General features: G+C 39.7%; 2 protein-coding genes and 1 non-coding gene across 3 annotated transcripts; 2 read left to right on the top strand and 1 right to left on the bottom strand.

Moving 5' to 3' along the window:
• The first annotated feature begins 17,026 nt into the window (after positions 1-17,026).
• LOC126199009 (nucleolar protein 6) lies at positions 17,027-177,217 on the top strand. Its single transcript, XM_049935689.1, has 21 exons — positions 17,027-17,152; positions 36,099-36,269; positions 36,384-36,515; positions 55,162-55,278; positions 71,921-72,103; positions 85,273-85,579; positions 95,731-95,891; positions 96,003-96,123; positions 97,159-97,319; positions 107,001-107,116; positions 126,312-126,597; positions 137,403-137,630; positions 138,737-138,895; positions 139,649-139,775; positions 145,811-145,965; positions 149,228-149,391; positions 157,366-157,619; positions 161,686-161,894; positions 161,995-162,192; positions 170,181-170,282; positions 177,052-177,217. The coding sequence occupies exons 1-21, from the start codon at positions 17,135-17,137 to the stop codon at positions 177,187-177,189; spliced, it is 3,507 nt and encodes a 1,168-aa protein (XP_049791646.1). The 5' UTR covers positions 17,027-17,134; the 3' UTR covers positions 177,190-177,217.
• Positions 141,417-141,491, top strand: Trnat-ugu (transfer RNA threonine (anticodon UGU)). Its single transcript has one exon. It is a non-coding gene; the product is annotated as a tRNA-Thr (tRNA).
• Positions 177,218-189,479: 12,262 nt separating the features above from the next.
• LOC126198587 (mRNA-capping enzyme) lies at positions 189,480-287,760 on the bottom strand. Its single transcript, XM_049935035.1, has 13 exons — positions 287,236-287,760; positions 286,431-286,623; positions 284,432-284,543; positions 271,800-271,903; positions 239,348-239,426; positions 239,087-239,224; positions 225,981-226,082; positions 225,716-225,851; positions 215,533-215,658; positions 210,709-210,894; positions 203,950-204,050; positions 199,175-199,365; positions 189,480-190,014 (listed from the first exon to the last, which is right to left on the bottom strand). Exons 1-13 carry the CDS (start codon positions 287,428-287,430, stop codon positions 189,890-189,892), a joined length of 1,788 nt encoding a protein of 595 aa, XP_049790992.1. The 5' UTR covers positions 287,431-287,760; the 3' UTR covers positions 189,480-189,889.
• Positions 287,761-288,358: the final 598 nt, after the last annotated feature.

A 288,358-nucleotide genomic window follows, 5' to 3' on the forward strand; every position in this document is an offset into this window, starting at 1 on the left:
CCCGGAATGTTATTATTAAGGTCCTTCCAAACACACCGATTTATCAGCGCTAAAAGATGTGCACATCAAATGGCGTAGACAATAATTGCATGTGAACCACAGACGTATGTGCCTGTGGTGTGAACAAGCGGTTTGCGCAGCTGATCAAATTAGATTAGTTTAGACTAGATTCAATTTTCGTTCCATAGACCCAAAATGAGTTGATTCTCGAAGGTGTGGAACATGTCAGAAAGTATAACATAAAAGCATAATACATTTAAATATAATACTGACTACCCTGATGTTTTGTCAGGAGATTATCGAAATATGTGAATACAATGTGGTAAACTGGAACAGCTAATCTTTGGGTGTAAATCACATCTGTGCAGACAGGTCGGAGCGTGTGGTCATAAGATCACAGCAAAGCTGGTCAGTGAAACATGTTTGAGTCAACTGTTTGTTCAGTCTCATGTTTCACGCACGTGTGTGGGTACAGTGAATTTTTAAGTAACATATACGTCAGTGCTCTAAAGAGTTAATTGGAGAATTTGTTGAAATGTACGGGAGTCATACACGTCCGTGCAAAATTAAGGGCAGGGAATACAGCACAGAGATACAAAGACAGCTGCCTTTAATTCTTTAATAGAGGATTTACGAGCTGCTGACAGTACGGCGGACAGGGAAACGGCGATAGAACCAATTAATTTGTTGTGGCGAATTTACCGTAAAGAGACAAGAAAATTAACGAAATCTATTCGATATGACGCTGGGGGATTCCTAGTAGACTTTCACCCAAGTACTGACCTATTCCATAACCTTATGTGACTGTAGCAAAAGCAAGTAGGTTCGACTTCTTTCTAAAGAACAGTGCAGTCAGAACATTGTGTTAAGCTGATTGCGGAACACCTTGAAACAATGCCATAAGCGTCAGATAATTTAACGTTTTTTCCAGCCTAACATAATATGTGGTTCTTAACTGCAGTGATTTGGAGGTGAACTGTGGAATTCACTATCACAGTACTAGAACTAAAACTTTCCAAATAAACTATAACCATACAACAAGAATTCAGGAAAGAGTTTTATATTCTGATGCAAAAATCTTTAACACGTTGCTGGAAGACTTCAGTAATTTAAAAGTACGCTTGCGTGCGCTATATATCGACTTTCGGAATTATTATGCAAGCGGCTGGCACGTATAAACACACTGCGAAGTGATTCTTTATTGCATATAAGGAGTGCAGCAGAATATTAAAAAATAAATGAAGTTATCTTTCGGATGATGATAATGATGATGGTGTTTGGTTTTTGGGGCGCTCAACTGCCCGGTCATCAGCGCCCGGTCATCTTTCGGGGTTACTTCCGCCAGTGTAATTCGCAGAAGAAATAAAGACCAACCTCGAACTTTGTACAAGCTGTGTCTGTAATAATATATCAAAATGTGTCTGCAATCTGCAAGTAAACTTTTGGAATTATTTACTATCGATGTAGTTACATTGCACTAACATTTTATTATTTTATTTTGTTATTAACGTGACACGAGACAGTACTTTAAGCCTAGTTTACACGACGACACTGGCTTGCGCCATTCGTTGCGTGAAACGAGTTGTACGCAAATGGTTTCGTATATGCCTGTAGACACGCTGCCACCAGTGCACACTTCAGTTTCGTCGTTTGTGAGTGCCGCATATGCTTGTCTAAAATGAAAGTTTTGGCAGCTGTACGAGTTGTAACACAGATAATGCTTCTTTGCGTGAAATTGTTGCATATGAAAAAAGATAAACGTGTTTGTGTTCGTGAACGGATCAGGAAAAGAAGTAAACTCGGTTGCTCGCCGACCTTGTTGAAAGAAATTGCAGTGGAAGATCCAAGAAGTTATTTTAGTCACCTCCTAATGTCGTATTGGAATAGTCGTGCAAAGCAAAATGCTTTGCCGCACAATATGTATCGTCGCTGTAAACAAAATCGATATCCAGCTCCGTGACAGATGTGCGCTTATTTCCTCAACCTAAAATACATTGCGAGAACAGAAACCACATAGCGTTTTGTACTCTACCCAACACGTCGTCCCTGCTGTAACTAAGTGACCAATGAAAAATTAAAACTGGAAGGCCTATCGGAAAAACCTTTCAGGTTTATATTCGTTTTCTTGTTAAAGTTATTTTTCAGCACACTGAAAATTTATCACAAGGATACCACCCCTGGTAGGATTTCTTATAATTAAATATCAGTTAACGCCGCTTCGAAGTAAAATGTCATCAGGAAATTCCAAATCAACAACTGCTTTGTTTATAACGCTCAATATTTGAAGTAGCTGTATGGTTAGAGGTGTCATACTCCTGTGTTCTGGTTCATAGGTTCGTCGCTTGTTGTATACCAATTTTATTTTTAATTTTTTTTCAATTTTCGTGTTTTTAATATATTAACATTTGTCGGTCTTTTTCGACTATGTCACAATTTCCATTGGCGCAGTTAGGCAGGAACCTAAGACTGCTGCTTAAATTGCTGTGAGTGAATGAGCAGCAATGACATATGTAGAGAGGAAAGTGCCTAAAAGCGGATCCCCATTTCTTTTTTATTTAACAAATAGAAAAGAGTAAAAAACTGTTTTAAAATTGTGTAATATTTATTTTATAACGTTATGTACCATTTACATTTTATAAATAGTGAATAAACGAAAAGCTATTACGAAAAACATTTTTAAAAACTGTACACTTAACTAGTTAAAAAATAGCTCCCAAAGTCGAATCCCAAAACAAATAATCAAATTAGCACTAAGCAAAATTAGAAGAAGGTATTAAATCGGAGAAAACATTTTAGATGCAGTGTAGGTATAGTATAAAATCTTTCAGTAAGTTTTAGAATTTCTGTGTGTTTTCTTTGCTGAAACAAACAGCCCTGCTGTAAGATTCGCAGGATTGATTTCTGACAGTTTGGATTTGTGTCATTTTAAGAACTGCCGACATTTTCCCAGAAATTTCGTCAAAAGGTGTCCAGTGTTGTTTCTCTCTGCCAGTTCTGTAGCTATTCTTCACAAGTCATTGCATGTGAGCATGAAGAAATAAGCTTCCATAGCAAGATAGTACTAAAGCAGCTCTTCTTCAAGATCTTTACCCAAAAGTGTAGCTCTGGCTCTTTTTGTTTTTGCTCCTTCATCAGATATACTGTATTTCTAGGTGTACACCCTCATAAGAATTGTTTTTGCAATATAAAATGGTTCAAATGGCTCTGAGCACTATGGGACTAAAGATATGTGGTCATCAGTCCCCTAGAACTTAGAACTACTTAAACCTAACTAACCTAAGGACATGACACACAACCATGCCCGAGGCAGGATTCGAACCGGCGACCGTAGCAGTCGCGTGTTTCCAGACTGAGCGCCTAGAACCGCTAGACCACCGCGGCCGGCTTTTGCAACATAAACTGCTCACTGGCCTTCTTCCAACTCACCTGTTTCTGAACTATATCAGTAGCTTAAGTCAGTTTAGATAGACTCCACTTTTTTATCACCCTTCCTATTACCCTCTTGGAATCTCTAAGAGAATAAGAGTATGTACTAATGCAGGAAGACGTTAAAAGTAAGGGGTCCAGTTTAAGCAATTTTAGGAAGTCCAGTTTACGTGAGTAAAGCTAGCCTTTGGTAACAGAATAATTTTTTAATCAAAAATCTAAATAAAAAAGTAAAAAAGTTTGATACAACAAATGCATCAAGGTACAACAGAGATGCCGAGTATGAATAGCATATAAAACATTACAACGAAAAATAACAAAATTTTACACTGTGTGTAAAATAACTGCACTCAATATAATTTATTTGGCGCCCATTTGATAGCATTCACCATATAGGGTTTGTTTTCAAACATTCATGGAAGAAACTATTATAGAAGCTTCACTGTACAGAACACCAATATGAAAAAGACAGTACACATCTATATATATATAAAAGAAAGTCGTGTTAGTTACACTATTTATAACTCAAGAACGGCTGGACCGATTTGGCTGAAAATTGGTGGAGAGGTAGCTTAGAAGCAGGAGATGGACATAGAATACTTTTTATCCATTTGACTGCTATAAACGGTGGTATAACAAAAACGCATTTGGCGTAGAATAACAAAACGCAAATGTCAGCTAAACGTCACTATAAAACATGGTATAGCAAAAACGCATCTGACATGGAGTAACAAAACACAAATGACAGCTAAACGTCTATGGTTAAGTATCAGTATATATCATTAATTAAAAATTTAAAGAAATAATTTGTATTTTCTTTGAATCATCGTTAACAATGTCGCGACCAAAACGATCGAATATTTCTCGACAAAGCCATAATGCAAGAAGGGTACAAAACATTGCGAATGAAAGGACTGAAGAAGAACAACAAATTGCCCGTGAAGAGCGCCGCATTAGAATGGCTAGACTTCGTGCCCCTCAATCACAAGAACAAAGTGAGGCAGACCGTGAAACGGCTCGGTTGGCAATGCGAAATCGTCGAGCGAACAACAGAGATCAACATGTAGATAATTTTCGATGCACAAGAAGAGATTTATTATGTGATGATTTGATCGAGCAGCGTTTAAATACGATTGCAGCACTGATTACTGCCTGCATCCTTGCATTTCCATTGAGCTGACGGACGTTGTTTGCGAGTACTGTGGTGTATTGAAGTTTTCCAGAGAAATGCATGGATTGTGCTGCCTTAGTGGGAAAGTGAAATTACCATTATTGACTCCGCCACCTAAGCCATTCCATTCATTGCTTTGTGCCGAAACACACAAATCATTTTATTACAAAAATTCAATAGTTGTTTCCAAATGACCTCATTTGGGGCAGATATTATATGTAGCATGTTCACGGGTTGGAAGACCAGCTGCGTTTTTCTTCTTGTGCCTGATAATAAAACAAAAAATGTCGTGTATCACAAGGTACTTAATTCAAGAGTGGAAGCTATGCACCAAAAAACATAAAGAATAAAGAATCATTAAAATACTTAATTTTTTTATTTGTATTTCCTAATAAAAAATTGAACTTAACATCCAAATTCTGATTATTTATTGGCTTTAAGGCGGAACAGAGTTCGTCAGGTCAGCTAGTTATTTTCATAAACAAGTACAATCATTGCAAATAAACATAAGTTTCAGAGGAAACATTTTTCACACATAAGTAGGCAAATTTTCAAAGAAGCAGCACTACTTTAGGTAGGCAATAAAATCCAGCTGTTTCCAGTTTGGAAATTAAAGTCAGGTTCACACACACAACTAATGTGGCACCACATCTTGTGGCTTTCTGTAGTGGCAGGATGTCACAAATTCTATGTAGTTGCACAGCTTTCAGTATGGCGTCCACTGAACTTATAAGACTGGGTATAAATGTTATAATGCAGGTAATGGTATTAAGACTGTGACAAGAATTAAATACAAAGAAGATGGAACCTAAACGTTGGATCTGAAAACAGATTTTGTACAGGGAAAAACCATGGGCCACAAACACATTTATAAAAGGAATAACACTTGCAGACGAAAATGCTGTTTGTAATGGAAAAATAACCAACAGCTGGCATGTAAATATCAAGAGCATATACGCCACTATTACAAGACTTTAGAATCTTACTGTATTCGTTGATATAGATATTTTGAATATCTAATTTTTAGTTCAACAGCTGTAGTCGGGAGCTATTTACAGCCTTTAATCCACAATTTACACAATGCTTGGTCTTACAAATCGTGTAGGTTATATGGCTCTGGCTAGCTGATACCAGTAGGAACCAAAATTACTGATGTAGTGTATGGTCGAGAAAGCACTATTTTTGAACTACGTAAACTTGGCACCAAGTGCTCCGATTGGCCATGGGATTGCCATGTTAACATTCGTCAGTTGACGGGCTGTGCTATAGTTGTCAGTTCACACATACAAACGTCTCTCGCCCTGTCACTGCCCCAATGTGACCTGCACACGTGTCGAATAGGTCTTGCTGTTTGTCTCCACTTCACGTCAGAGGCATTCACACATAAGCTTCGCTTCGGAGCACACAAGTCACATGCGATTTAGTCATATGGTAAGCATGGTGGCACAGTATTCGTTTAAAGAAAAACGGGATATAGGTTTTGTTTATGGACTAACCAAGTGTGGATGCATCTCAATGTCCGGCAGGCAAAGTATATGCATTCATGAGATATCCAGAGCATCTGGAAACAATGCAATCCTATTGCCAATCTGAGCATGTGGCACCAAGTTTCCATAGTTTAAAAATTGCATGTTTTCGACCTACACAACATCGATAATTTTGGTTCCTACTGGCATCAGGTATACAGGATTAAAATTTCATGACACAATTTTTCTCCACCTGTATGCAGGGTGTTTCACTAAATGTGTTTGCCTCTGTAAGTTACGAATTATAGGTGACAGAAATATTGTTTGCAGTAGGTCACCATAAGAAACGTTACACTGTCTGTGTAGCTATGAACATAGTTTATTGTGTTATTATCCAAAGAGTTACAGCAAAAAGATACAATTTTTTAAATGGAACAATAGTTGTTTCTATCATGCACTGGAATCAGTAACACCAGCTGTGTATACATCAATTTAAATTACATTCCTATGACTTTTAGTTTGGGAGCTACAACCTTTCAAAATTTTATGGTCAGATACATCACACGCTGCACATAACGCAATGCGCCTTCTAAATGTGGTGCGGCCGAGTTGTAACGTCGCTGGTGTTATGTAGCGAGAAGCTTCCTCGATGAGCTGTTAGACTGCCGACTGTCAGTTGACATGGCCGTATACCCGTCAGCCCGAGCCACACAAACGGGGCTCAATATACTGCAGTTACTGACATCGGATGAAGATGGCATACACAAAGAACAAGTACGTTAACATGCTGCAGATGCTCGGCGGGTGCCAACATGATGCCACTGAAGCAGCCATGGTGTATGCCTTGAGATATCCTTGGTGAAGAGCTCCGGCAGCCATTACATTCTTACGTGCCAAACCACGACTTCGGGAAAGAGGCAGCTTGGTAATGCACTGCAATAATACACTCCTGGAAATGGAAAAAAGAACACATTGACACGGGTGTGTCAGACCCACCATACTTGCTCCGGACACTGCGAGAGGGCTGTAGAAGCAATGATCACATGCACGGCACAGCGGACACACCAGGAACCGCGGTGTTGGCCGTCGAATGGCGCTAGCTGCGCAGCATTTGTGCACCGCCGCCGTCAGTGTCAGCCAGTTTGCCGTGGCATACGGAGCTCCATCGCAGTCTTTAACACTGGTAGCATGCCGCGACAGCGTGGACGTGAACCGTATGTGCAGTTGACGGACTTTGAGCGAGGGCGTATAGTGGGCATGCGGGAGGCCGGGTGGACGTACCGCCGAATTGCTCAACACGTGGGGCGTGAGGTCTCCACAGTACATCGATGTTGTCGCCAGTGGTCGGCGGAAGGTACACGTGCCCGTCGACCTGGGACCGGACCGCAGCGACGCACGGATGCACGCCAAGACCGTAGGATCCTACGCAGTGCCGTAGGGGACCGCACCGCCACTTCCCAGCAAATTAGGGACACTGTTGCTCCTGGGGTATAGGCCAGGACCATTCGCAACCGTCTCCATGAAGCTGGGCTACGGTCCCGCACACCGTTAGGCCGTCTTCCGCTCACGCCCCAACATCGTGCAGCCCGCCTCCAGTGGTGTCGCGACAGGCGTGAATGGAGGGACGAATGGAGACGTGTCGTCTTCAGCGATGAGAGTCGCTTCTGCCTTGGTGCCAATGATGGTCGTATGCGTGTTTGGCGCCGTGCAGGTGAGCGCCACAATCAGGACTGCATACGACCGAGGCACACAGGGCCAACACCCGGCATCATGGTGTGGGGAGCGATCTCCTACACTGGCCGTACACCACTGGTGATCGTCGAGGGGACACTGAATAGTGCACGGTACATCCAAACTGTCATCGAACCCATCGTTCTACCATTCCTAGACTGGCAAGGGAACTTGCTGTTCCAACAGGACAATGCACGTCCGCATGTATCCCGTGCCACCCAACGTGCTCTAGAAGGTGTAAGTCAACTACCCTGGCCAGCAAGATCTCCGGATCTGTCCCCCATTGAGCATGTTTGGGACTGGATGAAGCGTCGTCTCACGCGGTCTGCACGTCCAGCACGAACGCTGGTCCAACTGAGGCGCCAGGTGGAAATGGCATGGCAAGCCGTTCCACAGGACTACATCCAGCATCTCTACGATCGTCTCCATGGGAGAGTAGCAGCCTGCATTGCTGCGAAAGGTGGATATACACTGTACTAGTGCCGACATTGTGCATGCTCTGTTGCCTGTGTCTATGTGCCTGTGGTTCTGTCAGTGTGATCATGTGATGTATCTGACCCCAGGAATGTGTCAATAAAGTTTCCCCTTCCTGGGACAATGAATTCACGGTGTTCTTATTTCAATTTCCAGGAGTGTAGATGAAGAACTGTAAGAAGTGAGAAAACAGAGGTGTTTGCTTTACCTGCAGTACACCACGATCCTCATGTCAGCTTACAAGCCGTTGCTGCAGTCGCTGGTGTCAGTCACACATCTATGTGGTGTGTAGTACATGGCCACAGGTTTCACCTGTACCGCCTGTCACTGACCCAGGAGCTGCATGGGAACGATTTCCGTGCGAGAGTTACATTCTGTGAACGGGCCATGAGCAATTTCACACTGGAGTCTTTACAAGGTGTTATGTCCTCTGATGAGTCTACGTTCACACATTATGGTACAGTGAATCACCATAACGTCCACTACTGGACCGCAGACAATCCTCGGTGGGTACGACCTGTCGACCGTCAACGTAGGTGGTCTATTAATGCATGGTGTGGAATCCTTGGGTATGAAATCATCAGTCCACACTATTTCCCAGTACACTCACAGGTGAATTATATCGCGATTTTATAGTCGACAGTTTGGGTGGTCTCCTTGAACATGTATGTCTACACAAGAGAGTTCATATGTGGATGCAGCACGATGGTCACCCATCCCATTCTGCATGTGCTGTTGTGGAAGAACTAAACAAAAGGTTTGCAGGAAGGTGGTTGGGGCGCATGGTCCTCATTAATGGCCCTCAAGGTCTCCCGATGTAACACCATTACATTTCTTTTTGTGGGGATATCTAAAGGATCGTGATTATGTCACTGACCCCACATCCCAAGATGATCTAAAACGGCGTATCGAGGATGCATGTTGCTCCGTGACACTGGCGATGTTACATCACGTCCACGGGTCCTTTAGAAGACGCATTGCCTTGTGCATTCAGGAATCCGGACACACATTTGAACGTCTCATTTAAATTAACTTCCCACAGCCAGAGCATCCATCACCCACCAAACAGGCATGTATTGTGTACAGCGTGTGGTATCTACCCCTGAAACATTGAAGGGTTGTAGCTCCCAAACTAAAGGTTGTAGGAATGTAATTTAAATTGATGTATACACAGCTGGTGTTACTGGTTCCAGTGCATGATGGAAACAATTATTGTTCCATTTAAAAAACTGTATCCTTTTTGCTGTAACTCTTTGGATAATAACACAATAAACTACAGGGTGGCGCACCAAATGTGTTACCAATTGCTTCTTTCACAATTTACGATGCACAGTGGATATCACACTGGGATCTCTACAGCAGTACCAGCACAGCTTGGAAAAACAAATGAGTTACGAAATGACGTGTAATTCACGATACTGCCGCTAGGAGAATAGTAAGCAGCAATGGCTGACAATGGAAGACTGATGTCACAGCAACGATTAGCAGCTGTGTTACTTTTTCATGAAACGAAAAGCCTTGTTGTGACTGAGAGTCGTTTTCGACAACAGTTTAACACATGATAGGTCCCTTGCAAGAAGACCATCCACAGGTTGTACGACAAATTTGTACAGGAAGGAACAGTATTGGAAGCGAAGCGACCTCAGCCTAAGCCTCTTTGTTCGCTGGAGAATGTTGAAGCGGTACGAGTTGCTGTACAGAGAAGTCCCGGGAAATCATGTAGAAAGGCAGCAGTGAAACTGAGAATATCTAGACGCTCCATTCAACGCATTCTTAAAAGTGACCTCTATATGTACCCACACAAGATGACCTGTGCACAGAAGCTCATTGAAGAACACAAGCAGCAGAGACTACTGTTTGCTCAGCAGGCGGAGGATAGGGAAGAGGCTCTCAACAACGTTTGGTTTTCAGATGAGGCGCATTTTCATTTAGACGGTGTGGTTAACAAACAAAACGTACGCTTTTGGGCCACTGAAAACCCACAAGTGCTTCATGAACGACAACATTATGCTCCGAGGATTACAGTGTGGGCAGCAATTTCCAGTCACGGACTTATTGGACCCTTTTTCTTCGACAAAACTGTGAACAGCGAGTGTTATTTGAGCATGCTTCGCAATAGCTTAATTCCACAGCTTCTTGCTACTGCCTTTCCCTTCAACACACAGTGGCTCATGCAAGATGGAGCAAGGCCACATACTGCAAACCATGTGTTGGAGTTTTTACACGAGCATTTCGACATGGGGATCATTTCACTCAGGTTTCCAGGTCGCTACAATGATGGACAAAATTGGCCCCCCCAATAGTCCAAACCTCAATCCATGTGACTTTTTTCTTTGGGAGTACCTAAAGGAAAAAATTTTCCCGAAACGTCCACGTGATTTAATGGAGCTCAGAAGACTTATTCTTCAAGCTTGCAGTGAAATTACGGAAGTCATGTGCCATAGGGTAATCAGTAACTTCAGTGTTCGTTTGAAGGACGTTAGGACGCAAAATGGTGGACGTATTGTGCATGTGCTGAGTTAGAACAAATCTCCATGGACGGCTCTCCATTGTAGTATATGTTCCTTTCAGATTGTATTGACAATAAAGTTTATATTCAAAAACAAAATGGTAACACATATGTTCATAGCTCCACAGACAGTGTAACATTTATTATGGTGACCTATTGCAATAAATCTTTCCGTCGCCTATTACTTCGTAATTCACAGAGGCAAACACATTTAGTGAAACACGCTGTATATAGACACACACATATTCAGAGTGATTCACGAAGATACACAACAAGTAAAACTAATGAAAAAAGTTCATATAAACATAGATCAGCAAATGTTTAGTTATGGAGTTACATTTAATAAAAAAATTTGCCTGAAATTTAGTTACTTCACTAATATGAAGCCATCACAAAATTGTACGAGCTTAAAGTAAAGCATGATTTCCATTTATTTTGTTGTTATTGGTCTGGTGAATCTAATAAAACATGTCCCACACTTGTATCTGGAGTAGTTTTCGAGAACTCCAGAAAAGCAAAGACTATTATACTAGTAAAGTTGTTTACTTTCCATTAAGAATGTAAAACGTTTATGTCATTGTTGGCAACCGCCAGTGAGTTGTTCCAGTTGTTTCCTAACCATGAAACGAGTTAGTTTCCTGTGTTGTTCAGTGAAAGAACATAATAACAACAGTGTATTTAAGTGAAACCACATAATAACTTGTAGTTTTTAGATGATTTATGAAATAGAGATGCCTTTCAAATTTATGACAGAGGAATAGGTGGGTATAGGGTTTATTTATAGGAAATGTGATGGTAATGCTACAGTTGCATATCATGTGTATAATGTGCATTATCACACTCGAGGGATCTGAATGCACAAACTATTAGTGGAGTATTTCGAATATTACGGAAGACAGGTTTTCTACCTAGCGTTCATAATCAGTATTAGCACTCGATATGTGAAGAGAATGATGAGGATATTATAGATGCTGTTCAACATAGTCCAGGTACCAGTACGCTATGTATCTCTCAACAATTAGGTATTTCACAACCTAAGGTATGGCGTACACTGAAGTACAATAATCTGTATCCTATCCATAAACAAAAAGTGCATTATTTACATGTGGGAGATCCCCTTTGCTTAGAGCTGAGCAACTGGTTAAATACTACTTGGCAGTTACACAAATACATTTTATTTACTGATGAGGCACAGTTTACATAACGAGCACATATGGTCTGAAGCAAACCCACATACAACAGTGCTACGCAATTCCCAGCTGTGATTTAGCATAAAGTGGTACAATCTGTGAACACTTTATTGGACTATTCACTTTCCCAGGACGTCTGACTAGCGAGATGTACTTACAATCCCTTCAAGAAGAAATGCCCCATTTGCTCGAAGATGTTCCACCTGTTACGCGATTGCAAATGTATTTTCAACACGACAGCATGCCTCCACATTTCACCAACACCGTTACTACACATTTAAATGAACATTTTCCCCAGAAATTGATTAGTCGTGGTGCTACAAGTCTGTGGCCACCCAGATCACCCAATTTACCACCAATGGATTTTTGTGTTGGGGATGGATAAAAGACATAGTTTATGAGTAAAAAGTCAATACATGGGAGGCATTACCTGCTCGCATTATGAAGGCAATAGACAAAATTAAGAACAACCCTGAGAAACTAAAACGAAATCTGTTCATACATGTGCAGCTAAATGCATTGAACTCGGTGGAGACATTTTTGAACATTTATTGTGAATGTATTGTGAAACTGTATGTACACTGTACAACTTCCTTAACATTGATCTTTGTTTTTTCCAGTTGAACACGAATTCGTGTTTGCTATGGATTATCTGAAACACTCATAAGTTTCAGTTAATGTTATTACCATCATGTTTCCAAAATTAAGTTCTCTACAACTTCTGTTGAAAACTTTTTGCAATTGTCTGGAATTTTGTTGAAGTAGTTAATAAATTAAGAAATTTACGAAACTACTTCTTTGCTTCTCTGGATGTTCTGGAAAACTGCTGCAGATACATGTCTGGGACATATTTTATTAGATTCACTAGATCAATAACAACAAAATAAATGGAAATCGGGATTTGCTTTAACTTCCTACAGTTTTTCAATGGCTTCATATTAGCGAAGTCGCTAAATTCCAGGAAGAATCTTTTATTAGGCGTAACTCCGTAACTAAACATTTGTGGACCTATGTTTATATGAACTTTTTTCTTTAGTTTAACTTGTAAAATAACATATTAAAATACTTGCATATCTTCGTGAAGTGCCCCGTATATTCCTATTCATTGTTAATCTGTTTACGTCTACACACACACACACACACACACACACACACATGCACTGCAAACAGAAAAATCACTTGTACTTCCAGAAGCTGTGAAAGGGTACCTGCCGATCACTGTTTTCACTTTTTCCCGTAATAAAACTAAAACACGTTGAAAATGAATAGAGTGCAGCAGCAATTACTCCACAACACCTGCGACTCAATGCTCGTGTTTCGAAATACTGCTACCTTGTGGAAGTAGTGGAAGGAAAATGCTGCAACAAAGTAAACCTAGCTGACCTTTTTGTGGCATGACTAATTTTGTGTCTCTTAAGTTGCGCCACTAAAAAACTGGGAGATCACACAGGCAAATGCGCTGCAATTGCAGTATGCCACTAACTGTGGCGACGCTTTTGTTGCATATGTCAACCCATCTTAATATTAGATTGTGGTACAAACATGCATGCAAAAGACTTTGGTGCCACCAAACATACATCTTGCTACTCAGTTAACTGATTCTGTGGGAAATAATTGAAAGATGATATTGTCACATTATACTAAAGAAACAGCATCAAGTACACTGATGTACACACCTTTCAATGTGAATAGAGATTAGTACTGTTTGCTGATGTAAGTAACCAAATATGCACAAGTAAATACTTGTGCATCCCCCCCCCCCCCCCCTTATATTTAGCTTAAATGACGTGGAGACGTGCAGCTAAAGTGACACATCTAATGGCATAGTGAAGTGGTACTGCGGTTGCACACATGAACACCCAATTTTCAATGCCGTCACTCAAGAGCCGCAACTTCTACCATGACTCCACAATAGTAGTGACAGAATTCTCGTGTTTCAAAACAAAGACTCCAGGCAGCAATGGTGGAGGGCAAATGGCGTCACAAAATACAACCAAGTTGAATTACTTTTTGTGGTACTAGGCTGTTCCCCCAGGGGGTGAGTCTAATTGCACACTCGTATAGTCATGTGTGAAGTCATTATGACCTTTACATTCTGTAATTATTGAATCTGATCCCCATACATACCTTCGAGATTTCCAGTCTGACCACGGAGATAGACTAATGCGAGTCTGACTTACTTGGCACGAGACATCAAAGAAGTCATTAGTCACAGATAAAGCTTAATTTAACTTCTCATAGTTGGAGCATTTTTGCTGAAAATAGGTGACCAAAGACCTTTTTTCTCAAATAACAGTCTGAAGTGACTGTACTCAGCTGACAGTATTTGCAAATATTTCTTTGTATCAGTAAAATGCAAACTTTCTTAACATGACTCATTTGACACTGAACACATTTTAAAATTTGCTGGAGTACTTTCATTATAATTACCAAATGATGAATACTGGATTGAAAAATTCTGTTTTCGAGGAAAATAGGATGAAGATATTAAACTACTTGGAAAAATAGTCTATAGCCTGTTATGCCGTTCTAGATCTATGTTTCATGTGTCAGGGCAGACTGCTTTTCTTAAACACATTGTCATTAGCCATGCCCTAAGCTTTGAGGATTGTGATGGGTAATATATCCCATTTCACTGATATGATATGTGTAACTGGTTGACAATAAGAAGAACATACTTTGGCGTTAGGCATTTCTGTCTTTAATTTTAATAACTGAATCATTTCTGAAGGCAATTCCCTACTTGCGTTGAGGTACTATGGACTCTGTTTCACACTGCTACTTGGCGGCAATTTTTGTGTTTAAAAAAAAGTTATCCTCACGAGTTTCGAACATTGTACTTCTTTCATGGTGTAACTTCATTTAACTGGCTGTGCCACTGTAATGTTGATGCATGGTTTCCCAAATTTACCATTTAAAAAGCCAATTGTGAGCTCCTTTGTTCCAAAATTTTGCAGGTGCACATTTTCAAAGATAATAACCACAACAGTAGCTTCCAAAATTGCAGTGAATATATCATTTGAGCTGGCCCTTTAATGAGCTTGCAAAAATAGCTACTGCAGTTTAGTGCAGCGTGTACATTTCATAATGACGTCGTGTGCCACGCTATCAGCGTGCATGCACTAATAGTGGTACTACACATGTGCATATGGCGAATACTGAGTACCGAGCAGCCGAGCGAAAGGGGTATTCGTCATAGCATTCACCGAACATTCACAAAATGGTTAGCACTTTGCACCACACATGCGCACTTTGCTGAGCATCAAGTACTTTGGCAACAACGAATATTCGCCAAGCTCTGTACAGATAGGTATGGATAGCGATTCCAAACTTATAATTAATAGTTCAGTTGCATTTTTGGTAATGGTTTGCAGCAGTATGTTGGTCAAGAAAAGAAAGAGAAGTAGACAGTGTCACTTAACCAAATCAGAGAAACGTGTCATCCTTTGTGAGGTGATATTTGTACCAGCTACCATTTTAGTGCATATCTAGTTACAGAAAACGTCTGATGTAATAATAGTTTTTATTATAACTATCATACTGTAAGTGTGAAGTGATTTTTCCATTTTGTCCCCCTAATACAAAGTAAATATTTGTTTTATTTTCTTGTGGGCGAGATGCTCACTTGTCTATCCATACATGGCAGGTGAAACTCACGATAAACAACTGTTTGTTACTGCTCATTAATTTTACCATCAACTCTAATGTTTTTCATTATGTACAAAACGTCTCTTTATTATGTGTTCTTTTGTCACGAACTTTCAGCCACCAGAATGTGAAATATAACCACCTCTCAATTTTCCTCAAAATAAAAATATTCGTCAGTCGCAAGCAGCTATTTATCGAGAATTTCATCTATAACATATTTTCGTTTGTTAACAGAGGGATTCTGTTAAAATAATGGTTTTGTTATAAGCATAGTGACACACACACACACACACACACACACACATACACACACACACATAACGTCAGATGTGTTAAAGAAATTTTCTAGACGATTCGAATAAATCTGCAGACTGCAAACGAATTTTTTACAAATCTACTTGCTATGTAAAGTAGAATTAATTATAGCGAAGCAAAATACGAATTGGGGAAAGGCAATTTCAGTGACCTGCCGTTAATCTGACATTTCTGGCAAAACACGACACTTTAAAATCTTTCACTACCTGTTCAAAGCTATACCACAACTTATTTCCAAAATAGTCCCAGAGGTTTGCCTGCCATGATCAAAAAGCTACCAAAAATTGTATATTGCATACAGTATTTTTTAAATAAAGTTTATTTAAATAGACTAACAACATCATTAACAGTGAGATATTCTGTAGTATCTGGAGAATCGGTAGAGTAATCGTGATGGTCAAAAGAATGTATGAATTCTAGACCACTCGATCGTTTTTGTATAGCTTCAAACCAAAAAAACAAAACAAAAAAATCAAGTTAAAACGCAAATAAATAAAAATGTAATATGCACTACTTTTGATGTGAACATAATTAAAGGTTCTAGGTAGTGATTTATTCATCGGGTACAGTGACCTAAGCCCGAAGTGCGCTACTATTATCATTTATATACATAACTGCTGATTATTCACTATGTCAATGAAAATAATCACATGTGTAACAGATTTACTTCATCCCAATAACGCGCTATGAAAAATTTTATATCATAATTACACAAAAAGTTACAATGAGTCATGGTTGATTACAAAATTATTTATCTAAGAGCATTTGCAATAGCACGAATATGATGACGTGGATCCAAAGCACTGCTTGGCGACTATTCGCTCCCTTTGTAGCGGGAATAAAGACCGATACGGAGCGGGCACGGTGAACATTGGTCGATTTTCGTTCCAAAAGCAATAAGTGACCCTACCACACCAGCTGCAGTTCAGCGAAGATGCGCTTGGTAATTCCCATATGCGGGATGCCTGGCGCCGCCTTAAGACTCCTCCCATTGACAACAGGGACATCTATCTATGCCTTCGAGCAAGCCAAAGTACATCTTTAAAAGTAGCGTAGGTACTAATTAAGGCACGTTGGAATATCTTTGTGGTGTAGCCTTTGGTGACGCTTTAACATGTGTTTATGTTATGGAAAGCGCACGTGGGTTGTGTGTTTATGTCGTTACAAATTGTGAATTGTGGCCGGTTACTTTCGAATTCCGTCAATGAAGCTTTCAGAAATGGTTTGTACAGAAGTTATGGAAGACTATGTTGAAGGAAAAATCGGTGCCAAGCAACTTCTGATTGCTTATGTGACATTACATATGACATGTTTTCCTTTATTTCCTGCAAGCCCCTTACCCTCGTCACTAGTATTTTATTTGATGAGTTACATTACCGGATGTAGAACAACAGCGCTATTTTCTGTAATATGTTCTAATCTGTCCGTATGTAGTCTATTATTGTAAATAATCAAAAAATCCGTAGCGAAGTCGTGCAGTTCTTGATGTACAGGACTTTCATTTGAGACTAGAAGGGGAAACGTAGGCTGTGTCCAGTGCCATATTGCTTTTCTGTACCGTGTTCCTTACTATTTGAAACACATTGGGACTGGAATCTATGTTATGTGGCAATTCCGAAAATCTGCTTAACTTTGCTTATTTGTTTGCATTACTGGAATGTGTGAAAACGGCATTTGCTGTACGTGTTATAGACGTAAACGAGTTAAACAGAATGTTTGATTATATTTGGTTGGATGATTCTATGACTTAGCGCCGCATAGTTCTGGTGGTAAGGATCAGGATACATAGAATTTTAATTTCCCAGAGAGCCTATTATTTACTAGGCATGTTCATATGCCTTTGTATGCAGTTGTCTCTGCCTAAAATTCCGTCTCTTTACGTTTAAAATACGTTTCCTCCGCAGCTAGTTTCTTTTCCTAAAGTACTTAATGGAATTTTTTTTTTCGTAATCATGACTGTCCAACGCAGTCCTCTGTAATTTCGATCTGGATGTTATATGCACTGCTGCCAAAGACATCCTTTTCGTCAATATTTTTAATTGAATGTTACAAGTATTAAAAAATTAACATTAACTCTCTCAGATGCTGTTTTGGGATTTTTGACATCTCAAAAATTATGCCTTACACTTGACTCGCATTTGGGAGGACGACGGTTCAATCCCGCGCCCGGCCATCCTGATTTAGGTTTTCTGTAGTTTCCCTAAATCGCTCCAGGCACATGCTGGGATGGTTCCTTCGAAAGGGCACGGCCAACTTCCTTTCCCGTCCTTCCCTAATCCGATGAGACTGATGACCTTTGGTCTCTTCCTCCAAACAACCCCAACCCAAGATTTGTCTTTTATCTGCTCCATCTTTTCTGGATTAGTCTTGGGCTTTTAATTTTTATAATTGAAAGTTGATTCAATATGGATTGGACATAGACGTTGGCCTAACTACCATTCAGTCTATTACTCCAATAATTATTTTGTATTCACATTTGTTGGCGTTTTATCTCATAATGGTACTATCAGCTTCCAATCTAATGTAGACCGCAGTTTATGTTACAGGGAGGGTTAATATTGCACACTAGCCTATTTCAATATCTATGTCTACATGGTTACTCTGCAATTCACTCTTAAGTGCCTGACAGAAGGTTCATCGAACCGTTTTCATACTACTTCTCTACCATTCCGCTCTTGAATGGCGCATGGAAAAAAGTAACACCTAAATCTTTATGTTCGATCTCTGATTTCTCATATTTTATTATGATGATCATTTGTCTCTACGTAGGTGGGTGTCAACAAAATATTTACACATTCGGAAGGGAAAGTTGGTGATAGAAATTTCGTAAATAGATGTCGCCACAAAGAAAACTGCCTTTGTTTCAGTGACTACCCCCCCCCCCCCAACTCGCATATCATATCAGTGACACTCTTGTGCCTATTGTGTGATAACACGAAACAAGCTGCCCTTCTTTGCACTTTTTTTTTATGTCCTCCGTCAATCCTACCTGGTAAGGATCCCATACCGCACAGCAATATTCCAGCAGAGGATGGACAAGTGTAATGTAGGCTGTATCTTTAGTGGGTTTGTCGCATCTTTTAAGTCTTCTGCCAACAAAGCGCAGTCCTTGTTTCACCCTCCCCACAATATTATCTATGTGGTCTTTCCAATTTAAGTTGCTCATAATTGTAATTCCTAGGTATTTAGTCAAATTGATAGCCCTTAGATTTGTGCGATTTATCATATACCCAAAATTTATTGGATTTCTTGTAGTATCCATGTGGATGGCCTCACACTTTTCTTTCTTTAGTGCCAATTGCCACTTTTCGCACCATACAGAAATTCACTCTAGTTCATTTTGTAATTGCAATTGATCGTCTGATGATTTTACTAGACGGTAAATTGTAGCATCATCTGTAAGCGATCTAAGAGGGCAGATAATCACCTAGATCATTTATGTAAATCAGGGACAGCAGAGGGCCTATGACACTACGTTGCGGAATGCCAGATATCACTTCTGTTCTACTCGATGATTTACCATCCATCGCTACGAACTGTGACTTCTCTGGGAGGAAATCACGAATCCAGTCACACAACTGAGACGATACTTGTGAGGAACGGTATCAAAAACCTTCTGGAAATCTAGGAATATGGAACCAATCTGAGATCCCTTGTAGACAGCACTCATTACTTCAAGGGAATAAAGAGCTGGCTGGCACAAGAACGATATTTTCTGAAGCTGTGTTGGTTATGTATCAATAAGTCATTTTCATCAAGGTGATTCATAATGTTTGAGTACAGTATATTCTCCAAATTCCTACTGCAAATTGAGGTCAGTGATATGGGTCTGTAATTCAATGGGTTACTCCTATTTCCTTCCTTGAATATTGGTGTGACCTGTGCTACTTTCCAGTCTTTAGGAACAGACCTTTTGTCAAGTGAGCAGTTGTATATGATTGCTAAGAAAGGTGCTGTTGTGTCTGCATACTCTGAGAGGAACCTGATTGGTATACCATCTGGACCGGAAAACTTGCCTTTCTTAAGTGATTTGAGTCGTTTCGCAACACCTAAGATATCTACTTTTATGTCACTCATGCTAACAGCTGTTCTGGTTTCGAATTCTGGAACACTTACTTCGTCTTCTTTCGTGAAGGAATTACAGAAAACTGTGTTTATTAACTCTGCCTTAGTGGCACCATCCTCTGTAACATTTCCATCACTATTGCGCAGTGACAGTATTGACTGTTTTTTGCCACTGATGTACTTTACATACGGCCAGAATCTCTTTGGGTTTTCTACCATATTTTGAGGCAATATTTCATTGTGGAAACTATTAAAAGCATCTCGCATTGACATCCACACTAAATTTCGTGCTTCCATGAAACTTAGCCAGTCTTGGGGATTTTGCATTCTTCTGGATTTGGCATGCTTTGTTTGTTGCTTCTGCAACAGTGTTCTGATGTGTTTTGTGTACCATTGTGGATCAGTCCCATCTCTTATTAACTTGCGGTATGAATCTATCCATTGCTGTTGATACTGTATCTTTGAATTTGAGCCATATCTGGTCTACACTTACATAATTAGCTTGGAAGGAATGGAGACTTTCTCTTAGGAAAGCATCAAGCGAGTTATTATCTGCTGTTTTAAATACATATATTTTGTGTTTATTTTTAGTGGTTTTGGTTGATATGGTTTTGAGCCTCACTACAATGACCTTGTGTTCACTAATCCCTGAATCTGTCATGATGCTCTCTATTAGATCAGGATTATTTGTGGCTAAGAGGTCAAGTGTGTTTTCGCAACCATTTACAATTCGCGTGGGCTCATGAACTAATTTTTCAAAGTAATTCTCAGAGAACGCATTTAGTACAATTTTGGAAGATGTTTGCTGTCTACCACCGGCTTTGAACATGTGTTTTCGCCAACAAATCGAGGGTAGATTGAAGTCTTATTAACTGTATGAGTGGGGTACTTATTTGTAATGAGATTCAAGTTTTCTTTGAAGCGTTCAGCTGTTATATCATCTGAGTCGGGGGGGGGGGGGGGGTACAACGAGCCAATTATTTATTATTTTGGTACGGCTATTGAGTATAACCTCTACCCATAGTAATTTGCAGGAACTATCTATTTCAACTTCACTACAAGATAAACTACTACTAACAGACACAAACACACCACCACCTACTTTATTTAATCTATCCTTTCTGAACACGGTTTGCGCCTTTGTAAAAATTTCGTCAGAATTTATCTCTGGTTTAAGCCAGCTTTCTGTTCCTATAATGATTTCAGCTTGACTCATTTCAGCCTAACTTAGACTTCGGACTACACTAAAGATCTGTTAGTAACTAGATTCCTGGGGGGAGGCACTCAACCACTTATAAAGCTTCAGAGACACTGTTTCTGTAAGAAATAATTACCAACTTGTGATACTTCCATAAAGAATTTTTCACTCTGCAGTGAAGTGTGCGCTGATATGAAACTTCCCATCAGACCAAAACAGTGTGCCAGACAAAAGTTTCAACTTGGGACCTTTACTTTCAATGGGCAAGTGCTCTACTGACTGATCTACCCAAACGTGACTCATGGCCTGTCTTTGGGATTAACAAAGACTGGGATATCAGCTGTCTCCTTTGACCAGTGAAGTCATCGCCATGTCAAACGTCACCATGCATGCCGAAAACCCCTATTCTGAGCATATCGAACATGGTGATCAAAACATAGACAACGTACCCACAAAAATGCAAATGACATGTGAACCAGTACACTGACTAAATCCAATGAAATTAACAGGCCAGCCACTGAAAGAATGGGGCTCTGGGTGAACACACTAATTTTCAGTAATAAAAACACCACCACCATTCAAAATGTAGCACTCTGCAAAAAACATAACACTCTAAACTGCACAAAACTAAAACCCTACAAAACCATTCTAAACTCACCATAAGATCACAGTATTCCAAATATCCATTTCATCTATATAGCTCAACCCTAGACCAGGATACCAGTAAAACCCCCACCCTCCCAACTACAAAAGCCTGTATCTCAATTTCCAGTTCACGTACATAGCTCAACCCTAGGCTGAGATACCAATAACTCCCTCCCCACAACTACAAAATCCAATATCCTAGTCTCCAGTTCACCTATATAGCTCAACCCTAGACCAAGATACCATTACACACCCACACAACTACAAAAGCTGGTATTCCAGTCTCCAGTCAATGGCATTTCTGTTGCATGCTGCAGTTCATAACAGTTTATGTGTGCAGTGAATTATGAGAGGTGAACATGATGAATGATGAGTCGGCTAGAACAAGATGGTGGAACCCATGAAAAATGGATTGCGGTAAACATTGTAAGTTGATCAATGTTTTTATAGTTAAATCATGGGAGAAGGTAGGTGGATCAATGTTTATTAATAAAAGTGTCACATGTTCTATATGTCAATAAACATTGAGTCATCTGCCTTCCCCCATGATTTAATTAAGAACATTAATCCACTTACTCGATAGTTGAGTAAGGACCAAAAAGTACAGTTCAAATTTTACAATGTAATCTGTTTCATATGACAGTATTCTGCTCAATATATTCCATTGTGCAACCATGTAATTTTGTACACTCTGCGTCACGACATCTGTAACACAGTAAATGACACTATAACAGACCTCACAAACACATCACCACTGCATAATTAAACCACTAGAGTACTCCACCTCTTCACACACCGTGCCCTCCACAGCATTTCACTTCCATTTCAAAACAAATATACCATGACATGATGACTTTACACAACACGTCGTGGCACAGTATAACTATGTCATGGGTCAAAATAGACAGGTGGTATCCTATAACTAAGTATACACCCTTTCCTCACACCTTTACTTCCATCAGTACCATACCTCCTACCTTCCAAAATTCACAGCAGTTCTCTTGCGACACTTGCGGGACTAGAGTCCCAGAAAGAAAGGGAATTGTGGAGACTTAGCTTAGCCACAGGCTGGGTGATGTTTTCAGAAAGAATTTATGACTCTACAGCAGAGTGTGGAACTTCATGGCAGATTAAAACTGTTTGTTGGACCTAGATTCGAACGTGGGGCTTTTGCCTTTCATAGGCAAGTGCTTTGCTGCTATGAGGACAGGTAGTGAGTTGTCCTTGGGTAGTTAAGTCAATAGAGAACGTGCTCATGAAAAGCAAAGGTCCAAAGTTTGAGTCTCAGTCCAGCACACTGTTTTAATCTACCAGGAAATTTCAGCTTATGAAACTTGTTTGTATTTACAGTACAGGCTACGAATTTTAATGTAACTTTTGTTACAATTAGTTACAAGATGTCCCATACATTTCAAATTTATTGAGCACTCACAGTACGGAATCTTTTTGTGAAGTAATTACTACATATAAATTTGAGTGATTTTATGTCAAGTGCTCTAGCTTCAGGGATGTGCTTCATTTATCTGTCCCATTTTTATTACAGTTTTGCCAAACAACAAAAGGTAAGAATAAAAAACCTTGTAGTTGGCAAATTGTAATACAGCACATGGAGGAGTCATTAAATTTTGTCAGGATAAAATTGCTTTCAGGTTTTCATATTGTGCTCTTTTCACATAGATGATTTATAAGGCACAGCTTTTTTGACTTATTATCTTAAATTATGAAACCTGCAAGTTTTGTCACTTGAGGGCTTATAGTATTTCAGATGACTGAAGTGGAGGGGGGGGGGGGGAGGAGAACTGGAGAGATGAGTGGCTTTTTAACTCAAAAGGGTACAGGGTTCGGATTAAGAGGACTATTCGATAGAAGATGTCGGCTTTGACCAGTGATGTAGGAAACATGTGACGAATGTCTAAACAATATAGTAAATATAATGATACCAGTGGCGATCTCTTCAAACGGGCTAAGCTACAGATCAGTCTGTCACCATAATCAAGTTTTTTTATTTCTACATTTGTCACCTTCCAACCTAACATAGACCTCCACAAAGCTAAAGATGAATCTGTTGGCTAAACCAGTTTACAACAAAACTGTGAATATATACACCAAAGTGTGATGTCACAGCAGCCACTAACAATATGCCACTGGTCAAAGCTGACAACTTGTATAGAAACTCCTCTTGACCGTTGGTTTTTACTTGCACTAACTGCCATCTGAAAGAACATTCTCTTCTCTACAAAATATCAGATTTCCACAATTGCTTTTTTCCTATCTTTATCCATTAAATTTTCACATGCAAATCAATATTTTTGAGCATCACAGGATGTACTAGTGGTATTGTAAGATAATTAATTGCCTACAGCCATCTTTATGAACTTATTTACAAGATCATGAGGATGGCTGTAGGTGTTTTATTTTCTTATAATGGTGAATGGCTGTGGTCCCAAACACCTCCAGTCAAAAGAATGGACATACAAAAACTTAATGGTAATGTGTTGAGAAGTGATTATGAGTGACAGTCAAATTAATGGTTTGTGTTGCTCCATTAAGGTTTTTGCTGCTACCAGTTACTTAAAAAGTAATGGGTTGACCAAAATGTGTAGTACCAGTCATCACCTTTGACTCGAGGTGTATTTGTTTTGTGCTATGTGCTGTCATGATTGCGCAGTGTATTTGAAATGGATCATGTTTGAAGAGGACATTTTATTGCATGTGATGGTGCTCTCTAGTGTTGTGTTGATGTTTCAAAGTTGCTTTTGAGTGTTGTTAGTTAGTGATTGAACTGATGCAGTCCAGTTTGTCAGGTGTTATATATTACTTGACTACTTCTTATTGCATTTATGTTTTGAACTATGTTACTGAATAATTGTAGTGTTGGCGGTTACTATATATTTGTGGGCGGCTTTGGAATTGTTAGTTGATGTGTGGTTAATGGTAAGGTGTTTAATTTTTGCGTTGCATTATTGGTTATGGATATGTCTGGGAATTCATTAGTAGGTCTTTGCATGTTGCAATGGGCGATGATGTGATGACATCGCAAAGTTCAAGTTGTGTGGTCTGGCCAAGAAGTCAGTTACCATGCTTGTGGAAAATTTATGAAATTAATTAAAGTTGCTGTATTTCAGACTAGGAATTACTATATGTGGTGTTGCCACCATAATAATGTTTGACGATCTATTCAGAGGTGTGTACTGCTTCAGGCTAGGCTGTTCATTCATGATATTCTTTTGTTTGTCTCTGCCCAAAAATCCCTAATTCCTGCAGTTGTCCCATTGGGTTTCATGTTCCTCTTCAATTTATTTTGATTATATTTTGTATAATGGGATGGTTTCACCCGCTTGCATTTTGAATTCTTGAATGTGTGACATCATGCTCGCCATGTTGCGTAAGTGAAAAATGGTGATGTCTACCATCTAGATGACCTCATTGGTCAAAGCTGGCAGCCGGTAGTGGACGTTTTAATATTTCCCACCATGGGCGCTCACTGAGTGTTCTAGGCAAGGGTGGGTGAACTTTTTCTGGTTCCCAATTTTGTAAGCTAGCTAGTTGTTTAATAGAGGTTCACAGGCCTTGTGTTGTTTTGTTAGGTAAGTCTCTAAGCCCTTGAGATACTTAGCACAGGTTCCCAATTCTCGTGTTTAAGTATTTTTATGGTTTGAATAGAAATTCATGGGGGGGGGGGCAAAAAAGTTTAGTACTGCAGTGATTCTAAGTTTTTGTCAGCTGTTTTGTAACAACTGTTTCTGAGAAACTAACACCGATCCAGTGACACATAACATGTGGGTAGATTTGTGGCAATATGCTGATCAGGGATTCAACATATAGGGTTTTGAACTGGCCAATACAACTATCATGAAGGGCCTGTATGCTTCACAGACTTTGTCAGTCCATCATTCTCCTCAAATAAGATTATACAAACATTGACAACAAAATAGCCATTGTCATGCGTAAATTTATACATGCATTGCAGCATATTGTCTTGTTTACAGGCTGAAATCGCACATTTTGTAGATCTGTCTGTTGGTTCTGTTATTTTTGTAACAATTGACAAGTACTTGGACACTAATTTCATCTGACTTTTTTGCAAATTAAGTTAAATGAATTGGTGGTATTGTCTTTCTCCAACAATTCTTAAGCTGAGGAAAATCTTTCTACCTGAGAATTTCAGGCTGATACAGTTGAGCTCTCTAAACAAAAATGAATTCAATTTCCCCCCTCCCAGAAGATAAACAGATCGAGAGCTGTGGGGATTTGGTTTTACTTTGGATGCTGTAAGACAGCTCATGCAGCCAATCATTTAACAGAGCTTCCTATCCCTCACTTTCAGATTTTCGATGCCTAGTTCCAAAAAAAGTTCCAGTCAACATTTACCCCAAAAGCTTCACGGTGACAACATAGATTGGCAGAATTCTTGAAATTTTTGTGCTGGTCTGCAAATCTATTGTTGAAGTACATAATTTTCTGCAAATTTGTCACTTATTAATAATAAATCCTTGACTTTTGTCGAAAAAACATGAACTATGTCATGCTGTCACTGATTATGTGGAAACTTGTGCACGCTATTTGCTTATTTTTAACAGCATCCTAGAATGCGAAGAAGTAATTTTCTGCGCACTCAACCAGTGCAGTTTTGTAAGTCATAGGTTTGAAATAGTAAATTGGCTGTGATATATATGCAGCCACAGACAGAAGAAGAAAGTGTGCCTGTGAATAATTCATAACATTGCATTTATGCCAAAATAATGAATGTGCATTTTACTAGTTTTGAAATTCAGTTGATTGAATATTTTGCAGAACTTTGAAAATCAATAAATTGAGTGAAAGAAATTATTTTACTACTAATTTATTGACCCTACATTTAAAAAAAATTTAGAGTATGAGAACCACAATTGAAACTGCCTCACCTTTGGTAGTTTTGCACATTTGTGGTTGTGGCACTGGAAAGACTTTTTTTGCACATACAGGTTCAACTTAAATGAAACTGACAAACTGCAGGGACAGATTCCTGACTGGGAATGGAGGAAAATATATCCAATGAATGTATGTCTGGAAATCATTGCCACGGTAGACGGTGCTGATGAATGACAGTTCCTTGATGGGCAGTGTTTTTCTTGTGTATTCAGGTGATAGGGATAGTAGCCGTTGTCATGCAGGATACACATAATCGTTCCCTGGGCTTCGCATAGTCTGCCACCTCCCTACACCTTTTGTCTGCCTGAAAGGACCAGTGATCACTCAAACATCAAAAAAGGACTTGGAAATGTTGTGTTATGTGATTGGTATCTGTGAGCATACTTGGTTTCGTATAGCTGTGCTGCCTCTTGATCATTTCCATCTGCATGACAGTACACAAACACCATCTCTGCTTGTTCCCAATGTCAATACAAGACCATTCTGCTGCTTACGGTATGCTGTGTCAATCGGACAGCCTGCAGCCTACAAGGAACAGGCAGTTCTTGGTCAGAGAAACTGTAATTCGTCAGTGCTATCTACCAAGGCAATGATCCGGAAACATGTTCATTTTTTCCCTCCATGTTCCACATGTTTTTCCTCTATTTCTAGTGAGGAATCCGTCTTTTCAGTTTGTTGATTTTTATTAATGATTACCCTGTGTATACTAAAAGTACGTGAGAGATGCTGTGTTTCCATCCTAATTTTATTGCCTCAAAATATGTTTCACAGATTTAAACATTCAAAGAACAAACCAAAGATTGATTCAGCAAGCAAAAGACAAACAAAGAATTACACAGTATAGTTCACCGGTGAATGGCCAAAGGGCAGGCAGAGCAACAGTGAAGACTCTGCCAGCACATGTCCCTGGATGTGAAGCTTGGATGGTATGACTTGGAGAAGGGGAAGGAGATACTGGACTCATACCTGAGCCTGTGTGTGGACAGTGTACAGAACACCAGGCTGGCGGGGGATGGGGGGGGGGGCGGAGGAGAAATGAGCTCGGGTCCTAGGTAATGAGTTCATAAGTGCATCTGATGAGAGCAGTGTTGTCATTTTCAACATATTGTGCCCGCTGGACACTGACATCCAGCTGTTTACCCATGAACTATTTCTTCACGAATTATGTTGGTGGACGTTGAGGAATCACAACAAAAAATTTAATTCGTGTAACTAACTTAATCCTCATCTCTGTCTGGCTCAGATAGCACATAATGTAATGTTCCACTCCTCAGCAAATTGCGGTAACATTTTTAGTATTACTTTGGTATCTATGCTTCATACATTTTGAGGAGAACTTTAATTATTTCTTTTGCAGTTGGCAGCTTTATGAGCGTGCCTTTGGAACAGACATACATGCTAAATGTTGTCTCTTTCTTTATAAGGCCACTTCTGTAATCACCTTTATCAAATTCTGCTCCATAAATTGCTGAAAAGTTTGTTTCTTTCATAGTTTAGGGTGCAAAAACTATACATTTGGATTTTAAGTATCTCTTTCTGGTCACTTAATGTTTGTCATACAGAGTAGTGTTGATGACAAAAGGACAAAGGTTCCTCATGTACCTTCAAATGATTTGTATCCAGAGACGTACACTGACACATGCTTTTCTTCTCTTACCTTGAGGGGAAACAAGGTGCACTCCATATTTTTCTATTTCAAGAGGTACTTATTGCTTCGCTACACAGCACAGTCACATAATACATGGGCGGAGATCCGGAGCAGAATCCAAGGGAAGCACTTATTCCTAAATTAGACAATTTGAGCATAAGCAAAGTCTGTAAGGCCACCTGGAGCAGAGTCCAAAGGACAGCAATCATTTGTTTGTCCAAAGGTTAGTCTGTAAGCAGAGGCCAGGTCACAGCGATGTCAATGATGGTGTACAAAACTTGAGGCAGATGGAGCATGTTGAGAACAAGATATGAAGTCCAGAATGATGTTTTCACTTTGCAGCAGAGAGTATGCTGATATGTAACTTCCTGGCAGATTAAAACTGTGTGCTGAACCTTTTCCTTTTGTGGCAAGTGCTCGAACTACTGAGCTACTCGAGCACGACTCACAACCCGTCCTCATAGCCAGTATCTTATCTCCTATCTTCCAAACTCCACAGAAGCTCTCCTGTCTTGTGAGACTAGCACTCTTGGAAGAAAGGATATTGCAGAGACATGGCTTAGCCACAGCCTCGGGGAGGGGGGGGGGGTGTTTCTGGGATGAAATTTTCACTCTGCAGTGGAGTAGGTAGAAGATGAGGTACTGGTGGAAGTCAAGCTGTGAGGACAGGTCATGATTTCTGCTCGGTTAGCTCATTCAGTAAAGCACTTGCCCACAAAAGCAAAGTTCCTGAGTTCGAGTCTCAGTCCAGTCCACAGCTTTAATTTGCCAGGAAGTTTCAAGACACAAACTGCCTGTAGCTTATTCTGGCCAGCCTTTTATACAGCCTCGGTTGAGTGGAACAGCCCAGGTCACTTTGAGCTGCCAGTGTGGCTTGGAGATCAACTGAAAATTGGCAGAACCCTCTCACTGTGTTCCAGTAGTGCAGGAACTAACACCGGTTTGCATAAACCCTACATGTTATCAATGGCAGTTTCCATAGGTCGCTACTAGTTAATGTCTAGTGTCTGTGTACCTGCCTCGGTGGTGCCGTCTGTTGTTGCAGTCTGTCTCTGGAACTAGCTCCATATTTATGTCTTCTATTTCTAGCCAGAATAAACATTTCTATGTGACAAGTTAAAAAAAAAATGTGGTAGACAAGCTACAAGTTTGGATGGTTCTTACACAGGGTGATACATATAGAAACAGACATAGAATTTCGTGCTGACCCACATTCATCCATCTGACAGCACTGCCATGTGCATGATGTCTGGTAGCACTGTGATGTAGTCGCATGTGGACACACATGGTGATTTAAACTGACCCTCTTTTTTACATTCATCTCATTCCACAAGTAAAAGATGCTGTATTGATTTCCCAAGTTGTTTATGGTCAAGCTAAATGTTATCAATTTTCCCATGTTACATTTAGGGGTTAGTACAACTTATACAGGGCGTCCCGGGAAAAATGATGATTTGAAGCAAAAAAGTCTAGCAAACGTGGGCTCTAAAATGCATATCTTAAGAGCTATGAGCACTTGTTCATCCTTGCCAGTGTGAAACACATCTCTTCTACTGAGCAACTGGTCATAGTTCTTAAGGTGTGCATTTCAGAGCCCTTGGTTATTTGATTTTTTTGCTTTGAATGTTTGCTCCTGTCACATTCTTGAATATTGACCATTCCTCTTGGGGCACTCTGCTGATGGAAATTTACAGCCACTTCTCTTGAATATTCATTATGCTTCTTTTGAGACAGATCTTTTCTCTGTAAACGCTCGTCATGATTTTTATCTCTTCAACAACTTCTCTGTAAGTGATGCAAATGCAAAACATTTACAATGGCAATTTTTAATTGATTATAGAACTGTAAACTGTTCTCATGGAATATTTGGCTGTACTTTAGAAGATACTTTAGCTTGCAATTGTCTACTTCACATTTGACTTTATAATCATTTTTCTTAGTGTGCCTCCATAGATGAGTGCTCAGTGTGTCTGCTATATGGAGAACCTGGGTTCAATTCCTGGTACTGAGAGGGACTTTTCTATGGTGGTAGGGCTGGAATGGGTACATTCATATTTGTGATGTCACTTAAGGAGATAACGTAGTAATTGAATGTGACATAGTAACTTTATGGTCTGAAAAGCTGACAGCAGCTAGGAAAGTGGTGTGCTAACCCCCATTCCCATCTTATAGTGCATTCAAATGCTTCCTTTTGGCACAGGATGATGTGGCAGCTGGGCAGCGTTGTGTGGTCATGTAGACCTGATCATGGAGCTCTTTTGTTACTATAAAATTCAAGATCAAATAAAAATATCTCCTACGTGAGTTTTGTTTATGGTAGTGTAATTTACTGAAAGAACAACTGAAGATGCTCTGCTACATGATCGTCACCACATTCTGATAGTTTATTATGTGGATTATGTCTGCCACATTTCCCTTGCTCAACAATACCATCACAGAATTTTGTAATCAGACTTGCACATGTTCACTATTTATTGTTTGTCAAGCCATCAACATATTGAAGCATTCTCACATCATTGATAATATTTACAAAAGGTGTCAGTTGATAACAAGGTTTTACAGGTTAAAATGTCAAACACTCAAAAGAAAGTGTGTGCTGGAATTATATTAGATATTGCTTGCAAGCAACAGAAAACATCCAAAAAGTCGAAATGGGCCTGAGAGTGGTTGAAAAAAGTGGAGGGGCTGGTTACATGTTAATTTACTGACCAAAATCAGAACCACAGATCTGAAAGATTTCATAAATTATTTTCCAGTGCGTCCTGCATCATATGACAAGTTATTAATGCCATTATGAGACAAAATAGTGAAGCGGAATAAGTAGATTAGAGAGGCAATCACAGTTGATGAGAGATTAGGAGTAACTTTGAGATTTCTGCCAACAGGCAAGTCGTCCAAAAGTTAAGTTCTGTAATATCATCAAACATAGTAAAATTCTGTGCAAACCTGTGAAGAAATGATATGTGACTGGCAAGGGTAAGTTTCTGGCAGTTAACATAACACTTTTTTTTTTTTTACACTCTGGGATAATTTGATGAAATGGACATATATATAATCATTGACCTCCTACTAATCATAGCAGATATATGACATTTTTTAAAAAATGGATGCATTTTTCCTTACTGCTGTGTAATTCACTAAGCTATACTATATTTTCAAATTAACAAAGTCAGCAGTGTCATAGAAAATCCTGTGTGACCATCCTAAAGTGGTTTAAACAATATTTACCCTTGCATAGATCTATTAAAATTGTTTTCTTTAAAAAGACTACTTGAAAAATTGAACTTGAGAAATGATATGCATAAGGCGAATTGGAAACATAAACAGTGCACACTAGTGCCATATGACTGGTTCATGAAGCTTTGTCAACATCTAAATGGAGAATATTGGCAAACTGTCAATACTTGACATCACACGGTCAGTATGTGTTGATAATACGAAGAATATTTTGAGGGCCATCGGTATTGCTTGTCAGTATTTCTATTATTGACAGTATGTCTATATGGGCCTTCAGATGATCAGTTTGGCAATATTATTGAACATGTGAGGACCCCTTAAGAGCACTTTTCACCATAGCTGCTGTCAGTTTTTAACAAATCTTGGTAAGTACCTCTTTTCGCCTTGTATTGTGAGCAAATAAAAACAGCTGAAATGCCTTTAAGTATTTTGTATATTCCTTGTTGTGTTAGAGAGAGAGAGAGAGAGAGAGAGAGAGAGAGAGATTGATTTTGATTGAGACTTTACTTTGTAAGTCGTAACTGGTACCTGAATTTTGTTTGCCACCTCCTTAAATGATCAGCTTCTTCACCATTTGGTGACGTATTATAATTTGGAATAAGTTATTGTTCTTTAAGATGTAAAGTATGATTCTGTTGGTTACTTGGCCATATTGCGGATAGCTTTGACCCAAGTTTTCGTAGCTTATACCTAAGGGACCACTGTTGTAAGTAAATACAATCAAACAACAATCTGCTTTTCGTGAGAAAAGGAGATTGCTTGGCACACAAACTTCCTTCAAACTACACGTCCTGCTACATCAAAATTGGTCAGTGGAGTTCAGCACCATACTATTGTACAAGATCATAATCCAATTACTGTAACTAAGAAATTGTGAGAGGTTGTTATGTATTGAATGAAAACTATAGAGAATGCATTTCCTTTCCTGTATTTTAGTGAACTTTGTACACTTACAATTCTGTCGATTGGTAGCCGGCGATGACAATGAAGTTCACCTCCTTTTCCAAAAACAAGATATTTCTATTCTTCACTTCCAGAAAATTTGTATACATAAATGTTTGGCAACTCTTACACGTACTTTATTCAGTTTTATCACTGCAATAGCAATTTTCATTACATTAACAATACGTAACGGCCTAACAACAGGTCCTCTTTCCACAAGATACAGATTAACAGTCTTCTTCTTCTTCTTCTTCTTCTTCTCTCTCTCTCTCTCTCTCTCTCTCTCTCTCTCTCTCTCTCTCTCTCTCTCCCTCCCTCCCTCCCTCCCTCCCTCCCTCTCCCCCTCCCTCTCTCTCTCTCTCTCTCCCTCCCTCCCTCCCTCCCTCCCTCTCTCTCCCCCTCCCTCTCTCTCTCTCTCTCTCACCCCCCCCCCCTTTTTCCCCATGCTCAAAGCTTCACAACTACTATCATTGCGGGGATTGCACACTAAAAGAGTCTCTTGCTGTCCAGCTACACTTCACTTCAAGTACTTTTTGAATCTCATTTACATTTACAGTATTTACATACATTACTGAGCTTCTCAGAATAAAATAAGGAACAAATTAGTTAAAAAAGGGGGCAGTGAGGCTCACATAACATTGCATGGTCTTATATTTCTGAAAGAACTGTGTATTTTGATTTTGTGGCTTTATTAGCTGATGTAAAATATTTGTGTTTACCCCTTTCTGACAAGTAGCAGTCAGCATGGATCACCCCAAGTGCTTTGTACCTCTGGGTCCATTGTACTATTCTCCTTACAGCCCCTATTATTTCCTCAAATTCTTCATCTGATATTCTCAGTTTGTTGACAACTGCAAACCAGGAAATGGGATTGTGAATGTCTCTAAACAGTTTGTGATTATGGTACATTTAGACACCATTGTGAAAGTGACTGATGAAGCTCAAGTGAGTTAACAAAAACGAGTACTTGTTGTACTACAATTTTTACCTAGGGTACCATAATACTGACTGTGAGCATGCATTCTGCAGCTTTTATTACCATGATGTACAGCAGAGCCCTCATTGCTGGTTGTCTCTTTAGATCTTAAAGGATGGAATTCATCAGATGAATCCTAATGATCTGATGCTGCCCCAAACGAGCTTCCAATAGAGCTAGAATCATCTGTGGAAGAAAGAATGTTACTTGAAACTGAGAATACAAGACTTATTTAAACTTCTTAAGTATAAAAACAAAACATTTTTTACTGAGTAAATTGGTGTACTCTGTACCTATCAAAAGTTGTTATTTATATTTAATGTACCAAACATTTGTTGGGATGCTAATGCACATTTTGTTTTTGACACTCCTTAATAAGATGTTGAAAGCGTTTAATTTTCTTTTTACATCTTACCATTCTGATAATTATGTTCCCTCTTTTAGCTGTACTGTGCAGTCAGTGTACATAACAAAACCATGAGAAATGAAACTTCATCTGCATATAAATCAGAATCATCATTTATGCAAATTACTGACTTTAGCCTAATGCGGATGATAAAATACGTGTTAGAAGATGCTGGTGAATGGTGATACCTTTGCCCAGTGAGATTCTTCCACTGTACATTTGAAATGGGGGTGTCCAATTTTTATGTTGCAAAATGTTGAAGGTTAGCTGGCAGTGAAATATATTAGATTGAGAACTTGTAGCAATACCCTTTTCTCAGGTATGGGAAGAGCTGTGGCAGGGCATAAAAGAAAGAAAAAAAAGCACTCAAAAACTCATTCTTAACATAATCATTTGGGCCATATTGCACTGCTAGAAGTTCTATTTCAACTGCATGGAGTTCTTAACCATAAGTTGAATGACCCTTTTTTGTTACATTTTCCATTTCTTCCCACTCTTCCTCTACATTAGTTTTCTTGTGTCCCCTGCAGAAGAGGAGTTTAGTAGCCGTGACACTATGGTGTGGTGGACTATAATTGGTTTGTGCATCAAGGATCCACTCTTGGAACATATGACATGGGCGAGAGAGAGAGAGAGAGAGAGAGAGAGAGAGAGAGAGAGGGGGGGGGGGATGAATGAATCTGTGCTAGTGCTCCTCCTCTTCCAACTGTTGATGTTGCACTTACAAAGTTGTTGATCACTTAGCAGCTGTTCTTCATGTAGTAAGTGAACCAGAGATGGTGTCTGGTCAGGGAGTCCATGTAAGAGCTGTTTAGTAAAATACCAACTTTAACCAAAATCTACTCATTTTGTGACAAACTGTTGCCTTGTAGACATGCTCTGTGTTGCACTTACTGCTAGATTATGATGCCAGCTGCCATTTACACTGTCTGTGGCATTTGTATACCAACCCTTTTTACAATTCGAAGTATGCATTATTTCTTGCCATCACCATTAATGTCTCAGCCTGAATTGCATTAATTGCTGTAATAATTTCTGTATAAAAAGCAAAACACCCAAATATCTATTAAATTCGCATATGACTTTAAACACACATTTTCTCTAGCTATAATCATTTACATTGAGGCACCATCATCTTCGGGTGCCCCTCCTATCTTCATACCCTTGTACACCTCATCTGAAATTTCTTTCTGAACGTGGTTATTTTCATTATTAATTATTTGTTGTCTCAACCTGTTTTATTTAAAAAATATCTTCTTAACTGATGAAATATGATGTTTTTCCAGCATGAGTTTCTGTTTTATATCCTTCATACTCTTATTGTTTCCAGTTGTTTCTCCTGGCAAATTTTCATTGTACCTCCTCAAATTCTCTTAATGACATTTACAAAAAGGATTGGTTATTCAACATATTTTGTCAAGGTGACATTTGCTTGAAGTTCTCCTGTTTCATTAGTGACACGAGTTCTAAATTAATGAAAAATGTTGACTTTGCTGTAAACACATGGAATAAACTGGATTATATATGATAGGAATTTATTTCTGCATAATATTAACCAGTCTTTTGTATCACGAAGCTAGAAATATTACTCCAGCAAGCATATGTTTCTTTTTTGTTGTTATTGTGAAAACTGTCATTGTTGTTGGTCCTGGTGATCTAGCGGTAAAGCACATGCCTGGAAACCAAAAGGTTGGAGAATCAAATCCTGGCCAGACCACAGAAATTTTTAGTCTGCTTGTGATCTAGTCTTCATCTCTCATTGATGTGAAGATTCACCAGGAAGGCCATGTGGTTAGGATTGAACTTCAAACTGTAGGTCCCCTTTCACTCGTTGGTTAACTATGTTAGATTAGGAAGACACAACTCACCGAAGTGGTGTCCAATTGAAAGACTTGCACTCAGTGACTGAGCCTTATTATTATTATTATTATTATTATTATTGTGATACCTATCATTGGCAAAAAGGTTACATGTGCTGACCAAGTAAAACATAGTTATTGATAATTTTTTTCTTTGGACATTGTTATTGTCATCATTCTTCATTCTTGAACATTTTTGTGTGTGCTACTTATATGCAAATTATATTTTGTTCGTTTTTAATGGTATAGTTACAGATCACATTGTTTGTTTTTGTTATCAGATGGCTCCTGTAGAAGAAGATGGTGATGATGAAGTCAGTATAAGTTATGAATCTGAAAGTGGTGCTTCTGAAATTGTATCTGACCATGAGGGTTCTGAGAATGAGGTGGTCAGTGAATCAGAAACTCAAGAAGCTGGAAATGTGGCCACAGCAGAAAAAAGGAAATTGGAGGTATAAAAACCCTACATGTTTAATTATCTGTTTTGTCTCTTATTTGTTTTGTTACTTCTGTACTTCAGTGGTAATTCATAGTCCAGTTTAAAGCCTCATTGACTAATGTTCTAGGGTTCGCCTGACAGAAGCAGAAAGAAGAGAAAGACATCCCAAAATGATTTATTGAAGCCACCCACTGTGAAGGAGTTGAATCGGCTTAGGGAAACACAGAACTTGTTTCATTCAAATATATTTCGGCTGCAGGTTGGTGAACATTTTCCCCATGTATGATATGCAAAATCACAATTCTTAAAAAAACTCTTTACAAGTCGCAAGTCAATCTGTAGTAAGGCTCTCTTGAAAGTGTTGTGTTAACAGTTTTGACTGAAGAAATATTAGCTGCTAATGACTTACCACATGCATCAGGAAGGCAACAGAAAATGAGTGTCCCTGAGTTGCAGAGATCAAGCTTTTATAGGATGTATGTATTACACTTCACAAAATAGACTTTGTTGACATTCAAGAAATGTTCCAAACAAACCATTAACTTGCACCATGAGCACTGAATGAAAAATGGCATGCCACAGTGATCACGAAGCTTTGCACCATCAAGATCAAAGGTGAACTTCTTGGGAGTTAAAAATCATGCAGGACATTCATCAAGGTATCCACTCTTGAAGAGTGTATATAGAATCATATTGGTGTAATGGGCTGATGAGAACTGATGGAATGTGATGTCATGCAGCTGAATGTGGAACAATCTGTTGTGGAAATTATTGTATAACTGGCTGTCCTTCAAAGCGTTGCTGCAGAAAATGCAATAATATGTTTTATAGGTGCAGATGGGGGGAAACAAACATCCAAAGGCTGAATTTGTCCAGAGTGTTGCAGGTGGTTCATCACTTTTCAATAGGGATACAGGGTTGTCACAAATTCTGGAAATCAGGGACTATCAGGGAATTTCAAACGTGTTGGGAAATTTGAAGAAAAAAAACACTGGAAAAATCTTGCTTATGTCACAGTAGATGAGATGATTCATTTACTAAGTTGTGTCGTCGTTGGCTGGGCACAGCTGAGTACGTGCTCTGCTTCCCTACTCCCTCATCCCTGCTGCTTCTCCCTTTCCTACCATTCCACTCAGCTTGCAGTCAGTGCTGCCACCATTCCTTGCCACTAGCCTAGCAGCTTCCAACAAGAGGCAGGGAGGCTGGAGGAGTGATTTGTTTCAATCTGATCCCCAGAGATTGTTGATGCAGCAGGTGGAGACAGTGATTTGTATGAGTAGCTGTGTGAGAGTGTGTATGCTCTCATTTTCTGACAAAGGCTATGACCGAAAATTTAATTGTGAGAGTGTGATTGTATTTTCTACTTGCCTGTCTGCGGCTCAGTGATCATCTTTACGGTGAGTTGCTATCTATCCTCATTAGTATTGATTCTCAGAGTATTTGTGCAAGCTATTTGTTGCATGGTCTCATTTCATCAACATGGTGTGGACTTCCATGAAGGGCCAAAACTGCAGGCCATTTCTGCGGGTATCTCTCTAATGGATCAGGCCTGCTGATGTGATGCCCTTCATTTCCCAGTAATGTGCAAGCCCTGCCCATCAGATCTAGTCTCACCTATCTGCCTGCAGGCCTGGTCTGTTTGTGTGTGGCATGATGTGGTGGATTTTAGTGGTTTATCCGAGGACCCAGTACTGCAGTGCTGCTCAGCAGGCCATAGGACATGGGTGATGGATTTCAGGAATAGTGACTGTCTCACTGCAAGTACATTGTACAGTGCAGCATTTTATAGATATTCTATTTCTTATAGTACATTTTGGCACTTCAAAAATAATTTATATATTAGAAAGTATGGACGATAAGAAGAAGAAAATTGTGGCAGTCACTGGTGATTTATATGCTATATACTCATATATTTCCCGAAAAAAAAAATCACATAGTACTTGTAAAATAATAGACGTAGCACAGTGGCTAATAACCAACAATAATGAAGATAGTAGAACCATGGACCTTGCCGTTGGTGGCAAGGCTTGCGTGCCTCAGTGATACAGGTAGCCGTACCATAGGTGCAACCACAACGGAGGGGTATGTTTTGAGAGTCCAGAAAAACATGTGGTTCCGGCAGAGGGGCAGGAGCCTTTTCAGTAGTTGCAGGGGCAATGGTCTGGATGATGGACTGATCTGACCTTGCAACATTAACCAAAATGGCCGTGCTCTCCTGGTACTGTGAATGACTGAAAGCAATGGGAAATTACAGCCATAATTTTTCCCGAGAACATGCAGCTGTACTGTATGGTTAGATGGCCCCAGAGGTAAAATAGTCCCGCATTCGGATCTCTGGGTGGGGAGTACTCAAGAGAATTCATAATCAGTAGAAAGAAAACTGGCTTCCTACTGATCAGAGCATGGAATGTCATATCTCTTAATTGGGCAGGTAGATTAGAAATTTTAAAAAAAGGAAATGGGTAGGTTAAAGTTGGATATAGTGGGAATTAGTGAAGAACGGTGGCAAGAGGAACAAGACTTGTGGTGAGGTGAATACAGGGTTATAAATACAAAATCAAATAGGGGAAATGCAGGAGTAGGTTTGATAATGAATAAAAAAAATAGGAGTGCTGGTAACTACTATGAACAGCATAGTGAACGCATTATTGTAGCCAAGATAGACAAAAAGCCTATACCTACGACAGTAGTACAAGTTTATGTGCCAACTAGCTCCTCAGATAATGAAGAGATTGAAGAAACGTGTGATGGGTAAAAGAAATTATTCAGATAGTGAAGGCAGACAAAAATTTAATAGTCGTGGGGGACTGGAATTTGATAGCAGGAAAAGGAAAAGAAGGAAAAGTAGTAGGTGAATATGGAATGGGGGTAAGGAATGAAAGAGGAAGCCACCTGGTAGAATTTTGCACAGAGCATAACTTAGTCACAGCTAACACTTGGTTTAAGAATCATGAAAGAAGGTTGTATACTTGGAAGAGGCCTGGAGACACTGGAAGGTTTCAGATAGATTAAATAATGGTAAGACAGAGATTTAGAAACCAGGATTTGAACTGTATGACATTTCCAGGGGTAGATGTTGTCTCTGACCAAAGTTTATTGGTTGTGAACTGTAGTTTAAAACTGAAGAAACTGCAAAAAAGTGGAAATTTAAGGAGATGGGACCTGGATAAAATGAAAGAACCAGAGGTTGTAGAGAGTTTCAGAGAGATCATTAGATAACGATTGAGAAGAACAGGGGAAAGAATTACAGTAGAAAAGAATGGGTAGATTTGAGAGATGAAATAGTGAAGGCAGTGGAGGATCAAGTAGGTAAAAAGATGGGGGTAGTAGAAATTCTTGGATAACAGAACACATACAGAATTTAATTTATGAAAGGAGAATATATAAAAATGCAGTAAATGAAGCAGGCAAAAAGGAATACAAACATCTCAACAATGAGATTGACAGGAAGTGTAAAATGGCTAAGCAGGGGTGGCTAGAGGACTTTGTAGAAGGTCTATACAAGGGTGTGTACTTGAGGGCAATATTATGGAAATTGAAGGGGACGTACATGAAGATGAAATGGGAGATAGGATACTGCGTGAAGAATTTGACAGAGCACTGAAAGAAAGTCGAAACAAAGCCCCGCGAGTAGAGAACATTCCATTAGAACTACTGATAGCCTTGAGAGAGCCAGCCCTAACAAAACCCTACCATCTGGTGAGCAGCTTCAAGAAGAATATACAAATTCCAATCCCAAAGAAAGCAGGTGTTTACAGCTGTGAAAATTACTGAACTATCAGTTTAGTAAGTCACGGCTGCAAAGTACTGACATGAATTCTTTACAGACGAATGGAAAAACTGGTAGAAACCAACCTTGGGGAAGATCAGTTTGGATCCCGTATAAATGTTGGAACACGTGAGGCAATACTGATTCTATGACTTATCTTAGAAAATAGTTTAAGGAAAGGCAAACCTACGTTTCTAGAATTTGTAGACTTAGAGAAAACTTTTGACAATGTTGACTGGAATACTCTCTTTCAAATCCTGAAGGTGGCAGGGGTCAAATACAGGGAGCAAAAGGCTATTTACAATTTGTACAGAAAGTAGATGGCAGTTATAAGAGTCGAGGGGCCATGAAAGGAAAGCAGTGGTTGGGAAGAGAATGAGGCAGGGTTGTAGCCTATCCCCGATATCATTCAATCTATACATGGAGCAAGCAGTAAATGAAAAAAAAAAAGTAAAATTTGGAATAGGAATTAAAATCCATGGAGAAGGAATAAAAACTTTGAGGTTTGCCAATGACATTGTACCTCTGTCAGAGACAGCAAAGGACATGGAAGAGCAGTTGAATGGAATGGACACTGTCTTTGAAAGGAGGCCATAAGATGAACAACAACAAAAGCAAAATGAGGATAATGGAATGTATTCGAATTAAATCAGGTGATGCTGAGGCAATTGGCTCAGGAAATGAGACACTTTGAGTAGTATATGTGTTTTCCTATTTGGGGAGCAAAATAACTGATGATGGGTGAAGTAGGGAGGATATAAAATGTAGGCTGGCTATGGCAAGGAAAGCATTTCTGAAGAAGAGATGTATGGATTTAGGTGTCAGGAAGTCTTTTTTTTTTAAAGAGTATTTGTGTGGTGTGTAGCCATGTACGGAAGTGGAAACATGGACGATAAATAGTTTACACAAGCTTTCAAAAGGTGGTGTTACAGAAGAATGCTGAAGATTAGATGGGTCTGTCACATAACTAATGAGGAGGTACAGAATAGAATTGGGGAGAAGAGGAATTTGTGGCATGACATGACTAGAGGAAGGGATCGGTTGGTAGGACATGTTCTGAGGCATCAAGGGATCACCAGTTTAGTATTGGAGAGAAGCATGCTGCGGATTATAGGGATAAAAATCGTTGTATAGTGTTGTTGCTGTTGTTGTTGTGGTCTTCAGTCCTGAGACTGGTTTGATGCAGCTCTCCATGCTACTCTATCGTGTGCAAGCTTCTTCATTTCCCAGTACCTACTTCAGCCTACATCCTTCTGAATCTGCTTAGTGTATTCATCTCTTGGTCTCCCTCTATGATTTTTACCCTCCACGCTGCCCTCCAGTACTAAATTGGTAATCCCTTGATGCCTCAGAACATGTCCTACCAACCGATCCCTTCTTCTAGTCAAGTTGTGCCACAAACTCTTCTTCTCCCCAATTCTATTCAATACTTCCTCATTAGTTATGTGATCTACCCATCTAATCTTCAGCATTCTTCTGTAGCACCACATTTCGAAAGCTTCTATTCTCTTCTTGTCTAAACTATTTATCGTCCATGTTTCACTTCCATACATGGCTACACTCCATACAAATACTTTCAGAAACGGACTTCCTGACACTTAAATCAATACTCAATGTTAACAAATTTCTCTTCTTCAGAAACGCTTTCTTTGCCATTGGCAGTTTACATTTTATATCCTCTCTACTTCGACCATCATCAGTTATTTTGCTCCCCAAATAGCAAAACTCCTTTACTACTTCAAGTGTCTCATTTCCTAATCTAATTCCCTCAGCATCACCCGACTTAATTTGACTACATTCTATTATCCTCGTTTTGATTTTGTTGATGTTCATCTTATACCCTCCTTTCAAGACACTGTCCATTCCGTTCAACTGCTCTTCCAAGTCCTTTGCTGTCTCTGACGGAATTACAATGTCATCGGCGAACCTCAAAGTTTTTATTTCTTCTCCATGGATTTTAATACCTACTCCGAACTTTTCTTTTGTTTCCATTACTGCTTGCTCAATGTATAGATTGAATAGCAGCGGGGAGAGGCTGCAACGCTGTCTCACTCCCTTCCCAACCACTGCTTCCCTTTCGTGTTCCTCGACTCTTATAACTGCCATCTGCTATCTGTACAAATTGTAAATAGAAAATAAACGATTTTTTCAGCCTTCAGTTGCAAGGTAATTTTTATTCGTTTACCTAGGTTTCGATTCCAGTAATGGAATCTTCTTCAGAACCTATAAATTAAACCACATACAGACATATATTACTCACTGAAATGCATCATCAGTCTAATGATTGAATAATAAAGAAATCGTGATACTTACAAAAAATTAAATTATTTTGAGAACCAAACACTGGCCATGCCACAGATTAAAAATTAAAACACTAAAGACTCATAATCATAAGATTATGTCTGTCAAAATTAAAACCATTAAGGCGAACGTAGACGAAGCTACGCCGGCGCATGCGCTTGGCCGCGGCCGAGCCTCGCTGCGGATCTGCTTGCGACGCCTAGTTTCCGTGCCGCTCACATGTGGTCCTTATTTCTGGCCGGTGTAGCTTCGTCTACGTTCGCCTTAATGGTTTTAATTTTGACAGACATAATCTTATGATTATGCGTCTTTAGTGTTTTAATTTTTAATCTGTGGCATGGCCAATGTTTGGCTCTCAAAATAATTTAATTTTTTGTAAGTATCACGATTTCTTTATTATTCAATCATTAGACTGATGATGCATTTCAGTGAGTAATATATGTCTTATGTGGTTTAATTTATAGGTTCTGAAGAAGATTCCATTACTGGAATCGAAACCTAGGTAAATGAGTAAAATTACCTTGCAACTGAAGGCTGAAAAAATTGTTTGTTTTCTATACATATACGGTTGCTGACGCGCTGCATTATGTTAAAGATTTGTAAATTGTAAATAGCCTTTCTCTCCCTGTATTTTACCCTTGCCACCTTCAGAATTTGGAAGAGAGTATTCCAGTCAACATTATCAAAAGCTTTCTCTAAGTCTATAAATGCTAGAAACGTAGGTTTGCCTTTCCTTAATCTTTCTTCTAATATAAGTCATAGAATCAGTATTGCCTCACGTGTTCCAACATTTATACGGAATCCAAACTGATCTTCCCCATGGTTGGCTTCTACCAGTTTTTCCATTCTTCTGTAAAGAATTCACGTTAGTATTTTGCAGCTGTGATATATTAAACTGATAGTTCGGTAATTTTCACATCTGTCAACACCTGCTTTCTTTGGGATTGGAATTATTATATTCTTCTTGAAGTCTGAGGGATTTTCACCTGTCTCATACATCTTGCTCACTAGATGGCAGAGTTTTGTTAGGACTGGCTCTCCTGAGGCTATCAGTAGTTGTAATGGAATGTTGTCTACTTGCGGGGCTTTGTTTCGACTTTCTTTCAGTGCTCTGTCAAATTCTTCATGCAGTATCCTATCTCCCATTTCATCTTCACCTGCGTCCTCTTCCATTTCCATAATATTGCCCTCAAGTACACACCCTTGTATAGGCCCTCTACATACTCCTTCCACCTTTCTGCTTTCCCTTCTTTGCTTAGAACTGGGTTTCCACCTGAGCTCTTGATATTGATGCAAGTGGTTCTCTTTTTTCCAAAGGTCTCTTTAATTTTCCTGTAGGCAGTATCTATCCTACCCCTCATGAGATAAGCCTCTACATCCTTACATTTGTCCTCTAGCCATCCCTGCTAAGCCATTTTGCACTTCTTGTCGATCTCATTTTTGAGACGTTTGTATTCCTTTTTGCCTGCTTCATATACTGCATTTTTGTATTTTCTCCTTTCATCAGTTACATTCAGTATCTCTTCTGTTACCCATGGATTTCTACTAGCCCTCGTCTTTTTAACTACTTGATCCTGTGCTGCCTTCAGTATTTCATCCCTCAAAGCTGCCCATTCTTCTTCTACTGTATTTCTTGCCCCCATTCCTGTCCATTGTTCCCTTATGCTCTCCCTGAAACTCTGTACAACCTCTGGTTCTTTCAGTTTATCCAGGTCCCATCTCCTTAAATTCCCACCTTTTTGCAGTTTTTTTCAGTTTTAATCTACAGTTCATAACCAATAGATTGTGGTCAGAGTCCACATCTGCCCCTGGAAATGTCTTGCAATTTAAAATCTGGTTCCTAAATCTCTGTCTTACCATTATATAATCTATCTGAAACCTTCTAGTATCTCCAGGGTTCTTCCATGTACACAACCTTCTTTCATGTTTCTTGAACCAAGTGTTAGCTATGATTAAGTTGTGCTCTGTGCAAAATTCTACCAGGCGGCTTCCTCTTTCATTTCTTAGCCCCAATCCATATTCACCTACTACATTTCCTTCTCTTCCTTTTCCTACTGTCGAATTCCAGTAACCCATGACTATTAAATTTTCGTCTCCCTTCACTACCTGAATGATTTCTTTTATCTCATCATACATTTAATCAATTTCTTCATCATCTGCAGAGCTAGTTGGCATATAAACTTGTACTACTGTAGTAGGCGTGTGCTTCGTGTCTATCTTGGCCACAATAATGCATTCACTATGCTGTTTGTAGTAGCTTACCTGCACTCCTATTTTCCTATTCATTATTAAAGCTAGTTCTGCATTACCCCTATTTGATTTTGTGTTTTTAACCCTGTATTCATCTGACCAAAAGTCTTGTTCCTCCTGCCACTGAACTTCACTAATTCCCACTATATCTAACTTTAACCTATCCATTTACCTTTTTAAGTTTTCTAACCTACCTGCCTGATTAAGAGATCTGACATTCCATGCTCCGATCCGTAGAACACCAGGTTTCTTTCTCCTGATAACGACGTCCTCTTGAGTAGTCCCTGCCCGGAAATCCGAATGGGGTACTATTTTACCCAGGAGGACGCCATCATCATTTAATCATACAGTAAAGCTGCATGTCCTCGGGAAAAATGACGGCTGTAGTTTCCCCTTGCTTTCAGCCGTTCACAGTACCACAACAGCAAGGCTGTTTTGGTTAGTGTTACGAGGATCAGTCAATTATCCAGACTGTTTCCCCTGCAACTCCTGAATAGGCTGCTGCCCCTCTTCAGGGATCACAAATTTGTCTGGCCTCTCAACAGATACCCCTTCATTGTGGTTGCACCTACGGTACGGCTATGTGTATCGTTGAGACACGCAAGCCTTCCCACCAACGGCAAGGTCCATGGTTCATTGGGGGGGGGGGGGGGGACGGGGGGGGGGGTGTAAGGTATAGGGTAAAAATCAATGAGGGAGACCAAGGGATGAATACAATAAGCAGATTTAGAAGGATATAGGTTGCAGTAGTTACTCGGAGATGAAGCAGCTTGCACAGGATAGAGTAGCATGGAGATATACATCAAACCAGTCTGGACTGTGGACCACAACAACATTAGAACAAACATTTTATTGCTGGTCAACTGTAGTGTTGGTTTATACAACTCTTCCCTGCCATATACACTTCTTTCAAGAGGTCTTCTTTTTTCTGAGGTTATTTCTGAAATCAGTGAAGGTATTTTAAATATGTGTTGCAACTCCAAGGAAATGCAATTTTTGTCACCAAATGTGTTTCTTTTATTGAAATACAATAATAACAGTGGTCTTAATGAAACACATGTACTATTTGGCTTGCTTTCTCCATCTAAAAACAGTTAATTACAGAAGATGTTGATGTTGGTAGTCATGATTTTTGCTCACACATTGGAGGAATACAGGAATCCTTACTTTTTTTGTCAACTGATGTCTTTAATTACCCTTGAGATTTCAGAATTTGTCAGGGCAAAATGCTAAAACTTAGCTGGAAATATTACGGAATTTCGCTTGGGGATACTTGTGGCAACCCTGGGATAGTTTGCTCTAAAGGAGCATGATATTTATATGCAGACCAGGAATCAAGATAAAGCAAGTTATTTTGACCAGCTGTTGGCCAAAAGCAGTGCCCATACCATAATTGTAGTTCTGTTATGCTTATTTTCCCACTTTTGCTCACTGTGACGTAAATGTTCCATACTGCCCTTGAAAAATCGTGCACGTGTGAAAGATCATAGGGGGCACAGCATCTCCAACTCCTCACAGTGCAATAAAAAACTTTCCAGCTATTTGCCACCTAGAGTAACAGTTGACATAATTGTATACGATTGTGCTAAGGCATTGATGTTAGTTGATCTTGATACAACTCTCGTAGTACCTCTAATTGCCAGGGTTCCTTTTATATGCATTTCCCCTTCAGATCCTGATTGGTTCGAGTGGAAAACAAATTCCTTATTGAACGATGCAATTAGTTTGCTTATCAATTTTACAGATTTTCGGACCGATATTGTAGTTTGCTGTGCGTCGTCAAGTTGACTCTTTTTTGAAATTTCCTTATCTTATGACTTCCAATTCTGTAGCAGTGTTTGAAGTTATGCAACCATCCACTGCTTCTGTGGAAATCCCTATAATCTATGTTTCATGCTGTTTGATGTGCATAACTTAGTAGGTCACCGTCATGCACATCCTGTCAATTTTATTGAGCATCCTTGAAACAGGAAAACACCAATTTTTGTAGCAAGTGTGCCTTTTTCTCCCTTGAATATTCACAGTTTTTGTTATGCTCTACACTGTCATATTGCTGTGGAATTATTCGAAATCTGTTCATAATTGTTTTTTTAATGGGCTTCAAATGATCTTCCGTGTACTTAATTATGTTTAGTACCCGCTCCTTGGACAATGATTGTCTTTTACTCCATTTCACTGGAGACAGGATTTGTGGCTCTCTGTCGACAAGGATGATGGACTACATGGGTTGACACCTGCTTCAGTATCACTTTCACTTGTTAAGCACATATAGTCATCATTGTACTCCTCATATATGAGAGGCTGTCGAAAAGCTTCTAGCCCGAGATAGTTAGCGTAATGTCTCATACAAACACCACCACCTACTTTTATGGTGACCTTTTTGTGGGTATGCAAGTCAAATTTCATGGCTCCAGCTTCATTAGTGTCACTGCTAGGATGCGTTGAATTGAATTGAATTGAATTTTATTTCATCCTGTAAGATTACATTGTGTACAGTGAATATACGTGTAATATAGGACATGTCAAAGTATTAAAATTCTTTATCACTTATTTTTCTACACCTTTAGCTTACATTTTTACATCACTGATAATGAGTAACAATATATACAAATTTAATGGCCCAGTTCTAAGCAAAGAAGGGAAAGCAGAAAGGTGGAAGGAGTATATAGAGGGTCTATACAAGGGCGATGTACTTGAGGACAATATAATGGAAATGGAAGAGGATGTAGATGAAGATGAAATCGGAGATACGATACTGCGTGAAGAGTTTGACAGAGCACTGAAAGACCTGAGTCGAAACAAGGCCCCCGGAATAGACAACATTCCATTGGAACTACTGAGGGCCTTGGAAGAGCCAGTCCTGACAAAATTCTACCATCTGGTGAGCAAGATGTATGAAACAGGCGTAATACCCTCAGACTTCAAGAAGAATATAATAATTCCAATCCCAAAGAAAGCAGGTGTTGACAGATGTGAAAATTACCGAACAGTCAGTTTAATAAGCCACAGCTGCAAAATACTAACACGAATTCTTTACAGACGAATGGAAAAACTAGTAGAAGCCGACCTCGGGGAAGATCAGTTTGGATTCCATAGAAATACTGGAACACGTGAGGCAATACTGACCTTACGACTTATCTTAGAAGAAAGATTAAGGAAAGGCAAACCTACATTTCTAGCATTTGTAGACTAAGAGAAAGCTTTTGACAATGTTGACTGGAATACTCTCTTTCAGATTCTGAAGGTGGCAGGGTTAAAATACAGGGAGCGAAAGGCTATTTACAATTTGTACAGAAACCAGATGGCAATTATGAGTGTCGAGGAACATGAAAGGGAAGCAGTTGTTGGGAAGGGAGTAAGACAGGGTTGTAGCCTCTCCCCGATGTTATTCAATCTGTATATTGAGCAAGCAGTAAAGAAAACAAAAGAAAAATTTGGAGTAGGTATTTATATCCATGGAGAAGAAATAAAAACTTTGAGGTTCGCCGATGACATTGTAATTCTGTCAGAGACAGCAAAGGACTTGGAAGAGCAATTGAACGGAATGGATAGCGTCTTGAAAGGAGGATATAAGATGAACATCAACAAAAGCAAAATGAGGATAATGGAATGTAGTCGAATTAAGTCGGGTGATGCTGAGGGAATTAGATTAGGAAATGATACACTTAAAGTAGTAAAGGAGTTTTGCTATTTGGGGAGCAAAATAACTGATGATGGTCGAAGTAGATAGGATATAAAATGTAGACTGGCAATGGCAAGGAAAGTGTTTCTGAAGAAGAGAAATTTGTTAACATCGAGTATAGATTTAAGTGTCAGGAAGTCTTTTCTGAAAGTATTTGTATGGAGTGTAGCCATGTATGGAAGTGAAACATGGATGATAAATAGTTTGGACAAGAAGAGAATAGAAGCTTTCGAAATGTGGTGCTACAGAAGAATGCTGAAGATAAGATGGGTAGATCACATAACTAATGAGGAAGTATTGAATAGGATTGGGGAGAAGAGAAGTTTGTGGCACAACTTGACCAGAAGAAGGGATCGGTTGGTAGGACATGTTCTGAGGCATCAAGGGATTACCAATTTAGTATTGGAGGGCAGTGTGGAGGGTAAAAATCGTAGAGGGAGACCAAGAGATGAATACATTAAGCAGCTTCAGAAGGATGTAGGTTGCAGTAGGTACTGGGAGATGAAGAAGCTTGCACAGGATAGAGTAGCATGGAGAGCTGCATCAAACCAGTCTCAGGACTGAAGACCACAACAACAACAATGGCATAAGTATTCTGCAACACTGTAAAACTTTTTTTCAGTGAGATAGTCTTTAAGTTTCTTTGCAAAGTCATTGTGAAGTACACTATCTTGCAGGGTTTTGGGCAGGGTTTTGGGGTATGCTCCGTACTTCATTCTTCTTTCGTGTATTGTGGGTGTGTACACTAGCATTTGTAATCCAGTCCTCACTACCTTTTGTGATGTACATTATTGTTTTGTATATATACAACGATGAAAAAGTTAAGATACCTAAATTCTTGAAACAGTTTCTGCATGTTTCAGAGGTCTTTCTTCTTAAAATGGTCCTAATTGCTTTTTTTTGTAATGTGAACACTCGTTTTGTCTCTTGTTTGTTTGAGTTTCCCCACACAGTCACTCCATACTGTAAGTATGGTTTGAAAAGTCCATGATACACTGTACACAGAAGGTTCTTGTCTGAATACTGTGATAGCTGCATCACTAAGAATATGACAGAGCTCAGTTTCTTACAGACATTATTAATATGTTTTATCCATTTCAGTTCATTATACACAAGAATACCTAAGAATCTAGCAGATTCTACTTCTTCCAGCCTTGTTCCATCAACCTCTAAATCCATGTCTACAGCCTTTTCCTTGTTTTTAAACGCTGCATACATAGTCTTTTTTAGATTTATAACCAGTTCATTTTCCAACAGCCATTGAGCTGTGACATTTGCAGATATGTATGCTCTTCTCTCAAGCTGTTCCATATTTTGGTCACTATTTAGTATTGTCATGTCATCAGCATACAATATTTTCTTTTCTTCCTCCTCAACACCTATATCATTAACAAATACATTAAATAACAATGGCCCCAGTACCGAACCCTGCGGCACTCCATATTTGATGGATTTGGTTTCTGATTGGTACGAGTTTCCTAATGATACATACTGCTTGCGGTTGCACAAGTATGATTTTATCCATTCACCTGGTTGCCCCCGAATGCCATAGTTGCTTAATTTTTGTATCAGCATTTCATGGTCAATGGTGTCAAATGCCCTTGAAAGATCCAGAAACATTGCAGAGACAACCTCTTTCTCATCTAAGGACTGTAAAATGTATTCTGTTAGACTGACAATTGCTGATTCTGTAGATTTACCCTTTCTGAAACCATGTTGTGAGGTCATGAGAATGTTATGTTTGTCCAAATAGTTAACTAATCTGGTATACATAAGCATTTCTAGGATTTTTGAGAAACCTGATATCAGTGAAACTGGTCTGTAGTTGTTGGGATCATCCTTACACCCTTTCTTGTACACTGGCACTACCTTCGTTATCTTCAGTTTTTCTGGGTAATTGCATCTCTGAAAGAACAGTTTGCTATGTTCAGCAGTGGTGTTATTATCTCCTCACATACCAGCTTTATTACATGATTTGATATTTCATCATCACCAGCTGATTTCTTGGACTTCAGTTTCTGTATAGTTTTCCGCAATTCATCTTCCGTGACTGGTCTTAAGAACATAGTACTGCATGATCTTTTTGGTACCTTAATACCCTTCTGTTTTTGACTATTTCTTTCCAATTTTAGGTTTTCTACTACACTGATATAGTTATTATTCAGTATGTTTGCTATTTCCATACCATCTGTGACCACTGTGTTGTCTACTTTAATTGACCTAATACCTTCTTCTTTGTTTGACCCATCTTTTTCCTTTCTTTCAGCATTGATTGCATTCCAAGCTGCCTTTGCCTTGTTTTTTTGAGTTCGCTATAGTGGTGTCAATTGCTTTTGCTTTCGCTTCTCTTATTGTTTTTCTATACTTCTTTTTTAACATTTTATAGTTTTCAGCTTCGCCCATCCGTCTCACGTCCTGAAGCTTCCTTCGCTGTTCTAGTATTTCACTCGTAATCCACTGTGTTTGATCTTGATGCCTTTCTTGTCTCTTTACTTTGGGAAATGCTACATTAAAATGGTACTTAATTGTTGAAATAAATTCATCATATTTTTCATTTACACTCTGGGCCTGTAGGGTTTCATTCCAGGTTTCCTTACTTAACATTGTTCTAAAGATGTTGATATTTTGTTCACTGATGATCCTAATTTCTTTGGTTGTTTGTTTTGGTTCTGATACTGTGTCATTACTTCTGCAAAAGCTGATTAGTTGTCCATGATGATCAGATATTTCTGTCTGAACTACATGTGACACATAGTTACACATATTAGTAATTATGTTGTCAATAATTGTCTCACTTTGTGAAGTCACTCTTGTTGGTGCAGTTATTGTCACTTTCATGTTATGCTGTATTAACAATTCTTCAAAATCCTGTCTTATTTTTGTGTCTTTTCCCATGTCAATGTTGAAGTCTCCACATATAATAAGATTTCTCTTCATATTCATTCTCAATAAGCTAGCAACTTTTTTTAGAAAGATGCTAATATTGCCACATGGTGACCTGTACACACAAAATACTCTAAAATCCTCTGCCACTATACCAGTAACTTCAAAGTCTTTTTCTCTAGCTATGGGAAATGTAGCAGCTTCACTGTTTACATTCTTTGATAGAGTACCTGTTTTAATATATATACAAACGCCACCACCCTTATATTTAGATCTGCAGAAGTAACTAACTAGTTTGTAGTCCTTTATTGCCACATTATGTATTTTACTTTCAGTTAGTCCATGTTCACTTATGCATAATATGTCTGGTCTTACTTCACTCAGGAGTACTCCTGCTTCTAATTTTTTGTTACCAAAGTATTGAATATTTTGATGAAGTACTTTTATGTAATTTTTCTTTTGTTGGTTTACATGTTGTGAGCTGTATTCTGGGGCAAATTCTTTAGTAATCGTCTTTTTTGTATGGTGCTTATATTTTTCTTTTCCAGCTGGAGTGTATGGTTTTTCATCCCCTTCAGGCCATATTAGTTTCCCTTGCATCTAATGATTTTGCAGACATCTGCAAACATTCTGCTGAACGTTACAGACCCCAGTCTATTTAAATGCAAGCCATCCTTCGCTAGTGAGTTTTCACACAGGAATTTGTTTGGGTCTATAAAAATTGCCCCAAGACGATCACATTGTTCTTTAAGAGCACAGTTTATTTTGGCGATATATTTTTCACTCACCGACCTTCTGTTTATGATTCCGCTAAGTATCAGACGAGATCCTGCATACATATTTCTTGCAGAACGAATCATGTTTCTTGTTTCGCTTGCCATTTCTTCCTCACTGCTGCTCCTTAACGAATTCGTCCCAACATGTATAAACACCACATTATAGTTATGTCTGGTTTCAGAATCTGGTTCTGTAGTATCTTGTCTTGCATTTACCATATTTTTAAAATGTTTACCGAGTTGATGCGTTCTAATACCAGGTCGTACGTCGATCTTGCAATTGGGGACAGCGATATTCTTCAGCAGCGAATCGCCAATTATTAAAAAGTCATTTTCCTTTTGTTGCGTATCTGTTGCCTTGTTTTTCCTTTTGCTGTATGTCACCGCCTTCCATTTATATTTATCTTCTGGTTTTTGGCTTACTGAGTTTACCGAGACATCAACGGGAACACTTGAAATGTTGTTTTTAAAGTACGATCGGTCATTCGTATTTTCGCGATCTTCTTGCTTTTCCGTTTGATGGCTTTTACACACACAGGACTTCTTTTCTTGTATTAATGTATCGTTTTCTTTCTTGATGGTTGAAAGTTCGGTTTTTAATGCCTCAATGTCACTTCGTAGTAACTTTATAATTTCGTTTTTTGTATCAACTGCACTTACAAGATCGGCTGTTTCGTCACGTAAACAACCGTGACATGTCCATGGAAAATCATCGCTGACGAACTTTAGATTTACTTTCGCGCACTTTTCGTGTAACCAGAAGTTGCATTTGATACACAGAATACTCTTCATCACACGCTTTTTACATTCTCTACACGAAGAACTGTTCATTTTTTGCCTTTTTAATGAGAGAGAAGTGTCACTACACTTTCCTATTGGCGCCATGTGGTTGTATACCATAGCATAAGCAAAATGGCGAATATCAAGAGAACCAAGAACTGTGTTGTGATTGAATATCTTCATTTGAAGGGAATGATGCCTGAGTAATTTGCGGGATACACTTGAGGACAGTGCTCTGTCTTATGCAACAGTGAAAAACTGGCTGTCTGACTTCAAACATGGAGAAACGAGCATGGAAGATGCGCCAAGGAGCGGAAGGCCTGTCACTGTTGCCACTGATGAAACAGTGACTGCAATTCACGATATGATTTTGCAGGATCATTGAACAATATTGCAGCACATTGAAACCACATTTGGAATCTCCCATGGGTGTGCTCATGATATTGTTGTGGATATTTTTGGAATGTGGTAAGTTTCATCTCTGTGGTTCCTGAGAGACTTGAATGCAGATCAGACATGTGAACCTGTGCAGTGTTGTGAATAAGTCGTCTGCTAATTTAAAAGGGATGAAGATGACTTTCTCGCAAGGTATGTGACAATGGACAAAACGTGGGTTCACCACTTTGATCCTGAGACAGAAAAACAGTCACAACAATGGAAACATCCTTCATCCTGTACCCCAAAAAAATTCTGGATGCAAAAATCAGGCGGTAAAGTGATGGCATTGCTCATCTGGGATGCAGAAGGAGTAATTATTATGGATTACTTGCAAAAGGGTGTAAGTATCAATGCATCACATTATTCCACCCTCCTGCACCATTTGAAAGGAGAGAAAAAGAAAAAAAAGGTGCGGAAAATTGGGGCACGGAATTCTTTTGCATCAACAACACACCGGCACACAAAGACCTCGCAACTCTTGAAAACCTGTGTGACTGCAGTTTTGAATTGTTATGTCATCCACCATGTTCTCCAGATTTGGCTCCATCAGACTTTTCTTTTCCCAAACCTAAAAAAGACCTCACAGGAGGACCATTTTCCAGTGATGATGCAGTGATTGATGCTGTGAACGCTTGGTTGGACTCAAAATCAACTTTTATATGAATGGTTTGCAAAATTTATCTTAGTGTGTCTGCAAGTATATTAGTGTACATGGGTGTTTCATTGAAAAATAAATTGGAATTATGAAATTTCGGTCATTCTTGATTGGGTAATGTATCACGAAGCAAATACCGTCCGCAATGGCGGAATGTTGCATGATTTCACGTACTTATATGTTTGTGACTATTACAGCGCCATCTATCACAAAGCGAAAAAAGTGGTCAAACAAAAACATTCATATTATTTTACGTACTACACGAATATGTAATAAAAATGGGGTTTCCTATTTAAAAAGACGCAGTTGATATCCGTTTGACCTATGGCAGTGCCATCTAGTGAGCCAACCATAATGCCATCTGGTTTCCCCCTTCAAGCTAGACAAGTTTAGTTCTTTGTAGTTTTTTCGTTTGATGCTTATTCCGTGAGATATTTGGCCTGCTCACTATCAACGGATGACCCTGTATATGAGATCACACTTTCCACTGGCTCATCTTGCAGAAAAGCTAATCTTTCATCTACCACTTCTTTGTCACTCTTCAAAATTTCTTAGTTTCCTTTTTGATGGAATGTCAACTTAGGCAACTGTTGTTGTAGGTATAATGCAAAATTTGCTTTGTTTATCTTTGCCTTTGCTCTGCTTTGTATCAATATTAGTATCTCTGTAGCACTGTTGTGAGTTACTTATCAACTGTGTTCTGTAGCGTCATGCTTTGCTCACCATTGGATATCTCCAGTCCCACCCCGTTACCATTAGCAGCCAGTATTGTGGTTGCATGGTAGACAATATGTGGGGCATCGAATGTTGTAAACGTCATTGGCCTTTTGTGACGTCCCATTCAAGAAGTTCCTTGTTAATTTTGTTTGTTTCACCAATAGAAGACATCAAATGAATATTGATGAGGTTAAACCCAAATAGCAAATTGTCAAATGTACAATAAAAATAATTCACAATGACATATTACTTGCTAAAAGAAAACGAAGATGTGTAACAAATAAGCAACAAAATGATAAGAAAATTGTTGATAAATTTCCTGCTGCAGTTTCTCTGTCTATGTTCTTGTACTGCCACTTGTTATTTCAAAAATTATTGTGTTAGTAGTAGAATAAATCCTCAGTTCGTGTTATCATGTTACATGTAGGTGCTCATTGTGGGACATCATCAGCTGAAGAAATCGTAAAATCCACTTGATGAAGCAAATCATTTTTCATACCGTACCTCCAGTTATAAATACAGCATATTTATTCCCATCAAACCTAATTTTTTGTGTTGTTTGTAGTAAGAGTACAGTTAAATATTCCATTTGGGAAATGATATAAACAGTGCAACAGAAGAGAAAGAGTGTTAATGAAATTTATTGTATTTCAGATAGAAGAAATGCTAAAGGAAGTTAAAGTGAAAGCAAAATACGTGAAATTATTAAGTAATTGGTTTGAGAATTTGAAATGTAGTTTGGAACAGATTGAAGAATCAGAAAAGTATGATGTAAGTAAGATCATAATTTTGTTTTATTTCATGCTTTTGTCTTCTTTTGTATTTTGTAATGGTCGTATGTGTACCAAAACATCACATTTTTCTTGATACATTTATAGAATTATTCATGACTGTGCATGCATGCTTAAATAACAATAATTTTTCATAGTATTTTCAAGATAAAATTGTTAATTAAAGTTTTTGATATTTATTTCCTGAGTTTGTTATTGGAGTTTGGAAAAGTACCAGAGATGAAGTGAGGTGTGGTGCTTGCTTAAACTGTAGTGTGCTGTGAGCTACTAGGGTCCCTCGCCAATTCGTGAACAAATCAGAAAACTCAACCAGTACATATTGACTGTGTACAGATTTGGTGAATCTGGACTTACTGAGCAGGAGGCTTGTTAGCACTGGAAGCCCTTAACTCCTCTAAACTCTGGATTTATGCCATAATATTCTTCTGGGTTGTATAGTTGTGTACCATTGTATCAGCTACTACATCATTTTATAACATAATGTGGCCTACAACTCACAAGAATTTTATTTTATGTAAGCTGCTAATGGGTGAAGAAGCCTGTTAACTTAACTCTGAACATGATGTAGTTACCTTTGTTTAACATGCCGGTTAGCCAGATAGATTGATTTTTATCCCAAAGCAGTCATTAGTGGAAAGTGGGAGACCTCACATGAAATATTTCCATGCTGCTGTGAATAGTTTCAGAACACGTGTGAAGGGTTTGGAAGTGTTAGCACTGGAAACATACTGATTCTACACACATCAAAAAAAGTTTTACATCACCCCGGTTCCCAGAACTGAAGATAGACGTTAACAGTGGATATATTATCACAGACACAGTCCCTTTGACTGTGCAGAGCTGTCACTAAACCCTCCCAAAGATGTAAACAACCATGCATGAGCATTGCCTATTAGACGGAGGGGATCCAACAGCCGATCAGTTCCAGTCATTCCACCAGGAAGGAGGTACACGGCTCATGTTGTCTGTAGTTCATCCATGCCTAGACAGTCAATACCGCAGTTTGATGATGTCTGCATTGTCACTTTGTGCCAGGAAGGGCTCTCAACAAGGGAAGTGTCCAGGTGTCTCGGAGTGAACCAAAGCAATGTTGTTTGGATATGGAGGAGATACAGAGAGAGAGGACCTGTCGGTGACATGCCTCACTCAGGCTGCCCAAGGGCTACTATTGCAGTAGATGATGGCTACCTACTGATTATGGTTTGGAGAAATCCTGATAGAAATGCCACCACATTGAATAATGCTTTTCGTGCAGCCAGAGGTCGTCGTTTTATGACTCAAACTGTGTGCAATAGACTGCATGATGCACAACTTCACTCCCAACGTCCATAGCGAGGTCCACCTTCGCAACCACTACACCATGCAGCGTGGTACAGATGGGTCCAACAACATGCCAAATGGACTGCTCGGTATTGGCATCATGTTCTCTTCACTGATGAGTGTCACATATGCCTTCAACCAGACAATCGTCGGAGATGTGTTTGGAGGCAACCTGGTCAGGCTGAATGCCTTAGACACACTGTCCAGTGAGTGCAGCAAGGTGGAGGTTCCCTGATGTTTTGGGGTCGCATTATGTGGGGCCGACATACCCTGCTGGTGATCATGAAAGGTGCAGTAATGGCTGTACGATATGTGACGCCATCCTCCAACCTATAGTGCAACCATATCGACAGCATATTGGTGACACATTCAACTTCATGGATGACAATTCGCACCCTCATTGTGCACGTCTTGTGAATTACTTCCTTCAGGATAACGACATCGCTCGACTAGAGTGGCCAATATGTTCTCCAGACATGAACCCTATCAAACCTGCTTAGGATAGATTGAAAAAGGCTGTTTATGGACGACATGACCCACCAACCACTCTGAGGAATCTACGCGGAATTGCCGTTGAGGAGTGGGACAATCTGGACCAACAGTGCCTTGATGAACTTGTGGATAGTATGCCTTGACGAATACAGGCATGCATCAATACAAGAGGACATGCTACCCTACTGAGTATTAGAGGTACTGGTTTGTACAGCTATCTGGACCACCACCTCTGAAGGTCTCTCTGTATGGTGGTACAACATGCAATGTGTGGCTTTCATGAGCAATGAAAAGGGTGGAAATGGTGTTTATGTTGATCTCTATTCCAATTTTCTGTTCAGGTTCCGGAACTCTCGGAACCGAGGTGACGCAAAACTTTTTTTGATGTGTGTATATCAGCTGACATCCCTGTGCTTGGACATTGGCCCACTCCTATGGCATGAACTTAGTGAAGATGGGCTAAAGCTTGAGTGGTCATCAAAGTCCACACAAAACTTACTGAAGCAGTCACTGTAAAACATTAATTTGTATCCAATGAAATTGTGAGTAGAAACAGTCTCTCTGACCTAATTTCACAATTCCACTAACAGTTTTGACTTGTAATCTATTTTAATGCTCAAAATGTGGGGATGCTGGGAGATAAAGATCTCTCTCTCTGTCTCTCTCTCATTTTTAATTTCTACGGAATAAAACAAGTCCAAGCTATAAACGCGCTTTGTTGCTGATTCCTCAACACTATTTTGAAGAGCTTTAAAGTAGCATCTCTGGTCGTTGTAAGAGAATTTTTCTTTCGTGTTGTCATTTGATTTGTGTTTTAGCATAATTTTTATAAAATAGGTGGATGTGTTGGACAGTTCTAGAGAGAAATTCTGTCAGAACTGGATCGAGTGGATCATATTTTAATCAGGAATTTTACCCATTTGACCACAATTTTGCTTATTTTTTCTACGTTTAAGGAAAATGTTTCCTGGTTTGGTGTGACCCGCCACAAATTCATCTTCCGTGTCAACCTCTTCATCTCAGAGTAGCACTTGTGGCCTACATCCTCAATTATATGTTGGATATATTCCAATCTCTACCTTCCTTTACAATTTTACCCTCTGTGGCTACCTTTAGTACCATGTAAATTATTCCCTGATGTCTTAACAGATTTCCTACCGTACTGTCCCTTCTTCTTGTCAGTCTTTTCCACATATTCTTTCCCTTGCTGATTCTCCAAAGAACCTCCTCATTCCTGACCTTATCAGTATATCTAATTTGCAACATTCTTCTGTAGCGGCATGTCTCAAATTCTTTGTTTCTTTTTTTTCCGCTTTTCCCACAGTCTGTGTTCACTAATTGTTCACTAACAGACAATGCTATACCCCAAACATAAATTCTCAAAAATTTCTTCCTCAAATTAAGGCCTGTGTTTGGTATTAGTAGACTTATTGTGGCCAGAAATTCCCATTTTGCTACTGTTAGTCAGGTTTTTATAATCTCGTTGCTGTGTCTGTCATGGGTTATTTTGTTGCCAGGTAGCAGAATTCCTTAACTCCATCTACTTCTTGATCACCAATCCTGGTGTTAAGTTTCTCGTTGTTCTCATTTTTGCTACTTCTTGTTACTTTCATCTTTCTTCGATTAACTCTCAGCCCATATCCTGTACACATTAGACTTCATTCCATTCAGAAAATCCTGTACTTATTGTTCACTTTCAGTGAGGATAGCAATATCATCAGCGAATCTTATCATTGATATCCTTTCACCTTGAATTTTCATTACACTCTTGAACCTTTCTTTTATTTCTGTTATTGCTTCTTCATTGTATAGATTGAACAGTAGGGGCAGAAGACTACATCTCTGTCTTGCATCCTTCTTAATCTGAGCATTGCATTCTTGGTTTTCCACTCTTATTGTTCCCTCTTGGCTCTTGTACGTATTGCACGTTACCCGTCTTTCCCTACATCATATCACTATTTTTCTCAATAGAATAAAAAGCATAATTGCTACACACCAAATAGCAGAGCTGCTGAGTCACAGATAGATACAACAAAAAGACTCAAACAAAGCTTTCGGGCTAACAGGCCCTCATCAGAATTTCTTGATGCAATAATTTACCAACAGCCGTATGTATTGTAGAAATGTAATCAATTAATCTGAACCAGGTGAGGGGCTCTGGATGTTTAGGAAGGATTCCTCTCCCCCACCCTCCATCTAATCTCCCAACTGCACCAGCTGCCCTACCCTCTCTCCACACTACACGCTCCCTAGCAACATTTCACTGTCCCCCACCCCTACCCTGCCATACCTCCCCCTCCTAACCCAACCCCCTCCTTACGCCCACCCAGTTGCCTCTCCCATCATGCACTACTGATGCTGCTCGTAATGTGGCTTCAGCTGCCAGAGACTGTGGTCATGCGTGTGAGAGTTGCATTTACATGGGTGTGTGTGCATGTCTGGCGTCCATTTTTGATAAAGGCCTTGTTGATCGAAAGCTTATTTTGTGACGGTCTTTTTTGTTGTGCCTATCTGCGACTCAGCGTCTCTGCTATATGGTGAGTAGTAACTATCCTTTTCATAATATTGTTACATTGCATCCTCGATTTTCCTTTGTTTGATTACTATTTGTTTTACTTGCAGCTGTTTAAACTGTGCTATTAGGTCTCAACCTAACCACATTCTTGGTCACGTGTCCTGTGCTGTAATTGGCTGACAGAAGCAAGTCAAGCAGATGCCATGTTGATTTCAGTGTCTGTGTATTTGGTGGTTTTCATATTTGTTTGTGTCCGCTACAAAAATATGCAGTTTCAGTGATACATTGCATTAAATTTCTGTCCAAAAGTGTCATTTCTTTGTCCAGTGTGTTGTGCTCAGGTATCAGGAAATGTGACGTTGGTCTCTAAAACTCTTAATAAATATGACCATACTCAACATTATGATATATGGCTGTTCACTAAGTTTATATGTGTAGTAGACTGAATCATCATCCTGTTGGGCTCATGTGAATGTGTGTGGAAGTTTTGTGATAAATCTGTTAAAAAAATATACTCTATACTTTGGAGCCTTTCTGGCTGGACTTCGAATGAAGACAAAATACACATGGTTTTGTCAAACATAGAAAGTATTAATGAACGGTTTCAATATGAATGTTTTCAGCGTACTGGGTCATTAAACCCTAATCTTCTACATCTATGTCAATGCCCTACAGTTGATGTACATTGATATGTTGAAGCAATACCTCCACTTCATCAGTTGCCACAAGCTAGCCACCGTTGGTTGTTGCATCTGGAGGGATGAGCAGTTCCTCTCCAAATATATCTAGGGTCTCACTGAGGCCTTCCCAGACTGAAATTACCCTCCCAACCTTATGTTGAAACAGCTCTCCCTTGCCTTGTCTCTCCAACCACCTACCTCCTCCTACTTACCTGCCATCTGGCCAGAAAGCAGCACACCTCTCATGACTCAGTATGGAGTGAATCACTTTCTCTTCTCGTATCCTGAAATTAAGACTATCCTAACCACTATCCTCTCCACCCCTCCCATAATGTACTGTGCCACCCACTATTGCAATATCCTTGTCGGTCCCTACTCCACCCCTGCCCCATACCTCTTGCCACATGGGACGTATCCCTGTGATAGACCTGGATGCAAGGCCTTTCCCATACATTCTCCCATGACCACCTACTCCAGCCCAGTCAAAGGCTTCTTCTATCCCATCAAAGGCAGGGCTACAAACTGAACTGCAACTATTGTGGTGCTTTTTACATGGGCATGATAGCTGTCTGTCTGCATGAATGGCCACTGCCAAACTGTGGCCAAGAGAGAGCCAGATAATCCATTTGCTGAGCATACTGCCTGACACAGTGTGCTTCACTTCTGTGATTGCTTCACAGCCTGTGCCATCTGGATCCTTCGCACCAACACCAGCTTTTCTGAATTGCGCAGGTGGAAACTCTCCCTGCGATATATCCTATGTTCACGTAACCCCTCTGGCTTCAACCTTTGCTAGTCCCTATCCTCCATCTGTCTGTCCCCTTTCCTACTCCCAGTCCAGCTCTACACAACCTTCTATTCTGACCACAAACTCACTAGTCTTTTTCTTTATCTCTATTTGTCTCCTTTACTATTCCCCCTTTCCCATTCCCCTTCCCTATGCCTCCCTACTGAGAGTCTGCATGCCCCAACAAGCAGCACTTCACCTTCCCCCACTCCTACTATCTATCCTGTCCCCTCCACTCCCCATGCCTCCTGCTTACCCCACCAACCATTCCAGGTTGCTGCTGCCACCAGGAGCAGACATAGCCTGCTGTCCAGCAGCAGCAGCTGGAGACAGTGATTTTGGGAAAAGGCATTTTGGATGAAAGCTAAAATGTATACCACTGTGTTCTTTGTGCATGTCTGTGACTATCTCCTGTATATATTGTGAGCAGCAATCTATCATTTTCATTATAATCTAAATAACACAACATGTATTTATAAGATACACATTGATGAGAAGTAAGTCACTGAGTCATGTAAACTGCAGAGAAGTCATTGTTCCTTTGAAACAGATTTTGCAAACAGTGAAATGAACAGCATGGAAGCAATTCTTCTTGATGTGGCACAAAAAATTTCTGGGCACAATGTAGTTGGTGCAGATAACTTCTTGTGGTGTAGAGATCACTCTTCTTCCAAATTTTTGTTTTAAAAATTAACACGAGGTGAGATGTCTCATAATTAAGGAAAGAAGTTCTCACTCTTAAGTCTCATGGAGCATCATGAAACAAGCAACTGCTGATGCCTTTGGTGGCTGGGGCACAAACTATTTGACAGCTATGATGTACAGTGGATGACTGTCTCATTTGCTGCATCAGCCACTCTAGGGAGAAGTGGAGGATCATTCAGATATCTTGTTGGTAAATGAACTCGACGTCTGGAGTGCATTCTTCTTCAGTCAGGGTATGAGTCTGTTTTGGATAGTTATACTTTTGTTTGAGGCTGTGGCCGGTTTTGAGACACAAGTGTAAACAGCATTTCTGGAAATAAGTATCCTGGTTTTATCCTGTTAATTGAGACAGTAGTATTGTTACCTTTTAGTACCATGTCCAGTGTTCATTCTCTTCTTTTGATCACCCAAAGTGGGCCTTCCTTAGTTTGTAGAGATGGTTTGACACTGTCTGTATGCAAAATATCATGCATGCATTTTTACAGGTTACAATGCACGAAGGTAGGTGCTGTTTGTGTTTGGAGGCTTGGTGTGGGCAAATGGATGCAGAGTGGTTCCTCATGCAACATGATATCTTATGAATCTTAGTCCATTAGCTGTGAAGAGCTCATATTGATGAGTTTGCTTGGCAGCTGAACTGTTTTGCCACATGTGAGCTCCACTGACAATGAGTCTATGTCTGATCTGTAGATAGTGCGAAGGCCAAGTAAGGCCGTAGATAATACAGTTGTCTAGCTGGTAGTGTTGCTCATTAATGGAACCTGTAGAGATCAGTGCCATCATTCGCTCATACCATTGCTCACCAGGTGGTAACTGGTTGTCTGGTAATGTAGTGTGCCACAGAATTTGCTGAGTTGGTTAAATAACTCTGACTGGAATTGCTGGTCACAGTCCATAGTAATCCATGGCAGACAGCCAAAGTGAGAAACCCAATTTGAAGTGAAGGCAAAGGGTAGTGTCTTCACAATATTCTGTCGACTGCTATAGCTTTCGGCCAGTGGGTAAAATGATCAGTGGCAGTAAATAGAGGACACTGAGTATTAGGAGGAAGTGAACCTAGAACAGCAATGTGCACATGCTCAAAGCGCATGGACGTGTCTGGAAATTCTCCAGGGGCACATTCACATGATGGGCTATTTTACTGTGCTGACAATGAAAGCACGTGCGAACTTACTCTTGACGGTTCTGCAAATCAGAACAGATAAAATTTTTGACACCAAGCGAGCTGATTCTCTAACACCAGAGTGGCATAGGTTGCGGAGGCTGTCGAAAACAGTCTGTGGAAAGTGGGTCGCATAAACGGGTGAGATCTTCCACTGGAAATGTCGCACTATAGATTGATGTCAGAATCAGGAATGTTAACAAGTCATAATTGAAGGCTGGATGATACATTGAGTGGTAGCTTTTGGAGTTCCTCATCAGATTCTTTTATATTTGCAAGCAGATCAAAATCAGAAAAAATTGTCACACTGTTACACATGACAGACAATTGGAAACCAATCTGTTGGTATAGAAAATGTGGTGGATATTAGTGCTAAATTGAGCAATAAATTCCAGGTGGTTGTACTGCTGTAGTGAACACTTTTTATTGTTCTGACTGAAGTCCTAGATAAGTGGCTTGTGATCAGTAAATATCATGAATTCTCTGGTCTCCAGCTATGGCCAGAAACACCTAATTGCTTCATATACTGGCAGAAGCTCAAGACTTAACTACTCCATTTCCTTTGAGAAGTGGAGAGCTTACACAAGAAGAAGGCCAGCAGGGTATGCCAGGAATGCAGCATATGCTAGGCTTTGCTGCATTAAAAGCAGAGCTTATCTCATCTGTCCAGTGAACGGATGAATTCTCAGCAGTCTTGAGTCCAGTAAGTCATGCAGTTAGTGGTTCTTGCAATTCAGCTGAGGGGGCAGATGTCACTGGTAAAAATTCAGCATCGCAAACAATCAGCAGAGCTTCTAGTTAGTTTAGTCTCCAGTCCTTATATCTTCATGTTGGCTTCCAGTTACTCTGGTAGTGGCAATGATCCTGCAAGCAAATAAGGCCTGGAAAGATAATCTGAGGCTTGACGAAAATGCACTTAGCAGTCTTCAACATCATCACACCATCCTATTCTAGGCATTTGAAAACCTCCATCAGGTGTTGTTGATGTTTTGCTGTGGGTGAACAGGTGAGGATATCATCCAAGTATGGAAAACATAATGACAGTTTCTGCAGCACAGTCAGTGAACCTCTGCTATTACTGAGCAATATTGCACAAACCAAATGTCAGATAAAGACTTTCGAATAAACTGAATGGAGTAATTATAGCAGTCTTTGGAATGTCTATATTTGCCACAGGAATTAGCGTTTGTTGAGACCAGTATGCAAACATAGTTGCATCATTGAGAACATAATTGTAGCCACTTAGTAAAGGTGCTGGAAATCTGTCTGGTGTTCTTGCATTCAGCACTCGGTATTCACCACAAGGGTGCCACACACCATGGATTTTGAGTACAGGACGAGAAGTGAAGACCAAGGACTACAAGAAGGGTGAATAACACCTTCCCTGACCATTGAGTTAAATTCTGACTTTTGCATTTGGGAGCTAAATGTCTGGGGTGACACGAAACTGGCAAACCATTGATATTTTTGATAAAATAGACAGTATTGTCACGTACCTCCTTCGACGTGGCAGGTGGTCAGGTTACGGCTGGAAACTCTCCAGCAATTTGGCATATCTGCTTTGTGCCACTTACACTAACCTGGTGCTATGAATCACTGCACTGCATTGAAATCAAGAAGCAGAAAGTCCGGTGCTGCTGTTGGTGAGCTGTGCATTTGCTTCGTCATGTTACAGAAGGTAATAAGTCAGGAAGTTGGCTCCAGTTGTAGGCTCTGTGACACCCACTGCAGTAAAATAACAGATGAAACGATGACAGAGCCCTAAGTCCACCTCAATATTTTCTGTACCATAAGTGGCTATTGATGAATTGTTAGTGGCAGAAAGGCAGAACAAAGTTGGTGGCCGACAATTATACAAGAAAGTCTATGGATAAATGCATAAATCCGAGCCTATGTCCAAAAGAAATTTCTGTTCAATTTTCCAATCACTACTGTAGAGATACTGAGAGACTGTATGGCAGTCGGCTAGTACTATGTTTGACTGCCACTGTCATTTGAGTTGGTGCAAGGTGATGTGCACTTGCACATCTGATTCCCAAATTTCCGGTGAAAGCAAAATCGTACAGGTGACTGCTCTGCATCACTAGATCTGATGAGTTCATTCTGGAATGTCTGTCTGATCTTCTGCAGTAATGACGTCTATCCCTATTGTGATCGCGTTGAGCCAGGATCTCGCTCACCTGACAGAGTGTCCACTTCCTCATAAGGCAGTCATAATCCACCTGCATTACCTCTGATAACAAGACACTGTCCCACGAAGTCACTACAGCACTGACTGATTGCAGCATTATTGCATCCTGAATTCTATGAGCCAGAGCAGATCTGCAACAGTGTCCTAGGGAATTTCTGTCTGAGATGCTACTGTGAATTAGCCTGAGCTGGAAGATGGCTATTCCTGAGTACGTTCCTGTGCAGACTTTACTGCAAGGTCCCTCAGGTATTGTGACTGCATTCTTGCATTAACCCTTGCCATATGCTCTTCTCTTGTGATCTAGACACTCAGTGAGTCAACTCTGTCTTCAGTTTACAGCATGAATCTTGTATAGGAGATGCTGTGGTGACACTGTCAATTTTGGCTTCATAGTGGTGGTTGAACTAACAGACCACTAGAGCAAATTTTGTAGAATCTGTGGTTATTCTTGTGTAATAAAATCTAGCTTCCACCCTTGCAAACTAGAGCACCAGATTGTGAGGTCAAATTGGCAGTAATCATACGGCAAATCATGACACTGTTGGACCTTCGGTAGCTGCAGGGTCCCCTGCTGGGTCTTGCATTTTGGTAGTTTGGGAATTCTGTAGTCAGACATTACGGTTTGTGTCTATGGGCTTATTGTCAGGGTTACCAGTTGTCAGAATGGCTATGGTAAATAACTGTTTGAACAACTTACATTCACGTGCTCAGGTAATCATCTGTTATATAACCCAAATTTATTAGCACTTCTAGAACTCTAAATACACAACATTACTTACAAGATACTTGTTCATGGAAAGCAAGTAATTAAGACTTTTAAACTGCAGTAAAGTCACTCTTTCGTCGAGGCAGATGACATAATGAACACCATGGAAGCAGTTCTTCTTGGCAAGGTGCAAAACATATCTTGATGTGTCATGGTTTTCTTGTGGTGATGAAAACTAGTTTCTTCAGTACTTTGCCTTCAGAATTAATTAACACAAGGCAGGATGTGTCTCCACTAAGGCAAAGAAGTTCTTGCTCCAAGTTCCATGGAGCAGGATTAAAAAACCAGTGCCGAAATAAGAACGCCTCTGGCCCTCAAGCTAATTGACAGCTACAATGTACAGCAGGTGACTGTCTTATTTGCTACAATGAGTAACAAGGATTATGTAAATACAGTGTTGTTGACAAGCTGTGTAACTTCATTTGAGGTCTCATATTAGGTCTGTAATTGGATAACTGGTAACTGATAACATACATGGTTAAAAAGCAATGTTACATTCCTTCCTGAATTTTCTGAAGTTTAATATAAAAAGTATGTTGGGTTTTGTTTAACAATCCTAGAAAACCATTAAACAATGGAAAATCCATGTTGGAATAATGATAATATTATGAAAAGGACAGTTTGCCACACACACACACACACACACACACACACACACACACACACACACACATTCACAAAAGCACAACTCAGTGAGCAGAGACAGTAGTTGTGTGTGTGTGTGTTTGTGTGTTTTTCCTACTTTAGGAGAAGGCCTTTTGAGCGAAAACTCACTTGTATAGCAGTCTTTTTGTTGCATTTCTCTGCAACTCAACATGTTTTCTATATGGTGAATAGCAATCTGCCCTTTTCATAACACTGCCTAGTTAACCATTAAATATCTCAAAACAAGAATACTGCGAGTAACACCACTTGAGCTGTGAGGGGCTAAAATGTAAAGCCTTTAGCCATCCAAAGAGGAGAGACATTGATCTTGCAAGGTATGACAGATATGGTCTAGGTCAGTACAGCCATAGTATGTTGGTCCCAAAGTATAAAAAAAATTACTGTCAGGAGGACAATTAGTGTTTTATGCTTATTTTGTAGGCACAATTCCAGTTTCAGCAAAGCAACTTTTCTTTTAATTCTTAATATATAAATTTTTGTTATTTATTTCATATCTAGATGTTTTCAATGTCATTGACCATTCGTATTTCTGTGCATGTGGCTCATGGTGCTAAACACAAATTATTTGTTAGAACGACTGCTTGCTGTAATTGTCAGTAATGATATACATTCTAAGGGACTCACTCTCTTCATTATTATTTATTTATTTGTTTCAATAAATGATTTATTGTAGTTGCATCACTGTTCATTAATTTATTTTCGGTCTTTCATTCATGAGCTAGACAGGACTGGTAAGTGCTCTTTATTTTACTTTTTGAATCTTTACTCTGTCACATATGTTCCAGAGCATATTTTTCTGAACTGCATATATTAACATTGTTTATTTTGTGCTAATAGAGAGCAATGTGATTTTTTTCCTTAATGACTACTAATGAGGTCTCTTAAAAAATTATGGAACTTCTATTTTTCATGCAATAAAATATCTTAGTGACATACTGTAAGTGGCTCTGTACCCATCACAACCTTCCAAGGAGACACATTGCTTTAGATCATTAATATCTTGTTTAATTCAAGGCTACTGTTGTTTGAGTAAAGGATGATACAGTATTTGTGGCAGTTCATGTAATGAGTGATTTTCAGGGGCAGCAATGTGGTGCAAAATTTTGCAAGTAATCGAAGGAAACAATTATAGAAAAATGAGGGAAGTTTATGGAGAAGGTGCTCTGAGTCAAACACAGTATTATGAACTGTTTTCCTGATTCAAAAGTTCCTGTAAATCAATATTAGGTTACCTGTGAACAGAAAGACCTTTGATCTCATCTGTTAGCTCACAACTCTCCTACAAACCATCACTGTATTGGTGTATTCTTTCACATCAGACTACTTGAAGACACATTATTCTAGGGCAGCTCCACCAGTGGGACTGGTGTGGATGCGTCCCCATCTTTATATGGTCCATCCTGTCTGAGTTTTTTTGTCTCAAGTTGGTATCATGTTGTTGGGTCATTTTGAGCAGGAGAATGGTGCCCCTCAGCACAATGTTTTAAGTCTTACCTTCTTTGCCATAGCCACAAACAGTTACATGTGTTTGGTGAAGAAAGCTGTACAATGATCCTAATTTGTAGGGATTTTGCGGTTTTGTGTTCCTCCTCCATTGTTGCAGCAGTGATTCATTGCTTGCAACTTACGGTGCAGAATTTAGAGGAGTGGGCTGCAAAGACAGATTTTACATTTTCTGCAAAAAAGTGGGGGTGAGATTTCTGGGCCTTATTTTTGACTCAAAATTGTTGTGGTTACCACACCTAAAGGATCTGAAGGCAAGGGCCCAGAAGGCACTGAATATCTTAAAAGTGTCTTAGGCACAGGTCTTGGGGTGTGGACAGGGCATGTATGTTCCAGTCTCCAGTTTTATAGAGTGATTGTGGCTGGACTGTGCTTGCACAGTTTACAGTCAGTGAGGCGTCCTTACCTGAAGATCGTTAACACTCTACTATATGCCATGGGGGATCCAGCTAGGCACAAGTGCTTTCAGGAACAGCCCCATACCCAGTCTCTGTGCTGGGGATGGGGATCCACTTATCATCCGGCTGGAACTCCTCAGGTGTATAAGTTACTCGCTACTCCCAATTCACCAGCATAGCATACCATTGCTCGTATAGCTATGGAAGACATCTTTATCAATCATCCATGGGCAGCAAGGCCGTTTGGGATCCATGTGATGTGTGAACTCGCATCACTTGGTGTGGAGCAAGTTCAGCTCCAAATACAGGGTCTGAACTGCCTGTTACCCTGGCTGCTACAGATGTCCAGAGTGATTTTAGATTTAGAGCAGTACAGGAGAGGTTGCACGTATGTGTATATTTTTAATACAATATTTTATGACTTTTATGACATTTTAAGTGAGCACCACAACTCCTTAGCTGCATTTATGAGAGCTGCTTTGTTTTCTCTGTTGTTTTCCGTGATTGTGTCCTCAAGTTCCGATTGCATCATGAGTTTATGAACTTTGACATGGAGCTATACATGATGTTGCGGGAAGTGGAGCAGATGAGATTTGTAATGTGTGTTCATTGTCTGTTCTGATTCCCTGTGTGCCCTTCACTCTCTGTAAAACTTGTATCCAGCAGATAAAGTAGTTCAGAATGTCCTCCAGTTACAAAGAGTGACTAAGGAGGTGTCATTCTGCTGGGTGCCCCGAGCACGTGGGTATTGCAGGGAATGAAAGGGCAGATATAGCAGCCTGCAAGGAGTGTTGTGATCTTTAGTTAGTTGAGTGTGCCATCCCCCTGCATGCTATCACTGTACTGTGAGGTACAGAGTCATGCGTTGATGGGAGGAAGAGCGGCTTTAAGTGGCAGACTATAAGCTGCGTCTAGTAAAGTCCATATTAAGGCTGTGGTATACAGGCTTCCACCTATGGATACAGGATGAGGTTCTCCTTACTCATCATCACATAGACCAAAATTCTACTATGCATGGCTTCTTGCCTTGGTGAGTGGACCCTCCAATATGCGGTGTTTGTTGTGTACGATGACTGTGCTCCATAATTTATTAGACTACATTTTATTTTCATAGGGCAGCAGCATATGTGTTGACAGATGTAAAAACAAATGTGATGAGAGTTTTAACGTTTTGTCTGAGCATAACAAGCTGATGTCTTGTCTAATACAGTGCCTCCAGATCTGAGTTGACAATAGGCAGTGTACCGGAGTGGTGTAATGTTTGCAATGGATCAGTTCCCAGAAACTGTCCACTCATTGAAATTCTTTTTAACCTTCCACATAGTAGGCTTAAGTCCAGAAATTGTGTCTTGAGATCTCAACTATATTCATCAACCTATTCCTTGCAATTTAGATCAGTGCTGATCTAATTCAAGTCTCTGGACAAGACCAGTGAATTATATTGACATGCCACCCACATGCAAGCAACTGCCAAGCAGAATCTGGAGCTGCCTCCACCACTTCAGAACCATGCATGTATGACGGGCAGTCAAAAGAAAACTGAACACCCACCACAATGTGACGAAGAAATGATCCCAATCAAAAGTAATCATCACATGTGTTAAGATATTTATCCCACTGGGAGATGAGAAAATTAATTCCTGTTTTGTAGATCACAGTTGGCCACTGACAGATCCACAACTGTACCAACTCCTACACTTTCTCATGTGACTGAAACTGACTCCATGCATGTTTCTCTTCAGGTCGCCAAAAATGTGAAAATCGCATGGTGCAAGATCAGGGCTGTATGGAGGAAGGTTGCAGTGTTTCTCAACCAAACTGCTGAAGCGTAACGTTTACCCAATTGTCAGCATGGGGGTGGGCATTATCGTGCAAGAGGGTGATTCCGTTCGACAGCATTGTGACAGCCTGAGGGCAAATGGTAAAGCTAACAATGGAAATGTCCCACATCTCGCCCTCCGAAGAAATCCATAGCTGTCCACACGAGTCTCTTTGTAGAAACTGCAATGTGCCATATAGTCAAAACGCCTGGGAATGCTGTCAGGCAGAAGCAGCCTGTTGTGTGATAATGTTCACCCCCACTGCAAATTTGACAAAGGCTTTGCTTCAGCAATTTGGCTGATGAACTCTGCAACATCCTCAGTACAGTGCAGATCTTTCACCATGCATTTTTCACATCTTTCGTGTCCTGAAAAAAGACATGTATATATGTCAGTTTCAGTCAGACAAGGAAGTGTGAGAGCAGGTGTGGCTGTGGATCCATCAATGACCAAACATGTTCTACGAGATGAGAATTGATTGCTTAATCTCCCAGTGGGTAAATGTCTTAGCGCAGATGATGATTATTTTTGAATGGAACTATTCTGTGGTCCCATTATGGCGGGTACTCAGTTTTCATTTGAATGGCCCTTATAAAGATGGAAAACAGCCCTTCAAAAATGATGCATCATACATAGCCCTAAATGTGATTATGGCACAATGAATAGTATATCACATTACTGAAGAATGTTCAAGATTATTGTTTCCAGGAGACTGGAATATCTTCATAAAAGCTTCTCTGAAGGCTATCTCTTGATTAAGCTCCCTGAACAAAGAACTGTTATGGAACTATGAAATTAATAGCATTAAACATTAATTTGATCTAATTGAATACTAGTTTGTTAACGTCTTTGTTTGTTTGGTTTATTTTTTATTTAACATGTTTCAAATTTTTCTACACTTTTACCATGCACTAAAAATGACTAAGTATTGTTTTGCAGTCAAAGGGCAGAACAATGATGTTAGTGAGGTGTTCCTTGAAAAAGTAGACAGTGACATAACATCCATGTTAAAAAAAAAAAAAAAAAAAAAAAAAAAAATTATCAGTGGAGACAAAGTGAGCACTCTGGACTTGCATTCGGGAGGACAATGGTTCAAACCCGCATCTGGCAGACCTTATTTAGATTTTCCACGATTATCCAAAATCGCTTCAGGCAAATGCTGGGATGGCTCCCTTGAAAGGGCATGGCCGACTTTCTTCCTCATTCTTCCCCAATCCAATCAGACCAATGAACTCGCTGTTTGGTCCCCTCCCTGAAATCAACCAACCAGCCAACTGGAGACAAGTGTCTCTATGCTATGACAGTCCAGTTATCAACATGTGTTTGGTGAGGAATGGGGTTGAGGGAGAAGAGATGGGGCAAGACAACTCATGGTTCCTCCCTCATCACAACAAGCCTGCTCACTGAACTAAAACTGTCCTGAAACGACACTGCCTGTTTGTGAACATGGACCAGTTCTGAATATCTGTGACTTGATTAAAATATTATTATGAGAAAAAAGTTGGTTATTTTTTCAAACAGGCCTCTTGTTAATAGCACATTAAGAACAAGTACAGTTAATAGTTGAATACATTCTACAGTTTCAAATATGTTTTGTTTTTTGCTTTTATTTTGTAGCTTACAAATCAGAAATGGCTAAAGAAGCTGAAAGTAAGGATGCCTCTTATTCCCAACCTTGTTTGCAATAAAGGTATCTTCCAGTTTCTTCGACCAACTTCTATTTCCTTGATTGGCTCTTGGAGGCTACAGTGCTGTGTTGGGCCAGATGTCACTGTGGACCTCAATGTTGAAATGCCACAGGTTTGTCAATAAAATTATTATTTAAAACTTAACAAAAGTAAATATTGTTAAATGTTGTTGTTCTTTGTGGGACCAGGCTATAAAGAGCAATTGCATAAACAGCATGTGAAACTGTGCTGACACTATTGTTAATCTTATCACTGTGTTAATTATGTGACTAACATTTTTAGCTTGATAATTGGAAATTATCAAGTAGTACTCCTATGAGAGTAAGGGATCTCAATGTGAAACTTTCATTAATGTGCATACAGTAAATCAGAATGTGTTAACATCAGTCTTACTTTTAGCCAGTTGCAGTGTTATTTCCTTGCAGCTCTTCTTTCTGTTTTTAATGCCTTGTAACTATTTGACAATATGAATAATATATATTATGATGCTCTGAAGGGTCAGTATTAACCATGAATAATTGAGGAAGTACGTTTTTACTGGTAACTGCAGGTGGTTATTCAGATGACGACGATATCTTACTTTTTAGTTTTAGTTTTTAGTTTTGTTGGCTGTCAGACATTTGAAACTAATTCAACATTTCATGATGGCATGGAAAGTAGTTTTTCAATTATATAATGCAGGGATGCATTTCCTTTTAGAACATCAGTTTTGCTGATTCATATCATGCAGACACAAATAACAAAATATTTGCAATTAAAATCATTCCTCTCCAAAACTACCACAGTAGCACTGGTACTGCAACCGTAATAGATCTTTAGATACAGAAGAAATAACCAAGACTATTTTTTCTGTGCCTACTAAATATTTGCATGTCAGAAATAATAGAATTCAAACTGATGCATTTTTCTTGATAAAAGATTGCAGGAAACTTGTTTGTTCCACAACACTTTTCTAAAAAAAAGTATGGACATGGCAGGAGCGTAATGTACCACCTATAGATGCCAGTATCATACCAGTTTCATAAAAAATACATGAAGTTACTGCTTTGTTAAATTGACAGTGAATGTTAAAATTGGATTAAATGTAATGCATAAATATTTGATGTTGACATTCTGTCCCGCTGATTTTCCATCAAATGTGAATCTGCCGTAATATACCCTTTTTGATAGTCATTAGTAACTAAAGATCATTTTGCAGTTGTTGTTGGTTCATTGTACTTATTTTTCCAATGAAATGTACTAATGTGGCACTGATGGCACACAAACAATTATCCAGTGTTAACAGGTTTGTCACTTATATAATGAGGTTAGTGGTATGAGGAAAAGGAAAGTTTGCTACTCACCGTAAACATGACATGTTGAATTGCAGACAGGCATGACAATGATTATCCTCTCTGGCAGCTCGTATTGGAATGCAACTGTCACATTGAGTGGCAGTCTGGAGTGGGGCAGGGGGGGGAAGGGGGGGGGGAGTAGAGCACTGTCTGGTGGAGCATGCAGAAACTTGATGGAGGCTTGAGAAGACTATCAGGCACAGTGTTGGGAGGCTGTGGGGCAGGGAGGTGGGGGGAGGAGGCAGGGAGTGGTAAAGGGGAGGAGCAGATAAGGGGAAAAATAGGCAGGTGCATTGGCGGAGTGTGGCACCCAATGAGGGGATGTGAATAGGAAGGAGTGATAGGACAGAGGGGTAGAGGGTTTGGAGACCGTTGGGTGGAGGGTGTGACACAGTATGTTATCTTAGGTTGAGGCCGGGATAAGTAACCCCCACCCCCCAGACCTTATTATCCAACAGCCTTCCAGTGCTGTGCCTGGCAGTCTTGTTGTGCCTCTGCATAGTTGCTGCATGCTCTGCCAGGCAGCACTGTCTTCTCCCTCCACCTGTACCCTGATATTCCCCCCCCCCCCCCCCCTCCTTTCCTGCCGCACTCCAGATTACAGCTCAATGTGACAGCTGCATGTCTGCATGTGACTCCAAAGGCTTTCCCAGCATAATAATTGATAATATTCTTCTCAGGTGTGCAGCCGGGTCGTAACGTCATCTTGACACAATATTTCAGTGGTCCAACTGGCCGCCATTTTCAGGTGAGAGTGCTGGTACACGATCTTGCCGGAACTGCGGTGAGATCGTGTACCAGCACTCTCACCTGAAGATGGCGGCCAGTTGGACCGCTGAAATATCGTGTCAAGATGACGTTATGATCCGGCTGCACACCCGGGAAGAATATAGTGACAACTGCATTTCGGCCTGACCTGCCAGATGTGGCAGTGATGTGTGCTTCAGGTGTCCTTGCTCTTGTGAATGTGTTCTTGCTTGTGTAAATGTGTCCTTGCTCGTGTGAATGTGTCCTTTCTCGTGTGAATGTGTGCTTGAGCTGTCCTTGCTCGTGTGAATGTGTGTTTCTTCTTTCTGGAGAGGCCTTTGGCTGAAAGCTAAATGTGTAACAGTCTTTTCGATGTGCCTGTTTACAACTCGATGTGTCATCTTTACTGTGGCTAGCGGTCTTTCTTTTTCCTATTATTGTTGATATTCCAACCTGGAGTTTCCATTGTGTGATATAATGAGAATAAGTCTAATATTTCCTATCAAACAAAATTGTTAGCTTTTCTGACATCAAATGCAACTGAATAGAACATATTATGTGAGAAGCAATTACTGTCACATAAAGGAAAGGATAAAACGTTCAATTGATGTTTCCCAGTTTCACAGCACTTTATGTGAGGACAGGGAAAATGATGTATGTTATGGTATTTTGTTATAAACAAATGTTTTTGCATTATGATGGTACAAAATCACAATTTTCTTGTAATTATTTAGCTTATTGGTTAAATAAAATATTTGTATCCTTACAATTAAGTACTTAGTTTAAGAATAAAGGAGACCATTTACCAAATAGCAGAAGTGTTGAGTCATCAACAGGTCACATTATCTATTGTGTGTCTGTTGATGATTCAGAAGGAAAGACCAGTTACAGGGCTGATATAGGTGGTGGTAGTATGGTGCATAGGGCAAGTCTTCCAGCAGGGTCAGTCTCAGGGCTTACAGCCATAGGGTAGCAAGGTGGCTGCAGAAGGAGCATAGGGTCTGATAAGAATATTGCGGACATTGGGAGGGCGACAAAAAGCTATTCGAGGTGTAGTGGGCAATAACTTAGACATCTTATCATCCCATCTGGTAAGTCTCCCCTGACTTGGGGTTCTGGGTGATTTTTCCGAAATCTAACCATTTTCCTAGACCTTTCCAGTCCTTTTTCTCACCCCGCTTCATTCCCCTTCAACCCTTCTGCCTGAAGCAGGAGCCACTGGCTCCAAAAGCTTGCCTAATTATAACTTTCTTTTGTGCGTGTGTTCTGCTGCTGCATGGTGAGTTGATTTTGTATCTATTCAATTAAATTGTTTTGCAATAAAAGTTCAGTTTCACAACTAATATAGCTTCTGCATCATCTACATCAGATGTAGATTATATGCTTAATTCAGTTTTTGAGGCTATTTTCAAGAGACACCACATTTACAGCCAAAATTAATCTTCCAGGTCTTCATAACATATTTGAACATACTCAACTGCTCTCTTCCCTTTATTGTTTCTGTTGGTTGTCTTCAATAATTGTTATTCCAGTATCTAAAAATCAGAAGATGTTTTTTTCCTTACTATCCACCAGAACAGCCATCAGATTCTTGTTGCTTTATTCTTTGGGACAAGAGCTGCGAACTACATATGCATCTTCTTCATCAACATCAGTGAAACTAATTTATTGCACTATGCCCGCTATCTATGGGTGGAATAATGCTGGAACTTTCCCATTCATTACTTGGAACTGGTGCAGCATCAGACAGTGTTTTACTCCATATTACCATTCATACATTTTGGAATGATAGTGGACCACTCTTCTTCACTATATCATTCACCTCCATTTGCATCAGTTACCATCTTAATCTTAAACAGTCACCAGAATGATTTGATAGTAAAGTCATCAGCACCTTGTTCTGCATTGGAATTTGAGAAAACTTTAGATCTTAAATGTGTCAAAAGCCTCCTGGTGTATGGGGTGCATAATGTATTGATTTTAGGAATAAACATGATGTTGATATTTTCATTCAGCTCTCTGTTGGAAAATGGGTAACTCGGAATTTAGTATAGTAAAAGTGCCTGCTGCAAGAAAGCTGACGATGTTGCAATCTGGTCACATGAACTTCCTAAGTGGGCAAGCATAAGGCCAGCCAGTGGCTGCCTTACTCACATTTGCTGTCATACCTTTGCCTTTACAACTGTACAACTGCACAACAACTGCCACTGCTGGTTACCTGGACTGATTTAGAGTTTTGTTGTTCAGTATTTCAGCTGATGAGTGTATCATTTCCAACACTGAAAGACTCAAGCGGAAATTCTTATTTATGTAATTCAGTAAACGTGCATAAAGAAGTAGTAATGCTTGGACTTATGTCAAGGTGTATATGCCCCAGAACAACTGGGAAATCTGGGGAAAACATGGGAGTTCTTGCATCTGGGAAAAATGCAAGTAAAACTCAGGAACTTTTAGAACTCCAGGAAGTTTTCAGTAAAATTGTTGTAATTTCGACTGCTAAGAACTGTTAGAATTTTACTTTAGCCCACTATCACAGAATAATACTGCAGAAATTAAACAGAAACAAGAGAATAACACCAAAATAAAATGTTAGTTGCAAAGAAAATGCATCATTTACAATAACAAACAAAATACATTGCACCCACAAGCATATGCCAAACACAAAATGTGTGAAAGGTTTTAGGACACAAAATATGCAGTACTTTGTAACAGTGAATGGCTTTCAATGAGTTTGATGTCACAAGCGTTTATATTTCAAACCGGTCACGGAAAAATATTTTGAATGGTGAATTTAAAAGTGTCACTTCCAAATTAAATTTCCTTTTACGCAAGATGAGTAATGTTACATGTGAGAATATGTAATGAATATCTTAAATCACAGAATGTTTTGACTCTCATTCAAAACTTAACACTTTGAGGACCAGCCACTTAGAAAAATTTTGGCCCCAAAAGACAAGCCATTTAAACCATTATTTGAAATTTTACTGGCATATTTGTGTTAGATATGTCTTATAGGGTAACACACACTAAGACAGATCAGACTTCAAGATCAGTTTTTAATATTTATTGTATTTCTTTCATAGATTACAAATTATGCAATAATGATGGCAAAAAATTATAATTATCCTTAAATAAAGAAAGAAAGGCAAGGCGAGTTCAGCAATTTCACATGTAATTGGGTTTTCTAGAGAAAAGGCAAAGTGCTTGACAGAACATGTATTTAGCCAGGTAACCCACAAAATGTTCAGTGCACAGTAGTAAAATTTATAATCATGCTTATCACAAATATTCTGCTGCTGGGATTTAAACTGTGCTATTGGGGGGGGGGGGGGGGGGGGGGAAGGCAAAAATTTTTTGATGACCAACATTATATGTGAAAGCTTAACTTTTCATGTAGCTGTACTGTATGTATATTGCTTTAAACCATTAACTTTTCTCGTTTGTGTATTTGCACTACTTAACAGTGATGTTGCTTGGCAGACTACATAACCTGTCCTAAGCTTTGAGTATCTGCCATGGCTGATGAGATCATGTGACATGAACTATGCTGGTTTTTTTCCCCCTAAAGTGCCAAGAAGTTCTATGCCAGTTTATAAAACCCATACCATTCAAAGGATTGACAAATTTGACAGCTCTAAGGAAAAGTATATTTCCACTTAACACAGGAAAAATGTACTTTCACCCCAGATCTAGTGTATTCTCACCTGGGGAAAAGTGTATCTTCACCTAGGAAGAAGTGTATTTTTAACCAGAAAATCGGGAATTTTTTTCTCGTCCACTTATACACCATGTATATTCAGTCAGGAACTATTGCATATCAATCAGGAAGAGTTGCATATATTTTTGTCCAAGAGCAATTATTTTGTTTTCTTTTTTGAAGACAAGTTTAATCTGTTGTTAAACAAAGTTTATTTGTGTTTAGTAAATGTTACAGACCCTAAAGAGGGGGTTACAGTAGAGGAAATTACTGAGGAGAAGAAAAGGAAAATTTTTAAAAGAATTTTTATTTACAATGAAATATTCTCAGAATGTCAGAATATCAGAGTTCTTGAAGTAACAATTCAACAAATTTCCTACTCATCATCTTCAGCTGAAATCTCAAGATGATGAATCTCATTGAAACTCAGTGAAACATTGCTTCAGGGTGTTATTGCCATGAGAATAATTCATCAGTGAAATTCACCAAGAAAGCCTGAAAGGAATTTTTTTCTTTCCCAAATTTGTCTTTCATTTCTTATTCAGTTTCTTGGCCAAAATCAATGGAAATGAGAATGCCATACAAATAGAAGAGAACATAGATCTTTAGTTTTCTTGAGACCAAGTATAATTTTTTCGCTAATATAAATAAATGTTTAGCTGCAACAATAATGGAAATTCCTGGGTGGAGCAATACATAAAATGAGGGAAGGCAACCACTTACCTGTAGCGGACCAGTGTGTGGAGCACAAAAACACGTTAACAGGAACAGCACTTACAATAGGTGTTGAAGCACTTGCTCTTTTTCTGGCAAAAGTACACACATACACAACCCCCCCCCCCCCCCCCCCACACACACACACAATCCACACTCCAAAGGAAGTGTGTATTTGGGTGTCTGTGTGGTTGTGTATGTGTGAAAGTGTGTACTTTTGCTCGAAAAAGAGCAAATGCTTGAAAGCTAATGTGACTGCTGTTCCTGTTTGGTGTTTCTGTGCTCCATGCATTGGTCATCTATGGATAAGTGTGATGCTAGAAGTTTATTTTCAAAATAAAGCTGTTTCACCCAGAATAAATTCTGCTTTGTTGAGGAACTTTTCTGTGTTACATTTTGCCTCAGTGCAACTTTAAACTCTTCTTCATGAATTTGTCTGTCACAAGTTTCACTCTCGTATCTTGTAAACCAAATTTATGCTGCTTTGGGCAGAAAATTATCCACAATTTTTCACCAGGCAAAAAAAAAAAAAAAAAAAAGTAGACTAGTGACCTGTTCTGGCTTCATGTGGTAGCACTAAGTATTTACGGCCAAGACTTGTCTGGCATAGCATTAATAAAATATATACACAAATCTTCATTTTGAATCTGTCCATCTGTTAGTGAAAACAACATCAAAATACCTGTAGTAGTTACTGTGATTAGCCTTCACGTACAAACAGAAACAAGTGATGAGATACTTTAATTTATAATATGTGTAGATAGTGTTCAAGCTTTGCTGTACTCCTCAGTCACAGCAGTTGATTACTCAACTGCTTTCCCCATGAGACACCACCTCATCTATAGCCGACCAGCTCTTAGTTTCCGTCATTGCCATGAAATGTCACACCTAATGCCCATTAAATATGGAACAGATAACAATACATATATTACACACTAATGATTGCTGTAATTACAAATTACTTTCACAAACCTTCTTCAGGAATTGGTGTATCTGTTAGTGAAAACCATATCAAAATTCCTGTAACACTTACTGAGATTAATGTTGACATGCACACAGAAAAATGTGGTGGATGACATTGATTTAGTAATTTGTATAGAGTTGTCATTTTCTCTGTTCTGCGCTGTAGTAGTATTATAAAAACCCTTCACACTACGTAGCATATTATTCACCCCCTAGAAAATATGCCAATGGAAACATTTTGAACATAGTTGAGTTCCTTCAGTTGTGACTCGTATGTTTCTGACGGTAGTTGCGGCAACTTACAGCCATGTTTGTTATTGGTTCCAGGAATTTGGGATTGTGTAGCAGGAGAATTTTGTGGTTGGAGAGAAGGTACTGCATGGAGGTTTGGGCTTGTTGATATGGTTTTGCAGGTCTATGTTGGTGAGGGCTAAGGATTGGCAGAATCTGAATAGGTGGAGGTCATTGTGAAAGGAGGGGTGGCAGCCAGAGGTGGGTAATTTGATGGTAAGGGAATTAGGGGGGGGGGGGGATACCACGAGCCAAGCAACAATGCAGGAACAGTATGCGGGACTGGGATCTGGCTAGGGATAAGGAAACTTTTCTGTATTGACGCAGATGGAAGGAGAAAGTATCCGTGGTGGTGGAAAAATGCGAAATTTTGCAAAAATACACCCAAATAAGTGTCAAAATTTGCAAAAAGGATGAAATAGATTCAAAAGGCGGACACCATCAGCAATACCTCTACTTCAATAGCTGCCACCCGTTCCATAGCAAGAAGTCCCTTCTGTACAGCTTAGCCACCCACGGTCGTCGCACCTGCAGTGATGAGCAGTCCCCCTCGAAATATACCGAGGGTCTCACTGAGGCCTTCACTGATCGTAATTATTGTCCCGACCTTGTACAAAAATAAATCTCCAGTGCCTTATCTTTCCACCACCTCCCAAAGTCCCACCGTCCGGCCACAGAGGAGCATTCCCCTTGTAACTCAGTACCACCCAGGACTGGAGCAAATGAATTACATTTTCCGCCAGGGTTTCGATTACCTCTCGGCCTGCCTTGAAATGAGAAATGTTCTGCCTACTATTCTTTCCACCCATCCCACTGTGATATTCCGCCATCCACCAAACCTACACAGTATATTTGTACATCCTTACACAACCCCTGCTCCCAATCCATTACCTCATGGTTCATACTCCTGTAATAGACCTTGGTGCAACACCTGTCCCATACATCCTCCCACCACCACCTACCCCAGTCCGGTCACTAACATTATGTATCCCATCACAGGCAGGGCTACCTGTGAAACCAGTCACGTGGTCTACAAGCTAAGCTGCAACCACTGTGCTGCATTCAATGTAGGCATGACAACCAACAAGCTGTCTGTCTGCATGAATGGCCACCCACAAACTGGCCAAGGAACAAGTGGACTACCCTGTTGCTGAACACACTGCCAAACATGATATCCTTCATTTCAATGACTGCTTCACAGCCTGTGCAATATGGATCCTATCAACCAACTCCAGCTTTTCTGAATTGCAGTGACGGAAACTTTCCCTGCAATATATCCTATGTTCCTGTAACCCTCCTGGCCTCAACCTTTGTTAGTCACTGTCCTCACCCATCAGCCCCTTCCCTGATCCCATTCCAGCACTACACAGCCGTCATTCCACCACCACACCCAGTCTTTTTATTTCTCTCCTTTTCTGCTACCCCCCTCCCCACACCTCCCCTGCCCTCTGTCTAACCTGCAGCACTTCACTGTCCGCCACCCCTCACCATACTATCCCTCCCACTCCCCACCCCAGTCTCCTCCTTACCCCCACCCAGTCACCATTCCGATCATGCACTGGTCCTGCTGCTCGCAGTGTGCTTTCAGTTGCCTGAGACTGCAGTCATGTGTCTGAGTTGCGTTTGCGTGTGTGTGTGTGTGTGTGTGTGTGTGTGTGTGTGTGTGTATTGTTGATGAAGGCCAATGGCTGAAAGCTTTAATTGTGAGACCTGCAAGCGTGTCTGAAGGAACAGACACTGCTGACAATTTACAGCCTTATTAAATTATGAAATGTATTCGCAAATTGCCAAACTACTTTCTAGTAAAGTGGTAGGCAGGCACTACAGCATGTCAAAAGTTATAGCTACTTTAGTTTTAACAGTTAAAGGACTTCCTGTTTGCATAGTTGTTGTGTTGTATGCCACATCTGCCAATTCCAGGTAAACAGTCAAGTCATTCTGAAGCTCCAACTTCAATTATTCTAAAACATGGGAAATTTGCTCATGAAGCTCGTAACAATTCTGGTTTCTTGATAAAAATGTTAAACATCTTCATGTACACACTTAAACTTAAAGGCTGCTCTTCTGACTTACCATATATGCGGGTGTACTCTTCGTATATTTGTGATAACTGATAACTCGGAGTGAAATGTGAGGTACATTTTGATGAAGTTGTTCTTCTATAGTGGCTTCCATATGTTGGTATCAGATGTGTGGCTGCCTGACTCACTTGACTTTTGAATCAGTGAGTTGGTTTCTAAGCGAATGTGCCCTGTGTTGTCACCTCCATCACCATCAGTAATACTGGAGAATCAAGCTTGTGTTTTTGTAACAACAGTGGTTATAAACATTTTACTAATGTCAGGAGTCCATGCTGTAGAAATGGTGAGTAATTGCCCATTGATTCATAGATGGTTTAATAATCTCATTTTCTGCTTGTTATATCTTCAACTTTCTTTCTTTGCTGTCTGATTTTTTATAGTTGTGATAAAGTTTGAGGCATGAGTGTGTTTAGAATAATTTCAAGTAACCCAAAATCCTCAAAAAAAGTTCTTCCCCTCTCCAAAATGAATTTTCACTTGGCAATGGATCCTCACCAGTTTGAGATATTCTGGTAAGTTAAAATTGTGTGCCAGAATTGGATTTGAGCTCAGAATGTTTGTCTTTCACAGGCAGTTACTCGACCATTCGAATTATTTGGGCACGACTCACAACCCATACTCATAGGAAAGAGACGTGTCTAAAGTAAACTTGTGAGAGCAGGTTGTGAGCCATGCCTGGGCAGCTCAGTTGGTTGAACAGTTGCCCATGAAAGGCATAGGCTCCAGGTCTGAGTCCTAGTCTAGCACACACAGTTCAATCTACCAGGATGCTTCAGTCCTTCCCCTTTCATTTTCTGCAAAACATTCCTCACACTTGGGTTTGAGTTCATTCATTTCCAAGTTCTGCTTGTGTGACTCTTGTTTTCCCCTGCTTTCTGTTTATTTTTCTCTATTGTGATTTTCCTGTCACATGACCAACCATTTTTTTAGGTTGAGCGAGGGTTGTAGTGGGGATAACCTTTTACCACCTGACTGGTTATTTCTGCACTTAGTATTCCCAGTATTTTCTGTTTCAGTATCAATTTCTGTTGAACTAGAAGTTCATCCTTGCACATATGTCAGATCTTCATTGTTAGAATGTACAAAAATTTTCAAGATCTTTCTGGGCCTGAATCTATCAGAGAGGGGGGGGGGGGGGGAAAGAAAAAGTATCTGAGAACATTAGGATCATCGAAATTGATGTAGACTGAATTCAGAATTTTGCCTCAATGACATACTGATGCAAACACGGGCAACAGCAAAATGTTGTTTCCTCTAGTTGTGAGCTGTCATCACCCTTTCTGCACATACAAATGATTTTATGAGTCCTTTGACTATTTGAAGTCACTCTCACTGCACTTGAAATACTGGAGAATAAGACATTTTATTTAGGCAAGTAATACCATTGTGAAGCAAATTTTCACTACAACTACATTAACAAGCCTGAATAATGCTAGGAATACCTCTTTGAAATAATAATAATAATAATAATGATATTGGTAATACAATGTCAATAACGTGACAGCAAAAGCAACCGGAAAGACAACAGTGATACCAGGAACCTGTGCTATCTGAGTCTATTCAGAAGAGTGTATATGGATGTAAAGCTTTTTTGCTTATATTAGAAAACTGGGGGATGAGAGGGACAAATCACTTATTTCCTTCTGCTCAAAGGCTCTATATCTTTATGCATGTTAACCCCCAAATGTACAGAGTCATACTGTCTAAAGAATTCTTGATAGACATACATACTTTCGCTGACAAAAACTTATTGCTATTCTTTGTCTCACTTTTACTTGTTTTTGAACTTGTACCCCTTTGTGTAAAGAAAAGGAAATTGATGCTGTAAACAATTAAATCATCCTGAAATGGTGGGATAATGAGATGGATTGTTTTGTTCTTTAGTTAACTCTCGATTGCTACATACATGCTCTCTGTATTCTGTACTGAGTGCAGCTTTGATGTTGCTGTATTGCTCGCATAAGGGTGCGTTTATTCCACCACCTCGATACTCAGTGGTTTGACCCAGTTATTGTGCTCCATTAAATTATATAAGGTACTGCAAGAAATTTTAAAGAATTTACAGATGTAAAAATCATTGCATTTACTTTGCATATGGTTGACTTTTGGCTCATATGTTTCTGTGTATGAAACATAGATAAGACGTCGAAACTTTATTTAAAATTGAGAGCAGGATGAGATCTCATTTTGTTTTTGAGCTATCAGTTGTTATATCTGGCAGATGGCTTCATGCCGTATGCCCAATTACATCCCTGCACATTGGGAATTGTGGTCATAACAATTTTCATATGTCATAAACACTTTGAGATATCAAAACGAGGTTTTCCACAAATGATAGCATGCAGTGAGGCACATATGTTGTACAGTAAATACTTGAAACTGTTTTTTTCACTGAGATGTAGAAGCAATTCATTTCCAGTATTGAGAGAGTTGACGGAACGGGACGTGTAAACACATCAATAGCGCTTAAAGAAAACGCAGGACTGTGTTTAAACATGTCATCAGCATCTGAGGAGTGGTAAGCACGACAAGTCAACTTGAGCAGTGAAAGGGTTAAATCTACATGTTAATGCATAATTTTGGATTGAACAACTACTGTCTTTAATACATTTTTCTGCCCATTTACAAATAGAACTCCTAGTGTGTACGAATACAGTTCTGCTCCAGTGATATATCTGAAGGAGATCTGTGTCAGGATAGACAACATTCATTATTGCTGTTCCTGCTTCATGGGAACCAATGGCACAGCTATTATAATTGATGTGTGATTTAATCATGACTTTTGTAAAATAAAGAATACAGTTAAGGAAAGTGACTGTACAGTATAAGTGGAGTTTACGTTATTATCTGATACTTTTAAAATTTTCTACGTACTGTTTATTTTTATTAACACTTCTCTGTTTTGTAATTCATCATTTTTATGATGGTCTCACAGTTGCATTCTTCATGTGCGGTTTTATCTGCCAATGATTTAACATTTTGTTTCAAAAGATTAAGTTGGTTTCAGTGTAATACAGTTTGCTAGTTGTTACACTGTGGTATATGCTGAATAGCAAATAATATTAACTTTTTAGATTTCTTCATTTCCAAGCCAGCCGCTGTGGCCGAGCAGTTCTAGGTGCTTTACTCCAGAATCACACTGCTGCTACAGTCGTAGGTTCGAATCCTGCTTCGGGCATGGATGTGTGTGACGTCCTTAGGTTGGTTAGGTTTAAGTCGTTCTAAGTCTAGGGGACTGATGACCTCAGATATTAAGTCCCATAGTGCTTAGAGCCATTTGAGCCTTCATTTCCAACATTTTTTGTTTTCTTTGAATCTTGCATCTACACACTTATTGCATGTTGGGCATCGGGAGTTATTCTTCTGATTTTAGTTCTGTTATTATACATTTTTTCTTTTGTGTTTTCAGTTAACTGTTACTAATCATGACATTTCTCTTGTTTTGCAAGTGTAGGCATGCTTCCTAAAAACTGATTACCTGAACCAGAGGTATCATCAGAAACGTGCCTTGTACCTTGCATACTTGGCTTCATATTTACAAGAGAGTGATTTACTTGAGGAAGTGATGTTCCATACATGGTGTGGCAATACATTGAAACCAGTATTAAAACTAAAGCCAGCTGGTAAATTAAGCAAACATGTAACTGTGTTGTTGCATTTGTCAGCCGAATCAACATCTTTGAAGATGACTCGATTTTCACCTTCAAAAAATAATGTGAGGCAATCGTGGTATTTTGGTGACTCTGATGGTACTGATAGTGGTAAGTTTTAATAAATTTTTTGTTGTTGCAGTAGTTATGGATAAAAATAGCCATTTATACTTGGTACCATTGTCAAAAATTCTTGATTGATTTGGTGACATATATCCTTTAAAATATAACACTGATGCTACGTGAGGTAATTGTTTACTCAATTCAGGGAGGCCAAGTATAATAAATGGGAAGTGCATTGCAAATCACTAATGGAAATGATTTTCATTTGAGTAGAAGATATATATTGTACAAAATCAAATGTCAGTAATTTTGTTCTTATGAATTCCGAAGTTAGTTACAATTTGAAAGCTGCTAAGTTCCATTGCTAATTATCATGATATTAAGTAGTGATGTAAAGCTAACTCTGGAGTTATGGTTGCCTATTATTCATTTTGTCTTTATGTTATTTCTTCACACTCTCCAATATCTCTCTGTCAGACTTGGGTTTCTGAAAGTACTGCAGTTATTCCTGGAGGTTAAGAGTACAATCCAGTGTCCAGATTCTTGAAATAAATATAACACCTCTCAGAAATGAGGTGCTATATATTAAACTCTCATTTACAATGACTGTGCATATCAAAGATTGCCCATTACTTGGAAAATCACAAATATATTAATATGGGTTCTATCCAAAAAAGCCTGTACAATTTAACAGATTCCATTTGAGTATCACAGATAATAATTTCTCCCTTGATCCTGTGATATCATTGTGGTTGTCATGGCCATCCTTCTTCCACAGGTCACATTATATCTCCAAGGCAGGACCTGATTCTGTGGAACAAACCGTGCAAGCTGTAATTATTGCGAACATAATAAGACTGGTATTATTGTCCCAGCTGGCAGGTACACTGTGGCTGTCCACTCCAGAACACATCCACATAAAGAAAACTGACTTCCAAACAACAGGCTGTACCAGTTCATTACTTAAATGAACTTTGTTGTTGTTGCTGTTATGGTCTTCAGTCCAGATACTGGTTTGATGCAACTCTCAGTGCTACTCTATTCTGCGCAAGCTTCTTCATTTCCAAGTAACTGCTGCACCCTACGTCCTTCTGAATCTGCTTAGTGTATTTGTCTCTTTGTCCCCCTCTATGATTTTTACCGTCCTCACTGCCCTCCAGTACTAAATGGGTGATCCCTTGATGCCTCAGAACATGTCCTACCAATCAATCCCTTCTTCTAGTCAAGTTGTGCACAAACTCCTCTTCTCCCCAATTCTATTCAGTACTTCCTCATTAGTTACATGGTCTACCCATTTAATCTTCAGCATTCTTCTGTAGCACCACATTTCGAGAGCTTCTATTCTCTTCTTGTCTAAACTATTTATCATCCACGTTTCACGTCCATACATGGCTGTACTCCTGACACTTAAGTCTATACTCGATGTTAGCAAATTTCTCTTCTTTAAAAACACTTTTCTTGCCATTACCAGTCTACAATTTATACCCTGCCAACTTGAACCATCATCAGTTATTTTGCTCCCCAAATAGCAAAACACATTTACTACTTTAAGGGTACCATTTCCTAATATAATTCTCTCAGTATCACCTGATTTAGTTAGACTACATTCCATTATCCTCATTTTGCATTTGTTGATGTTCATCTTATATCCTCCTTTCAAGACACTGTCCATTCCATTCAACTACTATTCCAGGTCCTTTGCTGTGTCTGACAAAATTACAATGTCATTAGCAGACCTCAAGGTTTTTATTCCTTCTCCATGGATTTCCAAATTTTTCTTTTGTTTCCTTTACTGCTTGCTCAATGTATAGATTTAATAACATCGAGGATAGGCTACAACCCTGCCTCATTCCCTTTCCTACCACTGCTTCCCTTTCAAGCCCCTTGATTCTTATAACTGCCATCTGGTTTCTGTACAAATTGTAAATAGCCTTTCACTCCCTGTATTTGACCCCTGCCACCTTCAGAATTTGAAAGAGAGTATTCCAGTCAACATTGTCAAAAGCTTTCTCTAAGTCTACAAATGCTAGAAACTTAGATTTGCCTTTCCTTAATCTTTCTTCTAAGATAAGTTGTAGGGTCAGTATTGCCTCACGTGGTCCAACATTTATACAGAATCCAAACTGGTCTTCCCCAAAGTTGGTTTCTACCAGTTTTATCCATTTGTCTGTAAAGAATTCATGTCAGTATTTTTACTAAATCGATAGTTCGGTAATTTTCACGTCTGTCAACACCTGCTTTCTTTGGGATTGGAATTTGTATATTCTTATAGTCTGAAGGTATTTCGTCTGTCTCGTACATCTTGCTAACCAGACGATACAGCTGGCTTTCACAAGGCTATCAGTAGCTCTAAGGGAATGTTGTCGACTCCTGGGGCTTTGTTTCAGCTTTCTTTCAGTGTTCTGTCAAATTCTTCATGCAGGATCATATCTCCCTTTTCATATTCACCTACATCCTCTTCCATTTCCATAATATTGCCCTCAAGTACATCGCCCTTGTGTAGACCCTCTACATACTTCTTCCACCTTTCTGCTTTCCCTTCGTTGATTAGAACTGTTTTCCATCTTTAATTTTCCTGTTGGCAGTATCTATCTTACCCCCTAGTGATATATGCCTCTACATCCTTAGATTTGTCCTCTAGCCTCCCCTGCTTAGCCATTTTACACTTCCTGTCCATCTCATTTTTGAGGTGTTTGTGTTCCTTTTTGCCTCCTTCATTTAATGCATTTTTGTATTTTCTCCTTTCATCAATTAAATTCAATATCTGTTCTGTTACCCAAGGATTTCTGCTAGCCCTCGTCTATTTACCTACTTGATCCTCCACTATCTTCACTATTTCATCTCTCAAATCTACCCATTCGCCTTCTACTATATTTCTGTCCCCTGTTCTTGTCAATTGTTCCATAATGCTCTCTGTGAAACACTCTACAGCATCTGATTCTTTCAGTTTATCCAGCTCCCATCTCCTTAAATTGCCACCTTCTTGCAGTTTCTTCAGTTTCAATCTACAGTTCATAACCAATAGATTGTGGTCAGAGTCCACATCTGCCGCTGGAAATGTCTTACGATTTAAAACCTGGTTCCTAAATCTCTGTCGTACCATTATATAATCTATCTGAAACATTCCAGTGTCTCCAGGCTTCTTCCACGTATACAACCTTCTTTCATGATTCTTAAACCAAGTGTTAGCTGTGATAAAGTTAATGCCCTGTGCTAAATTCTACCAGGCAGCTTCCTCTTTCATTCCTTACCCCCATTCCATATTCACCTTCTACTTTTCCTTCTCTTCCTTTCCTACTATCGAATTCCAGTCGTCCCTGGCTATTAAATTTTCATCTCCTTTCACTATGTGAATAATTTCTTTTAACTCATCACACATTTCTACAATCTCTTCAACGTCTAAGGACGTAATTGGCATATAAACTTGTGGTATGCGTGGGCTTTGTGTCCCTATCTTAGCTACAGTAATGCGCTCACTATGCTGTTCATAGTATCTTACCCGTACTTCTATTTTTTTTCCATTATTAAACCTACTCCTGCATTACTTCTATTTGATTTTGTATTTGTAGCCCTGTATTCATCTGACCAGAAGTCTTGCTCTTCCTGCCACCGAACTTCATTAATTCCCACTAAATCTAACTTTAACCTATCCATTTCCCTTTTCATGATATGAATAAAATAGAAAGAAACATTCCACATGGGAAAAATATATTAAAAACAAAGATTCCATGACTTACCAAACGGTAAAGCGTTGGTAGATAGACAAAATAAAAAAAACACACACACAAAATTTCAAGCTTTCGCAACCAACGGTTGCTTCGTCAGGAAAGAGGGAAGGAGAGGGAAAGACGAAAGGATGTGGGTTTTAAGGGAGAGGGTAAGGAGTCAATCCAATCCTGGGAGCAGAAAGACTTACCTTAGGGGGGAAAAAAGGACATGTATACACTCGCGCCCCACACACACACACACACACACACACACACACACACACACACACACACACACACACCTGTCCTTTTTCCCCCCTAAGGTAAGTCTTTCCGCTCCTGGGATTGGAATGGCTCCTTACCCTCTCCCTTAAAACCCACAACCTTTCGTCTTTCCCTCTCCTTCCCTCTTTCCTGACGAAGCAACCGTTGGTTGCGAAAGCTTGAAATTTTGTGTGTGTGTTTGTGTGTTTTTTTATTGTGTCTATCTACCAGTGCTTTCCCGTTTGGTAAGTCATGGAATCTTTGTTTTTAATATACATTTCCCTTTGCAGATTTTCTAACCTACCTGCTTGATTAAGGAATCTGACATTCCATGCTCTGATCCGTAGAATGCCAGTTTTGTTTCTCCTGATAACGAGAACACCATCATCATTTAACCATACAGTAAAGCTGGATGTTCTTGGAAAAATTACGGCTGTTGTTTTCAGCTGTTTGCAGTACCAGCACAACAAAGCTATTTTGGTTAATGTTACAAGGTCATACCAGTCAATCATCCAGACTGCTGTCCCTCTTCAGGAACCACACATTTGCGTCACCTCTCAGCAGATACCCCTCCATTGTGGTTACACCTACAGTACGGCTATCTGTATTGCTGAGGCACGCAAGCCTTCCCACCAGTGACAAGGTACATGGTTCATGGGGGGGTATGAACTTTATAGGTAGCAATGGTAATTTGTCAGCTCATCAGATGGTTGTGCAACACATCATATCACCAAAGTGATATGCTACACTGTAAAGCACAAAAGTTTAAGAATCAATTAACTTTTTCAGAATATATTGTTTATCGACAGCTAATTCACAGAAAATATGAACACATGATTATTTTCTCTTCCTAATAGTGTTCTATCATTATCGATTACAAATAAATGATGAAAAAGAGGAGAATCCAGGATGGAATGTGATGATATGATGAAAAGGATAGTTGCTGCTCATCATATAGCGGAGATGCTGAGTCGCAGATAGGCACAACAAAAAGACTAACAGAAAGTGAGCTTTCGGCCAACAAAGCCTTCGTTGAAAATAGAGAACACACACACACACACACACACACACGTGCGCGCGCACACACCACTATTGTCTCTGGCTGCTAGACTGGGCCAATATGACCTCTGTTGTGTATTTTTGATGAAGGTCTTGTTGGCCAAAACCTGACATTCTGACAGTCCTTTTGTTATGCCTATCTGCAACTCAGCATCTCTGCTATATGATGAATAGAATCTACCCTTTTCAAAATAAATTATGAATGTACGCATAAGAGTCTGTGCCCAATAATTATTTCTTTTGCATTATTTGCTTCTTGTACAAAAATACTATTTGTCAATATTTCTTCATAGTATTACCACTTTTTCTGTGTTTAGCTGCAGTAATCAGAAGTGATTGTTTATTTGATTACTCAATGTTGACAGGGATAATGTGGCTGAAAGTCATTGTGAACCATGTCTTGATTACAGGCCTTATGCAGTAACTGTAGGAAATATGAGGCAGTGGTGTCACGCATTTATGGAACACTGTTAAATGTAACTATGGATGCGAGACATGGTAGGCTTAATGTGCAGGAAGACCATTTTGTTGACCTTATGAATGCACACTGTTGGAAAATACTGGAGGGTTGAAAATGAACTTTTTAATCACATTTCGACTGCTTATAAAACATACATTTCTTTCACTAGTGTGGAATGTGGAAAAAGTGTAGTACATCATGTCAGTTGTGATTGTGTGACCAAATAAGCTATGCTGTTAATGGATATCAGGGAATGATAATAATATGTGAAGGGTGTTGCCAGACTCTTTTGGGAACTTACACATTCTCTTCTGAAACAGTGCTTGGATGAGGTAAACAAAATCAGTGTTTGACCTTAGAAGAAAATATGGAAAGGACATGATGTGAAGTTTGGATTAGGAATCTACACTTTTAGATTCTAATGCTAGTGCTGCATTTCGGCAGGTGGTCTACAGTGGGGTGAGCATTGTGTTGGATAGGGTGGGCAGAGGTAGAGAGATGTAAGAGGCAGGGAGATGGGCTGTGTTTGGATGGCTAGTGGCTCAGAGGGAGGCAGCTGGTTTGCTGACTAGGGTGTGAGAGTGGGAGGGATGGCAGGTGCGCAGGCTAGGTGTATGATTCACAGTTGTCGAAGCCTGTGGGAGTGATGCACAGTGAAGGTGACATAGGGACAGTTATCATTCCTTTCATCATATCGATTCCTCCCAACTCCTCCCCACATTACCTTGAGCGTGCGCTGCTCCCCAAAGGCTCTAACAACCATGCATCACACACCTATCCCACACAACTGCCACTCCACCCTCCTGCATACCTAGTTGGCAAACCAGCTGATTCATTCTGAACGGCTAGCCCCCCACCCCCAAACTCTGCTTCCTGCCTCTCTCTCTCTCTCTCTCTCTCTCTCTCTGCCTCTGCCCATGCCACCTGACACAATCCCCACCCCACCCTAGTCCACCTTCTGAAATACAGCACTAGCATTGCATGTCCACTCAGTGCCACATGAGGGCATGGGCATGTGCACACATGTACGTGTGTGTGTGTGTGTGTGTGTGTGTGTGTGTGTGTGTGTGTGTGTGTGTGTCTTTCTATCTGTCTGTCTGCCTGAGTGTCTGTCTTTTTACTCTAGCTCGAAAAAAGATTACTATGAAAGCTATTAAGCTATCTTTTTTCTGTTTGCACCTGTTGACAACAACACCTCTGCCCTTTGTGAGTGGTCTACTTTACTCCTGAAGTGTTTACATTGTGCCAGAACTTTCCTACAAAATTATTATGTGTTGTAATTGATAGCAGTATAACAGACTGTTGTTCATAGCCAGAATAACAGCTGTCAAAATGGGACTGCTTTCCATGGTTGGTGTATTTGCACGAGTTACAGTGCCTGTACAACCACAGAAAGGTTGAGGCACCATGTGTATGTAGGATTTTGATATAAAGCAGGATTGCATCAACAGTGACAAAGATGTTGGGGGAGAGGGATAAGAATGGATTTGAAACTTTTCAGGAGATTGTGGTTCTCTTTTATGTGTGATGGGAGATGCCCTTGAGATGCTGGTCTACCAGGACTGGGATGTGTTTGATAGGGACTTTGAAGCCCTCTGCAACAGCATAACCAGGATGGCTGTTTTTGTTTATTTTGGGAAGTAGGTGAAAGGTTGGCATGCATGGGCCAGGACTGGCAAGGAATTCTGTGGATAAAGTTGTGATTTCTTGTGAGGGAGTTTATAAGATTTTCTGCAGCTCAGTCTGGATGGATGGCATACGGTCGTTAGGAACAGTTGTGAGCTAAAGATTTAGTTTGTAAAAGGAACAGATGTCGCAGTATCAAAGAGAGGCCTAGATGAGAAGTTTAGGACTGCACTGGGACTGGGATTGTGGTTTGATTGTGGCTAGGATATGCAAGGAGGAGGACATTAAGCAGTTAATGCATACTGGGCTTCTTGGAGTGGAGTTGAGTAGTTATTGGGGACAGTGTTGTATATTGTGATTGTGGGAAAGAGGTGCTACTTTAGAAGCATTTGTCCAGTAAGATGCGTAGTTGCCTCAGGTGGTGTGTGCCTCAGTGAAAACACCAGAGGAATAAAATCCAGTTGAGAGGGGGGGGGGGGAGAGAGAGAGAGAGAGAGAGAGAGAGAGAGAGAGAGAGAGAGAGAGGTTGGTGAAGTTGTTGAGGGGCAGATGTAAAAGAGAGGTAAAGTAAATATGTTAAATATTCAGTTTTTGCAGACTTGGTAAATGTCTGGCTGCTGAATGTGTTATGAGGCCAGAGGAAATGATGAGAAACATTTTCAAGGCTCATATACGAAACAAACCCACATAATCAAAGACCTCGCGTAATGCACTGTAACACTTACCTGGCAGACTCATATCAAGAGTCATATGGCTAACATGTGTGTGAATTACCAGTGAAAATACAATGGATAGATTTTATTGGCCTCCAGACTTACCATATTTTCTCTTCCTCTTTGTTGCTGCCGATGGATGCATCAATTGGATATTGGACATGAATAGGCAGTGGATCTCATTAACTAATGACGTTAGTAGAAGTTCAGGATGCCATTTTGAATATTTATTGGGATTGATGATCTAGTTAAACTCAGTGATTTGTAATGTATCAAAAAATTTTCTTTTCAAAAAAAGAAAAGAAAAGAAAGGTGTGAATGGAATCACAGTCCACAGTCTGTGCTGCTATACTTATTGTATTAAAAAACAAAAAAAATCATAAAATCTTTACAATGAGTTGCATAGTTACATGATCAAAAACCTATCTGAGAACTGATTCAACTGGTCTATGCTCTGGCAAACTGCAGCGAGGTTTTGTACATCATTGTACACTTTTGGGAGCCTTCAGCTGACTGCAAACAATAATTTGCTAATCAGTTGTGGTACAAATTAGCAAATCTTTTTTCATTGCACTTACACAATAGAAGTCTCAAATTTACTCTTTCCCTTAGTCCTCATTTATCATAATTCCTTTTCTGTAAATTCTTATTAAAATAGCTAACTGAATTGGTGGTTGACTGTCAGGTTATCCCTGTGCTGTTTCCTCATGTCAAATTGGAGTTGCCCTTACGACCTTCGGCAACATTTTTACATGCGTGATTTCACCATTTTTTTGTGTTGGTGACTGCTGCTGTGTGGTTAGTAGAAGCTTTTTTCTGCTTAATGTGGGTTTTGTTTAGTCCTGGAACCCTCTCTTACATATATGATCTCTTTCTCTGGAGTTGCAGATAGACACAATGAAGAGATTGCTTAATGTGTGACTTTCAAGCAAAAAATCCTTCTTCAGAAGCAGGAAACACACATGCACGCAAATAGACACAATGAAGAGATTGTTTAACTTTTGACTTTCAGACAAAAAGTCCTTCTTCACTGCCTGCAGCTGCTTGGGCCCAACTGCTGACTGAAGCCATAGACAATAACCATATATGAGTGTGTCATGTTTTTTTTGTGTGTGTGTGTGTGTGTGTGTGTGTGTGTGTGTGTGTGTTTCTATGTGAAAGCTAGAAGTGGAGGAGTCTTTTCATTGTGTCTGTCCACAATTCAACACCATTTCTATGTTTCATATTGTTGTTATTCCATCCTGGACTTTGCGTTGTTCTCTGTTTCTCAAGGATTTCCATGCTCCTGTTCATAGACAGTGACCTAAGGAAGTAGTTGTTAGTTACTGCAGTTGATAGTTCTGTATGTGATATTTCATTTGTTTGTTTGTCGATTTCTACTGCCTTTCATTAGAGTAGGTTCCTGTACCTGCTTGAATATATTTTTGCTGCCTTTCTCTCATTCCAATTATTCTCCAGCATTGGCAATTGAGAGCTATTTTATTTTAAAGAGTGTTGCTGGAATTTCTCGGTTTGTGTTTAATGTTTGTTCAGAGACTGCTGTGAGTTTATTATACAGTTTGCTCCTAAACAATGAATGAATATCAGAATGAATATTTTAATGCAGAGTATGCACTGTTGTGAAATTTTCTGGCAGATTGAAACTGTGTACTGGATTGGAATGTGAACTGGACTCTTGCCTTTCATGGACAGTGTTTGTTCTTATTTGACAGAGCATACAGGCACTGCCCATGGCCCATATTCACAGCTTCAATTTAGTTGGTACCTTTCCCCTGCTTTGCAAACTCAGCAGAAGCTGACGTGCATACCACACTAAATTAGCACTGCTAAGAGACAGAATATTGTGGAGGATGATTAGCCACATTCTAGGTTTCATTTCCAGAAGGAATCTTACACTCAGCAGCAGAATGTAGCATTGCAGCAGCACTATTATGATATTCCTTGACATTAAACACTCGGATGAATGAGGAATGAGTCTGAACCTTTGCCTTTCACAGGCAATGGTCACATTAAGTGAACTATCCAGGCCTGACTCACACTCTACCTTCACAGCTCATTGCAGCTATTTGTCTTTGAAATTTACAATAGGTATCAATCTTCCCAAGTAGACAAGTAGTATAATGCATCTCTACAGCTCAAGAGAACATTATTTCCTTATTTGTTTCTCACAGAATGGCTTTTCCTCTTTTCAACCACAACACTGGACAAAAGTAGAACTGATTCTGACAGGCATTGTATCACTGAGTGCTGTTCACAATTGAAAGAATTCATAATGAGATATAACATTCATCTTTGTGTGACAACATATGTGCCAAAACCGGGACATCTAGTTAAATAATGTGTGCTGTTGTTTATGTTTGTTGTATATAGATGCCGGAACACCAACCCCTCATTACAATAATAGCATTGCCAGAGATGTTGCTGCCTTAAGTTACAACGATTATCTTGTGCAGTTACTGGAGACACACAGTAACATTCGTGATGGGATTGTTTTATTGAAGGTGTGGCTTCGGCAAAGAGAACTTGATCAGGTATGGCTAGATATTTGTCTGAAACTTATTTTTCATTTAAAATATTATGTTGGCATTTGTGAGTCACTTCTGTTTTGTTTGATCTGTCTACATATTCAATATATTCCATAGGGTTTTGGAGGCTTCTCTGGCTTTATTATGACCATGTATGTTGCGTACCTTCTCAACATGCGTCGACTGAATAATTCAATGAGCAGCTACCAAATAGCACGTTATGTCTGGAACAGTTTAGGTATGTATAGTGGAATAGCCCACTTTACAGAGTACGTCTGTGAAGTAATGAGACTAGCCACTGAGCAGCACTCCAGTCGCCAGCAGTGTGTTCCTCAGCGGGGAGATTTGTGTTGGGGGTCTAAACTAAAACAACACACCAGGCAACAGTCGCGTCCGAGCTCTGACACTGTGAGGATCATGCATGACACAAAAGCTGTTTTTGAGTCACAGGAGAAAATGTGAAAAATGAAACTTTCGCTGGAGCTTGTTACACGATTAAATTTTGCTTTTATCTAGGCAAAACTGCTTGTGAGATACTTTCTGTGATTAAGGAGGCTTATAAAGATGACACCCTGTTATGGGCCCAGGTTTCCTGTGGTTCAGTGAGTTCAGCAACGGACGGGAGACTGTTGAAGACATGGAGCGATCTGGACGCCCTTCAGTGAATATTTTGGATGAAAATGTGGCTGAAGTGAAAAATGCAAGGCATTTGTACCTCTGGGATGAAACGTCAATTCCATTTTCTACAAAGACATTAAAGAGCACTTGCACAGAACCACCAAATTGGAACTACCAGAGACTGCCAATCATTGGAAGCTCCACCATGACATCACTCTGGCCCAAATTACCTTCATTGCTACCACCTACCTGCCTGGATAGAGATTGCAACCTTGCTGCAGCCACTGTAGATTCCAGATACAAGCCTATCAGACTTTATTCTATTCCCAAAACTGAAGAGAAGCCTGAAAGGTCTCCATTTTGGTGATGTTCCTGCCATCCAGTGGGCTGTCACAGTGTCTGTGAAAGAGGTTAACTCAGCTGATTTGCTCGGAGCCTTTGCAACATGGAAATTGCATTGGCAGTGTTGTATCGGGACCCAAGGAGACTATGTTAGCAATTTTAACAATATGCACCAACTGGATCAATAAATTCTTTTTAGCAGACCCAGTCTCATTACTTTATGGACAAACCCAGTATATAAGACAAATTTAATTCATAAATTGCAACTTTCAGCTCATATAGAGTTTTTAATAGTGTATATTTTCTTTTGTAGCACAGGCTGACTGGACCACCAATGGTATTAGTTTAACACCAGCTGATGCTGATAATGTACCAACATTATCAGAATATCATGAACATTATGAAGTTGTGTTTGTGGATATTTCTGGTTTCTGTAACATCTGTGCCGATATGACAAAGGAGACCTTCCAGATGGTAATTAATTGCATGTGTTTTTGTTTACTAGAGCAAAATAGGATGTTTAAATCATGATTTATGTTTATTTGAACAATACAGAATTTGTACAGTTAGCTAAATAATTAATGCTCCTGATTTTGTTTAGCACTTTGCAGTGTGGAATGTATTTGGTGTTTTGGAGGCAGTTGTGTAATTTACTGTAATGCTTGATCTGAAAAGGAAAAAAAAAGAGACTTATATTGCATAGCAATAAAAGCACTTTGTACTGCACACATTTTTCCTGATGACCCTGCTTGTTGTGTTGTGTGCACATCGTGAGTTTTCTTGCTCTCAGTAGATTTTTAACGTCATAGACACTCACAAATTGTGGTTACACCTGTCAGTAATGTTTTTAGTGCATTTCTTAAGTTATTATAATAGTAGCCAGACTTTATTATGATTGTAGTTCTCATTGACATGTGATGTTGCAAAGATTAGAATCAGTCAGATGCTCTCATGCAAATTCTGTGAGAAATTCTGAAATTTTGTGTGTTTGTTTGATGGGAAACTGACTTTCACCAGTGAAAAAGAAGGTTGACTAGTAACAGGCACATAATTCAATTCTCATCTAGAAGAAAGGGATGAAACTGTAGAATGAACTAGCCAGTGGAGTGAGAACTAATGAAAAATAGATGAAATATGTGATTACTGACATTGACCTCGAAAAGTAGCTATTGTGTGAAGAGCTGTGGACGATTAAACTATGGATCATCACAGTATTATGAGCTTTAGAAAAAAGTTTTTCAGCACTTCATCAGAGTAAATTAACAACAGGTACGTGGTTTTCACTATTGTATAAAAGATATGCGATACATTTGTAATAGAAGAATATCCTGAAGGCTTGAATGAGAAAATAAATGCTGATATTATATACTGTAGTGCAACACATTTTTCATACATTTTCATTCTATAGGAACAATACATTATCTTGAGAGATGCAATAATGGGGTCATCATCCCAGTTACTGGCAGAGAAGGTTGAGAATACCACCGTCGTTTAACTAATCATGGCCCTCTGCTTGTAAGTTAAGTGGAAGATTGAACAAAAGACTTCAGAGGTTCTGTGCCAATCTAGGATGTGACATCCTAAATTTGTGTCATAGCATTGAGAAACGTAGGGTCCCCCTAAATGGGCCAGGACTGCAGTACACATCAGTGGGCAGCTACCAAATAGCGTTTACATCAATAGGTGTGTATATTGGAGTAGTCTACTTTACAGAATTTGGCTGTGAAGTAAAGACTGTCTGCAAAGCAACACTCTATTTGCCAGCAGTGCACTTACTGGCAGGGGGCTTTGTGTGTGTGTGTGTGTGTGTGTGTGTGTGGGGGGGGGGGGGGGGGGGGGGGGGGTTGGTCTAAGCTAAGCAACACATCAGGCAGCAGTGTAATGTGCTAATGAAATAATAAAAATAAAAGTCCAGGTATTAAACATAATGTTACTTTGATCTACCATGACTATGTACGTAAAAGTGTTGTGATTTACGTGACAGTTTTCATGGTGAACTGGCACTGGTACTATGTTCACTTTTAAGGCTTTCACCTATTAGTGTTGGAACTTAAATAGTGGCAACTATTTTTTCACAACTGATACAAAAGAGTTACATGTTTGCATCTGTTACTGTCCTTCAGAGTAGTCACCAGCATTGTGTAGAGCAAGCCACTTGGTAGAATTTTGCACAGAGCATTATCACTAACACATGGTTTAAGAATCATAAAAGGAGGTTGTATACTCGGAAGAGACCTGGAGACACCACAAGGTTCCAGATTGATTATATAATGGTAGGTCAGAGATTTAGGAACCAGATTTTAAATTGTAAGACACTTCCAGGGCAGGTGTGAACTTTGACCACAATTTGTTGGTTACGAACTGTAGATTAAAACTTAAGAAATTGGAAAAAGATAGGAAAATGGGGAGATTCAACCTGGATAAACTCAAAGAACAAGAGATTGTTGAGTGTTTCAGAGGGAGCATTAGACAACAGTTGACTAGAACAGAGGAAAGGAAACAGTTGAAAATAAATGGGTAGCTTTGAGAGATGAAATAGTGAAGGCAGCAGAGGATCAAGTATGTAAAAAGATGAAGGCTAGTAGAAATCATTGGGCAACAGAAGAGATACTGAACTTAATTGATGAAAGGAGAAAATATAAAAATGCAGTAAATGAAGCAGGCAAAAAGGAATACAAACGTCTCAAAAATGAGATTGACAGGAAATGCGTAATGGATAATCAGGGATGGCTAGAGGACAAATGTAAGGCTGTAGAGGCTTATCTCACTAGGGGTAAGATAGATACTGCCTACAGGAAAATTAAAGAGACCTTTGGAGAAAAGAGAACCACTTGTATGAATATCAAGAGCTCGGATGGGAAACCAGTACTAACAAAAGAAAGGAAAAGGTGGAAGGAGTATATAGATCTGTGCAAGGGAGATAAACTAGTAGGCAAGATTATAGAAAGGGTAGTGTATAAGGATGAAGATGAGAAGAATTTGAGAGAGCTCTGACACATCTAAGTCGAAACAAGTCCCCTGGAGTAGACGATAGTCTGTCAGATCTATTGATAGCCTTTGGAGAGTCAACCATGACAAAACATTTATGTCTGGTGAGCAAGAGGTATGAGACAGAAGAAATATCCTCAGAATTTGAAAATAATTTGATAATTGTAATTCCAAAGAAAGCAGTTGCTGACAAGTATGAAAGTTACCAAACTATATGTTTAATAAGTCATGGTTGCAAAATACTAACACAGATCCTTTACAGAAGAGTAAAAAAAACTGATAAAAGCTGACCTTGAGGAAGATCAGTTGGCATTCTGGAGAAATATAGAAACAAATGTGGCAATACTGACTTGTTTTAGAAGATAGATTAAAGAAAGGCAAACCTACATTTTTACCGTTTGTAGACTTAGAGAAAGCTTTTGACAGGGTTGACTGGAAAACTCTCTTTGAAATTCTGACGGTAGCAAGGGTAAAATACAGGGAGCGAAAGCCTATTTACAACTTGTACAACAACCAGACAGCAGTTATAAGAGTTGAGGGGCTTGGAAGGGAAGCTGTGGTTGTGAAGGGAGTGAGACAGTGTTGTAGCCTGTCTCTGATGGCCTTCAATCTGTACACTGAACTAGCAGTAAAGGAAACAAAATAAAATTTGGAGTAGGAGTTAAAGTCCAGTGAGAAGAAATTAAAACTTTGAGGTTCGCTGATGACATTGTAATTCTGTCAGAGACAGCCACAGGACTTATAAGAGTAGTAGAATGATGTGGACGTTGTCTTGCAAGGAGAACAGAAGATGAACATCATCAAATGCAAAACAAGGATAATAGAATGTAGTAGAATTAAACCTGGTGATTCTAAGGGAGATTAGGAAACGAGACACTTAAGGTAGTCTATGAGTTTTGCTACTTGGGCAGCAAAATAACTGTGATGGCCGAAGTAGAGAGGATATAAAATATAGACTGGCAGTGGCAAGACAAGCATTTTTGAACAAGAGGTTTTTTTTCATAATTATAGATTTAAGTGTTAGGAAGTCTTCTCTGAAAGTATTTGCATGGAATGTAGCTATTATGGAAGTGAAACATGGATGATAAACAGTTCAGATGAAAGAGAATGGAAGCTTTCAAAATGTGACACTACTGAAGAATGTTGATTATTAGATGGGTAGATCACATAACTAATGAGGAGGTACTGAATAGAATTGGGGAGACAAGAAATTTGTGGCACACCTTTACCAAAAGAAGGGATCGTTTAATAGGAAACATTCTGAGACATCAAGGGGTCACCAGTTTAGTATTGGAGGGAAGTGGGAGAGTAAAAATTGTAGAGGGAGACCAAGAGATGAATACAGTAAGCAGATTCAGAAGAAAATAGGTTGCAGTAGTTATCGGAGATGAAGAGGCTCGCACAAGATAGAGTAGCATGGAGAGCTGCACCAAAACAGTCTTAGGACTGAAGATCACAACTAAAACATCAATTTATTTTAAACAAAATCTTTTAACCCACATTATTAGCCAGTTTAAACTGTTCAATCATTTTAAAGTGCAGATGGATACTATGTGATCAAAAGTATCGGACACCCCCAAAAACATGTTTTTTTCATATTGAGTGCATTGTGTTGCCACCTACTGCCACGTACTCCATATCAGCAGTCTCAGTAGTCATTAGACATCTTGAGAGAGCAGAATGGGGAACTTGTGGAACTCATGGACTTCGAACGTGCTCAGATGATTGGGTGTCACTTGTGTCATACGTCTGTACACGAGATTTCCAGACTCCTAAACATCCCTAGGTCCACTATTTCCAATGTGATAGTGAAGTGGTAATGTGAAAGGACACGTACAGCACAAAAGCGTACAGGCTGACCAAGTTTGTTGACTGTTAGAGACTGCCAACAGTTGAAAAGGGTTGTATTGTATAATAGGCAGACATCAATCCAGACCATCACACAGGAATTCCAAACTGGATTTCATGGTCGAGCAGCTGTTCATAAGCCACACATCACGCCGGTAAATGCCAAATGACACTGGTAAATGGCAAATGACTCCTTGCTTGGTGTAAAGAGTGTAAATATTGGACGATTTAACAGTGGAAAAATGTTGTGTGGAGTGATAAATCACGGTACACAGTGTGGCGATCTGATGGCAGCATGTGCATATGGCGAGTGCCCGGTGAACATCATCTGCCAGCACGTGTAGTGCCAACAGTAAAATTCGGAGGCAGTGTTGTTATGGTGTTATCATGTTTCTCAAGGAGTGTTCATGCGCCCCTTGTTGTTTTGTGTTTCACTATCACATTAGAGGCCTACATTGATGTTTTAAGCACCTTCTTACTTCCCACTGTTGAAGAGCAATTCGAGGATGGCAATTGCATCTTTCAACATGATCGAGCACCTGTTCATAATTCACGTCCTGTTGCAGAGTGGTTACATGACAATAACATCCCTGTAATGGACTGGCTTACACAGAGCCGTGACCTGAATCCTATAGAACACCTTGGGGATGTTTTGGAACGCCGACTTCATGCCAGGCCTCACTGACCAACATCGATACCTCTCCTCAGTGCAGCGCTCCGTGTAGAATGGGCTGCCATTCCCCAAGAAACCTTCCAGCACCTGATTGAATGTATGCCTGCGAGATTGGAAGCTGTCATCAAGATTAAGGGTGGGCCAACACCATATTGAATTCCAGCATTACTGATGGTTGGCGCGACGAACTTGTAAGTCATTTTCAGCCAGGTGTCCGGGTACTTTTGATCACATAGTGTACATACATCCCATACATACAGTATTAATAGATCATAAACTATGTCATAATAAAGAACACAGCCTGAGAGAATACTTCAAGAGGATTGGCTTGTTGTAAACCACACTAAAAAGCATAATACTAGGTACTTCATCATAAATCTGGGCATACCATCTGCACACTGTTTGCAACCAAGTATGGTGTTGTTTAGAGTGTTTACAGGATTCTGTAGTTTCCTTTATGATTGTTTTTTTTTTATTGTGTTGTGACACGGTGTATGATCTGTTAATTAATGCTGTAGTACAAGCAGAGAGAGGTTGAAGGTAACGTGTACTGGCTATGCTAAGCAGATTTGAAAGACAGCTCTTAAAGTGAATCAGCCTCTAAATAAAAGCTTTTTTCAGGGTGTTTGTCATCAGCATTATTTACAATTTTTATTAGTCATGCATTGAAGGGATGTTGGTGTGAAGTGGTAAGACTTTAAGATTTGTGTTCGCTAGGATGGCTGTTTAAATCCTTGCCTACCCATCTGGATTGTGATTTTACTTGCTTTCCGTAAATTCATAAGGCAAATGCTGGAATTGTTGCTTGGATGAGGACAAGGTCAATTTTATGTCCTATCCTTTCCCAGTCTGAGTTTATACTCTTCATATAATGAACTTGCATCTACAAGACATTATAATGCAATTTTCATTCCCTGAATGATATTCGGAAAGTGTATACACATGAGTATTCTAGCTGGGGAGTTGTTAAAAGAGAGCTGTTACAAGATTTCTTATTTTCTAAAGGTGGTCCCCAGCTCATGGTCTCGTGGTAGCGTTCTCGCTTCATGAGCACGTGGTCCCGGGTTCGATTCCCGGCGGGGTCAGGGATTTTCACCTGCCTTGAGATGACTGGGTGTTGTGTCGTCATCATCATCATTATTCCCCATTACAGTCGGAGGGAGGCAATGGCAAACTACCTCCGCTAGGACCTTCCCTAGTACGGCAGTGCGGGTCTCCCACATCGTCCCCTACGCTCTGTCAAGGAGTATAGGAAATCATCATCATCATCATCATCATCATCATCATCACCACCACCACCACTCTTGGTGGTCAGGGAATTGACAACACTATCATGCAGCTTGCTGACAGCGCTGTAACCTAAAGGAAATAACTGTCATTGCATGATTTAATGAAATATGGGATTACTTAGATTTCATATTCACTTCGTAGCTTTTGGAATTATCCTGTGACAAGATAGAGTGGGGGCTGCTCTTCTCCGTCACACACACACACACACACACACACACACACACACACACACACACACTTGTGCCACTACATGGTGCCAACTTGAATCATCTACTGTATTGTCTACAAGCAGTAGTGGGATTTCGTTACAAAACTAGTACACAAATACCATATTGACATAGACATACTCAGCATGTGTGAATGTGTGTGGCATGCTTAAATACTACATTAGAATTGGCAAACAAATTGCAATCACAGTTGAAAAATTCAATTATGTAAACTCATGCACAACTTGAACTTCAAAACAAAAATGTGAGTCAATAAGTAAACCCATAGTAACTGGAATACCAACATGCCAAGTGAAGTCATATCTCTGTGACCACTAAAAGTAGGACTCACATTTGAAGGAATGTTTTATGTGAATTAGTCCATACTACCAACTTTGAAAATATTTACTATTCTTCCAGAAACACCCTGTATGTATCTTGTAGGGATCATGGAAATAAAATGACAGAGGTTAGGGCATGTAGGAGTTATTCGGTTAGTCATTAATCCCTCACAACATACACTCCTGGAAATTGAAATAAGAACACCGTGAATTCATTGTCCCAGGAAGGGGAAACTTTATTGACACATTCCTGGGGTCAGATACATCACATGATCACACTGACAGAACCACAGGCACATAGACACAGGCAACAGAGCATGCACAATGTCGGCACTAGTACAGTGTATATCCACCTTTCGCAGCAATGCAGGCTGCTATTCTCCCATGGAGATGATCGTAGAGATGCTGGATGTAGTCCTGTGGAATGGCTTGCCATGCCATTTCCACCTGGCGCCTCAGTTGGACCAGCGTTCGTGCTGGACGTGCAGACCGCGTGAGACGACGCTTCATCCAGTCCCAAACATGCTCAATGGGGGACAGATCCGGAGATCTTGCTGGCCAGGGTAGTTGACTTACACCTTCTAGAGCACGTTGGGTGGCACGGGATACATGCGGACGTGCATTGTCCTGTTGGAACAGCAAGTTCCCTTGCCGGTCTAGGAATGGTAGAACGATGGGTTCGATGACGGTTTGGATGTACCGTGCACTATTCAGTGTCCCCTCGACGATCACCAGTGGTGTACGGCCAGTGTAGGAGATCGCTCCCCACACCATGATGCCGGGTGTTGGCCCTGTGTGCCTCGGTCGTATGCAGTCCTGATTGTGGCGCTCACCTGCACGGCGCCAAACACGCATACGACCATCATTGGCACCAAGGCAGAAGCGACTCTCATCGCTGAAGACGACACGTCTCCATTCGTCCCTCCATTCACGCCTGTCGTGACACCACTGGAGGCGGGCTGCACGATGTTGGGGCGTGAGCGGAAGACGGCCTAACGGTGTGCGGGACCGTAGCCCAGCTTCATGGAGACGGTTGCGAATGGTCCTCGCCGATACCCCAGGAGCAACAGTGTCCGTAATTTGCTGGGAAGTGGCGGTGCGGTCCCCTACAGCACTGCGTAGGATCCTACGGTCTTGGCGTGCATCCGTGCGTCGCTGCGGTGCGGTCCCAGGTCGACGGGCACGTGCACCTTCCGCCGACCACTGGCGACAACATCGATGTACTGTGGAGACCTCACGCCCCACGTGTTGAGCAATTCAGCGGTACGTCCACCCGGCCTCCCGCATGCCCACTATACGCCCTCGCTCAAAGTCCGTCAACTGCACATACGGTTCACATCCACGCTGTCGCGGCATGCTACCAGTGTTAAAGACTGCGATGGAACTCCGTATGCCACGGCAAACTGGCTGACACTGACGGCGGCGGTGCACAAATGCTGCGCAGCTAGCGCCATTCGACGGCCAACACCGCGGTTCCTGGTGTGTCCGCTGTGCCGTGCGTGTGATCATTGCTTGTACAGCCCTCTCGCAGTGTCCGGAGCAAGTATGGTGGGTCTGACACACCGGTGTCAATGTGTTCTTTTTTCCATTTCCAGGAGTGTATATGACTGGAATAGGACAGTGAGTGACTAAAATGATATGAAGTACTTTGCACTATGTACTCTAAGTGGAATCCAGACTAAAGTTGTGGATGTAGATGTGTGCTAGACTAGGACTTGAACACAGAGTCTTGCTGTTTTTCTTTCCCCTATTTTTCTTTTTGCGAGCAGTACGCATGTTAATGAGGTATCCGTGTGCGACTCCCACCCGCAAAAAGGATGATTGGAATTTATGAAATAATGGAATGATTGTACTACTTCTGCAATTTAAACTGGATTTTAGAAAAAATGTCATTTTTATCAAATATGTATTTTTTCCTGTGTGGTAACGTTTTCGTAAGGAAAAAGCAATAGTGTTTTAAAAAACCTGGTTGGCCTATTTATCAGTAGAGTTTGAATGCTTCATACTGCTTTCTTTTAATAGGCCGGAAGTTCCGTGATTAACCACATGTGTAAATGTTGTGTGATTTTCATCGGGAATAGTCAGCTGTTGAAGTTCTTGTAAATGTTTTTTAAGAGCCTGAGGTTTAGAGTGGTTCAAAATCTGCATGCCTACTCGTGCAGTTCTACAAGTTGAGCAAAACAGACTCCAACCAGCCATCAAACTAGTGACTTTGGCAGTCTGGAGAGTGGATGTTTTGCTTCTTTGCTAGCACAACTATTACTCTTAAGCAGTTGAACTTTGTTCTGTGATAAGTGCTCTTTTCTGAATACATTTCAGTATGGCATCAACAATCACTACTAAGATTAAAGGAGGATATTCCATTTCTCTGTGTTTTTTTTATCATTGGACCCCATTAGGATGAGATGTGTGATATAATATTCTAGACTTTGTAATTTTTAATTTCTGCATATTTTGAAGTTATCTGTAGAAAATGCTAATTTGTTAGTATATCTCTGCTTAGCAAGGCATAAATGCTCATTGCCTCATTTTCTGTTGGAAACTGTATCCTTCTGTGTCTATATTTTTGAAACATTTGAATGGCATTTGTTGTATGCAATGTCCAGTAGAACGCTCACACATTTTACTGTGCTTTCTTTATTTGAGTGCAGTTTTTTAGAATATTTCAGGATATTTGTTGGATTAGCATTGTTTTTACTAAATTAGATCTGAATTGTTCTCATTGTATTATCGGAACTAAATGTTTTGAATGATTTTTATGACATAAGAACATTACATGAAGGCCACATAAATTCATTGTTTCTTTCAGGTGAAAAGTGAAGCAGAACTGGCCATTAAATTTCTTGACAGTAACTCAGTCAACAGTTTCCAAGTTCTTTTTATGACTCGTATGCCTTTCTATCGTCAGTATGACCACATCTTCTGGTGAGTGAAATCTTTTTATCTAAAACATTAGGACTCTTAACTTTAAGTAAGCCTGATGTGACCTAACGCACAGATGATGTTGCAATTGGTGTCTAAGACGTGTTGCAATAGAGTTGACAGTTTTTTAAACTTATGTGTTTTACAGCAGGCATGATGGTTCATGAAATTGTACACACACTATTCAGTTGTCATATAGTCATTTTTTCTTCTCATTTCATCTCTACATCTACATCTACATCTATGTACATACTCCCCAAGCCATCGAACATTTCGTGGCGGAGAGGGCCCTGTACTGCAATTAGTCGTTTCCGTTCCTGTTCCACTCGCAGATAATGCGAAGGAGAAATGACAGTCTATATGCCTCCATATATGACCCCTAATTTTTTGTATATTATCTTTGTGGACCCTATGCGAAATGTGTGTTGGTGACAGTAGGATTGTCTGCAGTCAGCTTCAAATGTGGCTCCTCTAAATTTTCTCAGTAGTGTTCTTTGAAATAAATGTCTTCTTCCCTCCAGGGATTCCCACTTGAGCTCCTGAAGCATATCTGTAACACTTACATGCTGATTGAATAACACTTGCATGATGATTGAACTTACCGGTAACAAATCTAGCAGCTTACCCCTGAATTGCTTCGATGTCGTCATTCAGTCCAACCTGGTGCGGGTCCCAAACACTCGAGCAGTACTCAAGAATAGGTCACACTAGCATCCTATATGTGGTTTCCTTTACAGATGAACTACACTTTCCTAAAATTCTTCCCATAAACTGAAGTCAGTGATTAGCCTTCTCTACTACCCCCCCCCCCCCCCCCCCTCCTCCGACCGCTGTCCCCCACCACCACATTTCAAGAGTGTTTTTTAAAGTTGGTACATGCTTAATGATTTTTGCATTCTGATCCTTCCAAAATCTCTTAATGAATTTATTATGTTCTTTCTACCATTCTTCTGACCATTTCTTGCTAGTCTTCTTTTTAAGCACTTTTGTGAATTTCTGGTTCAATCTTTGTGTTCAAAAAACAGCTTGATTTATTATGATTTCTCCTGTGGTGTTCATGTATTGCAAATCTTCCCTAATTTCTTCTAATCACCTGATTTAGATTTTCTTTGAATTGATAATGTTAAGTAGTCTTTTGATGAGTTTATTGGTGTTAATTTTATAAATGTTGTTGTTGTGATCTTCAGTCCTGAGACTGGTTTGATGCAGCTCTCCATGCTACTCTATCCTGTGCAAGCTTCTTCATCACCCAGTACCTATTGCAACCTACATCCTTCTGAATCTGCTTGGTGTATTCATCTCTTGGTCTCCCTCTACGATTTTTACCCTCCACGCTGCCCTCCAATACTATATTGGTGATCCCTTGATGCCTCAGAACATGTCCTACCAATCGGTCCCTTCTTCTAGTCAAGTTGTGCCACAAACTTCTCTTCTCCCCAATCCTATTCAACACCTCCTCATTAGTTATGTGATCTACCCATCTAATCTTCAGCATTCTTCTGTAGCAACACATTTCAAAAGCTTCTATTCTCTTCTTGTCCGAACTATTTATTGTCCATGTTTCACTTCCATACATGGCTACACTCCATACAAATACTTTCAGAAACAACTTCCTGACACTTAAATCTATACTCGATGTTAACAAATTTCTCTTCTTCAGAAATGCTTTCCTTCCCATTGCCAGTCTACATTTTATATCCTCTCTACTTCGACCATCATCAGTTATTTTGCTCCCCAAATAGCAAAACTCCTTTACTACTTTAAGTGTCTCATTTCCTAATCTAATACCCTCAACATCACTCGACTTAATTCGACTACATTCCATTATCCTCGTTTTGCTTTTGTTGATGTTCATCTTATATCCTCCCTTCAAGATACTATCCATTTCGTTCAACTGCTCTTCCAAGTCCTTTGCTGTCTCTGACAGAATTACAATGTCATCGGCGAACCTCAAAGTTTTTATTTCTTCTCCATGGATTTTAATACCTACTCCGAACTTTTTCCTTTACTGCTTACTCAATATACAGATTGAATAACATTGGGGACAGGCTACAACCCTGTCTCACTCCCTTCCCAACCACTGCTTCCCTTTCATGCCCCTCAACTCTTATAACTGCAATTTGGTTTCTATACAAATTGTAAATAGCCTTTCGCTCCCTGTATTTTACCTCTGCTACCTTCAGAATTTGAAAGAGAGTATTCCAGTCAACATTGTCAAAACCTTTCTCTAAGTCTACAAATGCTAGAAACGTAGGTTTGCCTTTCCTTAATCTAGCTTCTAAGATAAGCCGTAGGGTCAGTATTGCCTTACGTGTTCCAATATTTCTACCGAATCCAAACTGATCTTCCCCAAGATCGGCTTCTACTAGTTTTTCCATTTGTGTGTAAAGAAATCGCGTTAGTATTTTGCAGTTGTGACTTATTAAACTGATAGTTCAGTAATTTTCACATCTGTCAACACCTGCTTTCTTTGGGATTGGAATTATTATATTCTTCTTGAAGTCTGAGGGTATTTCGCCTGTCTCATACATCTTGCTCACCAGATGTTGTGTACTCCTGGGGCCTTGTTTCGACTCAGGTCTTTCAGTGCTCTGTCAAACTCTTCACGCAGTATCATATCTCCCATTTCATCTTCATCTACATCCTCTTCCATTTCCATAATATTGTTCTCAAGTACATCGCCCTTGTATAGACCCTCTATATACTCTTTCCACCTTTCTGCTTTCCCTTCTTTGCTTAGATCTGGGTTTCCATCTGAGCTCTTGATATTCATACAAGTGTTTCTCTTTTCTCCAAAGGTCTCTTTCATTTTCCTGTAGGCAGTATTTATCTTACTCCTAGTGAGATAAGCCTCTACATCCTAACATTTATCCTCTAGCCATCCCTGCTTAGCCATTTTGCACTTCCTGTCGATCTCATTTTTGAGACGTTTGTATTCCTTTTTGCCTGCTTCATTTACTGCAATTTTATATTTTCTCCTTTCATCAATTAAATTCAATATTTCTTCTGTTACCCAAGGATTTCTACCAGCCCTCGTCTTTTTACGTACTTGATCCTCTGCTGCCTTCACTACTTCATCCCTCAAAGATACCCATTCTTCTTCTACTGTACTCATTTTCCCCACTGCTGTCAATTGTTCCCTTATGCTCTCCCTGAAACTCTGTACAACCTCTGGTTTAGTCAGTTTATCCAGGTCCCATCTCCTTAAATTCCCACCTTATTGCAGTTTCTTCAGTTTTAATCTACAGTTCATAACCAATAGATTGTGGTCAGAATCCACATCTGCCCCTGGAAATGTCTTACAATTTAAAACCTGGTTCCTAAATCTCTGTCTTACCATTATATAATCTATCTGATACCTTTTAGTATCTCCAGGCTTCTTCCAGGTATACAACCTTCTTTTATGATTCTTGAACCAAGTGTTAGCTATGATTAAGTTGTGCTCTGTGCAAAATTCTACCAGGCGGCTTCCTCTTTCATTTCTTAGCCCCAATCCATATTCACCTACTACGTGTCCTTCTCTCCCTGTACCTACTACCGAATTCCAGTCACCCATGACTATTAAATTTTCATCTCCCTTCACTATCTGAATAATTTCTTTTATTTCATCATACATTTCTTCAATTTCTTCATCATCTGCAGAGCTAGTTGGCATATAAACTTGTACTGCTGTAGTAGGCGTGGGCTTCGTGTGTATCTTGGCCACAATAATGCGTTCACTATGCTGTTTGTAGTAGCTTACCCGCATTCCTATTTTTTTAATTCATTATTAAACCTACTCCTGCATTACCCCTATTTGACTTTGTATTTATAACCCTGTATTCACCTGACCAAAACTCTTGTTCCTCCTGCCACCGAACTTCACTAATTCCCACTATATCTAACTTTAACCTATCCATTTCCCTTTTTAAATTTTCTAACCTACCTGCCCGATTAAGGGATCTGACATTCCACGCTCCGATCCGTAGAATTGCAGTTTTCTTTCTCCTGATAACGACGTCCTCTTGAGTAGTCCCCGCCCGGAGATCCGAATGGGGGACTATTTTAGCTCCGGAATATTTTACCCAAGAGGACGCCATCATCATTAACCATACAGTAAAGCTGCATGCCCTCGGGAAAAATTACGGCCGTAGTTTCCCCTTGCTTTCAACCGTACGCAATACCAACACAGCAAGGCCGTTTTGGTTAGTGTTACAAGGCCAGATCATTCAATCATCCAGACTGTTGCCCCTGCAACTACTGAAAAGGCTGCTGCCCCTCTTCAGGAACCACATGTTTGTCTGGCCTCTCAACAGATACCCCTCCGTTGTGGTTGCACCTACGGTACGGCTATCTGTATCGCTGAGGCACGCAAGCCTCCCCACCAATGGCAAGGTCCATGGTTCATGGAATAGGTAGTAGGTGAATATGGATTGGGGCTAAGAAATGAAAGAGGAAGCCGCCTGGTAGAATTTTGCACAGAGCACAACTTAATCATAGCTAACACTTGGTTCAAGAATCATATGGCAATAGAATTTCAGAGCTGTCTTGTATGGAGTGTTAGGGAACTTAATCTGTTGGCATGTAGAGATCAGACATTCTTATCATCATTCAAATTTTGTTGTGTTGTGTGGGACCTTCATATTTTTGTAAAAATTTTCCTCCCTTGTTTTTCAATTTAGGTTGTTTTAGAGTGCCCACCAGCAGCCATTGTATTTGGTGCGTATAGTGCTTCTGGTAAAAGGATTGTTTAGTAATGTTGAAGTTTTGCATCATGTGAAAATGCCACTATCCAATGCTGAGGGCAGTCTGATCTCTCTGAGGCGTTTGAAGGAGGATATGTGTAGAATTATTGCACATCTTTAGTGTAACTTTCCTGCTGTTTTGATGCAGATTGTCCATGTCGTGGGTTTCCCCAATGTTTCTGAAGGCCTGACTGTCTGTCTTATTTGATTTTTCTTTTTGTCAGTTGGTCAGCAACTATTACCCAGCCAGCATCAGTTCAGAACACAGTATTCCATTGATGAGTTGCAATAAGCTTCTAATAATAAGAAGTGACGTATAGTTTTATTTACTGTATGTATTTCAGTTTAAAATCTTAATTTCTTGTGTATTTGTGTTTTTAGTAACCACAGTTTTGTGTTTTAACTGCTTTGTAGGGTCATATTTCCGCCATTTGTTTTGTGTCAGGAATTTGTTTTCGTGTGAGCAATCACTTACAACTGTAGAACTCATTAGTTGGTTGGTAACTCCCATCTAGGTAGCAGCACTTCAGAGCTTAGCTTTTTTGTTTGTGACTTCTGCGTATTAAATCACAGTTTATTCCATAGTTTCTCTTAAGTATTGATAGGATGTGATTGTTATGTTCAGAGGTGAGCTGACTTGGTGACACTTTGCCTGCAGCTCCACGTGATTGAAGAGCACACTTGGTTGATCTGACAGACAGTTACCAGGCACTGTCTGTGGCTGACAGAGACCCAGACCCAGATTTAGTTCTTCACCCTGTTCCAGAGGAAGCCTCTCAGCCCACAAGATCTGCGTGTTCACTGAGGGTGGGTTTAATGGTAGTTGGTAGTCCAGTTCAGGTGCGTAATTGGGCCGCTTACGGATATGGCTGCCAAGGGAGGGGAAGAAATACATTGTGCACTCTGTGTGCATACCAGGAGGAGTCATTCCAGATGTGGAATTAGTGCTTCCATGTGCCACAAAGAGTACAGGGTGTTGCCAGCTGCAGGTGGTTGCTCATGTTGGTACTATCTGTGTGTGTTGCTTTGGATCAGAAGAGATTCTGTCTGGTTTCAGGCGGCTAGCTGAAGTAGTAAAGATTGACAGTTTTGCTAGCGAGATGATGACAGAGCTCACCTTTGTAGCATAATTGACAGGAACAACTGCAGACGTTTATTACACAGCTTAGTGGAGGGTCTGAATCAGAGGCCCAGATGGTTCTGTGATCATGGTGGTTGCAGATTTCTTGGCTTGTGCCATAGGGTGCTGCTGTTTCAGGTTCTGCTTATTAGGTCAGATAATAGGTCTAATGCCTCCTACATGCAGGAGGCAGCTACAGGGGTAGCAGAGGCTGTGTGGAGTGGACTGGGTGATTTTTTTAGGTTAGAGGATCTCAGGGAAGGTGCATAAAGGGATTCAGTTTCAAAGTATGCAGGATGGACACAGGAAGAGGGTAGACATAACAACAGTTATTACTGATGTTCGTAGCTGTGTTGGGAAAGAACCATAGCTCCAAGCAGAATAGAAAGCACTGAAGCTCAAATAGTTACAGGTACTGAAACCTGGCTAAAGCTGGAGACACGTTCAGCTGAATTTTTGCAAGGGACTTAACAGTGTTTAAATACAGTTTGTGCTTTCTTCAAAAATTACTTTGTGCAATTACTTCAGGAGCCCACTTTTTGTTGATGTTAGAAGTAGTTTATTTTCTAATGAAACTAAAGTAGGTAGTGTTTATGGGTTAGTATTGGTAGCTGTTAGACTTGACTTCCTGAATAAATTAATAATTGGTTCATTTTACAAACCTCCAACTCAGATGATACAATTGCTGTACAGTTGAAAGAAAACTTCAGTCTCATCACAAATAGGGACCCGGCTCATATAATTATAGTTGGAGGTGACTTCAATTTACCCTTGATATGTTGGCAGAAATACATTTTTAAATCTGATGGCAAGTATAAAACATCATCAGAAATTATATTAAATGCTTTGTCCAAAAATTATGGTGAGCTATTAGTTCAGGAGCCTGCTCAAAGTGTAAATGGTTGTGAAAACATACTTGACCTCAACAAATAAGTCTGAGCAAATAGGGAGCATCATGATAGATACAGGAATTAGTGACCACAAGATCATTGTCACAAGACATCTATTTAAAAAAGCAGATAAAAATTCGCTTGTAATCTTCATAAGAGACAGCTTTCACTCTTTCCCAACTATGTAAGTGTGGACATGATGAGGTATAAGTTTAAAGAAATAGTATCTGAGGCATTTGAGAGATTCACCAAATAAATTAATAAAAAATTGTGCTGATTGACCTTAGCACACAAAATGGGTCAATAACTGTTGCAGAACCAATGAAGGTGAATGTTGTACTGAAGCTCAAAACTTAGCATGGATTTCAATGCAAGATGCTTTTAATAGCTTCCACAGTGAAACTCTGTCCTGAAATCTGACAGATAATCTGAAGAGATTCTGATCATATGTATAATATACCAGTGGCAAGACACAATCAATATCTTCACTGCATGATTCCAGTGGTAATATAAATATTCTAGAATTAAAGTTGAGAAAAACTGAGTAACTTAGAAGTAGATATTCTTAATGTAGCAAAGCAGTTTAAATCATTTACTAAAGGCAAGTCTTACATTCCAGATAGCATACCAGTAAGATAGTTTTCAGAGTATGCTGATACAACAGCCCCATACTCAGAAATCGTATACAACCGCTCACACCGACCAAGGTGGCGCAGTGGTTAGCACACTGGACTCACATTCAGCAGGACGACAGTTCAATCCTGCATCTGGCCATCCTGATTTAGGTTTCCCATGATTTCCCTATATCACTTCAGGCAAATGCCGGGATGGGTGCTTTGAAAGGGCATGCTCGACTTCCTTCCTCATCCTCGCATAATCCAATAAGACTGATGACCTCGCTGTTTGGTCTCTTCCACCAAATCAGCCAACCAACTGCTCAGAAAGATCCATACCAAAAGATTGGGAAGTTGCACAGGTTACACCAGTACTCAACAAAGGAAATAGGAGTAATCTGCTAAATTATAGACCCATATCACTGATACTGATTTGCAGTAGAATTCTGGGAACATCTTCTGTGTTTGAACAGTATGAATTACCTCAAAGGGAACAGCCATTTGACAAACGGTCAGCATGGTTTCAGAAAATTTCATTCTTGTGAAACACGGCTAGCTCTTTATGCACATGAAGTAATGAGTGCTATCAGCAGGGGATCTCAAATTGATTCCATATGTCTATATTTCTAGATTTCTGGAAGGCTTTTGACACTGTTCCTCACAAGAGACTTCTAGTCAAACTGCGTGTCAGTGGAATATCGCTTCAGCTGTGTGACTGGCTCTGAGATTTCCTCTTAGAAAGGCCACAGTATGTAGTAATCAATGGAAAATCATTGATTAAAACAAAAGTGATAAACAACATTCACCAAGGAAGTGTTTGAGGCCCTTGCTGTTTTTAATATACATAATTGATTTAGGAGGTAACCTGAGCATTCCACTTAGATTATTTGTAGATGATTCTGTCATTTACCATCGAATGAAGTCATAAGAAGATCAAAACTAATTATAAAATGATTTAGACAAAGTATCTCTTTGATGTGAAAGATTGCAATTGACAATCAATAATGAGAAGTATGAGGTCATCCACACGAGTACTGAAAGGAATTCATTAAATTTCAGTGACATGATAAATCACACAAATCTAAAGGCTGTCAGGGATTACAATTACAACAATTTAAATTGGAACAATTATGAAGATAATGCTGTGGGGGAAGTCAAACACAAGGAAGATGCAGCAAATCCACTGAAGACATATCCTACACTACATTTGTCTGTCCACTAATAGAATACTGCTGTGTGGTGTGAGATCTTTACCAGATAAGATTGACAGAGAACATCAATAAAGTTCAAAGAAGGGCGGCTTATTTTATATTATTGTGAAATACTGTAGAGAGTGTCTTGGATATAATATGCAAGCTGGAGTGGCAGTCATTAAAACAAAGCTGTTTTCATTGTAACAAGGTCTTTTCATGAAATTTCAGTCTTCAACTTTCTCTTCCAAATTCAAAGATATTCTGTTGATGCCCATCTGCACAGGGAGATATGATTATCATAATAAAATAAGGGAAATTGGAGATCACATGGAAAGGTGTGAGCATTCATTTTTCCCAGGCACTGTTAGAGAGTGGAATGGTAGCGAATAGTCTGAAAGTGGTTCAAAGAACCCACTGCCAGGCACTTAAGGTTGAATTGCAGAACGGTAATGTAGATGTAGATATTCACAGGTGCATTCTCAGTGCCACTTTACTCTTCTGATCCTCTGACTTGGTTTGCAGTTGCAATCACTTCATTTCATATGTCTGTACCATTTCTCCCTTATCACTGCCTTTATTTTAAGTATGTACCTCCTTCTAATATATTTCTGTTTATCATCATCATCATCATCTGTTAGTTCAGTATTACTGTTGCAAATAACTTACACCATAAATGTGGAGTGATCCACCATCTTATATCAGTTTCATGAGGGATAGTTATAAATTTTTGAATATCACGTGTAAAATTCAGGCTGTGACCATGAAGCTTTGTGATGGTGTTAAATGCATCTCTACATATTCAGCCTTCAGTACAAAATTTTTTCTCATTAATAGATGACTTGATGGAGCCCTCGGTTATTGATGGCTGTCTTGGCTGTTCAGGAATTGTTTCATCTTGAAAATCAGCTTGTTGTCGTTCTGGATATGCCTGCCACAAAAGAGTTTCTTCGTCCAAGCAGAAAGGAAGAAGTCACTGTGTGCCATGTCAGGAGAAATTGGAAGCTGAAGCAAAATTAGATAGCTCAAATAAGCAGCATGTGTGACTGTGTAGTGTGCAGATCATGCTAGAATGTTGAAGTGCAAAAGCACCACCTTGGACAGCTTTCTGCAACACTTCATTATGGCAGTCTCCTGTTACCTTATCAGAAGATGTTGGTAGTATGCTCCTGTGATAGTTTGTCTTTTATGAGCATAATCTGTTAGCACCATGCCATGGTAGTCCCAAAAAACACTCTGCATCACATTACTTGATGGTAATTGGATCTTTTGTCTTATGTGGTGGTGGTTAATCCACATGTTTTCACATCTTTTAGCTCCTTAGTTTCATTGTCGTCTATGATAATTAGTTGGTTACAGAAGTCATTTGGATTGTTCTGATACAGCTGCAACATTCCCTTTTTGGCCTCAGTTTGGTGTGCTTACTGAATGGGTGTAAGCAGTCCCAGAAGTGAGTGAGTAATGGCATTCAAAATTTCAATATGTTGTAAATTGCTTCATGACCAATTTTCACTTATTCCACTACTGACTCAATTGTGATACTCAAGTCATCAGACACCAGGACCTCCTCTTCTCTTGCAATTTCTAGTGTTCACAGAGAGATGATCTGCCACATAGCTCATCATTATGACATGTCTGTTCCTCATAACCACTGTGTCGTATGACGGTGCATTGTTGCTGTGCAGTCAGCACGGATTATTGTGGTATTGCTCCCCTTCAGATGGAGAAAACTAATTATTGCATGATACCATATTTTTGTGGTGTGCTGTGTTGTTTTGTTTTGGCTCCTCTAACAGCATGCTGTGGTAGCGTGGCATGGGATTTCATTATGTACAAGGGCTGCAAAATACGCCTAAAAACAAGTAAAAAACTAAGTATGTAACTTAATTTGTTTAAAGTAATAATTAAATATTTACGACTGGCCCTCATGTAAAAGTGATCTTCAAATTCAAAAGCTTCAGTTATTTTCTGTTATATGTATGTGGTGTGTTCATTGCTTGTAACTCTTATCAACATGCTAAGCGATTTATTTTATTTTTTTCTAAATTTTTATTTATTTATTTATTTTATTGATCTTCTGGTCTTAGTATCTGCTGCCCATAAAGCAGGGATGGCCAAGAATTCAGCTGTTGAATCATGTTCTGGCTTGCATGTCATAACCCTCAGACTAGCTGCACACTTTCCCCACTGCCGCACCATGCTGTCTGAACTTGAAGATGGTGGAAACTGCAAATGTGCTGTATTTAAGAAGTGGCAATGGAGTAACACTGCATAAGACTTGATTTCATATTTCTCAACAACATAGAGCACAGACGAGACAAGTTTTCATTATTATTTAACTATTTTGGTGCATGAAGATATAATTTTTATCTGGTACAAACTGTCACCATACAAAAAGATGCAGACAGTTTCAAAGATTTTTGCACACAGTCTTCCACATAATTGTGGCTTATTTAGTTTCATAATTAAAAAAAAAGGTTGTCACACATGCATGTTGATCAAAATGTTGTAGAACTTTTGCAGCCTCATTATGGAGATGTGGAAACTCTAGCTGAGAAAAATAATGTATATGACCTGGACAGTTTTGATATAAAAGGATTTGTCTTTAAAACAGAAATTGCATTGCAGACCAATCAGTTATGTCTGCACATGACGGGGTTGTTTTCAACTGAAAAGGCAAATGGTCTCAAATGCAGGTGTAAGACTGACAGTGTTTCAAAATGTTTCAAAAACTATCCTTGTATTTTTTTCAAGGCCACACTAAGTATATCAAGCTTCAAATTTTCTTTAATGCCAGTGAACTTAGCTAACTGGATTGTGTTTTTAGTCAGAATTTTCCCCTTTGACAGTGTGATTTCCTTTTTAATGCATTCCCATCAAATCAGAAAAAAAGTTCTTTGTAACCTTGCAGTGTCTCACTGTGGGTACTGTGTAATTAACTCCTCTTAAAATGTGAGGTCTGTAATCCATTCTGGATGTTCTAATGTTTGTTCCTATACCCCTTTTTCCTTCATAAATTCAACAATAGTGGGTTAAAAATCAAAAAATTGCTTCAGGCATGCCGTTTGACTTAACCAACATACTTTTGCTGTAATATATAAAGTCTCCATTCTCCTCGTTCAATTCCACTGAAAACTGTTGCAACTGACATGAAATAATGAGTTTGACTTCAGAAACTTTACTAAGCATATCAACAATTTCATCATGTGCTTCATGCCTGCAAATTTAGTGCAAACTTCTTCTTGATGTGCAGAACAATGAATCCCATGTGTTGATCATTGTAATTTGTTGCTCTTTCTTTGTCAACTAAATCTCTAAATCCTTTCTGCTTGGTGCTGTAATATAGTTTCGCAGCAAATTTGCGTACCCGTCATTTATGCAACTGCATAATATATATTGAGAATTCTCGTCCTTTGTTTCTATCATTCCCATTGATTTTTCCAGGCTTTTGATGATAGAGCACTGGACTACCTCTTTTTGTGCAAGCAGCAACTGGACCTGTGAATGCCCTTCCTATCATACTACAAATAGCAAACGATAAGCAGTGCTGACACGATGATTCTGTGAAACTGAAAAGAGTTCTGCCAACCGAAAAATGCTGCAGCACAAACTAAATGAAATTTAGATGTACCGAGTACTTCCAAGAAGGACTGATCAAACCTGAGAAAGCCTGAACCTTGGCCTCCACATGCATCATACATGCATCATACATTTGGTACACCATGGCCAACCCTGCCATAATGTGATATCAGTGTCAAGAAAAAAACAAACAAACAAACAAACATACTTAATTTTGAAATATGAAATGATTTGCATAAGTGCCAAGAAGCAAGCAGCAGTTAATGGAGCAAGTTTAATTATCCATTCATCGTATAATGGAGATGATGTGCAGTCCATAGGCATATAAAAGCTGTAACATGACAGATGAGCTTATGAACTTAATTTCTTCTCCGAAGTCATACTCATACATAAAGTTTCACCATTCTCACATGGGTCACGTTGGTTGGAGCACATTGAACAAGCAAAATAGAAAGGAGAGATGAAGGGAGGGGAGGGGCAAGGGCTGAAAGAATGCAGGACAGCAGAAGAAGGAAATAGTTACTTTATATAGCATTAGGCAGGCTTGGTGTAGGGGTGTGTTTCTTGTGGTGACTTGGGAAAAGAGGAGTGGGCATTAAGGAAGAGTTGCAGGATAGGAAAGAGGAAAATCATTGAAAGAGAATAGTATAAAGATTCTTTAACTCATAAATCTCTGAATCAGATTAAAATGGAGCCAGAGTAAAGAAGTTCATTAGAATTGGAGAGAAAAGGAGTATGGGAACAGGAGACAGGGGCTGAGGAGGATGAGGTGCAGGGACTAATAGAGACTGAGGCCAGAAGGGTTGTGGTTGTAAATTACTTATTTGAGGGGCAATTCTCATCCATGCTATTTAAAGAAGCAGTTACGTTTTTCTAGTGTGGTGTGCGAGGGGTATGGGGGCGGAGGAGGAATGATGGCTTGAGATGTAAATCAGCTGTTAAAGTTGACCATGTTGTATTCACTGGCATCTTCTGCTTGTAGGGAGTCAAACTTGTCCTTGCTAGGTTGACCACCCAGTTTCTGAGTACATCTCATGGCAGTCTTAGTGATAATTGGGCCAATAACACATATTTTGATCCTACAATCCCATTGACCTCAGTATCTTTAATTCAGTCTCTTCTATTCATCACTGTCTTGTTTTATCCCCCACCCACACCCCTATCTTCTCTGCCTTTTCGCAGTGTGCAACATGCCACCACTTCTGTTTACACCCAAATGAGCTTTTGTTGGTGCCATATTTCTCTCCCACTTCTTGTTGTCCCTTCCTTTCCTAGATCTTACCTCTCCCTTCCATTTCTTCTTCCCCTTTACTTTGTTCATCTCATCCACTTCAACTGACAGGACTTCTACCTTAATGTAGCTACAGACTGTTCAACTGTGGTAGTGTATGTACTCTGAAGAAGACTGAAAGTTCCCAAACTGCAGTTTTCTGGGTATTGTTAAAGTACAAATGTACTGTTCAGGGCCCTCCGTCGTTGGTGACTGAGTGCTTTTCATTGTTTAAATTGAATCTTATTGAAATTACTATGAAGTTAATTTAAAATTTTAAACTGTGATCATTAGCATTTTGTGACAGTATTTTGGACAAACATGTATTCTGACTTGTATATACAATCTTATATCTTGCCATGAAAATGTTTTTGTATTTTTAAATCACTTCCATAAATTAATTAGCCTGTTTATCCCAGAACTAACAGTTTGGCAAATTACATAAAAATGAAATTTCAAACAATGAAAGGTAACTGAAATAGCTGTATCTAATGCAAAAATGTGCACTTGTAGGTGACAGCAATGGCGAGAGCAAGAATGTATGAGATTCTCTACCTCATTTTTACCAGGAGAATGCAGGCTGAAGTGGATAGTGTGGAAGTGTGCTGGGAGGAACTCTTAACATACTTTTGAGAAAGGTGTATAAATTACCAAGTGTAAATCAACTGCTACATACAGCAGTTCATAGAATAAAGATGCATTGTGTGGTTGCCAACATCCATTAATGGACAAATTGAAGAAGGAGAAGAATAAGTACACATTTAAGAGCAGTGTGGTAATTTATCATGAATAGAAAAAAAAGTCAGCAGATGAAATTGGAAATTCGGAGGAGTTAATGAAACATGTCTGAAGATAGAAAATTCATTGTGTTTGAGAGAACTGACAAGATAGAAAACATTTAGTCGGATCTGTGCATGCATAGATGGCTGATGAAAGGTAAAATAAAAAAATAGAAGACCAGTGAAAGAGCAGAAGAAAAGTGAAAAATTAAGAGAGGAGAAAGAGGGAAATAAGACAGATGAAGAAAGGAGTAAATGATGTTATCATAGGAGGACAAAGAAGGGCATTATTTGAACAAATTTATCCCTAGATAATTCTTCAAATGGAAGATAATTTTTTTAATTTGTGGATAAAGGGGTTATTCGTCTCTGTAAATACAAATAATTAATTGTTATTCATTATTTATCTCAAAACTAACAAATACATAGACTACAACAACATTTATTTGGTGTATTTTCTGATCAGCACTGTCACCTTTCTGTTGGATAAATACATAATTAATGCATGTTTAGGTGGTATGACTTGATGGCTTAGTGGGTAAGTGCCAGACTACAAACAGAAAGGCTATGAACTTAATTCTCAGTAAGTCCTAGGATTTTTCTGTCACTTATCGTTTATTTCCACCTCTGTAAATTATTTGTACATGTGAAAAATACCACTTTGCACCTATGTTGGGAGTCCATATTAAACTACAGGTACCATTATGACAAACTGGTAAAGTCAGTTCAGAGGCCATAAGAATACTTTCTTCATTATGATGCCCAGTTAAGCACTGTAGCGTCCAAAACCAACCAGAGCTTTATTTACTTTATGTAATAATGAGCATAACATAGATGAATGGCTTTGGCAGTTAACACTACCAATGCAGCACAATTCAACTGACCCCTGCATTTGGCAGTGCTTCCTCTCCTTCCCATTGTGGAAGCACTGTGTGTAACTAGGAAAAGATGAAAATGCAGCCGACAGAGACAAACTGAACTGCCTTCCTCAGTTGTACCAAGATTTCTAAAGTTAATGGATGTGGATCCGCTTCATATAACAATGCAGTTCTTTCCTGTCTTTAGTGCTTCAAAATGAGTAAACAGAATAAGGATGTGGTGGCTGGTAATAGTCAACATTCTTTAAATCTAAAGTCTATTAAAACTGTCATAAGCAACTTAGATAAAAATGATTCACCATCATCACTGTTTCTGCTCAACTGTAAGTTTTTCAGACTTGAAACTGAAAGTCCAAACAGCGAATGTATTGTGGCTATTTATAAGTAAGGGTTGCTCACCTAAGATGGTTTGAATTAATGGACGTGCTAATTCAGTGTTGAAGTTTTTGAGCCACTTGAAATGAAAATGAGAGGAACAAGCTGCTGAAGAGTATTGTGCTTACACTAAGGAGGTAAACAAGGTGAAAGAAGACTCACATTTACAAACAATGATGAATCGTCCAATTATGTTTCATGAGATACATTTGACAGTGATCTTGCTAAGTTTTTGTATCCGTTCCATGATTTTCTTGAATACTATTCAAGCTCAACTTTTTATTGAAATGCCTCATCTTCATCTGCACATGTCCTACATTGATGCAGGATTGGCACGGCTAATTTAAGGGGTGGCCAGATGCCCTTCCTGTCACCATCCTATTACCCCATGGGATGGAATATGTGTATCCCAAGTGGCTACATGTAGTGTTATTCATGTCAAAATGAGCAAAAGTGTGTAACTGTTTGCAAAATCATGTAACTGAGGTGGGACTGGAGCATCAATCCCGTATTCACCAGGTGAGATGTGGAAAACAGCCCAAAAAACCATATGCAGGTTGGTCAGCACACCGACCTTCATCATTTATTCGCCGGGCAGATTTGATCTGTGGCCTGCACACCTCCCTGCCCAGCTTTAACCTGCCCCAGCTTTAATGTGTGCAGCTATCTGTGTGGCTCTTTTTACTGAAATGCTAAACAATTTAAACATTTCAGATTAAACATAATTGGCTGAAGGACACTTACCAGAAAAATAAACATTTCCATCAGGAACAAGTTACAGTAAAAAAATATTATTGTAAGATGAAAAATATAGAGGGTGGACCATTTTAATCTGTAATGTGGAATAAGTCAAGATAGAGATGAAATACAGCAAAATGTGTTATGTAAAAATTGTTGGTGGAAAAGAGGGTCACGCTTTGTTGCTAATGGCCATGTCCTTGAATGTGATTTTCAAGGCAATTTTTTAAAATGGGAACCCTAATGTCTGATTTACAATTTGAAAAGAGCAGAAATTTACGTATAAAATATGTTATTCAAGGTCATGGAAACGTTCAGTCAAGGTCAAAAAAGCAAATATGCTTTTAGTTCTAGTAGGGATTAATTCAGAATAGAGGAGGGGTACAGCAAAATACAATGTTAGATGCAAACAGGAAGGGGTATAAGGGTCACATATCATTACCATTAACCATGATTTTAAAGGTAATTATCAAACATCATTTGAAGACTGGGTTTTGTTTAGTGGAAATCCCCATTTGTGACATCGAATTTGGAAAGACGAAACAGAGATTTGAACTTCAAGTTGTAATTAACGTGTTTATTGGCAAAAATAAATACATCACAGTGTATAAATGTTGTTGTGGCATTTGCAAGACAGAACAAACATAAATAAAAAGTAGATCATTTATTTACAAGTCGTGGAATGAGTCCTCTTGCCTCTCGTATCTCAGGATCCCCTTTCAGTTTGTATCTATCTGAAGTCACAATGCTAGATGAAATTCACAGAGAATCCAGTTTAGACCCAGAAAGAGTTATTGCAACTGTAACTTATAATAGAAGCAATTTTGTAAAAGTATTAAAAGAGTTTGTTGTCTCTGTCAGTAGTTAAGTGGAGTCAGAGAGAGATTTGACAGATGAAGATGATGATCACGACTGTGATGAAGACGGTCATCTAGAAGTGTTAGAGTATTTATGTTTCAGTGAAAGTGCAGATATCACAGAATATGGCATCCAGTTGCCAGAACGCTTTCCCTGTGCTGCACATACACTAAATTTGTGTGAGTCCCCAAGTGATACAAAAATCCTGAAAATGGAGAATATATATAGCATAATTTGAAGTACATCCCAAAACAATACAAAAATGTAAAGCTTTGTAAAATCCAGCTAGACGTGGAAAACCATGTGAAATAATTGAAAGTGTTTTAGGACAAACTTGGACCAGCCATAGCATTAAAAGGTTGAATACTTTGTACAAATTTATTTGATGTGAGGTAGGTTGATGCAGTTACATAGGGTTTTGGGTTTCAAAAATTTTGTAAGCGGCACTGAGCATGAATGCATAAAAGAGGTTGTAATGTGTTCAGGCACTATTGTTCAAGCTGTGGTATACTGCAGGACATATTATGGACTTCTCGTTCCATGCTTTGTGATTCTACATAAAAGGATGCAAAGACTTTTTTCATCTTTCTGTACCAAAGGGAGAACTTACAGCTGTTGCAGCACTGTCTTTCACACTGTTTAAAAATAAGTTGTTCACCTGCATTAATTGTCCCTGATCAAGCGAGGCTTTCAACAAACTTCAAACATATAGTAGTAAAGAAGTGTTGCAGGAATTGGGTGACGATTCTGAAAATGAAAGTGTGACAGAAAAAGAAAATTAGTTTCTTGAATTTGAATCAGATTCATGAGCTGAAACTGACAGGGAACCGTAGCAAAGTTATTCACCAAAAACTAGAGCAGAATTTATTAGTTTTCAAACTTTCGCTGAAGAAGATCTTGATTGAAGTCTGTGGTTATCCTGAAATAAAGACAGTTTTCAGAAGATCTAATCTTATATAATTATTTGTTAAATAATTATCTTTTATTCGTGCTCCCCTTTCTTCATAAATATTGAATAAATATTTTTATTTATGTAAGTGAGTAGTCATTCCAATAAATATTTTTATCTGTTGTTCACGAATAATAATTTTTATTTGTACTCATTATTCCTTATTTGCATAGATTTTGTCCAGCTCTGTTTGAGACAGTAATTAGCTCACTTGGAAAAGGTGGTGAAGTAAGAAGTTGTTGGTTATTTAAAGACACCATCCCAACATTGGCCTAAAGTGATTTAGGGAAATCTCTGTAACTAATCTGAGATCTGAATGTTGCTTTCTCTTGACTGAGAGTCCAATTTATTAACTATACTTGGAGTTACAAACAATGGCATGCAATTCAGACTTGTTCTTCACACCTATTTCATGCATGCATTCTCTTACAGCTGTGAATGTCGTAGATTCAAGTGTTAAACATGATCGTAGCAAGTTATTTAGTAAATTTTTATCTGTTTGTTGTGAATTATCATTACTGATGGTGATGGTAAGCAACAAATTCTACATTAGTGAGAGAAATAATTTGCTGGATACACGATTCTTTTTAGTGCAAAGCATGTGTGTGAATGTACCACAAGTGTCACTTTGAACGAGCAACAATGCGTACCTTGTCCATGCCTTAACCTGAGCCAAGTGCCGTCATTTGTGAACGATAGAGTGCCATCTCATTCAGTCTATTGCCTGCAGGATTTTGTGATGCTTGTATTGGGAGTTTTGTATCCCATCAACGTGTGTGTGATATTTTTACAATAAAAATAGCTAAGCCCCACTATGTTCTCGCAACTATGGGAAAAAGAATGAAAATATTGTTAACTGTTGTCTCGGTCAGGAAGAATGAAATTAATCTCATATAGCATAATTTTTCCTGGAGTTAAGAGCTGTATTTTTCATTTGCTTCCCCCTCCCCCCCCCCCCCCTTTCCTTCTTCCTAATCCCCATCCACCTCTAACCACCCCGCCTCCTGTCCCCCTCAACTTTCCCTCTGTCATGTGTATAAACTGAAACAGACATTTACATGTTTAGTATGATGTCCTTTCATTTTAGTAAAATGTTGCAAAACTGTTGCTTTCCTACAATCTCAAATGTCCCACCATTGCCATTATCTTTTCTAAGTAAAATTATCCTGAATTGATGTTAAATTTATTTATTAAATGTGAAAAGGATAATACTGAAATGTTGTTTATATTGCAGTGTGAGAGATATGGAAAGTGTTGTGTCAACTCAAAGCCCCAAAAGTAAGCAACTAGACTGGTTAGGACAAGTGAGACCTTTGGCATTGGCACTGATTCTTCCTCTAATACGAAGAGCCCTCGGATCTCGTGTATTGTCGTTGGGAGTCAGTTTAGGTGCTTCAAAGACTTGGAACCCAAGGCAGAAGCCACCTCTTGATGAACCTCATCTGGTGTTCGGATTGAGGCTTAACCCATCGCATGCTTACAGTATCCTTGACAGAGGTCCTGAAGCTAATGTTCCAGAGGTAATGTCAGCACATTATGTATCAAGGTTAAACTTTTAGTATTAAGGTTAAACTTTTAGTGTTAAGGTTAAACTTTTAGTATTAAGGTTAAACTTTTATTCATTCACTTCTATTTTAGGGACAAAATGAAAGGATTGACGTATAGGAACAGAAATAATCTCTTTATTGTACTTTATGGAAATTTTATGAAATTAGAAACTTGTGTTGTTATCACTTAACTCAATTTATGTTCATTGGTACAAGGGAAACTCCAATAGTTAAATTTTTCCTCATTAAATATTTAAGTCTTGTACATGTTCAAGGCTAACATAAAAACAAGAAAGAAAGTTAATTCAAATAAGCGAGTGTAAAATATGTGCTCTTAGTTATATAATCAAATCTGGTATGTGTTTACATTAGCAAAACATACAGTGAAATCTTGCTATTACACCTGTCAAGGACCTTTTAAAAAATTGTGTAAAATGTAGCAAAAATTAAAAGGTGGGAAATATTTTTTAAGTAAAAAATTGATGTATGGAATCCCTCTCCCCTTGCATGTCTATACTTAATCCATGGTATATGTACATAATATGCACCAAAATATTCATCAGAGACTTGTTTATTATCTGATGAAGGTTTTCTGAAGTTGACACTATGTTTAGTCACTGATGTGATATATCCTGGCACTTTGGCACAGCAAATCACACTTAAAGTAATGAGTTTTGGAGAGAGACAAACAGTCGTAAACTGAGGAGTAGCCATGTTGATGTAACTTTTTATGAAGCTATAGTGCCATATAATTTTCATATTTAGACTTGTGTACTGTGAAAATATGCAGTTTAAGTGTTGCACCATATTGAAGATCTCTCCAAAAACCCATCATTTTAGTGCAATTTATTCTGCTAAAGTATTGGGCAAAGCAATGTCAGTGGTTGAACATATATACTACAATTTATAACAGAAAGCATGTGAAATATTGCAAAATGTATTAAATATAGTGCGTGAAAATTGGAGTTTGGACTACGCAGCAGTATCAAAAATTACCACAACCTTGACTTTACATTCACATTGTTGGCTTCACCGATTCACAACCAGATTGTCACCTTCAAATCTAACTTCAGGCTATACTGCATATCAGTTTGTAACCACAACCAAGATTCCAGGATGGGGAAGAGGTTGGGGCTGTTAGCATATCACGCATTAGTCTTTTAAGCACATTCTATATATAACATTAATAAATAATTTTATTTGTTATACTGACCTTTAGTGTGGATGGTCTTCCGTAAATGTGACATAATCAACAAACAGGTAAAGCAGTTCCTAATTTTCAACAAAAAAATTCAAAATTATGGGTTGTTTTAATTTTTTGTGAATTTTTTCAATATGGTTTATCAGTTCAGAAGCATCATGGAAAGCTTTGACATCTACAACAGAAGCATATTTTCTTACTGTCTACATTGCTGCATTTAAATGTGTGGTAGAAGGAACCCCACTTTCCTAATCACTATGACTATCACTATCTCTTTCTGCAGTTTGTAACCACAACCAAGATTCCAGGATGGGGAAGAGGTTGGGGCTGTTAGCATATCACGCATTAGTCTTTTAAGCACATTCTATATATAACATTAATAAATAATTTTATTTGTTATACTGACCTTTAGTGTGGATGGTCTTCCGTAAATGTGACATAATCAACAAACAGGTAAAGCAGTTCCTAATTTTCAACAAAAAAATTCAAAATTATGGGTTGTTTTAATTTTTGTGAATTTTTTCAATATGGTTTATCAGTTCAGAAGCATCATGGAAAGCCTTGACATCTACAACAAAAGCATATTTTCTTACTGTCTACATTGCTGCATTTAAATGTGTGGTAGAAGGAACCCCACTTTCATAATCACTATGACTATCACTATCTCTTTATGCACCATTGTCATTTTCCTGTATATGAATGGCAGCAGTGACAGAATTGTTGTTAAAGTATAGGAAATCTTGCACTGGATGCACTGACTGCAACTTTCTTCCATGACTAAGCAGTTTAAGTTGTAGTGTCAACATTATTATTCAGATCTGGAATATCAGATCCATTTCCTTCATCTTCTTGAATTAATCCTGTTTTTTGAAAGCATTCGGAGATGAAGGACTCCTTAATCTCTGTCTTTGACTTTGCAATATGGAGCAAAGCGTCTAAAACTTACACTTTAAAGGAGGCTGGGTCTTTTCCAGCTGCCATCAAACTTTATGCTTTTTGAACGTCTTTCCTAAGTGATTTCTGAAGGCATGGATAATGTCCAGATCCGAGGGTTACAGTTTGGTGGCAGGAACTCTGTACTTTGCATAAATTTGTATATTTACTTTTTTGATGTACTGGGTAACAAAGGAGAACTTTCCTCTTACAGGCTCTTGTTCTTGCCTCAAAGCTGTCAGTTGCTTATTGAATAGTTCTGCTATTATCGATACTTTGTTATTGGCACTGTAGTTCATGGGCAATGTTTTTACATTTTTAAAACAATGTGGCTTTTTTATTTACTTACTTACTGGTCAGCATTGCAATCCTTGCAGAACCTTGGCCTTCTTTGACACCTACCTTCATTCTTCTCTGTCAATTCCTTTCCTTCTCCGATTTTTGAATCCCATTGCTTTGAGGTTTTCCTCCATATCTTCAAGCCACCTTTTCCTGTATCTACCTCTTCTCTTTTTCCCCTCAGGCTTTTCTATGAACACTTTCTTAACACTCAGAGCTTCTGGCATTCAACTTAATATTAAAACAGTGTCGAAAGTCTTGGGACTTCCTACACCAATATCTCGCCGGTATCAATGTCGATAACAGAAATTGTTAGGATTCTCAATTCCTGGGATGAATGAACTATCTATGTCATAATTTAGTTTGTATGGAACCTTCAAAGCTCGAGCCCTATTTGCACGTGGCCAGTTTTCTTAATTTCACTCACTCTTATTTGCACTCCCCCCATGAACCATGGACCTTGCCATTGGTGGGGAGGCTTGCGTGCCGCAGCGATACAGATGGCCGTAACGTAGGTGCAACAACGACGGAGGGGTATCTGTTGAGAGGCCAGACAAACATGTGGTTCCTGAAGAGGGGCAGCAGCCTTTTCAGTAGTTGCAGAGGCAACAGTCTGGATGATTGACTGATCTGGCCTTGTAACAATAACCAAAACGGCCTCAATAACCAAAACGGCCTTACTGTGCCGGTACTGTGAATGGCTGAAAGCAAGGGGAAACTACAGCCGTAATTTATCCCGAGGGCATGCAGCTTTACTGTATGGTTAAATGATGATGTCGTCCTCTTGGGTAAAATATTCCGGAGCTAAAATAGTCCCCCATTCGGATCTCCGGGCGGGGACTACTCAAGAAGACGTTGTTATCAGGAGAAAGAAAACTGGCGTTCTACAGATCGGAGCGTGGAATGTCAGATCCCTTAATCGGGCAGGTAGGTTAGAAAATGTAAAAAGGGAAATGGATAGGTTAAATTTAGATATAGTGGGAATTAGTGAAGTTCGGTGGCAGGAGGAACAAGACTTTTGGTCAGGTGAATACAGGGTTATAAATACAAAATCAAATAGAGGTAATGCAGGAGTAGGTTTAATAATGAATAAAAAAATAGGCGTGTGGGTAAGCTACTACATACAGCATAGTGAACGCATTATTGTGGCCAAGATAGACACGAAGCCCATGCCTACTACAGTAGTACAAGTTTATATGGCAACTAGCTCTGCAGATGATGAACAAATTGATGAAATGTATGATGAGATAAAAGAAATTATTCAGATAGTAAAGGGAGATGAAAATTTAATAGTCATGGGTGACTGGAATTCGAGTGTAGGAAAAGGGAGAGAAGGAAACATGGTAGGTGAATATGGATTGGGGCTAAGAATGAAAGAGGAAGCCGCCTTATAGAATTTTGCGCAGAGCATAACTTAATCATAGCTAATACTTGGTTTAAGAATCATGAAAGAAGGTTGTATACATGGAAGAACCCTGGAGATACTAAAAGGTATCAGATAGATTATATAATGGTAAGACAGAGATTTAGGAACCAGGTTTTAAATTGTAAGACATTTCCAGGGGCAGATGTGGACTCTGACCACAATCTATTAGTTATGATCTGTAGATTAAAACTGAAGAAACTGCAAAAAGGTGGGAATTTAAGGAGATGGGACCTGGATAAACTGACTAAACCAGAGATTGTACAGAGTTTCAGGGAGAGCATAAGGGAACAATTGACAGGAGTGGGGGGAAAGAAATACAGTAGAAGAAGAATGGGTATCTTTGAGGGATGAAATAGTGAAGGCAGCAGAGGATCAAATAGGTAAAAAGACGAGGGCTAGTAGAAACCCTTGGGTAACAGAAGAAATATTGAATTTAATTGATGAAAGGAGAAAATATAAAATTGCAGTAAATGAAGCAGGCAAAAAGGAATACAAACGTCTCAAAAATGAGATCGACAGGAAGTGCAAAATGGCTAAGCAGGGATGTTTAGAGGACAAATGTAAGGATGTAGAGGCTAATCTCAGTAGGGGTAAGATAAATACAGCCTACAGGAAAATGAGAGAGACCTTTGGAGAAAAGAGAACCACTTGCATGAATATCAAGAGCTCAGATGGAAACCCAGTTCTAAGCAAAGAAGGGAAAGCAGAAAGATGGAAGGAGTATATAGAGGGTCTATACAAGGGCGATGTACTTGAGGACAATATTATAGAAATAGAAGAGAATGTAGATGAAGATGAAGTGGGAGATACGATACTGCGTGAAGAGTTTGACAGAGCACTGAACGACCTGAGCCGAAACAAGGCCCCGGGAGTAGACAACATTCCATTAGAACTACTGACGGCCTTGGGAGAGCCAGCCCTGACAAAACTCTACCATCTGGTGAGCAAGATGTATGAGACAGGCGAAGTACCCTCAGACGTCAAGAAGAATATAATAATTCCAATCCCAAAGAAAGCAGGTGTTGGCAGATGTGAAAATTACTGAACTATCAGTTTAATAAGTCACAGCTGCAAAATACTAACACGAATTCTTTACAGACGAATGGAAAAACTGGTAGAAGCCGACATCGGGGAAGATCAGTTTGGATTCCGTAGAAATATTGGAACACGTGAGGCAATACTGACCTTACGACTTATCTTAGAAGAAAGATTAAGGAAAGGCAAACCTATGTTTCTAGCATTTGTAGACTTAGAGAAAGCTTTTGACAATGTTGACTGGAATACTCTCTTCCAAATTCTAAAGGTGGCAGGGGTAAAATACAGGGAGCGAAAGGCTATTTACAATTTGTGCAGAAACCAGATGGCAGTTATAATAAGAGTCGAGGGACATGAAAGGGAAGCAGTGGTTGGGAAGGGAGTGAGACAGGGTTGTAGCCTCTCCTCGATGCTATTCAATCTGTATATTGAGCAAGCAGTGAAGGAAACAAAAGAAAAATTTGGAGTAGGTATTAAAATCCATGGAGAAGAAATAAAAACTTTGAGGTTCGCTGATGACATTGTAATTCTGTCAGAGACAGCAAAGGACTTGGAAGAGCAGTTGAACGGAATGGACACTGTCTTGAAAGGAGGATATAAGATGAACATCAACAAAAGCAAAACGAGTATAATGGAATGTAGTCGAATTACGTCGGGTGATGCTGAGGGAATTAGGTTAGGAAATGAGACACTTAAAGTAGTAAAAGAGTTTTGCTATTTGGGGAGCAAAATAACTGATGATGGTCGAAGTAGAGAGGATATGAAATGAAGACTGGTAATGGCAAGGAAAGCATTTCTGAAGAAGAGAAATTTGTTAACATCGAGTATAGATTTAAGTGTCAGGAAGTCGATTCTGAAAGTATTTGTATGGAAGTGTAACATGGACGATAAATAGTTTGGACGGGAACAGAATAGGAGCTTTTGAAATGTGGTGCTACAGAAGAATGCTGAAGATTAGATGGGTAGATCACATAACTAATGAGGAGGTATTGAATAGAATGTGGGAGAAGAGGAGTTTGTGGCACAACTTGACAAGAAGAAGGGACCGGTTGGTAGGACATGTTCTGAGGCATCAAGGGATCAGAAATTTAGCATTGGAGGGCAGCGTGGAGGGTAAAAATCGTAGAGGGAGACCAATAGATGAATACACTAAGCAGATTCAGAAGGATGTAGGTTGCAGTAGGTACTGGGAGATGAAGAAACTTGCACAGGATAGGGTAGCATGGAGAGCTGCATCAAACCAGTCTCAGGACTGAAGACCACAACAACACCAACAACATTATTTGCACTTAACAAAATGAAGTCTGTTTTTAATGATGATGTTCAGCATAGACACAAGTATCCCTAAACTCTGTGCTAATGTAACACATGTTCCGCAATCAACTTCTACTCATTTGAGAACTTTTATTTTCTCTTCCATTGAAAGTGTGATAGAAAACACTAAACTTCTATTTGAAAGAAACAGCTAATAACACAGCACTTTGATCACTTACACAAAGCTATGAACATCACTTCATGGTGTAAACAGTTAACTTTTGACATGATGGTTGATGGGAGCAGTTGTGTCGATTGAAATGACTTGCCTTGGTCTGTAGGGACAGCTTTGTTGACACAGCCAATTTAGTCCATACACTTCATGGTGTAAAAAATTAACTTTTAACGTGATGATTGATGGGAGCAGTTGTGTCGATTGAAATCGACTTACCTTGGTCTGTAGGGACAGCTTTGTTGACACAGCCAATTTAGTCAATACATTGCTGGTTTTATAAATCTCCCTGCATCTTCTATAACAGCAAGGATGTGCCAAAAGTCAGCAAAATATTACAGTAAACCTCCAAAAATATCTATAGAAATTCTGTGAGGGCACACTAATAATTACACAGCCACAGAACATGAACATGTACCCTGTTACTGGTCCAGCCAAAATAAAAGTAAACAAGCTGTATTCTCTCTCTCTCTCTCTCTCTCTCTCGTGGATTTGAACCAGAAACAAAGCAATATGATTAGTTACAAATGCTAGGAGGTGGATTTCCTAAGCAGTTGATCTGATTTCCTAAGCATTTGATCGTAATCTTAGGGTGAAGTTAACGCTGAAACAATATGTATACAATGACATCGACGTACTACTTTTTGTAAGAATACTGTATTGGAAGTGAAGGTTGGCACTGATAAGAAACACGTGTGAATGTTTGTTTGAAGTGACACTTTCTCCCAACTTCTACCAAAACAGTTACTCCCATCAGCAACTAAGCCCTCCCAAGGGGAGGGAGGGGGGGGGACCTATTGCCACAAATTGTTCTGACGTTTACCGATTCTGATCCGCACATTTACCGATTCAGATCCGCTAAGTAGAGCTCCCACTGCTTGAAAATTAAAAAAAATTAACTGCACAACATTTGCAAACAACACCACAGCAGTGTCATTTTATGTCAGTTATCCCATGTTAGGGGCGACCTCCAGAACTGCGGAAGGCAACGGAATACCACCGCAGATTATCTTCCCTGCATAATGCAGTCTCCATTTTATGCACGAAAAATGGCTTCCTCTCATGTTAAATCAGTGTCCGGAGGTAAAATAGTCCCCCATTCGGATCTCCAGGGGGGACAACTTGAAAGGAGGCAAAAAATCAAAATGAGAATTGGTACCTGGAATGTCAGAACTCTGCTACAAGCAGAAAAACTAGAAAACCTTAAAAGAGAGATGGAAAAGAATCATATGGACCTCGTAGGTGTTGCTGAGGTAAGATGGAATGGACATGGAGAGTTGCAGTCAGATGAATATGTATTCTACTACTCAGGAGGAGAAGTAAAAGGAATTAATGGAGTAGGAATGATTATGACAAAGGAATTGGCTAAATGTGTGGAATATGTAGACTATGCAAATGACCGGGTTATTGGTGTAAGGCTGAATGGAGCACAAAAAGATTTACTGATTGTCCAGGTGTATATGCCAACTTCAGAACATGATGACCAAATTGTAGAGGAAACGTACAATGTAATAGAGAGAATAATGGACGAAAATAAAAAATGCTGCAAAATAGTAATGGGAGGCTGGAACGCCATTGTGGGAGAAGGGAAAGAGGGAAACATAGTAGTCAGTCATGGTCTTGGAAAGAGAAATGACAGAGGTGAATGGTTAATTGACTTCTGCAGGGAAAGGCAGCTGATAGCGGCAAACACATGGTTCAAGAACCATAAGAGGAGGCTCTAAATATAGAAACCAAATCGATTTTATACTGGTAGAAGAAAGATACAGGAATGGAATCAAGAAGGTGCACACATTACCAGGTGCAGATATTAATAGTGACCACTACTTACTTATGGCAGAAATAGAAATAAGAATGAAAAAAACTGAAAAAGGCAACAATGGTGAAGAAGTGGGATCTAGAGAAGATAAGGTCCAACAAAGAACAAATTACAGAAATGCTGTCTCGGGACTTTCTAAACACATTACGAGACAAAGAAGCACCTGATAATGCCAACGAGTACTGGAATATGCTGAAAGAAGGAATCATTAAAGCAGGACAGCAAAATATAGGATATGTAAAAGGGAAAAGGTCAAAAAAACCATGGGTCACACAAGAAATGATTTCCAAGATGGAGGAGAGAAGAAAATTGAAAAACAAGAACACTGAAGATGCAAGAAAGATATACCGAAGGTTAAATAATGAACTGCGAAGAGAAACAGAGCAGGCTAGGAAAAAATGGCTAAAAGAGGAATGCGATGAAATTGAAGAACTGGACAGGAAGGGAAGATACGACTTACTATACAACAGAGTGAAGACTATGACATGGGAACAAAACAGAGCAGGAAGTGCTACTATGGAAATTTTGAGTAAAGACGAAGAGGTAGTGTACAAAGATCTTGACGATGTCCTCCAGAGATGGGAAGAATATATAAAAGAGCTATATGACACAAATAGCAAACCAGAAACTCTGGAACTTGAATCACACAACAGTGTAAGTGATGAAGAGAAAGGACCGACCATCATAATGGAAGAAGTAAAGTCTGCCATTGCTGCAATGAAAAATGGCAAAGCAGTAGGTACAGATACAATACCGGGAGAAATACTAAAATGCTTGAACCACAATGGAATAAGAGAAATATTGAGGTTGTGTAATAAAATATATGACAGTGGTGAATGGCCTGAGGACTTTTTGACAACAGTAATGATTCCATTACCGAAAAAACAAGGAACCAAGAAATGCAGCGAGTACAGGACAATCAGCCTCATTTCACATGCAGCCAAAGTGATGTAAAGAATAATTAATAAAAGACTTGAAAAAGTAATAGAGGAGAATCTCGGCGAGGAGCAGTTTGGCTTTAGACGGAATACGGGCACCAGAGATGCAATAGGGCTCCTACGAATCTTGGGAGAAAGGTTTATTGAAAAAGGAAGAGACCTATATATGTGCTTCATCGATTTAGAAAAGGCATTTGACAATGTGGTTTGGGACAAGCTGGCGACTATTATGAGGGAAAAGAGAGTGGACTGGAAAACCAGAAGACTTATAAACTCATTGTACCTTAATCAAAAAGTTTCAGTTAAAGTGAGAGGAGAAAGTACAAACTGGATCAGACTAGGGAAAGGAGTAAGACAAGGATGCTGTTTGTCACCTACTCTTTTCAACCTGTACTTGGAAAATATGATTGACCAATGCTCATTAGATGACAAAGGAGTAGAAATTGGAGGAAGAAGAGTAGGGTGCTTGAGATTTGCTGATGACATGCTCCTTCTAGCCACAGGGGAAAAAGAATTACAGGATTTGGTGGACACCATTGCAACTAACGGAAAAAAATATGGAATGAAAATTAACACAAATAAAACAAAAGTATTGGCAATAGGAGGAAATAAGGAAATAAAAATTGTGCTGAATGGAGAAACACTAGAACAGGTGCAAAATTTTAAGTATCTTGGAAGCAGGATAGACACCGACTGGAAGTGCACCACAGAAATTAAAACAAGGGTAGCAATGGCAAAAAAGGCGTTTTATAAGAAAAGGAGAATCTTCTGCAGCGGTCTGGACAGAGAACTCAGAAAGAGACTCATAAAATGTCTTGTATGGAGTGTTCTTCTATATGGCGCTGAAACATGGACTATGAGGAAAAAAGACAGAGAAAGGCTGGAGGCTTTTGAGATCTGGACATGGCGGAAGATGGAAAGAATAAGTTGGATGGACAGAGTAAAAAATGAAGAGGTACTGAGAAGAGTGGGAGAGAAAAGACAGTTACTAGATGTAATAAAGAGAAGAAAAAGAAATTGGATTGGGCATATATTAAGAAAGAATGACGGACTGATAAAAACAGTTTTAGAAGGTTATGTAGAAGGGAAAAGGAAGCGAGGAAGGAAGAGATTCCAGATACTGGATGACTTGATGGACGGTACAACATACAGCAGCCTTAAGAAGGAAGCAATGGATCGCAGAAAATGGAGAGGCAAAGGACCTGCCAATATAGCAGATAACTGATGATGATGATGATGCCAGTTTTTTTTCATGAACATTGTTTCGTAAAATGGGAAGTCATGGGTTAATTATAGATATGTTAACACAAAATGGGTACAAATTAACATTGTGAGCGTAAGAAATTTTACAGGGGCAGTTAAAAATGTTGTAAACAACAGTAAAACATGGATTCTGGGGTTACGATGTATATCATGCTGTGGTTAACAGAATTAGAGCTTTGTAGTCAAAAAATTGAATCAATATGTAAACATAAAACAGAAACATGTAAATCTGCTCTGAGCCAGAATAGCTGATAAAATTGCGACACTGATAACTATATTATTACCAAGTCATATTACCATTTGACACAGAATATAATAATCTGCTATTCGTTTCTTAGGCAGAAGATTTCAGAAAATTCTGGGGCAGCAAATCAGAATTGCGGCGTTTCCAAGATGGAGGCATTGCAGAAGCAGTTGTATGGAAAATAGGTGCTACATTGTCTGACAAAAGAGTTATTTGCCGCCTCATTGTTGAATATATTTTGAATATGCACCTTCAGATTGATCCAACTTCAAGCATTACTTATATAGCAGACCAAGTGGAGTCTGTTTTACAGTCACGGAAGGTAAGGACAATTTACAGGGGTTTTCTTATATTCCTCACAATTACAGTTAGATTGTTATTACTTTTACTTCCATGAAACTGGAACTAAACTCTAATAATGATAACAAAATAGTTCTGACAAAACATGTAATACAAGAAATAGAAAAGATTGTATTTTGTTTTCACTGTTAACGTGTACAGTTGAGTGTGTCATGGTGACTTATCACATTAATCATACTGCTGCCATGTATTGGTTTATCTTGATCTCTCAGCTGAGCTGTAAAATTGTAACGTGCTGGTTCTCTGGTCTTTTTCAGTTGGTTTCATTTCTGTCTTGTTCTACAAGGCTTGTTTGTTATGCCTCAAAACTTGTGGGTTGTTAAACTCTTAGGTCTGCCTGTTGTTTCAGGCAGTGTGTGCCAATAAGAATCAGGCAAACCATGTAAAATGTCTCTGCTTAACTGTTGCGCATTTGTAACTAATGATGTGACTTAATTGGTGTAATGGTTAGGAAACTGGAGTCACATTTGGGTGGAGTGGCATTCAGATCCCCTGTCTTGCCATCCAGATTTGTTTTCTGTGATTTCCATTAATTGATTAAGGGCAATGTCTAGATGGTTTCCTAAAAAAGGATATGGCTAATTTACTTCCCCATCAGTTTCCTATTTGAGCTTGCACATATTTTGACAAAATAATAAATAGTAATGCTGAACTGAACTGTCATGTACTTTCTGCTTTCTAACTCAGTTCGTGTGTTCGTGGAATGATAGATGCTGAACACTATTCACTGTACTGACTGTGCAGTACACTGTAATAACGTGTTGTTAGAAAATGCACTGTTATCCAGTTGCACACTTCACTTGATTGATGTCTAATAGGAAATTTAAGATTTGCTTATATTAGTGTCGAGTCTTTAACAAAAAATTCTATCACTATTGACAAAATACCTTTGCCGGTCCAGCTTCCAGGGTATAATTAAGCTTCTTGGAATGGGCACTAAGTTATCATTTTAACTTATTTTTAAATATATGGTCACTAATGAGGCATTTTGTTAAATACACTTTTTTAAATTTTTAGAGTGCATTGTGCATATCTTATGAAGATCTCTATAAATAAATGCTTTCACAGATCAAACCTGCTGAATTTGAATATGGTACAGGTGAGGAGGCAACCCTAGCAGTGCTCTCTTCGTATGATGGACTCACAAAACAGCTTCGACAGTTGAAAGATTTGCCTCTGGAAATAAGCACTGTGCAGGGCAACTCAGCTGTATTTCGTTACTGTGAGGTAAATTTTTCAATTATATGAATCTTCAAGTTGAATGTAAAATTGTGTCATTAAGATTTAAAATTAATTTGCAGTAGGTGCACCAGAACAAAGATGTGAAATAACAGTGTCATACTGTTTATAATTTCTCACAGATTTATTGCCTATCATTCCATCCAGTACCAGTAGCGTGCAGTTTGGGCTGGATAACGCTTGCAACTATCCAGTTCTCAGGATCTCACTGTCTCTTTATGCATTAAAATAAATTTGCTATAACTAATTGTGCTCCCCCTCAGGGGTGTAAATGATCTATTGTGATATACAGTGACTAAATTTTGCAGTATGAAGAAATATTTATTAATGATATTCTGTCAGCTTCATAGGAGTATTAAGTGTTGTCGATTATCATCTTGTTGATTGCATATATTCAACATTAACAGTATAAATTGTCTAATAATGTTCATGCAGTTATATTGATGAAGGTTTGTGGTGCAGTTGTTAAAGTGCAGATAATTATTTAAAACAATATACAATGATGATTCCATGTGGTATTAGGAAGCAAAACGTTGACTGAATGTAAGGAATAAAGAAAATCATTCTCTTCATTTAGGAGATAGGCTTATTATTGAATGATGCAAAGAGATCCATCCCATGTGTTCTATCTTTTGATTAATAATCATTTAAGTGCTTTTTTTTACCCCTCCCCTCCAGTCTAAGTTCTGTCATTAGTTTCATGCTATTTTGCATCTTGATTGCTATGTCTTTATGTTACAGGTTTTCCCTCCACTTTCTACAACACACAAGTTACAACGAAGTACTTGTGCTGACCGATCCTTGTGTTATATTTTTCTTGAAGATTCACCACATAAGCATATTCCACGATGGGTACTACCTATTGAAGGTATTAGTTGTGATTCTGTCTGGAGTTGTAATTTTCGAATCAAAATAATCTTTATTAATAGAAACAATGACAATACAGATTTTCCTTAGTAAGTACTTTTTTTGCACAATCAAAGCGATAAATTTGAAATTCTAGCTGCTTGCATTTTTTCATGACGCTGAATTGCATTATTTCGGTGGAGTAATATATTGTGGAGTACACTTGGTTTTGTGACAGTTTTGTATTAAATTTAATTGCTGGCATGGTTCCTTTGAAAGAGTGTCACCCAGTTCCTGTCACTATTGTACCCAATTTCAAGAAATATTTGTAAGTGGTATAGAAAAAGGAAAGTGCTAGTTCCAGATTTGATTATTTATTTATTTTACAATTTTGAGTCCTCTAACTGGTTTGATGTGACTTGTCATGAATTCCTCTGCTGTGTTACTCTCTTCATCTTAGAGTGGCACTTGCACCCTATATCCTTAATTATTTGTTGGTTATATTCCAATCTCTGTCTTCCCCTGCAGTTTTGGTGTCTACAGGTCATTCTGGTACCAAGGAAATTTTCTGTGATGTCTTAAAAAGTGTCATATCATCATGTCCCATCTTGTTATCAGTATTTTCTACACATTCCTTTCTTTGCCTGCTCTGCAGAGAACCACCTTAGTCCATAGCTTACCAGTCCATCTAATTTTCAATATAGTTACATAACATTGCATCTCAGATGCCTTGTTCTCTGCTTTCCTGGTGTCCACAGTCTGTGATTTTTGGTCAGAACACTGTCTTTGCCAGTGCTAATTTGCTTGTTATGTCCCCCTTTCTTCGTACATGATATGTTATTTTGCATCCTAGGTACCTGAATTACTCAGCTTCATCCAGTTCATGGTCACCAGTTTTGATGTTAAATGTATTGCTAATCTCATTTGTGTTACTCCTTATTACTTTCATCTTTCTTCAGTTTACTCTCAATCTGTATTCTTTACTCATTAGATTTTCCATTCCCATCAACACATTCTGTAATTCTTCTTCACTTTCATTGAGGATGTCAGTGTTATCAGTTAATCTCATCATTGATATCCTTTTACCCTGAATTTCAGTCCCACTCTTGAAACTTTCTTTTATTTTTGTCATTAAATGATAATTAAATGGACACCCTAGCTGCAAACAGGCGTTGATGTACTTCATTGGGGACATGTTGAAAATGTGTGCCCCGACCGGGACTCGAACCCGGGATCTCCTGCTTACATGTCAGACGCTCTATCCATCTGAGCCACTGCGGGCACAGAGGATAGTGCGTCTGCAGGGACTTATCCCTTGCACGCTCCCCGTGAGATCCACATTGCCAACATGTCCACACCACTACATTCGTAGCGCGCCTAATAGATGTTTGCCCATCATACTCATTACTCGTGGCAGATTAATCTACCAAGTCCCGTACGAGTTCTGGCATAGCGTGTGCGTTCGCACAAGACGGTCAATGGCCGGGAAGCCATATTTTAACTATATGTGACTGTATTATCTGTTCCCGAAAGAACAGTTACCATGGATGACCATGCAGCTTTGCTAGAAATGAAATGATAATTAAGTGGACACCCTAGCGGCAAACAGGCATTGATGTACTTCATTGGGGACATAAGTCCCTGCAGACGCACTATCCTCTGTGCCCGCGGTGGCTCAGATGGATAGAGCGTCTGCCATGTAAGCAGGAGATCCCGGGTTCGAGTCCCGGTCGGGGCACACATTTTCAACATGTCCCCAATGAAGTACATCAACGCCTGTTTGCAGCTAGGGTGTCCATTTAATTATCATTTCATTTCTAGCAAAGCTGCATGGTCATCCACGGTAACTGTTCTTTCGGGAACAGATACTACCGTCACATATATTTTTGTCATTGTTTATTCTGTGTTCAGATTAAACAGTAGGAGAGAAGCACAGCATTCCTATCTGACACTACTTTTAGTCTGAACACTTCATTCATTGACTGCCATTCTTATGTTCTCTCTTGGTTCTTGTGTATATTGTATTGTATATTTCCTGTAGCTAAGGTACTATTTTTCTCAGGTTGCCCAACATCTTGCACCGAACAGTGGAAAGTTCAGGATGGAATAACAACAGTATTATGAAAGCCCGAGCTCTTGGCCAGCCAAATGGCCTTCTTTGGAAGGCACACAGCCACTGTGAACGTCTATGTGTGCTTTTGTGTGTGTGTGTGTGTGTGTGTGTGTGTGTGTGTGTGTGTTGTTCCCAAAAGCTTAAATTTTTGCAGTCTTATCTCTGTGCCTGTCTGCAACTCAGTGCAGCCTGTATGTGATGAGTAGCCTGTCCTTTTCATATCATCTTGCACTATTTTACATTTTTTTTTTTTTTTTTTTTTTTTTTTTTTTTTTTTGTTTCTGTGTCAACAAATTCAGCAAACGTGTCTTGATTTTTCTTAAGTCTCCCTTCCATTATCAAGTGTAACGACAGAACTGCTTATTTGGTCTTTACCTGTCCTGAAGACAAACTTGGCTTCTCGATTTCCTTTTCCATTCTTCTGTGTATTATTTTTGTCAGCAACCTAAGTGCTTGAGTTGTTCAGCTGACTGTGCGATAATTCTCTCACTTACCTGTATCTGCTATCTTTGGAATTTTGTGGATGATATTTTTCAAAAATTCTGATGGCATGTGCCTGGTCTCACAGATTTTACATACCAACTTGTATAGTCATTTGTTTTAGAAATTCCAAAGGAACATTGTTTATCCCTTTTGCCTTATTTGATTGCAAGTCTTCCAAAACTCTATTTAAGTCAGACCATAATTCTTGATCACCTGTATCGCCCATTCTCAACTCCCATTTCTTCTTCTATCATGTCACCAGACAAGTCCTCCCCCTCGTAGAGACCTTCAGTGTACTCTTTCTACCTATCCCCTCTCTCATCAGTTTTCCATGTCCGCCTCTGTAGCTGAGCGGTCAGCCTAGCTGACTGCCTTGCAGGGGGCCTGGGTTTGATTCCCGGCTGGGTTGGAGGTTTTCTCCACTCCGGGCTGGATGTTGTGTTTTCCTCAACATCATCAATATGCAAACCACGAACATGGCACCAACTAAAAGGACTTGCACTAGATGCCCGAACTACACCAGATGGGGTGCTTCGGTCAGTAATGCCGCATGATGGTTTCATTTCAACAGTGGAATTCTTGTCATACTCTCAATGTTGATGCCCTTGATTTTAATTTCACAGAAGTTTGTTTTTTACTTTTCTGTATGCTGTATCAGTCATGATGACCATTTCTTTTTCAACTTCATCACATTTTTCGTGGAGGCACATTGTCTTAGCTTTCATTTCTAAGTGATATATATTGTGTGGACGGTCTTTCACTGAACATTTTTGTAACACCTCATTTAGTTGAATTAAAATATTTTATCTGTTACCCAAGTTTATTCACATTTATCTTCCATGGACTGATGTTAGTCTGTCCAACTTCTGTGATTGCCACCTTTGGAGAGATCCATTTCTCTTCAACTGAACGGTCCATTGTGGTATTCAATATTTCAATATTTACAGCCTTAGAGAACCTCAAACACATCTCATTAGTCGTCAGTATTTCTATACCCCACTTCTTTCCACACTGATTTTGCTGGACTATTTCTTATTTCTGGACTATTCTCTTAAATTTCAGCCTACTTTTCATCATTACTAAATTGTGAACTGAGTTCATATCTGCTCCTGGGTATGTCTAACAATCCAGTATCTGATTTTGAAGTCTTTGTTGCACCATGATGTATTCCAGCTGAAATCTTCCTGTGTCTCCAGACCTTTTCCACTTCCTCTTTTCAAGCTTGTGTAGTGTACTCACTACTACTAACCAAAATTTATTGCAGAACTCAATTAGCCCATCTGCTCTCTTATTCCTACTACCAAGCCCATATTCTCTTATATCTTCTTCTTTCCCTTCCCTTCCCTTTCCCTACTATCATGTTCTAATCCCCCATGATTATTAGATTACTATCTCCCTTTATATACTGAATTACCTATGCAGTACACTTATATACTTTCTATACTTCTTCATCTTCTGCTTGTGACGTAGGCATGTGTACCTGCACTATTGCTGTTGGGATCAGTTTGCTGTCGATTGTGATGAGAACATCATTGAACTGTTCACAATAGCTCAGTCTCAGTCCTATCCTCCTATTCGAAATAAAGAAGAGTAATGGATGTTCCTGGATTGAGCAATAGGAGAATAAGAGAAAGGCAACTGCTCACCTATAGCAGACAGATATGTTGAGCACAGAAACATATAACAGCATTCACACTATCTTTCAAGCACTAACTCTTTTTCTAACAACATTACACACACACACACACACACACACACACACACAAAACACGAAAACCCAAATGCACACTCTCGTGGGCTTCACAGGTCTCAATGAATCATATTCTCATTTACCATTTATTCCTGCTGTTGATGTTACCCTGTATTTGTCTGACCAGAAGTCCTTATATTCTTTCACTTGCACTTCACTAAACACCCTCAGTCCCCCCCCCCCCCCCCCCCCCAAAAAAAAAAAAAAAAAAAAAAATTTCAATCCCACCCACCCAAAAAAGAAATCTTGGAAGACAGCAGTTAAGTAATAGGCTGTAAAGAGCATGGATTCAAAACAAGGGGCGTTCTTGGGTAACATGTTTAATGCTATGATTTGCCCTTTTTCAATGCAGTTAACTCCTTGTGTAGTTAGGTGGAATACTTATGCTTCCTTCAAACCATTATTCTTGATAATCTTATATGTATCTTCAAAATATACTGTTGTTAAGTAATTACTATTCCCTTATTTACAGCTGTGGCATTTGCAGAGTGCCCTAAAAGGGGTAGTGTTGTTGTTGTTGTTGTTGTGGTCTGCAGTCCTGAGACTGGTTTGATGCAGCTCTCCATGCTACTCTATCCTGTGCAAGCTTCTTCATCTCCCAGTACCTACTGCAACCTACATCCTTCTGAATCTGCTTAGTGTATTCATCTCTTGGTCTCCCTCTACGATTTTTACCCTCCATGCTGCCCTCCAATGCTAAATTTGTGATCCCTTGATGCCTCAACACATGTCCTACCAACCGATCCCTTCTTCTAGTCAAGTTGTGCCACAAACTTCTCTTCTCCCCAATCCTATTTAGTACTTCCTCATTAGTTATGTGATCCACCCATCTAATCTTCAGCATTCTTCTGTAGCACCACATTTCGAAAGCTTCTATTCTCTTCTTGTCCAAACTATTTATCGTCCATGTTTCACTTCCATACATGGCTACACTCCATACAAATACTTTAAGAAATGACTTCCTGACACTTAAATCTATACTCGATGTTAACAAATTTCTCTTCTTCAGAAACACTTTCCTTGCCATTGCCAGTCTACATTTTATATCCTCTCTACTTCGACCATCATCAGTTATTTTGCTCCCCAAATAGCAAAACTCCTTTACTACTTTAAGTGTCTCATTTCCTAATCTAATTCCCACAGCATCACCCAACTTAATTCGACTACATTCCATTATCCTCGTTTTGCTTTTGTTGATGTTCATCTTATACCCTCCTTTCAAGACACTATCCATTCCATTCAACTGCTCTTCCAAGTCCTTTGCTGTCTCTGACAGAATTACAATGTCATCGGCAAACCTCAAAAGTTTTTATTTCTTCTCCATGGATTTTTATACCTACTCCGAATTTTTCTTTTGTTTCCTTCACTGCTTGCTCAATATACAGATTGAATAACATCGGGGAGAGACTACAACCCTGTCTCACTCCCTTCCCAACCACTGCTTCCCTTTCATGTCCCTCGATTCTTATAACTGCCATCTGGTTTCTGTACAAATTGTAAATAGCCTTTCGCTACCTGTTGGGGAAGGGGTAGTAAGTGTGCCATTAATAAGTTTGTGTGTTGTTATGTGACTGATGAATTATAATTTTATGTAAAACTAAAAGTTTATTTCATCTGTACTTGAGAAACTTCACTTAATGAATATGCATGGCTATATTTCTTAATACTGCATTGTAGTGTGAGGAACTGAAGAAGACATTTTTGTTCTCAGTGGTCATTATATTGGCAGCAAGTGGAAAATGGCCAAATGACATAGAAGCTGTTCGCCGTATTCGAGCTGCTTTTAACATTAAAATATCTCAGTGCCTTCATGACCAGTTTAATTTAGCAGCACAGCCATATCAGGATTATGTTGACATACTCAAGGTACTCCTCAGATGTCTATCTCTTTGTTTTATCTTTCAAGAATTTGAATGTAAAAATATGTGAGAAAGAAAGTTGCTACTCACTTTTAGTTAGTTAGTAGCACACACGCACGTGTGTGCATATGTCTATTGTTGACAAAGGCCATAATGGCCAAAAGCTTTAATTGTGAGAGAATTTTTGTTGTATCTATCTGCAACCCAGAATCTCCTTTACATGGTGAGTAGCAACTTCCTTCTCATATCTTAGTTTTATCTTTGTACTTTTTGATTTTATTTTTGTGCTTTTTGATTAGTGTTTCATTTTTGTGTTCCATGTTCTGTTCTTGTTTTCTATGCTGATACGTCAAGGTTGTCAAGGCACTATGCTGTGAAAATGGTGGCTGAATTCGCTGTTGGTATAGCATAAATCTGCTTATTCATTCTCATTAGCCCTGGTGCTATGGCGCTACATTGTTTTATGTGAATGTTGTTAAATCTTGCTCTGTTTCCCTTAATGAAACAGGTCGGTGTACTTGTCTATTACACATTTTCACAAAATTCTTGTAGCATAACAGTAGTTTCTTGAAGCACAACTTCAGGAATGTAAATTAATGAATGATACAACAATATCTCCTCAAATGGACGTAAAAAAACCCAGGAAACTTTGGGAAAATTTGGCAAACAATATACAGTTGCAGATATAGTGTTAACTCTTCTTTAAGATCTAGTCTGTGTGCATGGAAATAAACAGCATAGCTAATGATTTATAGTCAGTTAGCCTTCTCAACTGATGAAACAACAATGGCTGGAATTGTTCTTAGCTACAGCACTGAATCCTTCCTTTTCCTCTCTTTTAACAATTGGAATAGTTAAATTCACGTTGTTAGCTTCACTATTCCTCAGAAGATGAGACTATATTTCTTCAACCTTATTTGCTCTCTGATCACCATGCAAAATCCCGGATCTGTCCAGTAATTGGAATTTACAAGGTGCATTCAAGTTCTAAGGCCTCCGATTTTTTTTCTAATTAACTACTCACCCGAAATCGATGAAACTGGCGTTACTTCTCGACGTAATCGCCCTGCAGACGTACACATTTTTCACAATGCTGACGCCATGATTCCATGGCAGTGGCGAAAGCTTCTTTAGGAGTCTGTTTTGACCACTGGAAAATCGCTGAGGCAATAGCAGCACGGCTGGTGAATGTGCGGCCACGGAGAGTGTCTTTCATTGTTGGAAAAAGCCAAAAGTCACTAGGAGCCAGGTCAGGTGAGTAGGGAGCATGAGGAATCACTTCAAAGTTGTTATCACGAAGAAACTGTTGCGTAACGTTAGCTCGATGTGTGGGTGCGTTGTCTTGGTGAAACAGCACACGCGCAGCCCTTCCCGGATGTTTTTGTTGCAGTGCAGGAAGGAATTTGTTCTTCAAAACATTTTTGTAGGATGCACCTGTTACCGTAGTGCCCTTTGGAATGCAATGGGTAAGGATTACGCCCTCGCTGTCCCAGAACATGGCCACCATAATTTTTTCAGCACTGGCGGTTACCCGAAATTTTTTTGGTGGCAGTGAATCTGTGTGCTTCCATTGAGCTGACTGGCGCTTTGTTTCTGGATTGAAAAATGGCATCCACGTCTCATCCATTGTCACAACTGATGAAAAGAAAGTCCCATTCATGCTGTCGTTGTGTGTCAACATTGCTTGGCAACATGCCACACGGGCAGCCATGTGGTCGTCCGTCAGCATTTGTGGCACCCACCTGGATGACACTTTTCGCATTTTCAGGTCGTCATACAGGATTGTGTGCACAGAACCCACAGAAATGCCAACTCTGGAGGCGATCTGTTCAACAGTCATTCGGCGATCCCCCAAAACAATTCTCTCCACTTTCTCGATCATGTCGTCAGACCGGCTTGTGCGAGCCCGAGGTTGTTTCGGTTTGTTGTCACACGACGTTCTGCCTTCATTAAACTGTCACACCCACGAACACACTTTCGACAAATCCATAACTCCATCACCACATGTCTCCTTCAACTGTCGATGAATTTCAATTGGTTTCACACCATGCAAATTCAGAAAACGAATGATTGCATGCTGTTCAAGTAAGGAAAACGTCGCCATTTTAAGTATTTAAAACAGTTCTCATTCTCGCCGCTGGCGGTAAAATTCCATCTGCCGTACGGTGCTGCCATCTCTGGGACGTATTGACAATGAACGCGGCCTCATTTTAAAACAATGCGCATGTTTCTATCTCTTTCCAGTCCAGAGAAAAAAAATCGGAGGCCTTAGAACTTGAATGCACCTCGTACTAACCATGTGCAGATTCCATTTTCTTTTCCTACTAACACACTGACAATTTCTACACATCCACAAACATAAAATTAAAATTTTTGAAAAACTTAAGCAACTCTTAAGACTTGCAGCCAAAATGTACTTTCCCTTAACACAATATTTTAACAAGTCTGGTAGTCGCTGTCATCATGTGCTGAGTATGGGTTTAATTGTGTGTTGTTTGGCCTGCAACTAATTTGATACAACTAAGACAACTACAGTATATAAACTGTCAAAGATGATGTTAAAGCTGAAATGACAACACACTTGCAAATCCAAAAGTCAATTTACTAAGCAAACCTCAAGGACCGAGCGATTTCTTCAAAATGTTTTAGTTGATTCTTGATGACACTTAACCTACAATTAGTAGTTGCTTTTAGCTTTCCTAATACTTGCTGAATATATACTGTTTCCTTTGTGACTCTGAGCGGACAAGACTCATCTGCAGATGGAGATGCTTCTTTGTAGGTTACATCTAGTTTTGGTGCATAGTACATCATTCAGCATTTAAATCTTCTGTCACTGTGTATTTCATGGACATTTTCCTTGATCTGCCTTCCCTCCTAGTATACCTGGTAGAGAGAAAATCTGATAAACCTTTAATTTTTTTTACTATCTACTGCTTTTTTCATGCTTAGTAAGTTTACTTATGTACACCCTGGAAAGGAAATGTCACATTTCTCCTTCTTCTTCTTCCTCTACTACTACTACTACTACTACTACTACTAATTTGTTCATGCTTTGTAAATAAAGTAAATGATTACATATGTAATCATGAGTATCTGTACAAAGCATAGCTTAGTTATCTGAATTTTATGTGCAATAGAATATTTAAGTTTTTTTATTATACAACTTTAATTATTTACTATTTAATTTTTGTGCAGAATTGGAATAAACTTGTAATTCAAAGAGAAGTTCACATAACTTCAATAATGTGTCTTTAATTTTCTTCCAGGATGGTTTTGTGTTTAGACTTTGTATAGCTTGCACTAGAGAAATAGCATTGTTAAAAGAAATGACCACACCACTTGGAGTAAGAAAGTACAGAGACACTCCACAGTCATTAGCACTTGAAAAGAAAGTTGTTCACTCACCAAAATTGACAAGTGCATTGCATGGGTAATGTATATTAAGAGTAATCTTTTTAATTTATTCATACAAAACACTTTGGAATTGTAAGTTTTTTTGACTCAGTAAGAACTATGATATCTAAGGTACAAATAACACTTGTATAGGTTTCTGTTACAGCTTTAGATAATTGTGTGTTATTAGTTTTGTTATGTTGTGGTTTAGTATTTCTCTTCTGTACAAACCAGAGACCTGAAATTTAATCACCAGTTGGCTCCATTTTTTGTGGCAAAGCTCCAAAAATAGGCTCCCCCCCCCCTCTCTCTCTGTCTCTGTTTCTCTCTCTGTCCTCAGTCTCTCTCTTTCTTTCTCATTTGGTATGGCCATGGCTTAATCTGACATGAACTTAACTACCCAGACAGTTATAAGACAACTTGCAGTTAAACATAAACTCAAAACTACAGTGCACCTCGTACTTAACACATATTCAATGTACACTCTAGAGGAAAAGACATTAGTACTAAATGAGGATTGCACTTTTAACCTTTGGATTTATCATTTTTTTCCATTTGCCAAATTTACTGCAAGGGAAAAGGGCCAACTCGGATCATGATTGCTGTTCTGCCATAAATTGTAGGATTTCTGTCATGTAATTCAATTATTTGAAAAAAAGAGCATTTAAGGCTTCCTGCAGTGCAGTAGCTAGTAAAGATTTTATTTATTAAATAAAACACTTTAGTCAAGTACAACACAACAAATGTCCTCCTTACTTTGCTGAACCCTTCCTACATCCACTGTATGACTTCACATCCACCTAACACAGTGGGTACGTTTATTAAAGTGTATCTGTGTCCAAGTTGGTGTATTATCTGAAGTATAACCCCACTTTTACGTCCCTGGAATTATTATCTTCCCACTGTTTATGACATTTTTTATCAATCTCTAAAAATCCTCTGTGTTCAGAATGTTAATTGCACTTGCTTTTGCATCATCATAACATCTATTTCTCACCATTTACACTTAATGAATCAATGTTAATGGAGAAAAGGAAAAAAAGAAAAAGTGTAATTGAGATACACTCTAAAACAAAAAAAGTGACAGACCACAAAGAAATAATCCAAATGGTACAGTAATTTTTAGATGTGAGGTACATGTACAGACAAACAGAAAGTTGGATGATTTATTTAAGAGAAAGAGCTTCACAAATTTAGCAAGTCAATAAAATGTTAGTCCACTTCTGGCCCTTATGCAAGCAGTTATTTGGCTTGTCAGGATCACTTTGGTTGTCATGCATGACACTCTGACAGCACAGTATTGTGTCAAATGTCGATGGAATTCTGCAAATCGTTTTGTTGCCCTTCATGGCAAGCCATCTTGGGCTTACATTTCAGCAAGATAAGGTCCGCCTGCACACGGTGAGAGTTTCTACTGCAAGTCTTCTTGCTTGATAGACCTTACCTTGGCCAGCAAGGTCACCAGATCTCTCCCCAGTTGAGAATGTTTGGAACATTATGTACAGGGCATTCCAACCAGCTCAGGATTTTGATGATTCTGATGCATCAATTGGATAAAATTTGGCACGATATCCATCAGGAGGATATCCAACAATTCTATCAATCAGTGCCAAGCTGGATAAGTGCCAGAGGTGGACTAGCATGTTATTGACTTGCTCAATTTGTGAAGCTCTTTCTCTTGAATAAATCACCCAATTTTCTGAAATTGTGATCTTTTGTTTGTCTATACATGTACATCACATCCACCAATTTCCATCCCATTTGGACACTTCTTTTGTGGTGCGTCATTCCTGCGCCATTCCCCTATTCCCACCCCCAATCTTAGAGTGTATAATTTTGCCAGCAAAGTGTTTATTTTCAATTACTGTTTAGAAATATTGCACAATAAACTTCATTGAACTTCCTAGGTTTGAATCAGTAGATGATGTTAAAAGTTGGAACAGTTCATGCCACTAGTTCCTTGTGTCTTAACACTGCCAACTTAAATGTAACTATACTGTGTGGTGTTGTTTATAGTTGAGTTATTGGACAAGGTGTTGGGTTGGGATAAAACTTCAGTAATATTCCTAATGTAAGAAAATTTGGCAATGGTAAACACAGCTATGGTAGTACGTCTTCCGGATAATACACGTACTTCTTTCAAACCAATTCAGGTGTGGCACCTCTTTGTGAAGTACACGGGAGTTGTTGACATATTATTTTGTAAAAAAAGAAAAAAAGAAATAAACTTTAACTTTGATTTGCAGGGAGATGTTATAAAGTGGCGTATGGCATATTGCTTTTTATGGAATATGTACAGCAGTGTTTTCCTAAGTGGTTCGTACATTGGAACTAAAAGAAAAGACTAAGCAATTGTAATAAAATCATATTTGTCACAAACCTTTGGCACTTCTTTCGGAATATGTCCTGGTTTACAAAGCACGGGTTGGAAAAGGACCTAACAACACAGCTAAAATTTAACTGCAAATTCCATTCTATATTGTGCCCTACATTATATTTCATGATGATGTTATGTATCTATGTACATATAACTTCATGACGAACTTTGTAGGACGCCACGTTAAGCTTTGAAACCATCCAAGTCATGTGACAGAGGGCAAAAAGCTAAGATTTTGTCAATATGCACTGTGTGAAATGGAGTCAAAATTTACTCTTTTTCTCATTTATAGATGAAATCAGGCATAAATTTTAACACTTGAATGGCTTGTATTAATATCGGTATTATGCGTGTAATTGTGTAGTTAACTTAATTTCTCCAAAATTCCCAACATTAATGCAGTCCTTATTGTTTTTACATTTGGCCAGGCAAAAACAATTTTGAAAATTGTATTGGTAGTTTTACATAAAATAAGGGAAAAACATTCACCTACCTATAGAGGATTGGGTGTTGCACACAGAAACATGTAATAGGAAACTGTTAACACTAGTATAAGGCCTCACACTATCCTGCTACCAGCCAGCCGCTGTGACCGAGCAGTTCTAGGTGCTTCAGTCCGGAACCGCGCTGCTGCTATGGTCGCAGGTTCGAATCCTGTCTTGGGCATGAATGTGTGTGATGATGTCCTTAGGTTGGTTAGGTTTAAATAGTTCTAAGTCTAGAGGACTTATGACCTCTGATGTTAAGTCCCATAGTGCTTAGAGCCATTTGAACCATTTTATCCTGCTACCCATGCCTTGCCTCGTGTGACCTTCCGTATCCTGTCCCCACCTTTACCCAGGCAACTACTTACAATAATCAGTCTCACTGCTACCGCAGGTGTAGACATTTAGGTTGTTGTGTGTGTGTGAATGTGAGTGCATCTACTAGGAAAGGAGCAAGAGCTTGAAAGCTAGTGTTAAGCGTTTTCTGCTATGTGTTTTTGTAGGGATTTCAAGTATTGATAATATTTGTTTTTACAGGCAACAGCATTACAGTTTTCTAGTGAATTACTGAATAGTTGTACTTAAATCATTTATTTTACTGCTTCTACAGGAATAGAAGACAAAATATTCATTACTTAATCTGGAAAAACATGTTGCAAACTTTTTTTTGTGTTTTCAAAATGACTTCACTCATGCAGCAAAATGTTGCTTCCTTTCAAATATTTTTTGAGCAGTCAGACATTGCCCAAAATTTTGCCATTGTAATAAAAAAGCCTCTACTGAAAATACTACTATTAAAATAAATTGAACAGTATTCTAGAAGTTGCCCAAAAATGGATGCCACCATTAGTCAGCTGATAGAGATGTTGGGCTCAATATAATGATGTTGTGTGTGTTCAGTGCCATGTATGATCAGATAGAATGTATTTCTGTCATTGAATCCACCATCTTATGTAATCACCAGTGTCACCTGTTACCAACTTCTGTCCTATACATTGGTTATTTTTCTTAAAAAGTCATTTATAATGTACAGAGTAGTGGATTTTATGATTTGAAGTTAAATATACTTTTTGTCTGCAGTTTGAGATATATATAAAAAGAAAGATGATGAGACTTACCAAACAAAAGCGCTGGCAGGTCGATAGACACACAAACAAACACAAATATACACACAAAATTCAAGCTTTCGCAACAAACTGTTGCCTCATCAGGAAAGAGGGAAGGAGAGGGAAAGACGAAAGGATGTGGGTTTTAAGGGAGAGGGTAAGGAGTCATTCCAATCCCGGGAGCGGAAAGACTTACCTTAGGGGGAAAAAAGGACAGGTATACACTCGCGCACACACACACATATCCATCCACACATACAGACACAAGCAGATATATATATATATATAACATTTGTCCAGGTCTCATAATTACTTTCAGACTTATGTTAAATTTTTGCAGCAGACATCAAAACTTTCAAATGTTTCTATGAATTTGAAAACCAGATAGCAAAAAATTCACCAGAAGTAATTGGAGAAAAACTAAATCCTGGATTTTTCATCAAATATGTTGGTTAATAATAAAAATCAAGTATGTGCTTGAAACATAATTTCCCAAAATTTACACTATTTTTTATGAAGTTCCCTGAAAAGTGTAAAAGTGTTTCACTTTATTTGCTATTTTTACAAGAAGACTGTGGCTAGTGTTGTCACAAGTTCATGATGATGTATTTTAAATGTGAGTATGCCTCTGGTGGCTCAGCACTTCTGAAGGTAACTACAGTATCCATAATTCAGTAGGGCCTTTTTTGTAAATTTTGTGTACCCATCTACATCTGTATCTCCTCCTACACTTATACTTCACAAGCCATCTTACAGTGTGTGGCAGAGGGTTCGTCTGGTACCACTATTTCCCCACTTACCTGTTTCAACCTCAAATGGTGCACAGGAAAAACTACTTTCAATGAGCCTTCATACGAGCTCACATTTCTCTTGATTTTCTTCATTTGGTCAGTTCACAAAACATTTGTAGATGGAAGTAATATATTGCCCGACTCTTCTTGGAACATACATTCTCAGACTTTTAACAGTAAACTTCTCCATGATGCTTGTCTTGTAGCATCTGCAACTGGATATTTCTTAATAATCTCACTCATGCTAAATGAGATCGTGATGAAAGATGCTGCCCTTTGTTACACCTTTTATGTCTTTTCTGTTAATCCAAGACTGACAGGCAGTACTCAGAATGGGTCAAACAAGTATTATGTAAACCATTAATTTCATTGGTGAATTACGTTTTCATAAGGTACTCCCAGTGAAGAACTTTGGCTTTCTTTCTTTCTCTCCTGTCATTCTAATACAAGTCACTGTTGATGCTTACTGTTAGATATTTTACAGTTTTTACTGTACACAGTGATTTAGCACCAGAAGTGCAGTTGAAAAGCGATGGGTTTATCTGCCTATTTGTCCACAATGCATTACAATAATTTATATGTAAGGTCAACTGCCAGCCCCCGTGCCAATTGCTGAGCCTCTGCAGGTCTTACTGCATTTCACTGCAGCCTTTTGGTCTTACAGCCTGCTTATAAGCAACAGTGTAATCCACATGGACAGCCAGATGGAGTTTCTGAATATACTTTATAAACTGTAACAACCCAGTAACAATCCCGCGGGGTTCTCTCCGAATTACTTTTGCCCTATTAAGAATGATTGTTGAGTTTTGTCTGCTAATAATTCCTGAATCCAGTCACAAATCTGGTTCAATACAAGGTAAACTCATACCTTGTTTGTTAAATGACAACATATAGCTCTATCAAGTGCATTCCAGAAGTCAAGGACCACGGCATTAACTGGGATGCCATTGACTGATGCACTCTGGATCTTGTGCACAAACAGGACGAGCTGAGTTTCGCAACAATTCTTTTTGTGGAATCCATGTCAATTTTTAAAGAGGTGATTTTTTTCGTTCTCCATACAGATCATAATGTGTGACTATAAAATGTGTTCTATAGTTCTGCAACAGATTTATGTCAGTGATATATGCCTATAATCATGTTTATCACTTGAATGATTTTTCTTAAAAACAAGAATGAGATGCACTTGTATCGAATCGTTAGATACCATTCATTGCTGTAATGACATACAATAAGCTACTGTTAGAAGGGGAGCAATGTGTTTTGTGTAACCTGTCTAGAATCTCTCACGTATCTCATCAGTGCCCTTATATTATTGATAATTTTAATCATATGAATATAACAGAGGGAAACATTCCACGTGGAAAAAATATATCTAAAAAGAAAGAAAGTGATGAGACTTACCAAACAAAAGTGCTGGCAGGTCGATAGACACACAAACAAACACAAACATACACACAAAATTCTAGCTTTCGCAACAAACGGTTGCTTCATCAGGAAAGAGGGAAGGAGAGGGAAAGATGAAAGGAAGTGGGTTTTAAGGGAGAGGGTAAGGAGTCATTCCAATCCCGGGAGCGGAAAGACTTACCTTAGGGGGAAAAAAGGACGGGTATACACTCGCGCACACACACACATATCCATCCGCATATACACAGAGGTGTCTGTGTATATGCGGATGGATATGTGTGTGTGTGCGAGTGTATACCCGTCCTTTTTTCCCCCTAAGGTAAGTCTTTCCACTCCCGGGATTGGAATGACTCCTTACCCTCTCCCTTAAAACCCACTTCCTTTCATCTTTCCCTCTCCTTCCCTCTTTCCTGACGAAGCAACCGTTTGTTGCGAAAGCTAGAATTTTGTGTGTATGTTTGTGTTTGTTTGTGTGTCTATCGACATGCCAGCGCTTTTGTTTGGTAAGTCTCATCACTTTCTTTCTTTTTGATAATTTTGATCTATTTATTATTCTGCAGTCACTTAATTCAGTAACTGCCATCTCTTGGTTTGTGTGATGGTTGAAAGAGGAAACCAAATTACAGTTTTCTGAAGACAAAATTCACTATTTCGGCTTTATTTCTGTCATCTTCCATTTTGGTGCCATTGTAGTCACAGAGTGATCAAATAGATGATTTTAATCCACTTACTGGTGTTAGGTAAGGTTAAAAATTACTAAGTTTTTTAGTCAGATTGGTTAGCAAAATTTTACTTTTGAGTTAATTGAACAGTTCTCACATTGCCTCTTCATAATGAGTTTGGCTTCATTCTGCTTTTATCAACAAGACTTTAACCCAAATCTGTGATGAATTTTTTTTCTGAGAACTTTTCTAGTATTGTGGGTTGTACCATCTCTTACTGGTCTAAAGAATTTTGTGCAGTGATTTGTTCTGCTTTATATTTTCGGCTCTGGAGTTAAATATATGATGTTGACTGCTATGATATTCTTTAATTTGTTTTTTGTTACTCTTACATAACAAAGATATTCTTCTCACCTTTGTTAACATTCCTTGGAACACCTGCAACAACAGTAACATGATCACTGATACTCTGCTCTTCATTAACTGGTTCAAGAAGTTCAAATGTATTCAAGACTTTTGGTTCTATAACTAACTGCTTGAAGTGTCTTCCAGATAAATCATTCAGTTAGTCTCACTTGAATCCCTGTCACTACAGCTACGAAGGTGGGTGGTCTACTGTAACATCTGATTACCACACGTGACCCACCTTTTACACTATTCTTTACCTAGTTTATTTTACAATAGGATCTGTAATAAAGTCACTAGATATTGTTGAGCAGTTTACAACTTTAAATACACTGCCATTATTGGCATCTAGCCTATCCTAGCAAGAATTTGAATTCAGAATTTCACTGCCAGATCTTTATTTGATAGCATTAAGAGTAGTACTGACAACTTATGTGTAGAGAATCTATGTTGCGACTGTCATGACATTGAAAGTGTAGTAGCAATTCACTACATGGCTAGTCACAGTTGAAGCCACTTTTGCCATGCAAATACCAGGGAGTAATGATATATAGTAAAATAAGTATCTTGTAAAGAAAACAAATGCAGATTACAGACAGTCTGTTATTAAACCCATCGCATGAAGATGCCATTAGTGATCTTTATCCTTGTAGGGCAGACTTGTGCTTGTATTCTTAGTTTCTACTTTATTTTATGTTCTAGAATACATAACACTATTATCATTTTCTCTTTTATTTGTTTTTGTGGACCAAGATTATACAGTATTCTGCTGTTGCAGTTTGCATCAGGAGTATCCATCATATGGACCAGCAACGTGTTTGGCAAAACGGTGGCTATCTTCACAGATGCTTGATGATAGTCATATGCCTGCTATGGCTGTAGAACTAATTGTTGCATCACTGTATTCATCTCCTGGGCCGTATCAGCCACCTCAACAACCACAATGTGCTTTTTTCCGTTTTCTTCATAGACTTGCATACACTGATTGGCACATGGAGCCATTGATTGTCAACATAAATAGTGAACTCGATAGTAAGTTGAAGTTTTTTGCCTTACAAAAATTAACTGTCCATGAAAATTAACTGTATGTGGAAAATTTACTGTATGTGGAAAATTTACTGTAATGTTATACAGTTGATTACCTGTCACTTCCCTGCAGGTAGAGTTAAAAACGCTGTGTACAGTAAGAGTTTAATATATGTTGTTTTTAAATCAAACATCTTGGGATGTGGCGCAAAAAATGTTTATATGTATTCTCTTTCCTGTGAAGATCTCAGCAGTAAAATGTAAGAATTTTAACAGTACTTGTAAACATCTGGATTACAAATTTTAAGCTCCATCCTAATTTTGTAAAGAGAAAAGTGGAGAAACCAGTAGTATATGGAAAGATTTGATAGTTTACAAAGTGTTCAACTAGTCAGTCAGACTCAGACTATGAATAGGGGTTAGTGTACTGGAATTCATAAAAATATTCTTTTTTTCCCTCTGAAATGAAGTGCTATTTTATTTGTAATGCTGCTGGCTCAGTTGTGACTCCAGCTTCAGTGAGTGCAAACCATTCATTAATCTTTCTCGTTGTTTATAACCTAATTTTTTTATTACGATAATGAAAATTCACACCCCAGAATGGGGTGACAGTGTTTACATGTGGTTGCCCAGGAAAATGAATACGTTGGATTGGAAGCGATGATGGCAACTGGGAGAAGGGAGATGTTTGGGTCAAAGAGGGGATAGAGAGGTACTGGTAGATGGGAGAAATGGAGATGTGTATTTCAGCAGCAGTGCCAAAATGAGTGTTAAATAATGACAGAACTGAGTGGATAGTGTGTGTCACTATTTAATTGGCAACAGAAATTCATCCTTATTTGGTGATGATTTATAAGGAGTTTTCTCCTTGATTTTCAGACTGGTAACTTAATACAAACATACTTAAACTTTGGTTGAAAATGATCTATGTGAAGAACACCCCAAAATCGTAACCATAGATATAAACATAAAGGAAGTACACAACATTAACTGAAGGATGATTAAATGTTTATTAAATAGATTATGCTGCAGGCATAGTTCAGGAAAGAATATAGTACAGTTTAGATAAGAAATTAGTCATGAAAACAGCTTCTTCTATAGGGTTGTTACATTTGTTGATTGTTGTCCAATGGCATATGCAGAATCAGATTTCTCTGCGTTGGTTGAACCTTTTTTTTTTTTTTTTTAAAGTTTTGTGTGCCGAGTTATTATTGTGGATGTGGTGTTTTGGCACTGGGGAACCATAGGAATTGTTGAAAAATGTGGCATATTTATGGGATTTGCTACCCTCTGGAAAATTCCAGAAGCTAAAGAACTTTGTGGCTGGAAAATGTTTAATCAATTGAAATTGATTTTTCCAACCATAAATGGGTTTCAGTGTGGAATCAAGGTACTGGAAAAATGCTAGACAAATTACAAGAAAGAGAGACTGCACAGAAAAAGAAGTGCAGTTTTTCACTGCAAGGAAGAAAATGTTTCAGCTTGCAGATTAATGTTAGATGACGTGGGACTGTAAGGATAATGCAGCAGAAGCATTATAAAGGTTGCAAAAGGAAAACATACAAGGTCAGAAGATGTTTGAGTATCATTTTGGAGATTTTTCTATCTGAATTATTGTAACAACAATACCAGTAATTTGTTGATGGCTGTTACTTCAACAACTTATGCTTGAAATTATTTTGAGACATTGAAATCAATCAAATTTATTGAAACAGCAAAATAATAATAATAATAATAAAGATCTGTCTTTGCTGAAAACATTTGTCTCTTCTATCATGACTGAGATTTACCAAAAGATCAGCAACAACTCAAGGAACCTGCAGAGGCTGGATGACTGGCGTGGGGCTGTCAACGACAGCTGCTGAGTATGGACAGAAGATAACAATGAGAAAAATGGGCAATGGAAATACCATGACAAACAAACATCCTGCGAGTAATCCAAGAGAGAAACCGAGATGTGGCAAAACGGAAACAAGAAACAACAAACAGTGCATTACCGCGAGTGACACGAATACGAGGCAAGTACACCACTGAAAGCAGAGTGCTGCAAGTAGTTGTTTGCCTGTGAGATGGGAGTGGCATTGCAGTACTCTGTGACTGGTGCCACAGCACAGAATTTGCTAGCGTTCACAGCTATAGCAGTGCTGTCTATCAGTGGATCCATCCATTTGACGGGCTTTCAAAGTTTCCAGGCCCAGATACTGTATCCCTCCCCCTAAAATGGGCGCATAGGGCCAGAAGCACCTTGGACGATGCTTCAGAAGGTGAATTGGGGGCACAATTGGTGCCCTGGCACTTAAGCCTGCTGGTTAGTGTGAGGAATTGGGAGCATTCGGAATCATGCTTGGATGCAGCAATGTGGGCATCAGTGACTGTGGTTGCAGAGGCTGTGTGGAGTCCTCCACCTCCATGTCTGTGTCCATGGAAACCACTGCTGGTGTTCTGCAAGGGTGAGCTTTTTACGTCAGGGTGGATCGTGAGCAGCAGTGCAGCCAGTTGGCACAGACTGAGTTGGCTGGTATGCCAGTACTCCAAACCCCTTTCTGGCACGTCTCATCAGACATAAGGCACCAGCCATCAGTGGTGACCACTAAAGCTGGTATCCTTGTGTTGTTTGTCATGTATGAGTATGCTCATGCTGCTGAGCCCAGTGAATATTTCTGGGCCCTGGATTCCCAGGGCTGCGGGGCCAGGAGATCGAGTTGAGTTTGAGATTGTCTCCCATGGAGGAGCTCTGCTGGGCCATGATCATTTATGGGAGTGGTTGTATATGGAGGAATATCTTGAGCAAAGCTGTGGTGATGGTTGTTTCCAACAGCTTCAATATTTGGTGCTTAAATGTATGTACCATACGTTCAATTTTGTCATTGGAGGATAGGTGAAATGGTGGACTGAAAAGGTTTTTTGTGGTATTGAAGGTGCAGAAATGATGTAAGAGCTGTCACTATCAGTTGGAGACCATTGGCTGTTATAGTGGTTCGGGAAAGTCCTTCAATGGCCAGAATGTGGACGAGCACTTTAATTGTCATGTCCATTACGATGGATGCCATGCTGACCACATATGGATAATTAGAATAAGCTTTCACAACTATTAACCATTAGAGCCCAGAAAAGGGCCCACAAAGTCTAAATGAAGGCAGCCGTAGGAGCAATAGTGAAGTCAAAAGCAGGAAGAGTGACCGCCTGACCATGTATCATGTTGCCACTTATAATGACCAGGATTTGTCAAAAGATTGGGGACAACTCGGGGAATCCACTGAGGCTGGCCAACCAGCTTGGGGCTGTCAGTACAATGACAACAATAACAACAACAGTAATAATGGGGGAAATGGATACTGGAGACAGCATTATAACTAACAAATTCTGCAAGCAAGCTAAGAAAGAAACCAAGATGTAGTGGAATTTAAACCAAGACACAGTGGTATGTTATGGCTAGCGATAAAATTGCGAGGTGAATAAATCACTGAAAGCGTGAGCTTTATGGTGCTGCTGCAATCACTTATTGACTGGCAATAGGGGAGTGGCATTGCAGTACAGCAATTGTAGTGTTTGTATCGGTAGCAACGCCACATATCAGCTGAGATCAAGCAAGATTCATGCATTCTGGCGGGCTTTGAAAATCATTTATGTGAGAGTATTTTGTCATATCTTTGTTTGTGCAGCCAAACATTCCTTGTTTTGTGTATGTATACCATAATCTTCCCACCCTTCCCATCTTTGATAAATATTGCTTTTCTCTTTGTGGCCACCATGAAGAACATTTTTTGGCCTGTGTTGACACGTTTTCTATTCTTTTAAAGAAAACAGTGTCACCTGATATTTATTAGTGAATTCTTTTTGAAGATTAAACCACTTCTGATTACTCTGAATAACCTATCAAGTTTTATAAAAATCGTTGTAAGAACTAATACCCTCTGTTTCAGACAAGAATTACTTTTATCTGGCCAACACATTCAGTAACTTTCCATTTATGAATGTGGCCTCATGATCTTTTTGTATTTATTTAACATTGCAGTGTGGTATATCATGTCTCTTTGCAGTGTTTAATTTATTATTATTATTATTATTGCAGATGAGACCGTGACTTCAATTGACAAACATTTCCACAATGCTCGCAAGTCTCTTCCACCACTCTTTATTGCCACACCAGGTGACACTGTGCATTCAGTATGGACTAAAGAAGCTCCATCCTTAGCGGTACTTGTACATGTCACTTCCCTTGCAGTGGAAGCACTGAAAGTTATAGAAGAGCAATTATCTACTTTTTCTCTTCATTACCAGGTAACATATCAGATTGTTACAAAGCTTATGAAATAAATGTGAGTCAATATTTTGTTTTAAAAAGATTTATTTGTAATTTCCTTTTATTTATTTATTACAGGCACTATTTTCTCCAGCATTAGATTTTTATGATGTTGTCATATACTTACATCCATCATTAATTTCACGAAGAAGTGAATCATTGCACGCTAAAGTTGACAAGGAACCTTCAAAACTTCCACCATATAAACCACAACAACCAGAAAAAATCCCCATTGTTGGATTTGATCCAGTTCAGTGCTATTTAAGGGAATTGCGAGTAAGTAATCATGATTCACTAAATTTTAGGAGAAAGTGATTTGTGATCCATATACTTACCAGAATAAACTTAAACAAGATGGGCAAAATAAAAGTGGCACATAAATTTTTTATAAGGCTGATGTAGAATTGACACTTGTCACTGAACAGGAAAATTGCCCATCAGAGAAAATGCTGGAAACTGTGAATTCGATATACCATTGCTTACTTTCATATGTCTGCATATGCGCATCTCCTGCATGCTCTATTCAGAGTACTTCGCTTTGTTATTATGTTTGAATGAGTGAGAGGAGAAGATGTGTTTAGTGACCAATGCAACACAAAATGGTGTTCATGATAGAACAGCACGTGTTCATTGTCACATGTTATGTGAATCACAATTTGTGGAAAACGTGTGCAGGATTCTTTGTGCAAAACCTCCGGCAAAGTCTTCAATGGAAAACTTAGTGACAAAATGGCATGAAACAGACCTGGCAAATATAACCTGTAACCATCCAAAAAGAATTAGAACATCGGAAAAATTTCCCAAATGAAGGAAAGCCTCAAACAAAATGTGACAAAACCTCAATGCCATTTATCTGTGCAAATGTGAATTAAGAGATCATCATGTTGAAACATTGTGAAAAAGAACTTTCATGTGTATCCTTACAAATTTACTTTTACGCATGAATTTTAAAGTGTCCAGATGAATTTCCATGTGTTGGATTCTGCTGGTGGTTTCTTAGTGAACTGACATCAGTACTTTTCGATCCTCAGTTTTTCATTTCTTCAGTTTAGGCCTGGTCTAGCCTGTATGTGAACTCATGGAACATGCATCATTATGGATCAGAAGATCCCCCTCTGTACTTTGAAGAGCCGTTGCATAATCTCAAGATTGGTGTTCGGTGCCCATTACCCAGTTTCCACATCATAACTGTTAAAATGCTGACCATTATGTCCAGAAACTATTCATGATCATTAATCTGCATGTGGATCAACTCAAAAGAAGGTCTAACAAGAGCATGCAATGCCTTGGTAACCTTGTGATGAGTATACAAAGCATTCCGTGAGGAGAGGACAATGAGCAGAGACAGTGCAATCTCCTGCCTACCTTGATCGCCTGATCTCTTTCCCTGGAGTTTTTTTCCTGAGAGCCAAATTGAAGGGTCAGATGTACTCAAATAATTTTCGCACACTGAAAGAATTACAGCAAAACATTGAAAATGGTATTGCTGCTATTCATTAGGTAGAGCTGCTACAAGTTTCATACAGTTTGATAAGTCGAGAACAGCATTGCATCAATATCAATGACTGTCATTTCCAGCATCTTCTGTGATGGTCATTAACAGGGGTCAGTATCATGTCTGTCTTATTCTAAATATTTTCCAGACCAGTTTTATTTTGCGCACACTATAACTTGGAATAATAATACGACGGTTGTAGCAAAAGTGAGGTTCCCATATGTTTTACAAAATGAAAACATTGTTTATTGTTATTAATTTATATATAATTGAAAAGCTTACACTTTTGTCTATTTTTCAACGTAGTCTCCATTTTTTTCGACGGTGCCCCAGCTTTTGTATTCCTATGTTGAAGAAGTCTCCCATCAATCCGTTGAGGAAGCTTGTGAACCCTGCTCAGACTTCATCATTGCTCTTGAAACATTTGCCACCTAATTGTTCCTTTAGCTTGGGGAAGAGGTGATAATCGCTGCGGGCTAAGTCCGGGCTGTACAGGGGATGGGGCACAACAGTCCACCCAGATTTCTTCAAAAGCTCCTGTGTTTGACGAGCGACGTGGGGTCGAGTGTTGTCGTGAAGAAGCACTACTCCCTCCGTCAGTCGTCCTCTCCGGCGATTCCGGATTGCTCACCAGAGTATGGTCAATGTTTCACAATATCTTCGGAGTCATCCCAGGTTGCATGAAATCGATGAGGAGTACCCCCTTCCAATCTCAAAACACAGTCACCATGACCTTTCCAACTGACTGCATTTATTTGAATTTGTTTGGTGGCAGTGAACTGGAGTGACGCCACTGACGAGATTGTTGTTTTGTCTTGGGGGTGTAATGAAACACCCACATTTCATCTCCCGTGACGATAGAGTCCAACAACTTCTCCTTGCTGCCTCCCCCGTCGAAGAAACTTGCAGGCACAGTCAAGGCGTTGCTCCTTGTGTCTGTCAGTCAGAATCCAGAGGACCCAACATTTCTGTTAAAGTTCTTTCAATTGTGCCATGGGAATGTGTTCAACAAGTTCACGGACAGTGAGCCTCAGATCTTTGAACAGCTCACTGTTGATCTTCTGGACAATTGCATCCGAAACTGGTGGTCTTCCATTCCATTCTTCATCTTGAACTTCTGTGCGACCCTCAGCAAAGCCCTGCACCATTTGCTGATGTGCTGAATGGACATGCACTCTTCACTATAAACTTCAGTCAGGTGCCGATGAATCTCCATGGGCAGTAACTTCCTTGTGTGGAGAAACCGGATTACTGTTCGAACCTAGCACTTGGTGGGAGCGGTGAATAACACTTCCACCTCTGATGGCTGCCAAGCCAACACTGAGCAACACAGTAAATCGCGGACAGATGGGCTCGAGAGTAGGGGAACCGCTGCGCACGGCACTGTTGTCATATTTAGCCTAGCACCTTCCCTTGAGGCTGTAGCTCATTTGGAACCTTACTTTTGGTACATCCCTCATATGAGGTAGGCATACTGGAAAATCTTGTTACATTGAACTTGCATACACTTTAAAATTTCTATTGTACATGTTCATAGGCATAGGTGTTTACAATAGGATTGTTTTAATAAACTTATTCTCTCGAAATTTATGTGTAAATATATTAAGTCTGAGCATTACATGTGAGTAGACTCATGAGCAAGGTTAAGCTTTGAGGTTCTTGTAGGAATGTAGAAAAGGAAAAGTTGAAGAAATGCAGATGCAAACCAAAAAGTGCACGTTTCATTTTATTATACAGGGGGTGTCACACCTTATGGGTCAAATTGAAACAGGTGATAGTGGGTTCACAACTAATTATGTGAGATAAGTAACCAATGGTCTGAAACATATTTATTGTGGACTTACACAGCATACACTGCATAACAACAACATGAACAGTAATTGTTCAGACAGACAACTGCCAGTCTCAGTGCATATATGACAACAGCACACGAAGTTTCGGTGCACTAGATGAAGTTCTGTCACACTATCTCAGAGATCTCTGTTGTACCAGAAGACCGGCAGCTTGGATCCTAGCAAGCAACCTTCATTCGTTCCTATGGGGTTTATACACCAATGTCTTGATGTGACCCCAGGGAAAAAAGTTCTGAGGCATGAGATCTGGCATCCGCACTGGCCATGGAATATGGGACAGGACCACCTGTTCCAATCCAAAGATGAGGGTGCTCACAGACATTAATATTGAAGTGGGCTGGTGCACTATCGTGTTGAAACCACATCTTTTCATGGACAACAAGGGTTACAGTCTCCAAGAACTGTGGCAGCACATATTGCAGGAACACCAGGTAATGCGGACAAGTCAGATGGGGAGGCAGCAGATAAGGCTGTGTTACGGTGATCTTAGACAATTTCCCCCATATGTTGCAAGAAAATCGTTGCTGGTGGCCACCAATGTGGGTGCTGTGGCGATTGTCCTCATTCCAGACATGGCTGTTGAAAATACCATTGTGGGTTAATGAAGCCTCATCCATGAACAATACAAACTGTAGGAAGTTCGGCACTGCAGTGCATAATCGATTTGACAGAAGTGAACACGGTGCTCAAAATCTGTTGGTCCCATTGCTTGGACACATTCGTTATGATAGGGGTGTAGTACCTGTTCCACCAGTACTCTCCACACTGTGTCCTTCAAAGTGCACATTTCACGGGCAAGTTGACTGGGGCCTATTGCTGGGTGTTGGCCACATGATTGAGCACCATCTCCTCAAAGTCTGGTGTTCAGACATGTCTTTGGCGGGAACCTTGGCTGGTTCCCTGCGGCGAGTATGACCCCATCTCTTTTAAGTTGGTATTCATGGAGATAAAATTCTTCCAATGAGAATGACGCCTTTTGGGAAAGCATTCTCTATTATTCGTGCTGCTTTACCATTTTCTGTACATTCGTGCTGCTTTAAGGGCACTACATCCTGCTGGACCTTACATTAAATGCATGTCTGCCAACTCTCCTGACAAGAAACATTTCATCTTTGACTATGCATCTTGCACTATACACAGTAACACATCACAAGCTGTCTGGTGCAATGGACAACTGACATCAGGGATAGTGGCATGCACACAGCACAGGTTAATGTGCTGGTGCGATGCATTGGTTGTCACATGACACACATGCTATGAACTAAGTTGTTGCTGCCTGTTCCAGTGTCTGTCCAGTGTAAATCAGACACCCGGGATCTTCGTGAGAGTGTGGCAGAACTGCATGCGCTGTTTCAAGACATGCATTGAGACTGGCAGTTGCTGCTCTGAATGGTTACTATCAGCTACATTTTTGTAATGCAGTGTATCCATAACACAATATATATGCATTTCCAATCATTGGTTTCCTACCTTCATGTAATCAGTTGTGGACCCACTATCGCCTGTTTCAATTTGACCCAAAAGGTTTGAGAAACCCTGTATACTAGCTAAAATTCACACATGTTTGGTGGTTGATACACCAGAGCTACTAAGAGAATAGATTGGGAAAATAAACACATTAGAGCATTAGAGGAAAACATGAATTAAGTAGCACAGGAGAAAGTTGGAACAAGACATGGTAACAGAAACAGAAAGCCACAATGATTTGAAGAGAACAGTATGGGTGAAATTGAACAGAAACCACTAAAGGGATAGTTCCTGGCATGAAAGCATCTTGTGCTATGAAAAGGGAGGTCTATACTTGAGAGCTGAAATTCCATTATCACCAGTACTGTAAAGTCATACAGTCTAATATAGCATTGAATATAAATAATTTTTGAAAATATAATGTAACTTGATAGCTAAAAAAATCTACTCACCAAGCGACAGCAGGAGAACACACATATAAAGATTAAGGAAAAGTGCAGGCTTTCGGAACCACTGGCTCCTCCTGGCAGAAGAGTAGAAGGGGAAGGAAAAGGAATGAAGAAAAAGGACTAATGAGGTTTGGGAAATGGACTTCTACCATCTCTAATACTCCAAAATCATGCAGTCTGTTTTTTTTTAAAAATGAAACAGGTGCACTACACTCAGATAATAAAAAAGTGGAAAAGTAAGTAAAAAGCAATAAGAAAGAACACCACTAACCAAGACTGTAAGAAAAATACTGTATCAAATAAAATTAAGCCCCCAGAAAATAGCTCTTGCAGGAACGCTGAGACATTCAAATCAATGATCACCAAATTCAGTGATTACATCCACCCTGTGGCACCAAACATTAATAAACAACCAAACCAGGCACATTAGATTTACTTGTGCAAACACTGCATGCACAACCAACAGGCATTACTTTCAAAATTATTTAAATGGATAGTTAAAAAATCTACTCACCAGGCAGCAGCAGAACACTCACGTAAAGACGGTTGTAATTGGCAAGCTTTCAGAGCCAGTGGCTCTTTCTTCAGGCAGAAGGTTGAAGGGGAAGGAACAGGAGTGAAGGAAAAGGGCTGGAGAGGTCTAGGAAAAGGGGTAGATTTGGGAAAGTCACCCAGAACCGCGTGTCTGGGAAGACTTACCATATGGGATGAGAAGGAAAGACTTTCCTTCTCAATGTACCAGTGCTTTTAAACAGAATTCATTTAGAGCTTTTATGTTCTTGCGAGGTGGCAAGGACAGTGTGCAACAACTGAGGACTTTCATAGTTGCACCTTTATTAAAAGCACATATGTTTCTGGATAACAGCTCAGATCGTCTGTGTTCACTGAGTAACATAAACAAGTCCGATGGTATAGCAATCCTAGATGGATGTTGGAACAGTGTCTGTAGAGCAGTGCAGGGCGATGTTTTGGACTGACAGTGTGGTGTAGTGAGTCCTGTTATGATGCCTTGATGCAAGGATGGTCTGGCCCAGAGACAGCTCAATGTGGAGACGTTTCAAAGCAGTGACAGCATGGTGCAGAAACAGCTCAACACAGAGATGGCACGACGTGAGAAGCAGTACAGTGGCTTCTCAGCGTGATGCGCACAGTGGTGTGGACATGAACCTTGGGGCTGGTATCAGTGAAATTCTGACTGACGGACTGTGACGTGCAGCCTGCTCCTAGTCCAGAACTGAGTGAGCGATGAAGTGCTGCTACCTGCTGAGGGTCATACTGTACTTTAAATATTGAACAGGCAGAAGAATATCCAAGGGAGTTTGACAAGCATGTGACCTGTGTATGAAAACTGGTCTCATGACAGCACCGCTGCTGTTTGTTGGTGCGCATGCTGCTCAGGAATGTGGCTGCTGCCCCCTGGTGGTACCTGGAACAACTGGTGTGTAAACATATTGTCTGTAAATGATACCATTTCTACAACACACAATGCTCTTGTGATATTTTTAAAGAATCTCTGCCGAAGGAACACCTGTGGGCCAAGTGCAGGCAAACCCGTAGGGTGTAGGCATTGTTCTGGAAATAGCTGATGCATGGGCAGGTATAATAATAGCTCTTAACTTATGATATAAAACCCACCACATACAGGCTTAAACTGCAAGAGACATTATCCATTATGGCTTCCGATGTAAAAGCAATCGAAAGCAAAAATCGGATTGATCTGATTCTGGCTTTCATACTTGAAAATGCACAGCATGTAAGTTCATGTTCTGATGTCACAAACCTGGATCAGCTCCTCATCCATGTCCCATTTGAGGATGGCATAAGCAAATTACAGAATTCATCATGCTGCTAAAAATTAGTAATTCTGTTGGCTTTGATGGTGTTCCTTGCAGAATATTAAAAACATTGTGTTGACTTGATATGATTACTCTTAAGTTATTTTCGGAATCAATCACATTTCATCACAGTGATAGTTTATTGTTAATACCATTTATAGATTAAGTTTCTATGATTTGCTTATTTTTGGTAATGGATATCTTGAGTTGTTCTATGCCATTGAAAGTTCTCCTTAATGTGATCTGTGGAATATGGTTAATGAATGAATTAATTAAGTAGTTAATTAATGAGAGAGAAGGAGAGAACTGTGAGGGAAAAAAAGGGGATGGGGCCGGAGTATGGGGTATTGATGAAGCTCTCAAAATAGATAGCATCAGAAAACCAACACGCATAAAAATGATGAGTGCTGAAGAATTGTCACCAAGATGCAAACTTCAATAAGTAGCACTGAATGATGAGTAAAATGCACTGCTAAGGAGGCCACAAAACTGAGAGAATACATTGTATGGCAGTGTGACTCAGAATTAGTCAGTGGTCATGTAATTTTACTTTTAATGCTTGGCAGCACTTTTTTAACTTTTAGATGGTCATATGTTACACTTTTGGTTCGGATAACAATATGGGAAGGATAGAATCCTACTCACCATGTAGAGGAGGTGTTGAGTTGCAGACAGGCATAATGTGTCTGTGATTCAGTGCCTCCTCTATGTAGTGAGTAGCAGTTTGTCCTTTCCATATTGCTATTATTCCATCCTGGACTTCCCGTTTACTTTGGTACAAAAATTGACAACACTGAATTGCAGAGTGCAGTTGTCTGGCTGGGGCTTAGCTGTATGGCTGTGAAACATGTCTGCATCATGTAAAACAAATTAAAAATGTAAGATCTTTTCTATTTTAACAATTTTGTTAGTAAAGTGGGTATCATGTAAGTGAATTGGAGGGTGTCCTCTTGTTGTCAAACCATGCAAGGTAAAACAATGATGTATCCAAGAGGAGAGGTAATTTCAGACTTGTTAACACAGATGTTTGCATTTTTATTCCTACTTTATATTTGGTGAAACTAGGAACTTACAGATGATAACTGTTATGAGAGTAGCACATTTTACTTGTTTTATCCTGTTATAATATTTTACAAAAAGTGAAAATAATTTTTAATTCCAACAGCAAAATTATGGTGAATATGCCCTCTTCTTTCATGATACTTATGGTGGAGATGTAATTGGAGTATTATGGAAACCCACAGCAAAGGAGCAAAAAGAATTTAAGGTGAGTCAGTAATATTTGAAATATGAAAATTTACAGGATATTCTTAAATAAACCAGCATCCTTTCCAAAATGAGCCAGCTAAAGATCACTACTCCACGTGCATTGACACATTCACTGCCTCATGCCTGAGGCTGTGCGCCCAATGGTGGACACAAGATCCACTCTGTTTGGTACATTCTATCTTTGGATGACGTATTTGTAATACAGTCAGTCAGTTGCAGCCTTTTTATGAAACATACACTGTGGATGAACAGGGCCCATAAATGTAATCTTGGATTCGTGAGATATTGTCATTTTAGCCTTGGTTGCAATTGCAGCTTCTTACAGTTCTATGTCGTAGAGATTTCTTGCACTCCATCACCATCATCACAGTCACTGCTGTTGCTATCACTTGTATCCACAATCCCATCTTCTGTGTCAGAAAACTCTGATAATGCTAGATCACGGACATCAAAATTTGATATTTCCTAGAGCCTTAGTAATTCATCGGTGAAACCAGTCATTTTTTGACATTTAGCAAGTTGTACCATCCCACTAGTTAACAGTTTGGGAACCATTTGAACTAAAACCTCTTACGCATGTACAATATGATGGGTAAATCTCACTGTTGATACCAAAATATGAAACAGCAGTCACTTTTATTGTGGATTTAGAGTGATGTCGAAATTTTCCAAGAATCAGTAATACGAGGCGTGTTTTTTAAGTAAGTACCCTTTTGAAATTTAAAAAAAGATGTGCTAAGATATCTCACTAATTTTATTTTTACATGAAAGCCTGTACCTTAATCTACTTTTCTACATAATTTCTGTCAAAATTGAGGCACTTGTCATAACGTTGTACCAGTTTTTGAATACCCTCCTCATAGAAATTTGCTGCCTGACTTGTTAACCATTGTATCACCACACTACTGTTTTGACTTCGGCATCGTCTTGAAGACGCTGACCGCCCAGGTGTTTCTCCAAGTGCAGGAACAGATGGTAGTCACTGGGTGCAAGATCGGGCTGTACGGAGGATGATTTCGAGTTTCTCATCGAAAAGATGTGATGAGATCTTTGGTCTGGTTCACTACATGTGGACGAGCATTGTCTTGCAGCAAAACGATGCCCTTGCTCAACTTCCATGGACTGTTGCTTTGATTCTGGTGTTACGTAGGCCACCCATGTTTCATCGCCCATAACAATTTGGCTTAAGAAATCATCACCGTCGTTGTGGTACTGCTCAAGGAAAGTGAATGCACTGTCTAAACGTTTGGTTTTGTGCACATCTGTCAAAATTTTCGGTAATTCAAGTGCTCGTTCACAATTCCATACAAAATACAACGAGAAACATTAGGAAAGTCATCCCGCAGGGAGGAAATCGTAAAGCGTCTGTTTCCTCTCACCTTATTGTCCACTTCCTGCACCAAATTTTCATTAACGAATGAAGGACACCCACTCCGTTCTTCATTATGCACATTTGTGCGGCCATCTTTAAATGCTCTCACCCACTTTCTTACCTTTCCATCACTCATAATGTTTTCTCCATAAACTGCACAGATCTCACGATGAATGTCGATTGCTTTTAGGCCTTTAGCACTAAGAAATCTCATAACAGCCCGTACTTCCCAGCCTAGCTGAAGATAAAGTTGCAAAAAAAAGAAGAAGAAGAAGAAGAAGAAGAAGATGTTGTGTTTAATTTAGTGTACACGGGTGGTGACTCAACCAAGAAATATATAATAAAGCGCAGTATTGCACTATATGCTGTATTAAACAGAGTGGAGCATGTGGCCGCCACTGGGCACAACGGCATCAGCTGTAAGGCTCTGCTGCATGTGCCCGTAGCCTTGTGGTAGTCATCATGTTAAACAGCAGAGCAGAACATTCCTCGAGTCCCTTAAAGCATTTATAAACGATTCTGACAACAGTTGTGGCATTTATATTAGGTGAACAGTTTCGAAACTTGCTGCTTCATTTTCAATCCTAGCCTGTTGAGGCTACAAAAAGCAGAACATAGTTGTTGGTGAACAGTGAATACAAAGTGCTTTTACAATAAAAAGTTCCAATATAACAGAAATTAATTATTTGAATACAAACATACCTGCACTGACCATGTCTGATCTTAATAATAAAACATCAAAGTGGCAACACATGCATTATGCATGCTTACAGAAGAAACGCCACAATCCACCCATGCCTCTTACCAAGTCAAAATAACTGGAAGTCAACATAGCCAACAGCACCAGGAAAATTTTGGTGGCAGTAGCGTTATGCCATATGTATAAGCGACATCCGTAGCCAATGAGCGTGTTGCGTTTTAAATATGGATGCATCTAAGCACCCTTATTAAACCTAACATCTATACAGTGAATGGCAATGACAAATGTACAAGTATGACACAAATATAGATACTAGTGTTGCATGTACCCATTACATATATGAACATAAGACAAGCATTTCATGTTCAAGTGCACCTCCATGGCCAATGGACGCATTAAATGAAAATGGGGTCATCACAGTAACTTAATTAACCAGCACATTTAATATAAAGTACAATGAAACAAATCATGTTTGTTGCTCCATTACAAATTTTGCATTATATATACAGATGGTTGTCTTCAAAATGTCCACATAAACAAATACACTGAAGAGCAAAAGAAACTGGTACATGTGCCTAATATCATGTAGGGCCCCAGCAAGCACGCGGAAGTGCCGCAACATGACATGGCATGGACTTGACTAATGTCTGAAGTAGTACTGGAGAGAACTGACACCATGAGTCTTGCAGTGTTGTCCATAAATCCGTAAGAGTACATTCGGGTGGAGATCTCTTCTGAACAGCATGTTGCAAAGCATTCGAGTTATGCTCAATAATATTCATGTCTGGGGAGTTTGGTGGTCAGTGGAAGTGTTTATACTCAGAAGAGTTTTTCTAGAGACACTCTGTTGTAATTCAGGTCGTGCTGGGTGTCGCATTGTCCTGCTGGAATTGCCCAAGTCCATCGGAATGCAAATGGACATGAATGGATGAAGGTGATCAGACAGGATGCTTACATAAGTGTCACCTGTCAAAGAAATGTCTAGATTTATCACGGCTCCCATATAAGTCCAACTGCACACACCCCACCCCATTACAGAGCCTCCACCAGCTTGAACAGTCCCTTGCTGACAGGCAAGATCCATGGATTCATGAGGTTGCCTCCGTACCTGTACACACCCACCTGCTCGAGACTTGTCCAACCAGCCAACATGTTTCGTCATCAGCAGTCCAATGTCGATGTTGATGGGCCCAGGCAAGGCATAAAGCTTTGAGCTGTGCAGCCATCAAGGGTACACGAATGGGCCTTCAGCTCCGAAAGCCCATTTCGCTGGTGTTTCATTGAATGGTTCACCTGCTGACACTTGTTGATGGCCCAGCATTGAAATCTGCAACATTTTGCAGAAGGCTTGGACTTCTGTCACATTGAACAATTCTCTTCAGTTGTCGTTGGTCCTCTTCTTGTAGGATCTCTTTCGGACCGCAGTGATGTCAGAGATATGATGATGTTTTACTGGATTCCTGATATTCACGGTACACTCGTGAAATGGTCGTAAGGGAAAATCCCCACTTCATTATTACCTCGGAGATGCTGTGTCCCGTTGCTCATGTGTCGACTATCACACCACGTTCAAACTCACTTAAATATTGATAACCTGCCAATGTAGCAGCAGTAACCGATCTAACAACTGCGCCAGACACTTGTTGTCTCTATAAAGGCTTTGCCGAGCTGAGTGCTGTATTCGGCCTGTTAACATATATCTGTATTTCAATGTGCACGCCTATATCAGTTTCTTTAATGCTTCAGTGTAGTTTACGTACATGAAATATTTAAAAACAATACCAATCATTTGTTTAGCCAATACGTTTGTAGAAAACAGTTACATAGTCCTATTAAAACAGTGTCTCATGGCACAGAATAATTACATATCATCATATGTGACCATCTTGAAATTGCCTTCTCCTGTACTCAAAGTGTGTCTTGTTCATACGAGTCCTGTTGTCACGTATGACATAGAGTAAATACTGAAATACGGATTCTGAAGCATTTTACATAATTCCAAACAATTACTGGTCATGCTTGCTGCATGAACAACTTGTTTCATACAGTGCCCCTTTGATTACAGCGCCAGTCAGATACAACCATCGTGACCTGAAATAATTTACTAACTAGCCATGCTAATCTAATTACAGATGCACTTAAATGCTCTCATATGAAACATTGTGTACATTTCATAAAATAGGCAGTATTTCCTAGGTATTCATTGTGAGATCGTCATAAATTATTTTGGGCACCTAATGCTGTAGCTAAAAATTGAAAAGGCCATTTTGTGAAGCCAGCATGTGTGTAAACCTACATACTCTCACCTAAAAACAAACTAAAATCAAACTAAACTAAAATTCAAGAAATAAAATTTAAAAAGTGAAAACATAAAATTTAAAAATTCAGGCCATTGTGTTTGGCTTTGGTGCGTCAACATTTTTGCACACCGTAGAATATTTAAAACCATTTAATCCTAGAGATCACAATATACTTACCTTAGTCTCTGTTAATATCCTTGTAATACCATCTAGAAATTATCTGGAAATGGCATTGGTGTCCCAGAATGTGTGAAAAGAAAGTGGTGACATTAAGTGGGCATTTAGTGAACAAGCACAAGGCGGTCGCTTATGATGAAATATCATAATGATTCTGTGCCACGAGACACTATTTAGTAGGATTGTGTAACTGTTTCTTACAAAACTTGTTGGTTAAACAAGTGATACATCTTTTTTAAATGTTTTATACATGAAAACTATTTATGTGTGTAGACTTTTGGAAGACAATCATCTCTATGTATAATGCATAATGTGTAACGGAGCAACAAATGTGATTTGCTTCATTGTACTATATATTAAATGTGAATGGTTAACAAAGGTGCTGCAATGCCCCCTATTTTAATTTGAAGCGTCCATTGGCTGTGGCTGCGCACTTGAACATGAAATGCTATTATTATGTTCAAATATGTAACGGGTACTTGTGACACATGTTTCTGTGTAATACTTGTACATTTGTTGTTGTCATTCACTGTATTGATGTCAGGTTTAATAAAGTTGCTTAGAGGCTTGACGCTAGCACCATCAAAGGTTTCCTGGTACTTTTGGTTATGTTGACCTCGTTTCACTTTGTCTTGATAAGAGGCATGTGTGAATTGTGGTATTCATTCTGCAAACATTTATAAAGCATGTGTTGCCACTTTGTTTTTTATTAAGATCAGGCACTGTCAGAGCAAGTATGTTTGTATTCAGATAATTAATTTCTATTGCTTTTGAACGTTTTATTGTAATACCATTTTTGTATTTACTGTTCACTGATGACTATGTATGGCTTTTTGTAGCCTCAGTAGGCCAGGGTTGAAAATGAAGCTGTAAGGTTTGAAACTGTGCACCTAATATAAATACTGCAACTGTTGATAGAATCATTAGGAAACACTTTAAGGAATTTAATAAAGCTGCTGGGTCCCTGTCAACAAAATGTTGAAACTGAAGAAGCCTCGAGTCATTAGTTGTCACAATGGCTTAGTTTCTTTTAATTGGTGCTTTTTTAATTAATTACTGTTGTATAATCCATAGTGTACAGGATTTCTTTCCTGTTTTTGGTGGATGCTGATAAATTTTTTAAAGATTTATTAGCTTTTGATGGGAGGGATATTCTGTCCTTGTGCAGACACACAGAAGAGGCATTAATTTTTCAAAATCATTCACTATCCATTCATGGTCTGGGGTGTAGGATTAGTGGGTTGGATAGAGAAGATTCAAAGAAGAGTTGTGCAGTCACTCACATGTTTGTGTAATCAGTGAGAGAAATTCACAAAAATATTGATCAGACTCTAATGAGAAATGCTACAAGTATGGCAATGTGCATGTCGCTGCAAACAATTTTCAAAAGTCTAAGGTCACACATTTTTTATTCCAACTTACAACTTGTGTTAGAGAAATGTGTCACATACAGAGGGTTAGTAACAATATTTATTCTTGATTGGATCTTATACTCTGCAGTAGACTTCCTGACACTTTAAAACTGAGGGTCAGGCCAGGTCAACCTCTAGGCTACGGTTAAGCCATTTTTCCACAATATACTTTTTCCCCAGGAGTGTTAGTCCAGCGAGTTATGCAAGAGAACGTCTGTGAAGTTTCGAAGGTGGGAGATGAGGTACAGGCAGAAGTGAAACTACGAGGCCAGGTTATGAGACATGCCATTAAGGGGGACTGGAACTGTGCATCTCTTTACAGTTTGTAATATGTCTCTGTACACTATAAATAATTGTTCTTATTTGCTGGTGGAACATGCTATCCAACACATTCTTTGCTCCAAAGTACTTTCATTACTCTGTTTTCTTTCCTACCCCTTGTTTCACTCTTTTCATTATACCTCTTTTTCTCTTATTCCTTTCCTATGTTATATATTTCTTTGACCACCACAGTGCCCCTCTTGTTTTTATTAAATTTAAATTTACCTCACTTCACCTTCATTCCCCTTCGCTCTTCTGTTTGTTCTACCTCCGCAGTTTTTTTTTTTTTTTTAATCGCCATCTACTGTAATAAGAATGTGTCCTAACTCTGAAAGATAAGATTTTAAATGCTATTTTCATTTAATTTTGTCCTTGATTACCCTTCCCATGTTGTTAATGTATATGTTATGCTGCACATTTCCTCCTGGAAACAGCATTAATTTTTGTTTCAGATTGTATCACCTGTTTCTGTTTATTTTTTTCAGGTCTCAAATGTGAGAGGACACAAGTTAGTAAATTCAGAGTCATCACAAATCATTCCAAACATTGAAGCCTTTTCTGATGATTTCCTAGCATTAGGAGCAGGTTTAGTTAAATCAGTAAAACAAAAATGTATGCAATGAAACTGTAAATAACATGTAAATGTAAATAAATGTTTTTATATTTATTCAGATACTTATTATTGTTTGTAAATATTCCACTAAACATAACTTTTTTTTTTTTTTTTTTTTTTGGGGGGGGGGGGGGTCTCTTCGGGTTTGCTGCTGGATCCTAAAATCAACTTGACTCGATATTTCGGCAATCCAACTGGTTGCCATCTTCAGGAAAAATGCTGCTTCTGCTGAGAACTCAGCGGGACTCATCAGCATTTTCCTGAAGATGGCGACCAGTTGGATCGCTGAAATATCGAGTCAAGTTGATTTAAGGATCCGGCAGCAAACCCGAAGAGACTTTCAAGACTTATTACGCCGGGAAAGCCTATGTAATCATAACATATTTTGCTTTTTTGTGACAAAAAATTGCTCATATTCAGTTGAGGATTTTATGAGAATATGTGACATGGATTGTAAAGATGAATGAAGTGATGTCATATAAACTGACAATGCTGATAAACTCTTTGATTTCTTTCCTCACCGTTTCATACTGATAAGAGCCAAAGAACAGAAATTCCTGAGTGACAATCATCTTCAGATGTCTGTCCACTTATCAGTCTACCTTACAAGCAGAATTTTCATATTTTGTTTTACATACCATGCAATTCTCATCTAACAATTCCACAAGAGTACAGCTATCAAAGAGTCATTTATGTCAACAAAGAATACCAACTATTGACTGTGATGCAAAACGCAATGCATAGTTTGCAGATATTTTCATTATTGTGCTTCTAAATTATTAATATGTGTTGAAAATGTCTCTTAAGGTTTGTATGATAAAAGATTCTGATTAAAATGTTCCATGTACCACAGTGCAGGAGATTGCATCCAACAACGTTATTTCTGTTTTTTTGTTGTTGTTGTTGTTGTCATCGTCGTCTTCTTCTTCTTCTTCTTCTTCTTCAGTTCAAAAGTTTATATGCTGCAGCTCTCCATGACAACTAACTTACGCATAAGTGGTAAAACCATTTGTGTAAACTTTGTTATTGTACAGGATGATTTGAAAAGAAAGAACGAAATGCATTTCGCATGTCACTGGACAGAGGAAAGTTCCAAGTTTTATATTGACGCAGACACTGTACCACCCATTGCTAGAGGAACATTGAAATGGTAGCCCATTTCATTCCATTAGCAGATCAACAAGTCCCTGTTTATTGAATTGACAGCTTCAACAATTCGATTTCTCAACTCTTGAAGAGTAGCTGCCATAGTTGGGACAAAGACTCCATCTTTTATGTACCCCCACAGAAAAGAAATCAAAAAGTGTGAAGGCTGGTAATCTGGGGGTGGGGGGGATGGGGGGAGGCAGAAGCAATGAACAAGATCATCTTGTCCAATCCAGTATTATTGTGTGGTGGTGTTAAGATAACACCGTACCTCAAGATGAAAGTAAGACGGGGCACCATCATGCATAAAAATGAAATCATTCGAATCTTTATGAAGATGAAGAAACAACCTATTTTGCAGCTTGTCTAGGTGTGACATTCCTGTCACAGCTTCCTCCAAAAAATAGGAAGGTCCATAAACTTTGTGAACAGAAGTGGCACAAAACACATTCAGTTTCAGTGAGTCTCTTTCACGTTCGATGATGACAACAGGATTTTGTGACCCCCAAATTCTTACATTAGGGTGGTCTACTTTACCTGGTAGATGAAACATCGATTTGTACAAAAAGACAAGTCATCCAGAAAAGAACTAAAATGCTAAATTCATACCTTCTGTTATGGTCACCGGGACACAATTACTGCAGTATCTGCAACTTGTAAGGCTTCATATCAACGTATCATTTCAGAACACACCTCAACATTGGTTGATGTCGTTTAAGTTCCTGGCTTGCCTATCGTATGGACTCCCGAGGGCTCTGTATGAAGCATCTCAGATATGCTCGACATTGTCATCAGATGTGTGTGGCCGCCCAGTGTAGATGCAGCCAGTTTCCAAGATTTGTCAGGTTGTGCAGAGATGGCTTCTTGTTGAATCAACGGCTGAATGCACTTTGCATATGAACATTTGATTGCCTTTGTCCAAATTCCAACACACAAAAATGATTTGTCTTGTAATGTAGTTGCCATCAATGTATTTCTATCTTTTATAGTTTCTTTGTAAAAACAATTGAAATCTGTTCTTTCTTTTTGAATCATCTGGTATGTAGGTCTTGGCCTTGCTTAACTTTTAGCTTCTTTCTCTCTCACCCCCTCCCCCCCCCCCTTCTCCTTCATTAACAAACTACCCATTCCTTTATGCTTTTGAGTATGCTCTACTAACTAGTGGTGCCATTCCTTTATGCTTCTGAGTATGCTCTACCAACTAGTGGTGTTGCCTGTAATTACCTGAAATGGTCTATCAGGCAGTATATTGTTAAGAAGACATTTATTTTTCTGCAGGATATTTACATGGGACAGCTGCTAGATAACAACCTGCCTCCAGAAAGTATCATAAGCTGTAGACAGGTCAATAAATACAGAAGTAGTCTTTAGTTGTTTCTGGAAGCCAACTTCTGTAGAAGTAGTCAATGAAAGTAATTAATACGCACAACTACAATTTGGTTGGAATCTGGCCGTTCAACAAGAATCTTTCCAAGTACCTTGATATGTATTCCGTTATACAGCAGTCTTTCAAGTAATTTGTACATCATACTCAGAAGGGCAATAGGACAATAACTTTGAGGTTTATTATAAGTTACCTGGTTTTAAGATTTCAATTATCTTCTTAAGTCGTAGCATCGATCCTGTTTGCAGGATATTGGACAAAAAGTGGACTAGCCATGTCTTAACAAAGGCTGTTCCAGCTGTTGTGCTTGGTGGCAGACAGCTGGGTGCCCATGGGCAGAGCCATACCTGCTGGGCAGGGGTGCACAAATTGTGCACGTAGTAAAGGAGACAGTTACACACACAGGGATTGGAAAACGGGTCGCATGTAAACAGTGCATATAATAAATCTGAATGAGCAGACTATGACCAAGTAAAGAATTGTAGCATGATGCAGGGTGCGATTTGTGCTTTTACCAGAGGGGGGATGTCTTAGGGGGTTAGTAGAATTATATATGTTACTAGCTTGGACCGTGGTGTTACGCATGGTTAAACAGCTATTTATAAATAGATGTTAATGCCGAAACTCACTATTCACGCATATGCACTATCAGAAAAGCCATCCCTTGTTATATCTTTAAAAAGTACATTATAGGTAAAGGTTATTTACATAATCATCTACATACAGGTATACGAGGGGAATTCAAAAAGTAGAGGCACATTTGTGAAAATCTGTACTTACTCTGATGACAGAAAACTGAAACATATTAATAGTAAGACTTATTAAAAACTTTCAGTGTTCGGCTCCACAAATTTAAATTATATGTAAAGTTTTACTCCAGTGCGTGGGAAATAAACATCCCAGGTTGGGATGCATAAACTAAAACCAGAGGAGGGGATGGTCTGATGCAGAGGGGGGGAAATCACCCCCATCCCCCCCTGCAAATTGCACACTGGCATGATGTGTGTAACAGAAAAATTCAGTTTAAGTGAAATATAGTAATATTTTATTATATTTGCAAAACAAGACATGTCTTTGAGATGAAATATTTGGAGTGAGACCCGTTGCTGGTGCATGTCACAGAATGCTCTTCAGTGTTGGGTTGTGAAGTTGGGACCTTCCTGCAGTTTTTATCCTGTTCATAATGGAAAACACTTCTTCACTACAATAGGTAGAGCCAAATCTAGAAATAATCGCAACTAGCTTTGGAAACTCTCCCGCATGAACTATCTTAACAAACTGTTGTTGTACCATCTGTCTTCGCAGACTGCAATTTTACTGCATTCCAAAGGATCAGTATCAGGTGCAGCAGAAAAATTGTGTGCTAAATAATTTAAATTCATTTTCTAGGTTATGTAGGTCTTTAAAGCTGGTCTGGAAAGACAAATGGAGTTGCACAATATCTTGTTGATAAGCCACGAACATTAGTCTAGAGATAATTGTAGTGATGGAAGGCTTTTGAAATAGTTAGATTTCACATAACGAGCTGCAAACAAATGCAGCTTGCCCCTGAATGCAATTATTTTGTCGTATTTGAGGGCACATGTGAGCATCTTGGTGTGGAGGAGATAACAATGGAAATGAAAGAAACATGTGGAATCTGTACCATCATTTTTAACTCATTATGTACATTGTTTCAGTTTCTTATTCAGATAACAGCACTATGGCTTTGATTGGTGATTGTAAAATGTTAATTGTATTCTAAAAATTAATTTTTTAAAAGTGAAATGGAGGAATCCCTACTTAAGGGTCTGGAAATATTAATTCCAGATATAAAACTTGAGCAAGCCCCAGTTTCAGTGCATTTAAACACACAGCTTTGAATAGAAGTTGTCTACAGCTGCTTTCATGAACAGATGACACTACAGTTCGAGTTTTAGTCATTGTATGCCTTGATGTTGTAAAAATTATAATAAACTTGTACAGAATAACCGAAGAGAATACGAACAATGTAGGAAAAAACAAATTGCTACTTACAATAAAGAAGACATGTCAAGTAGCAGACAGGCACAATTAAAAGGCACTACATAAAGCTTTCAGCCACATCCTTCATTAGTAAAAAGACACACACAGAAACACACAACTAACAACTCCAGTATCTCAGGCTGAGATGTTGGAGCTGCTGGTCATGTATATGTGAGGTGTGCTTGCTTAAGTGTGTGTGCCATTTACTGACAAAGGCTGTGGCCAAAAGCTTCACATGAGCGTCTTTTAATTGTGCCTGTCTGCAACTTGACATGTCTTCTTTATGGTAAGTAGCAATCTGTCTTTTCCTATATTGCTGATATTCCTTCTTGGAGTTTCCAAGCGAATATGGCTTAGAAAGGCTGATACAAGCCGAAGCTTTCACTCACATGTGTGCTTTCAAGCTGGAAATATGTCCTGACCTGTGCATTTCTTTCTCTACTGTGGCATTTTTAATATAATTCACGCAATTTCACCAACTTACCTTGTCGTGATGAGTAGCTTCTCAGCAGAAAAATAGGAAGTCGAAAATTTGTGTCTTGCTTTGTCAGAGCAGTTGATGTCTTGCTTTGTCAGAGCAGTTGATATTAGTTTCTCCAGAAAGTGGAAATTGTCCGGACTCATTCTTCAGAATTTGTGCAATTTGTGTTCATGTTGAGAGAGCTCATGAGAAATCAGTCACACTGTGTTTGATATTAACAGCATTGTACAGGAGCACCCAGTAATTTCTTTTCTTTTTCAGTTGCTTGGGCTTTATATATTGATAAGCCGCAATATCGTCCTCTTCAGAAGAGCTCATGATTGCAACTGGGACAGAATTGTTATTCATGCTATCTTGTTTGTCACATCGCGTATCACATTGCACATCATATCAGCCCAGTGGGAACACAAGTGTTGCTCCATATGACCTTTATTGCAATGAATCTTATCACACATTGTATCATCTCAATGTAAACTGTGCCAAATTGTTTCTTATTGTTTATCTTGCAAAGGGTAACACAATAATTGATGAATATTGTACGGTTTTTGGGCCAACTGCATGAAAAATGCATCACACGATACTCGGATTGGAAAAAGAAAGGATCAAATCCTGTAGCATGGTATACCTACTCATAAAGATGCTTCAGCAATGGACACACTGAGGGATCAGAAGTACAGATTGTTCGAACATCAGTCTTATTCACCATATTTGACAGTCTCTGACTTCTACCTATTTCCACGTACAAAACACTCCTTGAAGCCAATAAAAATTGTGTCATCTGAAGGTAAGTATTGTGCATATCATATATAATCACTAGAGACTGGATTATATGCATTTGCATTTTGCATATTCATTTACATATTTGGCTCCTTTTCACCGGTTATTGCATATTTTAACTAAAAACTAGTGACGATGCATATTTTCGCTCTATATTTACAATATTTTAAAAACTTAGATGGCTGTCTCTAGCTTGATTTAGTTCTGATGTCTCACAGATTGACCGTGAACTAGAACTGCGTGCAATCTCTAACCGAGAGGCCATTGCTGAGCAAAATCATTACAGAAGAGGGGCAAGAACAGGCAGATAGAGTCAATGCTCCTGCGCCCGTGCCCCCGGATAATCCTCTCCACTGTGATACCGTACGTTTTGACAACAATGAAATTGAACTACGTGAGCTTTTAGTCGCATGACCATTGGTTCAGTTCAGTTTTCTATTTACTTGTACACAGTTGAACGTGTTTATGACGTGCAGTGTGCAACATGTTGTGCATAATGCCACCTGAAAAAAGAAACATCGTTTCGTGTATAGCTGACCATCCTGAAACATTTACAATTGATGGAACTGTTTTATATTGTCGAGTTTGTGAGAAAAATGTTTCGTGCAAAAAAGAGTTTCAAATAGACTAGACCAGCACGTCAAGACAACTCATCACATTGCAAGAATGCAGAAGAAAGGACCTCAACAACAACTTCTGACAACAGCAAGTTGCAGTAGCAGGGATTTGCCCAAAGATAACCAAAAAAAGTCGGTTTAACATGGATCTATGTGAAACATTCATTGCAAGCAATATTTCACTTCTCAAACTTACAAAACCTATCCTCAAATGCTTCTTGCACAAATATTGCTTAAATAAAAATATACCAGATGAATCAACATTGCATAAAAATTACATATCGACAATTTACGTAAATGTTCTGGAAGAAATACACAATGAACTCAAGGACAGCATTATCTGGATTTCAGTTGATGAAACTACAGACACTGTGGCTGTTACATTGCAAATTTAATTGTTGGTGCTTAAAAAGAGCCTCCTCCTTCCTATTTAGCGATCTGCAAAGAACTTGGAAAAGTAAATCACTCTATGATCGCCAGATTTGTGAAATAGGGTATTAGAAAAATATTTCCAGAATCTTCTGCAGATGAAAGGCTGTTTTTGTTTATTTCAGATGCTGCACCCTATATGATCAAAGCAGGAAAAGCCCTCTGAGTATTTTATCCCAATTTGATTCATGTGACGTGCTTTGCTCATGGAGTACATTATCTTCTTGCTGAAGAAGTATGTTCCACATTTGTGAATTGAAATAAACTGATTTCATCCACAAAGAAAGTGTTTCTAAAGGCTCATGCTCGCATCAAGAACTACAAAGAAAAACTATCAAATGTGTCTATCCCCTGAACCAGTGGTAACTTGTTGGGGTACGCAGGTCGAAGCTGTGTTTGTTTTACAATGAACATTTCGAGGCCATTATATGGGTAGTAAACGACTTCGGTAGTGCAAAGGCTTTGGCAGTTTGCTAGTGCAAGGAAGTTTTTAATGATTCTGCTATTAAAAAAGCCATTGCTATCATTAGCACTCATTTTTCCCATATTCAGGGTGTATACGGGGACAAGAAAAAAAAATTCCCGGATTATTCCCGGATTTCTCCCGGATATCCCACTTAAAAAATATGCTTTTTCCCGGGCGAAAATACACTTTTTCCGTGCTAAGTGACAGTAGGTTTTCCGTAGATTTTCCCTCGGAACTGTAAAACTTATCAATCCTTTGAATGGTTAACGTTTTATACAATCGCGTAGAATTTCCCGGAAAAAAAAAAGAAAAGACGGGGCAGAGAAGGTTTTTCGAGAGACTTTTAATTTAAAAAAAGGAGAGAAGTTTTGGAAAGACCTTTGATTTGCAGCAACATATACGCTGCATATTTTCGTATTACGAAAGTATAAATTCGAATTCTACCAAACACAGCGCGTTAGTTTCCAGAGCGTTGAAACCGAGGTTGCGATGTCCTTTTGTAAGCGAGTTTGTTTTACAATGAACATTTCGAGGCCATTATATGGGTAGTAAACGACTTCGGTAGTGCAAAGGCTTTGGCAGTTTGCTAGTGCAAGGAAGTTTTTAATGATTCTGCTATTAAAAAAGCCATTGCTATCATTAGCACTCATTTTTCCCATATTCAGGGTGTATACGGGGACAAGGAAAAAAAATTCCCGGATTTCTCCCGGATATCCCACTTAAAAAATATGCTTTTTCCCGGGCGAAAATACACTTTTTCCGTGCTAAGTGACAGTAGGTTTTCCGTAGATTTTCCCTTGGAACTGTAAAACTTATCAATCCTTTGAATGGTTAACGTTTTACACAATCGCGTAGAATTTCCCGGAAAAAAAAAAAAGAAAAGACGGGGCAGAGAAGGTTTTTCGAGAGACTTTTAATTTAAAAAAAGGAGAGAAGTTTTGGAAAGACCTTTGATTTGCAGCAACATATACGCTGCATATTTTCGTATTACGAAAGTATAAATTCGAATTCTACCAAACACAGCGCGTTAGTTTCCAGAGCGTTGAAACCGAGGTTGCGATGTCCTTTTGTAAGCGAGTCATATCTCAAGTCACGAGATCTCGCCAGCCGATGACAGCAGCTATTCAGAGCATAGGACACGTGTTATAGTCAGCCAATAGCAAGATCACTGGTTATGTAGCACGAACACACAAGAGGAAAAGTTAACGGTTTACATTAATGTACACAGTACCGTATATCTACAAGTAAAGCTACGCTTTCACATATAATATTGGTCTCTAAGATTAACACGCTACAACAGAAGCTAAGCTTTCACATGTAATATTGATCTTTTTTTGCGTGTGTTGTGCTTTAAGATACATCACACAAATGTGCCAGTAAATTCAAAATTATGACATAAATGTCTCGGCTCGAAATTCTTGTAAGTGGCTGGTTCTCACACTGTTCTGTTCAGTTTCGAATGCTCTGTGATTTAGATATCCATCCCACTTTCTCACACGTAACATATTTCATCTTGCGTAAAAAGAAATTTACTTTGAAAGTAATGCTTTTATAACCACTGTTCGCAGTACTATCCGGAGACTGTTAGAAATAGGTTCGATTTACCAGTTGCCAGAGAGCGCCAGAAAACAGGCATTATTGTGCATGTGCAACTGCAGTGGTGTAGGAAGCCCGCATGTTCGTGTGTATAAAGCACTAAGAGAGCTTACATTACACCATAAAAGAAACAGGGCATCAGAGGATACTCCAAAAAGCATTGGAATTTCGTAAACCATACTAAAATGCATAATTCGGCTTGAAGTGCAAATTGGCTTTTTCCAGATTCACAATGAAGTAGGTCCCATCTGATATTAAGCTTTTCAGTGTGGTTTCTGGGATGTAAATTTTCTTGGAGTACCAGTACTCTACGGTCTCATTTTTGGTTCTTTATTATGGCATAATGCCATATATGGCAGAAGATGATAATGTGCACTTGAAATTCAGCGAACAGTTGGAACTAGCCAATACTGTAGAATGAAACACATCATTTCAAATAAAATTATTGCCTCAGCGGAAAGATTAATAAAGCCAAATTTCTTTAGCAAACTTGCAAAAATAACTTCATTGTTCTGCAAGGCGATTAATGCTTGACTGCTACTAACTTGGAAATAAAATAAAATCAGAAAAGTGAAATGAATAATATATTTTTGCCCTCCGTAATTATGTGAATGTATTTTAATTCACTTGATAGCTTCCGGCCACAGAAATCCGTTTTGTTTTCATTTGACGTGGGAGCTGTACACGAAGAGAAGTAGCGAAATCACTTAACGTAAACACGGGTCACGTTGAGAGTAACCCCCTCCCCACTACAACTCAGACAACTCTGTGAAAGCGCGAATCTGGCAGCTAGGGCGCGCGAGAAAATTTTTTCTCGTTTGCATCTGGCTGCTTGCTGCTACTACCGGTACAGCTAACAGCCAAACTTCAAGTAGCGGGAAGCGGGAGAAGGTACCGCTTATACGTGAGTCAAATGCACATGCGCAACAGACCGCTGGCAACTGGTCAAACGAACCTAATGTGAACAGTTGTGACGTCATGATCATAGCAAGCAGTTTATTGTTACGAAGAATTACAGTCTGCACCCTACGGCCTTTGACATATTTTTGCTATTTGCAAACGCTTGTGCGTGCACGGTGTTTTGTTGTTGTAAATTGCACATTTCCTTTGCCACTAAAGTTTTATTTTTTTCCCCCTCTCGTTTATATTTTATTGCTGCAGTATCATTCTCCAGTAGCAGGATACAATAACATTGTTTGCTAGAGAATCAATTCTGCACTCAAAATTTCAAAAATGTAACTGAAAGCTAAAACAATGAAAAATTCCCGGAATTCCGAAAAATTCCCGGGTTTTTCCCGGTTTTCTCCCGGATGACAAAATTCCCGGGTTTTTCCCAGATTTCCCTGCATATACCTGCAAGTATTAAAAAGCTTGAAACTTGAGGTTTGGCATTGAATGAATCTATTCAGTTAATTAATAACATTATTCTAGTGAACTCCTCATTGCCAGAGGTATACCCAAGAAAACTTAAAGAAAATATTTTAAACAACAACTCAGGCTTTGAATCCTTGTGCAAAATTAATAGTTTTATTAATGGGACAGGTGAACTTTTATCAGAAACAATAAGTGCCAACATAGCACCCACTTTCAAATACTGCCCAGATACCTCAGTAGTTGTAGAATGGTCCTTTTTTGCTTATAAAAATCTTTTGAGTGATCAAAGACACAATCTTACTACCGAAAATTTTGAACAGTACTTGGTCGTTTATGTTTACAAAGTAGAAAAATGTAAAATAAATAGTAAATGATGCTTTGGTCGTAGTATTAATTAAAAGTTAATGCTGTTCGAAAAAATTCATGATTGTAGGTTGTTTTATTAAATAAAATATTATGGAATTTTTGAGCGTGCCCATCTGCATGCGATGTATCTCAAAGTTCTGTACATATCAGTGGTTTCGCAGCAACTCACTCATGTCACATCTGCTTGTTACCGACAACAATAGCAAAGAAGGAACAATTCTTGCAACATGGTATGCATCCCCATTTTGCAAATTTTTAGAAAATAATCCCAGAAAGGCCACCTTCCTAACCTCTACCAGAAAGTATTCAGAAAATGATACCAGTGTTCTAAATGTACCAATTTTTTCTGACATAATGCATGCAGTAACCACCATGTTCTTCAATTATTTGATCTTGCATATTTTGACACTTTTCATACATTTTTAAGCATTTTTCATGCATATTTTAAGCTTTTTATGATGCATGTAATCTTGTCTCTAATAATCACAATTCAGGGATGGAATTTACTTCCTGGAAAAACATAGACCTACTAGGAAACTGTGATAAAAAATGTGAGAACTTTATGGATACCACTTTCACTGATAACATAGTGTAACTGAAAAGGTAAAAAAACATATTCACCAAGCAGCAGCAGGAGAACACACACATAAAGGTATTTAAATCTGCAAACTTTCGGAGCCAGTGGCTCCTCCTGGGAGAAGGGTTTAACGGGAAGGAAGATGGACAAAAAAACAGGACTGATGAGGTTTTGGGAATTGGGAGAGTTTGGAAAAGTTGCCCAGAACCATTGGTCAGGGGCGACTTACTGGATGGGATGAGAAGGAAAGACTGATCACCCCTGCCTCTAGCTTTCCACTCCTATTAACTACACTATGTTTTGTCAGTAATCTCTGTCTTGCAATGAATCTTATCACATACTGTATCACCTCAATGTGAACCAAGCCAAATTGTTTCTTATTGTTTATCTTCCAAAGGGTAACATAATGACTGGTGAATCTTGTATGGTTTTCAAATTTTGTCCAATGCTATCCCCGACAATCAGTGTTTCCTTCCCATCACATCTGGTGAGTCTCCCCTGGCCCAGGGTTCTGGGTGACTTTTCCAAACTTTTCCCTTTTCCTAAATCTAACCAGCCCCTTTTATTCATCCCTCTTCCTTCCCCTCCAACCCTTCTGGCACAAGGAATCACTAGCTCAAAAAGTTTGCAAATTTCCTTAATCTTTATATGTGTGTGTTCTCCTGCCGCCCGCTCGGTGAGTGGTTTCCAAACAAAGAATGTGAAGCCATATCTAGGATTAAGACCTAATAGTTGATATTTCCATTTGGGAAACTGTCGAACATATTGATCAAAAATATTTACTAATAACTTTCTCTGTAGTTCTGATCATCCTTCGAATTACTTTGCCTTGTTTCCCCCTGAATGAAGACTCAGTTAAATGGATGATGATTTTAAACAAGTTATAAGCTGCTGAAGGTGAGAATCACTACATACATACGTTTCAGAAAATACTTGGAGCTGTGTGTGTGTGTGTGTGTGTGTGTGAGAGAGAGAGAGAGAGAGAGAGAGAGCACTTCTGCTTCTGCATGATCAATGTTTTTGCTTCCATGATTTATATTTAGACAGTGTACCAGCTAGGTTAAATAAAGTTGTAATGCAGAATTCAAAACACTGCATACCACTTTTTGTTTTATTTAAGCATTGTATTACTCTCATAATTATCTCCTTTCATTTGATTCACTGAATTATGATTTAATCCAAAGCTTGTGACACCGAAATATTTGATTTTTCCTCATTCACATCCAGTATTAGACTGTTTGTCAATTACACTTGGATATGCAAATATTTAAGACCCATAATAATTAGTTAGAACAAGTTTTATGAAAAAATTCATCATTTATTTTTTAAACAATCAGTTAGATCTACAGCAGCACAAGGCTATTGCTGCATCTGAAATACTGCACTTACTGATACAGTAACAAGTGCTCTTGAACATCTCCAGCTTACTAGCTGAACAGATGTATTTCATAGAAAAATACAATAATTTATTTATATTTTTCTTTCTTTATTCCTCATCTCCTCATCACTTTGCTGGGTGGTGGCATCAAATCCTGATCATTGACACCAAATCGATGATGTTCAATGAAGTCCAGAAGCTTTTCACTTGTAACTGGATCACGTATACTGTTGCACACAGCTGAAATGACAATTTGTTTTAATCGCTGTGTAAATTAGCATACAGATTTTGTTCTTAACAATAACTTAACTAATAAACAGAGATACAAAAATATCTATTTTTATTAATATATAGTTTCAATTAATTTTTGAGACCAAAGAATTTATAAAGAGATCCATAAATGATAAAATACGTGCATATAATGAATGACCTAACCTTGCAGCATTAGAATTCTCTCTGTGAATAAACTGCTTACGTAACAGTTCAGTATAAGAATCCAATTTGTTTTTTGTGAAATACAAATAATGGATGTACTAAATGAAACCACTCACATTGTGTAGCTGAAGTGTCATACACACTAATTAACGTTAAACACATAATATGGGAACATGGAGAGTTATAACAAAAGAACCATTAAAAAGAGAATTAAGGATGCAATTAAATGACATGGAGTGACATAATGAAGACAGAAAGTTTGGCTGGAAAAATGTGTATGCGAGTTAGGATAAAATAGAAGTAATAAAAAAATGTATTTCATGTGGCCTGTGTTGATATTTGTGTAAACAGCCGTGGTCAGATAACATAAGACAAGAAATGTCAATTCTGCAAATAGAGAAAACTAGCAAAGTCTTCCACAAGAGATCTAATTAGCCCACAATATAGAAACAGGCAAGTTTCAGATATACAGCTACACACAAGGCCAGGTCATAAACAATTGCAGCAAAAATGATTACAAATCAGACTCAATATACAAACTGAACTTTAACAAACACTCATCAGACACAGCACACACACAATGTGGTCAATGCGCTACATGACTTTAATTATTATACTCGTACAACAGAAAACAACAGCACACAAAACACACAAGAAGAGGAAACCCACAAAACATGAAAACATGGCTCACACTGTCATTTAACAACAAAGTAACCCATAGAGTGAGAAACATCATAACAAAGACGAGGAAAAAAAGTAACATTCAGAAATCCATTTTACGTTTATACTAACAAACCTGGCAATGCTTCACAATTGCTAAATATGATGTATAGGAATTGGATATATGTCCTAATCTCCTTCTGCTCTCCTGCCTCTACCCCTCTCCTCTTCCCTCCCTCTGTCCATCTTCTGCTTCATGTTCATCTCGTGGCCCACAGCCTCTATATCCATCCCCTGCTCCCTCATCTCTCTGTCCATATCCTCCTTTCCCTTCTTTAAATCCATTTTCTTCCTCCTTCTCTATCCCTCTCCTCCTCCCTCCTTTCTCTGATCTTATTTACTGTTATTGCAAATGTAACCTTGATTGGGAACAGAAGTCAAAATGAATGCGTAAATCGGTTGGAACCATTAGCACATGAGGTATGCGAGAGAGACCTCTCCAGCTGCTAGATCTGTGAGGATAGTAGCTTAAATGACAGTATTTCACATGGTTTTAATCTACAAACAAGTAGGATTATAAAGTTAGCCATAAACACAACATTCCTGTTTTCTGTGAAAAATGACTGTGAAAAGGAAAACAAAACTGCATATTTTCACAGCACAGCTTAGGGTGTTCTTTCTCACAGACGATTCAACAGAAAGTGTTTACTTTATAATACGTCTATACATCAAGTGGTTTAGGCTGTGCACAGTGGGTCGACTAAGAAGGTATTCATTCAACCGAATCTTTCCTCGAATTTGTGTGAATTGAAACAAAACAATTTCAGTACGAGCACAAATTTATTGAAATGAAATAAATTGGAATTCATTGTTTTGACAATAATTTGTTTGTGTTTTTAATGTGGCCATCGCAATGCTTGGTGATGAACAATATTTTTTTGTCTTTCCATTCGGAGAGAAAATGAACAGTGCCAGTGGTTCAATGACCCTTGTGCATGTCACATACAACTGCCCATGGGAAAAACATGCCAATTTAAGATTTATTTCATACACACTGTCAATGATTAGCCTTGCAACTTATAAATCATCATTGTGAATGCAAGGCAAATTGGAAATTGGACATGCTTAAACTGAAACAGCAAGTCAGTTGAAATCAGTAGTATTCTTGAAATCAGAAGAACAACTTCATCTTTGAACTTTCCTATCGTTATCATTGCTTCAATCACATTGTGTAGCACGGTTTTCACTGAGCCGACCCACAGCTGCAAACTGTTCCGTGGAATTCCAGGCAAATCCAATGAATTAAGGAATTCGATTGGATAACTGATGACTTCATCTGGATTGGTAATAGAATCGATTGAATTAAATGAATGCAATTAGCCAGAGACCTGATTTTGAATTTTTATGTTCACATTGCCTATGCTCTTATTTTTTGCTTCCAAAATGGCTTGTTCGTAGACCGAACAAGGTTTCTGTAATTTGCAGAAATATTCGGGAACACTTTTGTGATCAGTTCTTTTTCGATGTTGTGAACTGATAAAAACTATGTGGGAATGAAATGAGACCACTGGAAGTGGGCAACTGAGTACCTGATCACCAAGTTAATTGGATAGAAAGTGATCTCCACGTCCTAAAGCACACCAACACCCAGTATCAGTTGTTAACAGTACAAGAAAGTAATTACACACAGAAAAATCTCATCAATGACAAAACAAACTGTCACCAGTGGCATTATAATGCAAAGTGCAGTACGGTAACCTGGAAATTGTGCTGTCAAATATCAGGAAACCTGAAAACCATATTACTGAGCTCTTAGCAAATTCAATTTGTCAAAGTTGACATATGATAAGGTTTTCTTGGCTCAACATACATTTTTATGGAGTTACAATTTACATATAATTTTATCCCAGCTTATTTGTAGCATGGATGGGTTGCTGTATTTACACACATCAAAAAAAGTTTTGCATCACCCCAGTTCCCAAAACTCCTGAAGAAAGACATTGACTGTGGATATCACATCATAGACACAGTCCCTTTGACTATTCAAAGATGTCACTAAACCTGCCCAAATATGTAAATAACCATGCATGAGCAGCGCCTATTAGATGGAGGGGGTCCGACAGCCGATCAGTTCCAGTCATTCCACCAGGAAGGAGGTACACGGCTCATGTTGTCTGTAGTTCAACCATGCCTAGATGATCAATACTGCAGTTCGATCTTGTCAGTATTGTTACTTCATACCAGGAAGGGCTCTCAACAAGGGAAGTGTCCAGGCGTCTCAGAGTGAACCAAAGCAATGTTGTTTGGACATGGAGGAGATACAGAGAGACAGGAACTGTCAATGACATGCCTTGCTCAGGCTGCCCTAGGGCTACTACTGCAGTGGATGACCGCTGCCTACGGATTATGGCTCACAGGAACCCTGACAGCAATGCCACCATGTTGAATAATTCTTTTCGTCCAGCCGCAGGACATCGTGTTACGACTCAAACTGTGCACAATAGGCTGCATGTTGCACAACTTCACTCCTGACATTCATGGCAAGGTCCATCTTTGCAATCACGACACCACACAGTGCATTACAGATGGGCCCAAAAACATGCCGAATGGACTGTTCAGGATTGGCATCATGTTCTCTTCACCTATGAGTCCCACGTATGCCTTCAACCAGACAATCGTCTGAGACGTGTTTGGAGGCATCCCAGTCAGGCTGAACGCCTTAGACACACTGTCCAGTGAGTGCAGCAAGGTGGAGGTTCCCTGCTGTTTTGGGGTGGCATTATGTGGTACCCGACATATGCCGCTGATGGTCATGGACAGTGCAGTAGCGGCTGTACGATATGTGAATGCCATTCTATGACTGATAGTGCAACCATATTGGCAGCATACTGATGAGGCATTCGTCTTCATGGACGACAATTCACGCCCCCATCGTGCACATCTTGTGAATGACTTCCTTCAGAATAATGACATCACTCAACTAGAGAGGCCAGCATATTCTCCAGACATGAAACCTATCAAACATGCCTGGGATAGATTGAAAAGGGCTGTTTACGGACGATGTGACCCACCAACCACTCTGAGGGATCTACGCCGAATCACTGTTGGGGAGTGGGACAGTCTGGACCAACAAATCCTTGATGAATATGTGGATAGTACGCCACGACGAATACAGGCATGCATCAATGCAAGAGGATGTGCTACTGGGTATTAGAGGTACCAGTGTGTACAGCAATCTGGGCCACCACCTCTGAAGGTCTCGCTGTATGGTGGTACAACATGCAATGTGTGGTTTCCATGAGCAATAAAAAGGGTGGAAATGATGTTTATGTTGATCCCTATTCCAAGTTTCTGTACAGGTTCTGGAACTCTCGGAACTGAGGTGACGCAAAACTTTTTTTGATGTGTGTATTGTAGATCTGTGGCCGGGATGGGGGGAAAGCATAAATGGTAGCAATAACCTACTATCCACATATTCCATTATACAATTTTTACCACTATATTTCAAGAGGAAATAAATCAATGTCCTCGTGGAGGATGCCATAATGATGGAAAATATGTTTATATAAAGAGAAGCATATAATTGTTTATCACATTTTATAAAAACAGAGCAAAGAGATTGAAGACTCAGAATGAGTTTCAGCTTAATCTTTGATCTGTTAATAAAAGATGACAGATAGGACTTAAAGAACCCGGCATCACAATTATAACTGCCTCACCAAAGTATGGCAAAAATGTAATTTGATACCATTCTAATCAGCTCAATTTCAGAATACAGATCCCAGGTATCAGAGAGGCATATGCGATAAGTTGTAAAATTTTGTGGGGTACATTGTGATCTGATCTTTGATGGTATCAATGAGATTCAAGGATTGCTAAGTTCTATTAGCTGCATGACAAGTAGTAATGTATTATAAACCAAGACTCATTATTTGCAGATCTGGGTAACTACTTTCTTCAAAAGATAACAAATTAATTAAGTAAATATTAAGCTACAAAAAGGAGATGCAACTATGAGGAGGCAGCAGATTGTACTTTTTTCCTTAAAAACAGCAGCTTTTTTCTAATTTACTTGATTAAATTTAGGCAGCATAAGGCGAGAATACCCTCCTGCCTTCCACCCACCAAACCCGGATTATGCCAAGGTGGACTACTTTCCTGTCTCAATGATACAGATAGCCAAACTGCCAGGGCAATCTAATGGAGGGGTATCTGCGGAAAGGCAACATAACATTTTGTTCCTTAATAAGGGCACCCGCCTTTTAAGTAGTTGCAGGTGCAACAGTTTGGATGGCTGACTTTCTGGCCATATAATGTTAGCCAACATGGTAAAGGTTCTATCCTTGTTCCTCTCATTTTGGGGTCTGAGTGACCTGCTCTTCCTTTTGAATTTCCCCCGACCTGTCCCTCTCTTGACTCCGTGGAAGGAACTAACATCCGACCTGTCCCTCTCTTGACTCCAAGGAAGGAACTAACATCCCCTAAATCTATGATAGTGTCATGACTTCTATATGTTTCTCTTGACAGCACTACATACTTCAGCTCCTGAAGGTAAATAATAACCAGCAGTTCTGTTTCATACTTTACTAGTTTTCTTGACTGAAATTTGCTTTTTTATACAGTTACATAATGGTAAGGCAGAGATTTTTAACTGCAAAACATTTCCGGGGGCAGATGTAGACTCTGGCAATAATTTATTCATTATGGACAGCAAATTAAAACTGAGGAAACTGCAGAATGGTAGGAAACTATGCTGCAGTTGTGCCTGTGGCAGTGTGCAGAGATATGGCCAGGACAGGATGGTATGCTGCTAGGTGCAGCACCAGGAGAGCAGTGCTGAAGGGGAAAAATGGGAGAAGAGAGAAGTAGAGAGAGGGAAAGGATATGTAGCTTGGAGACTTCCCACTTGCACAACTCAGAAAAGTTGGTGGTGATGGTGGAAAAAATACAGATGGCATGATATGTGAAGCAGTCACTGGTCTCAACCACATTGTGTTGCATGGCATGTTTGGCAATTGGGTGGTCCAGGTGTCTCCCGAACACAGTCTGACCTTGACTGTTCAAGCGAACAGACAGCTTGTCAATGGTCATGCCGACATAGGATGCTGCACAAGGGTGATTGTTAAAGTGGTAAACTAGGTACTTGTTTTTGAAGGTGGCTCTGTCTTTGATAGTGTACGAAATGCCTGTGAAAGGACTGTAGTAGGTGGAAGCGAGAAGATGTACGTGACAGGTCTTCCAAGTAGTTGCTTTGCAGGTATATGCGCAACAGGACAAGAGGTTGGAAGTGGGGTGGAATAGGGATACAAAAGGATATTTGTGGAGGTTGGGAGGGCTGTGGCATACGAATGTGGGAAGGATGGGGAGGATATTCCTCATTTCATGGCATAATGATTGGTAGTTGAAACCCCAATGGGGAGAACATTTCTGGACAAAATGGGCTGAGTAATTCCAGTCTATGAAGGCATATTTAGAGAGAGAGGACTGCTCATCACTGCAGATGCGACAACCATGGGTGGCTTGGCTATATGGAAGGGAATTTTGGTATGGAATGGGCGGTAGTTGCAAAAATGGTGGTAATGTTGGTAGTTGGTAGGCTTGATGTGGCCAGAAGTATTGATGGAACCACTCATAAGGTGGAAGCCAACATCGGGAAAGGTGGATTGTTAGGCTGAAGGGGGGCCAGACGAATCTAACGGGGGAGGTGGTGTCGAAGTTTTTTAGGAATATGGAAGAGTGTCATCACCCTCAGATATCCTACAGTCTACTTTTTAAACGTGTCTGACATCTGATACCTTGTTCAAGTAGTGCATAGCAATCTACCCTAACTCGAATTGTTATTGTTATTCCACTCTGCATTATTATTCCAGAATTCCCTTTGTTTGAGATACTGAATTGAATTGAATTTACAATATAAAAATACAGCAAATAAAGGAAGCAAAAGGAAACATAGAAATCTCAAAAATTAGACTGACAAAAAGTTGAAAATGTCGAAGCAGGTAGGGCTCTAGAAGAAACACAAAGCTGTAGAAACATGCAATACTACGGGAAAATATTTAAAATAAGGGAAAAGCAACCACTCACCTACAAAGGATTGATGAGTGGAGCACAGAAACACATAACAGACAACAAGATTCATACCAACTTTCAGAGCATTCGCACTTTTACCATCAATACATCTTTTACCATTCACGCACACAACCACACAGACTCCAAAACAAGTCACTCCGCTATAGGGGTGTGGTTGCCTTTCCTTTGTTTTATGTATTGCTCCCTCCAGAAATTTCCATTATTGTAGTATTATGGGAAATACATATGGTACCTATATGAAAATTAAAAAGAAGCAGCTGTATAAACATCAAAAGCTCTGATGACAAGCCAGTGCTAAGCAAAGAAGGGAAGGCAGAACGAAAAGCAAAAGGGTTATATGAGGAGAAACAGCTTTGTGGATAACATTGTAGATCAGGAAGACAAACATTAGATGGGATATATCTTACAAGAAGAGTTTGACAGGGAACTGAAGACTCAAGTTGAAACAAGACACCTGTAGTGGATGTCATTCCATCAAAGTTACTGAGAGCCTTAAGACAGCCAGCCATGATAAACTTGTTTTACCTGGTATGAAAGATATATGTGACAAGTGAAATATCCGCACACTTTAGGAAACTGTAATAATCCCAATTTCAAAGAAGGGAGGTGCTGACAGATGTGAATACTAACAAGCCATCAATTTACTAATAAGTCATAGTTACAAAATACTGACATGAATTGTTTAGAGGAAATCAGTTTGACTTCTGGAGAAATGCACAAAAACACAAGACAATACTGTCCCTATAACTTACCTTAAAAGACAGGATAAATAAAGGCAAGTCTGCATTTGTAGCATTCATAGACCTAAGGAAAGCTTTTGACAATGTTCATTGGAATATACACTTTAAAATTCTGAAGGTAGCAGTGATAAAATACACGGAGCCAGATGTCATCCACATGTACAGAAACCAGATCACAGCTATAAGAGTTGATAGACATGAAATGGAAGCATTAGTTAAAGGACTGAGACAGGCTTACAGTCTAGCCCGAATGTTATTCGCTCTGTAAACTGAGCAAGTTGTGACAGAAAGCAAAGAGAAATTTTGATAGGCAATTAAAGTTCAGGAAGAAATAAAAACTTTGATGTTTGACAATTGCATTGTAATTCTGTCAAGGATTGAAAAGGACTTAGAAAAGCAATTGATTTGTATAGTTATAAAACGGGTGTAATGAAAACAGCTGAGCTGAGGGAATCAGATAAGGAAATGAGTCATTAAAACTAGTAGATGGGTTTTGCTAATTGGGGAGCAAGATAACTGACCATGACCAAAGTAGAGAGGATATAAAATTCTGGCTGGCAATAGCAAGAAAATCATTTCAGAGAAAGAGAAACCTGTCAACACTGAATATAAATTTAAATCTTAGCACGTCTTTTTTTTTTAAGGTATTTGCCTGAAGTGTAACCTATTACGAAAGCGAAAAATGAACAATAAAAAGTTTACACAACAAAAGAAAAGAAGGTGTGAAACTTCCTGGCAGATTAAAACTATGTGCCGGACCGAGACTCAAACTCGGGACCTTTGCCTTTTGCGGCAAGTGCTCTACCAACTGAGCTACCCAAGCACGACTCACGGGCCGTCCTCACAGCTTTACTTCCGCCAGTACCTCATCTCCTACCTTCTCATTCTGAAAAGAAAAGAAGTTTTTGAAATGTGGTGTCATAATATATATTAATTAATTAATTAGTACTAGCTGTAGAACTGATATCCTGACATCCATAAGCAACACAAAATTTACGCATGAACCTTCATTAATGTCAACTGGAAAGATATTTCAATTGAGCTGTGTGAGATGTAAAACCAGTCAATATTATTTTCAGAGAAAAGTCTTACAAAATATAACAGTTGTCTATAGAACAGTCTGCTATATCGTCCTAGAATCCTACACAATACACTATATAATGTGAGTGTACAGGGAAGCCATCTGTTTCAACAGCTCTATAGATGGCGCACACTACCTGTGGCACTACTAAAATTGCAGGGCACCTCAAATGCCATTTTTCAACTGAACCTTGTTACAACTGATATAAGGCTAGCTGAAATACCAAAACACCGTAACAAATGAAGCTGATTATAATCATACAACACTAGCATTATTACTGTTGTGAGATTATTATTTTACTGGCAAAAACAATCATAATGGTAAAGATAAAACCCATGCAATTCAGTGTTATATTTTCAAAAACTCATTAGTTCTTTAGACTGAATGAACTTACCTTTTGCTGTATCAAAACTGTTGGGGAATGACTTATCAGTCCTCTCTCTCATGAAGACCCACTGGTTATCTTGAAATCGGCATTCTATTATTTTGTTATCAAATTCCTTTAGAGTTTTGTTGATCTTAATTGCTGCAAATGGCCGATCAAGACCACTTACGAAAAGCTGACCAACTTTTCGAGGTAGTATTCTGAAAAAGGTAACAAATTTACAAAAGTATATTTGGGCCTACACTTTCTTCACAATTTGACCCTTGGCAGTCCATTTCTAGCATCCTGAGAAAGTTGCCGTGTGTGTGTGTGTGTGTGTGTTTTTATTTCTACTGCAAAAGAAGCACTTTGTTCAGAAGCTTTATTGTTTTAGCAGTCTTTTCCTTTGTGTCTGTCTGTGATTCAATGAGTAGCGATCTATTGTTCCCTAATTGTTGTTTACCCTTCAACTAAATTATATGCGAACTTAAACTTTTTTGCTGAGCCATTAAAACTTTGTATTTTTAATGTGAAAATTGAAAAAACCAACTGCATTATTACATTGGGAAGTAAATAATTTTAACATTAATGGAATTTTCTGCTGTTGCTTGGCAGAAAATGGTAATGATATTAAATAACTACAGATAATTGAATGCACATATACAGTTTACTGTTGTAAACTTTAAAACCTCCACCACAGATCATCAGTTACAATCTTTTGTTATAGCTTTCTCTGGTTTCTAAGGAAAACATAGAAAATATTTCTCTGTCTAATGTACATCTAATTTTCACAAGCAGTAGGCTGCAAAATTTGCTTAAAAGTCTAAAACATATTCAGAGCAAGCTGATAAGCAGTCAAAAACAAGTGACCAAGAAATTCAAGTTTCATTTTTGGAGTGTATACTCTGCAAACTACTGTACAGTGAACAGCAGTGTGTACTTTGTATCAATATTAGTGACTTTCCCCCTTTCCATTTATGTATGGAATGGGGGAAGAATGACTACCTATATGCTCTGAACTCACTATAATTTCTCTCATCATATTCTCACTGTTCGTAAAAGACATACTCTTCCTTTAGTACTAGTTCCCTAAATCTGCCCAATAGGGTTTTACAAGAACAGCAGACTTTCTTTCTAAGCATCCCACTTAAATTACCTTAGCATCTATGTTACACTTTTACATGAGCTGGAATGAACTATTAATGTGCCAGCAGTGTGTTTCTGCTGTCTCACCTATTTGATAAGGACTCGAAATGCTGGAGAGCACTCATATCTAATATGCGGTTTCCTTTACGGATATACAATACTCACCCAGAATTCTTCTAACAAAGCAGAGTATTCCACTCACTTTCATGACTACTGATTTCATGTGTTTACCATAATTCAAACTGCTCCACAACATTATTCCTAGATAAGTAAGGATTTGACAGTTTCAACATGTTTACCACTGATCCTTATAATTCAACCCTATCAGGATCCTTTTCTTTTTTATGGGCAACACCTTGCATTTATTCAGTTGTAAAGGGAGCTGCCTACAGTATCAATGCATACCAACCCTGTTTCTTCCTTTTAAAGAGAGCTTCCTTTAGAAGCACTGTATATTGACCCTGATAGCAGATCAGGGAAAATCTAATGCAAAGCAGAAGTAGCACTATGCTATGTTATGAGCAGTTCTGTAAGGCAGTGATATGGTTGCAGAATTTTGTCAGCACTGTAGAAATGCTGGGGCCACATAGCAACCTTTCACTTGGTATTAGTCTACAAAGCCTACCATCAAGTGCCATACAAGAAACAGTACATTACCACGTTTTCCTAAGGACTTGATTAGGATCATTACTTTGGCTCATGCATCAATGGCTTTAGGTGTCTGTGGTTTGTTACTCAGTTTTCAGTTCAGAACAAATATTGCTTTGTGAATATATATCCTTTTGAGAATTAAGTGCAAAGTTGTTACAACTTCACTGGATCAACAAATAGATTCTATAAACAATGTTACATCAACAGTAGGGTACTGGAGGCAACACCTAAGTTGGCAACAATAGACTTATTCAGTGGTGCCCCAAGTGTTTCACAGACATGAATCCACAATTTATGGATCTCTGGAAAAAGTAGCTACAGCAGCAGTTGTAGGCAACCCTATCAAAGCTGACTTCCTTTCCTAGTTTAAAGGAAAATGAAGAACCAAGGGCAAATTATTTTTGTTACATTTCAAATCAAGCAGCAACAGTGGCTTTGTTCCTTTCCTGCCAAGAAAATTATATGAACCAGCACAGGAATTATGTCCGGAAGTAGATTCTAGTAGCTTGTAATTTCAGTAATCTGCAATTTGCTGGCTAAGCACTACAGCCAGCAAACTAATATAGTAGCCAGGAGGCTAAAATTTAATCATTATGGCAAGTAATATGGTCAATTGCATGCATCTTAGCCTACAATTCAATATGGTCTAACCTGACAATTTAAAAAATGGTTCAAATGGTTCTGAGCACTATAGGACTTAACTTCCGAGGTCATCAGTCCCCTAGAAATTAGAACTACTTAAACCCAACTAACCTAAGGACATCACACACATCCATGCCCGAGGCAGGATTCGAACCTGCGACCGTAGCGGTCGCATGGTTCCAGACTGTAGCGCCTAGAACCGCTCAGCCACCCCGGCCGGCCCTGACAATTTATTTTCACATGTTAAAAGTGGAACGTACCCTTTGCTGAATTGCTCGTTCTGGACATATTTTTATCTTTGCCCCTCGATAAAGAATTGCATTCAAAAGCACTCAGTTCAACTGATCTTTATCTCAGCAAAGTGCTCCAATTAGCTACATCATTTGAAGCTGGTTCATCCACACAACAGGTTTTGAAGACAATGTGTTTAATAACAGACATTATGATCAACAGGTGAGAAAACTATATTTTCCTACTCAGAGTGCATTTCATGAAGACCTCCCATGAGAGGTGGTATGTTAAGACAAAGATTGGCTTCTGGGTATCTCAATGTCAACATCAGAACGTTTTTGAATCAGAACAGTAGTGTCACTGTTGGCCTCCAACCTGAGTAGCAGTTTATACAGGTCACATTTCTCCCACAACATTGTCAATAAGTCAAGACCTGAGTGTTATGAGAAACACATAAGCCATCACTCCAATACCGAGACACAGAATAAACGGACCAAATACCTGGATATGATGTGTCAATATCGCAGCAAGCAGCACTTCTGCATATTATTTCTACTGTGACCGGTAGCCAGCCAACATGACTCTGGCCAAACTGATGATTTCATTAATCATCATAACTGGCAAGGAGGATTCCAGGTGGACAATGCAGGCACTGTGTTCCCTATTGATCTGCATTACTCCCAAAAGTCACCTCACTGAAATTCCAGCTGCAAATATTGTTTAATCTCTAGTCCTAAAAGTGGCAAGGCATATATGTTGTGAAAGGAGTGATCTGTAACACCATGTATGTGATTTATAAAAAGCCTTGCTAGTTTGGAATGGCATTCTATACTAGCATATGTGCTACTATGCTACCGGTCAAAATGAATTGTCAGAGACAAATTGCCTACAATAGCAATACTCAGTACCTTGTTGCTGAGAAGCCAACAGAAAGTTCTGAACTGTATAAGTTTTTCTGGAAGATAGAACATTGCATCATCTTTGAGGTGCACATTTGGAACAGTAGTATTTCTTCTTCTTTTGCTTCTTCTTATTCTGATATTATGGCTTACAACTGTACTGCCATCCTGAAGGCAAGTTGGTGACTTAATTAAAACCACTTGACATAATGATATACTGTGGAGGAAATGTACATCCACTCCGCAGTACATCATCATGTTAAGTGGTTTTAATTAAGTCACCAACTCGCCCTGCAGATGGCTATATGGTTATCTTCAAAGATTTCCCCTGAAGATGGCTGTACGTTTATCAGTCAAAATATTGCAAGAATAGATACTGCTGTCCTGGATTCATATCTGAAAACTATGGAATAAGGCTCTTAATGATTTGTTTCACCATTTAGGTATCTTGGATTCCTCTCCCAACACCAGTGGCTTTCAACTCCAGAGAATGGACTATCTCTACAAAACACGCTTTTCTTGCGCTTTCAACTTGGCTTCAACTTTTAACCTCGTTTCTTTGCCTTTGATTTTTAGAATCCCTGCTATGGATTTCATTCTTCACCACTACTGTATAGTTATTTTCTCACTCTGCCTGCCCACTTATCTTCTTGCCAATTAAATTTGTTTTCTTTTTCATCAGGGAATATTACCCTCTATTCTTTCTAATACTGTATCTTTTTTCTGGCATCCTTTATCTTTTATACCCATCTGCAGCCTTTCATTTGAGCCATTCATTTGACTTTGTTTTATCTTCAATATCCCAATTATGAACCCCTCATTACTGGCAGGATACTGCAAGTTGATGTCATTATTAATTTATTTCTACATCAGAATCTCATATTTCACCTCTCCTGATCCTCTCCTGCAGTACACACAAATCTCATCCCATCCCTTCTCTTCAAACAAAGTCTCAGTTTTTCAAATAATGGAACTAGAAATTAAAGATACTGCGTGTTTCTTTTTGAATGACTGTTCAGTAGAAGCAGACTGGCAGTCATGATGACGATTTGTTTCTGCAGCACATAGGTACAGTTCCTCTCTTTGCTATTGTATTTCTTGACTTATAATGGGATTCATGATGTACAAGAATTTAAATGAGCTTACGATTCTTGAACAAAATTCCTAAACTTATTTTGTGATTAATTTAAGACAAAAGGAAAATGAAGGTTTATGACACTAAAAGGTAATACTTACCCTGCACCACTTTCTGTTAATATCTTCAACTTGAAGTCAACAGAATTATGACTCAGTGGCTTCCACTTTAAAACTTCCATGCATCGTCCAGCAACATATGGCTAGGGAGGGGAAAAAGCAAATGAAATTAATAGATCACCTGACGATACCCATATGCAAAGTCAATAAAACTATACGAAGTACCAGTGTTCCACAACAGAAGTAAGGATAATGAGAACTGTTGACAATATATGAGAAATGGTTCCAACACATCTGTAACTTCAGAATGTTTTTATTCTATCATACAACTAGTTTCAGCAACACATTACTGCTATTCTCAGGCCCCATCACTGCTGCCAAAACTAGTCATGTGATAGAATAAAGACATTCTCAAGATAAAACTGTGGTGGTACTTTTCCTCATATACCAGGTGATCAAAAAGTCAGTATAAATTTGAAAACTGAATAAACCATGGAATAATGTAGATAGAGAGGTAACAATTGACACACATGCTTGGAATGATATGGGGTTTTATTAGAATAAAAAAAAAACACCCCATATTGCTAGACGCGTGAAAGATCTCTTGCGTGTGTCGTTTGGTGATGATCATGTGCTCAGCCGCCACTTTCTTGATGCTTGGCCTCCCAGGTCCCCAGACCTCCGTCCGTGCGATTATTGGCTTTGGGGTTACCTGAAGTCGCAAGTGTATCGTGGTCGACCGACATTTCTAGGGATGCTGAAAGACAACATCCGCCGCCAGTGCCTCACCATAACTCCGGACATGCTTTACAGTGCTGAACACAACATTATTCCTCGACTACAGCTATTGTTGAGGAATGATGGTGGACATATTGAGCATTTCCTGTAAAGAACATCATCTTTGTTTTGTCTTACTTTTTTATGCTAATTATTGCTATTCTGATCAGATGAAGCGCCATCTGTCGGACATTTTTTGAACGTTTGTATTTTTTTGGTTCTAATAAAACCCCATGTCATTCCAAGCACGTGTGTCAATTTTTACCTCTCTATCTACATTATTCCGTGATTTATTCAGTTTTCAAATTTATACTGACTTTTTGATCACCCGGTATATCATCAGCTGAAGTCCCCTGTCCATGCAATAAGATGGGCATCCAGAAACTGTTAAGAATGTTTCCGAAATAGTAGCAACAAGGAAATCAAAACACGAATTAAACTAAGTAAATGACCCCAAAGCATCCAACCAGTTGCAACAAAAGGTTGTTTTATTCAACCTTTGGCCACGATTTCAATGGGTGTAAACCCATCTTCTTCAGAAATACATGTAACCTAAAGACAATGTAACAGCACTATCTACAAATATGGAAACATACTTGTCGAAATTATGCATAGGTTATTGGCAACCGCATGAAGATTTTATGTACAGTATAGGTTTGAAACCTCCACAAATTGTCTGCAAGCAAGATGCAGCTGGTCATTTAGTAAATTTCTGTCCCTGAGCTGTAGATGTTTAAAGATCTCTAGTTCTTCCCACAGATACATCTTTCGCCCTTTCACTTCTCTGTTCAAAATAATTGTGTCTTCCAGATTTTTTGGGATATGCTTAGCAATCAATCAGTAAGGGTTCGGCAAATGTAGAATTATGAACATTCACTCCTTTCTCCCACAATAAATGATTTTTATATCTTATCTTCACAGCTCTGCCTGTTTGAGTGATGTAATAGCACGGGCAATCATTACACTTCAATTTATAGACGTCTGAACTCGGGGTGTATAGGCAGAGAAGAAAAAAAGTTTGCGGATGTCCCAGTTAAAAATACACTTTCTCCTGGGTGAAAGTACACTTTTACTGTGTTAAGTGACATTATCCTTTTCCTCAGAACTGTAAAACTTATCAATCCTTTGAATGGTAATAGTTTTATACACCGGTGTAGAATTTCCTGGCACTTTAGAAAATGAAACTCAGGGGAAAAGAAAAGCACGTTTTGGAAAGATCTTTGATGTGCAGCAACATGTACGCTTCATATTTCTCTATTACGAAAGTATAAATTCGAATTCCACCAAACATTGCATCTCATTTTTTGAAGTATTGAAATCGAGATGGAGATGTGGTTTTGTAAGCCAGTCATAGCTCATGTCACGTGATCTTGCCAGCCGATGACAGCAATAGCTACTAGAGTGCTGCAACGCTCAATGTTTGACCGGTCACAGATCGCCTGTTGACGGGGGGACCGAGCCTCTCGTGTCCGGCCCCACACGACTCGGCTCGGTCACGTACTCGCCCCATGTCTGTTGTCCGGATTCCGGACACGCGGATAACCGAGCATGACCGGGCACCGCTGACATCTCACCTCGCCTCATCCCGGCTCGCTGCACTGTACTGTACAAATCCAACGCCTCTCTCTCTCTCTCTCTCTCTCTCTCTCTCTCTCTCTCTCTCTCTCTCGCACACACACACACACACACACACACACACACACACACACACACACACACATTTACAGACACAACCTTAGGTTGCGAAAGCTCGAATTTTGTGTGTGTGTGTGTGTGTTTGTTTCTGTGTCTGTCAACGTACCAACGCTTTCGTTTGGTAAGTTGCATCATCTTTGTTTTTAGATATATTTTTCCCACGTGGAGTGTTTCCCTCTGACCTGCCTACACTGTGAAGCTTTCTATGTGGGAATGACCAGCAACAAACTGTCCATTCGCATGAATGGACACAGGCAGACAGTGTTTATTGGTAATGAGGATCACCCTGTGGCTAAACATGCCTTGGTGCACGGCCAGCACATCTTGGCACAGTGTTACACCATCCGGGTTATCTGGATACTTCCCACTAACACCAACCTACCAGAACTCCAGAGATGGGAACATGCCCTTCAGTATATCCTGTCTTCCCGTTACCCACCAGGCCTCAACCTCCGCTAATTTCAAGTTGCTGCCGCTCATACCTCACCTGTCATTCAACAACATCTTTGCCTCTGTACTTCCACCTTGACTGACATCTCTGCCCAAACTCTTTGCCTTTACAAATGTCTGCTTGTGTCTGTATATGTGTGGATGGATATGTGTGTGTGTGTGCCAGTGTATACCTGTCCTTTTTTCCCCCTAAGGTAAGTCTTTCCGCTCCCGGGATGAGAATGACTCCTTACCCTCTCCCTTAAAACCCACATCCTTTCCTCTTTCCCTCTCCCTCCCTCTTTCCTGATGAAGCAACCTTAGGTTGCGAAAGCTCGAATTTTGTGTGTGTGTTTGTGTTTGTTTGTGTGTCTATCAATGTACCAACGCTTTCGTTTGGGAAGTTGCATCATCTTTGCTCCCAGTCGGGCAATTTGACATCCAACCATTCTTTTTTTTTTTCCTCGCAATTAATATTGGAAGGGATTATCTGTAACCAGGAGAACAAGACCTCTTGAGAAGATTTACACTCTTTATTGCCTATTAGCTAATAACCTGCTTTTTTGCATGACGTAAAATTAAATGTAGGGTACATAAAACCATTGAAGACAAGAGACAAGCAAGACAGTACATATCTCTCAATCCTTGTCCTAGCATTTTTTCTCTCTAATCTTGCTACAGCTTTACATGGCATGCTTTCATCAAAGTTCATCAAATGTTTTGCTACATGAAAAAGGAAATGTCGTTGTCTAATACTGAAAAAGCTGTTAATACAAATAGTACCCAAGACTGGTGTGGTTTCTCGATCTCATTATGTGTATTTTGTCAGCGTCTGCTAGATAAAACGAAATAGGCCTGTCTAATATTGTAGCAACTTTAACACACACCAAATAAATGACACTGTTTTGGCACAAATGGTTATTTTTATAACATGACAGAATATAATTCACAAAGTACCAATATCAAATGCCTATCGGGCCTACTACAAGCAAAAAGCTTTATGTTATGAAATAGCTTCACATTTAATTCATATGCTCCAGCTTCTCAAGCACGAGATCGAAAAGTAGTAGTATGAAACTTTTATATAAATTTGGAATCGTCATATTCTTCCATAATTTGTGTGATGTCCCTGCTTCTTCTCCTTCCTCATTCTGCCAGAATTTCATTTTCTTGGATCCACCAAGAAGATAAGACGTAATCTTTCTTACCTGTTATTCCTATTAGTCATTTATTTCCATTTTGGTAGTCTGAATCTATGGATTTTGCTAGTAATTATAACAATGCTGATCATTCGCAAACCCAGGCAAGGACATAAACAGTATCTGGCACTCAACCAATTGACTTTATTCTGCTCATTCGTATAGTCCCATCCCCTTCTGTCTGCAGGAAAGTTTATTCCTAGATTTGACTGGGATTCTCCTGGCAGAGGTATGATGTACACTATGCACGCATTCAAAAATCTACTTATGATTCATTCAGAAATAAACTTGGAACATGGTTCAAAAATGTTCAAAAACCAACAGGGATGCATTTGAAAATCATATGAATAATTGATAGACCAACATGCCCTGGATACTAGGTGCTTTGAGAAATGAGGTTTTCTTCTTCAAGAACATGAATTTCCATCCTGGGCAGACACCCCAGTTTGCTCCCTGTGAATCTGGCACCTTGCGCACGGCAGTACTATTTTTCTGGGTAGCATCTTGCTGCTTCCTTCTACTGCTTATACAGTTAACAGCCACACTTCCATAGCCAGAAGCGGGAGAATGTACTACACATGCACAACTCAACTGCGCATGCATGTGAGTCCGCTCGCAACTGCTTAAACAAATGTAATGTAAACACAAGACTTAAGAGGTAGACAGACCATGGCACAATTGTCGTGAAGGTAGCCCTGAGCTTGCTCGCTCGTTCGTTCAGCTCAGCAGACAAACTACATTTCTACACTTCTTAACTCGTAAGTGGATATTTACATGCAAAAGAGACTTGCTTCTTTTACTGGAATCTGCTATTTTGTTATCTTAATGTTTATTAGTCCTACACCAATCGTAAGTCCATAGGCCTACTAATAATTTGTTATGTCTGTACTGGCAAAAATGAAATCAAAACCACACCAAAATGATCATCAGTTCCATGAGGCCCCACTTCTATGAAATGAGGACTGTTAAGTTGAAGAGACCAAATGCTATAAACAAGGCATTATAGCATATATGTCGAGCATAGATCTTAACTTACAGCATACTGCAAAGTGGTGTATTTTGTAGTAGTAGTAGTAGTAGTAGTAGTAGTAGTAGTAGTCAGTAAGACTCCATAACAGCAGACTTCAGTAGAAGATGCAATTCTCATTAGTACATAACATTCAGTTATGAATTAACAGGCTTAGAAATGTAGTTTGTCTGCTGAGCTGAGCGAGCGACCTCAGGCCTACCCTTGTGTTGTTAAGTGCCACAGCCTGCCTTTCTCGTGGGCCTCAATGTTAACAGTTGTGACGTCACACTCATTGGAGGCAATTTATTGTTGTGAAGCATTGCATAGTCTGCCTAAAGCCTTAGACACATTTTGCTGTTGGCAGATTCTTGTATGAGCACTGTGTTTTGTTGTTGTATACGGCGCATTTCCTTTGCAACTTAAGTTTTATTTTCTTTTTTTCCCTCTCATTCATGTTTTATTGCTGCAGTATTATTCTGCAGTAGAGGGATACAGTAATATCCTTTGTTAGACTATTGTTTCTTACCAGTCAAAATCACAAAAATTGAACTGAAAACAAAAACAAAAAAATTCCCGGAATTCTAAAAAGCTCCCTGGTTTTTCCCAGTTTTCTCCCTGATGAAAAAATTCCGGATTTTCCCAGATCTCCCAGTTGTCCCCGGTCGTACGTACCCTGATATTGCTCACAGTGGGGTGGTCTCTGTTGTTCTCGTTGCTCCTGTCACATAGCAGCCTTGATTGAAATGTGAAACAGCTTCTGTCACTGCTAATTCTACTTTTCTTTTGGATATAAATACGTATTTTGGCCACTCTGACCAGATTGTAATATGTAGACACTCATTTGGATTTTGAGTCTTTCAGTAGTGAATCTGGAGAGAATTGTTATCAGATGCCAGCCTCTGATAAACAGATATCATTCTAACAACAAGAGATGGTCTCACAGCAGTATGGATATGAGTTTTATGTGATTCTACTTTTTCTCCTTTGGCACGGGCATGATTAAAGAAATATCACGAATTCTCACTTTTTGGACACTTCATTTGTTGTGGTTTCTCATCAGTGCTCATGCAATGGTGCAGTGTTGCACAGATTGCCCTCTTCACTGTCGTATTATCTGGAGCATTGTGAACAACGGCTCTTCTATAAAAATGAGTCAGCTTTACAATTGTTTCTTCCTTCAAACTTCCATGTTCTTTCCCACCAAGAGCCATGTTTTGTGCCCAACTTCCCTTCACCACATTTCTCAATCCCATCCCAAGTTGTTTCACAATGTGATTCACACACTCTTTCTTCACAACTTCTGTGCTCCTATATACATTCTGTTGAACTAATTAAATTTTTTTCTGCATTTACTCTTCGAATTTCACAAAATACTTTCGTATTATTACAGTGCATATACAAATGAGCATATTTAATTAAAAAAAAATTTCTTATCAGGCTTTGCCCTTAAGACGACAATTCTTATATCATTTTGTACATGATCTATGGAAGAATATGCATCTAATAGATTCGAAGCTGCTCTAAAAACAGTCGCTGACAACAGTGGATTTGAAACATAATACTACTATCAATGCCTCATGGTTTCATAAAAACTTTCAGCGGATAAAACCTTTGAAAGGTTAATTTCTTCTTAAATAATAGCAGTTTTTAAAGGTGTTTTCTCCATTCTGAGTTTCTCAAGGGAAGACTTACCTCTTTGGCAGGTTGGAAAATGAGACCATCTGGTTCATGTGCAAGGTTCTTACTGAATTTGTCACTTAATAAACTTTTTGCTTGTGTAACATCCCAAAATTGCTTCAAACGAATACTGAATGGCTCTGCAGCTTTGTTCAAACGACCTTCACCAAATGCTTTATTACGAGGCTGCACAATCTCCACCTGAAAGAATTAGTTAATAAAAAATATGGAAGCAGAATTACTTTGAAAGGAAATCATAAACATTGGAGAACTTACAAATGTGTAACATTTGTTCAAAAATAAAGCCATAAATAGTGAACGAAGAACACTGACACAGCATCATTCATCATGACTCACAGTTTTCAGTTGATTTACTCTACCCACATGTGTGTGCATAAATAAGTTATTTTAACTTATAAATTATTTTATAAAGAGAGAAATGTGTGAATTAGTGCGCACATCAAACAAAGGCAACAGCTTCAGCTAGAAAGATTCAGCAAATGAAAGTAAAAGGATTGGAGGAAATGAGAATATCCAAGAACTGGGCAACGAATTTATTCATGATACCAACTAAAGGGAGGCAGAACAGGACAAGACAAGACAGAAGGCATGTATTACAGTCTTTACCTGACTATAAGATGATCCTCAATACATATAACACGATACCCTTTCTTTGATGAGGTACCTTAAAGAATTTTGAAGATACCTTGGCCAACAAAATGAAATTTACAAACTCTTTTACTGATATAAAGCATCATAAAATTTCAGTTTTTAACAGTACTTATGTATCTGTCCCAAATGTTTATTAATGAAAATAATCAATTTTTGAAAATACAATGTAACTGGATGGATAAAAAAATCTACTCACCAAGTGGTGGCAAGAGAACGCAAATGTAAAGATATTGAAGTCTGTAAGCTTCTGGAGCCAGAGGCTCTTTCTGGCAGAAGCACTGAAGGGGAAGGAAGAAGAGTGAATGAAAAGTACTGGTGAGGTTTAGGAAAAGGGGTAGAGTTTGGAAAAGTCGCCTACAACGCCGTGTCATGGGAGGCTCACCACAGGAGAGAAGGAGATCAGGAAGAAGGGGATTAGCACATATATCCAATTCCCGTATGTTGTTGTTGTTGTTGTTGTTGTGGTCTTCAGTCCTGAGGCTGGTCTGATGCAGCTATCCATGCTACTCTATCCTGTGCAAGCTTCTTCATCTCCCAGTACCTACTGCAACCTACATCCTTCTGAAGCTGCTTAATGTATTCATCTCTTGGTCTCCCTCTACGATTTTTACCCTCCACGCTGCCCTCCAGTGCTAAATTTGTGATCCCTTGATGCCTCAAAACATGTCCTACCAACCGATCCTTCTTATAGTCAAGTTGTGCCACAAACTTCTCTTCTCCCCAACCTATTCAATACCTCCTCATTAGTTACGTGATCTACCCACCTTATCTTCAGCATTCTTCTGTAGCACCACATTTCGAAAGCTTCTATTCTCTTCTTGTCCAAACTGGTTATCGTCCATGTTTCACTTCCATAAATGGCTACACCCCATACAAATACTTTCAGAAACGCCTTCCTGACACTTAAATCTATACTCGATGTTAACAAATTTCTCTTCTTCAGAAACGATTTCCTTGCCATTGCCAGTCTACATTTTATATCCTCTCTACTTCGACCATCATCAGTTATTTTACTCCCTAAATAGCAAAACTCCTTTACTACTTTAAGTGTCTCATTTCCTAATCTAATCCCCTCAGCATCACCCAATTTAATTTGACTACATTCCATTATCCTCGTTTTGCTTTTGTTGATGTTCATCTTATATCCTCCTTTCAAGACACTGTCCATTCCGTTCAACTGCTCTTCCACGTCCTTTGCTGTCTCTGACAGAATTACAATGTCATCGGCGAACCTCAAAGTTTTTACTTCTTCTCCATGAATTTTAATACCTACTCCGAATTTTTCTTTTGTTTCCTTTACTGCTTGCTCAATATACAGATTGAATAATATCGGGGAGAGACTACAACCCTGTCTCACTCCTTTCCCAACCACTGCTTCCCTTTCATGCCCCTCGACTCTTATAACTGCCATCTGGTTTCTGTACAAACTGTAAAAACCTTTCGCTCCCTGTATTTTACCCCTGTCAACTTCAGAATTTGAAAGAGAGTATTCCAGTTAACGTTGTCAAAAGCTTTCTCTAAGTCTACAAATGCTAGAAACGTAGGTTTGCCTTTTCTTAATCTTTCTTCTAAGATAAGTCGTAAGGTTAGTATTGCCTCACGTGTTCCAACATTTCTACGGAATCCAAACTGATCTTCCCCATGGTTGGCTTCTACCAGTTTTTCCATCCGTCTGTAAAGAATTCACGTTAGTATTTTGCAGCTGTGATTTATTAAACTGATAGTTCGGTAATTTTCACATCTGTCAACACCTGCTTTCTTTGGTATTGGAATTATTATATTCTTGTTGAAGTCTGTGGGTATTTCGCCTGTCTCATACATCTTGCTCACCAGATGGTAGAGTTTTGTCATGACTGGCTCTCCCAAGGCCATCAGTAGTTCTAATGGAATGTTGTCTACTCCCGGGGCCTTGTTTCGACTCAGGTCTTTCAGTGCTCTGTCAAACTCTTCACGCAGTATCTTATCTCCCATTTCATCTTCATCTACATCATCTTCCATTTCCATAATATTGTCTTCAAGTACATCGCCCTTGTATAAACCCTCTATATACTCTTTCCACCTTTCTGCCTTCCCTTCTTTGCTTAGAACTGGGTTGCCATCTGAGCTCTTGATATTCATACAAGTGGTTCTCTTCTCTCCAAAGGTCTCTTTAATTTTCCTGTAGGCAATATCTATCTTACCCCTAGTGAGACAAGCTTCTACATCCTTACATTTGTCCTCTAGCCATCCCTGCTTAGCCATTTTGCACTTCCTGTCGGTCTCATTTTTGAGACGTTTGTATTCCTTTTTGCCTGCTTCATTTACTGCATTTTTATATTTTCTCCTAATTCCCGTATATATTTGACAATTGCAAAGCATTGCTGGGTTCACTAGTGGATCTTATACATATTCACCCTGAAAACATTGGCATCACATGAAGAGAGTTTCTCATCTCTGGATTGTACTATAGTTGATGGCAGACTAACTTAAACAAAGATGATCACAAGAAAATTATATTTGTCACTCTCTCAAAAGGTATTACATAACGTTGACGGCACTCCTATGAAACCGAGCCTCTCGAAAGGTGATAGAGAATAGTGGACACCATGTTCTCAGAAAATTACATTTATAATATTTGGACTGTTCCTAAATGTTAGCAGCTGATAGAACAAATTCTGCCTCAAACCATGGCACTTTGGTGCCAAGTAGACTAGTATACTTGGCATACTCTGAGTCAGAACAAAGGATATAAAATTCATATGAGCCAGTGTAGCAAAGAATTTATCATTTTACATACATTTTAGAACATAAAAATTTAATTGGCAGAAAGTGATGAAAATACACTGGCAGAATGTCACACATTTTGATAACATACAAAACAACTGCACAGTGACAACACAAAGAATGAAAAATACTGTACAACAACTTGCAGCAAACTCATGTTCAGTTTTTCAAGAATATAATTCTCTTTCATTACAAGTCCACCATGTGTCCTACTAATTGACTGGATGTAGGAATCTGCTTGTGCAAGTGTAAATCTTTGAAAGTCATTGAGGATTCATAAACCTATTTCATTTAATGTGATTCTGTAATAAAATCATCAAATGATTAGCAACAAAACAAACAACAAGGAGAAAAAAATAGCCTTAAGTGATTTTTGTAAACAAGTTTTCAAATCAAAGATTATCACATGTCTTAAACAGAAAGTTTATGATCAGTGTACATTGTCACATCCAAACCACAATCAAGTCCAAATCCGAAGGCAGGATTGTCCACGAAGTTTAGCACTTAGTACTGAAAGAATGTTTATTACTGTCACCAATGTACACACAGAATAACAATGGACTCCTGGACAGAGAGTGCTGCTCTCTGTATAAACAGAATATTCCATATTGCTGTTACAAACGCCAAATACACCAGATTACAAACAAAGATATTTCAAGATCCTTCCAGGAATGATAAATGATGAATACTAAATAACAAACAATGGTCGGTAGTGATTTTGAACTGGCGGCCTGCAGTATTCCAGCCAGACACACTAACCACTACACCACACTAAATGCATCAGAGCCTGCGACAATATTAACAATTCTGACTTCTGACAGTTGAAACATGAACTTTTAATGGAAACACAGTTTAAAAACTTAAGCCTGTTCAGCCATAAATGAAGAGACATATGTTGTGAAACACTGGAAGAGGGAGGAAGCAAACAAAAATGGATCAGGGAATAGAATGAAGTGAAGTGAAGTGAAGTGAAGTGAAGTGAAGTGAAGGACTGCACATAATTATGACAATAAAGAAAACAAAATACAGGTGGGAGAGACACATGTCAGGTAAATAGATAGTTGATGGAGCAACTAGGTTCTTTGCAGCTTTCTAAAGGGTAAGAAAACAACTCAATGGAAAGTGAGCAGAAATACTAGAAAACATTCTTGAGCAAAATGGTTGTGAATCACTGAAGAGCAACTTACAGTAAAGATGAATAGCAATCCAGCCACTCCATTGTTATTTTACTGCAATAGTATAAAGTACACATGAGTGGCTACACTCAATGAGAAACAGTTCTGTCACAGAGTATTAATGAACTGAATATAGTGGTATTATTGTAACAGATGCACAGCAGATTTTTAAATGAGAGATAAATGTTTTCCTTATCATTACTCTAAAAATGAATAAGTTTGTACTTACATCAATACATGTTAACCGATCAGGATAAAAAGGCCGTGATGCAATGTCATTGCCCTCAAATTTAATTATATCATATGCAAGATATCTTGGGATGTCCTTTCCATTCACCTTATCTATAACCATTTCCTGCAACAAATTACAAGAGACAATTATTTGAAAGATATATTAAGGAAACTATAATTCAGTATTACTCTATTTTTGCCTCTTTCAGGTATGTATCTAATAAGAATCACTTAACAGTTTTTAAACATAACTTATTTTGAAATGGTGAACATGTGGGAATAAGGAAAGATCACTGAATAATTATCAGGATAATATAGTCATGCAAATGTTTCACCAATGTTTTAGAATCTTAGAACATATTCTGAGTTCAAACATAAAGACGTATCTCAAACAGAATGACCTTCATGCCAACCAGAACAGAGTCCAAAAACACTGATCATATAAACCCAACTCACACTTTTCTCAGGATATGCTGAGAACTTTGGCTTAAGGCAGTCAGGTAATGCAGTATTTCTTGATTTCCAAAAAGCATTTGACTCAGTACTACATCTATGCTTATTATCAAAAATACAATTGTATGGAAAATTCAAGTGAAATTTGTGACTGGATTGAGGACTTTTTGGTAGGGAGGATGGGCATGTTATGTTGGATCGTGCATCATTGTCAGGTGCAGAAGTAACTTAGGGTGTGCCCCAGGAAAGTGTGTTGGGACCCTTGCTGTTCAGGTTGTATATTAATGACCTTTTGGACAATATTAACAATAACTTCAGACTTTTTGCAGATTATGCAGCATCTCTAATGATGCATGTTTCAAAAAAAGCTGCATAAATATTGAATCAAATCTTGATAAGATTTCAAAGTGGTGCAAAGATTGGTAACTTGCATTAAATGTTCATAAATGAAAAACTGTGCATTTCACAAGAACAAAAAACATAGTACCCTATGAATACAATATCAGGGAGTCACAGAAGGAATTGGCAACTCAAGCAAATACCTGGCTGTGACACTTTGTAGGAATATAAAATGGAATTACCACATAGGCTCAGTTATGGGTAAACAAGGTGCTAGACTTTGCTCGATTGATAGAATACTGGGGACATGCAGTAAGTCTATAGAGGAGATTGCTTACAAATAACTTGTGCGACCCTTTCTAGAATATTGCTCAAGTGTACATTACCAGTATCAAATACAACTAACAGAGGATATAGAACGTTTACAGAGAAGGGCAGCATGAATGGTCACTGGTTTGTCTGACCCAGGGGAGAGTGTTATAGAGATGCTGAAGAAACTGAACTGGCAGGCTCTTGAAGATAGATGTAAACTGTGCTGACAGAGCCTACTTACAAAGTTTCAAGAAATGGCTATAAATGATGATTCTAGGAATGTACTACAGTCCCTATGTATCACTCACATAGGGATTGTGAGGACAAGATTAAATTAATTACAGCATGCATGGAGGCATTTAAACAATTATTCTTCCTGTGCTCCTTATGTGAATGGAACAGGACGAAACCTTAATAAGCAGTACAATGGGATTTACCCTCTGCCCTGCACTTCAAAGTGGTACAGATGAAGATGTGGATTTACAGTATGAGATGAGAACACTCTTTCAACATGTCACATATTGAAATACTGCCTCTACTAAAATAATCAATGCTACTACCCCCCCTCCCCTCCAAAAAAAGTCAAGGAATATCATAACACCATAAAAAACTTTAAAATCTACAGTGAAGCAATAATTAGTTTGCATAACAGATTATACTCATCTTGGTATCAAATTAAAGAAATGCTGGATGGGGTGAAGTTTGACAGACAGCTCTGATGCACATTTACAGTAGTAGTATAGTAGTTGTTGAAAGACACTGATAGTCTAGATGTTAAATGACAGCACTACATTCTAAATTTGCTCAATCTGTTGACTTTTGTTGAACAGAAGGGCATAAAAATAAATGTCCACAATGTGGTTTTTGGGATTATGATCAATATTCAGCTTGGTAATATCTTTCTGGAATAATGTGAAAGATATGTTGTCAGTTGAATGTAAGACTTAGACCTTTACAGTGCTTAGAAAACAGCAGCATACTAGAAACTACGCATCTGGAAACAGGGTAAACATGTGAATGTGAGAAAAACCAGTAAAACAGGGGCAGCACTGACCACAGTAGTCATACCCATTTCTGTCTTGATTTCACAACCAATCAAGGCTTCAAACACTAGAACTGCAGGACTTTATATATATGCCACTACTGCTGCAGCAGTAACTGAGGCAGTTGATGGAAGAAAATGTTAACCCAGATGAGCATCACTTTGAGCTATTGCTTGTTGGTAACAGTAAAACACAAGAACAGAAACAGGATAAGACAAAACAATTTATAGAATAGACAGTTCTTTCTAGAGGTACAGATGGAAATTCTTGTTATCGACATGTGGTACATTAAAAAACACAACAGCTAATGTGATCAGACTAAGCTTCCGAAATTATGGATTAGCACTTTCCTCCAGTGAACCCCTCAATTGAGCACAGTGGCAGAGCTACCCTTTTTCTTTTATTGTTGCGAGAAGGAAGAAGAAATAGAGAGAACAAACATCTTTGTTTTTGTAAATATTATTCAAATACTGAAGTCATGTATTATTTTCATTTGTACTTGTTTTTATTTGTGATTGGTTTTATTTTGGGATAAGAAGACAATAGAAATAAAAGTGTGTTAATTCTTTTAGCCCTGAGTCCTGAATGCAGATAATGCATTGCTTCAAATTGGTTTTGCACATTTTTCACATGCAGGTTTCTTACATGTGTCACATAAGCCAGTCATCTTGGGCTTGTATTACCAGAAATACTTGTTGGGAAATATTTTTCATGTGTTCACATCTTAGTTCCTCCCTGAGATGCTTCAGAAACTGCTACTTGAAGAATCCATGCATTTATTTCAGTAAGATCCAACCGTGGCTATCTCCATGAAGCTAATTTCACAAAATATTTTCTTGCCATCCAGTCCATTACATTCTCTCTACAGTCAATTGTTTTATTAAATTTTTTAGTTTGTGGCAGATGTTTAAAATCAATCTGAATTTCTACACTTGACTGAAGTGCACTGAGAACAAGAACATGTTTGTATTCTTTGTCCTGATAAACAGACAAGTTTGTGTCACTATGCTTCATCAGATTTGTTTTCAATAATGCTATTCATCATGGTATCTCTCCTCTTGAATAGTCACTGTTCACATTAAGCTCATACCTTTAATCTTCAATATTTTGGTCAGATACGATGATGGGAAAAAAGTTGTTTGTTGACATGTATCTTCAACTTCTAATGGTGTCGCAAGCTCCATGGAATGCACATGGAAATGATTTCATTCTCTGGTAAATGTTCATCATTTTCTGGTATGGAAATCTATTGAACAGGTAACTGGTGTCTACATCTACCATAACCCAAAACTTGATGCCAAATGGCATACTAGCCATGTTGTTGTTGTTGTGGTTTTCAGTCCTGAGACTGGTTTGATGCAGTTCTCCATGCTACTCTATCCTGTGCAAGTTTCTTCATATCCCAGTACTTACTGCAACCTACATCCTTCTGAATCTGCTTGGTGTATTCATCTCTTGGTCTCCCTCTACGATTTTTACCCTCCACGCTGCCCTCCAATGCTAAATTTGTGATCCCTTGACACCTCAGAACATGACCTACCAACCGATCCCTTCTTCTTGTCAAGTTGTGACACAAACTCCTCCCCAATTCTATTCAATACCTCCTCATTAGTTATGTGATCTACCCATCTAATCTTCAGCATTCTTCTGTAGCACCACATTTTGAAAGCTTCTATTCTTTTCTTGTCCAAACTATTTATCGTCCATGTTTCACTTCCGTACATGGCTACACTCCATACAAATACTTTCAGAAACGACTTCCTGACATTTAAATCTATACTCGATGTTAACAAATTTTTCTTCTTCAGAAACGATTTCCTTGCCATTGCCAGTCTACATTTTATATCCTCTCTACTTCGACCATCATCAGTTATTTTGCTCCCCAAACAGCAAAACTCCTTTACTACTTTAAGAGTCTCATTTCCCAATCTCAGCATCACCCGATTTGATTCGACTATATTTCATTATCCTCGTTTTGCATTTGTTGATGTTCATCTTATATCCTCCTTTCAAGACACTGTCCATTCCGTTCAACTGCTCTTCCAAGTCCTTTGCTGTCTCTGACAGAATTACAATGTCATCGGCAAACCTCAAAGTTTTTATTTCTTTTCCATGGATTTTAATACCTACTCTGAATTTTTCTTTTGTTGTATTTACTGCTTGCTCAATATACAGATTGAATAACATCGGGGATAGGCTACAACCCTGTCTCACTCCCTTCCCAACCACTGCTTCCCTTTCATGCCCCTCGACTCTTATAACTGCCATCTGGTTACTGTAAAAAATGTTAATAGCCTTTCACTCCCTGTATTTGACCCCTGCCACCTTCAGAATTTGAAAGAGAGTATTCCAGTCAACACTGTCAAAAGCTTTCTCTAAGTTTACAAATGCTAGAAATGTAGGTTTACCTTTTCTTAATCTAGCTTCTAAGATAAGTCGTAGGGTCAGTATTGCCTCACTTGTTCCAACATTTCTACAGAATCCAAACTGATCTTCCCCGAGGTCGGATTCTACCAGTTTTTCCATTCGTCTGTAAAGAATTCGCATTAGTATTTTGCAGCTGTGACTTATTAAACTGATAGTTCGGTAATTTTCACATCTGTCACCACCTGCTTTCTTTGGGATTGGAATTATTATATTCTTCTTGAAGTCTGAGGGTATTTTGCCTGTCTCATACATCTTGCTCACCAGATGGTAGAGTTTTGTCATAACTGGCTCGCCCAAGGCTGTCAGTAGTTCTAATGGAATGTTGTCTACTCCCGGGGCCTTGTTTCGACTCAGGTCTTTCAGTGCTCTGCCAAACTCTTCACGCACTATCGTATCTCCCATTTCATCTTCAAAAATGGCTCTGAGCACTATGGGACTTAACAACTGTGGTTATCAGTCCCCTAGAACTTAGAACTACTTAAACCTAACTAAGGACATCACACACATCCATGCCCGAGGCAGGATTCGAACCTGCGACCGTAGCAGTCGCGCGGTTCTGGACTGAGCGCCTAGAACCGCGAGACCACCGCGGCCGGCCGATTTCATCTTCATCTACATCCTCTTCCATTTCCATAATATTATCCTCAAGTACATCACCCTTGTATAGACCCTCTATATACTCCTTCCACCTTTCTGCTCTCCCTTCTTTGCTTAGAACTGGGTTTCCATCTGAGCTCTTGATATTTGTACAAGTGGCTCTCTTTTCTCCAAAGGTCTCTCTAATTTTCCGCAGTATCTATCTTACCCCTAGTGAGATAAGCCTCTACATCCTTACGTTTGTCCTCTAGCCATCCCTGCTTAGCCATTTTGCACTTCCTGTTGATCTCATTTTTGAGATGTTTGTATTCCTTTTTGCCTGCCTCATTTACTGCATTTTTATATTTTCTCCATTCATGAATTAAATTCAATATTTCTTCTGTTACCCAAGGATTTCTACTAGCCCTTGTCTTTTTACCTACTTGATCCTCCGCTGCCTTCACTACTTCATCCCTCAGAGCTACCCACCCTTCTTCTACTGTATTTCTTTCCCCCATTCCTGTCAATTGTTCCTTTATGCTCTCCCTGAAACTCTGCACAACTTCTGGTTTAGTCAGTTTATCCAGATCCCATCTCCTTAAATTCCCACCTTTTTGCAGTTTCTTCAGTTTTAATCTACAGTTCATAACCAATAGATTGTGGTCAGAGTCCATATCTGCCTCTGGAAATATCTTACAATTTAAAACTTGGTTCCTAAATCTCTGTCTTACCATTATATAATCAATCTGATACCTTCTAGTTGGCATATGAACTTGTACTATTGTAGTAGGCATGGGATTCGTGTCTATCTTGGCCACAATAATGCGTTCACTATGCTCTTTGTAGTAGCTTACCCACACTAGTATTTTTTTTTTTTTATTCATTATTAAACCTACTCCTGCATTACCCCTATTTGATTTTGTATTTATCACCCTGTATTCACCTGACCAAAAGTCTTGTTCCTCCTGCCACCAAACTTCACTAATTCCCACTATATCTAAATTTAACCTATCCATTTCCCTTTTTACATTTTCTAACCTACCTGCCCGACTAAGGGATCTGACATTCCACGCTCCGATCCGTAGAACCCCAGTTTTCTTTCTCCTGATAACGACGTCCTTCTGTTTAGTCCCCGCCCGGAGATCCGAATGGGGGACTATTTTATCTCCGGAATATTTTACCCAAGAGGACACCATCATCATTTAACCATACAGTAAAGCTGCATGCCCTCGGAAAAAATTATGGCTGTAGTTTCCCCTTGCTTTCAGCCGTTCACAGTACCAGCACAACAAGGCCGTTTTGGTTAGTGTTAACAAGGTCAGATCAATCAATCATCCAGACTGTTGCCCCTGCAACTACTGAAAAGGCTGCTGCCCCTCTTCAGGAACCACACATTTGTCTGGCCTCTCAACAGATAGCCCTCCATTGTGGTTGCACCTACAGTACGGCCATCTGTATCGCTGTGGCACGCAAGCCTCCCCACCAGCAGCAAGGTCCATGGTTCATATCTTGTGTAAATCTGCAACTGGCCTTAGTCAGAAATAGCTGTTCATCAGTTGTGATGTTTTGTCCTGGACTGTAAAGCAGGGGACAATTTTTAAGGGAATGATTCCAAACTTTCGACACCACTGCAAAGGTGTCCGTTTCCGGTCTTAGTGACTTTTATTCCCTGACATCAAAATGTAAAAATTCCAGTATGTGTTGAAATGTAAGAAGGAAATGCTCTCCAGTGAACAGCCAGAGCATTGTGTCAGGATTCCACAATATTTTGTCAACAAAAATGGTGGTTGTCATCAGGTGTGCTGAATGGCTGATGCCAAGGAGCAGCAGTATGTGCTGCTGGTGATTCAGGGGTTCTGTACTCTGTCCACGCACCAATGTCTCAGACTGAGTATGGAATGTCTGACAGTGTCTGTAGGTATCAATAGCCACTTAAGTCCCTTGGTAATCTGTCTATCAACATGCCTGATGGCGGCAACTCGTTCTATTGTCAAAATATTGTTCATGTCTGACAAGACAATACTGCCATTCACTTGAGAAGTTTCCCTTCATAACACCAGCTACAAAAAACTGAAACCTTGCTTCTCGAAAGTTATATCCTGATGCAGTATCACAAAAGAACTGTATTCTCCAATTTTCTCAGGAGAAGCTATCAATGTTATGAATGTCCAAACATGCTGGAGTAGTTGTACAGCAGCAACTTCTGTTAATGAATACAACAAAAAACAGCCAAAGTCACAAATTTTACTTTTCATTTGCACTGTTCATTTGCACTTTGTTACTGTTTACCTTGACACGGTTCTTACATTTTGAGAAATACTATTTTGACTACCTGGATGATTTGAAAATGGGTCCTGACACAAAACTAGTCATAAAGTAAATAAAAATAAAATTTGCAACTACCTTTGCATGAGTCATCACTGTGTGGGATATAATTATTGCTAATGATCACTACGCATCTTTGAATTTCACTATCTTTTGGTTCTTGCTCTGAAACTCATTGCTGATAATCTAAATATTCCGTTACTTCTTTGTACGACAACTTATGAGCCATTTTCAATATTCACGGCATGAGTTACGTACAACCAAGCACTTTAGGTATAGCAAGACACAATTATCACCTCAGAAGATTCATTGCACACAGCTTAGCATAATGTTTCAGTCATTTGTTGTAGTCTCAGGTGACACAAATGCTTAAGGAAACGTTAAGCAATCAAAATAACCAATGCTAAAGTTCTAGGTACACAATGTGAAACAAAAACAATGAATACAGCACTGGTGTAATTACTACAGTGCAGTCTCTGTTGAAAAGACATAAAAGCCACAAAATTTCATTTACTTACAAAGAAACTGTCATTACGGATAGACAAAATGTCAAAACAATCAATTTCACTGCTTCCATGGTTCCAGCAGTAATGCCTACAACTTGCAAAATGACTGTTTTGGTTATCGTTTTTCTGAGAAACGTAGAGGATTCATCCCACATATAGCGAGTGAGATACAGAGTTTGTTTCTCCATTCACCAACCCATAGGTCCATACTTTTCTCACCTCACATAAAACGCATTCCCATTCCTACATTGGTTATGTGCTTCTTCTCATCTTTTTGTTCCTCCATTCTTGATGTCTCAATTTAATAGCCCGTATGAACTTGGATAAAGAAGTGTTAATCAGGCTTTGATGTAAGAATAGTTTTATGGCCAGCTACAATGGCATGTAGCTATCTGCTGGGGATATGAACAACAGTCCTGTGCTGCACACTGAAAGAAGCCAGATTATATCTGAAGATCTGGAAGCTGCACCCAGGCAAGTTGTTAGTGCCCAGCCTCGCTGTCCTAGCTTCAGGTCTTCAATGGTGATTTCTAGTGATATTCATTATTTTGTGACAGATGATGCCGTAACACCATCAACGCTTCACATACTGTTGAGCTCAAACTCTGTAGATTAGTTTGTTCTCTTTACATATTTTGAAAGCCTGTTTAATTATGTAATACGAGCAGGTTGAGGTATTCAGTCTACCACAGTCTATCCATGTTTCATGTTGTGTTTTGTATCTAGATAGCCATGTGGCATGTCTGGATAATGTATTGTTTGCCACACTAACATGGGATCTTGTATACTCCTGGCACCCTTAGGCTACCTTTGACCTTAATGGAATCTAGCAACATTTGCATTATATTAAGAAAAGTGCTTTACACCAGAAGTCTTCCAGAAACAACTCCTATGTGAGATAAAGGATCACACATAACAGTAACCATCAGTTTGTCCACAATATTGGTAGCTAAATGAGTAGTAATTTGAAATAACCAAATGTTGGAAGAGTTGTACAAGGTCATCTTATCCCATCTGCCAAACTCAACATGTGTAGCATGTTTATGAGCAAATTGCTTCATTTCAGCATTGCACTGTCTGACTGATATACATTACACATCTCCTGAAAGCACAGTATCATCTGATAGGACTGGCAAACTTCAGCCAACTGGCAGGGTACTGTGAAAATGCAGTCAGTTTACAAATCACTTATTTGATCCAAGCGCTCAAGTGTGTGGGACCCAGTGGATACAGAATATATATAAAGAAAGGTGGCATGAATGGTCACAGGTTTGATTCATGGTGGAGTGTCATGGAGATACTGAAAAACTTGATTTGGTGCAAACTTTAAGATAGATGCCAATTATCCCATGCAAGCATACTTACAAAGTTTCAGGAACATGTATTAGGTGAAAAATCTACACACATTGCTCAGCCTCATATGTATCACTCACAAAGGGACCATGACAGGATTACACTAATTACAGCATGCACAGAAGGATTTAAGCAGTCATTCTTCCCATGGTCCATGCACAACTGGAATGAGTAAAAATCGTACCGTGCTAAGTACGCTCTGTTATGAGCTTCACAGTAGTCAGCAAGAGTACATATCTAGACAGCACCCACAATGCACTCGGTGGGTGTCCTATGTGGTTTACACATAGAATGGTGGGTAAGCACAGCTACAACATTATGAAAAGGACAGATTGCTACTCACCATATAGCGGAGATGTTGAGTCGCAGATAGGCACAACAAAAAGACTATCAAACAAATAAGTTTTCAACCAAAAACGCCACACACACACACACACACACACACACACACACACACACACACACACACACACACACACACTGCCTTGTCAGCCAGAGAAATTGCTCGTGTGTGTGTGTGTGTGTGTGTGTGTGTGTGTGTGTGTGTGTGTGTGTGTGTGATGTCTAATTCGGAAGGAGGCCTCTTTGGCCAAAAGCTTACTTATTTGACACACTTTTTGTTGTGTCTATCTGCGACTCACCATCTCTTCTGTATGGTGAGTAGCAATCTATACTTTTCATAATACTGCCACTATTCCATCCTGGATTTTCCAATGTATGCACATGTACAATTAGACCAGCTTGATGCTTAAATTTTTTCTCAATGTGTGTATACAACTGCAACATTAAACAGGGCAAAAAGATATCAGCAATAAAATTCATACTTATTAATGCTACAAAAACTCACCCCATCTAATAAAGTATTTCCGATGTGCCTGTTAGGATCTTTCCTGTGTGGAAACTTAAGACCAGAAACTTGAAATACAGCATTATCTCTGTCGATGAAGTAAACTTCATTTGCCTGGAGGATCAGCATCATATACCTAAAAAGAAATTTTCTCTTTAAAACAGAATGTAGTTCAAATATCTATGGGGTAACAGACAAAATATTTAAATGAGAATGATCAGTTATCACTGAAACTGGAAAAAGTAATGCTTAAGAAGCAACTTGCCTTGTACCATCTGCTTTCCAAGACACTCTGTAGGGCTTTTGGTGCAGAAGTTGAATGTTCGCTGTATCCATAGACACTGGCTGGCTGCCAGGAAAGCCAGAACTGCCAAAAGAGGTATTTTGTGACTGATATCCTTTTGGCATGTGGAGCAACATTTTAAAGTGAAGAAATGACATCATATACTACAGTAAGGTGCCTTTTAGTTTATTTTTAATATTTATGGTTTAATTTATCATTATTACATTTATTTTAAAATTTTAAAGTTAATGGCCTGTGATTGCTGATTAAACTGAAGAGATGTGGCATCCTTTGTCCAATTTTGCTCTATTCATATGGTAACGAGACAGTATGAGAGTGACTGATTACAAGAGATTGATACTAAAACTTATTTTGTATTTTTTGTTATTATTTTTGCTTTCTTAGGTCTATTTCATTAGCTGACACATTATATCATGTGACTGTCACAGGAGGCATCTGGGTTTGTCCTCAATGGGAACAACTGAGGAGCTATCTGAAAGGTAAGTAGTACTTTCCTGTTTTGGAGATAGATTGTTAGTGGTGCAGTGTGCTGATGCAATGAGACAAACTTATCAGCAAACCTAAAACTGTGAGTGTTATACATATAAATGCAAAAAAAGGAGCTATAAGTTGCAGAACAATAGGCAGCTGCAGCAGACAGAATGCAGTCAATGAAAACAAATTACTGATGAAGATATAAATATATTACTCCATTGAAGATGGGAATAAATAAAGCTGTCAAACAAGTTGTTGGTTGCTGTATTTCTTCAAGTAATGGTATGAAACCTGGTTTATCAGTTTCCTAAAACCAATACCACTGTACCAGTTTATTGCCTGTGCTGATGTTGACCAATCAATAATTTAAGTTAGTAGCATACACAAAATTGTTACAGTTGTTGAAATATTATACATCAGTAGTAGTAATGAAACTGTATGACAAGGGATTCAAGCATGAGATTCTGTGAAGGAGGTAGTGAAAATAAGGGTAAATGATGATCTTGTGAGCTGGGAAAACAGTTTAGATCCAAGTACTTCACAGTGTGTTGCATTATTGCAAATTCCTTGAGAACAATTCTACTTAATAATGGTTCAAGCAGTAATACAAATGAACTGGAGCCCAGAACATAATGCCTGGTCCTTGCTTAACATCATCATCCACCACTGGTTGGACACTTGCTTATAAAGGGGGTAACAGCTCCACCTGATGTTACTTAAGTAGGTGGGGGTGTGTGGTCCAGGAGCAATCCCTGCACTTCATCCAGTAATGACAAGTACGAAACTTGTCAAAATACTGCTTTAAGATTACCAACATCTCCACAAATACTCCACAAGCCACCATATGGTGCATTGTGAAGGATACCTTGTACCACTGCTAGTTATTCTTTTTCCTGTTTCATTCACAAATGGAAGGGTGGAAAAATGGCCATGGCTATATGCAACCGTATGAGCCCTGATTTCTTTTATCTTGTCTTTCTAGTCTTTACACGAGATGCATTTTGGTGGCAATAGGATGATTTTGCAGTCCGTTGCAAATGATGGTTATTTAAAATTTCTCATAAGTATTTATGAAATGTATGTCTTCTAACCGGCATGGATTTCCAATTTAGTTCACTGAGCATTTTCACAACACCCATGTGTTGATCTAATCTACTAATAACAAATTTAATAGCATGCCTTCGAACTGCTTCAATGTATTCTTTTAACAAAATCTGGCAGGAAGCCCAAACACTCAACCAGTACTCAAGAATTGAGTGTGCAAGTTTTCAGTATGTAGTCTCCCTTTATACTTGGGTTGAACCATTCAAGAATTTTCCCAATGAACTGAAGTCTACATCTACAGCTACAGCTACAGCTATGTAGATACTCCACAATCCATGTTACAGCACTTGCCGGATGGTATCCCATACCACTACTAGTCACTTCCTTTCTTGTTCCGCACCCAAATAAAGCAAGGGAAAAATGACTATCTATATGCCTCCTTTTGAGCCCTAATTTCTCATATCTTATCTTTGTGGTCCTTACGCGCTTTGTACGTTGGAGGCAGCAGAACCATTCTGCAGTCAACTTCAAATGCTGGTTCTTTAAATTTTCTCAACAATGTTGTTGTGACTCACCGATCTTTCAAAGTGCCGCCGCGCAGTTACGCACGTCCTCTACATGCGGCGCTGTCTGCCAGCCATAGCCATGCAGCAGCAGTGCCACCTAAGCGGCCAGCCAGCCAGCGGCCGCTGGACTTGGACTCAGTTATGATTTGACTATTAAAGTGTACACACGTCTTACTCTATTTACTTGATCTGTGACTTTCATGTATTGCGTCTTCCTGAAATATATTTGTTCAACTTGAAGTTATTACAATTGGCGGCGAGGTAGTGATTTTTCTTTTCCATCGTTGACCCACATGTTTCCATGGCTACTTTAGAGCAACTATTGCAAGGTCTCATAGAACAGCAAACACTTTTTACAAATGCGATTCGTGATTTCGTCATGGCATCAAATGCGGGGCGTCTCTCGCCGTTGTCTCTACCTACTTTTCTTCCTTGCAACGAGACGGCGGAAGACTGGTCTGATTACGAAAAATGTCTTCAACAGCACTTCTTGGCATTTCATGTCGCGGACGAACAAACATATAAGTCTCTGTTCCTTTCATGGATTTCACCTCATATGTATCAGTTGTTGTTGCAGTTGGCTCCTTTGAAAGATCCTGCATCTTTGTCCTTTGCTGAAATGTGCTCACTTCTGTCCATCTATTTTCAAAATCAAACGCATGTGGTAGCCTCTCGTGTTGCCTTCTATCATTGTCAAAAACAACCGAATCAATCCTATCGTGCTTGGGCTGCTGAACTTCACGGCCTCCGTAGAAAGTGTCAATTTGTTACTGAAGTTCACATAGAATCCTACGCCGATTCCATGGTACGGGATGCTATTATCCGATCGGCACCCAACAAAGAAGTTAGGCAACACGCCCTTCAGTTGGCAAATCCGACTCTAGATGAAGTCCTATCCATCGCTCAGTCTTCTGAAATTTCTCATTCGGACCAGTTTCGGTCTCATGTGCCAGCAACACCTGTTCCGGATGCCGCTACACCACCTTCGGCTCTACCTGACGCTCGGGATACTGGAATCTCTCATTACTCACAATGCAGTCCTCTCACCATCATATCGGTGCCAGCACAAGAACTGACACCACCAGGAGACGTGCCCATGCAGGAACCAGATGACATCATCTGTCAGAGAAACTCTACTCGCCTCCTTCTCCTACGGATGCGGACACATCGCCCATGTCTCCTGTTATAACAACCGGACTTGCCGCAATGGGCAGATTGGTACACGGGGCCTCGGCAGTTTCGACCCCCACGTCTCCTGTCATCTCGACCTGTTATCATCGGGGACACTTCCGTCCGCACGGGAAGCCTCCTCCTCGAGACTTTACGGCCAGTCAAACGACACCTATGGACGTTAGCAATCTACAGGCCACCTCCATCAAGACCTGTGCAAAAAATTCAAGGGGGGGGGGGGGGGGGAAAGTGTTGTGACTCGCCGATCTTTCAAAGTGCCGCCGCACAGTTACGTGCGTCCTCTACATGCGGCGCTGTCTGCCAGCCACGCAGCAACAGCGCCACCTAAGCAGCCAGCCAGCAGCCGCTAGACTTGGACTCAATTATGATTTGACTGTTAAAGTGTACACACGTCTTTCTCTGTTTACTTGATCTGTGACTTTCATGTTTGCGTCTTCCTTGAAATATATTTGTTCAACTTGCAGTTATTACAAATGTTCCTCGAAAAGAATGTTGCCTTCCCTCCAGGGAATCCCATTTGAGTTCCTGAAGGATGCCTGTAAAATCTGTGTGTTGTTTGAACCCACCAGTAACAAATTTAACAAGTCAATCATTCACCTTCCCTACAACAGATCTTATGCGCTCATTCCATTTTGTATTGCTTTAAAACATTATGCCTAGACGTTTAATCTATGTGACTTTCAAGCAGAACGGCACTAATACTGTAGTCAAACATTACAAGATCATTTCTCATACTCATCTGCTTTAACTTATATTTTTCCACATTCAGAGCAATCTGCTATTCCTCACACCAAACAAAATCGTATCAAAAATCATCTTGTATTCTCTTATTGCCACAGAAAGCTGATACTTTCCTGTACATTACGACGACATCAGCCAACATTCGCAGACTGCTGCTTACCCAGTCCATCGTGTCGTTTATGTATATAGAGAACAAGAGCAGTCCTAACACTTTTCTCTAGGACACTTCATACAACACCTGTGTTGCCGATGAACACTCCCCATCCAGGACAGACTGGATTCTGTTATTTAAAAAGTTTTTCAAGCCACTCACATATCTGAGCACCTATTTCATATGCTCAGACCTTTGTTAACAGTCTGCAATGTGGCACTGTGTCAAATGCTTCACAAAAATCAACGAATATGGATTCTGGCCCATTCTTGAGTACTGGTTGAGTGTTTGGGATTCCTGCCAGATTGGGTTAAAAGAATACATTGAAGCAGTTCGAAGGCATGCTATTAACCTTGTGGTTTGCAGGGTATCTTGAAAGAAAAAGGCAAGCTGTATTTGTGTGTGTGTGTGTGTGTGTGTGTGTGTGTGTGTGTGTGTGTGTGTGTGTACGATGGGGGTGGGAGTGGGGGGGGGGGGGAGGAGCAATGGCTACAAATGACAGATAAATTGCAATTCAATGGCTATGGTCTGAGTTGCATATTACACGATCCATACTGTTCAATGTGCATGACTGCATAATTTTGTCAGTCAACAGTTGGTAATCCCATCCCCCATAGCATGGTCGTAACCTATCAGATGCAAAAATTAGTTTTTAATTGTCCTGAGGCCAAAAACTGTATAAAAAGGAAAATGACATTTGTTTTTAATTGTCCTGGGACCAAAAACCACATAAAAAGCACAACAACATTGGTTTCTGACTGTCGTGAGATTGGCGCAAATGCTGTCTTCCATTTTCTGCCACAAATTTAAATCAAGAAACAACATATTCCACAACAGACTAGAGTGTCTTGGGGGTCACATTCAGAATGCATTGAACTCTGTTCGTGATTGGAGCACTAGCCACAATCATCTTTCACATAGCCCCATAGCCAGAAGCCATATGGATTAAGATCTGGTAACCTGTATGGTTACTGACGACCTTGGGAGAGCCAGTCCTGACAAAACTCTACCATCTGTTGAGCAAGATGTATGAAACAGGTGAAATCCCCTCTGACTTCAAGAAGAATATAATAATTCCAATCCCAAAGAAAGCAGGCGTCGACAGATGTAAAAATTACCGAACTATCAGTTTAATAAGTCACAGCTGCAAAATACTAACATGAATTCTTTACAGACGAATGGAAGAACTGATAGAAGCCGACCTCAGGGAAGATCAGTTTGGATTCCGTAGAAATATTGGAACACGTGAGGCAATACTGACCCTACGACTTATCTTAGAAGAAAGATTAAGAAAAGGCAAACCCACGTTTCTAGCATTTGTAGACTTAGAGAAAGCTTTTGACAATGTTGACTGGAATACTCTCTTTCAAATTCTGAAGGTGGCAGGGGTAAAATACAGGGAGCAAAAGGCTATTTACAGTTTGTACAGAAACCAGATGGCAGTTATAAGAGTCGAGGGTATGAAAGGGAAGCAGTGGTTGGGAAGGGAGTGAGACAGGGTTGTAGCCTATCCCCGATGTTATTCAATCTGTATATTGAGCAAGCAGTAAAGGAAACAAAATAAAAGTTTGGAGTAGGTATTAAAATCCATGGAGAAGTAATAAAAGCTATGAGGTTCGCTAATGACATTGTGATTCTGTCAGAGACAGCAAAGGACTTGGAAGAGCAGTTGAACAGAATGGACAGTGTCTTGAAAGGAGGATATAAGATGAACATCAACAAAAGCAAAACGAGGATAATAGAATGTAGTCAAATTAAGTCGGGTGATGCCGAGGGAATTAGATTACGAAATGAGACGCTTAAAGTAGCAAAGGAGTTGTGCTATTTGGGGAGCAAAATAACTGATGATGGCCGAAGTAGAGAGGATATAAAATGTAGACTGGCAATGGCAAGGAAAGTGTTTCTGAAGAAGAGAAATTTGTTAACATCGAGTATAGATTTAAATGTCAGGAAGTCGTTTCTGAAAGTATTTGTATGGAGTGTAGCCATGTATGGAAGCGAAACATGGACAATAAATAGTTTGGACAAGAAGAGAATAGAAGCTTTCGAAATGTGGTGCTAAAGAAGAATGCTGAAGATTAGATGGGTAGATCACATAACTAATGAGCAGATATTGAATAGAATTGGGGAGAAGAGGAGCTTGTGGCACAACTTGACTAGAAGAAGGGATCGGTTGGCAGGACATGTTCTGAGGCATCGAGGGATCGCCAATTTAGTATTGGAGGGCAGCATGGAGGGTAAAAATCATTGAGGGAGACCAAGAGATGAATACACTAAGCAGATTCAGAAGGATGTGGGCTGCAGTAGGTACTGGGAGATGAAGAAGCTTGTACAGGATAGAGTAGCATGGAGAGCTGCATCAAACCAGTCTCAGGACTGAAGACAACAACAACAACAACAACAACAACAACCTGTATGGCCAGGCTATAGCTAAATGATGGCTGATAATTCTAACATTTCCAAAATGCCTCTGCAGCAGCCACTTCACTGGTTGTGCAATGTGCAGAGGAGCACCATCTTGCACAAAAATCATCCTACTGACTAGAGCTCTGCAAGCTTGTGGTTAATCCATGTGGTCTGCATGCACCTGTGGTGTGCGAGAGCGAGCGTGAATACACTTTGTGAATGTCTGTGGAATTTGCCGAAGATGTCCAATAGTGCCTCACCTATCAACGTAAGCGAGCAGCACTTGGCAACAGCCAAGCGTATGTCACGTGCTTTTCCACAGCCATGATGATGTGTGCTCAAATTCATTTGCACACCTGCTACAAATCTGCTGTGTATGCATGCACAATGTGCTTCGCTTACCACCTGCGCTGGGCCACATTTACTCAAATGATGAATGACAAAGATTGAAATTATTATTCATCATTCACAAATAAAAATATATTGTCAAAATATCATGGCTTTACACAAATAAAAACATCTATTCACTGTCTGTGAATAAAAAACTATTTGAATAATAGATAAATTTGATATCTCGACATTTTTTGCCCCAATTCTCTGTCATTTATTAAACAAATGTTCTTTATGTTGCTTTTAAATAAGTTTTCAAAAAAACTCCTTGTTTTTTTAATCATCTCATCAGAAAGTTTATCTGGTTTGTGAAGATCAGCCATTGTGACACACTTAAGAAAATATTTTCAGCATATGTAAAGAGGATAATGATGCAACAGATCTCCTGAAATTATCTTTGTATCAGGCTAGTGGTACAAGACCTTCAAATCACAAACATCATCAACAAAAATTCAGAAATCGTTAATTCCACTGTATTTTTTTTCGTATAATTTATTGTGATTCTACATTAGCTTCTCTCTCCAAATCACGTTCAAAGTAAAGTTTTCTTTTTATGACATATCATCATTTGTAACTCGTGACCCAATTTTCTTGACATTTCTTTGGGTAATGCTAATCAGTAGTTTGTTGTAAGCCTCCCTTTGTTGCAGAAAATCATGCAGGAGAACTATTTATTTTTAAATTGTCTCCTTCTTGGTAAATATGTTGCCAGTGTGCTGTGGTATTATGAAGTCCTATGTACTCAAAAGCAATGTCTCTTCTGGAATTTTTCAATTTCAATGCTCTATATAACTCTACACACACACACACACACACACACGTTGCATCAAAAAACCATTCTATCTTCTGATGGAAAGCTAGCTCAGAGTTAATTCTAAAATATTTCTGAATGACTCTGAACATTCAGCACCACCCCATAAACATTATATCATACTTTAGATTAAAAGTCTGTTGTTGTTAGTTGCTAGCAATCATTAAGGTCTTGCTTGGTTCACTCATTTTGTAGCACTACAAAGATGAACAAATTGTGTAATTATATCATGGAGATATCCATATTCTATAGTATCAGCAATCTACGGAAGGTGCGGCTGACTGAGTTTATGTAGGCTACATTCTCATCTTTGGCTACTTACATGGAGTACTTGTGCATGGTAGTAAGGGGAGTGCGGATGATAGAAGTACTGGCAGAAGCAGATGGAGCTGAAATGGGCTGTGTCAGTAGTACAGGGTTATTACAAATGATTGAAGCGATTTCACAGCTCTACAATAACTTTATTATTTGAGATATTTTCACAATGCTTTGCACACACATACAAAAACTCAAAAAGTTTTTTTAGGCATTCACAAATGTTCGATATGTGCCCCTTTAGTGATTCGGCAGACATCAAGCCGATAATCAAGTTCCTCCCACACTCGGCACAGCATGTCCCCATCAATGAGTTCGAAAGCATCGTTGATGCGAGCTCGCAGTTCTGGCACGTTTCTTGGTAGAGGAGGTTTAAACACTGAATCTATCACATAACCCCACAGAAAGAAATCGCACGGGGTTAAGTCGGGAGAGCATGGAGGCCGTGACATGAATTGCTGATCATGATCTCCACCACGACCGATCCATCGGTTTTCCAATCTCCTGTTTAAGAAATGCCAAACATCATGATGGAAGTGCGGTGGAGCACCATCCTGTTGAAAGATGAAGTCGGCGCTGCCGGTCTCCAGTTGTGGCATGAGCCAATTTTCCAGCATGTCCAGATACACATGTCCTGTAACGTTTTTTTCGCAGAAGAAAAAGGGGCCGTAAACTTTAAACCGTGAGATTGCACAAAACACGTTAACTTTTGGTGAATTGCGAATTTGCTGCACGAATGCGTGAGAATTCTCTACCGTCCAGATTCGCACATTGTGTCTGTTCACTTGACCATTAAGAAAAAATGTTGCTTCATCACTGAAAACAAGTTTCGCACTGAACGCATCCTCTTCCATGAGCTGTTGACTTTGTCTTTGGGTTTCAGGGCTTGCAGCAATTGTAAACGGTAAGGCTTCTGCTTTAGCCTTTTCCGTAAGATTTTCCAAACCGTCAGCTGTGGTACGTTTAGCTCCCTGCTTGCTTTATTCGTCGACTTCCGCGGGCTACGCGTGAAACTTGCCCGCACGCGTTCAACCGTTTCTTCGCTCACTGCAGGCCGACCCGTTGATTTCCCCTTACAGAGGCATCCAGAAGCTTTAAACTGCGCATACCATCGCCGAATGGAGTTAGCAGTTGGTGGATCTTTGTTGAACTTCGTCCTGAAGTGTCGTTGCACTGTTATGACTGACTGATGTGAGTGCATTTCAAGCACGACATACACTTTCTCGGCTCCTCTCGCCATTTTGTCTCACTGCGCTCTCGAGCGCTCTGGCGGCAGAAACCTGAGGTGCGGCTTCATCCGAACAAAACTTTATGAGTTTTTCTACGTATCTGTAGTGTGTCGTGACCATATGTCAATGAATGGAGCTACAGTGAATTTATGAAATCGCTTCAATCATTTGTAATAGCCCTGTATATTTCCTACGGCTGCATGATGATGAGTTCCATACTTCTTTACAGAGCGTAGGGAAGAGACGCGGGAGACCCGCGCCGCCTTACTAGGCAAGGTCCTAGTGGAGGTGGTTTGCCATTGCCTTCCTCCGACCGTAATGGGGATGAATGATGATGATGAAGACGACATATCAACACCCAGTCATCTCGAGGCGGGAAAAATTCCTGACCCCGCCGGGAATCGAACCCGGGACCCCGTGCTCGGGAAGCGAGAACGCTACCGCGAGACCACGAGCAGCGGACAAGGCTGCATGCCTATAAGTATTTTTATATTGCATTTCTTGTGCTGTAATGAAAGCAAAGCCGTGCTCAACCCAAAGGTTAGTATGAGCACTGCAGTTCTTTACTAGGCATGAGGGTGTGTCCTTGACTTCCTCCCACCTCTGCACTGACTTGTACAGCCAGTTAGGGGGGGGGGGGGGGGGGAACCTACATTTCCAATATGTACTCCGAAACGCAGTGCAACTAGGCTTCGTATTTTGCTCATTGTCACAGGTGAAAGAAGTAATAAGTAATGAAACTATTAGAACCAACAGGGGATCAAGCTGCACACTTCTAGTTTTTTAATCTGGAGCTTAACCCAGTGAGCCACATTTCTGTACAAACCAGTAATAAGTTATATTTCAAATAGACACTGCACTGAACCAAGTTACATAATTCCATAGAAGAAGCAAATAAAGGAAATATAGTAACATTCTATGTTATTTGCAGTTCAAGATACAAATAACTTATTCACAAATAGATTTGTTTAAATGATCTACTTACTCCAATAATTATCCAAATAGAAATTTATTTGCATAATGTCCACCTCCTGTTATTGTTACACCCCATGCTTTTTCCTCTTTCTGTTCACAGTAGGGAATATTATCAACTCTTAGCAAGTCCTATTAGTTTATTTGCTGGATTTACTTATGTGAACCTACAGTGTAGCTAGATTGAAGTTCTTTTGTTAATTTTAAAGAAAGTAGCCAATTATAATTAGTTGTCACACTTATCAACTAAATCTTTTTCATTTGTTCTGTCCAAAATACATCTCTGCGTCAGTGCGATGTTTGCTGCATACTGAATGCAAGCATTATTTCTTTAGCTTTCATTCTCAAAAATTTAGAGATCCACAGCCAAATCAATGACATTCAATAACACCCAATACTCCATTATCACTTTACATTTCATTTTACATCATCATATTCAGACGCAGTCATAATATTTGATGTATCTCAGGTGTGCAGCATACATGTTCTTAGTAGAAAACAAGGAAAATTGGAAGCCAACAAGCAATTCTAATTCCAAATGCATTCAGATGCTTGATAGGTCCTTTAGTGTCACTGGGTTCTGATGAAGCTGTGTAGAGTCCACGTTTCCTTGGACACATGGCAGAGCCATATGCCTGTTGCACCACAGCCAGAGAGTGAGTGCCGTGTGATGGTGAACGAAACTTCATGATACCAAGTGCGGGAACTGCCGACTGCATGCTTCCACGAAGTGTGCAAAAGTAAGTGATGGGCAGCAAGAGCTACTCATTTGGTTTCGCCATGCAGATGCAGTGCTCTATTACCTACACATCCATGCTGTTGCACCAATGTGCAAAAACTCATAGCATTTATCAGTGACTGTACAAGTAACAGTACCTGAAGTACTCATCTCCTCGAAAAAATACGATAAATGATTGTGTCAACCTGCACCGTGCAGACACCACTGAAGACACTTGATGAGCATGTGGATAAAATTCTGCGTACTGACATGTTCTTGGAGGTGGAAATATGTTTTGTCTGTTCACAGAATATTCCATGCCCATTAATTGTCCTCTTCCACATGAACAAGCAATTCCAAAACAAACCTTCGTCTTGCTGGCAGCTCAGCAAGAAGCAACTGTTGAACATGGGTGATTTTGATGGATAGCAATGAAAGTTGTTTCATAAGCTTTTATGCAACATGCTCACAGGCATGTCCAATGTTGGGGCATTTCCCCATGCACTGCATGTTTGCACACCACCACTTGACCCCCTCCTGCAAATACTGTGGTCACAGCTTCGACAGACGTTGGATCAACTGCTTTCCTACCTCTGACACATTGCACTTCAAAAGAAACTGCCTTTTTAAATTTTGTAAGATCCTTAGCAAACATTGGACTGGTGCCTTTTTGCATACCCTTGAGTGTTTGAAACTTCTGCAGGGCTATTGGTACGCAGTCACCGTTCTTGTAAAAAAACTGAGAAACAGCAGTGTGCCATGAGTCTTTTGCTGTTCATATTCTGATGATTACAGTGCCATCTATTGATCAAATTTTCGTTAATGTTTTTTTGTTCCATGACTTTTCCCTCTGTGCCAATAATATGATGTTCAAGTCTGATGTCACGCTGTGCAGTGATTCTCTTCCTATAGTGTTTTAAAAGTGGAACTTTAGTTGTGGACACAATGTATTACATTCAACCTGAGAATGTGCTAAAAACCAAGTCTGCAACAAATCATCAAGGCTGTTTTTGTGTGAGCACATTCTTATAACTTTCTTGAATGCGGTGGGGTCACCTGCGCCTTTTTCCTGTTGGGTAGGCCTTTATGGTGGGTGAGAAATTTGAAGCTAGTTACGGTGCTAATGCTGAAAAGTTCTTCCTGTGAAACCAAAATGGGATTCCGTCTGGATCTGGCAACTTGTATGGATTCAATTCTTTCACTGCTTTTTAACACGAGAGATGCCAAAACTTTTGTCCTCCAAGTGGAAGTTTGTGCAGTAGTTAAGAGCTGGTATTTTGCCTGATCCTCCTACACAAATGAGATTTAAACATCAGACCAATGCTTTTTTTCCCACCCTTTCACAGTCTTCTATTGGCAAATCAGACTGCTCTCTTGAGTGCCTGAATAGAGGCCTTCCAGACACTAAGCAATGTATTGTAGGACCAGAATCTGTTGTTATTTAGCCAACTGCTGGAGAAGAATTGAGGTTTTGTATTTATATTTCCACGAAACAGCCTCTACTTTAACAAATTTCAAATGAAATGCTTATTCTAGAGGAAAAAAAGGACAGCTGAATGGCTTGACTACCAAAATACAAAGATGCAAAAAACTAATAAAACATATGTGAGGAGAACTGTTGATATTCTGAAATAAGGTCATCCTAGTGGAAACTTCAGGACAATGGCTATCAGAAAGAAGGTAAGAACAATAAGAAAAGAAATGGTGTGCACCCTCTGGGACAAAAAATGAACGAGGGTGAGCCAGTCTCCAAATGATACAATGTACAGTGGAGAAGAAGTACATTAGTCTGTTTTCACAGACAGACATGTCAAGAGGCAAAATGAAGTCCTCACTCAACAGTACTCGCAACCTGTTCTTACTTGCTGCTCTCAAATGGCGCAGCTTGTTCTAATAATTTGCTTCATGCTTGTAACTAAGTTATCAGTTTAAAAATTTGCACTGTGATGTGTAATTATTATGTGATACTTACATTATAGCATAATGGCAAAAATATGGAGTAGATGTGCACTATTACAATATGGCAGAGTATATGAAACATTACATTAAGTTTACACACCCTCTCCACCCACATAATGATTGAGTTTTTTTCTGTATTTCTGACAACTTAGGCTGGGTTGTGACTGGTGTAACACCATTTACACCTTCCATAAATGTAGGATTTTTCTTTCGAAATTCCTTCCTTCGTCTCTGATTGCTGAAACAGAAACAGCTTATCTTACCTCAACATCCAAATTCAAGTTGTGAGCAATAGGTTGATTAAACAAATACTTTTTCTACTTAAGATGAGAACAGAGTAAAGAACAAAACTTTAAATTACCTTCCAGCTGCTTTCCCATTTTCTTCTCCACCGACACTCCCACCAGCACCATCATCATCATCATCTGCTTCTTCTTCCTCTACAAAATTAATACATAATTTTATTTTTCATTTTAAGTACGAATATAATTTCAGGATCTGATGAGTAATGTCCCTCTCACACTATTTTCCTTATAATTATTAGCTTCATAAACTGCTATTGTTGAAGTTCCGTTATCACTCTGCTGGTAGGATTTGCCAAACACCAGGACTTGCAGTATTAAAAGAAAAGTACTTTTACATCTCTTTGCCATTAGACTTGGTGAATAAAGTAAATTGTTCTTCGAATAGTATGAGACTGAACTTAATATCTGAATGGGAATAGATCACTATTCACTAAATAGAAGATGCACTGAGCAGTTGAGAGGCACATGTAAGATATAATAAACATATAATACCATGTCTGGTGTCAAAAATCGTTTGGTCATATCTTAATTACCACATCATCTTATCCACTAACAGACTTTCCCATTTCCATTCTAACTACACTCATATTTTTCCCACTTTATTTTCAAAATTATTTATCTCTGACTCAATTTGGCATGTAAGCTTCTTTAACAATTAATTTCTAAATACATCTGAGTGACTTGATATGGTCAGCTCCAAATAAAAAGCACTGCAATAAATGTGACAAGTTAGTTCTGCAAGCATTCAATCTATTTGATATCATTCAAATGACATCCAGATAAATAATGTAACTCTCTTGAAAGCAAAAATTCTCAAGAAGTTGATAACATTTGCAAAATATTACAAGCACATTCTTTTGATATATCTACTGCACTCAACCATGTATTTAATACACCAGTTCCACAAGGAATCTTTCCAGACAGACTAAAGTATGCCATTGTTACAAACCTCTTTAAGAAAGGTAGTAGGGCAGAGTTCAGTTATTGACCCATGTCAATAGTAATGACTGTGTCAAACGTTTTGGCAAAGTTAAAGTATTTAAAGATGATAGAACATATAAGCAAATATAAGATTCTGAGTCAATCAAAATTCTAGACAGGCTTCTCCACTGAACAAATCATCTACTATTTCACTGACACGTGTATTACAATATTTTATCACAAGATTTCACCTACCAGAATTTTTTGTCGTCCATCTAAGGCAATGCATGTGCTAATCACAACATTCTTTTGAAGAAGTTTCTGGCTTTCAAGATACAATGATGGGAAGGGTCATACTGTATATTCTTCAGAGTCAGGACAAATTACTACTGGTATTTCAGAGGGTTGAATTCTGTGGCCACTTTTGTTCTTGTTATATATATATAAACTAGCAACCTGCCCCGACCCGAGCGGAACGCTGCTCTCTGCACCTGGCGTAGCTGCCCGCTGATAGCTCCTCGGAGTGGTCTCAAATAAGCTGCAACTGGCGTAGCTGCCAGTGACGCTCTACTGAGCGGCACGAACCCGCGCAAGCCGCTTAACGCTCTCGGGCGCTAAGTGGCAAGAGTTTCGGCTCAACTCCCTGCAACTTCGGTTGCAAACCTCCCCAGCGGGACTCTCCCGTTCTTTGGTAGGGTAATCTCAGTGTCAGGGGCCCGTTCACGTTGGATAACCCCGCGCACTGTAGGCCGCTCTCTTCATCCCGCGCTCTCTTGCGCCGCGCATTGCACTCCGCGCAGATAGGACGTAGGGATACCCCTCTTCTGTAGGAACACGATACACAGTGCTTTTGCTAAAAAGCAAATTTTGTCTTCTCGTAAAAAGAGCAAATTGTCGTGAATCCATCCCTCCCTATCCAAATAAAAACTCCTGTAACAGCAAAGATGTCCGATCTTTCCTGTGCTTCCCCACCACTTACCCGCAGCAAAGCGGCAGCACAAGTGGCGGAAATGCCGGCTACTCCCGCCATCATTTCCGTCCCACTGTCCACCTTCCAAGAGCAGGTAGCCTTGAGGGACAAACAGATCGCGGAACAGCAGGAGCTGATCGCAGAGCTGATGGGCAGTGAAAACACACAAACAGAAACACCCACGCCACACACACAGGCACCTGCTGAACAACAGAAGGACATGCCCCCTATTTCACCTCTGGCGGCCCAGGCACCGACGGAACCGGAGCCAGAGCCGACAGAGGACACAACAAACACAGATGAAGACGGGCCGTGGCAGCAGGTCGGCCCAAGGCGCAAACAGCAGCCAAATACGCAAACAAGTGAGCCCACAAACTCACGAGGCAACGGCCGAGCGCTGCTACCAACACCATCTACATCGAGAACAAACAACAATAACACAGGGACCAACACAAACAACCCTGCGACTGCAGCAACCACAAATATACAAGCAGCTATGCAGAACACTAACAACACCGCGACCGGCTTCCCACCGGTCATCATTCACAACTACGGAGACCTAAGTCTCCTAAACAAGGAATTTAACAATCAGCACAGCCCCACAACATACTACTCTAAGCTCACCGGGGAACACGCCGCACTGTACGTGGCGAACAAGGCAGACTACACGAATCTACTGGACTTTCTCAAAGAAAGGAAGGTAGAACACTTCACGTACAGGACAGTCCTGGAAAAGACACAGCAGTACGTGATAAAGGGGATAGACTCACGAACCCCAACCGAAACGGTACACAATGAACTCTCTGCTCTCGGGTGGGAGTGCATTCGGGTAAACCGAATGTCAGAGTTCGGCACAGCGAGACCGTCTCACAACTACATGGCGGAATTGGCCGACACGGCCAAATCCCGCGACCTGCTGAAGATAAAGCTATTTCTTCACATGGTCGTCAATGTGGAGGTGTACAACACGCCGCGCACCCCCCAACAATGCCACAACTGCCAGCGCTATGCGCACGCGGGTATCAGATGCGGTCTCACACCCCGCTGCCGCAATTGCGCTGGCGGTCACACAACCCAACGCTGCAAACTACCCCGTACAGCACCTCGCAAGTGCGCCAACTGTGGTGCTGCCCATCCGGCAAACTACAGAGGGTGCATTGCTTACAAAGCAGCTCTGAGGCGCAAAATCGCGAAACATGCGAAACCTACCGCCATCACAGTTCCAAAACCGCCCCCGCGCCCAGTAAGAAGTGGAATATCCTTCGCTGGAGTGGTCGCTGGCAGCCCCAGCAGCGCGGGACGGTCAGAGGAGCCCCAGAGCTCAGAACACGCTCAGCAAACACCCCCAGCAACAGACACACAACAGACAAGCACAACACCTGACACCACACCCGCACCGGGCACACCACACGAAACAAGCAACAACACCACCCTACCCCCTGAGATCGCGAACTGCAGCCCACCACAGGCTACAGAAAACGCACCTACACAGGGACAACCCCAGCGCCAGAGGAGGAGGAGAAGGAGAAACAGCCGCAGCACGAGGAACACGACCACACCACAACAAGTACACAGGCAACAGAACACCAACACCCACGAATACATCCCGGACACCAACTCAACAACCCACATAACACACCCACTCACCACAGAAAGTACACAGGCGCCCACAACTGCCACACGAACAACCGACTCGCAGGCCAGCCCTCACCAAACGCCAACACTGGAACAAGCGGCCGTTAACACGACCAATAACTCGCAGGCCGACATGACCAACATCACTACAACATTCCAGAGAATAATGGAAACATTATTCCCCGGACGCACGACCACCGAAATAGTCACGAAGATTATGGGGTGTGTCTCACAACTCTTCATGCAGTTCATGTCGGGTACGCTCAACTGGACTAGCGTCCAAGCCACTATCACACCGCTTTTTACACTACTACATGGATAATACACCACACCAGCCCCGAAACGCAGACTTAAACACTATCACACAGATCCTGTTTTGGAATGCCAACGGGATCGCAAGCAAAAAAGCCGAGATGGCCGCGTTCATGGAGCGAAAGGGTATCCGAATCGCTCTTGTGAACGAAACACTGCTTACGCCTCGCAAACAACTAAACTTCCCAGGTTATTGCGTCTATCGTACCGACCGAGCGGATGGCAGGAGGGGAGGCGGCACGGCAATCATCATACACAGAGACATCAACCACACGAACATTGAGCTCCCAGCACTTGAAAGACTAGAGGCTACGGCCGTCAGGGTCAAGTTCAACGGAGCCAACACCACACTGGTATCGCTATACAATCCTCCTAAAAACATAGTAACACGCGATATCAGCACAGTACTCAACATAGCACCGCGGGTAATAGCCGCTGGAGACCTCAACGCAAAACACCCCGATTGGAACTCACGAATACGAACCTCCAACGGCAAGAAACTGTACGAACACGCACTAGGCCGAAACTACATTATACTTGGACCGGACGTTCCCACGTTCGTGCCCACACAAGCCCGACATAGGCCAGACGTGTTAGACATAGCCCTCATAAAGGGCATCACATGCACACTCAACCTAACGGTTGAAAACGATCTGGACTCAGACCACATGCCTGTAATACTACACATGGAAGAGACACTGCAGGACATCGTACCTCGCAGGATGCTTAACTACAAGCGTGCGAATTGGACACTGTTCAAGGAAACGCTTGATAGTCGCATTCCTGACACCCACGAAATTAACAACACACAGCAAATCGATGAGGCTGTGGAGGCTCTCACAACTGCCGTCCAAGACGCAATGACAGACGCCATTCCATTTACAACACCAAGACAACACTCGACGGCCCTGCCCCAGGAAATCCTGGGCCTTATCTCAATGAGGAACCGCCTCAGGAGATACTGGCAGCGTACCAGGCACCCGTTCTATAAACTGCACGTCAACAGACTCCAGGGCATAATACGGAATAAAATTCAAACATTCAGAAACGAACAATGGGGACAGAAACTCGCTGGGCTGGATACCACACGTCCTGACGTGTGGCAGCTGGCCAGACACTTCACCAGAGAGAAACATTACATTCCGACGTTACAAGGACCAGACGGCCCAGCCTACTCCGTGACGGAGAAGGCAGAGCTTATGGCCACAACACTTGCAGCGTCTTTCATGCCGAATCTGGTTCCTTCAGACCCAGCATTCACACTTGAAACGGACCAGGAGGTTACACGACTTGTAGCCCAGCCCTCGCGCAACGAAATAAGACGTACTAGCACAAATGAAGTCACATGGGCTATCAAGCACACCAACGCTAAAAAAGCCCCTGGGCCCGATGGCATTCAAAACCGTGTCCTCCAGGAGTTCACGGATAAAGCCGTAGAATACCTCGCACACTTAACGAATGCCATCCTGACACACCAACACTTCCCTGACTTTTGGAAGGCGGCCAAGGTCCTGATGTTCAGGAAGCCAGGGAAAGACCACTCCCTCCCACAAAATTACCAACCCATCAGTCTGCTGTGATCGCTCAGCAAGATTGTTGAGAAGGTAATACTAAAACGTATCACTAGGCATTGCATCGCCAACGACACCCTAAGACCGGAGCAATTCGGCTTTAGGAATCACCACTCGTCAACACAACAACTCCTCCGCGTAGTCGAACATATAACACATGGCTACAACATGAACAAAGCCACAGGGGCCGTGTTCCTAGACATCGAAAAGGCTTTCGATCGTCTCTGGCACAACGGACTCATACGCAAACTAAGCGAAGCTGGTTTCCCGGACGGACTCATACGTCTCATACACTCATATCTCACGAACAGATGTTTCAACACTAACGTGCAGGATAAACAATCAACACAACACGGTATCCAAGCTGGAGTACCCCAAGGAAGCATCCTAGGGCCCATCTTGTTTAACCTGTACATTAATGACTTCCCAACGACACGAAACACGATGTTAGCCGTCTACGCAGATGACACAGCCATCCTCGCGCAAGACTGGAAACCGTCGAACATCAACTCCCGAATACAGACAGCACTCAGAACAGCTGAGCCTTGGCTGGAGCAATGGCGTATTAAAGTAAACGTCGACAAGTGCGAAGCAGTTCTGTTCACACGCAGACCGAAACTACTGCGCAAACACCAACACTGTAGACCGATAACACTACATACACGCCCAATACGTTTCCGAGAGAAAGTCAGATACCTTGGCGTCTGGCTGGACCGGAAACTTACATGGGGGGACCACATCGAATACGTTGCCAACCGAGCGCACGCGAGGCTGCCAACCGAGCGCACGCGAGGCTCAAACACCTCTACCCAATGCTCAACAGGGAAAGCACACTGAATAGGAGGGTGTCGAGGTCCTTATACACGACACTGATTAGACCTCTGATGACGTACGCAGCTCCCGTCTGGGGATATGCAGCTCCCACACGACTGCGCCGCCTGCAGATCATACAGAACAAGGTGCTATGAATCATTAGCAATGCTCCACGCTACACACGCACCGTGGATCTTCACCATGAATACCGCCTTGATACCCTCAAGGAAGTATTCAAAAAACACGCCACACGACTATACAGGAACTCGAGACACTCGAACAACCCTTTCATCCTCACTCTGGGAAACTACGATCACAACCACAGGTGGAAACACAAGCGGCCAAAGACACTGCTAGCTAGGGCATAACCACCTATGGTAAACTAACATACGCAAACAGCGACAAACGTCGGTAAGTCCCTGCATATCAGCAACACTGACTGGCAACTACCAGCTGCTATTAGAGCCGACCAACAGGCCACAGCAGGGACACCGACGAGCTCGCCCACAGACGCACGAACAATCTGCCAACACTCCCTCACACTGTGCCTCCGGTATATGACCATCGGACACAAGACCGATAACAAACCTAACTGTTACAGATTGCAGGACGCTGAATGAGGACTCTGTACCAGCACCCAGCGCCAGCCGCACAAACGCACAACGTCAAGGTATCGACATGCATGATACCCACTACTAACAAAGCCTATCCTTGTACAACCTATCGCAGGCAGCAAGACAACCGCTACTGCTCTTGCCGCCCGACCTAACTTTCGCAGAGGTTTTTTTCCCTTGACTCTTGCCTTGGCACTTTTTTTCCTCTGCCCTTCAAACCGCTACCCTTCGTCAGATTTCGACCAATCTATCTCCAGACGAGCGCGTATTAATGGTTAATCCTAACCAGATGTACGCAAACATCACAGCACCCACATCCTGCGACACCTCACTTTAGTGAATACTAACCCTTATGCAGAGATGGCAGTAGACCTTTTGTGTTGGCCATCATGCCGGTGTGGGCGTGGAGGGGCTCCACCTCCTGCCCCAGCTTCCCATGATGAATGATTTTGTTAAGTTCTCTCTAGCGTACCTTACTGTGATGAACAGAAAGTACGGTCCCTTACACAATTCTGAACTTACAAGATTAACTGTGGTGATTGTGACAAACTCATTACAGGACAGCTGGGTAGGAGCTTCAGCAGATTACACAGATTAAGAGAACACCTGAACACTAGCGAAAGCAATAAATCATCACTTATTGGACATTAACGCAACAGTAAACTTACTGCTACTCATAATGATACATTGGAAATTCTACATCGGCTCAATGAATATTTTTTGAAAAAGTTGAAATTTCTAATGCTTTCAATAAAAAGTCAGAGTGCATTCTTAATGAACAGATTTAAAAAACAGAAACTTCTCAGAAAATTTCAAGCTTACATTAACTTGATGAAAAACATACATAACAGTAGTTAGCTGAATACTTCAGTGTATGTTTCACTGTAATGGGTCGGATAGTCTCTGCATCTACAGGAGCTCAGCAAGAGAGCTCTCTCAGCCTCTGTCATCTCAATTTTGCAACTTTCTACCTAAATGTGGTGCCCATGTTACACTGAGCAAGTCAGTTTAAGGTTGAGTAATCAACACCAGTGGCAAAGAGAGATGATGACCACATAGGAATTGTGGGCCAGAGGGAGGTAATGGGAAACTGCCACTGCAATTACTCCAAAGAAACTCCAAGGCTTTACTCAACTCAAAATGTTTTGGTGTTCAAGTTCCCCCTTCAGATGTTCAGGGGGGGGGGGGGGGGGAGCAGAACCAGGTTGAGAGTAGTTTCACAAAGAGTAAGATGCTGCAAGGAGAAGCACTGTTTAGGAACATGGAATGTAAGCTCCATGTATAAAGGAAACTAGTCACAGTTGAAAGAGAAATGGAGAGAATTGGCATTGACATATCGGGAGTAAGTGAAAAGAGGTGGACTGGCATGGGAGAATTTGCTTTGGATGGCTATATGGAATACTATTCTGGACAAGAGAACACAGAAGTAATAGAGTAGCATTCATTCATAGTTAGTAACACATTAAGAAAATCTGTAACGGGGTGCAATTATAAAAATTCAGATTTCAAGGTCAACCCATTAATATAGTCAATTTTATATGCAAACCACTGACGCTGAAGACGACATTACTGACCTGTTCTATAGAGATTTGTAAGAGTTACTGTTGTTGACACTCAACAAGGATGTTGTCTTCACAGATGGAGGTTAGATGTCAAAGTGGAAGATCAAAATATCGAAGCTGTAATGGGAAAATTTGGTCTTGGTACAACAAATGAAGCATGACAGATTCCTAAAGTTCTGTTAGAACAATTCACTGGTTATTGGCAACACACTTTTTCAACCACCCATATGACACCTGTATACCTGAACTTTGCCAGACAGTCAATACTGGAATCAAATTGATTACATACTTTGTCATCAGAGGTGGAAAAGTGCTTTCCAATCAACACCACAAGACCTGGACCTGACTGTGGGTCACATCATGAGTTCTTTATAAAATTGGGCTGAAACTGAGGAAAGACGCCAAAGCTATTCCATCTTACAGATATGACCTTAAGAGCATACCTTCAGATTACACAGTAGAAGTAGACCACCCTGTGGCACAACATGCAGCTGTACATAAATGGTGGATTTCAATGGCTGCTTCAAAACCTGGGCCCCACACCTTCTACCCAACTCTTTCTGTCCCCTCTGATTTATCACCTCCTCCCAAATAACATCCCTCACCTTCATTGTCCCAATGTACTCACTAATCTCTTCCCCTTCCCTGTTCCTCTCCTTTCTGTCCCCCCTCCCATTTCCCCATCCCCTCCCACAGCTTCCCATTACTGAACCTGGCAGCCTTGTCCTGGCACCTCTAGTTCCTGCACACTCCACCGGGCAGTACTCCACTCTGGGTTGTTGCTCCTGTTTGACATGTTTCAGTTGCATTCTGATTGTAATGGCTTGCAACGGCAGTCGTGTGTGTGAGGTGTGCTTACTTGTGTGAATGTATGCACTTTTCTTTTCTGAAGAAGGCTCTGTCCAAAAGCTCAAATGTACAGTCTTTTCATTGCGCCTGTCTGCAAATCAGTGTGTCATCTTTATGGTTAGTAGCATTCTATCCCTTTGTAATATTGTTGACACTTCAACTTGGACTTTCCATTGCTTGGACATTTAAAAAAAAACACACACACACACAAACAACAACATGAGTAGAATATGAAGTATGATCAAAAAGTAATGGGAGTTTTTGTTTTTCTTAAAGAATCTTTATGTGTTCATCGACAACATCTTTGTTACCTTCAAAGTTATCCACCTTACATATAGTACAACAATATTCTGGTGAGCATGATGTATGAGATAGGCGAAATTCCCTCTGACTTCAAGAAGAATATAATAAGTCCAATCCCAAAGAAAGCAGGCGTTGACAGATGTGAAAATTACTGAACTATCAGTTTAATAAGTCACAGCTGCAAAATACTAACGCGAATTCTTTACAGACGAATGGAAAAACTGATAGAAGCCGACCTCGGGGAAGATCAGTGTGGATTCTGTAGAAATGTTGGAACACGTGAGGCAATACTGACCCTACGACTTATCTTAGAAGAAAGATTAAGAAAAGGCAAACCTACATTTGTAGCATTTATAGACTTAGAGAAAGCTTTTGACAATGTTGACTGGAATACTCTCTCTCAAATTCTGAAGGTGGCAGGGGTAAAATACAGGGAGCGGAGGGTATTTACAGTTTGTACAGAAACCAGATGGCAGTTATAAGAGTCGAGGGGCATGAAAGGGAAGCAGTGGTTGGGAAGGGAGTGAGACAGGGTTGTAGCCTCTCCCCGATGTTATTCAATCTGTATATCGAGCAAGCAGTAAAGGAAACAAAAGAAAAGTTCGGAGTAGGTATTAAAATCCATGGAGAAGTAATAAAAGCTTTGAGGTTCGCTAATGACATTCTAATTCTGTCAGAGACAGCAAAGGACTTGGAAGAGCAGTTGAACGGAATGGACAGTGTCTTGAAAGGAGGGGAAAGGAGGGTATAAAATGAACATCAACAAAAGCAAAACAAGGATAATGAAATATAGTCGAATTAAGTCGGGTGATGCTGAGATTGGGAAATGAGACTCTTAAAGTAGTAAAGGAGTTTTGCTATTTGGGGAGCAAAATAGCTGATGATGGGCGAAGTAGAGAGGATATAAAATGTAGACTGGCAATGGCAAGGAAAGTGTTTCTGAAGAAGAGAAATTTGTTAACATCGAGTATAGATTTAAGTGTCAGGAAGTCGTTTCTGAAAGTATTTGTATGGAGTGTAGCAATGTACGAAAGTGAAACAGGGACGATAAATAGTTTAGACAAGAAGACAATAGCAGCTTTCGAAATGTGGTGCTACAGAAGAATGCTGAAGATTAGATGGGTAGATCATATAACTAATGAGGAGGTATTGAATTGAATTGGGGAGAAGAGGAGTTTGTGGCACAACTTGACCAGAAGAAGGGATCGGTTGGTAGGACATGTTCCGAGACATCAAGGGATCATCAATTTAGTATTGGAGGGCAGCATGGAGGGTACAAATCATAGAGGAAGACCAAGAGATGAATACACTAAGCAGATTCAGAAAGATGTAGGCTGCAGTAGGTACTGGGAGGTGAAGAAGCTTGCACAGGATAGAGTAGCATGGAGAGCTGCATCAAACCAGTCTCAGGACTGAAGACCACAACAACAACATTAGAGAAGGGAAGTTGCTACTCACCATATAACAGAGATGCTGAGTCACGGTAGGCACAACAAAAAGATTCACACAATTATAGCTTTCAGCCATTAAGGTCTTTGTCAGCAACAGACAGACAGACAGACAGACAGACAGACAGACACACACACACACACACACACACACACACACACACACACACACACACACACACAAATGCAACTTGCACACATGTCTGCAGGTCTTGCAGTGTGGTTTTTGTTGTATGAGACTGCAGATGTGTGTGCAAGTTGTGTTTGCATGAGAGTGCGTGTGCATGTGTGTGTCTGTTGCTGACAATGGCCTTAATGGCCGAAAGCTATAATTGTGTGAATCTTTTTGTTGTGCCTACCGTGACTCTGCATCTCTGCTATATGGTGAGTAGCAACTTTCCTTCTCTAATGTTGTTACATTCCATGCTGGATTTTCGATTGTTAGATATAATACACTTGTACCAGCACTTTTTCCAATCTTGGAAGCACTTCTGGAACTCACTTTTCATTATAGTGTTCAGCTCCTTCAGAAATTCTGTTTATATCGTAGCAATTGTGGTATAACAGCATCCTTTCATGGTTCTCTTCAGTCTCAGGAATAGAAATAAGTCGAAGGGGGCCATGTCCAGTGAATACTGTGGCTAGGCAACATACTTTTTTTTTTGTCAAATGAAATTTCTATGAGTGGTTTTGCCACAATTCTGGTTGTCATCTTCGTATTGCTTCACACAAATAGTGCATAAGTTTGGGGTAGTATTCCTCACGGACGAGATCATAAAGCAGGAAGTCATGATGCACTATCCCATTGTCATCAAAGAAAACAATGAGAAGAACCTTCACATGTTATCGAACTTGTCTAATTTTTTTTGGTCTTGGCTCTGCAGGCAGTTTCCATTGGGTCTCTTTCGAAGTTCTGGACCATTGCTGACTTCATCCAGCAATTTCTGAGTGATGTCTAAGTGATGTCGTTTTTGGTCAAAATTCAACATTTTCGGAACAAAATTTGCTGCTACACATTTCATGCCCAAAACATCTGAAAAAACTACTTAGCGTGAGACAAAGGATATGCTGACATCATCAGCAACCTCTCTGACAGTGATTTGGTGATTTTCCAGAACCATTTTCTTTACTTCTTCCATATTGTCATCAGTAACTGATGTGCTAGGGCATCCAGGGCAGTTGTCATCTTCAGTGTCTTCTCAATCCTCTTTGAAACATTATACCACTTGTAAACTCTTTTCTTAGTCATAGTAAATTTGCTAAAAACCACAGTCAACATTTAGAGTGCTATGCTGTACTTTATTTCATTTTTCAAGCAAAATTTAATGCAAATTCTTTGAGCCACCTTTTTGGAAAGTAAAAATTCACTGAGCACTTCAAAACAATGTATAAACATTACAACTGTCAACAATAAACTAAATATTCAAAGCAGCCGAAAATGCAAACGTACATCAGGGAAAAAAATTGAAAATAGGATGTTAAATTAAAATTAAATTAATTAAATTACAATCCAAAATTTCCCAATACTTTTTGATCACACCTCATATGTAGAAGATTATAAGAAAGAAATACAACTAAAAACTGATGATGATGATTATGATCATGTGATTTTAGAACCAAAGCCAGATATTCTGGAGAGTGGAGTCAAATGGGTCCTAGAAAATATTGCTAAAACAGGGCAAATGAATATGATAGAATTCCAGGAGAATTGTTCATAGTCACTGGTAAGAATACAGTGAAAGTTCTGCATTCAGAAAATATTGAGAACTCAACAGTAGCCAAAAAACTGGAAAAGTTCAGTATTCGCCCCAATTCCAAAGGAGGAATTTCTACAGACTGTTCAAATTACTTAACAACCACATTATCTCACATGCTAGCAAAGTCATGCTTAAAATTTGACAAAATAGGCTTTTACCAGTATATAGACCGAGAGCTAATCGAAAAGTGACCAGAGATCAAACTGCCAATATCTGATGAATTATGAAGAAGGCAAGGAAATTCCAGAAAGACATTTATTTCTGCTTTATTGATTATGCTAAAGCCTTTGTGTTAACCACAATAAATTTAGGCAAATACTCAAAAACATGAGAGTACCAGGCAACATTTACCTCATGCAGAACTTGTACTCTGACTGAGACCAAGGTACAAATCATATATGGAGCGACTAAATGAGTCACGACTCAGAAAGGAGTATGACAAGGCTGCATACTGTCACCTTATTTATTCACTTTGTATACAGAGCACATTAGGAGGAATGTCGGAGCAGATGAAGAACAACTTGGAATTAAAATAGCTGGGATAAATATAAATAATCTTAAGATATATTCACAGCAGAAAGTGAAGAAGAATTAAAGATGCTCTTACTGAAGGTAAAAGAAGAAAGTGCAAATGCTGGTTGGGTTGCGTTGTTTGGGGGAGCAGACCAGACAGCGAGGTCATCGGTCTCATTGGATTAGGGAAGGACAGGGAAGGAAGTCAGCCGGGCCCTTTCAAAGGAACCATCCCGGCATTTGCCTGGAGTGATTTCGGAATATCACGGAAAACCTACATCTGGATGGCTGGATGCGGGATTGAACCGTTGTCCTCCCGAATGCGAGTCCAGTGTGCTAGCCACTGCGCCATGCAAATGCTGTTCTAATATTGAATGTCTGATGATGGTCACAAAATCAAGAGCTGTTTGTCACTTGACAGAAACGCAATGTCCAACCTTGACAATGTTTTGAGGAGTGGAGACATAACAACAAAGATCTGTGTAGAAAGGGCTAAGGTCTTTCCACTTGTTGATGTACGGAGGAGAGACCTGGACTGTAAGAAAGCTTGAACAACTTAGAAAAATACACCTTTGAATTGTGGTGTTGGAGGAAATCCTTTGGAGTTCCACTGACTGTAAAGTGAATGAATAGGTAGGTATTAAAGAAAACCAGATTGCAACTTGGAAGGCCCGATACTGAAACAGAAACTCACCTACTTTGGACACATTATGGGATGACACAGTTTACTGGAAAAGACATTAATGCTTGGAAAGATGACATTACAAAAGTGATGGATTATAACCTGCTGAGTCTGTGGGAGAAAGAGTAGGACAGAAGATACTGGCTTTTACGAATTATATTAAGGCTGTGCATCACATCAGGACCACACCTGGTCCTTTTTTTTTCCCTTGTACCACAGACCATTGGCACATGACAAATCTGGATCACAAAAGCCAAATGTGGCACAATGATCCAAGCAGGTACTGTACACCCATCAGAAAGCAACTGGGCTTCTCCCCTTCATGTGGTATCAAAGAAACTGATCAACTGGAGCCCCTGAAGTGACTGCGAAGGGCTCAATGCTCAGACTATTGTTGACTTGTGTCCTACATGTCACAATGGAGATTCTGGATGCCAAATTGGTAGGCAACAAACTGTGGCGGTGTGCCCGTGCAGCGGCCGGGCGATAAAAGTACGCCACCATTGCCCACAGCCAGGTCCCCAGCTGGCAAATACGAACATGTAAGGCTGCTGCAAGTGGGGCCTCACCTACTTCCATTTTCTCCCTCATATGCCATACGCAAATGTTTTCGAGTCAGCTGCCCCCCCCCCCCCCCCCCACACACACACACACACTTCCCCCAGCTTTTCCACCATTTCAAGAAGCAAAGGAAGATTGGGACACACACGTACAGCATCTGCAGTAGCTTTTCAGGTAGAGGATCAATCACTGCAAAAAGTTTTTTTCTTATCACGGATTGCACCTGAAACATTTCATTTGCTTCAAAAACTTGCCCTATTGAAAACCCATCAGCATTGTCGTTTACTGAAATTTGTGACTTCCTTAGTGCTTATTACCTTTAGCAAACCCATGTCGTGATTCCCCATATGGCGTTCCACCAGTGGCAAAAGAAAACAGGCCAGTCCTGTCAAGTATGGGTAACGACCTCCACGGGCTCAGTAGGAAGTGTAAAATTTCTGTATTCTCACTGCCAGCACTCCTATGCCGATTCTCTGATTTGCAACATTGTCATTCGTCTGTCCTGGACAGAGAGGTACTTTGTGTGGTCTTGTGTTCAGAAGATCCACTGGTTGTGGTGGTTTTGACTATAGCTAAGGCTTTCGAAGTATCACAAGCTACATCTGAACATTTCGAGGATGACATGGATGTTGCATCAGTGCACTCGGCACATCAGCAGCATTCCCGGATAGCCTCAGTTTGTTCCTCTAGTGTATTTGGGTTGCAATTGTATGTAGCTGGTTTCTGCCGCAGGTTTTCATCGTGTCTTGATTGTTTCTGTGTACACTCCCGGTGCCGCTGCATGCACAGTATGTGCTACTTGCCATAAACAAGGTCATGTGGTCGAGCCTGTCATAGATCCCCATGCAGTTGGTCTCAGACATGGATGTGGAGTTCACAGAAGTGCATAGTAATATGCAAGTAAATGGCCACAAGCTCAACATCCCCAGCAGGATTTACATTACACTGTTGATTCAACAACAACCATTCCACTTCCACGTCGACACCAGGTGCTCTGTGTCCCTCAAGAAGCTGGAAATATATCACCAGTTGCGTCAACCCGCTGTCTCCTCCATAAACTGTTGTTTGGTTAGTTAAGGAAACCAGCCCATTCCTATTCAAAATGAGTTCATGATCGTCACTGGATACCAACTCGTAATGATGATGATCACATTCTGGGCAGTAGACAATGCAACCTCAGAGAACGTTTATGGTCTTGATGCATTTACAGATTGTGGGTTTCAAACTCAAAACATGGTCCATCTTGTTTCCAACTCTATTCCTTTCCAGGAATTGGGCGAATTTTGCTGTGAATTTGGTCCCTTGTTTTCACCAGGGTTTGAGGCTGAAAAGTATTTTGAGGCATACATCATCAAAAAACAGATGGCTACAGCTAAATTTTGTTATGCTCAGCCTCTCCCCTTCGCGTTGAGATCGGCAGTCAAGGAGAAACTTGATAGGTTGTAGGGACTGGGCGTCATTGAACTGGTTCCCTCTAGCTAATGGACTATGCCACTGGTTGTCATAGGAGGAATCTTCAGAGCACTTAACAGTGAGTCAGTGGTAGATTCTTATCCAATTTTGTGGAGTGACAAAATCCTTGTAAAACTGGGGGGAAGTGAATGTTCTTCAAAAATTGATATTGTGGTGGTATATCTTGTCCGGATTCCACTTCCCAACAGATCATGATTATCAACATCCCATTCAGGTTACACGTGCTTACCTTTTGGCATCGCGAGGGCCCCCACTATTTTTCAGCTATTCTTAGTGCAGTTAATACTTGACGTCCCCTGCTGTGCAAACTATCTCGATGACATTACTGTCCTGGTCCTCACAGCAGGAACATGTTGGCAACCTTTGGACTCTTTTCACTAAACTGCAAAAGGCAGACCTCAAGTGCAACCAGTGGTAGTCACAGATCTTTCAGCAGAAATAAGATATGTCGGTCATCTTCTTTTGAATGATAGCATCCACCCTACACAGCATCATCTAGCAGCTATTACCAACCTTCCTAAGCCATGAAAACCGAAAGAACTCTATGCATTTTGGGAAAGTCAGTTGTTATTCATAACTTATCCCCAATGCTATGGATGTCAGTCATCCATCAAACAACTTGTTCCTTTTGTATGGTCGGTGAACAGTGACAAGGCATTCACCCACATCAAGTTGTTGTCTTGTCTTCCTCAAGTCTCAGTATCTTTACACTGGGTAAAAAACTGGTTCTTGTCGTAGAAGTATCCCGGTACACACCTGGGGTAGTTTTGCCACACAGGGAAGCTGATCAATCTGAAAAACCTCTGGCAAATGCCTCAAGTATGCTGACAGCAGATCAATGCAAATATTCAAAAATAGAAAAGAAAGTGTTAGTGTTCATCTATGTGGTACACAGGTTCCACATTTTCCTTTATGGGAACAAATTCCATCTCATCACCTACCATAAACCATTTGTGGCACTTTTTGATACCCTTTCTCAACTTCTTGACAGGACTGCACAAAGATTACAGCAGTGGGCTTTATTTCTGCGTGCCTCTCAGTATGAGATTCATTATTGTCCCAATACTCATTATGTCAATTATCATGCGCTGCTGCACTTACCCATTGGTCTTGACCTAGAATTTGACAAAATGGAAGTTCTGTTTTTCCAGATTGATGATTATGTTCAGCAGGTGTTGGATAGGCTCCCAGCCACAGCAAAGTGCATAGAGAAAGCTACATGGTAAGATCTAGCACTCTGACAGGTGTCTTGTTTTGTCACAAGCTTGGCCTGAATGGCTGCCCGCTAAGGAGTCAGTCAGGTCTGCTCCACAATCTTTTCCTCCGTAATTGGGTGATGGAAGATTTCTCCTTAGTACGAATTCAGACGAAGTCCACATTATCATCTTGCTGGTCCTGTGGTCCTGGATTTGGCTGCTTCTCCAATGTGGCCACTGGGGTGTAACCCACATGAAAATGCTAGCAAGATGTTTTGTCTACTGGCTCAGAATTGATTCAGTGATTGAGAAGCACGTTCACGGGTGCAAACAGTGTGCCGAGTATCAGGTATTGTATGGCTTATGGAACACGGCAACAGTTTTCAGCACTTTATCAATGAAGTTTTGCAGGGAATGGACTTTGGATTCACATATGTATAAGATGTGAAAGTGGAATCATCACCCTCAGAACAACAACAACAATGTCTACACAGAGTTTCAGAAGGTTTTACAACTGCAGAATCCAAATTAATCAGGCTACATGCATCACAGGTTGCAGTGAAATAACATTCCTGGGATTTTGGGTTTCTGCAACTGGTATGTATTCACCAACTGAGTGCCTCACTGCACTTTCAATTTGACTCTGAAAACAGTGGATGAAGTAGTGCTTTGGTACCTGGAGATGATAAACTTTCACTGCTGTTTTTTTATTATTATTATTTATTTATTTTAGCAAAAGCTGCCGAGGCCTAGGCACCATTTCATGCTGCCCTCATTGGTCCCAAAGTGTACAAATAATGTATGTCACTTGGACTGATGAACTACAGGCAGCTTTTGAAACCTGCCAGACAAGCTTCACGCGAGCAACCCTCCTCGTGCAACTGATCGCCGTCATCCCACTAACGATTTTCTTGGACATGTGATCTCACACTGTTGTGAGAGGGTATAGAATTTTTACAGAATTTTTTCCCATAAGTGTTAGTACAATGTGTTCTGTACCCTCATTGGCTAAGGTAAGATGGCCCTGCTCTTGTATCACATGCCATGTCAGGCACAGAGGAGTTGGTATACTGATGAGCTAGCAGGCTGATAGCGGTCATATGTGCCTACCCTATTAGGGCGATGGGTTTTCGACTTCCTAAACGGACTGAGCCATCACGGAATTCACACTATGAGGGTGCTAGTACTACAGCATTTTGTGTGGCCTTTATACAGAAGGACTGCTGTACATGGAGTGAGACATGTGTTCCCTACAAAAAGTGCAAAGTAATACAGCACATACCAGCTCCACTAGTAAGTTTTTACATCCCAGATGCATGATTCTCACACATCTACCTGGAACCGATCAGACCACTCCTAGTCACATGTAACTGCAGGGTGCAGCAGAACCGACTTAGCAGTTTCTATCGATTACGGCTGGGGCTGTAGTGGGGGTAAGCAGTTGCATGTGGTCTGCCTTTGTTCAGTCGTTGACCTCATTTCAGTAGCCAACATGGGCTGCACCGGTCCACATCGTGGTTTTTCTGTTCACGCTTATTATGAAAACAACAGATCTGTGATCGCTACACAGTGAGCTTTCCAGTGACTGTTCAACATTCCATGCAACAATGCCATTCCTAATGCAAACACAATTCGGTCCTGGGTTCGGCAGTTAGAGGAAACTGGTAGCACACTAATAAAATGTGCAGCAGGTGAGAACAACAGTTCAACTATCACCACAACATTCTGCTGGACGACATGCTGTTGCATTGGGGATTTCAGACCACAGTTTGAGAAGGATTCTGCAACACTATTTGAAGTTCCATCCTTTCAAAATAATGATTGCTCAAGAATTACGCCTGGCAGACTATGCCAAACATAAAAATCTTCAAAATCTGTGTGAGCAAATGCTTGCTCAGATCCCTCCGAATTCAGCTTTCTTCAGTAGTGGCGAGGCACATTTTCATCTTTGTGGGTGCGTGAATAAGCAAAACTTTTGTTACTGGGCTGAAAATAACCCCCGAATTATTCACGAAAGACCACAACATTCTCCTAAAGCGACAGTGTGGTGTGCCATATCACAATTTGGCATGGTAGGCCCTTACTTTTTTGAGGAGGAAGGAGTGACTGTGACAGTGAATTCCACATGTTATGTTTCAATGTTGCAAAATTTTCTGCAACCCAGAATGGACGAGATTGTTGAAGAACATGGACTAAGGGACTTGTGTTTCCAACAGGATGGAGCTACTGCTCACACAGCTCGAATTTCACTTAATGTTTTGAGAGAAATGTTTCCAGGACACCTCGCCTCTTTGAGGGGAGATGATGTGTGGCATGGAAGGAAAAGGTTTTCAAAAGCCACCCATACACCCTACCAGAGTTAAAAGAGCAGATTATTGATGAAGTGAATGCCATACCCCGCGATGTGTGTGCAAGAGCTGCTCGAAACTTCAGGGATCATCTACAACAACGTATTGATGCTAATGGCCGACATCTTAAGGACATTATTTTCAAAACTAAATGAATGTAAAATGGTATATTGTACCAATTTAGAAAATAAAAACGTTTTCACTATATACATACAGATTTACTTTTTATTGCTTCTTAAAACTGTTTAGTCAGTTCTATCGCACATTGTACCAGTAGAGTCTCATAATGATTAACAGATACACTTGGAAAAGCAAACTGCTACGAATGTGGTGCATGCATTCACCTGCAACTGGATTTCACATTTTGGATGTCCCCAGCAAGAGGCTTCTGACCAGGGCCAACAGTGGAAGACAGAAATATTACGTGCAGTGACCCAGCTGTACAGAATACACTTGAGAACTTCACCATAGCATAGAACCACAAATGGCATTGTGGAGTACCTGTACCATTTCTGGAAAGCTGCTATAATGAGCCATATGACAGACACTCAGGTTGACACCCTTCTAGTACTGCTGCTGGGAATGCACAGCACATAGAAAAAAGCCCTCACAGCTCCCCATGGAGCTGGTGTATGGCAAAACCACATCCCAGCTCCTACACTTTACTCAAAGTTTCCTTGTGGAACTCCGAAGGCAAATGATGACTATGCAACTGAATGGAACTACACAGCACAGGAAACAGTCTACTTTTGTTGTCAAAGAACTGGCAACAATGAAGTATATTGTTGTACCTGGCCATATCTCCTGGCCAGTACAACTGCTGGCACTACACCTGTGTCTTGCAGGTTGTCTAGTAGTTAAGCCACAGACACAAGCCAGAGGCGCCAGCTGCTGAGCATTACATGCACAACTGATAATGGTGCTGTGATTGTTGGCCATTTCTTTATCTGCGATCACATGGTTATATGTGCATATCTGTCCAACTGCCTATATAAGATGTGGCATGACTGCTAACAGGCACACGGATCCCTGTCTCCACCAATCAGTGCAAAGTGCTTGGGAAGCTGTTCCTAATACACTAGGTCTGGCTCTTCATTTACTATTTGCTAGCTTTCTGTAGATCTTGTTCCTGGGGGGATCTTTTTATGCACTGTGAAACTCTGTGCATTAAAGGGGTAGACACAGTAATGTCAAGTGATTGTTCAACCAACTTAAGTACATAAGATAGTACCAAAATGCAGGCCACCATCAGACACAGGACACACACTAGTACACTAGCACATCATCAGAAATAGCAGTGCCACCCATCCTGAAACCAGGCGACTGTCACCTAATCAGATACAGTCAACTCACAACAACAGTTAGCCAACTAGCATCCAGCCACAATGGAAACTCATTATGGACGAGAAGTGCAGTTCTGGCATTTAAGCAGACATTTCACAGCTCAAGTTACTTCATTTTTTTTTTTTTTTTTTTTTTTTGCGCGCGGGGTGGGGGGTGGGGGTGGGGGGGAGGGGGGTTGTTGAGACAGTATGAGTCACTGCCTCCACGTAAGTGTACTAAATAGGTTCATATGTGATGAAAGACTTATTTTAAGTTGAAATGGTGTAGTGAATGTATCCTCGATACTAGCAGATGTGATGTCAGGCACAGGGTGTGGGAGGGGCCTCTGAGAGCAAGGAGCAGGTATTCTTTTATTGGCAGCCATAAGGCAACCTGTTCGTATACTGTGGTACTTGCCTTTGTGTTAAGTGTTCTGTACAAATTGAACTTATATTCAATCTATCATGAGAAGTATCAAGATACGAGGGCCGTTCAGAAAGTAACCTCCGGTTGATTTAAAAAAATACACCAAGTTAAATAAAAATATTTTAATATATACATCTTACAACTACATCTTTGCACTATTTTTCTACATAGTCTCCATAGCGATTGAGGCACTTATCGTATCTCTTCACAAGCTTTGAAATTCCTTCTGCATAAAAATCACCCGCTTGTGCCTGGAGCCAGCCTGTGACCGCATCTTTGAGCTCTTCGTTGTCATCAAACCGCTGTGACCCGAGCCATTTCTTCAAATGCATGAAGAGGTGACAATCACTTGGCGCCAGGTCTGGGCTGTAAGGTGGATGGTTGATAACGTCCCACTTGAAGGACTCAAGAAGGGCCGTTGTTCTGCGAGCAGAGTGAGGATGGGCGTTATCGTGCAAAAAAACGATACCGGAAGTCAGCATACCACGGCGTTTGTTCTGTATAGCCCGTCGTATCTTTTTTATTGTTTCACAGTACACGTCTTGATTAATGGTCGTACCACGTTCCATGAATTCAACCAACAACACCCCTTTGGCATCCCAAAACACCGTTGCCATCAGTTTTCTGGCAGAAAAATCTTGCGAGGCTTTTCTTGGTTTGGTAGGCGAATTTGAATGTGCCCACATCTTTGATTGTTCTTTTGTCTCAGGGTTCACGTACTTAATCCAGGTTTCGTCACCGGTCACGATTCTGTTTAACAATGGTTCTCCTTCGTCCTCATAACGTGACAGAAAGTCTAATGCAGAGGCCATTCTTTGAGTTTTATGGTGGTCGGTAAGAATTTTGGGCACCCATCGTGCACAGAACTTACGGTAACCCAATCTTGCTGTCACTATCTCGTACAAGAGAGTCTTAGAAATCTGTGGAAAACCAGTAGACAACTCCGACATTGAGAAACGTCGATTTTCACGAACTTTTGCATCAACTGTCTGAACGAGTTCGTCAGTCACCACTGATGGTCTACCACTCCTCTCTTCATCATGAACGTTTTCTCGTCCACTTTTAAATAAACGTACCCATTCACGGACAACTCCTTCACTCATAACTCTTGGTCCGTACACGGCACAAAGCTCACGATGAATAGCTGCTGCAGAATATCTTTTGGCTGTAAAAAACCTTATGACAGCACGCACTTCACATTTGGCGGGGTTTTCTATTGCAGCACACATTTCAAACGGCCACAAAAACTAAACTAGCGCAGGTACGATGTTCACTCGACCACGGCTTGATGCCGACTGACCTGTTGAGTGCGTGAACGCACAGATGGCGTCGCTACTCCCCCCACAACCCGCACTGGGACCAATCGGAGGTTACTTTCTGAACCGCCCTCGTATTTAACTGTACTTACTATTTAAACAATACTGATAGAATTTCAAACAATAGGAACTCCAGGTTGTAATATCACTTACAGTAATCTATTTGCAGCACACCCTCCACCCAACTGTTTTTGCCCTCTCTGTTCTATCACCTCCTTCCTTTTCACGTCCCCGAGCCTCACTGTGCGCTGCCCATCCTTTCTCCTTCTCTCCTCATCTCCTTTTAAGTTCCCCATTTTTTTACCCCACATCCTACCTCACGATGATGCGCCTGGCAGTTTTGCCAGTCTGTGATCTAGTCCATGCATGCCCCATCAGATAATGCTGCACTCTTCCCCCCTCCCCACCCATACCCTACTACACCTACCCCTTACCCACCCAACTCCACATTACTTTTAATGTTACTGTCACATTCTGGTCAGAGCTGCTGGTTGTAGAAGTCATGTGTGTATGATGGGTGCTTGCCTGTGTGAACATGTGTGTGTGTGTGTGTGTGTGTGTGTGTGTTCTTTGCTGATGAAGACTTTGGCCAAAAGCTATAAAGCGTCACAGTCTTTACATTGGGCCTGTCTGCAACTCATCACATCATCTTTACGCTGATTATACTAGAACTTCTGATATTCTTCACGGGTTTGCAGCTGGATCATGTCGTCGTACAGACACAATATTTCGGCGGACCAGCTGGCAGCCATCTTCAGGCAAGTTAATGCTCATGCACTGCCTCGCCGGAAACTGAATTCCAGTCACAACGGTGGAAGCCTTTGTACGCCACGGACAGAGCACTGTGCGTGCGCGAGATGATGGGCAGCGCCTCCTGGTGGCAAGTAGACACGCAGCGCACTGGTGGTAGAAGGCGGCAGAAACGATAAATTTCAAGAATTTTAAGAATTTTAAGAAAATATGATATTAAAAGTGTTTTTATGCCAGTGGCCAAGACTAGAGCCCTTCTTGGCTCAGTTAAAGATGATTTGGGCTTGAGGAAGCCCAGGGTTTATGAAATTCCGTGTCATCGTGGAAAGAAGTGTATTGGTAAAACTATTCGAACTATTCAGGACCAGTGTGTAGATCATCATCGGCACACTCGGTTGTGAAAAGTCAGCAGTGGCAGAACATTGCCTTAACGAAGGACACAGGATGATGGATGACAAGACACAATTGATCACTCCTGCTACTCGCTATTCGGAATGTGTTCTTGAAGAATTCATTGAAATTAGATTATCAAGTAATATTATTAACAGGGATAAAGGTTTACCACTAAGTAACATATGGAATCCGATTTTGTCCGACATTAAACAACAACGGTCTTCTTTTCGATCATTGGATTCTTCCGACTAATGCTGTTGCGATTTATCGTTTCTGCCGTCTTCTCCCACCAGCGCGCTGTGTGTCTACTTGCCGCCAGGAGGCTCTGCCCATCATCTCGCGCATGTGCGGTGCTCTGTCCGTTGTGTATAAAGGTTTCTGCCATTGTGGCTGGAATTCAGTTTCTGGCGAGGCAGTGCATGAGCATTAACTCACCTGAAGATGGCGGCCATCTGGTCCACCGAAATATTGTGTCTGAATGACGGCATGATCTGGCTGCAAACCCGTGAAGAATATCAGCAGTTATTACACCAGGAAAGTCTACGAAATCATATACTAGAACTCCATAATATAGGGCATATCTGGGAAGTCTATGAAATCATATACTACAACTTCATAATATAGGGCATATCTGGGAAGTCTACGAAATCATATACTAGAACTTCATAATATAGGGCATATCTAGGATTTGTTTTCAAAATTGCAGGTAAACTTAAGAATTGTGATTTAGATAATGAATGAAGTCAGAACAGCATGCAGATGACAATAAATTGAAGAGGGTCATTCTGAAACCTGAATAACTTAGGAAGCAGCATTGTAGATTATTAAAGCCATGGTGGATTTGATGAGGGTAAACCACCAGCATAACCACTTAGTGCCCGAAGCAGCAGCAGAAGCCTGTGCCAGGGAGTGGGAAAAACAGTGAGCAGCAGCACTAGCCATGCAGCACCATCAACAGCACTAGCAGAACAATGAAACAGTTCCATACATCTTGTGGAAAGCAGCGAGACTCCACAAGATACATGAAAATGATAAAAAGTGAATTTATCTGTGTAGCACTGTGGTTTTAAGATGTAGTGAGTTCACAAAATGTACAAAAATTGATAATTCAGATAGTATTTGTAGTAACTGGGTCACTACCAATGGCGAGTCTGGAGACAATGAGATCAGTGTAGGTTCACCTAATAGCTCTGAAATGAAAGTGGATCTTGTAAATTTAATACTGCAAGTTCTAGCAAAAACAAATGACCAACTATATGAAATAAGATAGTAAAAGATCAAGGAGCTGAAGTTAAGAAAAGCATTCAGTCAATGGGATACATTTTGCATAAGGGAGTAACTGAAGCTGAAACTAAGGTAAAGTCGATAGAAAATAAGTCAAGTAAATGCACATGACTGAATAGTACGGTAAGGGGCGAAACTGACAGGATAGACAGAAAGTTAGGCCTTGAACATTCCATGTTAGTGCAAGGTTAACATGAATATCTGCAGCAGCTAACAAATTTCACTGAATGTGAGAGAGTCACTGTATCGTGGCGTAATTTGCTTTTTTGTGTTATCAAAATTTTGTCACTAGTTAAAATATTTCTTATGTGACGCTGATTTTTGTGTTGATGTTACTGATGATTTTGTGTCTCTTAATGGTTAGGTGAATAGCAATGGAGAAATTGATGGAGGGGTTGGTAGTGATACACAAAAAGATATAGCTGATTTTTGTGATAATGTAGAAAATGCTGATGAGAGAGAAGTCTTTCTAGTAGTAAAATCTGAAACAACAGCTGAGAAAGAAGTAAATGATACTGTGGAATGAAGTAGATTAATAGCTAGGATGGGTTGTATCATGGAAGCCAGGCTGTTGGTGCTGCTTAATTGATGGAGGTGTAACGTCGGACACTGTTACTGATAAGGTTGATGGAAATGGGTGATTTTTACAAAGTGATGAAGAGGTTGGAGGAAGGAGACAGTACCAAAGTATGGGATAGTCAGATTTACATTGATTTTAATCAGAGGGACTAGAAAGAATTTGCCTGTCTGTGCAGCAAATACTTTTGAATCATTGGAAAGCCAATACAATGAAGTTTTCCAGGCAATTGCTATGAAAACAAGTTGTGGAAGGAGACACAAACAATTACTTGAAGTTGAAATGGCAATAGAGCCACTGGACATGTAATGTAAAACAACAAACATACAGCCAGTTGCTTATACATGTATCCTTTTAAGAAATGCACTATGAATTGTTAATAGAGAAAAGAGCCGCAGAAAGGAAAGAAAGACATAACAAGAAGGTTAAAAAAGAGATTAAATTTTACACTGAGGCCATGTTTTATTTTGAATTACAGAAAGTCATGTAATTTTTTTTAGTGTGTGGTGAAGTCCCTATGTGGATAGAATATGAATGAATGGTGATTAACAGTGTTTTAATATTTGTATGAGTTTGTCTGATTTGATATTTTTGCTCCATTTAGGAATGTTTATTGTAGTATCCATTGTTTTCATAATTTTTAGGGCAATTGTTCATTCATACTGTAGTTATGTAAAAGATATGTCAATTAATGGAAAGTGAGAGTAAAAAAAAAAAAAAAGTTTCTTTGTGGTGAATGCTGATAGGTGCCAACCATGTACATGTAAATTTTCTTTGCTGCCATATCAAATGGATCAAGTTAAATTACAATGGCTGTTCAAAAAGTATATTTTATTTATAAAATCAATCTTTATCCAGATATAATTGTTTGACACTAGACATCTTCAAGGCAGTTTCCTCCTACACATTTCTTCCAATGCTGCTGCCACTGCTGGAAGCATAGCTGGAAAGCCTGTTTGATATGGAGCACAGCTGCTCCATCAAAGTCTGCACAATGCCTTCTCCTGTTCTAAGATCTAGTCCCTTTCAGAGCCTTTTTCAGTTTAGGGAAAAGCCAATAGTCACTTTGTGCTAGGTCAGAGGAATAGGGAGGCTGACAAACCACAGTCATGTTGTGTTTGGGAAAAAAACTCTGAATTAATTGAGAATGATGTGGAGGTTATCGTGGTGAAGGTGCTGGCTGCCTGTTAGCCACAAATCTGGCCATTTGTGTCTCACTCCTTCATGATGGTGACACAGAACCCCTTGGTAGTACTCCATACATTACCTTCTGGGGTGTATCCACAATGGATCACATAACTGGAATAACAAAAGATGGTCGGCATGACATCCAGCTTGCTGCAAACCTGCCTCACATTTTTGGATCTCTGGGATGATGGTTGCTTCCACTGCGATGACTGGAACTTTTCTCCAACATTCATCACCAGTGATCACTTTGTTAAGAAAGATGGGATTACTGTTCACACTGTCCAGCATGTCCTATGCAATCTCTCCAGCATGTCATGTACAATCTCCGAACAAAGTTGCCCAGTTGTTAGCTACTTTGGCTGAAATTTTGCTGAGAACCTCTTGAAGTCCAAATGTTCTGTTAAAATGGACTGAATGGACCCAAGACTAATTTTAACCTTGTCTGCAAGTTCTCTGATCATGATTCGTCTATCCTGCATCATCAGAGTCCTTGTGTGATTAATAAGAACCTCATTTGTGCATGTTGAGGGCCTACCTGAACGTGCTTCAGTCTTCACTGATGAGTGGTCATCTTTGAAGTGGTCAAACATTGCAGATTGTTTCAAATTGAGAATCACCAAGCTTAAAACAAAATTTGATGCAGTAACATCATTCATCTTTTTCTGTCCTTTTGCCCACAACACAAAATCCGATGACTACCATTAACACAGGTTCATTTGTCAATGGCTAATTAGCAACTGGTTGTTCCCGCATTAATAATAATAAATCAGGCATGCACACTACATATGCCTACAAACATATGTGCCCCGATATTACATATATTTCTTTTTGCTGCTGGTCAGCATATAAACTGAATACATTAGAGATATCACCACTTGCATCTTTCTGGAGACCACATCCTGAACTAAGGCACTAAATTGAGCATTCAGTTTTATGTATTTAGTTTTCTTATGATGTTTGTATAGTTTTTAATATTTATTTTGTTACAACAGTTCAACTGTACTTGGCTGGTTGTTTTTAATTTTATCCGAGAGTGAATGTAACATATAACGAGTGAGTAGTAGACCGGATGATAATATGGACTAATTTTTACATCCAGAAAACCGAAGCTGACCTGCAGAGGAGATCGCAGAGGAAATTCAGTCCTGTTGCTATGTAACAAGGCAGCAGACTACAATATGTTATGACAGTGCATCCAAGAACTGAATAACATAATTAGGTTAATTGCTTCTCTCTGAACACCACTGAAAAGTTTTATTTTGTCTATTGTTTCAACATTACTTATATTACAGACAGCAGCTATTAAAATTAAAAATCACCTTATGTTATTCATATCAAAATTTTGGGAATTTTGACAATGTGAGTCACAGCCTCCACTTGAATATAATAAATGCACTGACAAAAGAGTTACAGGGTTACTTTTTTGAAACCGTTCTATTTTCCCTCACTGCAATGCACAAGTCTGAAATTGGGCTCAATGGTGCCAACAAAAATCCTATGTAATATTACACACAGAAAGGTGTTGATACAAGTGAAAAATAGACCAGAGTTCAGAAGTTCATGTGAGGTGTAACGTAAGTTAATGATGTCACATTGGCACCAAATTTCACCACAATTCTGCCCAACAGCACTATGGACATGTCGCATGATGGGAATGTCCTCACACTTCCACTTATCCCCATCTCACCCCTTTGCTTGACAGCTCTGCAATGACAATAGATATCAGAGTCATGCCGCCCCCCTCCCCCCAACCATTGAAACTGCGCTGTTTTCTTATGTGAGGCTGAGGAAAACATTTCAGACACAAAGCCACTCAGAATCAACACGAAAACACCTCAGCAGATGGCATAAAAGGCATCAATGAAACCACCCCTTCCCTTGTGGCAGTCATCTACACACATTTTGCAGCCGAAAATGACTGTTTCTTCACTGAATGGTTTTGAATAGTCCCTACTGGTTCCACCCTGTAAATCACAACAAAAATTGTGGTCGCACTGCACTCCAAAGGGGTTAGATAATGATCAATGGGGTTGCAACCCCACAATGACTTTAGGTAAGTGTTAATCATTGGGGGAACGCCAGCAGTGTCAAAGGTTGTCAAGAACCTCATATTGTTACCCACCACACTGCAAACAGTCATTTTCGACTCTAAAATGTGTGTAAATAATGCCCCAATGGTAGAGGTGGCTTCACTGACTCCCTTTATGCCATCATCTCCTGAGGCCTTTTTGTGTCGATCCTGAGTAGCGGTGTGTCTGAAATACTTCCTCAGCTACCATAAGGAAAACGGGTGAGACCAGTGTTGCATGTCACAATTCTGACCTCCATTGGGGAGGTGTTAAGAGGAGGACTGAGATGAGGTAAGGGGGTGGGGGTAGTGGGCGGGGGGAAGAAAGAGAGAGGTGTGATTATCTTCCCATTCTGTGACATGTCTACAGTGTCAATGGGCAGAGTTATGGTGAAATTTGGTGCCAATGTGACATCATTCAACAATGTTATTACACCTTACATGAACTTCTGAGCTCTGCCCCCCCCCCTTTTTTTCTTTTTTTTTTTGCGAAAGTTGACACAATGCTGTTTGAAGTGAGCCTGAGTGTGACATTGCAGGGTGCTGCGCTCTTGCACCATTACAGAGGAAGGTTGTGGACACCTTTGAGCCAAATTGTGAACTTCTACATTGCAATGGCAGAAAATAATGTGGTTTCAAAAAGGTGGCCCTGTAATTCTTTTGTGCAGTGAAGCTATATATGCGGTCAAAAGTATATTTTAAATTGAAACAGTGTAGTAAATGCACCCTCTGCAACTGGTGGATATGTTGTCAGGGAAAGGGGGCTCTGAGAGCAAGGAACAAGTATTCTGCTGTTGGACAAAGTGTTTGTATAGTCTGATACTAGCCAATGTGTTTTCATAAATGTGTTATGTACAAATCAAACTTTTATTTAACCTATCATGACAAACTTGTCATACATATATGTGGAAGAGACGTGGAGACAGTGGAAGGTGTCGTCTCACACCAGACGAGTGCAACCCCTATGTTTGCATGGTAGAGTAATGGTGGGGTATGCGTATGTGGAGAACTTGTTTGCACAGAAATCGCCAACATAGTGTAGCCGAGGCGGAGTAAGGGGAACCAGCCTGCATTCACCGAGGCAGATGGAAAACTGCCTAAAAACCATCCACGGACAGGCCAGCTCACTGGACCTCGACGCAAGTCTGCCGGGCGGATTTGTGCCGGGGACCAGGCACTCCGTCCCCATTCGGAAAGCCGTGTGTTAGACCGCACGGCTAACCAGGGGAGGGGGGGGGCTACATATCCATTAGTATTACTCCACTTGTTATTGTTTTGGGACCTAGTAAGTAGTTATTATTGTCCTGTCTGCAATATTAATATTCATGTGAATTACAGATGGTTGTGCACCTTGCTGGTGCCAGTATGTAAGATGAAGTCAAAATGGTTCAAATGGCTCTGAGCACTATGGGACTCAACTGCTGAGGTCATTAGTCCCCTAGAACTGAGAACTAGTTATACCTAACTAACCTAAGGACATCACAAACATCCATGCCCGAGGCAGGATTCGAACCTGCGACCGTAGCGGTCTTGCGGTTCCAGACTGCAGCGCCTTTAACCGCACGGCCACTTCGGCTGGCAAGATGAAGTCACTGAATTAAAAAGTACCAAGGTACTGTATGAAATCTTTTAAAAACTGAATTAACAAACTATGTTCAATCAAAAACCTTATGATATTTTTTTCCATTTTACTGGAACTGATTGTATGTACTTACTGGGTATAGACTGTTACAAATATGTTCTGAAGCTCATAAAGACTGTGATGTTCATTATTGTCTGTCTGCAGATGAGCAGGTATTTTTTGAAGATCCCAGGATGATCTACAGAGATAAGAGTATAACCTGGACATAACAGCAAAAATGGGCAACATGGAGAGCTCCCTTAATGAAACCAAAGTTATGGCCTTCACTGGGAAAGTTCCCAAGAGAAATAAAATTTCAGTAGAGAACACAACCCTCAAACAAGTATCAATATTTAAATACCTAGATGACAACTACACTTACATTACAGAAAACGATGTGCAACAGAAAGTCACAGAATGGTATATTTGGGGGGAGGGGGCACCAAATGGTGAGGTCACTGGTCTCACAATCCAAGATGGCCAGAAATTCTATGCATGACTCTCACCACCCCATTCAATTCATGACACAAGATCAAGAGACACAATGGGGACAACACCAGTGGAAGAAGACATGTGAAAAGGGGAAACAAAACAGCACAAAAGACCAGAAAAAACATCACAAAAGGGGGGGGGGGGGGACCTGGCTGGTGTGGAGGCAAGGCCAAAGGTACCTCAAAGCAATGCACACAATAACCAAGGGGCTCCCACTCTGGGGGGACATTCAGATACTCTCACCTGGGATGACAAACCACTTTCATGAAGAAAACTCAGGATGGATGTAGCCATGTGCTGGTTGTCTGCTGACACTTGTGACAAGGAGATTGGGAGAGCACGTTTAGTGTGAAAGCCCTGAAGGCAGGGGCAGTCCAGAAAAAATATGGATCACCAGAATAGGGTCCCTTCATCTGTAAGAGAGGGGGCGGGGCTCATTACAAACCATGGGTCAACCTGGTATGGCTGATACAAAGACAGAAGAGGATGGTAAACTCCCACCACGACAGACGGAGGGAAGAAAGCCACATGGTGGGAGGTCCTTTAATCACACAACATTATTAGAAAGTGGGATCGCCAACCCCAAGAGTCGGCCCAAGATGAGCGAAAAGGAATTTGATGTGAAGCTGCAAATCTGTCACTGGTGGATCATGGAGAACAGGTGTACATGGCTGCCTGTCCACACAAACTTCATAAAAGTCACAGAGCTAACAAATAGCATTTTCACACCATCTCTTGTTCACTGACACACCAGACTCAAAACTATTAAACACCACAGCTAACCCTACCCTCTTGTATGGCAGTGAAGCTTGGGCAGTCCATAGTGATGAGAGATGGAGGATAATGAGTGCCGAGCTGTGATTCCTGAGGACAGCTAGCTACACACTATGAAGGAAAAGAGAAACCAAATCTCAACACAGTACTGAACTACAGAACATCTTGGAAAAATCGTGTACCACAGACAAAGACTGGCTGGATTCCCCAGAAAAAACTTCAAACGACAACCAAAATACAGAAGAGATGTAGGAAGACCAGCAAGGAGATGGAACGAGACTGTAACAGGCGACCAGGCCTAAAGACTGGATAGAAAGAAGCAGCAGCTCATTATAAACATCAAACTCACATCGACCAAGCAAGATGGTGCATTTGGGAGGGTGGCAATTCACATCCCTGTCCGGCCATTCAGATTTATGATCTCCACAATTTATTCAAGCCATTTCAGATAAATGCCAGGATGGTTCCTTTGATAAAGGCAAGGCCAATTTCCTTCCCCATCCTTTCACAATCCGAGCTTGCGCTGCATCTCTAATAACTTCACTGTTGTCTTGACATTAAATTCTAAACTACCGACCTAAAAACCCATATCAGTCTTATGGCTTATCCTCTTGGACAGTTTTATTTTGTCCATCCTGTATAAGAAGCTACAAAGTGACAATGAGTTTTTTTCAACATCTGTATATTAAATAACACTGGAGCATCCATTAAAAAACTTATAGTATGATAAGCACAACAGTATATTACATATAATGCAGCAAACAATACCTCTGCACCAGTCAGGAAGTTCTGGTGGGGCTGGTGTGTCTGCAATATCTTCAAATCTTTTGAAAAGTTCCAAAAGGTAATCATGCTTATAAATTCCTGGAGGTCTGTGAAAAAACATCATAAATATTGATACACAAAGTAAACATGAAATTAAAAAACATAATTTGTAGAAAATACTGATAGGGGCAATAACAACAACAACAACACATAATGTATTGATAGCTACTCACCACATAGAGGAGGCATTGAGTTACAATGAAAAAGAATGCTAGAAATATTTCAGCTTTCAGACAAAGTCCTCCTCCAGAAGTGGAGAAAAAGAAGAGAAAACACCACATTCACACAGCAAAAACTCTCTCTCTCTCTCGTGCATGTGCACATGCTCCTCCCCCTACACACACACACACACACACACACACACACACACACACACACACACAGAACAACTGCTACTGGGTGCTCAGTGGGTGGTAGAGGCAAGGTAGGTTACCAAGTGGGTTGGGTAATTAGTGGAATGCTGTTGTGGGAGGGGGAGTGCTGAGGTTCTGGATGTGGATAGTGTGTCATTACCCTCAGTCCACATCATGATGTCTTCAGCAAATCTGAACCAGGTGAGGAAAATTAACAGGGAGTGATTGGAGGGTAGTGGGGCTGATTCACAGTTGGATGGAAGAGTAAACTGAATTAGGTTGTGATCAATATCGGTTTTGGATTGCATCTGACTGGTAGGGTCAGAGGAGAAAAAGTGTTTCCACTTAGGGACTAGGAGAAGGAGAGAAAGTCTTTAACAAGCATAGCATATTTGATTTTAAGTGTGAGGCAAAAGGTAATGCCTTTGGAAAGGACTGATACTTTTGTAGGATAGGTTCATGACAGGCACGGTTTGGCAGCTATGAGGTGATATGGTGGAGGTTTGATAGAGGCTCTTGTAGTGGTGGTGGATAGTGGTAGTTAAAGGTGAACAGCTTGGACAGTTTTTTGAAGTAATGTGGCTCAAGGTGATATAGTTCCTGGAGAGCAGGGGTTTTCAGTATCAGAGAAGGGATGCTGGAATTTAGGATTGCAGAGCAGGAGAATGTTACAGATGGAGAGGAGTTAATTCTAGGAAGTTTGGGCCTGATTTATATGGTTTTGCAGGTGGGTAATTTGATTTGGGAGGAGCTAGGCGACAAGGCAGGAACAGTATGTGGACTGGGTTCTGGCTAGGGATACAGAAACTTTCCTGCACTACTACTGGTGCAGATGGAAGCAGCAAGAATCCTTACTGGGAATACAAGATGAGTAAAAATATGTGGGGAGATCACCAAATGGACAAAATGGATGAAGTATGGTGGCCAAAGATGAAATGCAAGTAAGTAGAGCCACTAGCGAAAAACAAAAATGAAATAAAATTAACTTAAAAGCAGGACAAGGTAAAAATGAAACAATAAATAGAAAGATGATAATGGAGAGGCATGCAGGTTGCTGGGTAGGTATGCGTAAAGAGTGAGCCATCATGTGTCATTCGACTAGGTAAAGTCAGTAAGGTGTGTGCTTAAACTAGGGAAAAAGGGGGAGGGAATTGTTAGGTATGGGGTTAACAAAGAATATATGGTACACAAAAATACAGGAAAACTGGCAAAAATATGTGAAGATGAGGAAGGTAGTGTGATCAATTTGAAAATCCCAGGATAATTATATTGGCAGAAAGAATGTGGGAATGAGACCTTGCAACTACAATCAGTGCAGACATGTAACACTGCACTGTGCACAGATGAGATGCAGGATACTCAGATGTCAAAGAGTGTGACAATAAACCATAAGAAAGAAAAGGATGAACAAAGAGTAATTTAATACAACAGAGAATAGTACCTACGGCAAATGGCACTAGCCTGTGGGATGAAAGAGAAGCAGACAAAAATTAAATATTGTCCAGTGGAATAACAGAATTATGGAAAGGACTGGTTGCTACTCGCCACATACACGAGGCACTGAGTCTCAAATAAGCACAATTAAAAAGAACGCTACAAATATTTCAGCTTTCAGACAAAGTCCTTCATCAGAAGCGGAAAATTCACATAACAATATGAGATGCATCTTGTCTTTTTTTAGGGGGGGTGGGGGTGGGGGGTGGGGGTTAAGGAAGAGGCATGGGATTGACAGCAGGGGTGGGGTGGGAGACCTCCTATGTTTTGTCTCACCAGACACTTACCATCCTGAACATATCCAATGTCCGGCCACAAAGGAGCACTCTTCTGCTGATTCAGTACTGCTAACCACTGGAGCAACTGAATCACATTTTCTGCCAGGTTTTCGAATACCTATCATCATGCCCTAAAATTAGAACTATTCTCCCCACTTATCCCACATTGGTATGCCGCCATCCACCCCATCTTCACAATATCCTTGTCCATCCCTATTCCACCCCTACCCCCAACACCTTGCCTCGTAGGCCATATCACTTGCAACAGACCTAGAAACACCTGTTCCACATCTTCCTACCACCACCTAATCCAGTCCTGTCACTGGCATTTCCTACCCATCAAAGGCAGGGCCACCTCTGAAAGCTGCCATGTGATTTATCGAACTTAGCTGCGACCACTGTGCCACATTCTATATGGGTATGACAACTAACAAGCTGGCTGACTGCATGAATGTCCAATGCCATACTGTGGCCAAGAGACAGGTGGACCACCCAATTGCTGAACATGCCACCCAACATGATGTGCTACACTCTAATGACTGTTTACCAGCCTGTGCCATCAGGATTCTTCACACCAAAACCAGCTTTTCTGAATCACGCAGGTGGAAATTTTTCCCACAACACATCCTTTGTTGCTGTAAACCCGTCCCCCCTCCCCCAACTTTGCTAGTCTCTGTACTCCTACTGCCTATCCCCTTCCCAGCATCCAATTCCAGTACTAAACATGCCTTCTGTCCTCAACACATCTACACAGTCATCCTCTTCTTTTCCCTATTTTCTCTCCAACACCTTTCCCTCCCCACAGCACTAGTGCTGCACGTAACAGTCCTATCCTGTCCCCACCACATCTGCCTACAGGCTCCCTCAGGCAGCACTAGTGTGTGTCCCCAAACCTACACTGCTGTCTCTCACATCACCACCCAACACACCTCTACTATCACTGCTCACCCCAACTAGACTGCTGCTCATGTCAGACGCAATTGTAGTCAGGCATTAGTGCCCAGTGACAGTGGCCATGTGTATATGAGTTGTTCTTGGGTGTACATGTGTGAATTTTCTTCTGAAGTCTGACTTTATCTGAAAGACAAAATATTTTTAGCATTATTTTTCACACTGCCTGTTTGTGACTCAATGTCTCCTCTATGTAGTGAGTAGCAGTCTACCTTTTCCGTGGTGTTGATAAGGAAAAATGTGTTTCCTTTCCTAAAGTATTTATACAGTACAGAAGATAATCATTCAGTTACATTGACTGCTAATGTAATTATACAATGATCAACAGATCAGCCTCATATGGATAGAAGAATATTGCAGCATTAAAGAAAATGGAATGGTAAGGGTTGCAGCAGAGGTGGTGACTCATAACGAGGGCATTAGTCATAGTGGCATCATAAATGATAATTTTCTATGACAAGTTAGAGATGTAGCCTCGAAAATTTGAAACAAAGAATGACAAACGACTTAAAATAGTGAAAGAAGAGCTTACACACAAATTTACCTGACACTAATTATGCATCATTTGCACCACAATTGCTGATGTTTCATAACATTCAGTACCAGTGTTATAGGCCTGCACTCCAATATGACTGCTTGAAGTAACATCTGCAACACATTAGTCTTACACCATTCCGCTGCATGCGTGTACTGAAGACGAGGGCACCAGCATATCTTCTTCAGTTGCATAAATTGCAACAACTCCACAAATTCTCTACTGAAGATCTGTTACAACTAAACTATGCCTTCCTGACTTCAATAATGTCATTACTGTGAGAGAAGAACTACATGGTTTACAGACTTTTAGTCAACTTGAATATTTGCTTTTAATAGTGAAACACACACTGTGTGGAATTGGTAGCAAACTGTCTCTCTGACTGCACTGTGTTATCAGTTATCAGTAAAATATAATAGCATTATCTGAAGGAGATGTACTCAGATATCAGTTTAAAATGGCAATTTGAATAACCACAAGAACACAAACAGTTCACAAGAGAGCAAACAACAAGATAAACGATTGGTAAACTTCTGCGGGAAATGGTGCCTCAAAATCATTTGACGTAGTTTCTGACACCAAAGAGGAAATTATACAACTGAAAGACACTCAACAGTATGCTAGGTGAATTCCAAATGGATCATGAGGTCACTTCTAACAGAAACATGTCAGAAATTCTAATGTAAAAAACAAAGGAGGGAATTTGTCGAATCAGCAGATCATCATCATCATCATCATCATCATCATCTACAGATAAAGCTCAGACCTACAACTCAAGAAGGAAAAAATGTACAAGAAATCAACCAAACTATCAAAAATTGAAGACTTCTAAACATCCTCAAATCCGCCATCCAAGAAGCAGGAAACAAAGGTGGGGCAACATCATACGCAATCACACAACAGAGGGAAGGATCAAAGTCAGACCAAATTCCAGCAGTAACAAAACATCTGAAAGATGACAAGAATTTACTAATATGCAAAACTACCTGTACAGCTTATGCGAAGAGAAAAGCTGATGTGCAGAAGTGTGACAAGTTCAAATTATTAATTTTCAACTGCATTCTCAAATAATTATCAGGGCATGAGAAAGAGAAGCCATAGGAAATCAAATAAGCACATAAAAAAAGAGATGACTGCCATTAGCAGTGGATCTTGCAATTCTCGCAAGGGACAGAGAAGAAGCCACAGACACCATAGAAAACCTTAAGAAAATGGCATGGAAAATTGGTTTGCAAATTTAAAACAGCACACTGAGCAGGTGCCACAAGGCAATGATATTATCAAGATGGTGGACACAGCCATATCACCGCTACTCAATATGGTAACAACAACATCATCATAGATTAAGGACAATTAACAAAATAAAAGCAAATTCAAAATTTAATCATAATAATTTGAAGAAGAACATGAAACTAACAGAACAATCATAGGCACTAGGGGGTTTTGAGCAGGGAGAAACAAAACAAATGTCATTCCTAGTCTAACACATATATAAAAACCGAAACATACGCAAAAATCAATAACGCCAACATTACATAAAGCCCACAAAAAACACCACCATTTAGTATCATCATCTTCAAATAAATTATTTAGGTAAACTGAACTATATGATACCAGAGAATAAATCTGCAAAAAATTGTATCAAAACATAACTATTTAAAAAAACCAAACCTTCTGGCATTGAAGACTTCACTTGACCTATGAAGCTAGACTGAAGTACCCAGTACCAAGAAACTTAAACTCACTGCAAACACTGGTTCTGGTATCGACAACTTCATTTGACATTTGACCAACATAGCTAGAATAAGGTCCATGAGTCAGGAACTCTTACTTCAATGCAAACTAATACTAATAACATTATTTGGGCCATATATGTGGAAAAAAAAAAAAAAAACATGCGATACCCACCAATCATAAGTAAACACTATTAGCTAGAGAGAGAGAGAGAGAGAGAGAGAGAGAGAGAAGAAGAAGAAGAAGAAGAAGCAACACACAAACTCATACAGTTTCAATAACATTACCTTACATGACAAGTGAGTGAAAATAGCTGTGCAGAATGCTGTAATACATTGACATACATTGATGTGGCAAAAGTCATGGGATAATGATATGCACATATGCAGATAGCAGCAGTATCATGTACACAAGGTAAAAAAGGGCAGCACACCGGTAGGGCTGTCATTTTTATTCAGGTGATTCATGTGAAAAGATTTACAACGTGACTATGGCAACACGATGGGAATTAAAAGACTTTGAACATGGAATAGTAGCTGAAGCTAGACGCATGGGACACTCCATTTCTGAAATTATTAGTGAATTCAATATTCCGAGATCCACAGCATCAAGAGTGTGCCGAGAATACCAAATTTCAGGTATTATTTCACTCCACGGGCAATGCGGTGACTGACGGTCTTCACTTAACAACTGAGAGCAATGGCTTTTGCATAGAGTTGCCAGGGCTAACAGACAAACATCACTGTGTGAAGAAACTGCCAAGATCAATGTGGGACATGTGATGAACATATGCATTGTGACAGTGTGGTGAAATTTGGCATTAAAGGGCTACAACAGCAGAAGATCAACACAAGTGCCTTTGCTAACAGCACATCACCTGCAACGCCTCTGCTGGGCTTGTGATCATAATGTTGGACCCCACATGGCTGGAAAACTATGGCCTGGTCAGATGAGTCTTGATTTCATTTGGTAAGAGCTGGTGGTAGGGTCTTAGTGTGGAACTGATACCACAAAACCATGGATCCAAGTTGCCAACAAGGCACTGTGCGAGCTGGCAGTGGCTGCATATTGGTGTGGGCTGAGTTTACATGGAGTGGACTGGGTCCTCTGGTTCAACTGGACCAATCACTGAGTGGAAATGGTTACGCTTGGTTACTTGGAGACCATTTGCAGCCATTCACAGAGGATGACAATGAACCCAGTCACCGGGCCACTATTGTTGAACAACATTCTGGACAATTCAAGCAAATGATCTGGCCACCCAATCGCCCAACATGAAACCCATCGAATATCTATGGGACATAGTCAAGAGGTCATTTTGTGCACAAAATCCTGCACAGGCAACACTCCCACAATTGGATGGCTAAAGAGGCAGCATGACTCAATATTTTTGCAAGGGACTTCCAACAACTTGTCAAGTCCATCCCACATCGGGTTGCTGCATTACGCTCGGCAAAAGGAGGTCAGACATGGTATTAGGAGGTATCCCTAGACTTGTCACCTCACTGTGCAAAATGGAATGTTTCTGCTCTTAGGTTACTGCCTAACCACCATCTCGGGAATCTGAACATTTTGAAAATACCTCGCCAAATTTTTGAAACAATCATTTTGAAAGTGACTGCTGCCAAAGAATGACCAAACGTTCACATTCAAGTGTATACCTACAGATCAGTCTGTCACCACAACTAGTTTTCTTCACCAACTCACAACCAAAGTAACATTCAATCTAACATACACCCTGGGCTACCATACTGATCAGCCCTTCACCACATCTATCTTTCTTTCAATCTAGTTCACATATTTACCAAGAGAGACACAACTTCAGTTGGTATGTGACAATAGCTCCTACATAGTGCACAAGAAGCATTACCACATCCCCACTTCACACTAGCAATCCAAGGTAATACTTAAATTTAGCCAAAAAGCAAACTTTCATTAGCAAACAAAACACTAAAAAAAAAAATTCCATCCCAACTTCCTTAAACCACAAACAGTCCACCAATAACTACTCACCCACCCACCAATAACCACTCACCCACCAACAAACGCCCATCCCCAACACAGAATACAAAAATAAATACAATTAACATAAATTAAATCATACATTCCTTCGAAAAAGACAAGAATGAAACAAAATGAAGCAGCAGCTGCAGTCATATTCATGTATTTGGCATGGAAGCGTCCGATTCCACCCGTCTGCTTTGACACATGACATCACCAATGTGGTGCAAACAATGATTCACATCAACTCCTGTATCACGCCTATGACGCCATTACATAAACATGACAAGAAACACGAAAATAGATTGAAAGACCATCGCACACATCTTCCTCCAAAAATATAATGAAACTAATGGGACAAGCGTGGGAAATTGGGGGTTTTTGGGCGGGGACAAACTAAATATATACACACGCCACTGTACCAAACGGCACAAAAGACCCCACAACCTTCCCAAATTCCACTACACACCGTATCTTCTGGAATCAGTCACTTCCCTTGACCTATATAGCTCAACAGCAACTACTGATATCACATTATAAAACTCCAAAACTTTCACCACCGCCACAATCATTGCTACAAAAAACACCCTAGAAAAACCAAACTGGAATCAAACACTTCCCTTGACCTATATAGGACAACAGCAACTCACGATACCAAATCACTAATAGCAACAATCAAACAACTCACAACCCACACAAAAACAAAAAAGAATCCCAACCCACCCAGGCCTCCCCAAACCTCCCCCCAAAATCAAAGATCCATAAACAAATAAAAACAAAAATATCTCAATCACTCACTACAACTCAACTGCAACAAAAGAGATCCTCCACAACAAAATTACAAAACAAACACCACGACCGACACACCTACCTCTAAAAAACCTGGCCAACAACTAACCTCTCCCCACCCCCAAGCCTCAGCCCCCCTCCCCAACACCTCCCTAACCAACAACCTTTGGACTATACATCCTACTAACTGCCCTTAAGAAAAAACAACAGCCCTCAGAGACGCTCTTCCGCCAACAGTACTCATCTAATTGAGACTGAAGGTTAGAAGAGCACCTCTTCCCCCTCCCAATAACTGACTTCACGGCCCCCCAAAAACCCTCTATTGTATTCATACAGGCCCCGGTCTCATAATTTTTAAACTCAGCACTATGAATAGCTACTAAATGATTGTATCCCCGCTCACCGAACTCCCTATAAGATGAAAACACGTCTGAAACTATGGTTCTCCCCTCTTCTATGAAATCCTCAATTAATCCCACTAATTCCCTTTTCGTCTGCCCTCCAAAACCCTATATACACATTCTGAAAAGCGACCCCCTGATACAACAGCCCCCGCCCCCTCCCACACCAACCAAAGACTTACCCCTAACATACTACTTCCTTCCAAACTGCGATTCGTCAACATCCACCACCACCCCAGGCCCACCCAATTTATCCCTGTACTTAATATAATCCGAACACACTTCAGGACAAAATGAAAACCAATCAAGCACAGACCTCTCACTCACACCAATCTCATGTGCACAGAAACTGTGAGAGGATCTATAACAAAAATGATAAGTCATTAACACAATTTCTCGCATGCCCAACCTAGACTACTGGAACCAGGAACCTTACCTTACAGAGCACCGTATGATATCCCTATGGCACCTTCACATGTAGCCATCCCTGGTCCGAGACACCGGAACTTTTGTCAATTGCATTTCCTCCCGACAGACAGAGCACTTCACTTCACCCCTACGGCCAAAAGCCCAAAAAGCTGGAGAAACTTGATGAGGGACAAAGCATTGTCCCCCATCTGCAACACAAACGCGTACTGTTCAATTTGTCAGTCGTATCCATACCTAACAAAGGTATGAACAAAGTAATTTAAAAAAATTCACACACGACTGAGCCGTGTCACGGCTCAGCTCATTTGATTTACCCATGAGATTATTCACTTGTTTTTGCTGCAGCGATAGACGGCGTGATCGCTGAGCGCTGGTGCCCAAAGCAAGAGCTTTGGGAGGACGGCTCAGTCGGGAGATGGCGAGAGGACCAGTCAGTCAGTCTCGGCGAATCTGTTCAGTCGGTTAGTCGCTCAGTCTGGGAGTCGGTGCAGTGAGGCGACAGAGTCAGTCAGAACGCAGACACTCGCACATTAGTCAGTCGGCTCTAAGTCTCAGTCGCTGTTGGGTTGTGCACTGAGTCGGGTTCGTCGTTACTCCGCGGTTGGACGAGCTGGCAGTCAGCAGCAGGCAGATCCGCATGGTGCAAGTACGCGCTGGGGCCGTGGTCGACGCAGATGGAAGGCCGTTGGTTGATTGGTCGTCGGATGGCGACAGGACGGAAGCGGCTGGGAGTCCACTGGTGCCTGCCGTTTAAGGACTGCGATAAGATGGCTGTTTGCGAGCATGTGGGGAGGACGGAATGCTCGCTTGCTTAGCGTGGTTCTCCATGACCAGCTGTTGTTTGTTGGGCCTAGCACTCGAGTGTAACAGGAAACTGCATTCGTGTGGTTCTCGTCACCTGGCTAAGGCCGAAATTTTCATATACTTTTATTATATTTCATGATCATTACTTATTATGGGGTTGGTACTTGCAGCCAACATTTTGTGATTTGGAATAACTTGGTGCGTTTAAATTGCAAATTTCCTAATTCTACTAATATTGCTTGGGATATAGATTTTGAGCTGTGCTGTGTATGCACTTAAAAAGACTGTTGTGAGTGAGAAGCACACTTGAATGTGTAATGTTTTTCAGTTCCATTGTTATTTATATTGCGTGATTTGTTGGATTTTGTAGTGAGTGGAACTTTAATTTGTGTGATTCTGTTTTGTAGAATGTTTTTCGTGGCAGCATTTGAGAATCAGTTGTTACAAGAAGTTGCTAGCTCTGAATTGCCACCTCGTTAATCAATCATTTATTGACAGATGTGTTTGTCTGTCTGTAGCAAGTAAGAGGCAGCAACTGTAGCTTGTTAGTATAAAAAGCTGATATGCACAAATTTGAATGGAAAAAAGCAGTTATCTTTATTATAAAGTTGTTTTATAGTATGTTGGAAGATCATTCTTTTGAGCTGTGTTTATTCTGTACCAATCAAATTTAGGTATCACATAGCTGGCAGAAATGACTGTTGAGCTCGTAATAGACTGTATGTGTGAAATAATTCGTGTGGTTTTGTAACTGATGTGTTAAATTATTTATTTGTAAGTTGTTTTGAAGATCTGCATTTTTAATTTTTCCACCTTATCTTGAACCAAAACAGTATTCTTGAGGTCTTGATGACTGCACATGATATATCATATACCTTTTACTAACAGTGCCTTTATGTAATGTTTCAGTGTGGGGCTGCATGTTCTTCTGGAGAACGATAAAAAAAATTCTATTTGCTAAAACTTCCTTTAAACTGTTAATTGTATTAACTTGGATGTATTTTTAAATAATAAATTTGTGCCAGCATGGCTTGGAACAAATAAATGTGCCGGAAATACGGAAGCGTCCGATCCCGCCCGTCTGCTTTGACCCATGACGTCACAAATATGGCGGAAACAAAAACACACACACACACACACACACACTTTCCACAAGAAGCCTAATGACACTAACCGGACAAGTGCGGTAAATGGGGTGTTTTGGGTGGGGGGCAACATAAATATAAACAAATTTAGACGCCTTGCGTAGCTACAACGTGTAAGTGAAGACAGCCATGCATGAATACCCACCCACCTCCTCAGGGGTCGTAACCCCTGCAACCTATAGAAGATAAAGATGCTTCAGTAGCTGATTAGTGTTTTTTGTCTTTTTTTTAAAACAAAATCTCACGGGATAGAACGAACAGATCGGAAAGATAAATATAATAAACTAAAACAGAAATTGGAGGAAACAGATAATTAAAATAAGTAATAAGTGTTTTTAAATTAAAAAAAAAATGTCACGAGATAGAACGAACAGATCAGAAAAGTAAATAAAATAAGATAAAACAGAACTGGAGACAGTCACACTCAAACCAAACTCCGCACCGTCATGACGTCACACACGACAACACCCTTACGTCACGGGTCAAAGCTGACGCGTGGGATCGGACGCTTCTGTCGACCCAATGTGCCTACACCTTCCCCATCCTGGCTCTACTAAAGTCTGTACATCTCAACGACAAACAGCAAACAACAACTTAGACACAACAAAAACTAAATTGTTAACTCACTGACAACTATTCCCGTAAACACACAGTCATGAGCAATACAGAACGCATCAAGGACTAACACGCAACTGAACCCAATACACCACATAACACGCAACCCATAAACACACCACCAGAGAGCACCACCGACCTCATCAAAACAACACCTATAAACATGCCACACTCACAAACTAAACTCTGCGCCATCATGGCATCACATACCTCAACAGCATTACATCACGGGTCAAAGCCGATGGGTGGAATTGGACACTTCCATTGACCCCACAATGCACTATACAAATTTGGCCAGCAAGCCATACAGTTACAAAAATTTGATGGTGTTGGTCATTATCACCAACCATAGTGACATTTAATGAAAACTACTAAAAATTCCAGTCCATTAAATGAAAATTCACCACTCTCTACGTTTAACTGCAACCACTCACTAACAACATGATGAAGAAACATCAAAGTTACTTACTACCAGAAACCCTCTTCAAGTATGCCACACAGCCAGGATATCACATAAAACAACAATGTTATGTCACGAGGCAAAGGTGAAGCCCAGTACCGTACATTACGGATGACATGAACAGTCCCCCTATAGTAACAACCCAGCATAAAAATGCCACAAATTCTTCATTTCAGCTACTTAGAAGAAATTATTCAACCACCAGGAATTGGCTTGAAATGAAGCTGAAGGTGATCTCAGTCAAATAGAATTGACAATGGTTGACATGACAGCTCAGGGAAATTTGAGGAATGCTATCAACAAACATGAATGTGAAACTACAAGGCAGAAAACAAAAACACAGTGTAAGAGGACAGAAGAGTGAAACAAACAGTACAGGGAACACTTGAAGGGAATCTGGGAAGAGAAAAAATAAGAAAGCTCACAAAGAAATCATTAGAAAGGAACTCAATCCCCCGTTAACCAGAGAATGATCATAAGTAGCAAATTTTTTAAAATGAAAAAAAAAAAAAAAAAAACGAAAAAATTGCAAGAGAATTTCACAAAATTCATATGTGTGCGATGGCTTACAATAAAATAAACTTACCTAACGCGTGCAAATTCCCTGACAGCAGCATCGACACTGCAGTCCATATTTTCAACAAGATACGATACAAGCAGAAATCCTGTCCGATTGAAGCCATGTGTACAGTGCACACCTGAAATATATGGAACATACAGCATACTTATATAAATATAAATTCAAATTTTAATTTTATTTTTACAGTTGTGAAAGACGAAGTACTGATACTGGAGTTTTGTATAATGCTTCTGTAGTGTACATGTACAGTATTGGTTACTATTACATGCTGTGTAGTCAACATTATAATTTATATCTAAAAACAAAGATGATGTGACTTACCATACGAAAGCGCTGGCAGGTCGACACACACACAAACAAACACAATCACACACACAAAATTCTAGCTTTCGCAACGGTTGCGAAAGCTAGAATTTTGTGTGTATGATTGTGTTTGTTTGTGTGTCTATCGACCTGCCAGCGCTTTCGTATGGTAAGTCACATCATCTTTTTTTTTAGATATATTTTTCCTGCGTGGAATGTTTCCCTCTATTATATTCACAACATTATAATTTTCCACATTTAAATTAAAAAAAATGCAGATTGTATTATAATCATGAAAATTAGCATAGTTCAGGAAAATAGTGAACGTTATTTGAAGCTATTAAAAACAATGATGAAATCTTAATATAAAAACAGCCCCGGAAGATCTCCTCTTCTGTAAATGTATACAATATAGCATACTCATGGTGATCTCAATAGCAAGGAGATGAAGGACATGATCATGTGCCATCAATACTGAGGTCACTACAAATGAACATCAGTTCAAGTAGTAAAGAAAGGAATCAGTCAAGTATATACCAGATGAAATTTATTACAGAATGGTAAGTTCTCTTGAATACTATGTCAGCACTCTACGTGATGTACCAGTGAGGGGGACAATGAGGAGCTGACAAAGATGGCAATTAAGAAAAAGTTGAAGGCTGTGACGAGGAAGAAATGAGTGTCATGGACTCTTCCAGATACTACTGATTCAGAATCTCCTCTTTTGAAAATTTATCAGCTATAAGAGTCAGCAGAAATGCTATCACTGAAGGCTCCAGTAACAACATAAATACTTATAAAGATGCTGGAAGGGAGATCAGATCGAAAGCATACTGATACTTTAGAAAGCACATACACATGGTACATATACTGTAAAAGGAGGACGTTCCAGTTAATTTTTTTCCTTTACCCAGGGCCAAATCAGCTTGCTTTGTGGTGATGGAGAAGACACAGACTGGCTGAACAGCTAAAAATTGTAAATATGCAGCACACAGATAACTTAAATAGACAATTAATAGTTAAATTACTATGTTATCGGAGGCACACATATTGTTAACAATAAATACACTTGAGAAGTTCAGAATTTGTCGTACAGAGTTTCTTTTCTTTAAAAAATCATATTTCACCTTTGATTAATGGGGTCTTTTATTTTATTTTTTTGCTTCAAAAGCAAAGCACAAAACTTACAGAGTAAATGCAAAATTCTTCTAACTGGAGGTTCCACTGGTAGTGCGCCCGATATATTAATAGTATTCCTACACGATTATTTGTGGTGTCAGGTGAGACACTACAGGGTACACCGAAGTGTGGTTTGATACATATACAACTATGGGCATAAAGCTACTGCTGTTTTCAGACTTCTGCGTGCTGAACCACATACATAACTTATTAGTACACAAGGCTGTCAAGAGTATTTGAGACAGTGCACTTTTTATTATTCTGGATTTTAACATAAATGAAAGCAACGTTTAAAAATAACGAAGTCAACAAAAACTGTATTTGTAGGGCAACTAAGTTGATGCAGGGCCAATAGTTTGACCATACCCTTATTCCTCACACATTGGGTCAAATCTCAAGTTTTTCACCAGATATGGCAACTTTTACTACCACAATTCAATCTGTGTCAATGTAAATGTCTGCACCTACGCCACAAGTGCAGTCATTTTTGTAAGTGATTTTTTAATTGCAGTTTCTTACTTACCAATAATTTCTAAAGGATGGTGACTGATGAAGTGACTGCAAATACGTATAAATGTGGCCGTTTGTTCTTCCGATGGTGTCTCACCATGTCCTCGGCACTGCAGCTTTAGATATTTGCAGCCATGTTCCTCTACTTCATCTTTATTATAGAAACGTGAAGTGTTGGTCAAATCAATCCAAAGGCCTATTTTCACCTGCATAACAAATTGCTTTAACAATCGATCCCAGTCACAACTTGCAGTAAATTAATGTGTATTATACTAGCAAATGAAAATCAGATGGTATGTATGCAAATTTTATAATTATTATCAATAGTGAACATTCACTAATGGTGTAATCTGTCCAACCAACAAACAGCTTAAAGGGAAATAAAATTAAATTTTTAGTACCATAATTTGTAATGTCTGAAACAGACTGCTTTAAGTTGATGTGGCAGCAATACATAGGCTAATTACTTTGTTTCGAATATTTGTGTCACTAATGAAGTTGATCTACCTATAGTAAAGCATTGTGTAGTCATGTCTCATGTATTAGAGGGAAATGTTTCTATCTTTACTGTAAGAATGTCAGTGCGAACAAATACATTTCTTTAGACATCCATATTTTGTGACATCTGAATATTTTTTTAATGCCTTATTCACATTACAGCTGATGGGAGTAGGCTCTAAGAGGCATTGAAAATAACTGAACAAAAGTTATATTCTGTATTTTTATAACATTTATTTACAGCGAAAAAAATTACACAGTTCAATTATAACAGATGTAAACATAACTGGCTAGTTGATGAAATATATCACATTATTTACCTTGTAGCTTTTCATTAAATCAAATATCATTTCAGGTGGAAATCGGCATTCTTCGGGAACTTGATCATCATAACGTGAACTCAATGGTGTTTTGAATGCCAGGAATTTATTAGCTACCAAATCGTGTGCTTTGCGTGGGCAATGTAACCATCTGGGAGGTATTGGGCCTGGAGACCTATCATTATGATTACTCATACTTAAATTCTCACCACGCACAATTTCTCATTAAGCTCTCCACTTCTGCGACACTATTTAAAATCACGTAGAACAACAGTTTAATTTTTAAAACTGGGTCTTGTCACTTGCTTGTCTGTTTACTTGTCAGATGATTGGAAAAACTGCAAATTTAACTACGTCTACTCCATGCCTGATCGCACTAGACGCTAGAAAATGTGTGGTCAAAAAGTCAAATCACCGATATGTTTCCAAATAAAAAAAACACTTCCCATTACTGCTTTTTTTTCGCACAGCATCAAGCCTTCCTCTTCTGCACACACAACTTCCTATTCTCAATCGCAATCGCAGAGCTACTCACACCAAAGATTATCACGACCCTCGCTCGCACACAAAATCAATATTTCGAATGCGACGATTCGATAGTTTTGTGAAATACAGTCACATCAGAAATAAATTAAAAGTTCACATCGAGAGCTATAAACATTTGCCCCAAGGGCACTGAATTTTATACGATACTCATTTCCACAGGAAAGCGTTACTTTCAAGTAATGACAACTCTATCGAAAGTTGTGCCATCTACCCAGTGGCCAGTGGTTTCTGCTTCTATATTTAATTTTATATAAGTGCAACACAATGAATATTACGAAAGAATGATTAATTACAATGCCAGTTAAAATTATAATATTGCCTCAAATATTAAACTGAAGAGTTTCTATGAAGACAATCCCCTGCAGAGTAGAAAGATAAATGCACATTGTCCGTCACTACAGGCACGCCGCGTCACGCCAGTAACGAACGGTAAAAGTGAGGATACCGTGATATAAAAAGTCAGAGTATAACATCAGAATTGATGGACTAAGACCAAAAAGTTTGACTAATGGCCAAATAAAATTTCATAATTTATGCTCTAGAACAATATTGGGTGGTTAACTGCTGAGTAGTGAAA

Source organism: Schistocerca nitens, chromosome 8 (assembly GCF_023898315.1).
Source record: "Schistocerca nitens isolate TAMUIC-IGC-003100 chromosome 8, iqSchNite1.1, whole genome shotgun sequence".
Classification (NCBI taxonomy): Eukaryota; Metazoa; Arthropoda; class Insecta; order Orthoptera; family Acrididae; genus Schistocerca; species Schistocerca nitens.

Bases quoted from the DNA above. Each gene is read 5' to 3' on its own strand.
- LOC126198587 (XM_049935035.1), bottom strand. From the start codon at position 287,430: ATGAGTAATCATAATGATAGGTCTCCAGGCCCAATACCTCCCAGATGG. The intron at 271,904-284,431 runs GTAAGTTTATTT...GTTTTTTCACAG, and splicing joins AGGGAATTTGCACGCGTTAG to ACCTCCAGGAATTTATAAGC. The intron at 215,659-225,715 runs GTGAGTTTTTGT...AATTTGTTGCAG, and splicing joins GAAATACTTTATTAGATGGG to GAAATGGTTATAGATAAGGT.
- LOC126199009 (XM_049935689.1), top strand. The intron at 126,598-137,402 runs GTAATGTCAGCA...TTCGTTTCTTAG, and splicing joins CTGAAGCTAATGTTCCAGAG to GCAGAAGATTTCAGAAAATT. The intron at 170,283-177,051 runs GTGAGTCAGTAA...TATTTTTTTCAG, and splicing joins AGGAGCAAAAAGAATTTAAG to GTCTCAAATGTGAGAGGACA.